The 284,944-nt window shown below is 38.9% G+C and overlaps 9 protein-coding genes across 19 annotated transcripts; 6 read left to right on the top strand and 3 right to left on the bottom strand.

The window, feature by feature from the left end:
* Positions 1–696: 696 nt before the first annotated feature.
* Positions 697–2,387, bottom strand: ly97.3 (lymphocyte antigen 97, tandem duplicate 3). Its single transcript, XM_041055499.1, has 4 exons — positions 2,298–2,387; positions 1,876–1,945; positions 1,450–1,572; positions 697–1,000 (listed from the first exon to the last, which is right to left on the bottom strand). Exons 2-4 carry the CDS (start codon positions 1,922–1,924, stop codon positions 894–896), a joined length of 279 nt encoding a protein of 92 aa, XP_040911433.1. The 5' UTR covers positions 1,925–1,945; positions 2,298–2,387; the 3' UTR covers positions 697–893.
* Positions 2,388–4,071: 1,684 nt separating this feature from the next.
* Positions 4,072–6,596, top strand: crygn1 (crystallin, gamma N1). Its single transcript, XM_041055599.1, has 4 exons — positions 4,072–4,092; positions 4,356–4,604; positions 5,089–5,234; positions 6,461–6,596. The coding sequence occupies exons 1-4, from the start codon at positions 4,072–4,074 to the stop codon at positions 6,594–6,596; spliced, it is 552 nt and encodes a 183-aa protein (XP_040911533.1).
* Positions 6,597–9,458: 2,862 nt separating this feature from the next.
* On the top strand, positions 9,459–22,536 carry LOC121193550 (activin receptor type-2B-like). The gene is made up of 11 exons (XM_041055903.1): positions 9,459–9,898; positions 11,973–12,180; positions 14,100–14,215; positions 14,783–14,934; positions 15,115–15,258; positions 15,907–16,050; positions 16,876–17,024; positions 17,246–17,360; positions 17,966–18,104; positions 18,369–18,499; positions 20,002–22,536. Exons 1-11 carry the CDS (start codon positions 9,847–9,849, stop codon positions 20,194–20,196), a joined length of 1,545 nt encoding a protein of 514 aa, XP_040911837.1. The 5' UTR covers positions 9,459–9,846; the 3' UTR covers positions 20,197–22,536.
* Positions 22,537–25,104: 2,568 nt separating this feature from the next.
* Positions 25,105–52,514, top strand: LOC121193041 (rho GTPase-activating protein 29-like). 5 transcript variants are annotated; one of them, XM_041055149.1, is made up of 22 exons: positions 25,105–25,256; positions 25,872–26,216; positions 38,190–38,333; positions 42,233–42,329; positions 42,633–42,705; positions 42,962–43,022; positions 43,641–43,790; positions 44,108–44,172; positions 44,339–44,449; positions 44,758–44,838; positions 45,142–45,312; positions 45,471–45,608; positions 46,051–46,238; positions 47,457–47,626; positions 48,117–48,251; positions 48,658–48,756; positions 48,904–49,067; positions 49,159–49,347; positions 49,561–49,698; positions 49,856–50,088; positions 50,627–50,927; positions 51,263–52,514. In XM_041055149.1, exons 2-22 carry the CDS (start codon positions 25,931–25,933, stop codon positions 52,439–52,441), a joined length of 4,173 nt encoding a protein of 1,390 aa, XP_040911083.1. In that variant the 5' UTR covers positions 25,105–25,256; positions 25,872–25,930; the 3' UTR covers positions 52,442–52,514. The 5 variants fall into 5 exon arrangements, with proteins under 5 accessions (XP_040911083.1, XP_040911087.1, XP_040911085.1 ...); XM_041055153.1 differs by lacking the exons at positions 25,105–25,256; positions 25,872–26,216; positions 38,190–38,333 and adding an exon at positions 40,718–41,230; XM_041055151.1 differs by lacking the exons at positions 25,105–25,256; positions 25,872–26,216; positions 38,190–38,333 and adding an exon at positions 41,354–41,666.
* Positions 52,515–55,799: 3,285 nt separating this feature from the next.
* Positions 55,800–91,477, top strand: LOC121192687 (retinal-specific phospholipid-transporting ATPase ABCA4-like). Its single transcript, XM_041054484.1, has 49 exons — positions 55,800–55,865; positions 56,013–56,106; positions 56,267–56,408; positions 56,643–56,782; positions 57,782–57,909; positions 58,151–58,348; positions 61,641–61,730; positions 64,478–64,715; positions 65,101–65,240; positions 65,803–65,919; positions 66,304–66,501; positions 70,044–70,249; positions 71,188–71,364; positions 72,384–72,606; positions 72,863–73,084; positions 73,528–73,732; positions 73,822–73,914; positions 74,075–74,278; positions 74,865–75,042; positions 75,383–75,514; positions 75,809–75,948; positions 76,057–76,194; positions 76,619–76,800; positions 77,019–77,124; positions 78,131–78,336; positions 78,564–78,618; positions 78,901–78,960; positions 79,547–79,710; positions 79,881–80,005; positions 80,246–80,344; positions 80,953–81,234; positions 81,438–81,470; positions 81,614–81,719; positions 81,801–81,875; positions 82,198–82,367; positions 82,482–82,659; positions 82,890–83,005; positions 83,372–83,519; positions 84,930–85,053; positions 85,563–85,692; positions 85,906–86,026; positions 86,551–86,613; positions 86,995–87,101; positions 88,742–88,883; positions 89,174–89,308; positions 89,623–89,726; positions 89,863–89,955; positions 90,232–90,481; positions 90,757–91,477. Exons 1-49 carry the CDS (start codon positions 55,800–55,802, stop codon positions 90,871–90,873), a joined length of 6,960 nt encoding a protein of 2,319 aa, XP_040910418.1. The 3' UTR covers positions 90,874–91,477.
* A 45,213-nt stretch (positions 91,478–136,690) lies between these two features.
* LOC121193708 (noelin-3-like) lies at positions 136,691–149,222 on the bottom strand. 3 transcript variants are annotated; one of them, XM_041056153.1, is made up of 10 exons: positions 149,088–149,222; positions 148,918–148,979; positions 147,183–147,208; positions 146,838–146,984; positions 146,412–146,731; positions 143,122–143,265; positions 141,653–141,808; positions 140,571–140,790; positions 139,427–139,533; positions 136,691–138,400 (listed from the first exon to the last, which is right to left on the bottom strand). In XM_041056153.1, exons 5-10 carry the CDS (start codon positions 146,478–146,480, stop codon positions 137,723–137,725), a joined length of 1,374 nt encoding a protein of 457 aa, XP_040912087.1. In that variant the 5' UTR covers positions 146,481–146,731; positions 146,838–146,984; positions 147,183–147,208; positions 148,918–148,979; positions 149,088–149,222; the 3' UTR covers positions 136,691–137,722. The 3 variants fall into 3 exon arrangements, with proteins under 3 accessions (XP_040912087.1, XP_040912085.1, XP_040912086.1); XM_041056151.1 differs by having other exon boundaries at positions 146,928–146,984; XM_041056152.1 differs by lacking the exons at positions 148,918–148,979; positions 149,088–149,222 and having other exon boundaries at positions 146,928–146,984; positions 147,183–147,222.
* Positions 149,223–154,246: 5,024 nt separating this feature from the next.
* LOC121193145 (collagen alpha-1(XI) chain-like) lies at positions 154,247–234,926 on the bottom strand. Of its 5 annotated transcripts, none has more exons than XM_041055308.1 (68): positions 234,545–234,926; positions 228,053–228,217; positions 225,164–225,377; positions 224,113–224,275; positions 214,527–214,655; positions 210,861–210,950; positions 210,491–210,589; positions 207,701–208,006; positions 206,448–206,513; positions 205,245–205,286; positions 204,796–204,858; positions 202,006–202,080; positions 201,294–201,377; positions 200,039–200,095; positions 199,407–199,460; positions 199,169–199,222; positions 198,720–198,773; positions 198,568–198,621; positions 197,727–197,780; positions 197,584–197,628; positions 196,766–196,819; positions 196,620–196,664; positions 194,986–195,039; positions 193,866–193,910; positions 193,411–193,464; positions 193,262–193,306; positions 192,397–192,450; positions 192,256–192,300; positions 191,214–191,267; positions 191,010–191,117; positions 189,598–189,651; positions 186,962–187,015; positions 185,582–185,626; positions 185,234–185,287; positions 184,869–184,913; positions 184,386–184,439; positions 184,182–184,235; positions 183,386–183,439; positions 182,804–182,911; positions 181,781–181,870; positions 179,096–179,149; positions 176,092–176,199; positions 175,848–175,955; positions 174,155–174,208; positions 173,576–173,629; positions 170,582–170,689; positions 167,627–167,680; positions 166,602–166,655; positions 166,395–166,448; positions 166,111–166,164; positions 164,748–164,855; positions 164,505–164,558; positions 164,120–164,173; positions 163,848–163,901; positions 161,439–161,492; positions 159,754–159,861; positions 159,408–159,461; positions 159,015–159,068; positions 158,393–158,500; positions 157,832–157,885; positions 157,704–157,739; positions 157,554–157,607; positions 156,939–157,200; positions 156,644–156,756; positions 156,444–156,512; positions 155,865–156,098; positions 154,722–154,906; positions 154,247–154,632 (listed from the first exon to the last, which is right to left on the bottom strand). In XM_041055308.1, the coding sequence occupies exons 1-67, from the start codon at positions 234,657–234,659 to the stop codon at positions 154,760–154,762; spliced, it is 5,472 nt and encodes a 1,823-aa protein (XP_040911242.1). In that variant the 5' UTR covers positions 234,660–234,926; the 3' UTR covers positions 154,247–154,632; positions 154,722–154,759. The 5 variants fall into 5 exon arrangements, with proteins under 5 accessions (XP_040911242.1, XP_040911243.1, XP_040911241.1 ...); XM_041055309.1 differs by having other exon boundaries at positions 154,247–154,629; XM_041055307.1 differs by having other exon boundaries at positions 154,247–154,906; positions 234,545–234,674; positions 234,785–234,926.
* A 21,443-nt stretch (positions 234,927–256,369) lies between these two features.
* Positions 256,370–261,023, top strand: LOC121193108 (alpha-amylase). The gene is made up of 9 exons (XM_041055242.1): positions 256,370–256,552; positions 256,727–256,873; positions 257,045–257,242; positions 257,894–258,124; positions 259,568–259,701; positions 259,900–260,122; positions 260,211–260,332; positions 260,449–260,574; positions 260,834–261,023. The coding sequence occupies exons 1-9, from the start codon at positions 256,385–256,387 to the stop codon at positions 261,021–261,023; spliced, it is 1,539 nt and encodes a 512-aa protein (XP_040911176.1). The 5' UTR covers positions 256,370–256,384.
* Positions 261,024–262,118: 1,095 nt separating this feature from the next.
* Positions 262,119–269,313, top strand: LOC121193107 (alpha-amylase-like). The gene is made up of 10 exons (XM_041055241.1): positions 262,119–262,254; positions 264,596–264,808; positions 265,493–265,639; positions 266,139–266,336; positions 266,635–266,865; positions 267,632–267,765; positions 268,049–268,271; positions 268,372–268,493; positions 268,736–268,861; positions 269,054–269,313. Exons 2-10 carry the CDS (start codon positions 264,641–264,643, stop codon positions 269,241–269,243), a joined length of 1,539 nt encoding a protein of 512 aa, XP_040911175.1. The 5' UTR covers positions 262,119–262,254; positions 264,596–264,640; the 3' UTR covers positions 269,244–269,313.
* The last annotated feature ends 15,631 nt before the right edge of the window (positions 269,314–284,944 follow it).

Genomic DNA, 284,944 nt, shown 5'->3' with positions numbered 1-284,944 from the left:
CTAAGAAATAGAGCTCAAGTGTTTCTGTTCAAACAGCAGAGGGAGTCAAGCTCTATAAGTAGTTAAGTTAAACAGATACATGTACATACACTGAGCCTCACAAGGTTCAAACTCTCATCCTCAAATCTTCCAAGGAGTACTTTAATACCATGAGCTGTTTGGTCCAACAACTGACCCTTCTTTCCTTGAGTCTTTGCATATTTGAGACTTTACAATTCACCGCAGAGCCTCAGAATTGAACCCAAGACCTCAAAACTCCAGAGCAGTCTTCTTACTCCCTCTCCTCATTGAATGGAATACTCAAACTTGCTTTCTCTCTGTGTTTTCTAATGATTTAGGGACAGTTGACAAACACTCTGAGTGGCTGAGATGGTCCATCATACTAAAAGATAGTCAGAGATGTATTTTGCTCTCATTTTAATTAGAAATTTGATAACAGAATTATTTTAAATCCTATTGGAAGCTCATTGAGAGACTTTTTTTTAAGAGACCTGAGATATGGCCATTACAATAAACCAGCTGTTGAGATGAGAGCGTTTATAAGATTTTGTATCTCCTGAATGTGGATCCTCTGATTCCTGCTTTTTTCTCAGGGTCATGGTGGGCAGACTTTGTTACTGATCTGATGTGGCAGTTGAAAAGAAACTGAAAAACTCAAAGATTCTCAAACATGAGAATGAGCACAGACACAAGCTCTTTTTCAAACTCTTTTATTTGCAAGGGCAAGGGGTTTACAGTGTTTATTTTCTTTTTCTTCCTTTTTTTTCTAAAAAAAAAAATCATGTATGTGCTCACACCTGGGAGCTGTCTTCAGCAGCTGCAGTCTGCAGAAGTCACGCGGGGATGAATGCACTCCAATACATTGTAAAATTCTTGAATTTTTATCTTGAATTTTAAAAGGTGTTGCACATGTCATCGCTGCAGCACTTTATATCGATGTAGGCATTCATCTTCAGCATTTCGCAGTCTGACAGAGCCATACATTTCTGGTATTGGCCATCTAAGAAAGTGAAAAAAAAGGGAAAAAAAGGTTGGCTTTTGATTTAAAAAAATGCGTCCTTTTATTATGCAGGAGGCATTTCGCTGTTGAACAGCTGTATTCTCACATATTTGCACGATTAACAAACATTTGACAGTTTCAGTTATTTGACATTTGGCTGACTTTCTGTTTACTCTGCCTGATACTGTTTAAGACACTTTAAGGAAGTCACTATCAAATCTTTCTTGATGTAAAGCAATTAACGTAATTCACCATCGATGCCCTTTGACCTCTAATTTTGGTTCTATGGAATGCATACAACTGTTTTTCTTCAGTGAAAAACTCCTTTAACTTAACTAGGATTGACAGCAAAGATAACGTTTATGCTTTTCTGTAGTTTATGTACGGCCAGCCTTGAGTCCATGTATTTCTAAATGATGGAATAGTGTGAGTGTTTTTTAGAAACTTACGTGGTTCTCTGAGGAACCTGGCAGCAGCACAGCCATCCTTCTCTGGTTTACAAGTCTCTGCAGTGAGCTCGCAGGTTCCTCCGGCCTTTCTGGGGACACAGCGGTGGCAGCTCAGGGCGTCACCTGGGAACAAAAACAGCAAGACGATTTTTTGATTTTGTTTAGATGTTAAAGGAAGAAGATAGAGACATGTAGCGTGATGCTGTGCTCTGACCGTCATGAGTAAGTCAACTGCTTTTTCATATAACTACTTTGACATCTTCAATAAGACTCATCCAATCTGTTGCGAAGTGAAAAGAATTGTCTTTGAGTTTCTGACAGAGCTGCTGTGATTGTGCTCCTGTGCAGTAAAAGAGAAAGCAGATCTCCCTGTTGCACAGCAGCAGAGGTTGTGTTTATTCAGTGGAGAATCAGTGATAGACTCACCTGCTGTAAACAGCAGAGCCACAGCTAAAGCCAAGACCAACAGCTTCATTGTTCTGTCCAATAATTCAGCCTGTGAAAGATAAAGCACAGATTTGATTATACAATATGTGCTGTACTTTGAGAGATCCTGATTTCATGGCATGTCCTCTATTGTACAATGTTTTAGAGTTAGATATTACTTTATTAAGATTGTTTTAAAGGTGATTCTCTTATAATTTTAAGGCACTGAATTGAAATATATAGTCTAAACAAATTCTGAGCTCATGGACAGTGATATTTACATTTGGTAGCAAATATATGGAAAACATTTCTAGCTCATATTGATTGTTTTAAAACATATTTCAAAATAGCACTGAAAAGGTTAAACCCACAAAATAAGATAACTCAAATAAGAGAGAAAACACTGCTTTGTGTGTTCATACCTGGCTGATTTGCCTGTCTTGGGTTCTGCCAATGACTGAGATCTATTCATCGACTTTTCCTCTTTTTATACTGGTTCATACTTCAACCTGTCATGGTAACGTTCCATTAAGTGGTGTATCTCTGTTAAGTCTATATACTCAGCACCTCACTCACCTTGGGTACACTGTGTTCAGGGGTTACAGTTTCCCAATGTTCAGATTCCTGAATTATGCAAGAGCTGTCCACCCTTTGTCCACGACTGCATATATAATTTATGAGACTTTTGTAAATATGAATGCATGCATTTGTCCCAGACTTGGATAAAGATTTAAATTAGTGAACTTTAAGAGGACAAAGGATGTTAGTCAAAGGTACAGTATGTTTGTTTTAGGTGGATTATGCCTGACCTATATGAGGGGTAATACCTTTGCCTCAGTGGTCTTAACCAACATTGACACCAGGCATGAATAGACTCAATAAATACAAGCCATAGTCTGAATTCAGTTGAAACAGTATTTAATTTAAAACGAATGAAAGAGAGGGAAAGGCTGCAAAACTCAACAGCTGTCATATAGTCTAGGTAAATACCTCTAATTCTTACAGAGGTCTTAAGGAGATATTACCTCCATTCAGTTTTACTTATGTCCAAGTCAAAACATATAAAGAAAATTGATCAAATACATGAATGACTGGCTGACTGAAAAAATACTTGTTAACGCTTTAATAGCAAGCAATAAAAAAGAAAAAGAATTTCTTTTAAATCTTAAAGTCTCCTGTGTGGACTGAATACTTCTTCAGGTTTAATTCCTTCAAATAGTGTGTTCAATAGGAAAAACACAAAAACCATGATAAATAAAATGACTGACATCTATTGAGCAAAAATCTGTGTGATTTTTGAGTCTACACATGTGAGACAGAAGCTTTGCACTACTCATGGCTTTGAATAGCTGCTTTAATATAAAATCCAAACATTGCTGTATTTACTGGTCGGTAAAAATCCACTTCAGTCTTTTCAAACAGTGTGTTTTATCCCTGCTACTGTACACCAGGAGATGAAAAAACAGGTTTTATCTGTTTTGTATCCTGCTCCACCTGCTCAACCTTAAACCTGTTAGAGTTTGATGTTGTTACTGAGAGTTTCCTCCCAGAGTTTCATAGGCCAAGGTCTAAATTGATCCAGGGACCCTCTTTGTATGAGCAGGAGAGAAACAACAACATATAAGCATCCAAAAAGAAAAGCTGGTGGGAAATCTGCTTTGGAGTATGATATCTGGGCTGCCATGTTCACCCCGCTGCCATGAAAAACTCACAGACATGGATAAGTGGTTCAAAATCAACTAGGACCACACCACATTGTTTCCACATTTTCCCAGTTACTCTCTCAACTTGTCAGAAGATAGATTTGTTATTTATACTGGGTCTTTCATGTCCTTTCACCTCCGCTTTGACTTTCCCTCTCTGTGTTTGTTTTGCTCCTCGTCTCCCCTCCTCTGGACACAACCCAAATATTACTCTGCAACCCAGACTCGGTGCAACATCACGCTCAAAGCCCAATCAAAGCAAAATCTCTCTCATTCTATTGTTTCGCCGTCTAGAGCCAAAGTCCAATATCAGCACTGGCACATGTAAGGGAAACTGTCCATGTGGCAAAATGTCTAAACCCCCCATTGTTGTGCTTTTGTTGCCTCGGCCTCGCGATACCACCACACTCTCTGTTGGCCATATATATCTGCGTGTCCAAATTTTTCCACGCTTTATACTGTGTGACTAGTTTGGAACAGCTAACAGTGGAAAATGTCTCAGTACTCAGGAAAGGTGAGTACCACAAACAGGATGCAGCCACAGAGGGGGCTTTTCCAAAACCTATGCAGGTGTTTCACAAACAAAAGTCAATCACACTAAACAGGGATGTAGATGACTGGTCCAGCCTCAGATGATACATTTATCAGTGTTGAATGACATCTTTCTGATTATCTACAGCTCATTGTTAGTCAGAAATAATTGTTTTTGCAGCAAGTGTCTGTCCGGAGATAAACATTTTAATCTTCACTGTTGTGGGCAAAAAAAAAAAAAAACAGATTGTGTTCTATGAGGGAAAATGTTTCACTGGGAGGAAGCTGGAGATCTGCAGCGACTGCGACAACTTTCAGGACCGAGGCTTCATGAACAGGGTCAACTCTGTCCGTGTGGAGAGCGGGGCCTTCGTCTGCTTCGACCACCCAGACTTCAAGGGCCAACAGTACATTCTGGAGCATGGAGAGTACCCTGAATTCCAGCGCTGGAATGCCCATAATGATCACATGGGCTCCTGCAGGCCAATCCGGATGGTAAGAGTGTGTGTGTGAGACCCCAGGGACAGACAAATATTTGGATGGTTAAAAAAAAAAAAAAAAAGGAACGAAAAAAAAGGCCTAGCACACTGGCATATGTGTGGCCTCATTTGTACACATCTGTGTTTGAGACAAATCAAAGTCAGGATAAGTTTAATGCCTTGAGTTTAAAATGATGCACGGCTCAGTCTTGCAGCACAGAGTAATATCATATTAGGAACTTATAGCTTCTCACACCATGTTTTTAAACCATCAGCTGAGAGAAAACAACACATTTCATGAACTTCAGACACACTGTAGACTGTGGGCTATACATATTGTCATTCATGGACACATTTATAACCTTTAGATTTCTATAGGTGCTTGTGCACACAGCACAGTCCCTGTTACATCATGGAGAAGGCCTTGGTTCTTTGCAGTGAGGTGAAGCCGAACACTGTTGCTATGACTCAGCGAGCTGGCATGTCATTATCCTCCCCAGCATGGCGAGCACTACAGGATGGAGCTGTTCGAGGGAGAAAACTTCACTGGCCAGTGTGTGGAGCTGTGTGACGACTGTCCATTTCTGCAAGCACGAGGCCTGACCAAGAACTGTATCAACTCCATCAAGGTTTACGGAGATGGAGCGTATGTGTCTCTGCAACAAGTGATTTGGTTTAACATGATTGAAACACACAAGACTTTTCAACATTTGCTAGAATATTTTGGTTCATTATACTTCACTGATGGAAGCACCTTTGTGAACTTTATCACTTGTGTGACCTTATGCAAATTGTTAAAGAGTGAGGTCACCTCAGTCACAAAAGGCATATTTTCTCACATGCCTCTTTTGGTATTTAACCATAAGGATAGTTTTAGTAATATTTTACAAGAAGATGACATATCCATCTGTGAGGACAAAATTAGATTTGTCTGTGATGCTCACTGCATTGAAAAAATATTATTATTAATTCATCTTTGCCTTTTTTTAAGTAGAGAGTAGAGGAGTAGAGAGCAGACAGGAAATGTGTAGAGAGAGAAAATATGCAACACAAGTCCCTAACCATCCTCAAGTCAGGGACGCTGTCATTATATAATCACCATCTTAAAGCCTCCAATGAAAAACTGCATTGAAAAACTTTACCAGCAGCTTTGCTTTCAAGAAATAGTGTCTTTGTTACTCTGGAGGGATCACTAAACACACTGTCAGCAGATTTAATAAGGACTATTTCTGTGATGGAAAAAGTAGCAGCAGCAGTTCCACTGTAAACAGTTCAAAGTGAGGTCTGTGGATTATTCAGAGCAACTTTGTGATTTATTCTATTTGTTTTTGCGATAGAAAAAAAGCAATTATTATAATACATATAACATACAACAAACACTTTAGGCTACATATACTCAGATATACATGAATTCAAAGTAAACAAAAACTTGTGCATGACAGGTAAAAAGCTAAAAGATTATCCGAAGACCTCCCCCAATAACTCAAGGCAAGATAAACAGAATAACATTAAATAAAAACAATAAGAAAAAAGGAAATCGTTTGTTTAATTTTCACTAAACAGTCATTTTTCTACAGTTTTAGCCCCGCAAACAAACTTCAGTGCACCCTCATTGTATTGGGGTGGTATCAGAAATCTCAGTGTTGTGGTGCCCAAAGGGTTTAAGGTACTGACCATTGTCATCTCTCCACTCTCTATACTTTCTTAAAAACATATAATATGCCCAAAAGTCCTAAAAGCGCTTTGCTTTATTTCAGAATCAGAATCAGAATCAGAAAAACTTTATTAATCCCCATAGGGAAATTCTTTCCTTCCTTGCACTAAACGTTGCATATTTTAAACATCATTATTTTTATTTATTTTTCCAAACAGCTGGGTGCTGTATGAGGAGCCTAACTACCGTGGCCGCATGTACATCGTGGAGAGAGGAAGCTACTGCGCCCACATGGAGTGGCAGGCAGAGAACCCCAACATCCAGTCTGTTCGCAGGGTGGCAAACTATTTTTAAAACCATCTCTCTGTCACTGACAATGTGACTGCAGGGGGAAAACATCCACTGAGGAAAAACACTGTTGAGTAATCTCGTGCTGACTCTGTGGGGCCGTAAAATAATAAAAGATGCAGAAAATGTTTGACATTGCTTGTTGTTTTATTTTTGTACTGAATTATTCAAAGGCTGAAATAAACTAGTGATCCTACAGTATCTTCAATCTTATTTCCATTTTTCTTTTTTTCCTTTTATGCTCACTCAGTGTAAAACTCCCAACTTAACCATCACATTTCATTGTAGAAATGGCTGCAGGCTATGATTCAGGTAATTGCTTTCTATTATGTACCGTAACTACAAAACCTTTAAGTGCTGTGCTTTTCCTCATACTAATGGATCCATTACCAAGTTATATGATGTATTCTGGATACCACTAAGCACAGATTATCAGACAGATAGATGTGCATTTCATTTATCTAGGAGGGAAATTAAAATCTTTTGATCGTAAACAAAACAAAAAAAAATGTGTGGCCCAATAAAACAAAACAAAATGCCTTAATTAAAAAACTTACAAAGGCACAAAAAGCAGTCACCCAGCCTTGCAACACACACATTCCCACATACAAATGAATGTTTGGCAGTCGGCAATAAACAGCAGAAACTGTGTATCCTCTCTACATATACAGTGTATAAATCAAGACTGAAAGAGAGATATTGCACAGGTTGGAGCCGTATAAGCACCTGCCCCAGGGAGCTCTGCTACCACCTAGTGTCATTTATCTATTTTACTGTGAAGTCGTGACGTTCACCTCAGGGTTTTCAAAGTGATCACAATGGAGACTTTCAGCTGCAACGACAAAAACACATAAAAATATTGGAATGTTTTTGGATACATAAAAAGAAAACCCAGGAGCATAAACACAAATTTTGAATCATTCATCAATTTGTGAAATTTGGAATTCATCCAACTAGATCCAGTTTAGCCAACAATTTTATTTCCAGTTTTTAAGCACATTATACACACAGCATGTACGCATTGCGTATTGATGCTGTGTACAATGCAGTGTAAGTGAAGACAGGCTGGTGTGTCTTGCATTTAATGGCGTTTTACACCATTGGCTCATAGTTTCGTGTTTTTAAAGCACCACTGCATCATTTCGGCCCGTGTTCTCTCATTCTCCTAGGAATGTCACACCATGGTTGTGGCTGGTGGACCTCTAATGGCCACTCGTGTGCTTTCTCTCCCAACTGTCATGACAACACAACATCTATCTTTACAAGGTTTCGCTCATGGCCTCTATTGAGTTACAGGGTCAATATAGGATAGCTTAATGAGGAAATGCTTTGTCTTGAGTTACACTCAACGGCACTAGTTTAACAGCGATTACCTATAGCTAACCTTATTCCTAGGCCATTTGCTGCACGAATTGGCTGGGTGTCACCAACATGCCATTAGTCTGGATGTCAAAGACAAGAACGAGAGAGGGACCCGTGAGCAAGGCTTAATGGCATTTTAACAATGTCACTGTTGATTTTCCGTGATGATGGGATTTATTATCTAACACAAAGGACCTCAGTTTTGAAAAAGTGAGCCCTAAATGCTATGAAGCAAACTACGTGCCAGGATACTTTATTATTGTAGGCAACTATTCTGTTTCAGAGACCTAGATTACTTGCTCTAATGGAGATAAGAACTTCTTAAGAGGGGAGATTACAAAAGGGAAGCATACCAATTAGTCAGAGGAGAAGAATTTGAACCTTAACTCTTTTAGGGAAATACTTTTAGAGGTGACTGTGTTGACTGGGAGACTTGTAGAGTGAGCAGACTGACCAATCCTTTGACACAAAACACATCTTTTATTTAAGTAGTCACAGACTAGTCATCAACAGACTACTGAAAGAATATCATATTTGGAAATGAGGGGAAATTATTGTCACCTATTTCCTTTTTTGTGATAAGAATAAAAATGCTTAGCGGCTGGTTTGCAAACCCTGGTTTGCTCTATTTTGGTTTTTGCTGTGTGAGATATATTTTATATTTACCCCTGCGCGGTGGTGAAATGAGTAATTAGAACGAATAAATTTTAAATAGCATTTATTGTATCGTGTTACTGCAAATTAGGTCAGCTATTTTTAGCTCTGCCACTTATGCATAAAAGATCATTCAGATAGAAAAAAAAAACCCTAAGAATTTATCATGGGGCTGTGAGAGATATTTTTCACATTGATATGGACAAAACCCTAACACATTTAGATTATGAATTTGTTAAGTGCTGGCTAATTGTACTGGTACACTACTCTAAATAAAATAAATAAACACAGTCTCTATGTTTAGCCTGGCTCATCCTACGGCTCACTTTGCCTTGGGTGATGTATCTGTTCTTTCGTAACTGAACTATTGCAGCACACTATTTCAATAGCTCTTCGTATTATTATATTATAAAAAAAAAAGAAAAAAATCAAACGTGCTGCACTGTTCCGTACGCGAAACCGGTGAATTCAGCGTTAACCGGTTAAAAAAAAACTATCGTTTAAACCTGGGGCCAAATGGTAAGAACCGAAAAGTAGACTGTAAAATACCAACTCTGACGACAGAAAGTGCAAGAGTTATATCAGCTGGAACCGGGACAAAATACCAACGTGTAGAGCACACAGCTCCCACCAACACCTCCCATTCCGTTTGCAAGGGTCTAAGCGATTAAAATAAAGCGAAAATGATCGACACGGGGCGAAAATAAAGTCAATTCAGGCGTGTATCTGCGGTGTCGCGTTAAGGTCACTCGCTGGCTGCCTGAATTCCCCTCTTTGTGTTTACACATCCGGGTTTCCCTGTTTGCAGCCCATTCCCCATTTAGAAGCCATTTTGGACACAGATCAGTAACATGCATGTAAACCCCGACCGACCTCCCGACGCAGCGGTGCTACTATTCAAGTGAATAACCTTAGAAAAAAAAAAGCGCCGAGCTTTCGTCTCGGATGGTTCAACGGCTTCCCATTCGGTTTTTTGGATCCTGTTCCCGACGCGAAATGCTGCACCTATTAACGGACTAACGATCCTGGCAGGCAATTAAATCGCTCCTATCTTTTCTTGCAACATTGTTGCACCGCCTCGGCTATTGACACGCGTTGTGGTGGTGGTGGTGGTTCAGACTGCTGGAGGGACCGAAGGCCTGTGGTCGTTTTGATCCTGGACTGATGTTTTGGACAACCTGAGTTTTAATGTTCGCGACGGAAAGCGGGGGAAATCTCTGTCCTGTATTTAAAACGGAACATGTCTTTTTCATGGCTGACTTGTTCACTTCTTCTGGGAACTTTATGCGCAGGTAAGGTGCTATTGTTGGTTTAGAAATCGCAACAGTTTCTTTCTCCCTTTTTTTTTTAAATCGGTGTCGTTCATCCCGAGGCAGACACACGTTTTTTTTTTGTGTGTGTGTATGTATGTATATATGTGTGTGTGTAATTGTCTGCGTTCGAAATTTCGACCTGCGAGCGAGTTTACGTTTGTTAGTTGTGTAAACTTTGTTGGCAGTGGATGCTGGATCGTTCAGCAGTGGGGATTTTATTCTCTGCAACATAATCGCCTTTTCTCCGTTTGTCCCTTAAACACATCTATTTTCCACTGGATAATTATTAAAGCAATTGCTGGTACTCTTTTTAATTAAAAGAAAAAAAGACATTTCAGTGTCTCTGAATGCTGCTTTACTTAATGCTGAGGAGTAAAAAAAAAATATATATATATATATATTTATCCAAATTTAAAACTGTTGCGTCCCCCTCGCCTTTCTTAACAGTGGCAGGAATAGAAGGCAGCAGCTGCATCAACATCCTGAAACCTTATAGGCTACATCTCAGGTCTGCACTCTTGTTTTGTGGTTACAGCCTGAACAAGAGCCACACTTCCTCTGCTTCTTCTTCTTATGCTTTTTTAAATAAATCAATGGTGTTTGATTTGAAGAGACATCAGCTGTTCGTCTGAAGTCAGGTCTTTACCCTGAATTGAGGTTACCGTTACACACAGCTCCGATTCCAAAGCCTGTGACTTGGTACCACGTGAAATTGAGCATGAGGGTTGTTTTTCTTTTGTTTGGCTTTTTTGCCTGCGTTTGCAACTTATATGGAAGAATTTTATTGTGTCTCAGACATTAACACACACCAGCCCTGGTTTAGTAAAATCCACTTTCCTGTCACATAATATATTTTTTTAGTTTTTTTCTTCGAACTGTTATAAAATTTTCATTGAGGCACAGCTGTCTCCTGTGTGCCAAATAGCGATGTGGCTAATGCCTTTATGGTTTATAGATTATGACTCGGAGTGTATAGTAAGCTGCTTCTCCAGAATTCATGTTGTTGTGGTGTAAGCCTCAGTAAGTGACAGAGGGAGGGGGGGTTAGGGAATGATCTTGTAGTAAAAGTCCTCCCGGATCATGTGACCACAGATATCAGAAATGCCATCTCGGCTCAATGGAGCATTGAGCATCACTGTATGTGTGTGTTGTGTGTGTGTGTGTGATTTGTCCTTACTACCTTCCTTCCTTAATAATGAGCATGATGTTTGGTCATTGCATACATCCCTATATGCCATAATGAAGTCCATTGTATGCTGCTAGACAACTAAATGCATGTATGTGTAAGTGGATGTGTGCTTGTGTGTGCGTGTGCGTGTGTGTGTGTGTAATGGGTTGGTGGGGGTAGCACTGGGGGATGGGCAGCCTCCTATAAGCAGGGATTTAAAGAGACAGGCACTGTTTTTTCTGTGAACAAAGATTAAGCACGGATGTCCACAAGATATTGTGACTGACATGTACAGTATGTGTTATCTGCTTTACTTATCAAAAACATGTCGCCTGTTTGTTGCATGACTGCGTCCAACATAAAACCTACTTAGAGGAATAATAAAAGCTTTTCTCTATAAGGAATTCAGCATTAGGAGACTGACAGCTATTGTTACATTTTGGCTTGGTTTCCCCATAAAGAAGAAGGTCTTATCTGTCTTTCCAGATATGTCATACTCCAGGAGGACGCAGGAGTCCTTATCTATAGAAGCAGCACGTCGGTGTGTGTTTCTATACCACAGCAGGGCAGATTATTGTTCTTCTATTGCTAATTACATTCTGTAATTTTCCCCCTTTTTTTACTTGTTACTCCCTGAAAAGGTTTTTCAGTGAATGGTATTATGCTGAACTACTATTCAGCAACAATTTCTTAGCCCAGAGGAACTCCCTTTTTTACTACAGAGAGCTCCCAAACTTGGCCGTGTGCCAGAGTGATGATAGAGGCTCTGCTCAGAGATGTTTCTTCGTGGCACTGAACGGATCCTACGCCATATGTCTGTGCTTCCGCCGTTATAGTTTCAATTCATTACACTGTGAGCTGACTGAGGCCTTCTGTCCATCTCAGGGTACAGTCTGGGCGAAGCAGAGACCCGGGAGTGTGTGTACTACAATGATAACTGGCGTACGGAGAGGACCAACCAGAGCGGCTTCGAGCGCTGTGAGGGGGAGAAGGACAAGCGACTGCACTGTTATGCCTCCTGGCTCAACTCCTCAGGGACCATCAAGCTGGTGAAGAAGGGCTGCTGGCTGGACGACTTCAACTGCTATGACAGGTCAGGGCACTGAGTGCGGTCATCACCACTGTGCATTTGCATGTATATTTTAGGTATCTGGTTCATACCCAGGGTGATTGGCAGTGAGTACAATAGCCTTAATGCCCTCATGTAGTTCAGTGCACCTTTATTTCTCTGACCTGGAGCATTTTCAGGGACAGAAATAGCAGATCTAATGCTGAAACAATTTGTCAGTTAGCCAGTCAACTGAAAAAAATGTATTTACAGTTCTTTATCACCAACATTTGTCTCGATACACATGTAAATATACATGGCACTACTTACACACTGCACATGAAGCTAAAAAGAAAATGACACATGGCTGCAACTCCTGATTATTTTTCATCATCGGTTAATCTCTAAAATGGCAAAACGTAAACAGTCTAAAATGCAAACATGGAGTGTCCCTGAGCCCAAGGTAACCTGTTCCAGTTGCTCATTTTTATTATCCTCACAGATATTCAGTTTACAATGATATAAAACAGAGAAAAGCATAAAATATACATGTTTGAGAAGCTGATACCAACAAATGTTTACCATTTTTGTGTGAAAAGTGACTCAAAACGAAATGAGGCCAGACCAACAGGTTGAGGGCAGACTGAAGTAATTTCAAAATTAAGTTGTCAATCTTGATATAAAAGCCTTGATAGAACCAGACTGTATGAGAAGGAGAAAGCGATTTCCTCAAGTAGGGATTTATTTTGGGAAAACGCCCGACAATCAGCACAGCTCCCATTTACTCTTCTGGAAATAACCAGGTAGCCTGCAGCTCAGTGACCACAGTCCGTTGATGGCAGATAGATACGGAGGCACCAGGCCACTCAGGGATTTTTTTTTTTAAAAGTCAGGAGGAGAATTTGACACTGGCCTTTATCAGCAGCCAGTGCAGAGTTGTGTGGCACGATCAAACTATCTAGTCTTTAATATTCAAGCCACAGCAACAAGCTGGAGACCTCTGGTGACTCACGAGCACAAGCTTGAGAAAAGAGAACCGCAGTAATCGGTCCTAGTTGACACAGCTGTCAACTTGGCAGCCTTTCTAGTGCTTAATGTAAAAGTAGTTTTGAGACTGACCCGAGTATTTCAGGATCAAGACTGGAATTGTTGAATAGCAGTTAATGACAACTATTTTGTGTGACGCGGCGGCTATTTGACGATGATCACATTAAATCAAAAGCTGGTTTTTAAAAAAGCTTTGCTAGAATGGGGCACACACAAATTGTAGGTTTAGATGCAGCTGCAAATATGTTGACTGTTCCCAGGGAAATTGCTTCGGCCTGAAGTGCTGTTGGCTGTAATTACAACCACAGAGAGAATGTAATGGGACCTGGAAAAGTAAATTTGCTCCCAGTCAGTTTAATCTGAGTGAAAAGCTCTGTAAAATAGTGACAGACAGTGAAAGGCAATGAACAGGTGGGCAGAGTAAGTTAAAAGGCAATGTCACAAAGATTAATTGTTGTATTACAGAGCAGAGATCTGCAATCATGTAGTGTAGTGTTAGAAATCCTGTGGTTCTTCTGTATTTGGAACATTTGCTGACTTGAGAAGAATAATAAGTTAGTATATTCTCAATAAAATAAGATTTTGATAACTCAAGTATCCTGCAAAATGTCATTTTTGTTGGCTCATGCATTGCCTGGAACCAACCCCAAGGAGTGAATAGGTTAGAGACGGTCCAGACAATAAATAGGGCAAATATTACTTTCTCATTTAAGAGTTCATGTACAGCAGAAGCAGAAGAGTCAGACACTCACCTGCTTGGTCCTTCAAGTTAAAATCTAGATCTCTAAATGCTCTGTTGGTTGTACTGTCATGATATTTTGGTCCTATTTTTAATAATTAAAACAGTTTGACGCGTATCTTGTTTCAGCATTGGGTAATCGGAGCAATAACGCAGTGTGTGTCATCTGCTGTTTTAGGCAAGAGTGTGTCTCCATGGAGGAAAACCCTCAGGTCTTCTTCTGCTGCTGCGAGGGCAACTACTGCAATGAACGATTCACCCACCTTCCTGATATGATTGGCAGTGGCAACCGAGGTGAGCAGCAAATGCATCCTACATATAGTACGAGCAAAAATAGGTCTTTGCTTTTCCCCTCCGATTAGTGGGAGTTAAGCTTAGCCTTGTGTCTAGTAGTAAAAAAACATCAGGATTGTGTTATGATCCCTTTTACACAGACTTTTTATTTCCTTTAAATGTTGCTAAATTATTCCTTGTTAGCTTTGTGTATACAAGAGCCACAGTCAAAAAATATTTTTAATCTAATGTGTTTTGTAATCAATGAGAGACTGAAGCATCTTTTTATGTGCATGATATGTCATCATTCATTGTCTTTTATTGCACACTCCACAACTGGTTATCAGCTGACATGTATGTGCCAAGGAAATGAATGTTGTTTTTGAAAGGCTGTCACTTGCCTGTTTGCTGTATTTCGGCAGACTCTAATCATTTTTCAGCCCGCGATCAAGGTTGGCCGGTCCAGATAAAACGTTACCTTGCTCTTTTGAAATCAGGTCTCAGTCTGTGAGGGACATTTGTGACGCGGCTAATAACCTACACGCCATAAAGCTGACATGCTGTAATTATTCTGTTCCTCCTTGACAGTGAAAATCCGGCCTCCACCCCGCGTGCCGTCCCTGCTCAATGTCCTGGTGTACTCCCTGCTGCCTCTCTGTGTGCTGTCCCTGGCCCTTGTTCTGGCCTTGTGGATGTACCGCCACCGCAAACCTCCCTATGGCCATGTAGACCTTAGCGAGGTGAGACTGGCCTTAATCAAATCTTGCTTTTTCCCTCTCTGCTCATCAACCATGTTAGCTGCTTCTGTTTATGCTAGTTACCCATTCTTCTGTTATTTTCATGTAATATTTTGCAGTAAGTGTCACGTTGAGATAGATGTGGCAGAAGAGTGAGACATGTTTTCCTTGTCTGTTATTTAGGATCCAGGACCCACTCCTCCATCCCCGTTGGTGGGTCTGAAACCTCTGCAGCTGCTGGAAATCAAAGCTAGGGGGCGCTTTGGTTGTGTTTGGAAGGCCCAATTGATGAGCGAATATGTTGCTGTAAAGATCTTCCCTGTTCAGGTACGACAGCAATATCAATTCAGGGCATTTGTTTAATTAAAAAAAAAATCCTGTCCAGCACTGCTTTATAGTCCAAGTTTGTGCCACTCATGTATTAACATTATATATTAGTCACATTGATGAGCATCTGATTTTCAGAAAAACATATGTCTTGCGATCCTTGAAAAACCCAGAAAGTTGTTAATTAACACTTATGGCTGTTTTGAAGACATTCCCAGAATCCTTAAACACTCCTCTCACCATCTGGATGATGAAATATTCCGTCTGTTGCACGATAAGAAAGATTTTCAACCTGTTTCTCGAGTTGTGACTGAACTGTAATCCGGTTAGCCACGAATGACATATGTCGTTGCCATTTCTTGTAAAACAAGCAAAAGTGTTAGTTTGTATGAAACTACAAAGTACTGGAAAGTAACATCAGTATATACTATTATAACTTAAATACATTTCTTACCTTTAGGTTTCTTAGAGAGATTACTAGGTGTACATTATTGGATAAAAAGGATGATTAGCGCAGTCACTTAAATTTGATGTTAACATATAAGAGGCACAAACTGAGGCTGCCTGCTTTGTGTAACATATAAGCACAGGCTTATTGAAATCATCAGGACCTAAACATAACTCGCTGGTTTGCGTGTGTTTGTATAGGATAAGCAGTCATGGCAGAATGAGCGGGACATTTTCATGACTCCGGGGATGCGACATGAAAACATCTTGCGTTACATCGGTGCAGAAAAACATGGAACCAACCTTGAGACGGAGCTGTGGCTCATCACAGAGTTTCATGAGAGGGTGAGAGAATGTCTACTCTTATACACACACATATATACCCACCTATAGCAAATTCATGGTGAGGTACAGGGCTTCTGTGTTGACCAGAACTACTTTCCAGTATTGGCAGAAGCCTTTTGTTTACCTCAACAAAAGACCCTCACAGCTTTTATTAAAGATAGGATTTTATTACATATGGCGGGCTTGCAGTGCCCAGTATGCCTTAAGGAGATAGAATTGTCTCGCTTAGATTTATACACTCTATGTTTTTAAGCATGTGTAAAAATAATTCAGGCATTTATGTCAAATATTTCTAGTATTGAAAACTGTAACTGTAACAACACCTCAAGGCTACCAAAACATTCTGTTCATTGGTCTTGTCTTAAACAATAAGCGCTTTAAACACAAATGTGGAATTACATTTTGTGGTTATAGCATTTATATTGTATTACATAGCACTGCATTTGTGCACTGACTTCTCAGACATGTCCTTATAGCTCCCTTTTATTTAATCCATCGCAGTGACACAAACATATTTAGTTACTGTTAAATGTCTTAGTTCCATGGATGCATGTGTCATCTCTGTTTGGTTGAATGTTTCCATTTCTATCAGTAGTTGTAATGATATTTTAAGCTGTAGTGTATGAATTTTGACTCCCCTGGTGATTCTGAAAGAATCTTTTCCTGCTCCTTTGTGCATCCAGCATCACTTCTCAGGGTCATGGTTGGCCAATTCCTCGTACTCTGACTAACAGTAAAGCTTCTAAGAGGTGGATTAAAAATTCGATTCTTGTGCAGTTTTTAATCCTTGTTCCTGAACCTTTTGTGTGTTTTGTGTACGTGCAGGGCTCACTGACAGACCACCTGAAGGGTAACACTGTGACCTGGAGTGAGCTATGTCACATAGCAGAGACCATGTCCTGCGGCTTGGCCTACCTCCATGAGGACATTCCCAGCTACAAGGGAGAGGGGCCAAAACCCACTATTGCACACAGGTAGAAGAAACATAAACTCCTTCTGGCTTTCCTGAGTCTTGCGCTCACTACACTGAAAACCAGACTGCATTTGATTTTAGATCTACCCATAAATTAATGGTGCACTTTCCTGGTTGTGCTTGATTTAGTTATTTTCACCCTGGAAAATCATGGGCTAATTCGTGTGACTTAACGTCTCCGTAATTACAGCCTTGTAATGACTTCTAAAATCATCTTCCCAGGGACTTCAAGAGTAAGAATGTGATGCTTCGAGATGATTTAACTGCAGTGATTGGAGACTTTGGGCTTGCTGTACGATTTGAACCAGGAAAACCTCCAGGAGACACTCATGGCCAGGTATGAATAACTTCCACTATTTCTACGTTGTCACTCTGAGGCGTGTCCAAGTAACTGTCCCTTTATTTTTGGCAATTTACAATTTTTCTACTAAATACAGACTTGAGAGGAGTGAATATGCAGTTACTGGGATTTATATTTGTGTTCAACTTAATTTTAGAGTGTTTTTCACACTGAGTAATCTTTTTCTCGTCATCTGTGCCAAATAGCTTAAAAACCCAGTATGATTCAAAATTAAACATGTAAACGATTGTCAGTGATTACACAGTAAGTAAGACGAGAGAGATGGTGTTAATGATTCATTGTGAAAAGAATTCAAAACTGTTTATTCAACCAGCAGGGTAGCAGGATAAGTTTGGAAACGACTTCCTTAAGTAGAGCCAGAGCTCATGGTTACATATGTTAAATAAAACTTGATGGAGATATTAAAACAGCATTTTCTTCAAAAATGTTGCCAACTGATATGACAGCATGTGCTGGGTTTCCATTGTTTACTCATTATTTTACCACTTGCATGTGTCAGATTAATTTCGTAGCATTAAGTGCCCTTTAGAAAATACTTTGATGCACACACTCACTAACACTCAAATCCATTGTTCTGCCAGGTGGGTACGAGGCGTTACATGGCTCCAGAGGTGCTAGAGGGAGCCATCAACTTCCAACGAGACTCCTTCTTGAGGATAGACATGTACGCCATGGGCTTGGTGCTGTGGGAGCTGGTGTCCCGCTGCTCAGAGACCGACGGTGAGTCAAACAGTGCAGGAATGCTGCTTCACCCACAGGTGATAGGTCACTGTGCTTCAGGCTGACCTAATAAACAAAGGATTAGTTTTCGTTTTGTCTGGAAAAGTCATCTGATCCAGGCTAAAGGTGTAATGTGGGTGAAGTTACTGTTTAAATACAGAACTAGTTTTGATTTGCTATATCCTTTCAAAATCCAAATCCTGCACTGTTTACTTGACCTCTGTGTAATGCTTTCCATCCTGTGGCCTCACTGCCTCTCCTCAGGTACAGTTGGCGAGTACATGCTGCCGTTTGAGGATGAAATAGGCCAGCATCCCTCCCTGGAGGATCTGCAGGATGTGGTCGTGCACAAGAAGATGCGTCCAGTCATCAAGGAGTGCTGGCTCAAACATCCTGTGAGTAACAGTGGAAGAATGGCTCCTGCAGTTTCAGCAGCAATACCAGGATGCCATGCATCCTTTTTTCCAGTGAAGGCAGCTTGGTCATGTGAGGTCGTGGTTCCATGAATCCATTATGTTTTTGTTGTTTCCGAAACTTGGTCAGTTGTGTCTACAACTTTGGGTCATAGAGAAAGGGAGGGATTTCTGCCCTTACAATATTGCGGCAAGAAACCCAACAGTTCCCACCAACACTTGGCAGCCGTGGAGAGGAAAATCTCCCTTTTAACAGGCAGGATTCTGGGTTGCGGTGAGATGACAGAAATGGGGGTGAGAGAGAGACCAGGAACAGTTGGATATACTGTTGTATTCAATTCATATCAAGGGCTTGTTCAAGGTTCACCTGAGCCAGCCCTAACTATAAGCTTTAGCAAAGAGGAAAGTTTTAAGCCTAATCTTAAATGTAGAGAGGGTGTCTGCCTCCCAAACCCAGGCTAGGAGCTGGTTCCACGGGAGAGGAGCCCTGATAGCTGAAGGCTCTGCCTCCCATTCTATTCTTGGAAACTCTAGGAAACACAAGTAAGCCTGCATTTTGAGAGCAATGCATTCTGTTGGATAATAGGGTACGGGAGACCTTGGTCATTAAGGGCTCTGCTTGTAAGGCAGACCTGGGCAAACCACAGCCCGCGGGCCGCGTGCATCCATACGTAAAACGTCACGCTTTTGGCTTTTCAAAATAAAAGCAACATATTTGTATTGCATGCACGGCATGAATATTTTTTCATTTATATTCTAATTTATGATTGGCCTCACGTGGGCCGGGCAGGGACACACAAAGGGGTGGGTGTGGCCCGTGGGTCGTAGTTTGCCAGTGCAGATAAACTAATATGGGAGAAATATGATCTCTTTTCTCTTTTACATTGAGAAGTGCATGACTAGTTTTTCAACACCCTTTTAAGACAGGACATTTCTAATTTTCACATTATTCTGCAAGTGTAAGAAGGCTGTTCTGGGCAAATGACAGGTCCTGATAACTATGTGATTGGATATTGTTTTTCTGAGGTTTTTTTTCTAAAGTACAATAACTTCAGCTTTACAGTTCATCCAGGCTTTTATGTCTTTAAGATCTGCCTGAAGTTTAACCGCCTGATTGGTATTATCTGGTTTCATAAATAAAAACAAATGGGTCTGTGTGGCAATGTAAATGTAATGTGGTGCTTTTTGCTATTGTCGCCTGTATAGGGTGAAAAGTATCAGCCTTAGCACAGAACCCTGTGGAACTCCATGATCTTGCTTTTGTGTGCACAGAAGTCATTGTTAACTGTCTGATAAATATGACTTAAATCGGCCGAGTGCAATATACCAATGACATTTTCCATTCTTTGTAATAAAATCTTGATTGCTCAATCTTTACTTAACGTTTGGGTCCAAACAAATGCACAAAATGAACTGCCTTTCAACAAAATAACAATATAGAAGCACAAACTTACTCTCCTACGATTTCTGGTGTGCGACTACAGGGTTTGAGCCAGATGTGCGAGACCATCGAGGAATGCTGGGACCACGACGCAGAGGCACGATTGTCAGCCGGCTGCGTCGAGGAGCGCATCGGCCAAATCGCCAGGATGATCAGCAGCACTACCTCAGACAGCCCTGTCTCCATTGTGACGTCTCTCACCAACGAGGACCTACCTCCCAAAGAGTCCAGCACCTGAACGGGTGACACCATCCTTCACCTGAGCTCCTGACTTTTTATTTCTCAAACCCAAACTCAGCGGATCTCCGTGAATATTTAAAAACATAAAAAAAAAACAAAACAACTAGCAACTTGAATGCAGCTGCTATCTTATCCCAATACTGGTATTTTTTCTGTTTTAATGTTTTCAGTGTTTTCAGTGTCGGATCATACTAACACATCCATCTGCTGTAGTTTTGAAGTAGTAATAAGCTATGCGATGGGCACATCTGATAACACCCATGTGTCAAATCTTAAATGTTGTCATTACCTCATGTATTTCTTTTGTGTTAGTCTATTTTTTATTACCTCATGAGTTGTTTTCGTTTTCCTGTCTTGGTCATGATCGTCTGTGGCCAAATGATATGAATCTTTGCTCCAAACCTCGGACGACGTGCTGCACACCTCGGAGGAACCATTTTGAGACTGTTAGACAAAATATATTCATCTTCCTCAGGGGTCGAAGCTTCTCGATTTTTAAACTCGAGTGTGCTCCCTTATTTTAAACCTGTGAATGCCTCAGATTGAAAAAAAGATTTTAAAAAATCGGAGCACAGCTGTTTTATCGTAAGGGAGAGAGCTGAAATGGAAGCTGAACAGTTGGACATTTTGAACTTTTTGAAGATTTGGGACAAGTGTCTTGTCCCCGGGGAACTACCTCTCAGGTATCCAGTAGGCTTCTTTGGAACATTTTCTCTAATTTGAGAGCAAAGCTATCCAGCTAGCTATCATGGACATATTCCTGGATTTTTTTTTTTTTTTTTTTTAATTGTAGAAATTCAGAGTTACTCCTTTGCCAGTGCCAGGGGCATTGACGGATGCTGTCTGGAGTTGCAATGTTACACATTTTTGATTTTAACTGTCTGTGTGTGTGTGTGCGAGCATGTGTGTGGGAGTGTGTGTGTGTGTATGTATGTGTGTCTGTGTGCGCGCACCCGCGTGCATGAGTGTGAGGAATTTGAAGACTAAATGATATGAGATGGATAGAGAGTGTTTTTAAAGTAAGAACCATGGACAGGTAGTTGGGGTTTATCCTTGTGAGGGCCATACTTGAGTAAGCAACATGTCTGTTTTTAATTTTCATGGGTGTTTGTTCAATAGACTCAGCCGGACACCAGTCCCCAGATACCTCAGTCACTGTATGTCATGCAAGGAGAGCTCAAATGGTTGCCTTTGTCTCAAATGCAATGCCATAGTTGTACCATAACATGAATACCATACATTGAATGTCCGTTATGCTGCTGTGACTATTCCAGGATACTCAAGGATTTGTAGATGTACATGTATTCTTTGTTAATATAACGCTAACATGTGATAACTATCCATGATATTATGTGAGGCTAATATTCTGTTTTTGTGTTTTATGACTGGGTAAGCCCTCAGCTGCTTACTCCTCCAGACTGACCTCAGATATTCTGACAAGTACCTCAGGCTTTTTTCTACATGTATATCAAGTTGTGTTATGTATTTTATTGTGTTTTAGTAGTTGAGATATTTTATTGCCGGTTGGGCCTCTTTGTCTGTGGAGATTTTTCTTTTTTTTAAATAGAGCCTGACCAGTCGTCACGGTGTTAATGCTGTACAAACCTAAAAGAAGAGAGGCAGATTCTTGTAAATAGACGTGCACACACAGTTGCAGAACACTGATCTGTTTTATAAAAAAAATAATAAAATCAGCGCATTACAGTTCTCATTTCACAGAAACAGAAAGGGATTTCTCAGTTTCACCTCTACATATTTAAAAGTCATTTGGGCAACTAGCCCTGGGATTTTTTTTTCAACACACACACACACACACACACACACACCTCAGTTCATTAGGAATACCTAGCTTAAACTAAAGCAGTCCAATACAACAGACTTGTAAGACATCCTCCTTCATGCAGGTTTAAGTGTTCACTTTTTGTAGTGTGTGGTGCTGTTAACTGCATTGCATTATGTAGACTAAACAACAGACACACCTCTTTGTATAATGGCATACAGTTAAACAGCAGCACAAACTACATCCTCCAAAATGATCATGAAGTTGAATCAACATGTCTTTAACACAGAATCCACAAAAACTGAACATTAGAGCCTCATGAAGGAGATTAGACTGGATTAGACTGCAGGAGATTAGCGAGGTGTTCCTAATAAACTGTCACCTGAGTGAGCTTATGTATGTATATCTATGTGTGTGTGTGTTTTTCAAGAATGGTAGATGTGTTACTGATTTCTATGATTCATGGTATCAGTTCCTCTGGATCAGAAGCTGTGTAGGTAGCACTGCATCAGAAAGCTTAGTGAATATTATCAAAAAAAAAAAAATAAAGAGCAACAACGAATCTTAATGGTTTGGGGCAGGTGGCCTCTGTGATTGGCCACTTGTTTGAAATGCCAGTTTGAACAGTATTACCTCAATATTAACCTGCTGATGTGATGTTCAGACCTGTTCTGTGTTTAGCCACGTTGGACAACACACAGGCTCATCTGTTGTGCTTGGTTTTGTGCTGTGGAAAGATGGTGATTTTTGACAGTGGTCTGTAACGCTTGCTCCTGTGCCGTTTTGGTAAAGAACATGTGGAACAAAAGCATAAATCAATACAGAACAGTGTTTTTAGTGTTTGGAAATCATCGACGTGTCTATAACCACATGATTGATTGATTGATTTTGATAATGCAGCCCCATTAGGAGTCATGTAGACAGTGGCATGCGCGTGATCCAAGGGTCCAGCAATATTTATTATACAGCAATAGTCATTTGAATATCATAGTTCAAGTCATTAAACTCAGCTGTGACTTAGAAGTTTTCCTCTGTGGGTCAATGAAGTACATCTCATTACACCTGGATCATGTTCTGACGAGGACACGTTTAAGTGTCCTGAGAAATGTTGTGGGTTGAATTTTTGTGTGTAAGCCGAATGTGACCCAGGTGCTTTCACGTATTGTGCCAGAAAAACAACGATCTTGTAGGAAAATCTGCCATGATTGGTGGGAACCTCCAAATGCTGTCTTACACCCAGCTCTTCTGAACAGAAAAACCAGTTACCTCATGCAGTACTTTGTTAGTAACACTAACATGGAGTCAGTCTCATCTTCAAAAAAAAAAAAAGAAAAATATCAACTATCGTGTATATATTTACTTGACAAATGTAAAGGGTTTCTTCCTTTTCATGTGTGAATCCTGTGAAAGCAAAGCCTTTTTTTTTTGATTTACAGTCAACATATTGTTCATTTCTTGTAGTGTGAATGGATGTTGGACTGAATTGTGTGACCTTCCCTGTTCATGTGAACTGTGCGTGTGGGGGTGTGGGTGTGTGGTGTATGTTGATTGGTTTCACTAAAACAGTACGAATGGTAACTTTATCTGTGAGTTGAAATGCTTAGAAATATAAAGTAGATGAGGATACATCCATCTTTTTGTATATTAAAATAAAGACAAACACTGATTAACCATGAAAATAGAATTATTTGATTTTGTTTTCAGTTCACATTTGTTCCCTCATGCATATATTCTCTTAAATGAAATATCACCTCAACATAAAAACAAGTTGCAACCAATGAAGCCAAGAAGGGGGTTGGTATATTGATGAAGCAGTTGAAAACACAAAAAGCTTTTAAGAAGCAACATATCAAGGGATATATTTTTTTTTTAGTTAGTTTGTTTTTTAATATGAAGCTTTTGTAAAAGCACTTAGAATTTAGTTTTTATTTTGTACAAAATAATCTACATAGTATTCATACATCCAACATCCCTAAAAAAAAAAATCCTTACCAGGATCTGTAACATAGGGCTCTATGGCTGCATTTGTACACTAGATGGCAGCAGTGGCATCAGCAGTTTGGGTTGGTTTATTTTATTTATTTATTTATTTAGAATACTAACAAACTACTACTAAATACATAAACTGGAAATGAGCCCGAGTTGGGAGGTTAATGATCAATCTTCCCTGACCAATAAATAAAAAACACAGTCTAGCACAATTTTTGATCCTAATCTCGTTAAAACTTTACTTATTCCTTTAATTGAGTATTTAATCTTTAATGATTATATTATACATCATTACATAATTGTATTCTTAACTATAATTAATGTAATCTTTTTCGAGCAGAAACAGAACAAGTGTACTATAAAATGAAATTTTTGAAGGCATAGTGATACATTAAGATATTACTATTACTACTACAATTATTAATGTTGATGATACATTTACAAAATCACAGTCAGAAAAGTTAATTAAAGGGCCAGATACAGTAAACATTTCAAATATATATCAGGGGCTGATGGTGCCTTTTTTTAAAGCTATTAAACAGAAAACTTTGTAAATAAAGGCCCAATTTCAGCTAAGAAATCAGGAGTCCAGGTTAGTGATCTTTGTCTTAGAATTCCACTGCTGAAACAAACAAACAAAAAAATAAATGTATAAAAAATACCTGAATGTGGCAACTGCATATTATAACAAAAACGTAAGCTGTGGCACGTTTGTCACACAAATGTCACAACTTTTAAATACTCTTTTATTTACCTGTAAGACAGTGCTTTTGATGCCATATGCCACATTCAGAGGTCATCCGAACAATCCATTTTCAGTTGACATCGTGTGCCCCCTGAAGGCTTTAGACCCTTTAAATGTTACAATCGCAAAGAACCTTTATTTTAAATATGTAACCTATATTTCATAAATATGCATTTCACTATCTCGTCGAGTTAATATAAAACTCATTCAGGTTGTGCTGAGATGTTATTTGATGTTTACTTTGAGTCTGTTACAATTCCAAAACGTCCGCCAGCCCCTAAAGGCATCAGTGCTCCCTTCCGTCTGGCCAATCAAAACACGCCTCAGAGGTCACGTGACACAAAAGGCTAGTAAATTACAATTGACTTGAGAGTTGCTGAGAGTCGGCTACTTCTCGATGTACAGTGACTCAAAGCGGAGAACTTTCTGCCTTTGTTGGAGTTTTTTTTTTTTAACGGAAATGCCGTTAGGTTCGTACAGGCAGTATTAAAACAAATTATTTGTTTGGATATCGTGGCCATTATGTCAGTAAACTCGCAAGCAGGTGAGTTTAAATAGCGTTTTTTTGGCTGTGCCAGCAGAACAGTTTATGACCCGGGTCGACTGTTTTTACCGGGGGAGCAGCAGCAGCATCACTTTTCATTGTAAACTGTCCGGAAAAAAAAATGTTGAGGACACGTCGTTTTCGTTGTTTGTTAAGAGTTTTGTAAAGAGCTCCTGTGGTTTTACTTCGTTTTGGTTTTGTTTATGTGTTTGTTTTTCTTTAGTATTTTGTTTTTATGAAGATGTATTGCAGCGCTTTGATGTATTGACAGTTTTTTTGACAAATGTAGCGTTAAGCTAATTTAGCTAACAGCAAGCCGTTGTTCAAACTAAGCTAAAATAAAATCTAGATAAATCGTATAGTTACACAGCAGAGATCATTTAAAGGCATTAAACAACAGTTATGGGAGTTTACAGTTAGGCTCACTGTAAACTCAACAGTTAGTGTCCGACGCATACTTTTAATAAAAACATAGATATGACATTAGACACTGGTTGAAGAGTTTACTGCACATGTGTAACGGGCGTTTAACATTTAAGTACTGTACTGTATACTGTAGAGTTTGGAGATACAATCTCACACATCAACTTCACCAGTCAATCTCTTATCTTTCAGCCTTCCAGGGACCAGGGCTGTACTCCCTGTAAAGGGTGGCAGCTGCACTGGCTGCTGGGATGATACGGAAGAGCAGCAGTAGTGGTGGCAGTGGGACCAAGCACACCCAGGGTCTGCCACGACACCTCTCCAAACCCCACACAGGATCTCTGTCAGCTGGATCCGCCAAGACCTTGGACATGGGCCGCAGCTCCAACAACCTCAACCCTCTGAGCAGCATGGGCCTATCGTCACTGCTGGTGGGGGCACCAGGAGTGGACCCCGAGTATGTAATGCAGCTGGTGAATGATGTGCGGTGGTTCGCTGATGTGCTGCTCAGCCTCAAGGATGCTTTCCAGTGTAAAGGTGAGTTCAGGAGGAGCTGGAATGCGGGGGAGTTTGTGGCCGGGCTCTGGGGGTCAGGAAAGTGGAGCACAATAAAATGGCATATTTGAGGAAAGAAAATTCATCTTTGGATACTTGTTACCTATAAGGAGTGTTACCCATAGTAAGCGTTGCATATTCAGTGCAATCAATCGATTTTATTCTACTGAATCACTTTTTTAGATATCTTAGAAAGACTTTCAGCAAACCTCAAATAGCGTTTGCATTCAAGTGATGGTTGAACGAGCAACTTCCATAAAATGATAAGGGCAATTAAGTTGGTAAAGTGCTTTACACAAAATCAGACGTGTCTGTAAGCTTCTGGTCCAAAGAGGCTACTGTCTGTGGAGAACTTATCTCTATATTTTCTATAATACATTTCTCCTCGTATTTTTTCCACTTTTCTTGCTCTTTGAACTGAGGCACTGACACTAAAATTTGATGTTTACCAATGATGCTCTAGATAGCTGAAATTCTCATTTTCTGCTTACAAATTCCATTGTAGATATACTGGAAATGTATTGACAAGAAGTCATGTAGTGTTTGTTTGACCTGTTGCCCACAGGAATGACAAATACTAATGTGTAAACACACCTTAAGCTTTTTAAACAGTGTTACAGTGAACATTTTTCTTGACTTATATGTAGTATATCACAACAACACGGTTATTGTTCCGTTTTGATGCCTTCTGTGCCAAAACAAAAACACACAAGATAGTTGCACTCATTTCTCTGCAAAGTGCTTTGGATAAAATGTCCGGGAAGGCTCTGTGTGTTTTTGTTATGTTACAGATAACTAAAGCCCCGGAGTTTGCCGTTGTGACAGGCAGCCAGAACCACCTGTGGAGTGTCAGTTTATAGTGTGATAACAGCCTCAGTGCTAACATTCTGGAGACTTGCAGTTTTGTTAGTGTCCTAACAGCCGCACTCAGCCACACACTGACACACAAGTACACAAGCATAGCAGACACAGATTACTTACTTTCTGTTTTTGTCACTTGGTTTTGATGGCTTGGCACTTATTTGCAGACATCCACAAACACGCTACCCACACAAACGCACACAGTGTTAAACAAGGCGTTATGGTGGCATGAACACTGATGATAACTTACTCTATGTTGTGTGGATACAATTACTGTTTTTTTTTCATTACCAATTAATCTGTGTACTACTTTTTTTGGACTGATTAATTGTTGACTTTATAACTGTTAAAGCACCAGTGTAATAAGTTTATGTCATGTATAATAGCAGTACATTCTTTCTTGTGAGCAGACCTCTGATTTTGTTTTCTGGCATCTGTTGCACTAACTGTTAGAGTAATTTCCTTTGCTGGAATTAATACAGTAAGACTGGCACCATTACATCTACTGGTACTCCTACTGTATTTCTAAAAGACACATATCTATACACAAACACACACACTGGGGTCCAACCGAAGGTCTGGCAGTAGGAGTGATATGTTTAGCCATTCCTCGAGTTGGAGGAGTGAGGCCCCCGTGAGAGAGCCTTGGCTTGCGTCGTGCTGAGTGTTGTTCTGAGCCATCACAAAAACATTTGGGATATTTGCCTCCCCGTTTACAACAGTTCTTATTCAGCAGGTGGGGATGAAATCATACCATATGACCCCATAATGTCGTTCAGCTATTTGTCAGTCAGATTAATAGTTTATTTTTGTTTTTCCATTCTCAGAGACACTGACACAAGTAATTTTGTGGGACAGCTCATGTAAGACGCTCCTACTATAATGTGGTTTGCAGTCCAGTCAAAAGTAAACACTGAGTCATTTTCATTACTAATTGGTAACAAAGAGTGGCCACAGTTTAAGAAAATGTATTTAGTCAATAGTCTCCCAGTTCTGATTATCACCTTAAAATGTTTTTATTTAGCAGGTAGTGTGGTTTTGTTTTGTTTTGGGTTTTTTTTGGACAAGTTAATGTGATCTTCATGTCTGAAGACCCAGGTATTTATAGCCTTATAGAAAAAAAACTTTTTGTTTTTGTCATTAAGCATTTGCTTTATTTAGAGTAAAAAAAACGTAACTATCTCTAATGACAGTCTAAATAACAGTAATTTGATAATCTTAATCTATCTTAGTATGTCTACATCTTGTCTAGTGTGTGTGTGTGTGTGTGTGTGTGTGTGTGTGCGTTTACATCCATAATTGGATTGGATTAATGGCTCGTCTGTTTTTCGCTGCGGGGTCAGGGAGGTTACACATTCTGGAAAAAGCAACAAAGGTCTGTTTCTCACTGATTTAAAGCAAGCTACGCCTCTACTTTACATGTGGTACTGACACATTAGATGCTAAAAAATAATGGCAAACTCACCTACTAGGGATTATCCATTGCAGTCCACCGCATAGTCCAAATGATTAACTTTAAAGGAGTTTTTTAAAGTTAACTGTAAAATACAAATTCAAAAAAATTCAACTTAACCAACCAGCAATGCTTTTTTTCTACAAAACAACGAATGTTAATAGGGGTGTTCACTGTTTGTCCCAAATGACTTTGTGAAAAACAAATACCTACGCACACTATGTCTCTCTCTATAGTGTTATGTTTTCGTGATTAACAGCATGTGTTAGCCTTTTGCTTGAAAAGACCAACAGCAAGTCTCCATGTAGCTGAGGAAAGTTGCAGCAACAAGGTAGTAAGGGAAGTGGGGAGGAGGTTAGTGAGGCACATGCCAGCTCCCATGTTGTTCTTTTCATATTTGGAATGGTCTGTCACCAGAGTACTGTGTGAAACCGACATAATGCTTTTTTTTTTTTTTTTGCTGATAGGCGTACGCCCTGTTGAGATCTGGCAGGCTTGTATTGCTGTTGCAGAGAGGCAGGTTTGACTCAGTGTGTGTCACACAGCTTCTCATACAGAGAGGGCTTAGCTTGGAAGATGCTTGTTGTTCGTCTCTGGGGCACCTGCTAGCTTTTAGCCGGAGACAGCACATGCATGTATCATGTTTGGCAGACGCAAACCCACGGGGGAGCTCCATCAGTGACCGTATTTAAATGGAGCCGCCACGTTCACACCCACAATTTTACACCTATAGATTCCCCAGGGTCAGATTGTGGTGTAGATTTACACTTTCTCTTTCTCTCTTTCTTTTTCTGACTCAGTGCTTACAGGAATTGTAGCCCAAAAACAGCCAAGCTGTCAAAGAATGTAACCCAAGAGAAGAATGTGAGGCGGTATGAGTTTTGACTGAGTAGGTGACCCCTGTCCCTGTCTCCCAGTTGTCCTGAGATGATCTTTGTACACTTACATGTTGCATCAACACAGACCGTTGAACAGTGAACCTCACCCTCTCACCGCTATGCATCACACTGGCATTAAAGAAAACACATCATATAGCGGTCCACCAAACCTCTCTGAAAATTCTCGGGGGATTAGTACGTAATTGTTGTTAACAGTAAAGTCAAACGTTTTTTTAAGATGTAATATCTCCAACTTGCTCTTAACTCAAACACACTAATTGTGGCTTAAATTCATCTGATGTCAATTTTACAAGCATTTAATAGTCGTAGTTCAAGAGCAGTAATTGTACAGCACTTCGGGGCCAATGTAATAAAAAAAAAAAAAGAAATGTAATAAAAATGTCAGGATATTTTCCTCATTCTGAGGTTTTCATTTGAGCCTGTATAGCACAAGACAGCTTGGTTAATGGTTTTAATCAGGATGAAAAAAAGAGTCCTCTACACACAGCCGGGCTGCTGTCCCCCTCCCATCCCCCCGCTCTCCTGCATACTCTGCATTCCTTTAGAACAAATGTTCACTTGTAGCTATAGTGCCTTCAATAGACTAATGGTAGGTGTGAGGCAGATTGGCTATGAAAACTCTCCTAAAATAAATTCAGTTTAGGTCATATCTCCAACTCTTGAACAATTATCTGCTCAAAGTTGTCATTCATTTTGAAATTTCAGGCTAGGAAAGTCGGGGAAATTATACCTGTTTCTATGGAATTCAAGGCAAATATCTCAGGGGAACAGCTACAGTACTTGAAACAGATTAAATATGCCACTATATTTTTACGAGTTAATACACTGACTGAATGGTCCCTGAGGGAGTTACAACCTATGTGGTAGTCATGTGAAATATACAGGACAGAGCTGTTACTTGGAAGAATTTGGTCTTTCACTTTGTCAGGGATCTTTTTTTACAAAATGCCACTGTTGCACAAGCTCTTATACAAAGCACAAGTCATGTTACTTCACAGTTTCTCTTTGTTTTGCTTTTATTTTGGTAACCACACGGGGGAAAAAAACAGCTGCAAGGTTCCCCTCAAAATGTCTGATTTTCTTTTTCGAAATGTGTTAAAAATTTCCACATTGTTGAAAGTCGCTCAGTAGTTCTCCCTCATATCAAAACAAAAAAAAAAGTTTAGGAATGTGTGTTGAGAAATGTGCGGTTGAATTTATGGATATTGCACAGTCCAACGGGGCTGATCAGGCTTTTAACTTAAAATTTCTTTTCCTGCAGCAACAGATAACCATCAGGACACCAACTTAAATTCTATTTCCTCGAAAGTTTCTTTGTCGCAGGTAGAAAAGAAAAACAAAAGTGTTTCACACCAGCAGCACTTTTACAATTCCACTTCAGGGTAGAACAAACACCTCACAGCATAGTTGCAGCACATGAGGCTGAAAGCTTATTTGCTTAATGTATGGTGTGCATTGTACAGTTTGTTTGACCATAGATAAACTCTGGAACATGTTACCTCCCATAATGCTACAAAAAAGGAAAAGGCATTAAATGTCAGTAAATGAGGAGGAACATGTCTAGCTGACTCACTGGTCCTTGTTTTGCTATGAAAGCTGCAGCTTTTTTCAACTGTTGGTGTCATCATGACACTGATAAGATCGTGTTGTACTCCAGTTAGAATGCATTGTTCAGTGTTTCACTGCACTGGTCTCTAACCGTGTTGTTGTCAGAAGGGCCGACTCTTCTTTTAGAGTAGTATTTGTTAAAAAATGTTCAGAAACTGTGTGGTTGTGGTCTTACAGGGACTCATTTACCTTCATAATGATTTAAAAAAAGTTTTTAATTCGTGGACTTGTCCTCTCTACTCAACAGGGTTTAAATTGCAGTTGTATGAGAATTGGAAATGTAAGTTTCATTGAGTCAACTCAAAGAGACTGAATCTCTGTCCTTTAATAGACTTATTAGAGTTAAGGTTGGAATTATATTGCTTCTATCCCTGTAGCATGAGGCCAGGTTTCAGGTTTTAGCCAGTTTAAAGTCCCAGTTTACTGACCACAAAAGCCACCACTACCCTGTGCAAAATATATCTAGCAATAGCTACCACAAATATCTCTCCTTCTCACACAAGTACCCCTGTGCCAACTGAAGTGGCCACTTGCGGGTGGTGCCTTCAATCGAGAGAAAAGCCGAATTCTAGCACATAATGGTTTAATGGCCTGCTGCTCTTAGGAGAAAGAAAGGAGAGATTTGTTGGGCAGTAACTTTCCCCTGTGATGCTGAAGGATGTTTTTGTGCAAGCTTGTGGTTGGGGTGTGTTTCCTGGGGTGGGATTTATGGTTATGGGCTGTGGATGTTTGTGTAGGAGATTGGTCATGGCGAGGGGTGGATTGGCCAGTGGAGCTCCTGCTAGCAGGGGGACGTTACTTGCTGGTGATTGGGCAGACCCGCTTAAATTTACAACTGTGGATCAGGCCTGCGCAGGAGGGGTCTGAGGCTCGAGATGCTGTTTTGTGAGTCAGACTGTTGTTTATTTTTTTTTTGTGTACAGCCAAAAACAGCTAATGTTACGTTTCTTCAGCTTTGAGTTAAGAGACACTACAAAAACAAATACACAATTAGGCCTGTCCCAACAAATTCGTAGGTCCTTGGATCACACATCTGAAAGAATTAGTCATTTCTATTGCCTAATACAGTCATCTCTAACACACGTTCCCATGGCGTAATGGTGTATTGGGTGACATTATTAATTCAGGTAGGTGGAGATTCATTCACAAAACCTTGTACTACTAACGTCTTGAGGTGAGGTCATCCACAGATGTTCTTGTGTGGGAATAATACTCGCTAACAATATCAACGGTTCATTGTTCCTGGTAGCATTACAACATTACAGTTAGTTGATTTGAGTCATTTTTCAGGCAAAAAAGTGCCACACATTGTCTGTCGCCTTGTCAAATGTGAGGTTTTGCTGTTTTTCTTTTCTTAAATGCAAGTAAATTTATTAGTGTGGTACAACACAACCAGTCTGAATGTTATCTTGGGCTCTGGTGAATTGTGTTTGGCTTTTTATGTGATATCGTCTAAACAGATTGCCCTAATTACATTTATCCAATTTACTAATCATAAAATCTTTTAAATAGGAGTTAATGTGTAGTGGCTTTTCTCCCAGTGTAGCTGATACTTGATAGACTTTGTTGATTCAAGAATGCAGTCTTGTTTTGCACCTGCCCCAAAGTCCCCCAAAACATGTAATGAAGTGTTAAAGAATTAGCCTGACTGTGAAGCCCAGACCTCACAGAGTGTAGTTCACTAATAGGCTGAGAGCAGGTAGCTGTTTATGGAGTGCCTGCTGTTTACTGTCTGTGTGATGTCTGGGGCCCACTCTGTCTCCAAACAAGGCATGGGAAAGACAGAGAGGCACCCAGCAATGCAGCGTTTGTTTGGACAGAGGTGGAAATTAGTGTTTGGAGATGTAACCCTGACTAAACAATTCCACCTGTCGCAGATCAGGTTGCAGGCAGCTCAGCAATGCAAGCAGAGTCTGTTACAGTGAGTATTTAATGTATTCTGGACTTGTGGATAATCTGAGCTTAGTTTATTTGGTCCAGGTTTATCTGCGGAAAGGACAAAAAGTGTCCATTTCCATGTGGAGCGTTTTGGGTGACGATTGAGTCTGCACAGAGAACAATGCGTCACCGTCCTGGAATGAGGTAGACGGATACACATGTAAAAGAAAATCCGAAAAATCATCTGCCTCTGTGGGTGTAAATCCGTCACCCTCCCTCTTTCCAGCAAAGAGTCGGAGGGAGAGGCGTGATGATGGAGAAATGTGGCCTCCTTGGCCTTTCAGTAAAGCCCTGCGGCTGTTTCCCAAGTAGCACTGTGTCACCAGAGCTGCCGAGGCTTGTTTCATGACGAGCCGATCGCGTGTCCAGACAGGCCAGTTGATTGCCTGTTGTTATCAGTGGGGGGAGCAGAGGCTGTAACCTCTGTCAGGCCACCTGAAGATTTGGATTAGAGTCTGGTCTTTCTCTGCACTAGACACACAATGAGCTTTGTTAAGACACAATGGGACCCTCCCCACACATCAATTGAAGGGGTGACATTAATTTAAAAGGCAAATGTTTGAGCTACTGTATTGTGTTAAAGTTGAGTCACCACTTAAACCTGAAATATTTTGGCAAAAATAAGGTATTTGCGACATACATACCAATTCTCTGACGACAGACCAACTGGTTTATTCTGGATGAATGGCTTGAAAAGTTTCTGCTGAAGTTTACCTCTGTCAAAACTGGTCACTAGTGCAAATCATTGAAACTGAAATGACTTTGAGCTACTAACTTTTTACAGCCACATTTCATCTTATAGAGGCTGAATACTGATCTATTTTGGGTGATGTACTGGCTTTAATGACCTTGTTATTCATCAATATTTAGGAGAATCCTTTACCTTAGGAAATGCATCAAGGGGACAAGTTTTAAAAAATGCATCACAATATACTTTTTGTGTGTTGCTTGAATTTTCATACTTATAGGGCCTTTTTCTGTGGTTCTTTTAAATCTGTTGACATACTGAGCGGCAGCAGAACAAAATTTCAAATGATAATTGAATGAAAATGACAGGCAGCATGTACTGTATGGAGAAGCATCCCAGAGGCAGTGCTGTAAACTCAAGAGCATTTCAGCCTTTGTGCTATGGGTTTGTGATGTTACAGTACATCGTGAAATTCTCATGGAAAGAAAGTAAGTGAATTCAGAAACCTTCTGCTGGCCTGGTGACGTTTTAATTCTAAATTAAATTAAAGTTATCTGTACAGTATGAGCAAAATCCACTTGCCGGAATTGTAACACACATATGTCAGGAGTTGCGTATCAAAAAAGGGGCAAGCAGCATGACTGTCAGGCTGGGACGGTCATGCTGCTGCAACCTCCCAGGTGAAACTAAAGAGCTGAACAGCCAGTCGTCAAAATTAAATAAGCAACTTTTTTGTTAATTCATTGTTTAAATACATTTTCAAGAAAAATGGCAAGCCCAGTGTCTTAAATATGAGTGTTTTTGGCTTTTCCTTGTCTTACACTTTAGTTGACGTATCTTTGTGTTTGGACTGTCGAATAGTTTTCAGTGTAGTTTCAGGGTTAAAATGAGTTCTGTTGTGATTCAAAAATTAAACTATTCAATTTAGTAAGTGTGGTATTTTTTTTTTTTAGCTATATTGCTGTGTATTGTTAGGTGTACATTTTTTCCCTAAAATGGAGGGAGGTTTTGATCTTGTAGAAAATAAATGGAGCAGACCGAGCGTGAAGCGTGGCTGGGACATCAGCTCATCCCACCACTGTAAAGAAAGACAAGGCGGCCTTGAGCTGCATTGGCGTTGGCAGGGGGTCTTCCTTTAAACAATATGGCCCAGCTCTATGCCTCAGCACTGTTATCTTAGCCAAAACAATGGCATGGTCCCCACAATTGCCAACAAATTTCCAGTGAGCTTTTTGATGCCATTGTTGTGACAAAACCACTCACCACTGATTTTTTTTTTTTTTACCAGCTTTTTCTCAGCCGTCTCGCGCTGCACTGAGCACAGATCGTCTCACACAATTCAGAGGGCAACACTGGTGGTCATCAGTATGAGCTGTCATGCAAAATTTGACCTTGTTTTGATAACTTTATTCACATTTCTGATTGATAAATGTAACTCTTTTGTTTGAATTTTTTTTATTTGGATTTTTAGGGTGAAGAATTAACAGTGATCTGAGTAGCCTAATTGCTCGCTCACTGTGCAGACTGCGCTGGCATACACATGCTCAATCTGGAGGGTAAAGTCCTGTGCACACTTATATTTGCAAATCTGGGTTTTAACCACTGTGAAATCTGTTTTTTAATACCTTTTAATTGAAAAAGCAATTATTAAGGTTCACTTGTGCCATTATAGTGGCATGGTCTCAGCTTTTTTGATCTGAAGTTTTTTGCCCTGGACCCCAATCTGAGTCCTTGAAAATTAAGCATGTCTTGATCCATTTATATTTTCTTTCATATTACAGCAGCAAAGTAACACGATTAGCCCAAAGTGGGCTTACATTAGAACTAGAAGTAGAAAAAAAGCATTTTGAATATGTTTGACAGCTCTAAAAAATGCAAGAAATTAGTACAGAACTCAGACGGCCTCTTTTCCAGAGCACTTTTTGAGGTGTGGTGTAAAATGTTAATAGAATGGATGCGAGAAGCTCCGCTGTCATTAGTGTGGACATGGTCTTTGTTCACTGATGGTCATTGAACAGTCGTTAATTAAAATTGCTGGCTGCTGTTTATTTGTTTGTGCCTCTCCGATACAGTGTTTTAACTCTGCACAGTGGTTCGACAGTTGGCAGTAGGTGACAGTAAACAAAGGATAGAGCCAGAACCAATCCATGAAAAAAAAAAAAAAAATCCAATCCTTTTTAACCTCAGCTCCGGTCCAGCAGATTCGCTTAGGGCATCCCTCTGTCTTTATTGCCACAACATCTCAGCCTTTGTTATTTCCTCACAATTTGTACCCCTCTTGCTTCTCTGCAGAACAGATTAGTCTAATTAAATTCTTTTCTTTTCAGAGGAAAGGGAAATGGGTGATTCTAACCTAAATTACTGCTGTGATTCCACAGCAGCACCTTCAGTCACGCTCCACTTGTGTCAGTTCTCAGGTGTGCACCTTTTTAGGAATGACTCTCAAATGCTAATGGAAAAAAAAACACGCACTGTCTTTGATAAGAAAATCTTCAAACGCCGGGGAGCTAACCAAAAATACCCTAATGACCACAACTGAGAAGGGGGGGTTAAAAGGAAGGGGTATTGGAGGGGCTTAGTGAAGGCCCATTGTCAGTGTTAGCAGGGAGGGTGACTTCAAAGTGTGTGTTGCAGGGTCAGGGACCTCTCGCCTTGGGGCAGGGGAGCAGGTGAGCCCCCTGCTCTACAGGATGCTTTTTCTCTAATCCTGAGTTGTGGAAGCTGGGGACAAGGATCGGTTAGTTTTTGACCATCGAGGTGAACGTTGGTATATTTGTGCTGTTAAAGTTTTGTATATTTGGAGAGTGTCTTCAAGAAACGCTCTTCTTTTTCTTGTTAGTTAACTCACCTTGTGATTCTTTTCTTGCTCATGTTGGCTTATGTTAATGCCTGTTTCTCCTGTCAGTCATGAAATAGTGTCACAGATGGCCTTGGCTTTATGTGCCATTTGTGGATTATCTCTCTTCTACCATGTTTTACACCAGCCAATTCAATTAGTGCGTGTGTGTATGAATAAGAGAGGAGCAGAAAGGGCAACACACACACACACCCAGGCTCTCATTTTCACTCCCTCTGTAATTCCTTTTAACGTTCCAATAAATTCAGTCTCTCATCTCACCCTGCTGCCTGGTGGGATGGCCTTGATGAAAAACAGATGGCTTTTCTGTTTCCACCCGGTGCCCCTGCTTCTTCCAAAACAGTGAGTTAGACATGAACTCACCAATTGTCTGGTGCCAACATGCAGAGCCGCTGCTGATTAACCTGCATTAGACCCTGACACGGACTATCTTCCTGTTGACTGGAGAAAATTAATCATGTCTCTATTTATATTTTCTCTCTTTTCTTTCTTGATTTGCCCAAACAACGTAACTCTCTGTAAAACACACAGCAATACGGTTTTGTAATACGTGCTGCAGGGATTCTCTAGAAAACATTCATATTGAGGACCTTTTTAGTTGTGAATAAGAGTACAGAGGGTCGGAAAATCCCTTGGTTAAACACATAAATACAGGCAAACAGGGTACTACTCATCACTGCTTTGCCTGGTTCTACAGGAAAGACATGCCTTTCATAGCAGAATCACTGATAGAATGTGATATGGTCAAAAGGCTAAGGGCAGAGGAGTAATCCGAATGCATTTTGTACATTCTTTTCCTCTTCAAGTGTCATCTTCTGAAACCTCACTGGTAACAGGGAGAAGTTCAAGATTTTCCTCACCGCTCACACTGTCTGCTGCTGATTGCTGCGGGAGAAGTATGCTTGTATAAGAGCTACCATGTGTTAATCACCTCCAAAATTTTTTTTTTTTTAAATCAGATTCTGCATTGTAGTTGTATTTACCAAGGGACCAAGGACTCAGAGATGTTGACAGGCACGGTAACAGTTGTATTTATAAAATCTGGAGCTTTTATGTTAAGGGGGACGTTTGTTAAGGTCGACTCTGCCTCACGTTACCACAAAAGCGCAAAAAGCGCATCCTCATTTTTGCATTGATCATCTTTGCTTGTGTGTGAAATGGTGTAACATGTTTATGATACTCGCCTCTTCCGTTGTACGTGGTGTCACTCTCTGACTGCAGGAAGCAGAAAAGAAGTTGCATCACAGTAGTTTCCTGCAGCAGAGTTTGTCACCGTCTCTCAACCACAGCTGTCCCAGTCCACATTTCATCTCAAAACACAACAGAGCATGTACTGTGTTTTATTTGCCCTGAGGGGAATTGTCTAGATTAGACACAAGACGACAGCATAGTTTCATAGTTTCAAAATGACAGTATTTGCCAAGTCATGTGTGTGGCAATGACAAAAAGAATGCCAAGAATTAATCTGATGCTGGCTAACCTGTGACTCAAAATGCAGTGAGTGACTGGTGACTTTGACTAATAGATGTGTGAGTGCAAACTGTCCATGGTAGTTGGCTTTCTGATTTATGGAAACTTTTGTTGGTCTTGTCATGTCATGACACTTATATGACTTAACCTGGGTCTCTTTCTTGTTTTTTTTTTGGTCCAGAGAGTCTGGAAGGTCTTCAGAAGGTGGTACAGGAACGTTTGGCAGAGTTACTTCGCGTCCTCAAGGCTGTCATCGGCAAACACCAGACCCTCAACTCGGTGGACATCCTGGGTGCGGCTGGCACGGTCATTGCCAAGGTGAAAGGTCAGTACTTAGTCACTAGCATGCATGGGTGCACACAGACATACAGGTAAACACACACAGGCGCCCAGATGATGCTCAAATATCTTGGTATGAAATCTCATTACGTTACTACTTGTTATGTGTTCAGACTAAGGTTTTACGTCAGTCTTTCAAACCAAATACCTTGCAGGAATATTTTATTGATTTCTGTTCAGTTAGGGTTGGCCTGGAAATTTGTTTCTAAGAGGTCACCGTGTGAGGGGTTGTTATTCCTTCAACAGCAGATCCATTTCCTATCCACTGAACGAAAACAAACAAAAGGAATCTCAGCTCACAAATTTATCTGCTAGAAATGTGATCCACTGCGAGGGTAATTCTTCACTTGACTTGCACACAAGAATGTCCACAGCGGAGCCTACATGGCTGTAATTTGCATTCCATATTTCAGCGACTGCGGCCAGTCAGGCCCCTTTGGCAGGCCGCTTGTCAGCCAAGCACATCCACGTTTCTTCATTCTTCTCCCCGTGTCGTGACGCGAAGGTTGTGTGACAGCTCACCTGCCCTGTCTCAATATCTCAGTGGTGACCTACTGCTCAAGAATGCTTATGAGTGCTTGTCTGCAATCTTTAGCCCACTGAGTGGTTCTTTGACAATGTCTAGAATGCAAAAAGGAAACAAAAGAGATCAAGTATTAGATCAGCCAAAGGAATTATTGGCATGGTTTAGACAAACTGAACAGGATGGAAAAATGACACCATGAAAGTCCTTACTCAAAACTGAAGGCTTTTATCATTTATACACATTTATAAAGCATTCTTCTGTATAAAGACCAGAGTTTCAGTGAAACCCAGTTAAACACCTATAATAAACTAAATGGGTTTCCTAAACTACCTGAATTTTCTAAAATACAAAAAACATTTTTTTTTATATTACAAATGGTGATGCATATTAAATAGTTTCTTTGTCAGTGTCGTCTGCTGTCAGCTACTTTCATTCAGTTATGGCTGGCTGCCAGATCATTTTGAAGTGTGGCAGTAAATTAGGGAAAAACAAAACACTATTCGCTGAGGCTGAGTTGAGGCTTTGAAATCAGTATTGATTATAGAAATGTTGGCTCGGTACTTCCCTATATACAAAAATCACATCAATCAGTCAACATTTTCCCAGTTACTGTGGATGTGAAGATTATATTATTACTTTCAGAAAAGAGTATTATCAAGATATTTAGGATATTACATCCTAAAATTGCTTGATAAAATGCATAAACACCCTGAGACAGATGAGATTATGTTGCTACTGTACAGTATGGCAGGGCAGTGTGCCATTGTCCCTATTCTATAAATACTGCTTATTTATAGAATACTGCTGTAAATACACTAGATGTGTACTTTATCCAGATTACAAGTGGAAACTTGGGAATTTGCCTGACCACAAGGGGGTGCTTTACATCACCTCACTCCCTGGCTGGACTGTCCCTAATGGCCAGCAGGTAACATAATACTGGCACAGCCAGAGAGCCAGCGGAGGGCTGAAAAGCAGACTGAAAGAGGAATGAATCAGTGGGACGTCAGAGATGAAGACTCAAAGGTTTGGATGATAACAGGTCTTGTGCGCCTCTCTGTCTTCAGAGTGTGTTGTCTTTTCACTCATGTTGCTCTTTGATGCTTGGTCATGACACTTGGGGCATTTGGACAGCTGCCAGACTTTACTGGAAAAAAATCCTCCTCCCTCCCTCCTTCACCAAACACATGGTTGCCTAACCAGTTTCAAATGCAACTTACATGTAGGTGTTATCCACTCGTTATCAGCTGTTCTCCTTCTATTGTTTTTCAATTTGACTCTGTAGACACATTTTGAATAAACCTTAAAATCAGCTGTATAATGCACAGGGTCTCATTCTAGACAGAGACTACTATTGTTGTATCACCCATCCTCCCTCTCTGTTTGTGTGTCATCAAAGATATGATCTTTGCTTTCATTGGCCCAAACCAGACCCAGACAAGGTTTCTTGCCTGGTCACATTTAAGGAGAGTGTTCATTTTCCTTTCTTTGTACAGAAAAACTGCAGGGTACTGCAATAAAAGTGTCAACCTCCTAAACTTATTGAAATTCTTTCCCTGCTCTCTGTCCCTCTGTCTGGAGAAGATGCTGGCAGCTGACAGTGTATTTGTTTACTGCAGATAAACATATTGTAGGTTTATTTAATTGATCTAAGAAAAGCATGTTGTTCCATGTTCATGGAAAATCATTTCTGCATGTTGTTTGTTTTTAGTTTGCCTTACTACTCAAGCGATTATATTAGAGCAAACATTTGTCATAGTACAGAAATCCTATTGCATCACAACAGAATCATCAGAAAATTGTTAGACATGCTTTAACTCACTCAAGGTATTTTTCAGGGGTCCCCATTGTCCCAGTTAAGCCTCAACCGTGAGAAAACAATGGCCCCTGTACTTGAATGATGCAGTTTCCATATTTCAATTGTGACAAGGGGGGCAGAGCTCTGGAATCATTGTTATGAGACCCACAGGATGTCCTGAGGAAGAAGTCAGTGCAGAGTTGTACGCTAGCATTCAGGGCCAGGGAGGTGCACGGCAGGGAGGCTCGCACCACTGCGTCTCCTCTCTTTTGGTGTCTCCCAAAAGAGTCTCCCTGGAACGTGGGGTTGCCTCCTCAACCCAGGATGCCATGACCTTTCTGTGCTTCTTCATAGGCTGGGAATTTACAATTATTCAGCCACCCCTGACATGGGTTGATTTTGCTCTCATGAGGAGAAAATGGAAGCACAAAAGTTAGAGGGCAGTCTCTAAACTGGAACTGTTTAGAGCTTCTTTCTTTTTTTCCAACAGCTGATTCATGTTGTTGAGGTTTTGTAGTCCTGGTTACTAGACAGTGATGCCAGGTGACACAGAGCAAAGGTAAGTCTTGTCACAGCTGTTTATAATGTTATATGTCACAGAACTCAAGCTGTGTGAGTGTTTCCTGTTGCGGGGCAGACAGGAAGTAGTCGGATTTCACTGCCAGTGTCTTTGGTTCCTGTGACTGCTTTCTGCAAATGTCTTCTTGCTGAGTAAACTGTTTCCTGAGAAAGAAAGCGCTGTGCACATGTTTACCGAGGTTTGTCGAGCTTTGGCGGCCTTTACCGTTCTAAAATCGCAGGGCGTGAAGAGATGTCAGAGCGAAGAGTGTGTGCAGTTGATTGCCTTTTTTTGTGTACGATCAACATGAACGATGACCTGTGGAATTACAACACAATGGAACGAAGGAGAGAAAATATGGGATTGTTTCTGAATATTCTTTGAATATCTGTTTTTGGAGAGCCTTGAAGCTGTTCCAGAGGACATTTTTGATTCGGTAGGAAGACATACAGTATGTACATGTCATTGCCTTAAACGGCTTCTGCCCTAACAGATGTAGTTTTTAAGCTGTTTTCATAGCTTTTTCTTTAAAACCTGTGACCCTGTGTTACTGCCCAGGGGGTTTGTCTTTTGGTCTGTCATCGAGGAGCATGTCAACACTTACTTGAAACATCTTTAGCCCTTGTAGAGGCGATAAACCACTCCCCACAGAAGCCAAATGGTTAAGTGTGGTCTCGATTGTGATTGTGGCACGAGCAAAAAAAAAAAAAGACATTGCTGTGGGGCAAATTACATGCATTCAGTCAGCATTTAATTTGTTGTTGGTTTCAAAATTAAACTTAGCTCTTTGTTTCACTCACATGTCATTTATTTGATCTGTTGATGTTGTGTTTATGATGTTGATGTTGTGTTTATGATGTCTGTGGTTAAAACGTCATCGTTCACCAGCATACAGACCTAGCTGTGTAAATACTTTTGTTGAATGATTGAGTATACATAAAGTGGTTTGTAATACTGTTTTATTTTGGCTGAAGTTCTTGTGTGCTTTATCACCCTCCGCAGGCGTTAACTTCAAGGAAGTGAACCCAGAAAACAAAAACGCTATATTTGGCGAGATATACACATCCATTGACACTTTGGCTTTCACATTCGGCAATGTGTAAGTACAATGTTTGTTTGCCCTTTCAACACCACTGGATTTCTATGACTGTTTTATGTAACTGGCAAGAAAAGTGTTACTGATTTTAGCCAACAGATGTGAGCTTGCTGGTCTTGTTGAACGTAGTAATCGTTTGTGCCTATATCTGTGTTTTGTGTCATTTCCTTTGCCTGAATAATCACTTTGAATAACATTATACTCAGTTACATGCCTGAAAGCGCTTCTTTACTGAATGAATTGCAGTTTTGACCGTATCAGACTGTACTTTTGACATACATCTGCATCCACACATCTGCCCCTCAGAGTTTCTGACTTCCTTATGGGAGATGTGGACAGTGGCTCAGGGTTGGGGATCCCCCAGACCGGGAGAAGCAGGGTGAGACACCATCTTTCTTTTCCCAGCTTTCAGGCTTGCCTTTCTTTTTTTTTTTTTTAAAGCTTTGTTTTGAAACAGGACAGTTTTCAAAAGGGTGCACTCAAAGCTGCAATTTTACCATGCCTACATTTAAAAAGCCTCAAAGACTTGCTTTCTGTACTTAATTGGGGTGTTGAGAACCCAGCTGCTTCTGATGTCTGACTTTGATTGTATGTCTGCTATACCCTCCTTTTAATCTAAAATGCCTTTTTCACAGTCTTATGACAACCTCTCCGTGGATCCTGAGGGATATGTTTCAGAGAAGGGTGACCTTGGGGGTAAGTGCTATTCACATTTTGCCATTTACCCCTGAGCAAAGTGGGTGCACGATATGTCCATTCTGAATTGTAATAGCTATTAATGGCTGCTTTACAAAACATTTAACGGTTGCTTTGTGGAGTGTCAGTTTGTGAGTTAGCTGAGTGATTTAGGCTTTGGACTCCTGAATGCCTGAGGTAGACCCGCCCTAAACCTCTGCTTCCACCCCTGTTATTTCTGCTGCTTTTTTCATACTAGCTGCTCGTTTTCTCCCTCTCCGGCCACATATCTGACATTCCTCGCCTGTTTAGCTGTAGTTCCGTGTGGGATGGGAAACACATGGGGTTTGTGTTGAATCAGATGGCGGGCGGCTGGGAGAGGTGTATCACTGTTTAACCAATAAAAACAAATAATTCTGTTGGACTATTTTTAAGGGCACCCAGCACTTTTACACCCCTCTACACTGTCATCTTCAGTTACCTCAGTTTTGTTTTTGTTTTTTTTCATTTACCACCCACACACATCTGTTGCGATAGCAGAACTGAGACACATCAATCCAGCTCTTGGCAATTTGGTTGATCCCATATGTTTCGATTCACTTTGTTGTGATATGTGTGTTTCCTCTGCTGACTTCACAGGCCCAGAGGTGCAGTTGTCACGGGAGGAGGAAGTTGACTTGACCTTGCTGAAGAATGACAGCGGGGTGGAATCTGCTCTACTCTACGCCAAGGCCTGGTCCAAGTACATCAAAGACCTTCTGGCCTGGATGGAGAAAAGAATGGCCATGGGTGAGACACTGAGACTGTTGACAGTGCAAACAGAGGGTTACTGCATTAGGATATTATACTAGATATTATGAGAAAGTATATGATTATTGATGACGTTTGAACTTTTCATTTATATTTAGTGTAAAATATCCCATAGTTCCCGTATCAGCTGAAGCTCATGAATGTAAAATGTGTGTTTGTTTGGGGCCATCATTGTGCAGTTAAATAAAATACACTAATACATGCATGCAATACACTTATCCAAAAAAAAGTAGTTAATCATTTGTTGATTACAAATATACATAATTCCATACTCTGTGGATTTTTTCCTCTTTCAGATATTGAGTATGCTAAAAGTTATTCCAAGATGGCTGAGTCTGCAAAGACACTGGCTAGTCAACAGGTAACCAAAGAGCCATTCAAGAATATTGACCTCATTGTTGTTCATGAAGTTAATATTTGTGTGTAATTGTTATAGAATTGTTACCCCAAATCTTTATTCAAATAAGTATTAATGGCAAATAATAATGTAGGCATAATTTATTTATTTTTTATTTCATTTATCGAAGGACTACATGCCATTCAGTGATATCTACGTTTCCACATTCAAGAAGGATATTGAATACAACCAGCTGCTGATTCAGACAGCAATGGCTCTTCAAACCAACAAATTCATTCAGGTGAGAGTGGTCAGAAGCATTAGACTGTCGCCTACATGGGGCACTTCAGTTTGTTACCTTGCCTCGCTACTAACCAAACCTCAAAATATCTATTGCTGTGTTCATTTCAACATGTAAAACAATCAGAGGAATATACTGTTAGCCAGCAAGACCTGTAGCAACAGATGTGGTCTAGAATGTTTGAACTTAGAAAGTTTGATATGGACTGTAATATTTTGTATGAGGACCAAATGATCAGGAGAATAAACTCAGAAAAATGCGGTTTTGAAGTACCTCATGGTAACTGTTGACCTTTCACCTGTTTCCAGCCTCTTATGGCTCGCAAGAATGAGCTGGACAAGCTGAGGAAAGACATCAAGGAGCAGTGGCAGAGGGAACAAAAGAAAATGGTATGTAGAGAGTCTCTGTGCAGTTACATACTATTATATAGTTACCATCAGCTCAATAGAAATGCCAGTGGTCTTCCTTTTTGTGTATTCTACAGTAAATATTACAATGCTGTAAGCCAGCCAGGTGGCTGTCAGATATGTGAAGGCTAACATAGTGAAAATCATGCCATGCTGTCTGGCAAAATGTATGAACAGTGTCACTTCACATGTAAGGTTGATCAACCACAAAGGTGTGTCTGATTATATTTACGCACACCCGTGTCACAGTTTAATCACATGGGCTGATCTGTGTGGTTTTGGCAGCAAGAGGCAGATGCAACCCTGAGAAAGGCACGAGCGCTGAAGTCCCAGAGGAGAGAGGAGTACCAGAAAGCCCAATCATCTACCAGCCGCTCCCAGGAGGAGCAGTCTAATAATTCTGGTAACAAACAGCTGGAGAAGAAGAGGAGGCTAGAGGAGGAGGCTCTGCAGAAGGTAGGCAGGGAAGACCATAACAGTGGGAAAATAATCTGTCTCATTGTCTGTGTCTATAGCATTGCATTGTGGTTGAATTCCCACACCTATATTTTCTTGGCAGTTTAGTGCTTCTTTCACATCCTCTCACTATTCTCTGTATCCATTGTTTTGGTCAGGCGGAGGAGGCCAAAGACCTGTACCAGAGCTGTATGGCTGACGCAGGCGTCAGGAGGATGGATCTGGCCAACGCTAAGAGCACGATTCTCACACAGATCCGAGAGATGGTCTTCCAGTGTGACCTTACACTCAAAGCTGTGAGTAGACAGTACATAGCCCAGTCAGAGAGTTAGAGAGGAAATCTGATTAAAGGTACAGTGCATGACACAATTGTAAACAAATTAGTGGCCCTACAACCATAAATTGAAACACAAGACTACAACTTGATATCTCCTTCATTTTAACAGAAAGCTCTTTTACTACAGGGAGTAACACTAAATTTATATTTTTAATGTTTGCATAAACATAGTTGTACTACATGCTGTGTTTCTTGTATTTGGCAACTCTTGGGCTAAAAAAAGATTTTTTTAATTTCATACATTTTTAGGATTGTATAGAAGATCACACTGAAAAATTGCTTGGATAATCCAATTTAAAGCCATTTATAAGCTGACAAAGCCTTACCAGTGCTATATGATGCCACAAAAAGCCAATGAGTCATTCACTCACTCATTCAGCTTTTAATCCATCATTCCTCAGGTGACGGTGAACTGGTTTCAGATGCAGCAGGCACAGACTGTGTCACTCCCTGCCAACTTCCAGGCCCTGAGTGAGAATGCCAAGTTGTACGAACCAGGCGAATGCTATGCCGAGTTTGTCCGGAACCTGCCCAAACATCTGCCTAAAGAGCGCCTGCACTCTGACTCCATCTCTTCTGACAATACCAGGTACCAAAGACTGTGGCTTTGAAAGTGCTACGCAAAACATAAAATTAACATCTCTAAAGACAGGCTCGAGCTCCTCAGGTTTGTGCAAGTATTTTGAAATCTGCTTGCTACACTCCTGTATGACAGTTTACAGTAGTTTAATCACTTTGGTTACGGGGCACATTGTTGCATATGCTCATAATATGAAGCAGTCTGTGTGGTCCAGGAGGGTACATATTTGTATTTGTTCAGCTTTTATTTAGTTTTAGGTCATCTTAGATTAATATTCAGTTCTGGAAAAAGGTCTTTCGAAATATCTTGAAGCTGCTCCCTCCCTTTTAGAACTTACTTACTTCTTCTTTCAGCAAAGGTAACAGTGAGTCACAGTGGGAGGAAGCGAGAGAGAGAGAACCAAGGAGAGACAGAATGCGTGTTGAATTTGTTGCCCTTCCTCAGGAAATATCTGTGGCGCAGGCTGTGTGCAGCAGGGGAGATTGTGAGCGTGAGAGTTTTGCTCTGTTTTAGAGCCGTCCCGAAGACTCTACTTAGATTGTCAAAGCAGTGTCAGATTCAGTTTCCCACACAAACAAACGCCCACTGCCACAGAGAAAATATGCAGTGCTTTATAACTTCAGTTTCTATGTACTAAGTTAATGGTAAGACGAATGATGTAACTCTGTTAGCATTGGTACTTACACATAACAGATCACAATGAGCATTTTGGATTTTATGACTTTGCTCGACATCTATTTACAACTAAAGAATTATAAAAACCTTGAGAAGTCTCAAGCCTGTAATGGACAGAATAAGAGAAGTGCACTAATTATAGCATGTAAGTAACATACCTATAATGTACTAATATACTGTAGCACAGTATTACTACAGTAGTCCTGTAGTATACACATGTCAGATACAAATTTGGCTTAATAGATTAAAATATGTTGTGTCATCAGTTGCTCATTCATAAGACTGTGGTTCATCTGTAAGTAGATAAATTGCCTGTGCTCTTGGTATTAGGTGTTGGCAAAGAAGAAAACATGCTAGAAAATGAAAGTCAAAAATCTCAGTGCATGGTGAAGTAATGGTCGAGCCTCTGGTGTCTGTTAACAATCCCTTCAAACTGCTGCATATATACTGTGTAATATATTAATACTGACTTTTGGGACAGTTGGGACAGTAGAAATCTTGCTTAACAGAACTCATCACATGTAACCTTAAATGCTGACTTTATTTCCCCAGGTTTGTTTTTAACAAAAAGTCAGTTGGCAGCACACATTCCTCCCATGGCAACCTGTCGCAGGCGTCCATCGCTTCCTGTGATGTTCTGAGCGGAGACGAAGCGGACAATCCCTTACACCGGCCAGCAAAGATCAGCGAGCGGAGGTCCAACAGCAGCACAGACATACAAGGTGCATATTCAGATATACAGGAGTGTCAGTTAAGGTACTCGTGACATGATCACAAGCCAAACAAGGAGAGCCTTTGTATTTGCTAGTGCTAAGATTATCAGCAGACTTCAGTTAATATGTACACATAAGCAAATATTCACAAATTCTGACAATCAGTAATTAATAAATTTAACATCTTAAAGTAATTCTTTTTTTTTTATGTACTGTTTTGGTTCTGTGTCTGGAGGTCACTGGTATCTGTGGATCAGATCAGCCTGATCCTCACAGGGACTTACCCTTTGATCTGAGTCATCAGGGCTCGGGACTAAAATCAAAACAGTTGTGTGTTGCTTATTCATCATAAGTCTGTTATATCTGTGTGACTTCTCGTCTCTGAAAATAACTGAAACAATAGCTAAGAATATCACTAAGCGGCTAGCTGTCATGTAACTATATTTCCCTGTTGTGTCTCTGTTCTTGTGTGACTGGTGGTCCGTATTTTTTCTTGCAGCACTGAAAAACCAGGTCCCGCTGAGAGCCTGGGCCTCCAGCAGTCAGGGAAGCCAGGGCGGGATGTGCAGTGACTCGGAGAGTGCTGGAGGCAGCAGTGAGTCGAGGTCCATGGACTCTCCTACCGCCAGTCCAGGTATGAGGATTTTACAACAACCTTTTCTTGATTTAAAAAAAAGGTCTTGAAGGTGTTTGCTCATGGAAATATTGCATCCAAGCTTGGATAAAGGCCCTTGTGATATATTTACCATTTGTATATATATTCTAATCTTTTGTGTAGCTTCCTCATTGTATGCCAGACCCACAAACTACTCATCTCATCTGCACTTCCCTCTGCAACTGAAACTGTTTGCCACACTGTGCAAAGCTGTGAAATGTACAACACTAAATGCACACATGTAGAGCATCATAGCTTATCTGTTCTTGGAATTGCACTGCTGTCCTTGTGTCAGTCTATGGTAAATCTGTACATCAGTGCACGTTACAATTATTCTCCTTACTTGGTTATGTAAATATTGAAGACTTTCCTTTTATTTGTACAGGTGACTTCAAACGACGGCTACCCCGGACTCCCTCTACTGGAACGATGTCTTCTGCTGATGACTTGGATGAGAGGGAGCCACCATCACCCTCAGACAATGGTTAGACATCTGTGCGTGTGTGTGTGTTTGTTTTGTCTTTATGACCATGTGTTAATCTCTGAACTGACGTTAGTCACCCTGCAGACAAGAATTCAGCGTGACGTCAGCTGTCTATTAAGTTTCCTCATCAGCTGATCTGATTTTCAGGTCTGGCAGAGATGGTGACGGAGACGGCCAGTTCTCCTGGTCCCTTCCGAAATGCTCAGATGTCCAAAGCTTCTCAAACCCATAAGCTGAGAAAACTTAGAGCTCCATCTAAGTGCAGGGAGTGTGACAGTCTGGTTGTTTTCCATGGAGCTGAGTGCGAGGAGGTACTGTACATATACTTTATCTAACTTTTTATCAATCAACCACTTAATATTTGGGTTTGTTTGACTGTCTCTGTTTCCTTTCCTGCTCTAGTGCTCCCTGGCCTGCCATAAAAAGTGTCTAGAGACACTTGCTATCCAGTGTGGCCATAAAAAGCTGCAAGGCAGACTACAACTGTTTGGTATTGACTTTGCCCAAGCAGCAAAAAACAGCCCGGATGGTATCCCCTTTATTATCAAGAAGTGCACGTCTGAGATTGAGAGTCGAGCCCTCAATATCAAGGTAAAGTCATTTTTTATGATGCATCACTTGATATCTTGGTTCTTCTATCTTTGGTTCTTTTTTTTTTTCAAGCTATACAAGTTATTATGTTGCCGTAAAAAGCATAGTTTAGGTTATGTCTTGGATATGTCATGGTTGCAGAATCTTTTCTGTCATTTTGTGTCTTAGTAAAAAAAAAAAGATTGATCCATGTACCTGTTTTTTTCCTCACAGGGGATTTATCGCGTAAACGGTGCCAAATCACGCGTTGAGAAGCTCTGTCAGGCGTTTGAAAATGGCAAAGACTTGGTTGAGCTGTCAGAACTGTCGCCTCACGACATCAGCAATGTCCTTAAACTCTACCTGAGACAGGTAGGTCTCAAAAACTTAACAAACAGTCAAAAACTTAATAAACAAGTATAAATGTTTAGTAAAAGTTTTTGGTTTTACTCTTATGTATGTTGACTTATTTTAAATAAACATTGTCCGCTTCCAAGAGCAAAAAAACACACCTGTTTCTCTTAAACAGTTACCAGAGCCACTGATCCTGTATCGATACTACAACGACTTCATTGGCTTGTCCAAAGAGTGTCAGAGAGTGATAGTGGAGGAGGCTGATAAACCTCAGAGCACCCAAACTGAAAGGAAAGGTGGTCCGAGCGTACAGCTCAACAGAGTCATTTTCAAGATCCGAGATCTGCTGCGTCAGCTGCCCACAGCCAACTATAAGACTCTGCGCTACCTTATAGCACACCTGAACAGGTAAGGGCTTTAAAACGAAAGGCCTACAGCCTGTCCATTGTAACGATCGCTGTCTTTTACTCTCTGCACAAACATACTGAAATGCAGACTTCCTCAAAGGACACACTTCCTCAAAGCACAGAGGAAGTGGCACTAAGAACAAAAAACTTGTGCTCTATTTATAGTCTTTTTTTTCTTGGATTTTTTTTTTCTTCAAATGACACAAGCACAGATATTTTGTGCATATGTCCTTTAAATAGATTTGGTGATTTGGAAGCCTAGAAATCAGTGCTATTTTTTTTGACTGCATATTTGCTGACTTTGAACTATTACATGATAGAAAAGTGGTTTCTGTTTGTTAGCAGCTTCTTGAGGGAGACTTCCTGCCACTGATGATCAGTGTCAGTAAAGTGTTTACTCACTTCTCGTCACAGGCCACACTGACAGGCCAGTCTAACTCTGACTCGAAGTCAGTCAGACTCACTCAGATAAATACATGAATAATGTCTGAAATATGTGTGTTATAAATGAAACTAACAATCACTCCTTGTTGCCACAGAGTGACAGAGCAGGCAGAAGAGAACAAGATGACCGCGAGTAACCTGGGCATTATCTTTGGCCCCACACTGGTGAAGCCACGGCAGATAGATGCAGAGGTGTCCCTGTCCTCCTTGGTGGACTACCCCTACCAGGCCCTAATGGTGGAGCTGCTGGTGCGACACTACCAAACAGTCTTTGACGTGTCGCCTCTGTCTGGCTCCGACATCGCCACAACCGGCCAGGGGTCCCCCAGACTCACCCCTCAGGAGAAGGTGCAGCGGCTCAGCAGACACTCCGCCTCGCTGATGGACATCAAAGAGGTGAGGAGGGATTCAGGGTGTGGGCGATGCCGCTCTCACATCATGTTGTAGAGAATGTGGGAATGAATGAATGTATGAATGCTCTCTTAAGCTGTAAAAACAAAAACAGGGCATTCTCCTGGCTTTTTTGTCTTATATATATATTTATAAAACGGAGATGGGAATAAAATGTGAACAGTTCTTGTCCGTTTAATCCTTTTAAGAAATTTGAAATTAATTACATAAGTTGTGTGATCACATTCCTCAACAATGTACATTAACCCAATGAAAATCCACTTACCTTAACTACTGATTACTACATGATGCACAGACAGCTGTTTATTGTGTCCCTGCAGAGTGCCAAAGCATACAAAAGATACTCATCAGTGATCCCATCCTCTCACATCCTGGATGAGGTGCAGGAGGTCCAGCCAGGAACAGACAGAACACAGGTCTCGGGCGTGGACAGACTCAATGGGATCCAGACATCTAGTGGAGGAGAAGTCCAGAGGTCAACCTTAGTATTTGGCCGTCCCAGCACCACCATCGCTTCTACTACGATTGCGGCGCCAAAGGTCCAGCTACGCACCCAGCGTGCCAGACAAGTGTCTCGACCGATCAGCATGCCGCTGGAGCGCCTGCCGACCCCCGCTCAGATCAGCGAGAGGAATAACCGCAATGCTGCTGATAGCGTTGATGCCGCCTCTTCTGAGCGGGACACCGTGGCTGAAACTATACAGGAGACACCAGAGCCAGAAAAGGCACGCCAAAGTGGCTCTTCTAGAGTAAGCGCCTACTACATCACGCCTTTCATTGACACACAGACAATGCAGAGGAGAACATGGGACAGGAAGTACAAGCACTATGATGTTACACCCAGGACTGCTATGATTGTTGCCAACCTGCCTCCCGCCAGCTCTGGAGTGCAACCTATAAAGGCAACCATGCCTGTCACTCTTAATCCAACAGTGACCACTGCTTCTGTGGTCTCGACCACGACTAGTTTGGGCAACATATTCTCCACCAAACCCTACACAGCGCCAGTCAAGCCTTCCTGGACAACCAAAAGGGAAAATGACACAGACAATTCAGTCAGCGAATCTAGCAGCTCACCAAATCTTCCACTAACGCTCAGGGCACCAAGGACTCTGCAACCACCTCCTGGAACTTTCTACAAGCCCCCCGTTTCCATTAACAGCAGAGCTCGGACGCTTCCAAACTGGACTACTACTGTTACCACCATCACCACCACCACCACCACCACCACCTCCTCCTCGGCCCCTATCATCCCTGCCCATGTAGTCACCCCTTCCCCTGCCCTTACAAGCCCCCCACATACACGGCTCCAGACACAGGACTCCACTGACAGCGCCATTGACCCTGGGGTCTCGACCTCTTCTACCCTTTCACCCCCTCAGTCCCCACCCCCGAGCAGCCCTGACGACCTCAGCCCCAGTGAGACTAAGCCTGTCTACCAAAGACTGCGACATCAGCGACTGCAGGAGCTTGAACACAGAGAGGCTCATTTTGTCTGATGCCAAAAAAAAAAAAAACATATTGTATTTGTAAATATTAATGTATCTGTGCCATAACGTAAACTGGGGAAAACATTTTTATCAACAAGCTGAGAGTGGGAGAAAATATAGGCCTGTGAAGATAAACCAAGAAAGTGTTATAAGTACTAATATATTCTTGTTACACGCTGAAGTCATAGTGTCAACGGTGACTGGTCGAAGAAAATACAAACAAATAAGAAAAGAGTGGCACCAACTTGAATGTTTTGTGTCATGTATTAAAATAAAAAGTATATGAATGGTCTATTTTTACGTCAAAGAAAATTTGCTGACCACAAAAGAGATTTCTGTAAAGAATTTGTCTGTAAAGAATTGTAAGCCTATCCTTTTCTTGTTCAATGTCTGATTTGTTCCAAAATTTTATTTTATTGTAATCACACAATGCACTTAATACAGGTTCAAATTCTAATGTTGCCTTTGTTCTTAAAATCTGCTCAATTTTGTATTTTATTCCAGGAGGAATAGATGAAAGTATTTTTAACATGAGGTTCTTAATTATAAAGAATTCAACATTTTAACCTTTTGACTTTGCCATTGTAGCCTGTGATTGGTACATTTTTTTCTCAGTATGTAAGCCTTATCTATCTGTTTACGTTTTTTATATCCATTCATACATACTGCATGTTTGTCACAAAGTCTCATTGCAATATTGTGACTATACAGGAGAAAAATGACATGCAACAGTTCTTGCTGCAAATTAAAAATGTAGTTTAAACTGTTATTTCTGCTCCAGGTGAGTGTTTTTTCTTGAAGCACTGTGGACATACATTTACATTGTTTATGTTATTTATACTACCCAACAATTACCTGTATCCCTGTATCCAGCCCATTTTGTATTTCACCCATGTAACCGGTGGGATGGCTTTAAATCCAGGGCTGCCACTCGATTTTCAGTATTGATTTATCTGCCAATAATTTTCTCGATTAATCATTTAAGAGAGCCGCAGGTCACGCCTCCAAATTACTTGCTTTGTTTTGGCCCGAAAAATGACTTAAACTATTCATTATGTAAGTAGTAAACATTTTTTGCCAATTAACTAATCGATTAATCGACTAATCGTTTCAACTCTGTTTCAGTGTTTGTTCGGTGCTTCAGAGGACCACAGTTATATCTGAAACTGTTTTCACATAAGTTTATTTTATGTGTATTATTTATCATATGTGTTACATTGCAGCCTATTGTGTGTTTCCGCCATGTAACCAATCAGATCTGTGGCTGTATTTTGTTGTATTTGTCAGCTAAGAGAACGAGGCAGCCGCCACCTGAGCTACCAGGACTCTTTGCAAAGTTAAGCCCTGAATTCTCCCCGGTTTCAGAGTAAGCTGTGTCTGTTAGATGCGTAGTTCACAGCAGGTTCAAGTGGTTTTCCTGTTCTTCTGTCAAGGCTTCACATCCTACCAACCTAATGACCCATGTCACCTGTTCTACTTTGGCGGCCTGCTCAGAGCGGTGACTCACTTCAGGCGTGTGCGACACAAAACCTGCAACAAACTCCCCTTGCCTCTGAGTCCGCTCCTAGTATTACAAAGTCAAAACTCTGATTTATTTATTTTGTAGGTCTTTAGCCAAACACCCGTATGCAGAGTGACTTACAGTGGCGCTGCATCAGTGTGCTTTGCTGTGTAGAACCTGTACCCCCCTCCCCTCTCGTCTACAGGAGAGTCTTTCTCTCCACCAGGATTCCACCCATTCTCTAAAGCTGATATCCCCCTAATTCTGCCTCAAAATGGATGACTGTTGTCTTTTTCTGCCTGCCCATGTTGAGCTGGGAGATTAGAGCAATCAGATTAGGAGCGCTGCTGACCTGCAGGCAGAGGAGAGAGAGTGTGGGCAGCTAGGAGTCATACGGAGCTCTTCTACCTTGCTTAATGTTTTTCATTACTTCAGCTTGTTTGTGAACGTCTCTCTCTAGATGCCGTACAACTTTTATATCATTCTGTAAGAGGTAAGGATCAGAATCTACTGCTTTATTCCTGTTGTTAACAAAATAAGATGTGCTGGAAGAGCTGACAGGTATATGGTTGCAAATTACTGTTTTAGTTTTTAAGATTCTAACATAATGTTATGATTTAAAAACAGATCCTGGTGAATTGTTTTTTAAAATTTTGTATAATGTATATTTTGCTCCCAGTTACTGAAACATGCAGCAGTTTTTCAGATAATGAGACACGTTGGCCACAAAATTTCTACACGTTTCTATCAAGGTTGCGAAAGGAAGTCCTGTCCTGTGTAATTACCTTATTACCGTTTGAGTAATAAGGTAATTTCAGATGAGTCAGACACATAATGATAGCTTTTACTCTCCTGTTTTAGTCACACCATCTTTGTACTCTTGTTTTTCTACACAAGTGTTTATGTCCCCGCATGCTTGGTCTGGCAGTCTGCAGTAATCTATTGGACATGTCACTCTGAACAAATTACTCTTCATGTCTGACATTTTCTGAGGCCATCTGCACATAACCTGTAGATGTGATTGGCCCTGGGCTTTTTTTTTCCTCAGTATCTCCAAAATGAATTTGTTTGTTTCGAACAAGTCTGCGTGACAGAGTAGTCACAAATTGCATTTATAAATCAGACATACAGTTTAATGTTTTTACATAAACCAGCTCATATTTGTAAGTTGTTAATAATCAATCAACCAATCAATCAATCAACTTGCATTTTCCTGTAGAGACAGTCCCTCCTTTTGCCTACATCCTGACACAATAAACCTTAAAGCTGGTAGTATTTTGCTCAGTAGCACGTAAGCAGGGTGTGTGCTTTAAGTGGTCAGTTAGATGATGTAGTCAAGACCACCTTGACTACAAGTTAATCCTAAGGCCAGGCACAGTCAAGTTTGAGTAAAGGTCAGGCCAAAACCGAGACCAGGGCAAATTCATTTCAAGACCACGAATAAATGTCTATGTGTTTTTCCTGCTGTAAAAATAATTGTTTTAAACAAGTTCTCAACAGGTGAGTAGAATGCACTTTACTGTCCAAGCTCTCTTCTGTTTCCTTCTGCAAAGAATTTGTACATCTTACAAACCATAAGGCCTTATGCACGAATTAACAGTGCACCATTTACAGTAAAATATCTTTTAGAAGATCTTTAAGAAATTTGTGAAAAAGTCAAAGTCTAATTGAAAAGGGTCTCAAAACCAACTCTACTCCAAGACAAGTGATCTCGATAGTTCTGGCTCTTTTTGACCACCAGGCTCAGTAGTGTTATCTAATTTGTACAATGTCTGTATAACAATTGCATGTCATCACTAACGGAGTTGTGTATCTGTAGGTTTGTCACAGTCTGATGACCCCTTCCAGGGGTTAAGCTGCAGAGCAATGAAGACAGGCTCTCAAATCCGCCTGTTACTGTGGAAAAACTGGACTCTCCGCAAGAGACAGAAGGTATAATCATTTATGTGAATGTGGTTGGACAAAATCTCAGAAACACTGTTCAGCACCATGCAATCCAATACAACAACACCACAAACTACAACTTCCAGCACCGCTCTGATCAGGTGTATGAATTACACTTCACCTGTTTCTGTCCAGATCCGCTTCCTGGTGGAGATCTTCTGGCCAGTGTTGCTATTCATTGGTCTGGTGTGGCTGAGGAAGGCTAATCCACTGTACCAGCAACATGAATGTGAGAATAAATTCCTGAGTAATAAGCTACCTCAGTAAAAAAAAAAAAAGAAACGACGGTGACGTGTATCTGGTGCCTCGTAGTTGTTTTCATAGAGCATGTTTAAAATCACCCTACAGGTCCTCACATGCCCTTCAGTGTGTTGTGTCTGTTCCTTCAGGTCATTTCCCCAACAAGGCCATGCCCTCAGCAGGGATTCTGCCCTGGATCCAGGGCATCTTCTGCAACGCCAACAACCCCTGCTTCCGATATCCAACCAGAGGAGAGTCTCCAGGAGTTGTCTCCAACTATAACAACTCAGTGTACGCCTGATCATAGCACTCTCAAACTGTGTAACCTTCTATAGTAGCAGAAACCTCATAGAAACTGTAATTACTTGAAAGGGTCATTGTCATTTACTTATCTAAATTTAAAAATAATTAGACATTTAAATCTTTTAAAAAATACAGTTTCACATTTTTGCTGACAACACTCTATATAATCAAGAATAATTTAGACTAATGGATTGTTTGTTTGTTTTTGTTTTTTTTTCCCAGATTGGCACGGTTCTATGTTGATGTCCAGGAGCTTCTGCTCAATGAAACGGACGTCCAGCAGCTTGGTCAGCTTTGGCATGAAATGTCGTCCTTCTCAAACTTCATGGACACGTTACGCAACAACCCATCTGTGGTGTCAGGTAAAGTGAAAATGTCAGAAATGATTGAGCAAGTGGCACTTCCCTTGGGAGTAAAAGGGTTAGTTGTACCCTTTTTTCAAGAAAATCAAGCCAGTGATCTGGCTGAATCTCAATAATTGTTATTATATTGTCTTATCGTCTTATCTTAGGATTATATTATTTGTAGAATTTTTCAAGCAGGAGAATAAAGCACTATCCTTTGCAGGGGATAGCATAAAAAGGCAGTAACATATATGAAAAAACAACAACATAAAAGACAGTTACATATAAAATCATCCATTCGACTGTCAACAAGAGTAAACATGAAAATAAAAATATGCCTTGATTGTTAGTTTCTGGCCAAGCTGTAAAATCAGAGCTGGAAATCATTTGAAAATTCTCCTCTTCATCTTTCTAGAGACATTGCCTACCGGATAATCTTAAAGCTGGCGTCCTGTTGCCTTCACATCCTCTTTCTGTTGGTGTGTGATTGCCTCTGTTTCATTTCTGTCGAAACATCTCAGTTTCTCTTTCATTTTTACAATTCTCTCTCTGCGTCTCTCCTTTGCGTATTATTTTTGTTAATGAATTCCTTCACGTTCAATGTTTCAAAATCATTTGAGCTGTTAGATGTCACATTTTTACTGTTGGATGTTAACTGAGATATTTACAGCTGCTTCAGTGAGAGCTGAGATTTTCGAGTATAAAGCTGCCCTTTTCCTTTTATCTTGATTGATATTCACTTCGTATGCACAGAACTGTTCACGACCAGGCCTGAAGACGCACATAAAAAGCTTATTTTTAATATTACTTCAGTGGAAATTAACTGTACCTATTGGCTGGGACATGCGTAAAACCATGCTCTTCCTTTTGCTCACTGGACTTTCCCTGAACACCAAATCCCTGCCAATCTGTTTTTGCTGTGAATCATTTCCTCTGAGCAGTCCAGTGCTGGTCAGGTCAATATTGCCTTTAGTAGTTCTGACCTTTCGCTGTCTTTGTTTCTGATTTTCCATCCAGGCCGTGGGCTCAAGATAGATGACATTCTGAAGGATGACGAGGTTCTCACGGCCTTCCTGTTGCGAGACGCCGGCCTCTCGGACTCAATAGTCTACCAGCTCATCAATGCAGAAATAAGACTAGAACAGGTGCACTTGCTGCTTAAACTGATATGAGGTCATTTTAGTTTATTCCTTACTAATTCTTAAGCTATGTTTGGGGATCATGTAAATGTTGGAAACTGAAACTAGACTTTTCTTAGGCCAGTGCACTAATACTTACCCCACTAAAAAAAATTGAATGAATACAGAACTTTTTCTGAAATATTATCCCTGAGTCATCGAAACATAACTACATAGCGCCTTTTCCATTCTCTTTCATGGTCTCTAGTTTGCCTTTGGTATCCCAGACCTGCAGCTGAAAGACATTGCGTGCAGTCAGGCCTTACTGGAGCGTTTCATCATCTTCCCCAGTCGCATGGGACTCCACGGGGTCCGCAACGCCATGTGTGCCCTCAGCCAGCAAAGACTGCAGAAGATAGAGGACGTCCTTTATGCTAATCTGGACTTCTTCAAGATCTTCAAACTGGTTAGTAGCTTGTTTGAAAATATTTTTTTAAATGAGACAGTGGTACGTCATATCCAGTGATCCTGATTGCTTCCTGTTATGAAGAGCCTGTTGTTCCTATGAACTATTTGTGGTAAGAATGCAGGTGGACAATTTTTTGTCTAGTGCAGCCACTCTGTTAATACTGTTGGCAATGAATCCTAAACAGCTGCAAAGTACAGTACTTAACTAGAAGTTGCTGATGGAGGGGAAGATATTCCCAACAACTACTGTTGGATCAGCAAACCTGATATGCTTGAATTGTTTCTGCAGGTTTAGCTAATGTTCTGGATTTAGATAGGATCCTGTTATTGCGATGGCAAATGTAACAGTGTTGGTTTATGTTCAGTAGAGTACAATTTTTTTTTTCCTTAACTGTGGCATGATGGTTGGTTCTGTATAGAGCTGGGAGTTATGCCAGCACTGCATGTGAGGCCAAGGAGCTGATTCTAGCTTGCAGGTGACTCTGCCAGTACCGTTTACTCAGTCAGTGGCTTTATTTGGGGCTTGGAATAAACCATGGGCTCTGTTTCAAACTGTTTACACATGTATTTACCAAAAGCAAAACACATGGAGGCAAACAGAACAAAAGAGCTTTTATTTTTTTTCTCTGAATGGCACCAGAGCCATGAAATAAAAAGCCAGGTTATTTGTCATTATTAACTGGAATTATTGTATTATTTATATATATAAATATAATATTGATATATAAATCTCAGTAGAAACCAGGATAAAGAAAATCAAAGTATCATTAAAAGAAAGCAGACGTGTCAACAAGCTGTACGATATTTAAACTTTTTTCTTTGACGCCCTGCAGTTTCCTCACTTTATGTGTGTTCGGGTTCAACCTGAGTGAGTCAGCTGATGGGCTCAGGGAGCTGGCACGGCATTATCCCTCTTGGCCTGTTTCTCTAATGGGTTTAGTGAGGCCCCGCCCACAGCCTGCGAGGTATTCTGTAAGACGTGACGCTGCGTCTCGTATAAATACAATACCAACATGTGCCGGTCTAAAGAGTTCAGTCAGTGTACCTGCCAACACACCTGGTTATCTGGTTTCTTGAAAACCTGACTGCAGGACTGAAACAGTGAGAACGTGACAGGGTTACAGTGCATTGAATAACCTCTTTCTCGAAGATTTATAGATACAGATTGTAAAATTTTGAAAAACTTTAGTAGCTGTTTGAGCGTGCCGCTCATAATTAAACGGCACTGAAGGGTAAATGGACTTAAACAGTTTTAAGAGTTTCATGAAAGAGGTATACATTTATTTACCACAGGTGAGTCCATCTGTGATAAAGCTGACAATGCTAATCAGAACAAAAACCAAAGTCATGAGGTCGAAGGAACTTCCTGCAGGGCTCAAGAGACAAGATTGCACAGTGGCCTCCATAATTCCTAAATGGAAGAAGTTTAGAACAACCAGCTCTTCTTAGACCTGGTAGCTCAGCCAATCTGAGCAACCAGGGGAGAAGGGCCTCGGCAAGAGAGGTGAACCTGATGGTCACTCTGGCTGAGCTCCAGAGATCCTGTGTGGCAATGACAGAAACATCCCAAAGGAGAACCATCACTGCAGCACTCCACCAATCCTGCCAGACAGAAGCCTCTCTTCAAGACACATGAAAGCTGTTTGTGGTTTGCAAAAAAAAGCACCTGTGAGACTCTCAGACTGAAAAACAAGATGGTCTGATGAAAACAAGATTTTTTTTTTGCCTCACTTCTAAATGTAATGTCTGGAGAAAACTAGGCACCATTCATCACCTCGTTACCATGCCAACGGTGAAGCATCATGCTGAACGGAGCAAAGTACAGGGATATCCTTAATGAAAGCCTGGTCTGGAGTGCTCAGGACCTCACACTAGGCCAAAGGTTCACCTTCCAACAGGACAATGACCCTAAGCATGCAGCTAAGACAACACAGGATTGGCTTAGGGACAACTCTGTGAGTGCCCTGGAGTGGCACAGCCAGAGCCTTGACTTGAACCTTATCAAACATCTCTGGAGAGAGTCGCTGTCCACCGATGGTACCCATCCAACCTGGCAGCTTGAGAGGCTCTGCAGAGAAGAAATGCAGAAAATCCCCAAATCCAGGTATACAAAGCTTGTGTCACGCCCAAGAAGACTCGAGACTGTAATCACTGCCAAAGAGGCTTCAGCTAAGTACTGAGTCTTCACGGGTGCATAGAAACACTTTTGTATACAGTATATTCAGAAGGTTGGATAAAATGACATTACAATACAATGCAATCCAACACAATAGCCATGCACTAACAATACCATTCATCAAGGTCCAGGATTAAACTCTGGTGTTTTTGAGGCTCGAATTGAATTGCCAATCCACCTCTTAAGTTTCATGAACATATTGATAAAATGTTTAGTTTCAGGACTCATACTACTGTGTAGTAGTATGAGTCCTTAGTTTGTCTTAGTAGTACAGTAGCATCTTAGTGGTGATCTCTGCATTTAACCTGTTAATTTTAAAGCCCATTACCACAGTGACCTCTGCCTTGTAACAACTTTCCTCCCCTCACTACGCTCCTTACTCCCTTCTTCCATCGACCTCTCAACACCCTCCCTTCCTATTCCCTCGCTTTCTCTCTTTCCCTCAGCACCGCGCCGCCTCCCTCCTTCCTTCGTTCATTGAAATGCAGGCATGAGGAATGCGAGAGGAAGGATATCTCATGTGCGTGTTTGCTTTGGCATTCAGGGTTTCCGTAGCCCTCAGCACTCTGCCCTGACCAGACATTTTCTAACACCTACTTCTAATGGTTTCTCAAGAAGATAAAGTCACTGAGGGAGATTTTGGGGAATAATGTTAGTTTGTTTCCATATCAAACAAATGATGGATTTCAAATCTGATACAGGTTCACTAAAGCTGCTCAGTTCCTTTATACCTACATGTTAGATGCAGATTGTGTGACAACAAAACAAAAGGAAGGCAAAACAGGTAGCTTGATGAGGTTTTCCCTTTGCAAGTTGCTGGTTTTAATTACTGTAAGGTCTGCGTAGAGAAAGTGAGATTAAAAACATTTTCCTCTTCTTAATAACAGTCATTTAACAATGATGTTTAAATGGCTTCTTGCTTAAAATGAATGTGTTTATCTGTTCAAGGTCATCATGGGACATGACTTAAAAAAAGCAGCAATGGTTTTAATACAGAAAAACAAAGAGCCAATTGTGTTTAATGTCTCGTTTTATCTGTATTCATCTTCATTCTTAAAACACTGAATCATTATTGGTCACTTGACTGGTGCATCTTGTGACTTCGTCTCCCCAGATGCCCCAGGTTATGGACAGAAGCTCCCAGGGGATTGACCTGCACTTCTGGGGCCAGGTTCTTAAGGCAACATCAGAGAAGATCCAAGTTGTAAGTGTTCCAAAGTCCATCAATCCCTTTCACTCCTGCTCCTGCTCCTGCTCCTGCTTCTCTCTTCTCCTCCTCAGTCCTGCAGGATCAGAGGCCCCGGTATTTTTAGCCCTGCAGGAAACTCACCTCTTCCGCTGCTCCCTGTTTGAGAATCGCTCACAGAGGAGGCTGAGTGATGGACTCAACATTGTGGGGTGTAGATGTGTGTGTTAACAACCTACATGTGTTCTGTACAAGCACTGATATATCTCTGTAAGCTCATGTGATATGTGTGAGTGCAGTCATGTGTACATCTTATAATCTCCTAATTGTGCATGTGTGCATGCGCATACAGATTGTGTCTCAGTCTGCAAGATGTGCATGCGCCTTCATCACTTTGTTTACTGAATGCATATTGAATACAAATCAGAATCAAATAGAGTGGAAATGGAATATAAATGAAGAGGATACAGTAAATATTGTGGAGAACTAAAATAGACGATAGAAGAGAATAGAATAGATAAAACACATAGAATAGACAGTGTAGAGAAACAAAACAGAACAGATAGAACAGAACAGAACAGAAAAAAAATCACCTCAGGGTCAGTTTAGTCGCTATTCTGGAACTTTCAAATAGAACAAGACGGAAATTACTAGAAAAGGAAAAAAATTAGCTGACATTATCTAACCTTAAGATAAATTGAGCATCTTTTCTGGAGCTTTCAATAATATCACATGATCTTTGTCAGCAAATGGAGTTTGGAGTGTGTGTGTGTGTGTGTGTCCTGGGTCTCGTCCACATTGAATGAATATACAATGTAGTATAGAGGAGAACAGAGTAGAAATTGAAGAGAAATACAACATAATGTAATGTAATAGAATAAAGAGGAGAATGTAGAAAAGAACAGAATAAAATAGAAACTGAAGCAAAGTTGAATAGAAAAATAAGAATGTGCCATAACATGATACAATGAATAGATTAGAATAAAAAAAAAAAAAGAATTAAATATATTACAATATGTTTCGTATATTAACACAATTTGAAGTAGTCTGGCTGAATTGCACCCGATTAATATTGTTATATACTGTTATATATATTCAGACACACACACACAAAGACACACAAAAGCAGATAGAATGACTGGGTCTGTGTTGTGTGTTTTAGCACGTTCGCTCTATTTCCCAGGGGGGATGTATCCCATCTTCACCTTAGCTGTGGGTGAGAGAGAGTAAGCGTGGGGTGGGGTGTATAGAGAGAGAGAGAGAGAGAGAGAGAGAGAGAGAGAGAGAGAGAGACATTCCTGTGAGGTGACACATCCGTAGGTGGGACCTTCGTATCACCGTGGTGGCAGAAAGGCGAGCCAAATGCTCTCATTACGCGGCTCTGCTTCCTTTCAGTTTAGTGATTGTGAGTTTGTGTGAAATAATAAATAAGAAGAGGGAGGAAAAGGGAGGAAAAGGGAGTGAGAGTGAAAGAAGTCCAGGGGCGTGTTTTAGCGTGTGTGCGTGTGCATGTTCCCACGTAATAGCTTTGAGTGGGGTAGAAAAGCTGTGAGTTATTTTCATCACTGACCTCTGAGACCAGTTTGATTATCAATGTCGCAACACAGCCTACATTAGAAGATGTAGGGAGGTTATAAAGCCACGTTAATAAATATGAAGGATTATGAACAAATATTCCTGGAAGAACTCCACCTAAAATCTAATCCCCTGTGATATCATTAGATTTGAAATAGAAATTTCTCGAGTTTGATTACGTTAGATGCTGAAGTCATTATTGTAATTATATTACATCTTTGGAGCACTACCTTCACTAACAAAACCAGCTCAAACACCCAAATTATTGGCAACCTCTTCCCTGTTTCTTTAGAACGGAAGTGATACACACCGGCGTGAAATGCACTTGGATGAAGCTATTTTAGTTCTATCAATTGGAGGATATTTAGTCCACCCTCTGACTATCTTTGTCATGTGAGAGGAGGCCTCCATCCTGCATGTTTGCTTATCTTTCAAACTATTGTTTTCTCGCCATGGTTTATGCTATGAAATTCGCACGGTATGAATGAATATGAAAAACATAAATATCCCTACCTTGTATATAATTATCTGACAAAAGGTCAAATTGCTCAAAGCTAATTATTTACACTTCCCACCAATACCCAACCTTCACTCATCCTGTTGGAGGCAGCATGAAATTTGGCCAGTCTGGTTACCTCTGTGGTTGTTGCACATAATGTAGTTAGTGTGGGTTTGTGTACTTCAGATGTTCTTCAGATTTGGGTAAAATCATTTTTGGGAATAATAGAGTTGTAGTTTAAAGTTTGACAGTTAATAAAATAACAGGGACAGTATTATATTTAAATAACACCACATTTTAAATATCACGAATACACTTATTTCCACAGTGTTTTTCTGTGTAACTAAAATCATCCATCATGTAAATCCAGTAAACACCAGGAAAGAGCTGACTCTGCATTGTCTGCACTGTGAGAAGGTCCTGCCTCTGGATTTCAGTCCTGATCCTTTTGTGCTGAATTTGTACTCCCCATGTTTTAAAAACTCAAAATTCAAACTGTCCTATGTGTGTCAGTCCTGTTACATGTACATAAATAAGTAAAGCTGGCAGGTAGGTTAGCCCAAACACGAACACTCTAAGCCTCTATGGACCATGAATGGATATATCTTAATGTATGTCTTTAAATTTTTATCAGAGTTAACAGGTACATAGACCTACTGAGAAAATATCTTATCTTATATCTCCTGCACAGCTGATGGAGCGGGAGAGCTCTCAGGAGCTCCTGAAGGTAGTTTCCTCTCTGTTCCGAGCTGGGGGTCCGCCCTCCTTCACCCAGCTTATGTCCAGTGTGTCGAACCTCTTCTGTGGATACCCAGAGGGAGGCGGCTCCAGGGTCCTGTCCTTCAACTGGTACGAGGACAACAACTACAAGGTGTTTCTCGGGGTCAATGGCACCAAGAGCCACAACTATGTTTATGATGACACTGCCAGTAAGTGAAGAGATCTAAATGCTCTTTTAATGTACTATAGTATATAGCATAGACCGATTACAGTAAATAGTACCCGTTGTACAAACAGCATGCTCGCTATATGGGCCATTTAGTAGCTGTTCTGGAGCTTTTGATCATATCAGGGATCTTCATCAGCAGAGGGAGCCCAGTTGTCATGGATGAGATATGATGACAAGGCATAAATGAATTACACTGTGATATTTTTTTTTGAAAGGTTATCGCCATGTAAATTAAACTGTGGAGGATATGAGAAAGTATCTGTGTTCTCTGAATCGTTCTATATGATGTTCTTTTTGTTTGTCTTTCTTGGTGTCTCTTCATTCATCTTCGTTTTGGACATTCTGTGCAATTCTTCTACCCATAGCTCCCTTCTGCAACGCCCTCATGCAGACCCTGGAGTCCAACCCTGTCACAAAAATTGTGTGGAATTCAGTCAAGCCCCTGCTGATGGGAAAGATCCTGTACACCCCCGACTCCCCTGCCGTCCGCCAGATATTAAAGAGTGTAAGAGAGACCACCTCCAGCCCGACCTCTCACCTCTCTCTCTCTCTCTCTCTCTCTCTCTCTCTCTCTCTCTGTCTCTCTGCGTACTCTTTCTCTCCTTCTCTATTTCATTCAACACTCTCACAATCTGTTTATATGCATCCAAACCCCCACCCCTCTAAGGAATGAGCTGACTACCAAAGAGAAGGAAGGAGGAGGGATGGGGGAGCGATCTGCTGCGGTGTGAGGGAAGAGAAGCGGAGGGGAGAATTAAACAATAAATTGCAAATGAGGCTGCAGCAGTGGAAGGAAAAACAGAATCTTTTGCATTCTGTCACATCTTATTCTTTACTCCTCACACAACTGGGATACTCCATAGATCTCACCTGTGTTGTACACTGTTCTCATACAACAGAAATCTCTACATTACTCATTATTTATATTAATATTATTAGCATAGAAAAACTGTGTTACAGGTTGCTTCTTCATTGGCCAGTATACAACTCTAATGTTTGTGAACTTTATATCAGTGTGCTCTGACTTTAAATTGCGTTTTTGTGTGTGTGTGTTTGTGTGTATCCAGGCCAACACAACCTTCGAGGAGCTAGAGAGGCTCCAGAACATGGCAAAGGCCTGGGAGGAGGTGGGACCTCAGCTCTGGGCTTTTTTCTACAACAGCGTCCAGATGAATATGATCAGGGTATGAAGCGTACCTCCTACAGAAATGCCGACGCAACTTTAAAGAGAATAACTTGTGATTTCATATGACCTGAAAGTTCAGGACTTAAGACAGTTTGACCTAAAACCTCATACATACACAGATTTTGATGTGTTGAGGTGTCTGTGTTTCCTGACTTCAAAACATTGAACACTATGAACTATAACCATTTGATGACCATGATGAACAAAGTGACAATATGAAATAGGTCAGCTGTGGAGATGAACCTGCCGAGAATTATCACTGATATTTATATTGAGTTTCAGCTCATTATTTAGATGTTTAGCTGCCACTTCACTCTTTATGTGATATAACATTTTTTTTTTGTTACTTACAGTGACTGTACTTCTGTCTCCATCCTTGCAGGACACTCTGAGAAACCCGACAGTGATGCACTTCATGGACAACAGTCTGAAGGACACTGACTTTACCACCAAAGACATTCTTAACTTCCTACACAGTGGTCATGAGGAGGAGAGGGAGGCAGGAATGCCAAACTTTGACTGGAGGAACATTTTCAACATCACTGACCAGATCATACGCATGTTCAACCAGTATGGAGAGGTAAGAAACCTGTCTCTAGCTCCGCTTCACTCTGCTTTTCTTCTTTTACCCACTCACTATTTTCCAAATCTTGCAAAAATTCCCAGGACTATGGTTTCAGCCTTTTTGTCAGACCCACTCTCAGTTCTCCAGACAGGAGCATCAGTCTTCCAGGTCTGCCCCCAGGAGATTGCAGCGAGGCCCCTTTGAAACATAGCAGGCCACTTAGCAGGGCTATAGAACTGCTCACCCGTCCAGTAGGCTGAAAGATGGGGAGAACAAGCCTGCTTGTCACCCCCCACCTCTGCTTCCATTGTGGAGCCAGTGATAAAGTGGAGAGTAGGTGGGAGTGAGTCACCCCTCTATGAGCTCAATGCTATTTTAGTGCATGGCCCTGCACTGAAACAGACCTCTGCGCCTGCAAAATAAAATAGGGCCAATCACTCTATCCATCCTTCACGCCTTCAATCTTTCCTCTCTCAACTGACTGAAAGGGGGGGCAGGGGTTGCGATTTTGGTGAGAGCCCTATCAGTACAGGCATCTCAATCTGTCCTTTGTTTCCAAGTTCAGTGCCAAGACCCTTCAGAGCCCCACAAACAAACCCAGGCAATTTAACCAATTAGATACAGCTGTCTGTTAGCATTGGGTCATAGGTAGTTAGCGCTGGGTCCTCTCACTCTGTCAGGGGTATGTTTCTCACACTGAAATCCCATTGGAACATGTGTATCAGTGAGGATCTGTCTCAGCCCGTCTCTGAGTGAACATTATTGTGTTGTGAATGTATGGTTCCGTAAAGATGAATGGGAAGCGGTCTCTCGTCTTTCTTTGAGTGCTCTCGGGGTATTATACAGTAATGTGAATGGAGACATTAGACACGGTGTGCATAGAGGTGTGTGTGTGTGTGTGTGTGTGTGTGTGTGTGTGTGTGTGAGGGGAGAGGATAGACAGCACTGTTGTTTGTGCGGGTTAGAATGTATATGTGTGTATAGGGTGGGAGTTTCACATGGCAATTACGTGTGTTTCATGGAGAGAGAGAAAGAGAGAGCATGTGCACGTGAGAAAATGACAGCGTGAGTTCCTGTGTTGGAGTTGAGTGTGTTTAAATGTGCATGTGTACATGTATGAGTGCATGCATTTACTTTCCTGCATCTATGCATGTATGTGTGTGTTTGTGTCTGTAGCTGTAGGACGAACATAGTAGCTCAGATTTTCCCATGTCACCAGATCATGTCAGTGAAAGATGTGATGAATGAAGATTCACAAAACTACTGACGCTCTGCTGATAGCATTGACAGGGTGCCGTGTTGTTGCATTTTTTCAGTACTGATGCCAAAACAATAATATGAGTTTTATTATAGACCCAAAATAATGTTTTTTCTTTATTCGAGTTTTAGGAAATTGTTTAATTGGTTTGTGTCTATGTCCAGAATTTTGTTACTAATGACCTTGCCAGTATTATTGTGCTACTATTTCCTCCAGACATTTACATGTAAAATGTAAAGATTGAGACCTGTATGTTTGCAATAGTGATGGGTAGATGAGGCATCATGAAGCGTTTCGACACATTGCCAAACTGTATTGATACTGTGTCGATACTGTGTCACTGAATACTGACACCTATGGAGCCCCTCTGGTGACATGGTCCAAAAAAACTTAAATTGTGGCCGCAAAGTAGATATAACGTGCGCACGAAATACTAATTCGTTCGCCCGAAATACTAATTCGTGGCCACGAATTAGGTATAACGTGCGCACGAAATACTAACAGATACGATTAACATCATTCCTGGACGACTGGGTAAGCAAATGGAGCGCACCCTCTCTAGGGTCAAAGGTAGAGGCATTAGAGGGGTTAAAGCGACACGATGGACAGGGACGGTCTGATAGAATTTTATTTTAGGCTGGGAATGAGCTACAAAATTTGTGGCCACGAAATAGGTATAATATGCGCGCGAAATACTAACTAATACTATTAATATCATTCCTGGACAAATCGAGCGCACCGTCACCACAACCTGCCCCGTGCGCAGATAATTGCAGGTTGTAGAAACGGTGCGCTCGATTTGCTTACCCAGGTGTCCAGGAATGATACTAATAGTATTACTTAGTATTTCGCGCGCATATTATACTTATTTCGTGGCCACAAATTAGTATTTCGTGCGCACGTTATAGCTACTTTGTGGCCACAATTTAATTATTTTTTTGACTATGTCACTAGAGGGGCTCCGTAGACACCTGCTGGACCTTAAAAATCCCTACAGGCATCCTAGTTGACAGACTCAACTGACACTGATTTGATGGCCCAGTATATAGAATAAAATAATTTATATTTTATATTGTATTATTTCATATCTTCATTTAAATTTAAAATATATTTGATATTTTTAGATACAGCCAATAAATAATGTGAACATGTATAATAACGTGAAAAAAAGTGAATGTGTTGTGAATGAGGATGCTTTTTTTTTTTACAAATTTTTATTCAAAAAAATGTGTTTCCAACATTTTGAAATTGAGTCTGTTACGCTTTTTTGATACAACTTCTCCAGCTGCAGAAAACACCCGCTCACACGGCACAGAAGAGGCTCCGATATGAGATCAGAATGGTCCCACACGGCGGAAACCTTTCTTTTGGCTCGAGGCTGCTCCATAATTCTTGATGAATTTGATGATGAACTGCAGAAGATCAGAGATTCTTTTGGCAGATGCATCCCGTTGACATATGCGCTTCCTTATAAACAGTTTGGCGCGTTAGTGTCAGTTCGAAACAGTTCCTGTATCGGTCACGTGACTTTCTTGAAGCGATACGCATGCGCCGACACAGGGTTTTGCTCTGTGAGCTCGACGCATCGGTGTCGCCGGACCCATCACTAGTTTGCACTAATTAGCATGTATTAGCATATTTTACCGCTGGCTTATGACTTAATTACCGATTTATGGTCGCTGTTGATAGAGATAGAGGACCGGAGCAGCTAATGTTAGGAACGCTGTTGTTGTGTGTTCCGTGCTCTCAGAGTCCGTTTATTGCGGTAATGCTAGGCTACAATTTTATGTCGTCTTATTTTTCTGTTTAAAAAGTCCGACATTGAAGACAGAGCAGCTCCGTCAGTAAGCGGCTGCTGTTGTTTGTGTGCGGTCGCACGGGGTAGAGCTAGTCGGATCGGACTCGAGGACTGTCCTGTGGTGGATGTAGCTGCGTGTAGCTGCCGCTTAGCTTGTTAGCCTAGCTGATTAGCCTTAGGCTAGCTCGGTTGCTCCGAGCTAAGTGGCCGGGTTGGCCTCGGTCGGCTGACCCGTAGAGTAACCGCCTCTCCGCCAAATATGGACAGTATGCTCCCACTAAAATCCAAGATGGCGGAGCTCAAATGCCCATGGTTTGGTGACAAAACCAATGGGTGACGTCACGGGTGCTACGTCCATGTTTTGTACAGTCTATGACAAAAACACAAACATATTTGCATTCTAAACGCCATACCATGCAACATACCCCCACTTTCCCAATTCCTTTTGTAAATTAAACTATTGAACCCACAGCACTCCTTTCTCCTCTCCTCTGATTGTAGTGCATCAGTCTGGATAAGTTTGTGGCCTACACAGATGAGTCCCAGATGATCCACCAGGCCTTGTACCTGCTAGAGGAGAATAAGTTTTGGGCTGGCGTGGTGTTCATGGACATGTACCCCTGGACCACAAGTGTACCGCCACATGTCAAGTATAAGATTCGCATGGACATTGATGCAGTGGAGCGTACCAACAAGATCAAAGACAGGTCAGTAAAAGCTTATATTTTACTGCAAGGACCGCCAAACCCTTTTAGCTTGTGAGCATTTCCACCAATTTTTTTTTCCTCCTTTGATTTGAGTTAATGTTTAAGACATGAAAAGGTAAAACAGCCATGTTATTCCCTGGACAAAAATCACGCTGTAACCCCTCAGATTTATTTTGAAGGGATCCTGATCCCCAATCCTTTAGAGCCATAGTTTTATTAGCAAAGAAAAAAAGGTTAATCACCTGTACTTTCCAATATATTTCACTGCAGCTAACTGGCATACATACACACAAGGGATAGCTAGGATCCAATCAGCCATGTCTAACTACCAATCAACCCTGACAACCTGCCGTTCCAACATTTTTGCATGTTGTTCGTGTCGTATTAATGAGTCAATTTATATGGATTCGTCACATTCCTCAGAGGCTACCTCACCAGCTGGCCTCTTTGCGTTTTCAAAAAAAAAGTCTTGGTAGTTCTATATTAACTCAATACCTGCCCTTTCATCTTCCCATGTGAGGCTCTTATATGCATTTTCCTTTCCCTTTGATCTCCCATTCATAAACAGACAGAATGTCAATAGCCCCCAGGGTGAACAAACACTTTCAGCTGTTTGCAGTGCACCAATAGGGTGTAATGGACCCAGTGGGAGTCCTGCCTCTATACAATTGAATAATCAGATTGTAAGAGGGCTTTGCCTCGGACTTATCCGCTTAAGTAAAAGCAGTGTACATATGGTGTGTGTTTCTTTAGAGACTTTGGCTTCAGGATGTTTCATTATTACAAAGTCTTGAATAGACAACAACAAAAATGCTTAAATAATTCAGTTGTATAACTGCTTATGTGATGAATTAGTGGCCACGTTTTAATAGCTACATCATCAGGACAGTAAAACCTTCCAGACAAATCTGTCATTCACATCCTGTGTCCTCCCTCAGGTACTGGGACCCTGGTCCCCGAGCAGACCCCATGGAGGACCAGAGGTACATCTGGGGAGGCTTTGCCTATCTGCAGGACATGATTGAACATGGCATCATCAAGCTTCACACAGGCAATGACTGGCCACTTGGGGTCTACGTCCAGCAGATGCCCTATCCATGTTATGTAGATGACCTGTGAGTAAACTGGCCACTTCGTGTAAATGCCGATCACACTTTACCCAAAACATATAAATGCATCGAATGACTGTGTATTTTTTAAGCATGGGTGACCCACATTCAGCACATATGGTGGTAATATTACTGTAATGCAACATCATGGTGGATAACGACTTTCAAGGATATAAAAATATTTTCCATGATGGTTTTCATCAGATAACTAGAAAAAGTATTTCTGCACAGCTAAATGTGTGATGGGTTTGTCAGAGGCCATCAAACCCAAATAAATGTGAAAAACTCCTGCACACTGTCTCTGTTTCTGCTGGTTTATTTAACTCAATACAACATTTTGGTGTGAAGAGTCTTCATTAAGCCAATTAAATAAATAAACCAGAGGTAAACAAGACTATGTGCAGTACTTTTCCACTTTTCAAGCCATGATTCTTTTTTTTTTTTTTTTTCAAATTAGCATTTATTCCACTCTCCACTTGAATAGGCCAGAAATGCTTTTTTTTCTTCATTTTACTTTGGTTTGATGTGGAACTGAAGCGCCACTGAATTCAGACTAAACCAATACTGAATATACTAATTTATTTCTATGAGTATTGAGTTGGCTGAATATCCAGGGCCCATTTGAGTGTTTCTCTGAGAAATTGTGAAGCTATAATTTGTTTAGAGATACTGACTCAATGATCAACTGCCTGACTGACTGACTGACTGATTGGTTGCTTGTGTGAGTGATTAAATTTCCATGACATTTACTCCAAGTGCCAACCCAGTCAAGACACATCTGTGTATCCTCACAGAAAAGAAGTTACTAGGCAAAAAAAAGCCTTTTATTGTTTTGCCCAAGTTTACATATTCGCCAGTCTCTTTCAGTCTCTCCACCGAAATAATCCTGAAATGAAAATCATCTTTAACTCACTATAAGCTGAATATTAACGCTGAGGATACAAGCAGCATGGAATCAAAGACATATTTTCCCAAGGGGTTAATGAGTTCTCTCAGTCCAGTCACCCCTGTCTGTCCTCCTCCAGTTTTATGATCACACTGAACCGCTGCTTCCCGATGTTCATGGTGCTGGCGTGGATCTACTCTGTGTCCATGACTGTGAAGAGCATTGTGCTGGAGAAGGAGCTGCGCCTCAAGGAGACCCTCAAAGCCATGGGGGTCGACAACGGTGCTATTTGGTACACATGGTTCATGGACAGCTTCATCATGATGACTGCAAGCACGGTGCTGCTCACCTCCATCATCATGGTGAGAAAACAGGAGGCGTAGGATAGAGACGGTGAAAGAAGGAGGTCATGATGGTGGTAAAACTAGGGTTTATTTGCAGGTTGGGGAGGGGTCATGTTTTGTAGTATGTAATGGTGCCCTCTTGTGGATTACTTTAAAAACTCTATTCATGAAGCGTCCTCATACTCAAACAGCAATGGTGGCTCTGGCTCTGGGTTTGTCTCCTGATGTGTAAGTGAAAAATCCTCTCAGCACACGCTGTCTTTTTTCCTGTCAGGGTGGAAAGGTGCTGAATTACAGTGACCCCATCGTTGTGTTCTTCTTCCTGCTGACTTTCACCATCACCACCATCATGCAGTGTTTCCTGATGAGTGTGTTCTTCAACCAGGCCAACCTAGCAGCTGCCTGCAGCGGCATCATCTATTTCACCCTCTACCTGCCTCACATCCTCTGCTTCGCCTGGCAGGACCGAATCACAAAAAACATGAAGTTGGCTGCTGTATGTTAAATTTTTATCACAGACAGACAAACACACAGATACTGTTTCAACACAAGCTTTTCAAGAGTAGTATTTGAAGGACCAGTGTGTAGGATTTACAGGGATCTATTGACAGAAATGGAATTTAATCTTCTTTTTTTTTTTTATTATTACATTACCTGAAGACCATTATAGGTTGCTTGGAACCTGCAACCTCACCACTAGATGCCACTGAATCCAACACACTGGTCCTTTAAATATAATTTCATGTTACTGAGCGAGATCACACGTGATAAAACATCCTAAAACAAACTTTCAATACAAATTTCTTCGGTTACTGGTGCAGTAACAATACTAGAATACAGTTTACGATATAAGAACATACATACTGGTGTATATGTTAATATTCTACACCATTTGTAAGTAAATTAACATCCTGTATATAACCCCCTGTGTTACTTCAGAGCTTGTTGTCTCCAGTGGCCTTTGGCTTTGGGACAGAGTACCTGTCACGGTACGAGGAGCAGGGTTTGGGACTGCAGTGGGACAACATCCAGACCAGCCCACTAGAGAAAGACACCTACTCGTTCCTCACCTCCATCTTCATGATGATATTTGATGCTGTCATCTACGCTGTCCTAGCCTGGTATCTGGATAATGTCTTTCCAGGTTGGGCTTCTAATACACTGCATAATTTACCTGACAGTGTATTGTAACACTTCAGTTTCTAGCGGTTTTATCAAATTTCTTCTCCACAGGACAGTACGGCATTGGTCGGCCATTCTACTTCCCATTCCAGCCCTCATACTGGCAAAGACCTGCACCCTCTCGTGCAGAAATGGCTGATCGAGGTTAGTATCACTGTCTCTGGTATCTGCCAACATAATAAAACAGTTAAGAGTAATAAAATATCCATTGTAGTTGATTATCAGAGGAGAACATTTCACATTTGACAGATAAATCTCAACCACATGTATCCAGGACAATGCTCTACTATTTTCGTTTATCCAGATCCTGAGAAACCTGAGCCAGAGAATATGGAGAAGGATTTCGAGAGCAGGGGCACACCAGAGACATACATCTGCAATGGTTCAGCCAGCAAGAAAACCTGCAAGCACCAAAGTAAGAGGGAAAGACTATTAAGAGAGAAAGAGGTGCTGAGACAACAACAGGAAACGCCAAATCAGGAGGAGTGTCAGGACTCAGGGAAGGAAGGTGAGGACACAAATGCAGAACTGTAGCCTTAGATGAACTGAAGAATGAAATGAAAGGTCTGTTGGGAGACTGACACAGGGCTACATGTAAGGAACACTCTGAGGACCTCTGGTGGTCAGGCAGGGTACCACACCACACCTGGATCTGCAAGACAGAAAGGGGATGGATGAGAGATGACATGTTAGGGAAAAATTAAACAAAAAACAAACCAAAAAAAAAAAGTGTTGCTTATGATGAATAAGAAGTGTAACTGACAAGTATTGGGATTTTGCATGTTTCAAAGTAAAATATAAATCAAAAGAGGAGTTTTTAGGTTACTGGACACTATTTTTCAGAGTCAGAAATGATCTGTGACATTAATTGCATGTGATATTCCAGTTTTGTGAAATATACTTAAAATTGCCGGACTTTTTTTATTATGTTTCATGGTTTTTTGAAACTTTCACACTAAATTGACGTCTCACAAAACAGTTCTTTAGTTAAATTTTGATTCAGACCATAGCTACCTTGTTGGTTATTCTACGTGTTTATATTAGAATTAAGAGTAAGTGTTAATTACCCTTTTTGTATCTGTTTTCCAATGCAGGTCAGTTGTTCTTTGAACCCGACCCGTTGGGCCTGGTCATGGGAGTGCAGATCCAGGACCTGGTAAAGGTGTTTGATGGAAGCTCTCGTCCAGCAGTCAATGGTCTCAACATCAATTTCTACGAAGGCCAGATCACATCCTTCCTCGGACACAATGGGGCTGGAAAAACCACAACAATGTAAGCTGAAATCATATTTCAGAAATTATGAATCATTTCTTTGTAAGAGCAGGGAAGATACACAGAGTTGTTACGTTTCTTTAAAGAACTGAGACTTAAACTATCTGAATTTGTTTTTCATACTTACATAGCTTTCACAGCAGGGTGTAGGCTGCTGCGAAACTCCTGACAATAATTTTTTATTTAAAGATGATTATCACTTCTTATTATAGTCTTTGTAAATTGGCTATTTAGAAAAAATATTTCTTAGCATCACACTCAAAATGAAGTCGGGTGCTGAATCAGAGATTTACTTACAGTTTGGCCGTGCCTATTCCACGAATCTGACGCTGTTTTCCAGGTCCATCCTGACTGGATTGTTCCCTCCCACATCTGGCACAGCCTACATTAACGGAAGAGACATTAGGACTGACATGGACATCATCCGTTCGTCCATGGGCATGTGTCCTCAATACAACATCCTCTTCAAACAGTAAGTTACGTTGCAGATGCTCAAATCAGTTCAGAGTGACTGAGTCAAATATGTGTTCGTGCACAATATTTCTGAACTTTTGGAACACAACAAAAAAGGAAGGAAGGAGAAAGAGAAGCTATTTATTTGGATGAGACAGCTAAAAGTTGAAAGCCAGAGTTAGTGATTTACTTCCCCATCCAAACTTTTCTGGCTTTTAAAGCTTTCACACAGTGAAAAAAAACTGTCAGAAGAACAATTTTGCTGTCTTCCCCTGTAAACTTCTTTATTACTGCTGCCTTGTTTTTGTTCCAGTCTCACAGTGGAAGAGCACATCCTGTTCTACTCACTGCTGAAGGGTCGGACTCAGGCGGAGGCAGAGAAGGAGGTTGAGGACATGCTGGTGGACCTAGGGCTGCCTCACAAGAGAGACGACGAGGCTCAGAACCTCTCAGGTCAACCACTTGTTTCTGTGTGTGAGACAGTGTGAGAGAGATCGTGAGGTTATTTTCATTTATTATTTCATACATATTAAGTATTTTTATTTATTTATTATTTTACAGGAGGTATGCAGAGGAAACTGTCAGTTGCCATGGCGTTTGTTGGAGGGTCAAAGGTCGTCATCCTGGATGAGCCCACTTCAGGAGTGGACCCCTATTCCAGGAGATCTATCTGGGATCTCCTACTGAAATACAGAACTGGTAAAAAAAAAAAAAAAAAAAGGAAAAAAGAAAAAGAAAGTCAGGGATGCAAAGTCACACATTTTACCCGATAAGCTCCATGTTCCATCTGTCAAAATGCATAATTTACACCTGCAGGTACACATCCCACCCCGTGGTCCACTTTTTTTTACTGCCACACTGAAGAGTGAAACCAAATCTTTCGCAACTTCTCACCTCTCCGGAGGCACTTGAATTAAGTAGTGAAATGATCAAACGGAAAAATTCAGCTGCACAGTTACAACACAAGCAAAAAAATGTAGTCATAAAATCAATATATTTTAGAATCTGTTGACAAAGGCACCTCAAAGCTATGGTTAATTATATTTTTTTGACAATTAGAACGGACCAAAATTCCCCTTTGATTCACTAAAACAGCTTTATCAAAGGTTTAACCCTTGTGCAGGCCGTACGGTGATTCTGTCCACCCATCACATGGATGAGGCCGACCTGCTGAGCGACCGCATCGCCATCATCTCCAAAGGACAGCTGCACTGTTGTGGATCCCCCCTCTTCCTCAAGAACTGTTTCGGAGTGGGTTTCTATCTGACACTGGTACGCCGCATGAAGGACCTGAAAAAAAAGGAGGTGAGGTTTACTTTCTACACAAAATAAACCAACTGCATTGTTTTGTTTTCCCTGCTTGTTCATTCTCCAGCAGAAATTGTATATGTTTCTAATATAGACACACATAAGAGAAGACTTGTTTTTCATCCACCGAGGAAAGGCTCACTTTTCTGGCAGTTTTTTTTTGTTGTTGTTTTTTGAATTGTTAAAGGTATTCCTTTCATTGCTGTCTCTCTCAGAATGACTGCGACTGTGCCTCAGACTGCTCCTGTTCCTGCTCCATATGTACCAGATACAAAGATCAGTCTCAGAACCAGTCCCAGCATCTAGACAGAGTTCTAGATGGTAAGTGTATACCGCATATTTCTTTAACTCTAACTGCATACTCATGAGCTGTTCCTCTGTCTGTTTGCATGCGTGTGTTATATTGTACCTTTATATTGTTGTGAGGACCAGTTTGAGATATAGGTCTTGTGAGTGAAGGAATTTTTGAACAGGGCGGGTGCTTTGGATAGTCCTTACTCCTTCAAAGGGCATATGCAGGCATGTAGTTGTACTGGCTAAGGTTAGGAATAAGGACAAGATAATTTAAATTTCTAAATCATTACATTTTCATGACTAAATAAATAACCATTAAAAAAATCAAAAAATAAACATATTTAATTATTATTTATTTAGTTTGAATTTAACACTGAAAAACATAGCTAATCTACTTAATTAGAACTGTGTGGGTCTGGTTTTATCTAATTTTACTGACAACCCCACCTCATAACATTTTGATTCCAATATTGCAGAATCCTGATCAGTGCACAGACAGATGCAGCATTTTTCCAGCAGTGTGTCGTCCAGGGAATCTTGAATCTGGAAATCACCCATGTGAAATAATCAATATGTGTTTCAGCTATGTCGGAAAATTATCTGCCTAAATGTAAAATAGTAAGATGTTTATTGAGAAAATAGGTTTTCATGGCCTTTAAGTCATTGAGGGTCCTCACAGACAGAGCAGTACAAATGTGTCACCTGCAGGGATGTGTATACACCTGTGTGTGCTGGTCGGTGTTCGTATGATTGACCTACTTCTTTTACATTTATAATTCCATATTTATAATTTAGTGGTGATATTGATGCGTGTATGATCCATATGAAGGATCTTTTCCTCCTAATTCTGCCTGAGGACTCTGTACTTGAGCAGATTACTCATGCGTTTTAGTGCTTGACTAATGCTGTTTGCTTTTTTGTTTTTGCCATAATAAGCAGTTTCCCTTCCTTTGTCATTGTCTTGGTTTCTGCTATTTTGGGAACACTTTATTCTTCAATACCTTCTCCCTGTGATTTTCTGTCCTCTTCTCAGGGGATATAGACAACATCACCGGCCTCATCCACCACCATGTCCCTGAAGCCAAACTGATTGAGATGATTGGGCAGGAGCTGACCTATCTGCTCCCCAATAAAGGGTTCAAGCATCGGGCGTATGCCAGTCTTTTTAGAGAGCTGGAGGAGACTCTTGTAGAAATGGGCCTCAGCAGCTTTGGCATCTCTGACACATCACTGGAGGAGGTGGGAGCATCTCTCGTTACTGGATAAACTTCACGTTGCAGTAGCAGTGGAGCTGTGAAAGTACACTTGCTGAACTGATTTGTTCACTTGTTAAAGTCAGATTTTCTTTGAATCAACAGCAAACTAAGGGAAATGGAAAACCTGCATCGTATAACTTCTGAGCTTATATTAAATGCGTGAAGTTTTGAAAGTTTAAAGAAGTGTTTTCTTTTTTTTTTTTTTTTCAGATATTCATAAAGGTCACTGCAGATGGAGAAGCAGCGAATAATGCCACCACTCCTGGTAAATACCACCACTGATATTCTATATGGCCTTTTCCTGGAATTGAGTTTCTGACCCGTCGCCCTGTCTCTCTAACTTGTTGCTCATCCATTTGCCTCACACCTGTTTTTATTATGCTATTATTTTTGTGTATCCCCCAACTGACTTATACAGCAGTCGCCTGACCAGTAGCTACAGTACTTAAGTTCAGATTTGGTGTGTGGTGCATCGTTTGTCAGTTTTAACTGGCTAGTTTGTGTGTGTGTTTTGTGACTCACTTTTGTGTTGCACTCCCACCTCTAGAGCAGTGGATGTTGCAGCGGAGAAAAAATGACGGCCAAGTTGGTGTAGAGGGAGATGAAGGTCAGAGACTTGAGAGCCACTTGATAGAGCTCTGACGATATAAAAGTAGATTCAACAAAAAAAAATCTTTTTTGTTGAATCTACTGGACCTGAGTCAGTCAGAAGGAATTAAATCAATTAAATTTTACATTACCACATTTTACATAAGCAACACATAAGAATGGCGTGGATATCTTTATGTAAGGTATCCAAAACAGATACAATATTTTGAACATTAAAAACCATCTAAATTTTTAAGTAATAATTAAGTAAGTAAGTCTCAATCTTATGGTGCTCCACGCCGTTTGAGTGATCCAGGTCTGGGAAGAATGCAGAGGGAGCTTTCAGTAAAGTTGTGCTTCTTCCGTGCTCTTCTCTTGCACAGCACTGCTTCAGATTCATACATTCGTTAATTTATACTGAAGACCTGCACAGAACAAAAATCAGTAACCTTAGATGAGTTTAGGTGCTCCGCTTAGTCAAATGTCAGCAGTAGCTGATCCCAAGCCTGCTTCTCCAGCTTTCTAACACTGTCTCTCTTACAAAGGTTTTGTCCTCTGTAGATATTTTGTGTACAATTCCTCCTGTGTTTTCTTTATGACCATAGAACAAAATGGTGTGAATGGTACTGCCCATGGTGCATCAGACAGCAGCGCAGGAAAGGGCTCCAGGCAGGTGAAAGGTGCTTCTCTGATCCTGAAGCAGTTCCACGCGCTGCTGGTAAAGAGGTTTCACCATGCCACCAGAAGCCAGAAAGACTTCCTAGCACAGGTTTGTGCTGTTGACAGTTACTACTGACAGTTTGGACTGATACTAGACTATTGAATAATCCTTATCCACTCTGGCAACAGATGAGATGTAATCCAAAACAGATGGGAAACATAGAGTAATGCACACATTTTCTTAAAGTTTATTTTTAATTTTATCCTGTGTGATTTCAGATCGTCCTCCCTGCCAGTTTTGTCCTGATAGCTCTGATCTTCACCATGATCGTCCCCCCGTTTGGAGAGTATCCCAGTCTGACTTTGACACCCTGGATGTACGGACAGCAGTTCACCTTCTTCAGGTCAGAGCTCATGACAAACACTGTGAAATGGCAGTTTTCCAGACGTCCTGCTAATGGATTTTACTTTTATAAAGTATCTGTAGCAGGTAGATGTACAGGGCACTTGCTTTGGATATGATGTCAGTAACATATCACATTAACACTGTGGCAAATGGGAGACTGCTTTTGGTAATCTTGTTTGTATCTCTTCAGTGCCTTCAACCTGATTTTCTCTCTTTACATTTTCTCTTCTCTGTTTAGTAATGAGCAGCCATTTGACCCCAAGATGAAACACTTCGTTGAGCGTTTATTAAACCAACCAGGCCTGGGGACCCGCTGCATGGAAGGAGAACCACTAGGGTGAGTGTCAGGACCATAGATAGGGCAGCACAGGGAAGGAAAGAGATTATTACACAAGTGCATATTACTTCTATTATTCAAATTAAGTGGTGCAGGCATCCTGGACCAGGTAAAAGATAATGAGGAAAAGAACAGCAGCCAACTTCCTCCATGCCTGGAAAACATACTGTCGCTGTGTTTTATACAATTATATACTTTATTCATACAGTTACATTTTAGGCACATTGAAGGACACAGCTCTGACTTGATAAAATTCAACACATCCATAAAATAACATTTAAATTTGTTGTTAGGAAAATAGTTTTGACAATCATCAGTCATCAGACAGTATCCGAGTCATTTGACTCATGATGCACAAGGAATTTAGAGGAGTTACCAGTGCAGAGAGATGAGATACAGACCAAGAATTTCTTTGTGGTGACAAAAATGATAAAACACACACAAAACACACATGGTTATTTCTAGAATCTCATATTTAATTCAGTAGGAGTGGACAGCAACAAAGCATGTAATAGAGATACAGGTAGCTACACACACACACACACTGCCTCTACATGCTCAATGATTTTATCTTTTGCACTTGGATGTCTCCATTTATTTCCCTCCAGAATGCCCTGCACTAACACTACATCAGAGTGGGAGAATCCTGATGTCTCCCCTGTGGTCAGCAACATCTTACAGAGTCCTGCGTGGAACCAGAGAAACCCGTCTCCCTCCTGCCAGTGCAGCACCAGTAAGAAGTTGACCATGATGCCCATCTGTCCCATCGGCGCAGGAGGCCTTCCCCCTCGCCAGCGAATCGAGGCCACGGGAGACACAATGCTGGATCTGACAGACAGGAACATCTCTGACTACCTGGTTAAAACTTACCCCAGTCTCATCAGAACCAGGTAGGTTTACGTGTCTCAAACCAAAACAGAAACAGAATCCTATCTCTCTGACGATGCCGCTGCAAACAAAATACGCAGAAAGGTCCTCAGAGTTTATAAAAATGATTTAAACAAGCTATGATTGCAAAGCATTTTGTTTGACCACTTATTTCACCCGTTTAAATACCTCTCCGCTTAATCAAAGTCTGATTTTCATCTCACAGTTTGAAGAGCAAATACTGGGTGAACGAACAAAGGTAATAATTTGCACTTTATTGCTGTAAGTCTCTTTCCATACCCATCAGTCTTAGCCCCCCTCTTGTGTATATTATTTATCACAACGCTTTGAAGGCAAGTTGATGTGGGGCAATGAGTGTAAATCTTCTGTCTCTGCTATCAGGTACGGAGGCCTGTCAATAGGAGGACAACTTCCCATCCTGAAGGTGGACCCCAAAGACATCCAGAGTGTTTTCCATCAGCTGGGACAAATGCTCAACATCTCAGGGGTAATTATGGATTTGTTGTTCATCACAGACGTGAGAGCTGTGTCTATTAAGGCAGTTTACAGTGAATGTTGTCTTTCACAGGGTTACCATTCTGGACTTGCACTGAAGGAGATTGGTCCTTTCTTACGATACATGGAAAGTGAATTCAATGTAAAGGTAGGTGTGGGCTGGACGGAGGAGTGGGAGTTTTATGTGAATTATGTGCCAACATTCTTTGTCACTGGTCTGATGTCCACCTCTGGCACTTTGCTTTTATATTGCAAACTTTTAAATTAATAAAGTCTGTAATATCATAATGACGCGGACTGATCGCCGTAAGTGCTCGCTTTAATAGCTTTGCTTCCCACTTAAAGTAATGAAGGTCTTACAATATGTAAAGAAGGTCAGCTGGAAAGTCCATGTACTGTAGATCAGGACTATAATTATCAAGTCATAAGACTGTGAGATGTATTCAATTAACTCTGCTCTTTGCTGTCAGGTTTGGTATAATAATAAAGGCTGGCACGCCATGGTGGCCTTCATGAATGTGGCCAGTAATGCCATCCTGCGGGCCTTCCTACCCACAACTGCCAAACCTGTGGAGTTTGGCATCACCGCCATCAACCACCCTCTAAACCTCACCAAAGAGCAGCTTTCCGAAGTCACTGTGTGAGTGTTACTTTTATATATTTATTTGTTATTTATTTATTTAATTTATTTGTTTGTACATTAAAAAACAACAGAATTACAAAAAGTACTGACTTCACTTGCTTCTTCTTTCAGGTTGACCACCTCTGTAGACGCCGTAGTGGCTATCTGTGTTATTTTCGCCATGTCCTTCATCCCTGCCAGCTTCGTCCTCTACCTCATCCAGGAGCGTGTCACCAAGGCCAAGCACCTGCAGTTCGTTAGCGGGGTCAGCCCTTTAGTTTACTGGGTGGCCAACTTCTTCTGGGACATAGTGAGTCATGGAATCCATATAAGATCTGCATCCAGTAGTACTGATTTCAGTTTTTAAATCACTGCAGGCTTTAAAGAGTTTATTTACATGTCATAGTAATAGAAATACTCAGCTGTTAAAGCAGAGTGATGTTATACATTTGAGTGACTTTGTGTCTTACTTACTGTTGTATAATATTATAATAGTTGGTTTCTGTATTATCTCATATAAATGCTGTTTTTCTGTCCTAGATTAACTACACTCTCAGTGCTGCAATGGTGGTTGGCATTTTCGTGGCTTTTGATAAAAAGTGTTACACATCACCATCCAACCTGCCGGCACTAATTGCTCTTCTTCTACTGTACGGGTAAGGCTTTGCTTAGTTTATTCGGTTCAGTTTTGTTTTGCGCTCAGAAAATAAACACAAAGAGGATATGAAAAGAAAGCCCACATTGTGCAGGGGAGGCAGTGGTATACTGTAAGAGCACCCAAAGGGCCTTATTAGGATGTCTCACGTCTAAAGAAAAAACATATTTGTAACTGAATGAGACAAGAGGAAGTGGATAACAAGCCAATTCACCAACAAGGAAATCCATAGAGAAAGAACAAACTGAATAAATGACATGAAAGGGGGAGTGGAATAAACTGAAACAGGCAGAAAATGAATGAAAACCCTGATGACTGGAATTTATTTTGAAACATTTCTCTTTTCTTTGCCTCCGTTTCCTTATAGATGGTCAGTTACGCCCATGATGTATCCCATGTCCTACATATTCAACATCCCAAGTACTGCATACGTCTCTCTGTCCTGCATCAACCTGTTCATCGGCATCAACAGCAGCGCCCTCACCTTCATTCTGGAGCTTTTTGAAAACAATCGGGTAAGGACGTATAGATGATAAGATACTGCAAGAAAAAAACAGAGCTAACACAATCACTTTCTGTTTACTTTAATTAATCATCCACATACAAGAGTATTTGGATGATTCCACCTGATCTCCAATACAGTGGCATCCATAACTAGGTCAAGGCAGCTTATGTTTGGTGTGAGGCACCCTATGCAGTTCAGCAGTATTGCAGAGCTGTGCAATTTTACTGGTGTACTGCATCATCTGGAGAAAATGCTAATGGGGTAAATAGTCTAACCGTTGAGTGCATTGAATATTAAATGTACAAAATTAAATCTAAATTGTCTCTTTGGCTACTTTATGGGGCAGCAGAACAAGCTATAAACACAACACTGATATATTATCACCTATTGAAAGTTGTTTTGGTGAACTTCTTAGCAAATGTTTGCTTATTTACACATCCAGCTGTCACAGATCAGCATCTGGGAACTACAGAGTCCTGTGATAATTATCTTTCACTGCAAACGACACCTTTCACATCTCAAATTCATTTTCTCATGATATAAAAACTTTGATTAATGCAGCATTGTGCAAGTACAGGTGAGTGGCTGGATCTGAACATGTAAGACAATGGTGACAAAAAGTTGCTCTGTCAAGTGTTTAAACAAATCTGGAGTTGCTGTGTGGCATCTGTGTTTTTAAGGAAAAAAAAAATAACGGAGGTAGGAGGAAACAAGTTGGGAGGAAAAAAAGGGCACAGATGCTGCTGTCGCTGTGACAGGTGACTTCCTGCTGCGTCAAAAAATGGAGACAGTTCCTCCCACCAGATGGTTTCTCCACCGTAAATCTATACTCCTCGACTCTCACTGATTTCACAGCAGATGAGTCACGAGAAAACCACTGGAGGTGGAATGACCCATGTTTTTGTTATGGTGATATTTTTGAGAATCTAAAGTTAGTGTTTTTTTTCCATTACTTGCAGTAAATCACAGCTGTATGCACTCTTATCATTATTTAACTTAACAGTGATCACTTGACTTAAGGTAGCTCTGTTTCAACTGAAAGAAAGGTTGCATTTTTCCTCAATGCACAAGATCTCTACCTTTGTATAGTTTCCAAAATTGAAGACATGATAACTGATTTTTCAACAAATGTGTTTTTAAAATAGGAAAAACAATGTATCCCAGTTTTACTTAGCACTGATGAACAGGAGGCACCTCAAACAGGTGGTTGGTGTTTGTGTACACTTGACCAAAGCTCTCATGTTCAATTACATATGCCTCCAATGTAGTTTTTTTTTTTGCTTTGAGTGAAGTTTTAGCAAATTTTTGAAGTTAAAAAAATGAGTAAAAACCAAAGTTTTACAAGGCCAGCATTTACCACAAATTTATTTACTTCAGGGAAATGTGAAATGAATGTATATGTATGTTCTGGTGTTTCCAGCCTTTGCTTATGGTCAATGAGTGGCTGAAGAAATGCCTGCTGGTGTTCCCTCACTTCTGCCTGGGGCGAGGACTGATAGATATGGCCATGAACCAGGCTGTTACTGATGTCTATGCCAGGTTTGGTAAGTAATCTATGCTTATTGGTCATTTTAGTAGATAAAATTCCATCATCATTTCTTGATATATAGCAAAATTTCCATCACTAAATATGTTTAATATAAACATTTCAGCTTGCAGCCTTGTTTGGCTTTGCAATAATTACCAAACACTTAGGTAATTAGAAAAAGCTGCTATTTAAAAAATTGCTTGTTAATTGGTGACATAAACACTTGTGGGGAAAAGCTCAGTTTGTGTACATTTTCCACTGGAAAGAAAGGTACACTTTTACAAAACAGAACCGATAGTAATCAACACTATAATTGTTTAGCAGATAATTGTGACCAGCTACTCCTCTGTCATGTCAGGTTTTTCAGTGACAAACAACTCTGCAGTAAGAATGAGTTATCACTGTTCTCATTATCTGGAAAAAAATATGTTTGTACAGCCTATGAAATACAGTGTATAACAGTATTTTTTATTTTTTATTTTTTTAACTCACCGAACAAAAGGTTAATTTTGTCTCTGTTTCCAGGTGAGGAGCACACACTGGACCCTTTCCGGTGGGACTTCGTGGGGAAAAATATTGCTTTCATGGCTGTGGAAGGCTTTGTCTACTTTATTCTCAATCTTCTCATCCAGTACCGGTTCTTCTTGGACCACTGGTAAGGGACCTGGCCTAACACAGATCAGCATACAGCTTTACACACACACACACACACACAGCATCTCAACCTCTTTTTCTGCCAGGCTCTTGACTTTTCAATGGAAACTTAACCAGGAAAAATTCATTCAAAGTTTTTAACAGGTAAATTGCAGCTCTGTTGTACTGATTGTACTGGTTGTTTGTTGACAGATGATTTTCTCACATCCTTCAGGTTATCAGACTACAAACATACCCCAATACAAGATGAAGATGATGATGTGGCAGCAGAGAGGCAGAGAATTTATGATGGAGGGAGCAAAACAGACATCCTGCAGATCAGAGACCTCTCTAAGGTAAAAATCACTTGTAAACATAAGTGAATCTTAATTCTGAAATCATACTTTACACTGTAATACCCTTGGTTTCTTTTTGGCCATTCAGAAATCCAGTTTCACTTGTTATTGAAATCCAATTCAACTTGTCATTCACACATTATGACAGCTCCCTTTAACAATGGCAAAACAACAGAGCAGCAACTCCTTAACAAGCTGGCAGCACATAATGTAATATAAATAATAATAATATCATGAATGTCAAAAATATTGTTCTAGTAGAATTGAAATTGAAAAAAGGATTTTAAATGAGTTTGAACTGTAGCATTAATTACAAATAAGAGCAGATGAAGGGATTACAAGTATAATATGTATATATATGGAAACATATGTAATAAAAAACAAATGATGATGTGCTAAATATATATACATACAGATTAATGCTTGTATTAATTAAGATTGTTCATCATTTATATGAAAGAGCACACAAATTAAACTACACCAATAAAGTGAGTTATTATTGTTTCCCTGCCTTCTCTGCACAGACGTATGTGGGCAGGAAGAGGGCAGCTGTGGACCGGATTTGTGTGGGAGTCCCTGCAGGAGAGGTAAAGTCACTGAGTTCATTTAGAGCTCGTAATCCCTTTTTTTAATTTTTTTTTTTTTTCTGATACTCAAGTTTTGTCTTTTTACGTTTGCTCAAGTAAACCTACACACTCATTAAGCTTTGAGCCAGACAGTTAGAGATGCATATTATATGCAATTGCTGTTATTTACCATCAGCAGGCAGCATAATGAAGTATATTCATCTCTGGTCTTATTTTGTCTGGGTGTGTTTGTTATATTTCTATTTTTGTGCCAAATAGAATATTAGAGATTCGTAAGGATTTCCGTTGTCACTCTCTTTTTTTATAGTGAGCTTCACTTTCAGTACATCAGCGGAATGTGCTCTTGTATTGACAGCCTGATTGTCTTTTTTTCCCTGTTAGTGCTTTGGTCTCCTGGGAGTTAATGGAGCTGGAAAGACGACGACCTTCAAAATGCTGACTGGTGACACTGATGTCAGCTCTGGGGAAGCTACTGTGGCTGGTTACAGGTGCATAAAGATCAGTCAAAACTGTCCCTGGATGGTATAACACAAACCCTTTAAAAAAAAAGAAAAAAAAACCCACAACTTTGCTTTTGGTTTATCCTGCACGCAGTTCCAGATGGGTAATTACCAGAAACAGACCAGTGAGTTAGAAAGTTTAACAACCCAGAAGGTCATTCGAACATAATTCACCATCTGAATCGGAATCATCCTGTGACTAAAACCCATGCGTTTCCCTACATAGGCAAAAAAGGTAGAAGCCACTGCTTGATCGAGAATTAAGGTTTTTAAGTCCCAAATCAAATTTTGTCATGGAGCAGAGGTTTCGGTGCTCAGTACTCACTAATGAGACTTAAACCACAGAATCTTTCCCAATCTAATTCATTTGTGCGTTAAAGAAGAAATAACATTTAATTTTCATTCAAATTAATTTTGGCTCTTTGATGGTGCAAATATTTTTAAGACTCGAATGCCATAAAAAAATCTTTAATTTAATTCATGTATGTGTTTAATTTTAAAACAATGTCAGGAATTGCTCCTAATCAGATGTAGGACACAGTTTCATAAATCAGTACAATCATAACTCAGCCAGTTGTTCAGCAGTTCCACACTTTGTATTCTTGATCCAGTCCTTGTACTTTATCACCAACAGTCACATCCTCTCTTTGCTAGGGTTCGCATCTTGCAGCATCAGGGGGGTTGTGTTCGGCCATCTGAATCTCAACATCACAGCACTTTGTGCATTCCCTGTACATGCATTTTTTGTTTTCAGCATTGCATGAGGAGGCAGAGTCCGGTAATTCAGACACTGCCTCCTCCAGTAGGTTTTCTGGAGACCGTGGGGTCGTGTTTAGAATAGCACTCAGTGCCTTTTCTCTTGCCCTGCATCTTTTTTTGGATTCTTTCCCCTTTTCGAGCAGTTCACTCAGCTTCCTTTTTGGCAGAGAGTTGATACTGAAGGTTCCACTCTCCTCTCAGCCTTTTTTTTTTTTTACATGATATCCGTTCGTAATGCGCTGTCTATAAATGTTTTAATTTAAGGTAAAATTTTAAAAAAGAAAAAAAATTTAAAATCTAATTTCCACATTGTTTCCCCCAGAGAATGTTTTAAATATGGTAACATTTTCTGTCAGTGGCTATAATTCATGATAATCCTACAGCTGTAAGAACTCAAAACAATCACAACTCATAATAAAAATATTAGATTCTTATACACCAATGTTATTAAAACTTACTGTAAACAGGACTAGTTAAACCTAGTATAAGGTATGCCCAGGACTTTCAGCAATGGGTTGCCATTTAGTTACTTAATCAGCACGTTTCTAAAACTCTTCTAGAGTCTCCACCGTAACATGACTTTGAAAGAGGGTCCTTAAGCTAAATAAAGTTGTCTGTGGAATTGCCCGGTTATTCATATACACATTATAGAAATAATTGGCAGCAAATTATGACAAATAGTAATTTGTACAAATTTTATTCAGATTTGACGTAATTTTCCTCATGGGAATCAACGTACTCTCATTACACATTCTAAATAATCACAGATCAGTTTAACCGCACTCACAACTGATATTTTGTTGTTCCTACAACATTATGTGCTCTGTGAACTCACTGTATGGAATGACAGTATTTGTCTTGTTTTGTAGCATCCTGACAGAGATTCTGGATGTGCACCAGAACATGGGCTACTGCCCTCAGTTTGATGCCATCGATGAGCTCCTTACTGGCAGGGAGCATCTCTACCTTTATGCTCGTCTCAGAGGGGTTCCTGAGTCAGAGATTCCCAGGGTGAGTAGGACTCCAGCTGCTTTATATCTTAAACCGTTTAAGGGTGTCTCATTCTGCTACGCAAATGAAACTGCTATTTGGCTAAGCACTAGACAGAGAGCTTATCTGTTTTGCTTTGTACGTCCTCCCTTTACTGTTGCTCAGTTTTTGCTAATGTTTGTTTTGTACTTTCAATTTTGCAGTAGCGTTGTTATGAAGTGCTCAGTTAACAACAGGGGTTCCTAAAAATGTATGCAGTAAGGCGCTTTGGGTAGAAGTACCCTCAAACACACATCCTCTTTCCCTTGTAGGTGGCAGAGTGGGGCATCCAGAAGCTGGGTCTCACAGAGTACGCTGGCCACTGTGCAGGGACGTACAGTGGAGGCAACAAACGTAAACTCTCCACAGCTATCGCAATGATTGGCTGCCCAGCACTGGTGCTGCTGGTGAGTTAGCCAATTACGAGGAGCTCATGAGCACGTTTTTGTTTGGGGGGGGGGGGGGGGGGGTGCTTGAGTTTTATGCAGGGATTTATCAATAAAATGGTCTATGGATCCAGATGGGAAGCCATATGGGTTCAGTCAAGCCTGGCCTCGAATGTTTTATACATTGGCAGGCAACAGCTCTGTTCAATTCAAATTGGCATAAATCTAAGATCTTTGCCATATGCTGATAGAGATAAGGATTTGGGCTCTGTTCATATGGAATTATGTGTTCAGAGAGTTCATTTCGCTGTTTGTTTGTGTCCGCGTGTGTTTAGGACGAGCCCACGACAGGGATGGACCCGCACTCTCGACGCTTCCTGTGGAACGCCATCATGAGTGTCATTCAGGATGGCAGGGCCGTGGTGCTAACATCACACAGGTTCAATATCTAATAATGAAATTAATCCACTGATCACATCTGCTACAGCAGCTGACCAAACACAGTGCCAAGAATTGATTTTAAGTTAGATCAAATAGCAGAACTAAAAGATGGATTGTTGTTGTTTTTACACCAGCATGGAGGAGTGTGAGGCCCTCTGCACCCGACTGGCCATCATGGTCAATGGGACCTTCAAGTGTTTGGGTACCATCCAGCATCTCAAATACAAGTAAGAAGCACTGGGTGTTTTTGCAGGCTTCTACACTGTGTAGTTACGATTTAAAAAGCCTAAGAATATAGAAAACTAAGGTCAGAAAGATTCATCCGAAAGAGAAAGTTTGAAAATGACTAATAATATGAGGTGCAACAGATTCAGAGGCTAAGGTTAGAATATTTGGTCCACAGTGAAGTAACCACCAGACATAATGACATTTCAAATGTGGATTTTAATGTAAAGTTTGATATATCCTTACAGATGTCTAATTTTTATATTTTTTCTTTCCAGATTTGGTGACGGCTACGTAGTGACCATGAAAATCAAGGCAGCTAAAGTTGGCTTGTCCCCAGAGCTGGAGCCTGTCGAGAGCTTTATGGAGAGCTGCTTCCCCGGCTGTGTTCAGCGGGAGAAGCACTACAACACACTGCAGTACGAGATTGCCTCCTCCTCCCTGGCCAGGATATTTCAGCTGGTGGTGGCCAATAAAGAGAGGCTCAGCATCGAAGACTACTCTGTTTCTCAGACAACACTGGACCAGGTGCGTCAGAAAATCCTCTGTTTAATGCACGTAAGGGAATTTGTCCTAATAACATTTGTGAAGGAACAATTGCCCATCGCCTCCTAACAACCTATTATATAAGACTAGATCCAATAAGAACAGTTTAATTTTTTTTTAAACATAATCTTTTAAACATAGCTCAAACACTATGCTGGAAATAACTAAATTATGACATCAATCAATTCTGAGCAGATACAGTACATTTCGGTCCTTTAACTAGATCAATTCACTGATTCACTTTATCTGTTGTTCAGGTGTTTGTCAACTTTGCCAAGCAACAGACAGGAGAGGACGAGGATGTTTCGTTACACAGACGGACGGCAGGAGGAAGAAAAGACGTCAAGATTTCTCCAGTGAAGAGGAAAACATGAAAAAGTCACCTGTAAATGAACGGACAACCAAATGGAGGTATTACTCTGCAGGGCAGTAAGCTAACTTTCAGCCACTTTTTATATTTCCCTGCCCAAATTGCTTTTTAGAATAGAGCCTGGCCAGTTACCTGCCAAAGTCACTGGTAGAGCAGTTTATCAAAAACCCAGCACATCTGACACATTACTTGAAATTATGTTTGTTTGCTTTAAACAGCAGAAACTAATGCAACAAAGATTTCCTCATCTGACATATGTAAAAGAAAGACAGTTCTGCTTATATTAACTTGTACAAATATGTACATATTGTATGTGTAATGAATACTTAAGCACCTTAGCAGTATTTTTAAAATTTGAAATGTCATTTAATGTTGGCTGTATTTACTGACTGAATGCAAAACATGTTTACCGTCACTTCCATTCTTTTCAGTTATTTACTGTTGTATATTGTTATATATTGAAGCTTTTCTTTGTCTGTTTCATACATTGCCATGTCATGTTGTTCCCCAGTCAGTACAAAATGTTCCTCTTAAAAGGATTACATTTGAGAAAAATTAGGTTTTAGATAAATATAGCTGTAAATAAATCTATTTTGTATTTGGCCAAATAAACCTTGAACATGCTTTATACTATCACTGTGCAGTCTTGTCAAGCTGATTTTTACTGCATCACAAGACCCAAATAATACAGTCCAAAGTTTCATAAGGTATAGGCCTATTTGAAATTTGTATTTCTCATTAAATATTTCAGCCCTGTCTTGCCTTTATAAATAATAAAGCCACTGGATGCTACTGTTAGTTATTTAGAGATAGTATTAGGGCCAAGGCAACACTGCACTGAGTGGCTTGTCACAACCTGGATTTCACTTCTACCGCAAGTGACGGTTTCATTGCCTCAGACTGCCCACAAGCCTGAATTTCATTGGCTACTTCAAAGAAACAGAGGGATGATGGCACTGTGCAATTCAGGGCTGCTAATGAATTCTCTGGTGAGGATATCATGCTCCTCTCCTGCCCATATGGTCATCTGGATGAAGCTGATGAGCATGAATAGTGCCACTGTGGGAGGGCAAACAAGTCATAGTGTAACAGGCTGTGAAATGTAGCTGTTTGCATACTGCTGAACAGCCTGAAAAGGCAAATTTAGAGCATGCTGAGACAAAAAAAAACTGGACAGAGGTATAATGTAATAAAGTACACTTATTCAAGTACTGTACCGTACAGTACAAATGCTCACCTGAGTATTTTCATTTTATGCTACTTTAAACTTCTACTCTGTACCATTTTTCAGAGGGGAAATACTTTGCTTTTTACTCCATTATGTTTATGACAGATACAGCTACTTTACAAATCAAGATTTCACATACAAAATATTTGAAGGACTTCCCTATTAATCAATTAGTTGATTAGTCTGATTGTTGATTAGTTACAAGCAGTTTGTGGTTTCAGTCTCCCAAATGTGACAATTTGCTGCTTTTCCTCATCTTAAATTACAATAAACAATTTTTTTTTAGGTTTGGGCCATGGCTAACTGGTTAACATGCTAACTTAAGTAGATATCTCTGCAACATAATACATAGACTTTGTTGACACATCATGCTAGCTAATCCTTTCCCCCCTGCTACTAGCTATTTTGCTAAGCTATGCTAATTACCACAAATAGGCATGTTTCTCAAAATGTCAAACTATTCCTGTAAGAAAAAGTAACAAAATGTCAGCAAGCAAAATGCGTCTTAAATTCTCATAACGCAGAAGACTACTCAGAGTGCCAGTCTCCGAAAAACAGCTATAATTTTAAATGCTAAGTGATTGCTGTTACTGACACATTAGCATGAAAGGGTCATTTTACTGTTGTAGCTGGTTGATGTGGAGCTAAGCTGAGTTGATCTATGTCATCTTCTCCTTGGTAGTTTACCCTATATTTTGCATGTAAATCTTTACCTGCAAATTAATTAGCATGCTAGCAAATAAATGTAATGGAGTTAAAAATACAGTATTTTCCCTCTGAAATGTAATTAAATGGAAGAATAAAGCAGAAAAAAATGGATACTCAAGTAAAGTAAGTGAACACTGTATTGTGACAGAACTGGGAGATAGTTATTAAATGATGGAAATATCCTCCCTGTGTGACAGGAGATAAGAAGTGCCATCAACATGTTTGGGATCAGGTCAATGATCAAGTCATGCCATTCATCAGCACACAGCTGTTACTCTCATTAAACCCTTTTCTGTGGCCTTGTTTTCCAGTGTGCCAAGAAGTCAATCTACTGGAACTGTTGCAAAATTACTGTTTCAGACTCTTACTGCTTTTACTGTTTTAATCTGATACCTCTCCAACATGTCAACCAGATAAATGCTTGAAATTGGAATTTAATTAAGTTTAATGAAACATAGACTGTGTTAAGTCTAAACTCACAAGCGGAATTAACAGCTACAAAAGGAAACTGAAGTGAATGTCACCTCTGAAAATTATATTTGCAAATAAGAGCCTAAATTGTTCAGGCCCAAATTAATGGAAAATTGTCTAACTTGCATGACTTTCATTAACCAAAATAAATTTCTTTTTTTTAAATCTCATAAACTACACAACACTATAATTTTTGCCCAAAATATGACACAAATATTATTATACACAGTGAAAGACAGTCCTTTTCTGCCAGCATGTTATATATCAGGCACTGAAGCACTGTTTTTAGATGAAAAATTTCATGGTCAGACTCACCTGTTGGTGTGCACAGCGGGTGATCAATATAGCTGCAAACCCCCGGTGGTATGACGGTTCTGAGAAGAAGAACATGAGATGTTTTTCATTTAATATTGTGATAATATCAAAACTTTCAGTCCACATATTGCTTTCATAATCTGACAGATATTCTTGCACAGAATTCTCGTTTTGCAGATGTCATATGGTGCAGTGCAATCTGATAGCTTTTCGTAAGTTCACATAAATTTAATTTGCATTATAGTTTAGAGAAAAGAAACTGTTCATCCTATAAAACTTACCCTGCGGACTTTACATGACTGCTGGCTACCAGCTTAATGAGCCCTGCAGCCTTTGCTCATCCTCTGAATCGCCCTCTGTAGGGCATCAGTCTGTACTAATCACATACAGACCGTGTATTGATTCCAGACTTCCTGCCTTCGATCAATACATATGAAGCTAATTAGGCAATAAAATGCATTTATTACAAAATCCATTCTACACTGCAGTGATTTCAATATAAATAAAACTGGCCAATTTTGAAGCCTTAATATACTATAACTTTTTTTATGACATTTTGAGGTCAAACATTTTTTTGACTTTTTTTGTCCGATTTTGACGCCTTACTATACTATGACGTTTTTTATGACATTTTGAGGTCAAAAAAAAATTTGACTTTTTTTGTCCGATTTTGACGCCTTACTATACTATGACGTTTTTTATGACATTTTGAGGTCAAAAAAAATTGTGACTTTTTTTGTCCGATTTTGACGCCTTACTATACTATGACGTTTTTTATGACATTTTGAGGACAAAAAAATTTTTGACTTTTTTTGTCCGATTTTGACGCCTTACTATACTATGACGTTTTTTATGACATTTTGAGGTCAAAAAATTTTTTGACTTTTTTTGTCTGATTTTGACGCCTTACTATACTATGACGTTTTTTATGACATTTTGAGGTGAAAAATTTTTTTGAGGTCTTTTGTCCGATTTTGACGCCTTACTATACTATGATGTTTTTTATGACATTTTGAGGTCAAAAGAAAAATTGACTTTTTTTGGCCGAAAAAAACGCCTTACTATACTATGACGTTTTTTATGACATTTTGAGGTCAAAAAAAATTTGACTTTTTTTGTCCGATTTTGACGCCTTACTATACTATGACGTTTTTTATGACATTTTGAGGTCAAAAAAAAATTTGACTTTTTTTGTCCGATTTTGACGCCTTACTATACTATGACGTTTTTTATGACATTTTGAGGTCAAAAAAATGTTTGACTTTTTTTGTCCGATTTTGACGCCTTACTATACTATGACGTTTTTTATGACATTTTGAAGTCAAAAAAATGTTTGACTTTTTTTGTCCGATTTTGACGCCTTGCTATACTATGACGTTTTTTATGACATTTTGAGGTCAAAAAAAAAATGTGACTTTTTTTGGCCGAAAAAAACGCCTTACTATACTATGACGTTTTTTATGACATTTTGAGGTCAAAAAAATTTTTGACTTTTTTTGTCCGATTTTGACGCCTTACTATAATATGACGTTTTTTATGACATTTTGAGGTCAAAAAAATTTTTGACTTTTTTTGGTCCGACTTTGACGCCTTACTATACTATGACGTTTTTTATGACATTTTGAGGTGAAAATTTTTTTTGACTTTTTTTGTCCGATTTTGACGCCTTACTATACTATGACGTTTTTTATGACATTTTGAGGTCAAAAAAATGTTTGACTTTTTTTGGCCGAAAAAAACGCCTTACTATACTATGACGTTTTTTATGACATTTTGAGGTCAAAAAAAATTTTGACTTTTTTTGGCCGAAAAAAACGCCTTACTATACTATGACGTTTTTTATGACATTTTGAGGTCAAAAAAAATTTTGACTTTTTTTGTCCGATTTTGATGCCTTACTATAATATGACGTTTTTTATGACATTTTGAGGTCAAAAAAAAAATTGACTTTTTTTGGCCGAAAAAAACGCCTTACTATACTATGACGTTTTTTATGACATTTTGAGGTCAAAAAAAATTTTGACTTTTTTTGTCCGATTTTGACGCCTTACTATACTATGACGTTTTTTATGACATTTTGAGGTCAAAAAAAAAATTGACTTTTTTGGTCCGATTTTGACGCCTTACTATACTATGACGTTTTTTATGACATTTTGAGGTCAAAAAAAAAATTGACTTTTTTGGTCCGATTTTGACGCCTTACTATACTATGACGTTTTTTATGACATTTTGAGGTCAAAAAAAATTTTGACTTTTTTTGGCCGATTTTGACGCCTTACTATACTATGACGTTTTTTATGACATTTTGAGGTCAAAAAAAAAATTGACTTTTTTGGTCCGATTTTGACGCCTTACTATACTATGACGTTTTTTATGACATTTTGAGGTCAAAAAAAAAATTGACTTTTTTGGTCCGATTTTGACGCCTTACTATACTATGACGTTTTTTATGACATTTTGAGGTCAAAAAAAATTTGACTTTTTTTGTCCGATTTTGACACCTTACTATACTATGACGTTTTTTATGACATTTTGAGGTCAAAAAAAATTTTGACTTTTTTTGGCCGATTTTGACGCCTTACTATACTATGACGTTTTTTATGACATTTTGAGGTCAAAAAAAAATGTTTGACTTTTTTTGTCCGATTTTGACGCCTTACTATACTATGACGTTTTTTATGACATTTTGAGGTCAAAAAAAAAATTGACTTTTTTGGTCCGATTTTGACGCCTTACTATACTATGACGTTTTTTATGACATTTTGAGGTCAAAAAAAATTTTGACTTTTTTGGCCGATTTTGACGCCTTACTATACTATGACGTTTTTTATGACATTTTGAGGTCAAAAAAAATTTTGACTTTTTTTGTCCGATTTTGACGCCTTACTATACTATGACGTTTTTTATGACATTTTGAGGTCAAAAAAAAATGTTTGACTTTTTTTGTCCGATTTTGACGCCTTACTATACTATGACGTTTTTTATGACATTTTGAGGTCAAAAAAAAAATTGACTTTTTTGGTCCGATTTTGACGCCTTACTATACTATGACGTTTTTTATGACATTTTGAGGTGAAAAATTTTTTTGACTTTTTTGGTCCGATTTTGACGCCTTACTATACTATGACGTTTTTTATGACATTTTGAGGTCAAAAATTTTTTTGAATTTTTTGGTCCGATTTTGACGCCTTACTATACTATGACGTTTTTTATGACATTTTGAGGTCAAAAAAAATTTTGACTTTTTTTGGCCGATTTTGACGCCTTACTATACTATGACGTTTTTTATGACATTTTGAGGTCAAAAAAAAATTTGACTTTTTTTGTCCGATTTTGACGCCTTACTATACTATGACGTTTTTTTATGACATTTTGAGGTCAAAAAAAAATTTGACTTTTTTTGGCTGAAAAAAACGCCTTACTATACTATGACGTTTTTTATGACATTTTGAGGTCAAAAAAAAAAATTGACTTTTTTTGTCCGATTTTGACGCCTTACTATACTATGATGTTTTTTATGACATTTTGAGGTCAAAAAAAAAATTGACTTTTTTTGGCCGAAAAAAACGCCTTACTATACTATGACGTTTTTTATGACATTTTGAGGTCAAAAAAAATTTTGACTTTTTTTGTCAGGTTTTTACGCCTTACTATACTATGACGTTTTTTATGACATTTTGAGGTGAAAATTTTTTTTGACTTTTTTGGTCCGATTTTGACGCCTTACTATACTATGACGTTTTTTATGACATTTTGAGGTCAAAAAAAAAATTGACTTTTTTTGTCCGATTTTGACGCCTTACTATACTATGACGTTTTTTATGACATTTTGAGGTGAAAATTTTTTTTGACTTTTTTGGTCCGATTTTGACGCCTTACTATACTATGACGTTTTTTATGACATTTTGAGGTCAAAAAAAAAATTGACTTTTTTGGTCCGATTTTGACGCCTTACTATACTATGACGTTTTTTATGACATTTTGAGGTCAAAAAATTTTTTGACTTTTTTGGTCCGATTTTGACGCCTTACTATACTATGACGTTTTTTATGACATTTTGAGGTCAAAAATTTTTTTGACTTTTTTGGTCCGATTTTGACGCCTTACTATACTATGACGTTTTTTTATGACATTTTGAGGTCAAAAAAAAATTTGACTTTTTTTGGCTGAAAAAAACGCCTTACTATACTATGACGTTTTTTATGACATTTTGAGGTCAAAAAAAAAAATTGACTTTTTTTGTCCGATTTTGACGCCTTACTATACTATGATGTTTTTTATGACATTTTGAGGTCAAAAAAAAAATTGACTTTTTTTGGCCGAAAAAAAACGCCTTACTATACTATGACGTTTTTTATGACATTTTGAGGTCAAAAAAATTTTTGACTTTTTTTGTCCGATTTTGACGCCTTACTATACTATGACGTTTTTTATGACATTTTGAGGTCAAAAAAAAAATTGACTTTTTTGGTCCGATTTTGACGCCTTACTATACTATGACGTTTTTTATGACATTTTGAGGTCAAAAAAAAAATTGACTTTTTTTGGCCGAAAAAAACGCCTTACTATACTATGACGTTTTTTATGACATTTTGAGGTCAAAAAAATTTTTGACTTTTTTGGTCCGATTTTGACGCCTTACTATACTATGACGTTTTTTATGACATTTTGAGGTCAAAAAAAAAATTGACTTTTTTGGTCCGATTTTGACGCCTTACTATACTATGACGTTTTTTATGACATTTTGAGGTGAAAATTTTTTTTGACTTTTTTGGTCCGATTTTGACGCCTTACTATACTATGACGTTTTTTATGACATTTTGAGGTCAAAATCTTTTTTTGACTTTTTTGGTCCGATTTTGACGCCTTACTATACTATGACGTTTTTTATGACATTTTGAGGTAAAAAAAAAAATTGACTTTTTTGGTCCGATTTTGACGCCTTACTATACTATGACGTTTTTTATGACATTTTGAGGTCAAAAAAAAAATTGACTTTTTTTGGCCGAAAAAAACGCCTTACTATACTATGACGTTTTTTATGACATTTTGAGGTCAAAAAAATTTTTGACTTTTTTGGTCCGATTTTGACGCCTTACTATACTATGACGTTTTTTATGACATTTTGAGGTCAAAAAAAAAATTGACTTTTTTGGTCCGATTTTGACGCCTTACTATACTATGACGTTTTTTATGACATTTTGAGGTCAAAAAAAATTTTGACTTTTTTTGTCCGATTTTGACGCCTTACTATACTATGACGTTTTTTATTACATTTTGAGGTCAAAAAAAAAATTGACTTTTTTGGTCCGATTTTGACGCCTTACTATACTATGACGTTTTTTATGACATTTTGAGGTGAAAATTTTTTTTGACTTTTTTGGTCCGATTTTGACGCCTTACTATACTATGACGTTTTTTATGACATTTTGAGGTCAAAAAAAAAATTGACTTTTTTTGTCCGATTTTGACGCCTTACTATACTATGATGTTTTTTATGACATTTTGAGGTCAAAAAAAAAATTGACTTTTTTTGGCCGAAAAAAACGCCTTACTATACTATGACGTTTTTTATGACATTTTGAGGTCAAAAAAAATTTTGACTTTTTTTGTCAGGTTTTTACGCCTTACTATACTATGACGTTTTTTATGACATTTTGAGGTGAAAATTTTTTTTGACTTTTTTTGTCCGATTTTGACGCCTTACTATACTATGACGTTTTTTATGACATTTTGAGGTCAAAAAAAAATTGACTTTTTTGGTCCGATTTTGACGCCTTACTATACTATGACGTTTTTTATGACATTTTGAGGTCAAAAAAAAAATTGACTTTTTTTGGCCGAAAAAAACGCCTTACTATAGTATGACGTTTTTTATGACATTTTGAGGTCAAAAAATTTTTTGACTTTTTTGGTCCGATTTTGACGCCTTACTATACTATGACGTTTTTTATGACATTTTGAGGTCAAAAAAAAAATTGACTTTTTTTGTCCGATTTTGACGCCTTACTATACTATGACGTTTTTTATGACATTTTGAGGTGAAAATTTTTTTTGACTTTTTTGGTCCGATTTTGACGCCTTACTATACTATGACGTTTTTTATGACATTTTGAGGTCAAAAAAAAAATTGACTTTTTTGGTCCGATTTTGACGCCTTACTATACTATGACGTTTTTTATGACATTTTGAGGTCAAAAAATTTTTTGACTTTTTTGGTCCGATTTTGACGCCTTACTATACTATGACGTTTTTTATGACATTTTGAGGTCAAAAATTTTTTTGACTTTTTTGGTCCGATTTTGACGCCTTACTATACTATGACGTTTTTTTATGACATTTTGAGGTCAAAAAAAAATTTGACTTTTTTTGGCTGAAAAAAACGCCTTACTATACTATGACGTTTTTTATGACATTTTGAGGTCAAAAAAAAAAATTGACTTTTTTTGTCCGATTTTGACGCCTTACTATACTATGATGTTTTTTATGACATTTTGAGGTCAAAAAAAAAATTGACTTTTTTCGGCCGAAAAAAAACGCCTTACTATACTATGACGTTTTTTATGACATTTTGAGGTCAAAAAAATTTTTGACTTTTTTTGTCCGATTTTGACGCCTTACTATACTATGACGTTTTTTATGACATTTTGAGGTCAAAAAAAAAATTGACTTTTTTGGTCCGATTTTGACGCCTTACTATACTATGACGTTTTTTATGACATTTTGAGGTCAAAAAAAAAATTGACTTTTTTTGGCCGAAAAAAACGCCTTACTATACTATGACGTTTTTTATGACATTTTGAGGTCAAAAAAATTTTTGACTTTTTTGGTCCGATTTTGACGCCTTACTATACTATGACGTTTTTTATGACATTTTGAGGTCAAAAAAAAAATTGACTTTTTTGGTCCGATTTTGACGCCTTACTATACTATGACGTTTTTTATGACATTTTGAGGTGAAAATTTTTTTTGACTTTTTTGGTCCGATTTTGACGCCTTACTATACTATGACGTTTTTTATGACATTTTGAGGTCAAAATCTTTTTTTGACTTTTTTGGTCCGATTTTGACGCCTTACTATACTATGACGTTTTTTATGACATTTTGAGGTCAAAAAAAAATTGACTTTTTTTGGCCGAAAAAAACGCCTTACTATACTATGACGTTTTTTATGACATTTTGAGGTCAAAAATTTTTTTGACTTTTTTGGTCCGATTTTGACGCCTTACTATACTATGACGTTTTTTATGACATTTTGAGGTCAAAAAAAAAATTGACTTTTTTGGTCCGATTTTGACGCCTTACTATACTATGACGTTTTTTATGACATTTTGAGGTCAAAAAAAATTTTGACTTTTTTTGTCCGATTTTGACGCCTTACTATACTATGACGTTTTTTATGACATTTTGAGGTCAAAAAAAAAATTGACTTTTTTGGTCCGATTTTGACGCCTTACTATACTATGACGTTTTTTATGACATTTTGAGGTGAAAATTTTTTTTGACTTTTTTGGTCCGATTTTGACGCCTTACTATACTATGACGTTTTTTATGACATTTTGAGGTCAAAAAAAAAATTGACTTTTTTGGTCCGATTTTGACGCCTTACTATACTATGACGTTTTTTATGACATTTTGAGGTCAAAAATTTTTTTGACTTTTTTGGTCCGATTTTGACGCCTTACTATACTATGACGTTTTTTATGACATTTTGAGGTCAAAAAAAATTTTGACTTTTTTTGGCCGATTTTGACGCCTTACTATACTATGACGTTTTTTATGACATTTTCAGGTCAAAAAAAAAATTGACTTTTTTTGGCCGAAAAAAACGCCTTACTATACTATGACGTTTTTTATGACATTTTGAGGTCAAAAAATTTTTTGACTTTTTTGGTCCGATTTTGACGCCTTACTATACTATGACGTTTTTTATGACATTTTGAGGTCAAAAAAAAAATTGACTTTTTTTGGCCCAAAAAAACGCCTTACTATACTATGACGTTTTTTATGACATTTTGAGGTCAAAAAAATTTTTGACTTTTTTGGTCCGATTTTGACGCCTTACTATACTATGACGTTTTTTATGACATTTTGAGGTCAAAAAAAATTTGACTTTTTTTGTCAGATTTTTACGCCTTACTATACTATGACGTTTTTTATGACATTTTGAGGTCAAAAAATTTTTTGACTTTTTTGGTCCGATTTTGACGCCTTACTATACTATGACGTTTTTTATGACATTTTGAGGTCAAAAAAAAAATTGACTTTTTTGGTCCGATTTTGACGCCTTACTATACTATGACGTTTTTTATGACATTTTGAGGTCAAAAAAAAAATTGACTTTTTTGGTCCGATTTTGACGCCTTACTATACTATGACGTTTTTTATGACATTTTGAGGTCAAAAAAAAATTTGACTTTTTTTGTCCGATTTTGACGCCTTACTATACTATGACGTTTTTTATGACATTTTCAGGTCAAAAAAAAAATTGACTTTTTTTGGCCGAAAAAAACGCCTTACTATACTATGACGTTTTTTATGACATTTTGAGGTCAAAAAAAAATGTTTGACTTTTTTTGTCCGATTTTGACGCCTTACTATACTATGACGTTTTTTATGACATTTTGAGGTGAAAATTTTTTTTGACTTTTTTGGTCCGATTTTGACGCCTTACTATACTATGACGTTTTTTATGACATTTTGAGGTCAAAAAAAAAATTGACTTTTTTGGTCCGATTTTGACGCCTTACTATACTATGACGTTTTTTATGACATTTTGAGGTCAAAAATTTTTTTGACTTTTTTGGTCCGATTTTGACGCCTTACTATACTATGACGTTTTTTATGACATTTTGAGGTCAAAAAAAATTTTGACTTTTTTTGGCCGATTTTGACGCCTTACTATACTATGACGTTTTTTATGACATTTTCAGGTCAAAAAAAAAATTGACTTTTTTTGGCCGAAAAAAACGCCTTACTATACTATGACGTTTTTTATGACATTTTGAGGTCAAAAAATTTTTTGACTTTTTTGGTCCGATTTTGACGCCTTACTATACTATGACGTTTTTTATGACATTTTGAGGTCAAAAAAAAAATTGACTTTTTTTGGCCCAAAAAAACGCCTTACTATACTATGACGTTTTTTATGACATTTTGAGGTCAAAAAAATTTTTGACTTTTTTGGTCCGATTTTGACGCCTTACTATACTATGACGTTTTTTATGACATTTTGAGGTCAAAAAAAATTTGACTTTTTTTGTCAGATTTTTACGCCTTACTATACTATGACGTTTTTTATGACATTTTGAGGTCAAAAAATTTTTTGACTTTTTTGGTCCGATTTTGACGCCTTACTATACTATGACGTTTTTTATGACATTTTGAGGTCAAAAAAAAAATTGACTTTTTTGGTCCGATTTTGACGCCTTACTATACTATGACGTTTTTTATGACATTTTGAGGTCAAAAAAAAAATTGACTTTTTTGGTCCGATTTTGACGCCTTACTATACTATGACGTTTTTTATGACATTTTGAGGTCAAAAAAAAATTTGACTTTTTTTGTCCGATTTTGACGCCTTACTATACTATGACGTTTTTTATGACATTTTCAGGTCAAAAAAAAAATTGACTTTTTTTGGCCGAAAAAAACGCCTTACTATACTATGACGTTTTTTATGACATTTTGAGGTCAAAAAAATTTTTGACTTTTTTGGTCCGATTTTGACGCCTTACTATACTATGATGTTTTTTATGACATTTTGAGGTCAAAAAAAAAATTGACTTTTTTTGGCCCAAAAAAACGCCTTACTATACTATGACGTTTTTTATGACATTTTGAGGTCAAAAAAAATTTTGACTTTTTTTGGTCCGACTTTGACGCCTTACTATACTATGACGTTTTTTATGACATTTTGAGGTGAAAAATTTTTTTGACTTTTTTTGTCCGATTTTGACGCCTTACTATACTATGACGTTTTTTATGACATTTTGAGGTCAAAAAAATGTTTGACTTTTTTTGGCCGAAAAAAACGCCTTACTATACTATGACGTTTTTTATGACATTTTGAGGTCAAAAAAAATTTTGACTTTTTTTGGCCGAAAAAAACGCCTTACTATAATATGACGTTTTTTATGACATTTTGAGGTCAAAAAAATTTTTTACTTTTTTTGGTCCGACTTTGACGCCTTACTATACTATGACGTTTTTTATGACATTTTGAGGTCAAAAAAAAAATTGACTTTTTTTGGCCGAAAAAAACGCCTTACTATACTATGACGTTTTTTATGACATTTTGAGGTCAAAAAATTTTTTGACTTTTTTGGTCCGATTTTGACGCCTTACTATACTATGACGTTTTTTATGACATTTTGAGGTCAAAAAAAAAATTGACTTTTTTGGTCCGATTTTGACGCCTTACTATACTATGACGTTTTTTATGACATTTTGAGGTCAAAAAAAAAAATTGACTTTTTTGGTCCGATTTTGACGCCTTACTATACTATGACGTTTTTTATGACATTTTGAGGTGAAAATTTTTTTTGACTTTTTTTGTCCGATTTTGACGCCTTACTATACTATGACGTTTTTTATGACATTTTGAGGTCAAAAAAATTTTTGACTTTTTTTGTCCGATTTTGACGCCTTACTATACTATGACGTTTTTTATGACATTTTGAGGTGAAAAATTTTTTTGAGGTCTTTTGTCCGATTTTGACGCCTTACTATACTATGACGTTTTTTATGACATTTTGAGGTCAAAAGAAAAATTGACTTTTTTTGGCCGAAAAAAACGCCTTACTATACTATGACGTTTTTAATGACATTTTGAGGTCCAAAAAAAAAATTGACTTTTTTTGTCCGATTTTGACACCTTACTATACTATGATGTTTTTTATGACATTTTGAGGTCAAAAAAAAATTTGACTTTTTTTGTCCGATTTTGACGCCTTACTATACTATGATGTTTTTTATGACATTTTGAGGTCAAAAAAAAAATTGACTTTTTTTGGCCGAAAAAAACGCCTTACTATACTATGACGTTTTTTATGACATTTTGAGGTCAAAAAAAATTTTGACTTTTTTTGTCCGATTTTGACGCCTTACTATACTATGACGTTTTTTATGACATTTTGAGGTCAAAAAAAAAATTGACTTTTTTGGTCCGATTTTGACGCCTTACTATACTATGACGTTTTTTATGACATTTTGAGGTCAAAAAAAAAATTGACTTTTTTGGTCCGATTTTGACGCCTTACTATACTATGACGTTTTTTATGACATTTTGAGGTCAAAAAAAATTTTGACTTTTTTTGGCCGATTTTGACGCCTTACTATACTATGACGTTTTTTATGACATTTTGAGGTCAAAAAAAATTTTGACTTTTTTTGGCCGATTTTGACGCCTTACTATACTATGACGTTTTTTATGACATTTTGAGGTCAAAAAAAAATGTTTGACTTTTTTTGTCCGATTTTGACGCCTTACTATACTATGACGTTTTTTATGACATTTTGAGGTCAAAAAAAAAATTGACTTTTTTGGTCCGATTTTGACGCCTTACTATACTATGACGTTTTTTATGACATTTTGAGGTCAAAAAAAATTTTGACTTTTTTTGGCCGATTTTGACACCTTACTATACTATGACGTTTTTTATGACATTTTGAGGTCAAAAAAAATTTTGACTTTTTTTGGCCGATTTTGACACCTTACTATACTATGACGTTTTTTATGACATTTTGAGGTCAAAAAAAAATGTTTGACTTTTTTTGTCCGATTTTGACGCCTTACTATACTATGACGTTTTTTATGACATTTTGAGGTCAAAAAAAAAATTGACTTTTTTGGTCCGATTTTGACGCCTTACTATACTATGACGTTTTTTATGACATTTTGAGGTCAAAAAAAATTTTGACTTTTTTTGGCCGATTTTGACGCCTTACTATACTATGACGTTTTTTATGACATTTTGAGGTCAAAAAAAAATTTGACTTTTTTTGTCCGATTTTGACGCCTTACTATACTATGACGTTTTTTTATGACATTTTGAGGTCAAAAAAAAATTTGACTTTTTTTGGCTGAAAAAAACGCCTTACTATACTATGACGTTTTTTATGACATTTTGAGGTCAAAAAAAAAAATTGACTTTTTTTGTCCGATTTTGACGCCTTACTATACTATGATGTTTTTTATGACATTTTGAGGTCAAAAAAAAAATTGACTTTTTTTGGCCGAAAAAAACGCCTTACTATACTATGACGTTTTTTATGACATTTTGAGGTCAAAAAAAATTTTGACTTTTTTTGTCAGGTTTTTACGCCTTACTATACTATGACGTTTTTTATGACATTTTGAGGTGAAAATTTTTTTTGACTTTTTTTGTCCGATTTTGACGCCTTACTATACTATGACGTTTTTTATGACATTTTGAGGTGAAAAATTTTTTTGACTTTTTTGGTCCGATTTTGACGCCTTACTATACTATGACGTTTTTTATGACATTTTGAGGTCAAAAAAAAAATTGACTTTTTTTGGCCGAAAAAAACGCCTTACTATACTATGACGTTTTTTATGACATTTTGAGGTCAAAAATTTTTTTGACTTTTTTGGTCCGATTTTGACGCCTTACTATACTATGACGTTTTTTATGACATTTTGAGGTCAAAAAAAATTTGACTTTTTTGGTCCGATTTTGACGCCTTACTATACTATGACGTTTTTTATGACATTTTGAGGTCAAAAAAATGTTTGACTTTTTTTGTCCGATTTTGACGCCTTACTATAATATGACGTTTTTTATGACATTTTGAGGTCAAAAAAAATTTTGACTTTTTTTGGTCCGACTTTGACGCCTTACTATACTATGACGTTTTTTATGACATTTTGAGGTGAAAAATTTTTTTGACTTTTTTTGTCCGATTTTGACGCCTTACTATACTATGACGTTTTTTATGACATTTTGAGGTCAAAAAAATGTTTGACTTTTTTTGGCCGAAAAAAACGCCTTACTATACTATGACGTTTTTTATGACATTTTGAGGTCAAAAAAAATTTTGACTTTTTTTGGCCGAAAAAAATGCCTTACTATAATATGACGTTTTTTATGACATTTTGAGGTCAAAAAAATTTTTTACTTTTTTTGGTCCGACTTTGACGCCTTACTATACTATGACGTTTTTTATGACATTTTGAGGTCAAAAAAAAAATTGACTTTTTTTGGCCGAAAAAAACGCCTTACTATACTATGACGTTTTTTATGACATTTTGAGGTCAAAAAATTTTTTGACTTTTTTGGTCCGATTTTGACGCCTTACTATACTATGACGTTTTTTATGACATTTTGAGGTCAAAAAAAAAATTGACTTTTTTGGTCCGATTTTGACGCCTTACTATACTATGACGTTTTTTATGACATTTTGAGGTCAAAAAAAAAATTGACTTTTTTGGTCCGATTTTGACGCCTTACTATACTATGACGTTTTTTATGACATTTTGAGGTGAAAATTTTTTTTGACTTTTTTTGTCCGATTTTGACGCCTTACTATACTATGACGTTTTTTATGACATTTTGAGGTCAAAAAAATTTTTGACTTTTTTTGTCCGATTTTGACGCCTTACTATACTATGATGTTTTTTATGACATTTTGAGGTGAAAAATTTTTTTGAGGTCTTTTGTCCGATTTTGACGCCTTACTATACTATGACGTTTTTTATGACATTTTGAGGTCAAAAGAAAAATTGACTTTTTTTGGCCGAAAAAAACGCCTTACTATACTATGACGTTTTTAATGACATTTTGAGGTCCAAAAAAAAAATTGACTTTTTTTGTCCGATTTTGACACCTTACTATACTATGACGTTTTTTATGACATTTTGAGGTCAAAAAAAAAATTGACTTTTTTGGTCCGATTTTGACGCCTTACTATACTATGACGTTTTTTATGACATTTTGAGGTCAAAAAAAAAATTGACTTTTTTGGTCCGATTTTGACGCCTTACTATACTATGACGTTTTTTATGACATTTTGAGGTCAAAAAAAATTTTGACTTTTTTTGGCCGATTTTGACGCCTTACTATACTATGACGTTTTTTATGACATTTTGAGGTCAAAAAAAATTTTGACTTTTTTTGGCCGATTTTGACGCCTTACTATACTATGACGTTTTTTATGACATTTTGAGGTCAAAAAAAAATGTTTGACTTTTTTTGTCCGATTTTGACGCCTTACTATACTATGACGTTTTTTATGACATTTTGAGGTAAAAAAAAAAATTGACTTTTTTGGTCCGATTTTGACGCCTTACTATACTATGACGTTTTTTATGACATTTTGAGGTCAAAAAAATTTTTGACTTTTTTTGGCCGATTTTGACACCTTACTATACTATGACGTTTTTTATGACATTTTGAGGTCAAAAAAAATTTTGACTTTTTTTGGCCGATTTTGACACCTTACTATACTATGACGTTTTTTATGACATTTTGAGGTCAAAAAAAAATGTTTGACTTTTTTTGTCCGATTTTGACGCCTTACTATACTATGACGTTTTTTATGACATTTTGAGGTCAAAAAAAAAATTGACTTTTTTGGTCCGATTTTGACGCCTTACTATACTATGACGTTTTTTTATGACATTTTGAGGTGAAAAATTTTTTTGACTTTTTTGGTCCGATTTTGACGCCTTACTATACTATGACGTTTTTTATGACATTTTGAGGTGAAAATTTTTTTTGACTTTTTTGGTCCGATTTTGACGCCTTACTATACTATGACGTTTTTTATGACATTTTGAGGTCAAAAAAAAAATTGACTTTTTTTGGCCGAAAAAAACGCCTTACTATACTATGACGTTTTTTATGACATTTTGAGGTCAAAAATTTTTTTGACTTTTTTGGTCCGATTTTGACGCCTTACTATACTATGACGTTTTTTATGACATTTTGAGGTCAAAAAAAAAATTGACTTTTTTGGTCCGATTTTGACGCCTTACTATACTATGACGTTTTTTATGACATTTTGAGGTGAAAATTTTTTTTGACTTTTTTGGTCCGATTTTGACGCCTTACTATACTATGACGTTTTTTATGACATTTTGAGGTCAAAAAAAAAATTGACTTTTTTGGTCCGATTTTGACGCCTTACTATACTATGACGTTTTTTATGACATTTTGAGGTCAAAAAATTTTTTGACTTTTTTGGTCCGATTTTGACGCCTTACTATACTATGACGTTTTTTATGACATTTTGAGGTCAAAAAAAAAATTGACTTTTTTGGTCCGATTTTGACGCCTTACTATACTATGACGTTTTTTATGACATTTTGAGGTCAAAAAAAAAATTTGACTTTTTTTGGCTGAAAAAAACGTCTTACTATACTATGACGTTTTTTATGACATTTTGAGGTCAAAAAAAAAAATTGACTTTTTTTGTCCGATTTTGACGCCTTACTATACTATGATGTTTTTTATGACATTTTGAGGTCAAAAAAAAAATTGACTTTTTTTGGCCGAAAAAAACGCCTTACTATACTATGACGTTTTTTATGACATTTTGAGGTCAAAAAAATTTTTGACTTTTTTTGTCCGATTTTGACGCCTTACTATACTATGACGTTTTTTATGACATTTTGAGGTCAAAAAAAAAATTGACTTTTTTGGTCCGATTTTGACGCCTTACTATACTATGACGTTTTTTATGACATTTTGAGGTCAAAAAAAAAATTGACTTTTTTTGGCCGAAAAAAACGCCTTACTATACTATGACGTTTTTTATGACATTTTGAGGTCAAAAAATTTTTTGACTTTTTTGGTCCGATTTTGACGCCTTACTATACTATGACGTTTTTTATGACATTTTGAGGTCAAAAAAAAAATTGACTTTTTTTGTCCGATTTTGACGCCTTACTATACTATGACGTTTTTTATGACATTTTGAGGTGAAAATTTTTTTTGACTTTTTTGGTCCGATTTTGACGCCTTACTATACTATGACGTTTTTTATGACATTTTGAGGTCAAAAAAAAAATTGACTTTTTTGGTCCGATTTTGACGCCTTACTATACTATGACGTTTTTTATGACATTTTGAGGTCAAAAATTTTTTTGACTTTTTTGGTCCGATTTTGACGCCTTACTATACTATGACGTTTTTTTATGACATTTTGAGGTCAAAAAAAAATTTGACTTTTTTTGGCTGAAAAAAAACGCCTTACTATACTATGACGTTTTTTATGACATTTTGAGGTCAAAAAAAAAAATTGACTTTTTTTGTCCGATTTTGACGCCTTACTATACTATGATGTTTTTTATGACATTTTGAGGTCAAAAAAAAAATTGACTTTTTTTGGCCGAAAAAAAAACGCCTTACTATACTATGACGTTTTTTATGACATTTTGAGGTCAAAAAATTTTTTGACTTTTTTTGTCCGATTTTGACGCCTTACTATACTATGACGTTTTTTATGACATTTTGAGGTCAAAAAAAAAATTGACTTTTTTGGTCCGATTTTGACGCCTTACTATACTATGACGTTTTTTATGACATTTTGAGGTGAAAATTTTTTTTGACTTTTTTGGTCCGATTTTGACGCCTTACTATACTATGACGTTTTTTATGACATTTTGAGGTCAAAATCTTTTTTTGACTTTTTTGGTCCGATTTTGACGCCTTACTATACTATGACGTTTTTTATGACATTTTGAGGTGAAAATTTTTTTTGACTTTTTTGGTCCGATTTTGACGCCTTACTATACTATGACGTTTTTTATGACATTTTGAGGTCAAAAAAAAAATTGACTTTTTTGGTCCGATTTTGACGCCTTACTATACTATGACGTTTTTTATGACATTTTGAGGTAAAAAAAAAAATAGACTTTTTTTGGTCGAAAAAAACGCCTTACTATACTATGACGTTTTTTATGACATTTTGAGGTCAAAAAAATTTTTGACTTTTTTGGTCCGATTTTGACGCCTTACTATACTATGACGTTTTTTATGACATTTTGAGGTCAAAAAAAAAATTGACTTTTTTGGTCCGATTTTGACGCCTTACTATACTATGACGTTTTTTATGACATTTTGAGGTGAAAATTTTTTTTGACTTTTTTGGTCCGATTTTGACGCCTTACTATACTATGACGTTTTTTATGACATTTTGAGGTCAAAAAAAAAATTGACTTTTTTGGTCCGATTTTGACGCCTTACTATACTATGACGTTTTTTATGACATTTTGAGGTCAAAAATTTTTTTGACTTTTTTGGTCCGATTTTGACGCCTTACTATACTATGACGTTTTTTATGACATTTTGAGGTCAAAAAAAATTTTGACTTTTTTTGGCCGATTTTGACGCCTTACTATACTATGACGTTTTTTATGACATTTTCAGGTCAAAAAAACAATTGACTTTTTTTGGCCGAAAAAAACGCCTTACTATACTATGACGTTTTTTATGACATTTTGAGGTCAAAAAATTTTTTGACTTTTTTGGTCCGATTTTGACGCCTTACTATACTATGACGTTTTTTATGACATTTTGAGGTCAAAATCTTTTTTTGACTTTTTTGGTCCGATTTTGACGCCTTACTATACTATGACGTTTTTTATGACATTTTGAGGTCAAAAAAATTTTTGACTTTTTTTGTCCGATTTTGACGCCTTACTATACTATGACGTTTTTTATGACATTTTCAGGTCAAAAAAAAAATTGACTTTTTTTGGCCGAAAAAAAACGCCTTACTATACTATGACGTTTTTTATGACATTTTGAGGTCAAAAATTTTTTTGACTTTTTTGGTCCGATTTTGACGCCTTACTATACTATGACGTTTTTTATGACATTTTGAGGTCAAAAAAAAAATTGACTTTTTTTGGCCCAAAAAAACGCCTTACTATACTATGACGTTTTTTATGACATTTTGAGGTCAAAAAAACTTTTGACTTTTTTGGTCCGATTTTGACGCCTTACTATACTATGACGTTTTTTATGACATTTTGAGGTCAAAAAAAATTTGACTTTTTTTGTCAGATTTTTACGCCTTACTATACTATGACGTTTTTTATGACATTTTGAGGTCAAAAAATTTTTTGACTTTTTTGGTCCGATTTTGACGCCTTACTATACTATGACGTTTTTTATGACATTTTGAGGTCAAAAAAAAAATTGACTTTTTTGGTCCGATTTTGACGCCTTACTATACTATGACGTTTTTTATGACATTTTGAGGTCAAAAATTTTTTTGACTTTTTTGGTCCGATTTTGACGCCTTACTATACTATGACGTTTTTTATGACATTTTGAGGTAAAAAAAAAATTTGACTTTTTTTGGCCGATTTTGACACCTTACTATACTATGACGTTTTTTATGACATTTTGAGGTCAAAAAAGATTTTGACTTTTTTTGTCCGATTTTGACGCCTTACTATACTATGACGTTTTTTATGACATTTTCAGGTCAAAAAAAAAATTGACTTTTTTTGGCCGAAAAAAACGCCTTACTATACTATGACGTTTTTTATGACATTTTGAGGTCAAAAAATTTTTTGACTTTTTTGGTCCGATTTTGACGCCTTACTATACTATGATGTTTTTTATGACATTTTGAGGTCAAAAAAAAAAATTGACTTTTTTTGGCCCAAAAAAACGCCTTACTATACTATGACGTTTTTTAAGACATTTTGAGGTCAAAAAAATTTTTGACTTTTTTGGTCCGATTTTGACGCCTTACTATACTATGACGTTTTTTATGACATTTTGAGGTAAAAAAAAAGTGACTTTTTTTGTCAGATTTTTACGCCTTACTATACTATGACGTTTTTTATGACATTTTGAGGTCAAAAAATTTTTTGACTTTTTTGGTCCGATTTTGACGCCTTACTATACTATGACGTTTTTTATGACATTTTGAGGTGAAAATTTTTTTTGACTTTTTTGGTCCGATTTTGACGCCTTACTATACTATGACGTTTTTTATGACATTTTGAGGTCAAAAAAAAAATAGACTTTTTTTGGTCGAAAAAAACGCCTTACTATACTATGACGTTTTTTATGACATTTTGAGGTCAAAAAAATTTTTGACTTTTTTTGGTCCGATTTTGACGCCTTACTATACTATGACGTTTTTTATGACATTTTGAGGTCAAAAAAAAAATTGACTTTTTTTGGCCGAAAAAAACGCCTTACTATACTATGACGTTTTTTATGACATTTTGAGGTCAAAAATTTTTTTGACTTTTTTGGTCCGATTTTGACGCCTTACTATACTATGATGTTTTTTATGACATTTTGAGGTCAAAAAAAAAATTGACTTTTTTTGGCCGAAAAAAACGCCTTACTATACTATGACGTTTTTTATGACATTTTGAGGTCAAAAAAAAAATTGACTTTTTTTGGCCGAAAAAAACGCCTTACTATACTATGACGTTTTTTATGACATTTTGAGGTCAAAAAAAAAATTGACTTTTTTTGGTCCGATTTTGACGCCTTACTATACTATGACGTTTTTTATGACATTTTGAGGTCAAAAATTTTTTTTGACTTTTTTGGTCCGATTTTGACGCCTTACTATACTATGACGTTTTTTATGACATTTTGAGGTCAAAAAAAAATTGACTTTTTTGGTCCGATTTTGACGCCTTACTATACTATGACGTTTTTTATGACATTTTGAGGTTAAAAGAAAAATTTAACTTTTTTTGTCCGATTTTGACGCCTTACTATACTATGACGTTTTTTATGACATTTTGAGGTGAAAAATTTTTTTGACTTTTTTGGTCCGATTTTGACGCCTTACTATACTATGACGTTTTTTATGACATTTTGAGGTCAAAAAAAAAATTGACTTTTTTTGGCCGAAAAAAACGCCTTACTATACTATGACGTTTTTTATGACATTTTGAGGTCAAAAAAAAATTTGACTTTTTTTGTCCGATTTTGACGCCTTACTATACTATGACGTTTTTTATGACATTTTGTGGTCAAAAAAAATTTTGACTTTTTTTGGTCCGATTTTGACGCCTTACTATACTATGACGTTTTTTATGACATTTTGAGGTCAAAAAAAAAATTGACTTTTTTGGTCCGATTTTGACGCCTTATTATACTATGACGTTTTTTATGACATTTTGAGGTCAAAAAAAAAATTGACTTTTTTGGTCCGATTTTGACGCCTTACTATACTATGACGTTTTTTATGACATTTTGAGGTCAAAAAAAAATTTGACTTTTTTGGTCCGATTTTGACGCCTTACTATACTATGACGTTTTTTATGACATTTTGAGGTCAAAAATTTTTTTGACTTTTTTGGTCCGATTTTGACGCCTTACTATACTATGATGTTTTTTATGACATTTCGAGGTCAAAAAAAATGTTGACTTTTTTTGGCGGATTTTGACGCCTTACTATACTATGACGTTTTTTATGACATTTTGAGGTGAAAAATTTTTTTGACTTTTTTGGTCCCATTTTGACGCCTTACTATACTATGACGTTTTTTATGACATTTTGAGGTCAAAAAATTTTTTGACTTTTTTGGTCCGATTTTGACGCCTTACTATACTATGATGTTTTTTATGACATTTTGAGGTCAAAAAAAATTTTGACTTTTTTTGGCCGATTTTGACGCCTTACTATACTATGACGTTTTTTATGACATTTTGAGGTTAAAAAATTTTTTGACTTTTTTTGTCAGATTTTGACGCCTTAGTATACTATGACGTTTTTTATGACATTTTGAGGTCAAAAAAAAATTTGACTTTTTTTGTCCGATTTTGACGCCTTACTATACTATGATGTTTTTTAAGACATTTTGAGGTCAAAAAAATTTTTGACTTTTTTTGTCCGATTTTGACGCCTTACTATACTATGACGTTTTTTATGACATTTTGTGGTCAAAAAAAAATTTGACTTTTTTTGGTCCGATTTTGCCGCCTTACTATACTATGACGTTTTTTATGACATTTTGAGGTCAAAAAAAAAATTGACTTTTTTGGTCCGATTTTGACGCCTTACTATACTATGACGTTTTTTATGACATTTTGAGGTGAAAATTTTTTTTGACTTTTTTGGTCCGATTTTGACGCCTTACTATACTATGACGTTTTTTATGACATTTTGAGGTCAAAAAAAAAATAGACTTTTTTTGGTCGAAAAAAACGCCTTACTATACTATGACGTTTTTTATGACATTTTGAGGTCAAAAAAAAAATTGACTTTTTTTGGCCGAAAAAAACGCCTTACTATACTATGACGTTTTTTATGACATTTTGAGGTCAAAAAATTTTTTGACTTTTTTGGTCCGATTTTGACGCCTTACTATACTATGATGTTTTTTATGACATTTTGAGGTCAAAAAAAAAATTGACTTTTTTTGGCCGAAAAAAACGCCTTACTATACTATGACGTTTTTTATGACATTTTGAGGTCAAAAAAATTTTTGACTTTTTTTGTCCGATTTTGACGCCTTACTATACTATGACGTTTTTTATGACATTTTGAGGTCAAAAAAAAATTTGACTTTTTTTGTCAGATTTTTACGCCTTACTATACTATGACGTTTTTTATGACATTTTGAGGTCAAAAAAAAATTTGACTTTTTTTGTCCGATTTTGACGCCTTACTATACTATGACGTTTTTTATGACATTTTGAGGTCAAAAAAAAAATTGACTTTTTTTGGTCCGATTTTGACGCCTTACTATACTATGCCGTTTTTTATGACATTTTGAGGTCAAAAATTTTTTTGACTTTTTTTGTCCGATTTTGACGCCTTACTATACTATGACGTTTTTTATGACATTTTGAGGTCAAAAAAAAATTTGACTTTTTTTTTCAGATTTTTACGCCTTACTATACTATGCCGTTTTTTATGACATTTTGAGGTCAAAAAAAAATTTGACTTTTTTGGTCCGATTTTGACGCCTTACTATACTATGACGTTTTTTATGACATTTTGAGGTCAAAAAATTTTTTGACTTTTTTGGTCCGATTTTGACGCCTTACTATACTATGACGTTTTTTATGACATTTTGAGGTCAAAAAAATTTTTGACTTTTTTTGGCCGATTTTGACGCCTTACTATACTATGACGTTTTTTATGACATTTTGAGGTTAAAAAAAAAATTTGACTTTTTTTGTCCGATTTTGACGCCTTACTATACTATGACGTTTTTTATGACATTTTGAGGTCAAAAAAAAATTTGACTTTTTTTGTCCGATTTTGACGCCTTACTATACTATGACGTTTTTTATGACATTTTGAGGTCAAAAAAAAAATTGACTTTTTTGGTCCGATTTTGACGCCTTACTATACTATGACGTTTTTTATGACATTTTGAGGTGAAAAATTTTTTTGACTTTTTTGGTCCGATTTTGACGCCTTACTATACTATGACGTTTTTTATGACATTTTGAGGTAAAAAAAAAAATTGACTTTTTTGGTCCGATTTTGACGCTTTACTATACTATGACGTTTTTTATGACATTTTGAGGTCAAAAAAAATTTTGACTTTTTTTGTCAGATTTTTACGCCTTACTATACTATGACGTTTTTTATGACATTTTGAGGTCAAAAAAAAATTTGACTTTTTTTGTCCGATTTTGACGCCTTACTATACTATGACGTTTTTTATGACATTTTGAGGTCAAAAAAAAAATTGACTTTTTTTGGTCCGATTTTGACGCCTTACTATACTATGCCGTTTTTTATGACATTTTGAGGTCAAAAAAAATTTTGACTTTTTTGGTCCGATTTTGACGCCTTACTATACTATGACGTTTTTTATGACATTTTGAGGTCAAAAAAAAATTTGACTTTTTTTGTCAGATTTTTACGCCTTACTATACTATGACGTTTTTTATGACATTTTGAGGTCAAAAAAAAATTTGACTTTTTTGGTCCGATTTTGACGCCTTACTATACTATGACGTTTTTTATGACATTTTGAGGTCCAAAAAAAAATTGACTTTTTTTGGTCCGATTTTGACGCCTTACTATACTATGCCGTTTTTTATGACATTTTGAGGTCAAAAATTTTTTTGACTTTTTTGGTCCGATTTTGACGCCTTACTATACTATGACGTTTTTTATGACATTTTGAGGTCAAAAAATTTTTTGACTTTTTTGGTCCGATTTTGACGCCTTACTATACTATGACGTTTTTTATGACATTTTGAGGTCAAAAAAATTTTTGACTTTTTTTGGCCGATTTTGACGCCTTACTATACTATGACGTTTTTTATGACATTTTGAGGTTAAAAAAAAAATTTGACTTTTTTTGTCCGATTTTGACGCCTTACTATACTATGACGTTTTTTATGACATTTTGAGGTCAAAAAAAAAATTGACTTTTTTGGTCCGATTTTGACGCCTTACTATACTATGACGTTTTTTATGACATTTTGAGGTCAAAAAAAAATTTGACTTTTTTTGTCCGATTTTGACGCCTTACTATACTATGACGTTTTTTATGACATTTTGAGGTCAAAAAAAAAATTGACTTTTTTGGTCCGATTTTGACGCCTTACTATACTATGACGTTTTTTATGACATTTTGAGGTGAAAATTTTTTTTGACTTTTTTGGTCCGATTTTGACGCCTTACTATACTATGACGTTTTTTATGACATTTTGAGGTAAAAAAAAAAATTGACTTTTTTGGTCCGATTTTGACGCTTTACTATACTATGACGTTTTTTATGACATTTTGAGGTCAAAAAAAATTTTGACTTTTTTTGGCCGATTTTGACGCCTTACTATACTATGACGTTTTTTAAGACATTTTGAGGTAAAAAAAAATTTTGACTTTTTTTGTCCGATTTTGACGCCTTACTATACTATGATGTTTTTTATGACATTTTGAGGTCAAAAAAAAAATTGACTTTTTTTGTCCGATTTTGACGCCTTACTATACTATGACGTTTTTTATGACATTTTGAGGTAAAAAAAAAAATAGACTTTTTTTGGCCGAAAAAAACGCCTTACTATACTATGACGTTTTTTATGACATTTTGAGGCAAAAAATTTTTTTGACTTTTTTGGTCCGATTTTGACGCCTTACTATACTATGACGTTTTTTATGACATTTTGAGGTCAAAAAAAAAATTGACTTTTTTGGTCCGATTTTGACGCCTTACTATACTATGACGTTTTTTATGACATTTTGAGGTGAAAATTTTTTTTGACTTTTTTGGTCCGATTTTGACGCCTTACTATACTATGACGTTTTTTATGACATTTTGAGGTCAAAAAATTTTTTGACTTTTTTTGTCCGATTTTGACGCCTTACTATACTATGACGTTTTTTATGACATTTTGAGGTCAAAAAAAAAATTGACTTTTTTGGTCCGATTTTGACGCTTTACTATACTATGACGTTTTTTATGACATTTTGAGGTCAAAAAAAATTGTGACTTTTTTTGGCCGATTTTGACGCCTTACTATACTATGACGTTTTTTAAGACATTTTGAGGTAAAAAAAATTTTTGACTTTTTTTGTCCGATTTTGACGCCTTACTATACTATGATGTTTTTTATGACATTTTGAGGTCAAAAAAAAAATTGACTTTTTTTGGCCGAAAAAAACGCCTTACTATACTATGACGTTTTTTATGACATTTTGAGGTCAAAAAAAATTTTGACTTTTTTTGTCAGATTTTTACGCCTTACTATACTATGACGTTTTTTATGACATTTTGAGGTGAAAATTTTTTTTGACTTTTTTTGTCCGATTTTGACGCCTTACTATACTATGACGTTTTTTATGACATTTTGAGGTCAAAAATTTTTTTGACTTTTTTGGTCCGATTTTGACGCCTTACTATACTATGACGTTTTTTATGACATTTTGAGGTGAAAATTTTTTTTGACTTTTTTGGTCCGATTTTGACGCCTTACTATACTATGACGTTTTTTATGACATTTTGAGGTCAAAAAAAAATTTGACTTTTTTTGTCCGATTTTGACGCCTTACTATACTATGATGTTTTTTATGACATTTTGAGGTCAAAAAATTTTTTGACTTTTTTTGTCCGATTTTGACGCCTTACTATACTATGACGTTTTTTATGACATTTTGTGGTCAAAAAAAAATTTGACTTTTTTTGGTCCGATTTTGCCGCCTTACTATACTATGACGTTTTTTATGACATTTTGAGGTCAAAAAAAAAATTGACTTTTTTGGTCCGATTTTGACGCCTTACTATACTATGACGTTTTTTATGACATTTTGAGGTGAAAATTTTTTTTGACTTTTTTGGTCCGATTTTGACGCCTTACTATACTATGACGTTTTTTATGACATTTTGAGGTCAAAAAAAAAAATAGACTTTTTTTGGTCGAAAAAAACGCCTTACTATACTATGACGTTTTTTATGACATTTTGAGGTCAAAAAATTTTTTGACTTTTTTGGTCCGATTTTGACGCCTTACTATACTATGACGTTTTTTATGACATTTTGAGCTCAAAAAAAAAATTGACTTTTTTGGTCCGATTTTGACGCCTTACTATACTATGACGTTTTTTATGACATTTTGAGGTGAAAATTTTTTTTGACTTTTTTGGTCCGATTTTGACGCCTTACTATACTATGACGTTTTTTATGACATTTTGAGGTCAAAAAATGTTTTGACTTTTTTGGTCCGATTTTGACGCCTTACTATACTATGACGTTTTTTATGACATTTTGAGGTCAAAAATTTTTTTGACTTTTTTGGTCCGATTTTGACGCCTTACTATACTATGACGTTTTTTATGACATTTCGAGGTCAAAAAAAATGTTGACTTTTTTTGGCGGATTTTGACGCCTTATTATACTATGACGTTTTTTATGACATTTTGAGGTCAAAAAATTTTTTGACTTTTTTGGTCTGATTTTGACGCCTTACTATACTATGATGTTTTTTATGACATTTTGAGGTCAAAAAAAAAATTGACTTTTTTTGGCCGAAAAAAACGCCTTACTATACTATGACGTTTTTTATGACATTTTGAGGTCAAAAAAATTTTTGACTTTTTTTGTCCGATTTTGACGCCTTACTATACTATGACGTTTTTTATGACATTTTGAGGTCAAAAAAAAATTTGACTTTTTTGGTCCGATTTTGACGCCTTACTATACTATGACGTTTTTTATGACATTTTGAGGTCAAAAAAAAATTTGACTTTTTTGGTCCGATTTTGACGCCTTACTATACTATGACGTTTTTTATGACATTTTGAGGTCAAAAAAAAATTTGACTTTTTTTGTCCGATTTTGACGCCTTACTATACTATGACGTTTTTTATGACATTTTGAGGTCAAAAAAAAAATTGACTTTTTTTGGTCCGATTTTGACGCCTTACTATACTATGACGTTTTTTATGACATTTTGAGGTGAAAATTTTTTTTGACTTTTTTGGTCCGATTTTGACGCCTTACTATACTATGACGTTTTTTATGACATTTTGAGGTCAAAAAATTTTTTGACTTTTTTGGTCCGATTTTGACGCCTTACTATACTATGACGTTTTTTATGACATTTTGAGGTCAAAAAAAATTTTGACTTTTTTTGGCCGATTTTGACGCCTTACTATACTATGACGTTTTTTATGACATTTTGAGGTTAAAAAAAAAATTTGACTTTTTTTGTCCGATTTTGACGCCTTACTATACTATGACGTTTTTTATGACATTTTGAGGTGAAAAATTTTTTTGACTTTTTTGGTCCGATTTTGACGCCTTACTATACTATGACGTTTTTTATGACATTTTGAGGTAAAAAAAAAAATAGACTTTTTTTGGCCGAAAAAAACGCCTTACTATACTATGACGTTTTTTATGACATTTTGAGGTCAAAAATTTTTTTGACTTTTTTGGTCCGATTTTGACGCCTTACTATACTATGACGTTTTTTATGACATTTTGAGGTCAAAAAAAAAATTGACTTTTTTGGTCCGATTTTGACGCCTTACTACACTATGACGTTTTTTATGACATTTTGAGGTGAAAAATTTTTTTGACTTTTTTGGTCCGATTTTGACGCCTTACTATACTATGACGTTTTTTATGACATTTTGAGGTGAAAATTTTTTTTGACTTTTTTGGTCCGATTTTGACGCCTTACTATACTATGACGTTTTTTATGACATTTTGAGGTCAAAAAAAATTTTGACTTTTTTTGTCCGATTTTGACGCCTTACTATACTATGACGTTTTTTATGACATTTTGAGGTGAAAATTTTTTTTGACTTTTTTGGTCCGATTTTGACGCCTTACTATACTATGACGTTTTTTATGACATTTTGAGGTAAAAAAAAAAATAGACTTTTTTTGGTCGAAAAAAACGCCTTACTATACTATGACGTTTTTTATGACATTTTGAGGTCAAAAAAATTTTTGACTTTTTTGGTCCGATTTTGACGCCTTACTATACTATGACGTTTTTTATGACATTTTGAGGTCAAAAAAAAAATTGACTTTTTTTGGCCGAAAAAAAAGCCTTACTATACTATGACGTTTTTTATGACATTTTGAGGTCAAAAAAAATTTTGAGTTTTTTTGTCCGATTTTGACGCCTTACTATACTATGACGTTTTTTATGACATTTTGAGGTGAAAATTTTTTTTGACTTTTTTGGTCCGATTTTGACGCCTTACTATACTATGACGTTTTTTATGACATTTTGAGGTGAAAAATTTTTTTGACTTTTTTGGTCCGATTTTGACGCCTTACTATACTATGACGTTTTTTATGACATTTTGAGGTCAAAAAAATTTTTGACTTTTTTTGTCAGATTTTGACGCCTTAGTATACTATGACATTTTTTATGACATTTTGAGGTCAAAAAAATTTTTGACTTTTTTTGTCAGATTTTGACGCCTTACTATACTATGACGTTTTTTATGACATTTTGAGGTCAAAAAATTTTTTGACTTTTTTTGGCCGAAAAAAATGCCTTACTATACTATGACGTTTTTTATGACATTTTGAGGTCAAAAAATTTTTTGACTTTTTTTGGCCGATTTTGACGCCTTACTATACTCTGATGTTTTATTATGACATTTTGAGGTCAAAAAAAATTTTGACTTTTTTTGTCCGATTTTGACGCCTTACTATACTATGACGTTTTTTATGACATTTTGAGGTCAAAAAGTTTTTTGACTTTTTTTGGCCGAAAAAAATGCCTTACTATACTATGACGTTTTTTATGACATTTTGAGGTAAAAAAAAATTTAGACTTTTTTTGTCCGAATTTGACGCCTTACTATACTATGACGTTTTTTATGACATTTTGAGGTGAAAAAAATTTTGACTTTTTTTGTCCGATTTTGACTTCTTACTATACTATGACGTTTTTTATGACATTTTGAGGTCAAAAAAAATTCTGACTTTTTTTGTCCGATTTTGACGCCTTACTATACTATGACGTTTTTTATGACATTTTGAGGTCTGAAAAAAAAAAGACTTTTTTTGTCCGATTTTGACGCCTTACTATGCTTTGATGTTTTTTATGACATTTTGAGGTCTGAAAAAAAAGCCTTTTTTTGGCCGATTTTCACGCCTTACGGCCGTATGACGTTTTTTATGACATTTTGAGGTCTGAAAAAAAAAAGCCTTTTTTTGTCCGATTTTGACGCCTTACCGCCGTATGACGTTTTTTATGACATTTTGAGGTCTTACTAAAATATGACTTTTTTTGGCCGATTTCGACGCCTTATGGCCGTATGATGTTTTTTATGGCATTTTGAGCTCTTACTTAAACATGACTTTTTTTGGAATATTTTGACACCTTATGGCCATATGAGTTGTTCCATGACATTTTGAGTTCTTAATAAAATATTACTTTTTTGGCATATTTTGACATTAAAAAGCCATTTTTAAGGCTTTTTTGGGGGCCTTTTTAAATTTAAGGCTTGGAAATGGCATAAAAAAACATCATAGTATAGTACGGCTTCAAAACTGGCCAAAAATAGTCATACTTTAGACCTCGAAAAGTCATCTTTTTTATATTTGTGTCTTAAAAGTCTCTCGACTTTAAGACTTCTTGTAGGCTTCTTGGAGGCAGAATATGTCTGACCCTTTTTTGAGTTACAGCATTTAATGCTATTTTACACAAGCCCTCTTTTTTTAGCTCGTGAGCCTGAGCTGTGGATATTTTGGGTCATAAGTTTAATTGGGGGCATGGTTGAAGGATGGACTCAGAAAAGGTTACTGGTGTATCTATGTAGAGAGTGGGTACAAACAAAAGAAAAAAAACCCCTCCTGGATGACAGAGAAAGTCTAAGTCTGAGCCAAAAGGAGGAGAACTGTGTCAGGGTTGGTGTGTTGTGTTATAGTCTAATGTCTGTGCATCTGTGAGAGAGTGAGAAAGAGAATGATGGAGATTCACATGTACAAAAACAGGAAAAGATCTTGATTGCACTGGACAAGGGGACCAAGACTGCCCCTCTCTGACTACACATTCAGCGTTCAATCACTGGGTATTCAGGCAGCTTTCCATATAGATGTCTGCAGCATTATCTATAGATATCCAGCAGCACAATCATCTAATGCACTATGAGACAGCTGACAAGAGAAAGAAGAAAAGCATGAAAAGAAGAATGGAATTCATGTCTGTAAAAACATTTTATAACCTTGGAATTATTTGTCACTCAATTCTACAAAATGTGTACTTTTCCTTGTTCTTTTTCTTCCTCTTACTCTATTCTGGGATGCAGAGTCTATAATAAATCAAATCTGTGCTCATGAGGATAAAATGTAAGGTTCTAGATCACTTCATATAATCTGATTTCAGATTTGTCCAAATCTCCAATAAAACAGGCCATATTTATTGACAGAAGCACAATGATCATAAGGAAAATAGTCTGATAGCCAATTGTATTGGTGTGATTACAAAATACTTGAAACAAATCCTTCAAGTGAGCCACCTAAACTTCATAGGTCCACAATGTTATAGAATCAGAAAGGTAAGAGAGGAACACAGCCATCGATAAAGTCAGTACTGAGCAAAAGCTCAGCTGTTTCCTAAATTACCCTAATCATGGCGCTTTCCCTGAGAAGGCTGAGATCATCAATCATTTGTTGGTAATCGATCAGTTGCTGTGCTGACGGAATCAAAGTCGGGGATGTACATAGCTTACAGTAGCAGAGGTGCAGGACTATCATTCTGTTTTTTGATACACTGCAGGATTGAGCAGCGTTACGTTTATGAGAACTCAATGACTGCTGTCAAAGTTTTATGTTGTTTTGAAAATGTTTTTGTCCTGTTTGTGACCTGGAACCAACCATGAAAGGGCACAAGGTTTATGAAAATACCCCAATAATGTCTTATGTCAACAAAATAAGGTATCTCTGCCGAGGCATCCCTCTGTGATCTACTCAGCTCTGTGCCCCAAACCTTCAGAAGGTGCCTTTTGAAGTCTGAGGGATGTGGGGGCTCATAGAAGGAATTGCTGATCAAGTGTGCTTTTAAAGTGCATCAGAACAGCGCAGCCAGCCTGAAACTTCCCTGACTCGTACGTGTGTGTTCTTGTCTCCACAGAGGCTGCTGGAGCTGCCCTTGAGAAATCTTGAGCAAATATTTCTCTCTCTCCTCTCACATCCGCACGCCATTATTCATGCTGCATAAAATGTACTCGTGAAACACCAAAAACATACAAATGAAATATGCTGCCAGCTCAAACCTTCATTGTTTGCACTTCAAAACTCTCACCAGAGTCAATCAACAAATGAAGAATAACTTATGTCCATTTGTGGTAAATTGATCACATGAGCTGTGGAAAATAAAATGTTGTGGACTAATTACTTCCATTTCTTAAATCAGTGTTATAATATTTCGTACTACTGTGAACACTTCTCTCTGTTGTCTTATTCAGTTGTGCTCTCCGCTTGCCACAACCCAAGACACTTGGTCATTTGCATTTAGAGTGCATACTACAGATAAAACTAGAATTACTGCCTCGCGGTTGTATGCCTCCTCCAACCAGTTCAGTTTCAGTTTACATCCATGTTTGTCCAGACTGATATAATATATGTAGCAAAGACTCTGAAGGAATTAATGAAACAATATTAAGTGTATGTTTTTGATTTGTGGAAGAGGGATGTGTAAATAAAACTGATTTAATTCAACTTTGTAAACTATGTCCACTGTATTAATATATAAGTCCTTTGAGAGAAATAAAACAAAAAACAATTGCCCAATAAAGCTGATTCTGACAGAACACAATGTTGTAGCCCTGAAAGAGATCGATGCTTCAAATAAGAACAAGCTACAAATTCTAAAATGAGGATGATTCACTCACATCTTCAACCCGGCAGCTCAGAAGATCTATACAATCACCACAGTTTCAAGGTGGACACTTGAAATTACCAATTCAGTATGTGTCCAAATGTGAAATGTGGCCACAATCTCCCATTCTGTTCCTGAGGTTGTTAAATAATGGCCAGAGAAGAATGCAGATATCACAGTGACCTTGACCTTTGACCTCCAAATTCTAATTATTCTTGAGTCCATGTGCCAAATTTGAAGATAATGCCTAAAGGCGTACCTGAGACATCGCCTTCATGAGAATTGGACATATGGATGGACAGACAACCCAAAAACATAATGCTGCAAAAAAAAAAATACAGCCTCAAAATGAAGTCACTTGGGACTTAATGGAAGAAGATGAAGTTCTGCTGGTGGATTAGATTTGTGAGGCAAAAGAAAAATAAAGGGACAGAGGGAGAGAAAGTTTCTGGAGTTGGTATCTGTAGACATCTCAGTACAACTTGGGTGTAAGCTGATGTTGCTGGTCTGGGTGTGTGGGCTTGTGCTGGCCTCAGGGACTAAAATAAGCTCGCTCTAATCAATAGTAGAGTTGACTCATTAGTTTGCCATTCTTGTACTCTTGCTGATGTGAATACCAACTCTCCATCTCTGCGTGTTTAGGCTATCATTTACCATGGTACATGTCAACATTTTTACAAGTTTGACTCAGAGAAGACTCCGGTGCAGTCAATTTAATGTTCTCCCAAGGTGTCTCATCAGTGCAGCCTGGTACACAGAAACTAAAAATCCTAAGACAGAATGCATTTGCATTTGCCATAAATCTCAAGCCAAGGTGCTGTGGTGATATAGTGAGCCATTAGAGATATGACAAATACATTCATTAGGTTCCTCACTGCACCTTAGTTCCATGCTGTCGCTCCCTGGGGGAAGTGTGAATAACTTTGTTGCTGCCTCTAAAGGTAGTGGTATCAGCCCCAGGGGTAATAAAGGAAAAGATGATTGAGAAAGATGGATCGACATGGCTCATCGACATGTGGTGTTTTTGGCCTATTGATTACAATTTTGAAAAATGTCAGGCAAGGGTTGTTTTGCTTCACCTACAGGTCACAGAAGTAAAGAAAGAGCAGCGGTGAAGACTCATCTAATGGAAATCTCAAAACGTCTGTGTGTAGTGTGCCACAGTATGTGACACAGATTCTTGAATTAGGAACTTAGAACAGAATAATTCATCTTTACTGTAGGTCTACAAAGTTGCTTCATATATTTAAAGGTGCTCCACAGTAAACTGAATATTGATATAACAGCAACTTTACATTAACTTATGTCTTAGTTTACAACACCTACTGAAGAACTTGTATGTATATTTTAACGAGTTGCTATGTTAGTGCAGATGATTCAGTCTGATCTCTAGGGAAGCACCATCAGCAGCAACATGCAAGTGGTAAAATAGATGATTAAAAAAAATAATAAATATGAAGGGATGGTGGAAGGGTTGCGGTTACATGAACACATCTTTTATCTACTAGGAACCATTCCAGCTATGACAGCTATGACCTTAACCTCCAGTTTTCCACTTTTATTTCCCCCTAAAGTCAAACTGAGCTGTTTTTTTCCCTACAGCATACATATCTGCTCTGTAAGTCACATACCCTGTGTTTTCCTCTGAGAAAAAAAATCTAAATCCAGAAGGAAGAAATTCATGTTTTTCATTTTCATGATGGCGCCTATCAGACTAGATGGGTCAGAATTATATTATAATAAAACAGATGAATAAATCAGCAATCGACTCTGACTTTCTGACGGGGCCAGACCAGTATGTGATGACTACATGCAGTCTACTGGTGTGACCTGACAGCTTTCACCTTAATTTATATTCAGTAAGCAAATCATGATTGACAAGCATGTCATTATTAAGTAAATTTTAAAAAAGGCCTTCAGTGGAGGAATAAACCCCCCAAAAAATTCACACAGTGAAATAAGTAAAAAATATAAAGAAACACCTTAGCATAGATAATCAGAGTTGGAATGATAGAATTTTATAATAAACATCTTAATTTAAGTGGACATTTATTTATTTAAATATACAGTATTATGCAAAATATTTACTACTTACTTTACTAATTTATTTTAGGGAGAGGTATTTATATTTTCCATTTAATATGTATTTTATTTATTTATTTTCTTATTAATACCTTTCATTACAAATGCATTAATTTCAATGGCAATTAGTCAATTAATTAATTCATTTAAGTTAATTGTCTGTTTATTAATATAATTATGATCCATTTAATCGTGGCCAGGCATCTCCAATCTTTGCATTAATTCCATACAACCAATCAGACTACTTCAATTTAAACCATATTTGCAAAAGGGGGTAACCTCATTTTTTTTACAGCTAGACAGTACACAACAGCCTGCTACACAACACAAGTATCATATACTTTGAACAATAACCGCATTAGCTTTACTGCTAAAGTTTCCTTCTGATCTAACTTACAAACTTGAACATGGGTCTTGCAGCTTCGGTCGTTGAATGAGCCAAACAAACAAACATTCACAGGGAAAAAGTGCAGAGAAGACTTTGTCTGCAGGCCTGTAGCCGCTCAACTGCGGCACATTAAACAGCTTGTCAGCTTACCTACAAGTATCACTGCGGTTTGTTTTGATGCTGATGTGGTCTTTAATCTTCAATGCCACTGCTAACAACACTGTGTGCCCATGGCTTGAAAGCTACAGGTGCAACTTTCTTAACTTTCTCTCTCATTCCCCAGCGGGCGTAAAGTTTACCAGCTGCTTTCAATCACACCCAGAAACCAACCCAGCCCTCTAGCCACTGAGACAAGAACCTTACACAAAAAGGAGCATTTCTAATATTTCCAGACCCTTTTCCCACCTCCTGTTAAGAATAAAAAACTAAACATCTTCTTTTTTTTTTACACATTTTTCAAATTCAGCCTGACACATTTTTTAACTTTGGGATCTCCACTAGAATTTGAAATAATTTTTTGCAAGTTTGAACAATGTCATTGCCAACACCTGGGAGCTGCTGGGTTGTAAACACTGAAAATGGTAACTTGGCAAAGCAGCGCTAACAAATCTAACTACCACACTCACTTCTACTAGATATCCCCAAACATGCAAATCAAGACAGTGATGGTTAGTTGACCAGATTAGCTACCTAACTCACCACAAGAGATGAGCTATTTGTATTTAGTTCTGTTGAGGTAGTCGAGCAAAGGTAGCCACCTTTAACCACTGCTGCCCAGCAGCTGAGACTCTCCAAAATATCTGCCAAAATCTGCTCTTCATCCAAAATAATACTGCTATTAAGACTATAGAACAATAATTACAGATTGCGTCATCACCTGACATTTCCTGATGTTGTAAGCCCAATTTGACTCATCAGGATATGCAAAACAGATTAGGTGAACCATGGAAGCAATTGTGGAAACTGAACTATGAATAGCTCCTTTTTAAAGGTCAGTCATGCCTCATTTACAGAACATAATTGAATCATTTTCCTGGCGAATACATATGATTCTCTCATGAATGTCTAATTGATTTCATTTTAGACCATTAAAATCAAAGTCGGAACAAGTTATGTACAGCCGAAAATGTGCACATTTAGGCTACAGCACTAGATATGCACTCATCCACTACATCACATAGGAGGGGTTTTTGAGACAACTACAGTCAAATCCACAATAGTAGCTGTGTGACAGCTTTTAGAAATGACTGATGTACACATCCATGGTCTGCTTCAATTCGTCCTAATGTAGAGCAGACTGACAGCAAATTTGTCCCACGTAACCTGCTGCAGAAGCGGAGTGTAATGAAGGTGATGCCACTCCCACTGTTAGCCCATTAATGTCAAAGACAATAAGGAGGACTGTTTGCAGTCACATCTATTGTAGCTTTTTGCAGGTCACTGTCAATTTCTATTCTTTCAATGGCTCATACAGAAAACTATTTCCCTGGTTAACTTAACAATGCTAACAACAGATAGGAAAAAAACTGCATGCTTGAAGAGAAAAGTTTCTCTGCTGACTCTGTACAAGGAATAGTTTGACATTTTGGGAAACAGGCTTCTTAAGAGTTAAATAAGATATCTCTCATGTCTGTGTATCAGATATGAAGGTGTATCCAGGAGGTAATTAGCATAGCTAAGCATAAAGATTGGAAGCAGAGGCAAACAGCAAACTATTCTGTCCAAAGTTCAAAAATAGGCCTTAAACTAACAAAAGTTGAGCTTGCATTCTTGGATTAAACAAAATTTTGATTCTTGATTAAAGACCACCATACAAATACAAATACTTTACCCGCAAATACCCACACTGTACAATTAGTGTAAAAGCTCACTCAAAAGAACAAGAAAGCCTTAACTTTTAGATGACAGATTTGAGCATTAAAAAGGTACCAAGAACGCCTGTATCAGCTTAGCATCTGCTGTTTTCATGCAATTATATAAAGAGAAAAACCGAAAGCAATCTTCTTGCTTGAGTATATCTCAGTATATTTCATCTGGTGTCTGTTTCCACTTAATATTGTCCTATAAATTCACAGTTTTTGAATATTAAAGAAAACTGACTTCTGTATGAACCTAAAGGGGAGTGACCCTGACAAACTGTGTGTGATTCCATCTGTGTGTGTGCGCACGCACATCCCAGACAATGATTGTAAGTGATTTAATAAAAGTGCCATATTTCTTTAATCATGCTCTTTCTCTCGCAACCCTGGGAGCTCTTCCCTTGAAAAGAACAGATCCAATCTCTTTTTACAATACACATCAAGGCCTTGCCAGTCCTTGGCACAGATCAATCTCTGAGGCTCGAGCAGTGCAAAGTTAATCTGGAAGTGGGGCCCGTTCGTCTATGGCTCAACATGCTTGGCTGTCAGTCAAAGATCTTGGTGCGCACCTTTCCTGACAGCCCTAGAAGCTAACATCCTGATTGTCCCTCCAAAGACCTGACGACCATCATCTCTTTATCATCTGTCGACCCCATTAAAAACTCTTGAGAAAAACTGAAAGTTGGTCCAATATGTTATTTCTACTCTGCTGTAGACACCCACATCCTTTTACCATTTACTTAAGTATTGGTCTATATGACATCCCACTGAACAGATGATCTGTTTCCTTAACTTTCAACTTTCAGTTTCCAGAAAATAATAACTTAGTATGGTATGATAGAAAGGATCTTTTCAAAGGGTTCTTTCATATTTTTTTTTTACAACATAAATTTGAGATCACACACTGAACATACTGTTTTGAGAGATCAAGTTTCTGACAGCTAATTTATAAAAATATCCTTTTGTGCTTACAAGCCTTGGTTATGTATAATAATATTACACACCATCTAAAAAGATTAAATGGTTATATTTTAGGATATTTAGCTGACACCTTCGTCCTAAGCATCTCACAATATGTGCCACAGTTTAATGGGCTCAGAAACAATTTCCCTTAATAGCATAGTGCAAAGTTCTGAACTATAATGATGTACTGTGATAATACTATATTGACACTAAATAAAATGTGACACTGAAGCAATGAAATGCAACAGAACAACTTGAAACGGCCATAACTTATTGGAAATATAGGGCAGTGTGTTTAAAAACATTTCCTATGCATGCTAATATATTACACTATATAAAAAATATTTCCTTATTGTTATGCTTCAGTATCTTGTTTTACAGCCCTAACTCTTTTGGAGTGATAGATTAGATAGATCATATATAAACACCTTAAAATAATTACACTGGCCTCAAGCATCAGCAGTGTGTTGACTAGATGAAAACAATACAATATATCAGTGCTATATCTGTACAGCAATATGTACTGCAGGTGTCTGAAAAAAAAAACATACCAAGATACTGTATTTTTCAGCTCAAAGTACTGAAAGCAACAACAACAACAACTTAGCAGAGCAACAAACAAGTGAACTATATTAAGTGACTTTATGTTTTAATGGCATTGTCATGTGTGAGCCGAATGTCACGCTGTAAATCCCTAGCCAAACTGAAGCCAAACTGAAGCCAATAAAAAGGATGGATCCCCGTAACCTGAGTCAGTACAGAGTCAACAAGTCTGGGCTGTGACAGGTTTATTGAGCCCATTCATTCAGAGAGACGAACCCTTAGCTGCTGTGCACACAGATAAGGGGTGATTGCAGAGGAGTGCAGCCAAATACAGAAATGCAAACCTGAGAACAAGTGACATTCAGAATCAACACAGTTGGTGAGGAGCAACGGCATGAAGGACAAATAATCTCCCTCTATCTTCCCGTCTATATCTATCCGTCTCTGTCCATTTCTATCTATTGACAGAATCTCAGTTTCCAAGTAACTTGTGGTCTGACATAAACTAAAATAAATTCAGAAGAAACACCCTGTTTCCATTTCCTCTACTTTATCTCCCACCATGAAACATCTAAAAATCTCAGATGATAATTCTCGCCTCGGGGTTCAGTAATTCGGTCTGGTGGACAGGCCAGGGTTTACAGTAGCTTTGATCATCCGTAACAGCTTGGGGGGATATGACATTTTCGCTGCTGATGAGTACATAGTTTTTTGTCAATAACTGCTGTTGGAGGAGAAATAAGGAGAGGTGTTGGCAGAATGTACAGAAATGTTGCTGTTGTTACTTCCTTTTTTTTATGTTTGTTTCTTATTTGTTCAAGAAGTGTTTCTTCTCGTACTATATCTCCGAAAGTTTAAAGACAGGTCAGTGAATTGATTCCCAATGTGGTGACTCATGCATTAAAAGTTATAAACTTTTTGCTCTGCGAAGATAGGACTGTCTCCAACTGTTATAATTCCATTAAAGTAAGGCCCGTGAAGAATTTTGGTGCTGACATTTTTAATCTAATCATTGTTTATAAAAAGTGAATTGGCCTGTGGTGTTCAAAAACAGATACAGACAAAGCATTGCAGTTTTAAAGCAGTATTTCCAGAGGTTGTTGTCGAGCTTGCTCAGAAAAGACAGTTGGAATTAAGGTTAGGACTGAACCACTGACAAACAATATCGTATAGAGAATCAAGATAAGTAATGCTCTGAATTTAGGATTTTCGGAGCATCATCAGAGTAAAAGAAATTTAAACACAAAATAAACAGACTGAAGCTCAGAAGGCCACAAAGAATTAACTCAAAGAGAGACTACGCAAATTTTGAAAGATGGAAGAAAACAGTAACAGTGATTTTGCCACTGCAGCCTTACTTGGTGTGGAACAACTAGTATTTCATGGAGAATAATATCAACCAATGGTACAAAACTTAACCAAGATATTTCTGTGTGAGAAATAACTTCACTGACCTGACTCGACTCACTTTTCAGTAGATTTCCAACAAGAATTAAATGAGATGTTGGCTTACCTCACAACATGGCAAGGTGGTTGTTTCATGTTTGCAGGTCCCATTCCACTTTCTATCAGTCTGGGCGCTGAATGATGATGCCATTAAAGCAGCTGCCCCTAGAGGATCCTGGGAAATGAAGGAAAATTTAGGGTGGCTTTGTTCTGCACTTGTCACATGTGTTCACAGTAGCAGTTACTTAGCAAAGTCTACAGAGTTTCACTTAAAAGAGAAAATGACAGATAACAGGATAATAATGGTTAAGTGGCAAATCGCTTCATTAAATGAACCTCAAAAACTATAGTTTATGATCTGAAGAAAGTTGAATATATATAACTGGTTTCTCTGGTAGAGACAGACTCTTTACCTCTGTAAACTGTAAATGCTGTGATAAATTTTTTGGCAAAGGATTTAGTAGGATTTTACCACAAAAAACAACATTGTAGTGAAGCAGAAATTCGGTTCATTCTCAAAATGAAAACAACAATATAATTTGTCAAAGTATCACAGCAATCAGAGAACAATTTCCATCATCACTCATCTGGAGAAAAACCTGATTATAAAGTGTGACATGTTGAGGGAGGCCTCTGATGGAGACTAAATCCTGTCTTGTTATATTCCTGCTTTAAATGTAAAAGTCTAAGTGCCCTCTTCCGCCAATAGCTGTTAACTTTAATGACTTCAATCACCACAGTTGACTTGTTTTAGAGACATCAGTCTGCAGCTCTATCTTGAACTCAAACTGTTTTCCACTGCCCTCAAACGTGTCTCGATTGCACAAGAGAACACCTGACACAATCGAAGCTGAATTGATGTTTTCTAATAGCAACTTCTTCCCTCGCTCAGGTCGGAAATTGGCACAGGAACTGAAAACCGTTTTTTAAAAATACCATTGAATGTAATTTTTTCAGCTTGTTCTTTTTTCCCTTTATTTTTTTTTGTAAACATGGTCACAACCATTTTACAGTGGAAGTATTTAACTGCTGTTTCCCACTTGTGTGTTTCCCTTCTTTTGTGAATGTGCAAATCCAGCAACGAATGTTTGAATGTGATTTTAACACACAGAGATAAAGTGACGCAACCTCATCTCCCACTCTCAAAGGATTAGTTCTCAGCTGTCAGGATGATCTGTAGCATCACAAGCTATCATTTGTAATCAGATGTAAACTTTGCATCTCAGCTGTCTCCTGTAGTGCTGAACAAATAATTTTATTCTAATCCTCTTGTGTTGCCAAAGCTGAACTGAAAGCTAAAGTCATCTACACTGTTGGTCAACAGATGTTAATGTTTATACTGTGGGCTAATAATGATAAACGAGGGCTCCCAGAGGATGGCATCAGATGGACCACAGTAATTACATTTGGGTGATCGGTTGAAACAAAAAAAGTTGCAGTGTGTGTCAAGTACATTAAGTACGGCCTTTTGTTTCATTGCTGTAGACTGCTTCACATTCAGCACTCTAAAATGGTCTGGGTTTATTTCCTGTTACAGTGGGGTTTTTTTTTTTAAACATCAATAGCTGACAGGAAACATATTTGAACCCCATGCTGTTGCCTAGCGACACAAATCCAATGATCAGGAACAGGATTATCCTTAATGTTAACACCCTATCACCACCAACAAAAGGGGAAATAAACCAATTCTGTTAATACATCCATGAAATGCTATTTGTGTGGGATGACAACAAGAGTACCATACCCATCATATCAACAGCTGTCGACAGCTGTTTTCGGGTTGTCCATCCTTCTGTCCCAGTCCAGTGAAGGTGATGTCTCACGAACGTTCCTTCAAATTTGGCACAAACATTCACTACAGGTGAAGGATGGAGAGATTAGTCAAAGGCCATAAGTCAAGTTGTGAAGTTAAGCGTTCACATGCTAATTATAACAAAATTTCACACAAATGTCCACTTGGATTAAATTATTAAATTATGACATTTTGTATCCTAAAAGGTCAACGGTCAGCTTCACTGTACATATAGTGCCTTCAAAGTCTTCACAACGTATATTATATAAGTCCGGACAAAAATGGATGTAAAGTGCAACTTGACATGTTGGTGGAGGTGGATACAGCCGCAAGCCGGTAATTCTAGTTATTTGTGGATTGGTTCCTGCTGGGGCTTTTTTACCTTTAAAGCTTCATGCATGTTGCTTGTCATGTTGCCGTGTATTCCATGCTGTTATTCTGTATTTCTTCTGTGCAAGTCAAACTGGATTGCCATTAGATTAAATGCTCTGTCAAGAAATTAACCCAAAGTTCTTGTTGTTAATGGAAGATCTACAATATGTTATTGTATACAAATAACATAAATGGTGTGCATGCATACTTGTGTGTACTATATATATGTGTAGTCTAGGAAATCCTTGTACTAACTCTGATAGTTACCTGTGGGCATGTAACAGTGGATTGCTAAAAAAGTCCTCAAGGCCATCTCACACTCACACACTCTGTGAAATCACACCTCCTCGCCACAGAAAGGCTCCCTAATGAGTCAACATTCAGATAAGTCAAGAGCCCAGCACTGCAAAAAGTGTGAATCTTGACAAGGATAGTCTTAGTCTTAAGTCATGAAATTCTGTTTTTCTTTGAACAGTTCTTCAGTGTTGTTGGTTTATTTTTGTCATCCTTTGATGTCATCCTTTTTTTTCTTGCATTAGACAGCATGTTATTGTAAACAACATCATTTCCCACAAGTCATAGTTTACAATATAATGAGCATGGCAACAGAGATTTATTCTAAGATTCACCAGAACATTAAATTGCTTGGAAACTTGCACATTTTTACACTGTAAAAAGATATACATCCCTCATTAACCTCTCGAGAATGTTTGGGTCAAATCTGGCTTCTTGAGAATTGTGTTTCCTTCATAATTAACTTCTATTCTTGGACTTCACTGTATCTACAAAATGCTATTTGAAAATCTCTTTGTTTACCAGCGAATTCTTAGATTCTAATCTCACTAATCTCTTCTTCTTGCATCAATTATCATGTTTATTTCAGGACAAGTGGATTCTGACAAGACGTGAAACTTGAATTGCCAGAATCATGTGAAACTAATATGTCTTCTTGCTTTGTTTTATTCGCGCACATTCAGTTTTCATTTGAGTTAAGAGGTTAGTCGGTCGTTAGCAGGCTGCCAATTAAAGGTGTAACTTGTACTTTTGAGCATGGCTGCCTGCGGTTAATGGTCCTGGTATTTGTTTTATTATCTGGTATATGAGTTTGCACCCGTTTATGCCTCCTCTTGCAGCTCACGATGGATAGTTTTGTGGAGAGAAAGAAAACAACTTTTCTTTTGCCCATCCTTATGTTATCATAGTAACACTTTATTGCCCTCTGCAACGGCTTTCAGAACTACGCAACACTGAAATGTGTAGGAACTTTTATTCCATTCAAAAAAGATACCACAGAGAATACCACAATTTAAGTTCCACAATGAAAATCACTTTTAAAACTAATGTTGTCCGCTTGAAGAATCTCGCATCCACTCGCTGTTCTCCTAAACCTTTGTTACTCAACACCTTTCAGCCTTGACAGTAATGTTCTAGCCACATTGTGATTGAAGTGCCACGTGTCATTTTCCAAACTGCTGAAGTACATTTCTTTTCTTAGACGGACAAAGAGGTGAGGGGATACAGTTTCACATATAGTGAAGAAATAGACTGTATGTTTCTCTTTTATTTTTTATTTTATTTTTTATCCATATAGACTCCCAGATGTAAACAGTGTGTTTTTCTATTTGTGCCTAGACGAAGGTCCTTTGAGTTTGAAAAAGAAAAAAAAAAAAAAATATATATATATATATATCTATATATATAGATATATATATATATCTATATATATATATATATCTTTCTTTGCCTTGCCTAAGAGTGGCTGAGTAACATTTCCTCCTCTGTGACATTTATTTCTTGTTTGCTAACTGTTAATGAAGTCCACTGTCAACATTAGAACATAGTCTATACTTCATAGCTTTACTGTACTGCAAAGCATTGCAACACATGGCCAATCAGTTCAGTTTGCTATAGCCGGAAGAGATACAATTAATAATCAAAACCCAGTAAAGCCAACACACTAACCACAGCATGAAGCTTTTATGAGCTGCTGGCATTAAGTACAAAGTGTACAAAGATCCTGAGCTATCCCTTACTGAGAGTAACCAGCGAAAAAAAGCAAATATCTTTTAATGTGATAACAACACTGCCAAAGAATAAGAGAGCTGTAAAATGGGTAAAGTAGTGCAGGAAATGAGAAAGGAGAAAAAACATAAGTCACGTTGGCATTTTAGAGGACAGTGAGTAACTCTTTTTTGGCAGAAAAACATTATTGCACTCATATCTATGAGAAGTGACATTACATTAAATTGTAGTGCAATGTGCTGCACTCCTTTTGACACATTTCAGAGCGTCCGTAACGATTTAACCAATCTGTCAACTTGAGAGCACAAATACACAGAAAACACCGTTTTAACGAAAACAATACTTTTATTTTGGTTATGTATAACTTCTTATTTACACAAACAAATGATTATTAAAGTTATCTACTGCTGTCTGTATAAATGACTCTGTACTATTACTATAGCTAGTGGGGAGGAGAATGGGATGTTGTGCAAATACAAAATACACAGACACAGTTACAGTAAAAATGCTATAAGGATAGCCAACATTCATGCACGAGAGCTGTTGTCCTTGGGCTTACAAAATGTACTGCACTGAATAAGGCATACAAACTGTTGCTGAAGTTACAAAAAAGCTAATATCTCAAAGTACTAAGTTAAAAGGCAACCAGATTTACTGTTTGCTGAAATACTTTGACTTAGTACTTGCAGATATCCTATGACCTGGATGACTGAGAATCTTCATAGACACAAAAAAGCCAAGTACAACAACTATACAGGTTCATTATGGTTCACCACGTTTCTCACTGTCTTGTACAAGGTCAAGTGCAAAAAACTTTTGAAAGGAAAAGTACAAAGACAAATTGAAAGCTAAGTGGAGGTAGTGAAAGGCAGGAATAAATTAGCAGATGATGATGAATAAATGGAAAGGAAAGAATGGAAACAAAATGAACAATTAGTGAACACAGTCAAAATATGAATAAATTAGGGGGCATGAATAAATGCAATACCGAGTGAGAAAACCATTATAAATATGAAGACTTCATTTCGGAAGAGCTTTCATTTTGGAGAGAAAAGGGAACTGCAGAAATTACTGCTAATTCATAGTTCAGTGTTCCTAAAAGTTGCTAAGTAAAAGTGCCATTATTTAGTTCAAAATGTGCGACTTGCAGTAGGTTCCATGATGCAACAAACTGGTTTTAATTTGTGTTGTCATTTATTTTTATAGTAAAAGAGTCACATTCTCACATGGAGAACGTCTCAATTTTCAAGTGAAAACAGGTGAGTAGCTAATAGCTCATGTCATTAAATAAATTTAAATTAAATAAATTAGCAAATAAACAAAAGTCATCAGCACATTCAGGTGAAACCATCCATGTTTTCATAGTTTCCTTAACGTATACAGTATGTTCTTCTGCTTAAGAGTCATCCTCAGTTTTAATGATGTGGAAAAGTGTAACATTGAACAGGACCTGGTGGCCGTTGTTCCAGCCATACAGGGTGCGGTCCCTGGCGTTGTAGTCCAGCATAGACATGTGAAAGTACTGGTTATGAAAAGGAATGTCTGTATACTCGTAAGTGGAGGTTTTAGTGGAGTAAGCGTAGTACACTTTGGCGCCAGTAAGGTGGGAGTTGGTGATGTAGAGTGTCCCACAGATCATAAAAGACTCACCGGCATTCCTCTTTGAGTATTCTGTGTTCCACGTGTTCAGGATTTGGAGCGTGTCGGGGTTCAGCTGACTGATGACGATGTTCCCAGCGTTCTGGTTGGTTGCATACACGGCCCACAGGCCCAGCTCGTCCGCCATCAGGTCAATGTCCGAAAAGCCTCCCCAGGTGTAGGGGTACACGTTATGGAAGCCTGCAGACTCCAGAGCCCTCTGTGTGACCACGCGACCCGTCTCGAAGCTGTACCTCACAATGATGTTGCTCTGCATCTTGTTGTAGTACAGAGAACCATTGTACACCACGTGGTTGGTTCCAGCCCATTTGAAAGGAAGGTTGTATGTTCTCGACTCAACTCCAGCCACGAAATCAGCAATGGATTTATACTCTTTTACTATCTTGTTGTTAGTGTAGCTGTCCATGTACCAGACCTGGGCACAGGTGAATACAGACACACAACAATCCTGTGATTTTCAGTTTCAAGAAACTCCAGGTGGAAGATCACTGTTAGTTAAAGTTAGTTAGAAAGTACAGGTGGATGTAAACAAAGACATTTTGAAAACATTCAAAAAATGTATTACAAAAAAGAAAATAGTCAAAGTACATAGACAGGTTATGTGAAAAGCCTTTACTTAGCCTGGGACAATGTCTTATGCCTCACAATATAAAGGTTTTTTCTTTTCAGCGACTATTTTTTCAACTTCAAGAGCAACTTGTTCTTGGATTTACTGCATGTGAAACTCACATTTGGCCTCTGCAGTATAAGTGTATTAAAATGGCTTTGCAAATGCTTTACAGAGAAGGAAATGCATTTAATAAGTTTGTTAGGTCTCAAGGATTTACACAGTTTAGTTTGGTGAGTAACACTGAATGCACTCTCAAGAAAATGTGTTTCTTAACAAGACAACTCCACAGGGTAAAGCTCCCCTCATTTCTGTGACTCTATTCTTTGACTGTTCGTATGGTAGTTGCCACATTTTAAGTGCCAGTGTGTTGTGTACTTCTATTTTGACACTGTTTTGAAGGTGAAACATCCTTCAAAGGCTGATTGTTAATGTGCCTAGTGCACATTGGATAATTGAGTCCCAGAAACCTTGTGGTGTATATATTGGCTTTCACCCATTCTGTAAAACACTGTGTTGAAGGCTCTGTGCCAAGTAGTAAACAAAGTGCAGCCTATTCCAGTAAATTTGAGTTGTTTTCCCCATTCAGTTCAGAGAATCCAGCCATCCAACTGCTTCACGTACATAAAAAGTCCAGGGAGTGGCATCAGGTTTTGTGTTTGAAATCAGAGTTTAAATGTACAAAAAAGTTTCAGGGAGTATGATTTTGTAATTCAACAGCATCTCTTCCCCCCCTGAACAACAGGAGGGAAGCAGCTGTGTGTAAATTATTAAACCGCTCAGTGTTGCTTCAAAGGATTGCGACATAAAGAAAAGCACATTAAATGGACTCACCCGGTTGTTTTTGGGAGATGCCTGTGGGTCGGTCATCCAGGCTCCAAATCTGGTCCCTGATGTTTTCACTGTCAGAGGCCCAGTTATCTTCATTAGCTTGCCACATGCTGCGAACACATCACACAGCTCTGGTGACATAAAGCACAAACTTCTCCCGCTCCACATGATAAAACTACAGCCAATGTTATGATGTTATGACTGGAATAATTCTCAAAGCGCTGGAGTGCTTAAATTTGGTAGTGGTTCATTTTTTCAGTCCAAAATGTTTTGGTTCTGGATGTTGTGTGTGCAGCATGTTATAGATCTACACAGGACAACCAGAGAAACTGCCACAGTAAAACAATGTGTAAAACCCATTGTCATGTGTCAAAGCTGGGTGAACAGTTATCCCACATGGTTTAATATTTGAAGCACTTGAGCTGCACTTGATTCATCTTGCCAGACACTTTAATTGTGCCACATGACAGTAGACTTGCACTTAAGCTTGCAAGTTCCCTATTAAGTATTTAACTGCTATTTTACCTAATCAATCAAAGCTTGAACACAACGAGTGCTTAAGAAATCATCTCGAGCTCAGACAGATTTCCAGCCACATCTCATTAGCATTCACATGTTAGCTATTTACACTGACACTTTGACAGGCCCCATCAATGTTGATAACTTGGCACTTGGATAATTAGAGATTTAGTTATGCAAACCTTTACCAAAAGCGAAGCTGATCTGGAAGCAGAATTGATCTTATTAGCTGAGGTCCACCTCAGTGGCCGAAGAAAAGAAACCTCAGATTTTCAGTGCCCAACGCGCAAATGGCACAAAACAAACAGATTAAACGAATTTAGCAATTGTGACTTTTTTCAAGCCTGGACTGCATGTTTTTTTCACTTAGCAGCCACAGCACAAAGCTTCATGATGCTACCACCATTTACCTTTAGCCTGGAAACATTTTACTTGGTTCGGCAAACAGAGGTTTTTCTTAAACCACTAACATTATTTCTGCCTCCAGTAGCAGTACTTCTTTGTCCCTCGCTCTGTATCTAAAATAACAATCTGCTGGCAGCTGCAAGGAATGTACCTACGTTCTCTTTGCCATCCACTAATCTAAGGTCACCATACCCGGATGTGATTTTTCTGCAAATGGACTTACTGAGTTTGCTCATACAGTTGCGGAGCCGATTTTCCAGGTTTAGGACCCTCTGTTGCAGCTCCTCGTAGTCGTAGGCTCCCATCTCCTCCTGGATGCCCATCAGCACGCCAGACAGGTTTCTGATCTCTTCTTTGAACTGGGAGATAAGCTTGGCGTCTGTCTTGTACTGCTCCAGGACAGGGATCAGCGGCTGCAGGGACTCCATCTTTCCCTTGAGTTCCTAGAATACACCAGAAATACCTGCCTTAACAAATCTCTCAGTATTGCAGAGCAGTTCAGTTTGTTTTCAGTGCAGCAGTTTCAGGACGTTTTATGGTAACAGGGCCAACATCTTTAACGGAGGCAGAATGTATCACTCAGGAAAACTGAAGCATACCATCTCCTCCCTTCTGGCACTTGATTTCACTTGTGGAAGACAATTACGTTTCTAAGGCTCAGTATCTAGAGATGTGCAGATCAATGCCAAATAACATAGATACTTCATCATCTTACTTTGGTCAATACTTGATAAAAAATAAATAAGAGTGTTTCACCATTGCTTTGCACAAACATAGACTTTTTGTCCAATTGAATATTATTTTTAAAAAATACTGCTCTTTGAGGGAAAACAGCACAACTTGGTTTTCTTTTATTTAACTTGAAAAAACAAACAAAACACTAACCATACTTTACAGGAAAAAACATATATCAGTCTATATCAAGAGAAAGAACACAGTGATGGATGATAATAGCGATAATTATTATCGTTATGTAAAGGCAATGTCAATTACACAGTGTGAAATTATATGGAAGTCCTTTCAAAGTCTTCACAATGAAAATGACTGGCATTACCTTTGTATCAGGTCCAAACAAAAATTTCTTGAATTGCCTCTGTTCCTCTCATTTGTAAAGCTTAAACAAATGAATCCTGAATATATTTCATGTAACCATCAGCATGTCCAGCGAAGAACAATGTTGTCCTTCGCTGGACATCGGTAGACCTGAATCAGTTCAGATGCTTCTCAGGTATCGCTGGAAGAGATACCTTTCCCTGGCTTTCCTGTGATGTTTCTCACAGGCTGAAACATAAAACAAAAACAAACCTGAAAGTTTTTGTTGACGAGCGTCTTCCTGTCCGATTCGATTTGTCGGAATTTTGATCGCAGCCCTTTGATCTGGCTCTCCATTCTCATGATGTACTGAAAGTCCCTCTGCGTCCGCAGGTTCAGCACCTCGATTGACTGCGACATGTTCTGCACCTTTTGAAAAGAATGAAACAGTGCAGCATTGATTTTTCCGTCCACCACGAGATTAAAATGTCCTCCATGTTTAGCCGTTCAGTATCCTGCCATGCCTCAACTTCCTAAGGAATAAATCAATATTTTGACCTCCAACGTGATTGTCTTTTAACCATCCATGTGTGAGCTGAATAGAGCTGTGCAATAATTTTATATTGGCATGAGACGGTTACATGGCAGTTTTCTTGCTTTGCTTTCTCTCAGTATTTAAACATATATTTCACTTTATTATAATTCACAACAATTTCCCTGTTTTTTTGTTTCAGGGCATTTGTTTGACACAGAAACCTTACAGTGTCTCTCTCTCTGGTGTAACAAAAGTTCAGTAGGTATATGGGGTATCAGAACAATAAGAAATATGGTTCTTTCTCTCTTCTCTCTTTGACCATAATTGTAACCAACCAACATTATTGGAGCACATCACTAGCAAAGTGGCACAACACTCACACATTGTGTTCTGCATACTTTTCTGGCTCTGGCAGAGGGAACCTAAAATGGCCTCACTGAAGCCCTGAGGCAGCTTAGTACATTAGTGTCAAAGGCCCCAGTGAATGACAGAGAACACCCTTTGGCACACAACATTAAAATGTAGGCTAGAGCGATGTTTCCTTATATGGCATATTAATTGAGGAAAGTGACTCCAGCGCCGTGCTGTTTGCTTGTAGATAATGCATTAAATCACTACTGTCATGGTGGAAAAAAACCCTAACATTTGTAATTAAATTTGATGTTTCTGCTTCAGTTCACAATGTTGGCTGTTGTGTGAGCTAATTTTATGGAATTGATTCAAAATGCATGCTTTTATAAAAAAAAAAAAAAAAATCCATGGTGGTCGATATGGAAAAAAAAAAAAAACACGAATTCTTGAAAAGCTGAGGATAATCCACTTTCTGACAGAAATAACATTCCCAGTCAACTGCGATAATAACCCAAACCCCAGCAATAGCCTTGAATGGTTTGTTGCAAAAAAAAAAAAAATGGGGACACTCCAGTTCTGTTAAGATGAGATGGAGAGCATTCTCGTCTTCACAAGCCGCCATTCAGCTGATGTCATCCATGTAATATATGCAGAAGTGGAAAATAGGGTTATGGACCTGGCTGGTGCAATCTTTCTGAGGATTAGGGCAACAAAGAAGCATGAATAACGATAGAAATCGATGGGATATGTCTATATGAATTCAGGTGTGCAGGTTGCTTACAGTAAATGTGCGAGTGAGAGTGTGTGTGTGTGTTGTCACATAAACAGAAATGTGTGTGTGGCTGTGTGCACACACCTTCTCCAGGAGTTGGCGGAGCTGTCTGCCTTTGGCATCTCGGGAGCACAGATTCTGTTCAGGTGCCACCACTGTGCAGATACAACGCCCATCTGCATCCTGAGCCGAGCTGTACACCTGCCATCCCTCCTTTGGCCTGATGGTCTGCATACAGAAACACAGGCACAGCCGTAAATACGCAGCACACACATCTACAGAGAGAGACACACAAAATAAATTGAACTCTGATGATATCACTATTATGAAATTGCAGTACACAGCAGTTATGGTTTTCTTATTTTTTCCTCATGGGTCATCCATTCTTCTGCCTTTTCCCCAAAGCTTTGACACCAACCCATTCCACTGACTTATAAAACGTCTGGGCTTTAAAAGAACAAAGTGCTTTTGCTGTAAGATATTCCTCCGCTCACAGTATATGGTCTCCAGTGAATTTCCTCTTCAACAATAAATAGTGTTTCCTGGCCTTGATGAATAACCCGAGTGTTGAAATTCCTCTGTTTCTCCTCACTAGGCCCTCCAATGCCTTAACTGAAAGTCCTGCTGGAAGACGCAGATAAACCTGATTTGTGGGAGCTTTTCCCATTCTTTACTGCATTCAATATGCGCCCCAGCTCTAGAGTATAAAGCCTAAAGAACATAAAGTTATGCATCATAAGCCGATGCAGCATATTTTAATGCAACACCATCAACCACTGTCAGAGTGTACACAGTAAAAACTAGTTTTGCTCCAAATATTGATCAAAGTGTCTTGAAGTGCTGGAAAAGTTGATACCTATCAGACACACAAGCAGAATAAGTATTTGAACAACACTGCTGTTTACTGTCAGCCTGGAAAATTAACACAAGCCTCCAGCCAAATACTGGCAACCTTTGACTGCAGATGGTAAATTTGTCTGCACTACCAGCCTCTTTGGCAGACAACCAACTATCATTTGGATTTTGTGTTAGGTTCTATCTGTAGGGAGAATAACATGTAAAACATGTGAACTTTGGCATCCGGCAGCTTTTGAAGTGGTGGACAGAAAAACTGAGGTGCCCTGTTTGTAGTGCAGGCGTTCTTTCCTTCTCCCATTCATCCTTGCCTGACAGCCCGAGCAGTTTAAAGTGCGCTTGGAATCAGCCATGAAAGATCATGTCCCCCCTGAGCAGGCGAAGACGTCACGCCAAGGAGGAAGAGCAGGCATTGACTCATCATTTTCAAATACAGAGAAGCCGCTTCTTTCTTTTCTTTTTTTGCAGGTAAAATGTCAAGCTATTAGTTTATGTTGTATTATTGCTTTTAAAAAGTCATTTGTTTTAAGAATGAAATGGTTGCCCAAACCATTAACTGGAATTTTTGCAATAGAGAATTTGATTTTACTATGTTGGTTTCAAACACTCCCGCGACCCTGACGGATCAAGCGGTATAGAAGATGAATGAATGGTTTTAAACACTTGCACCCTGACTCCTCTGCCACATCTTCTTTTCACTTTGATATGTTATCTCGAAGTCAAATAAAAAGTAAAAAAATAAAATACCTTCTACGTTATCAATCTCCTGAGCTTTCACTCTTTTTCCCAGCACATCTGTCTTATGTTACTGTTATCAGATTGCAAGGAAATTGTTTCAGGTATTATCAAAGCACTGCAGCCCTGATCTTTGTCCACCCTCCTACTGGTAGCTTGTAAAGTTTGTGATCCAGGAATTGAGGCTTATCCTGCTGATGCCCTGATGCAAAGCAGAATATAATCATCTCACATTTTTTTAAATATTATTTATTTTATTATTCTATGGTATGTTTCTCCTCTGAACTTCTCTGCTCAGTGAGCATTTCTTGAAGGATAAGACCCCAGCAAAAAGCAGCAGAGGAAAACGTGATGCTGAACTGAAAATATCTGGAGGTCATGTGCAGTATATTGTTGTAGTCTATGAAATTATTAGGGAGACTAGATGGCTTGATGCACCATGACTGTAGCTGAAATCAGCCTCTCTCTCATGGCATCATAGCTGAATGGGATAAAAGAGGAGGGGAAAAAACATCCTCAGCACCTCTTTTCCTGACTTTGCTTTGAAAGGCTCCTAAAAAGAAGCCAGTTTCACTAATCTGTTAAAACGGTCTTTCTCCTCTGTCTCTTGAGTGACGCACATCCTTTCCCCTCTTCTCACTTGCACATTTCCTCATATTAAAATGAATCTGTAGCACAGCCAAGCCAGATGCACTCTCCAACTAGGCTTTTTATTTTGTGAGGAACTCAGCACAAAGAGTTTTTCTCTCATTAAATAATTCAGACAGCTGGCTCCTCTTTTGTTTTGAACGTTCATTGAGACTTTCTGACAGATCTGAACACAGTTTTAGAGTACTGACTTAGCCTGTAAACATTTCCTGTTTTTCTGAACAAACGAACAACATTAAGTCCGCACACCACTCTCAGTCATAGGAAGGTGATACTGTGTGAGGACAGTGCTTTGCAATCAAGACACTGGCACAGCGATTGTACTCTGCATGGGTGGGATGAACCTAATCGACCATTGTTCTTGTCCAAATGGCCTGGTGATCTGCAAGCTGCTCCTCCTAATTTGTGATAATTCTCCCAGATGGATTCAGTTTCAGGAGCTTACACCGGCAGGATGCATTTCCTATACAGCATTACATTTCAAAAACAGAGAGGAAGCATGAAAAAGAAATCTGCTTCTAGAAATGATGGAATCCTTTCAGTTAAATTCAGTTTTACCGAGTGTGAAACACAATTTGCCTATTTAGTGCTGCTTCTTCTGTCTGGGAGGGGTTTTGATATAATCTACAGTGGGTTTTTTTTTTTTTTACAATGAGTGAACTCTCCCTTAAAAGTGAGTTATAGGCTTGGCAATACTCCAGGATCAATATCAGTGCTATGTGGTTGATGTAGGCAATAAACATGAGTGCTGTGAGGGTGCCTCTTCCTCCAGCAACACTTTAAATTCAGTATTTTTTGTTTCAGATTACATATTAGAATCACCATTACATATTTAGCTTCAGTTATTGCTTGCACTGGAGTGTATATATGGGCACTGGTGACAACAGCAAAGAATCAGCAAAATAAGCAACAATGGCTGAAACTGCAAACTGAAATGACTCATTCTGTGTTTTTGGTGATTCTTCAACCGTTGTGCAGTGCTCCACCCTAATTAATTACATCCCCAATGACCTGAACTTTACAGCACTAATGTTACCTGATAAACCGAGCTGGTTGTTGAAGTTAAGTCTGTGTGTCTGTGTGTGTGTGTGTGTTGTTTGAAGAGAAATATAGAGGCAGAATGAAGGGAAACTCACCACTGAAGGGCAGTACCCGAACAGCAGCAGAAACAGCAGCGGGTTCAGAAACACGGACAGCGACCACATTCTGCCGGCTCCGACAGCGCTTCCCTCCTCCGCCTCCTCAGCCGCGACGGGAACAAAAAAAACAAAAAAACAAAAACAAAATTCACGCAAGTTTCTGCCCCTGCGCTCGCACCGCCGCCGCCGCCACGACCACCACCTCCACCTCCACTACGCGCTGGTAAAAACCTTGGCTTCCTGGTGAGGAGGGGGGCACATCCATCCAGTCGTCCCCGTTACGCATGCCATGTGGGCAGCGGGGAGAAAGCTCGTCACTGCAAGGAGGAAAAAGTTAGTGGGCATGCATGCAGAGAAAATCCGAGCTGCGTTTGGGTTATAGGGACCCTTCTTCACGGATATGACATCATCCAGCTGCCTCACTTGACTTTTAATGAATCCAGTTTGTGATGTGTGTGAGGAGGAACCACCGGCAGCTGTGCGGTGACAAAAGTTGCAGCTGGTTGTATTCACCGGAAAATAAGAAGGTAGAGGCGTCAGATCAGAGCTGCTGCTGCTGCGTTTTTGTGCCTGAGTGCAGAGAAAGAGAGAAAGAGCGTGAGCGGATACTGTGATGGCAACGCGCAAAATATAACCGACCCTGTATTTTTTTTTTAAATACCAGACTATGTGTAAATAAAATTGGGAAAAGTGTCATTTAAATGCAAAGTGTGAACTGGATAAATTCACCCAAATTAAAAAAAAAAAAAAAAAAAAAATCCAGCTTACCTCAAGTCCTGTGTATGGAAGCCCATCTGTGCCAAGAAAAAAAAAAATTAGGAGACATAAAAAAGCCTTATGAAATACCAAATCAAAATGTGAGATAAGGTCAAACTTATCACTCATTAGACTTACTAGACTTCAATATCTATTGAAGTCCAACCCCAAAAAACAACAGCTAAAGCTCCAATTGTTGGTTCACAACATGCTGACAGAGCTCTGACCAATCAGAGCTCCTGCTCCGTGGGTTGGTTGTGATGTCATGTCAGTGGTGCTGTCACACCATAAATTCACTTTCCATTCATGTCTATGTGAAACGGTGCGAGATGTTTCCGGTCAAGAATTAATTTGCTTCCTTTGCTTAGCTCAAAAGTTCAGTGTGATTGAACTTTGACCTGCAAAGCTGCAAGGCTCTCCGGTGCTATTTACTGTCCCCTCTTGCTTTTGGTCACACCATGCGAGTAAATTTATGCGACCAGATTTTGGTCTGACTGCACTGTAAGGCTACAAGCTCACACATCTTTTAATTGAAACAGTCAAAAGATGTAAAAAACAGTGTTAACACACTAAAGAAATGGATGAGGCGGAATATGATCAGAAGCCATTTCAAAAGCTGTTTCAAAATTAATTTACAAAAACTTACTGCATTGATAGATACAATGTGAGGTAAGTAAAAACAAAAAGTGTTTTTTTGTTCTTTTGTATTTTGAACTGAGTGACTCCTAATTTCCAAGACTGGAGGAATTTAAAATGTGTCATATTATTGAAACAAATGGCACAAAGCTTTTCGTGGTGCAGTCGTTCTCTAACCTTCCTCTCAGGCCAAAGCCATTAGTCACACACTTACATGTGACACAAAAGCTTAAAATAATTGAAATGAGATATCAAATAATGAGTGGAGTGCTCATTACGCATACAAGTAGAGTTCATTCTTTGTGCAGGAGTAAAACACACAACTGTTTATTCAGATTGTTTGCTCAATCTGTTTTACCTCAGCTGAGATTTATAAGAGACCACTGGCAATTTTTTTTGTCTTATCATAAACCTTCAGACATTTTCTGTTTTGAAGCAAGACTGGAAATGTGTTTTGGAAAGAAAAAAAAAAGTGCCTCAGGCTACTTTTGTTTGTCATTTATCTAATTTCGCCCTACAAGTGTTCCCACAGTTGCTCACGCACATGTTGTGCAGCATTTGAAGAAGGGACTTTGATAATATTACACAACCATTTGGGGAAAAAACACGTAGGAGTAAAATTTCAGTATCCTAAGTTCATATTTCACAATAATGAGATGACCCAGTTTATACAAACACTCACATTGCATCAACTAAGGATTAAGAGTCTTAACAACATTCCACATTAGTTTTGATATTGTGCTAGAAATGGTTTAGTAACTGCTTTTTTTTAACAAAATCCTTGATTGGTTTGGAGTTTACTGTATTAGCTCATAGCAGTACCTGTTTGCAGTGTACCCATGAACATACAGTGTGTTGTACATCGCTCAGATACTGAAGAAAACTTAAAAACGTAATGATTCTCAGGCAACTTCTGTAACCTAAGGAGCATCCATTTGTTCTGTGATTTCTGTGTAGATTTATGCACTGGACATCAAACATCATGACACCCTCTGAGTAGCACTGAATCTAAGACACATGTATCGCATCTGTTTGTTAAGATTTCACTGAGCTGTGGGTAACAGACTTCAACCCAAACAGCAGATATCAGGCGCTAAGGGTTTTTAAGTACCTCAAACTGGCTCCATGAGCTGTGTGTCACATCCTCTGCTGCAGCTCGAAGTGCTGACCATGCTGATAAGAAAAAAAAAATAAAAATCAACAGGTGAAATACAATAACTTGTATCCTAGAACACTCGCCTCATGCAGTATCTTCGCCTCCTGTCTCTCCGTCCTCCTCACCTAACTCTCCCGGTCCTCTGGGGAGAAAACCTGTGGATATAGTTTCGTTTATCTTGTTTCTAAAATGGCTGAAATACTCTTCACCTAAACAGCTCTTGACTTGGGCCTGAGCCATGGTTTCTGTACTTGGACTGCCATTCAGACCTTCCCCTGGAGGCTGTTCACAGGCTGCAGCCAGAGCCTGAGCATGTCCTTGACTGCAGGAGTCACCTTCACCCCAGTGGGAAGCCATCCACTTTGGCATGCCAATCACCCCATTTTTTATTTATTTATTTTTTAAGGAACATGGTCAGATAGTTATTTTTGTTTATATATATATAATGCAAATGCAGCAAAGATATAAGAGGATACAAAGCTCTGTCAGGTTAGGCAAGTCGGGCCACACAGGGTTTCAGAAATCAGGTGAGTGGAGTGATCAGCTTTTAAGCTTTTTCTGGGCACTCCAGGCAACTCTAATGCAAAAACAGCCAGTATAAACTGGAGACCTGAGGACTAAGGGTGTCCCCAGGCCCTCTTCAGATCAGGAGTCAGCAGCAGGTTAGGGTGAAGTGATGGGCTGGGCGAAGGAGCACAGTACCGTTGGAGTATTGAAACAGTTTGAACAGGGAATACTTGAACTCAAGTGTCTTTGACAGGAGGAGACAGAAGTTTCTTGGCGCACTTGAACAAAGGGTTTTTGGAAGCCATGACCTGCATTCCTGATGAGTTTCTCTTCAGCAACAGTGTATTCTGCTTGCTTTGTGGCTCATTCTAGTTGAAATTGGTTATGACATATGATGAGCCCAGGGTATCTTTTGCAGTTCAAATTCACTTTCAAAGTTGCTATAAGAATGTATTTACAGAGGTAGCGAAAAGAAAAAATCAATAGACTACTGAAAAATGTTAATGCTGTAAACACGCAGATTTATTGTGTCTGTAGGAATTCTGTATTTCAAGAAAATATCAACAGAGAGAACAAGCAATTATCTTGCTACAAAAGAGACAGCAGTGAATACAAGCTGTTCCAAGTGTTCCTCTCCAAAGAGCTGAAAATTGCTCTGTTGGCTAAGTCATATTCCTTTATCCATTAAAGCGTATGTTTGTTCTTTCTGCTCTTTTGCTTCAGTTACAAACTTTCACACCCATTATCTTTACAACAGCAACAGAAAGTTTCCTTCTCTTGTTCACCGAGCAGTGAATTTACATTCAGGGACACCCACAACAAAACTGGGAAACTGTCATCTCAATCTCACTGGCAAAGAGAAAAATATTAATTATCAGTTATGTTATCACCTGATCTTGTCTTTCCCTTCTTCTCTTCCATTCTTATAATTTTAATTTCTGTTAATTGCCTGAAACGGACCAAAGAATAGTACAAAACCCCAGGGCAATGTTATATCAAATCTAGATAACTTTCTTAATTAGCTTCTGTACTAATTAACTAGCTAACTGTAGGGTTGCCCATAGACTCTACATTAGCCATACTCATGGTTAAGTCAAGCCAAATGCCTAAAAAAATGGTTAAAATCAGCAGGGTTGGGGGTCTTTTTGAGCTTCCTCCAATTTAAAACCATCCAATTAAGGAGACTCTGAGACTGGAATTGTCCATTGCCTTAAATGTGATTGTCTGTCACTTCATGTTAGTTCTCAGGCAGAGTGGAAACTTTCCAGGGTGCTTTCTTGTCCTCTGGCTTAATTCAGGCTGTGATACAGTCCAGCCCTTCATGGCCCGGGAAAGGATTAAAAGGGTAGAGAAAATGTGTAAGAATCGTGGAGGGAGAATTTAACACTTCCACAGAACAGACAAAAAAAAAAAAAAATCCTCCCCTCTTTTCTCTTTCCTTTGAAAACCGCCTCTCATCTGATGTGACTGTAGCCCATGGCAGCCCTGGAGTTTTGACAGAATTTTTTTGGGCATGCTGACCAAAGTGGGCGTCCGGTCGCAACAGATCGGCTGTGACTAGCTGGGTTTAGGCCTGCATTTGGAGTGGATAAATTCAGAGTAAGGGAGCAGGCCCTTACCCTAGCAACATCCTCTCGTTGGACCGCAGCCTCATTTTGCTGTCTTTGTTTGGATCCTGGACCATTTTCACCTAAAAGCAAAACATGTTGTTCTGCCTTCAAAGATGAAAAACAGGTGGCCCTGTATTAATTAAAAAATGAGAAAAAAACGATGACTGGATATCGGCCCAAGCAAAATTGTCAGGCACACAAACATTGTGATTACTCATCACCATATGTGCTTTCCCTGACCGAACACGATGACAACGTGCAGGTTTAAGAAGTACACGGAGTCTGGATCTAACAGATGTAATGATTCATACAACAGAATGAAAACAATTTTGGAATTCGACGGGCAAAACTAAGCAGACGTCATGAAAGTCAGAATGGTTTTTCTGCGAGTAGGTGAAAAGCATTGCTGGGACATGGCAGATGACAAGGTTTGTTAATGTGAGCATTGTACTCATTGCTGAAAATAAATAGAGATTTGTATGTTTCTGATACAATCCAAGATTCCACACACTATACATAAAACTCATTGTGAGCACAGTCATTTTTGCGATGCTGCAGCGCGTCTCATCTACACCCAAGATCTCTTATTATATCAAACACTGATTAGAAAGTGAAATTCCAACCAGATGAGTTGAAACCTGCAGACCTACTAAGAAAAGTCAAATTGGTTTTCTTTTTTTTTGGAGGACGTGTAAAGTGGTGGCATATCACTGTGGCGTGTCTGTCCTGTCTGACAACATGACAATAGGCGAGGGAACACAAATATTTAACGGTGGGCAACAGTATGTTGGTGATTTTGACACTGTAATAACATTATCAGAGTATAAACACTGCCATTATGTACTTGGCATGACAGAGAGGAGTGCTGAGTGACATTTTTAATCAAACAGCGGTCAGAAACATTCAGAAATTGTTTGGACACAGAGATATTTGTGCTGTCAGAGTTGTGTCGTTGTCGTCGATGTGTCAGAAAGTGAGTGTTGAAAGCCAAAATCCTCTGAAGTTAGAAAAACAATTGGAAAGGATGAAAAAAATAGAGGCTCATCATTTTGAGTTTTTGTCTACCAAATGCAAACATTTAATGATGAGATCCCTTCTATATTTGCCTCTTTGTTGTGATATAGCCATAAAAAAATTTGATAATTATAAAGCCCCTCACATCATCTTATTGCTTTCACCATTGCTACAGAAAAGCATGCACATGCTGTTACTATTTTCGATGCGATGGAAAGTCACATTGACTTTTGCGTTGCATCTATTTAGTAAAATCTGATGGTTTGCGTGCTTCACTGTCATAAATGTTATCTGTTCCTTCACACTCTCCACTGCGAAAATCAGTGAGAAGATAATCACTGACAATTTGCATTTGCTGGAGACTCTTCAGCAGCACAGACAAACACGCTGTCAGCTATTATTACGTCAACATAATGTGGATTATGTAGTAAAGTACACACACACACATACATACACACGCATATATACATATACCTATATACATATATACATATACCTACATATATAGAGATATACATATATAGAGATATACATATACATATATATATATATATATATATATATATATATATATATATATATATATATATATAAATTTGATCAATAAACAGATCATAATTGGACATATATATATATATATATATATATATATTAACTGATTCATCTAAGAAAAGAGACAGTTTGAGTTATTGTCGTCGCGCTTTGAATTGAACTTCACTTTGACAGGGCTGCTCATACTCACAGGTGGCACACAGAGTTTTTTACCGTAGCCACTCAAAACCCTTAACAGAATGTCAACAATGTCTGATAATTGGCCTGAAAAATGGTATTTCTGAGGTAAGGGTGGAACTTTGGTGTCAGTTTGTCTGACATGTGGTTTTGACTGAAGCCAGTGGTGCAATTAGGAAGTCTAACACAGCCAGGGGAGTGTTGTTGTCATGTAGTGTTGGCACATAAGATTTCAGAAAACATGCATTGTATTAGCACCCTTCATCATATTTTTGGGCTTAATACATTGTTCTATTAATGTAATTCTCTCACTATTAGGATAAAGGATAATCTGTAAGTGAATGCAAACCATTGCAATGTGCATTTGGCAAAGCACCAAACATTTATTTCAGTTGTACATAGGTTGTAAACATACTGTAAATTACACAGGTTTGAAAGCGGCTCTTAAGTCTATGCTATCATAGCTGTAAGCTAAGGAGGTGGAGATGCAAACAGATCTTGAGCAAAGTCAAATCTGAGTCAGAGAAAGAAAGTGGAGGAGATCACAGTGCCTGGGCTCAGCAGAATCAATCACATGAACCCAAACACTTGGAACCACTAATCCTCCTAATCTTAAATTATCATGGCGAAGGAAGGTAATATGTATAAGGCAGCGCAGAATCACAAAAAGAGCGCTAATCATTTCCGCACTCAAAGAGCCAACAATACAGACATTCAACCCAACATTTTTCAGAATCCAGTTTTAATATTTTTGGAATGAACAATTTAAAGCACATGAAAACATTTTGTTCATTATTACAAAGAAGAAAATCAACATTTTTTTTTTCTGTGAATTAATAAAAATTAAACAAAAAAAAAAACAACAACAACTGGATGAATTTAGCTACACAAAAATCATTTCTCTTTGTAAGTTAGCCACCACAAATAATGTTCAAACTCGATCGTGTCATCCAGATATAAACATGGTTGAGGAGCCTAATATGTCCATATTTTTGAAAGACACTGAGGTATAACATCTGGGTGAATAAAGTCTGTCTGGAAGAATAAGCCCTCTCTTACAATATTTATATTAATATTTCATCTTATTATGGCTTAATTTCCTAATGGGCATACCCACTGGTATGCCATTGAAAAAAGACAAAATGCTTTTGAGTTAAGTGTCATGTTCCAGTTTTGTTTGTTTTCATAAAAGTCAAATAATGAAAGTTATATTATTTACAAAAGGTCTATTTTATACTTACAAACTGGAGCTTTTGCCAAATTGTCACGAGTGTTTTCAAAGGACACGAGACTTCTGATCAAATTTGTTCTTAACAAACATCAAATATATTTATAAGATTTATTTCTAATATAGTCGACCGAATATTTATTTAAATTTTAAGAGCTGGATCACATGCAAGTTTTTAGAGTGGATTCGGAAATGAACAATATTGTACAAATAATAATAATAATTACAGTTTTATCAAAAAGCACTTTTTTTTTTTTAGCACCTTGAGTGTTTTGTGATTCAGCACAAAAGCACTTCTGTGGTTGTATTCAGAGCAGCACCTGGAGCATCCAGAGAGGGAGGAGTGGTGGGAGGGGAAGGAGAAGGGAGGATGGGGCTTGGGGTGAGTGGATCCTCTCTCTGTTGCTGAAAGTGCGCCACTGTCCGCCACGGCATCAAATGTCCTTTTCCTGATGTCACTCCCATTACTAAGTTAAAGTCATTTGATTCTGGCCCTACAAGGGCGAGGAGTAGTTTCCCCTGGTCAGCGCTTTCATGACAGGGCCTGGGGGCACTCTTCTTCTCCGGGCTTGAGTGGATCTTCTTGGCAACAAAAGAAAACACAGGTTTTTGCTACGCGGGGAGAGAAGGTAAAGGTTGTTGGATCTCAGCATGTGGGTGTTAATATGTACCCTCTGACCCTGTCCTTCAGTGGGGAGTAGGGGCGTGTCTAGCCGAGGAAACAGACGGGGCCGACCTCGAAGCCAAACCTCTGGTTGGAGTCCCCAAAGTCATTCAGCATGACGTCAATGATGGGCAACTGGTCGATGCGGGGAGTGTTGATCTCCATCACCGTCTTTGAATAGCCCTGCTTCAACTGCAAGCACAAAGGGCAAATAAAATACTGAAAATATTAAGTGGTCCAAGCATGTTTCTTATTGTGTTTTAGGGAACCTGTTATGGAAGGACGGGAATGATAATCGTTCAGAGAAGCAGAGATTTTTTTGTGTAAAAAATGACCTTGAAAAAGCAGGTAAATGGACGAACGGATCTAGCAATAGCAGACAATTTCTTATGTTTGTCTTCAAGGAGTAGATATCTGATTGCACTGTTATAAAATATCAGCACAGAAGTATTCGGTATTCTGTAATGGACATTTTTCACTACTTTCTAACATTTTACAGACCAAGCAATTCATCCGTTTAAAGAATTTACAGAAGGTGTTATTTAAGTATAAGAAAAATCCCAACTGCCATTAAATCAACAAAAACTGTTTCATGACATTTTCCACTAGTAACTAACACATTTTCATTAGTGAATAATTTACTGATTCTTCCCATTAATCAACCAATCTTTTGATTCATAAAATGTGTTAAAATGGTAAAAACTGCTCGTCGTGAAATATCTTGTTTCCCAAAACAAGATATTTCATTCAATATTATAAGAAAAAAAAACTAAGACATCCAGTAAATATTTACATTTCTGAGTGAACTGAGTGAATGTTTGGCAGTTTTATTTAAAAAAAGGGAACTTGCAGATTAATTTTCTGTTGATCGACTAACCGGTTAATCATCCAATCATTTCAGCTCTGCTTCCCACATTAATTACAAACCATTAAATACTGTAAATAAGAGTGGATCTGCCACTGCAAAATGCTTATCCAAAATTAGATTCTCCATTTGATCCCTTGATTCTTTGGGTCTGTACCTGCATAAACATTGCTGTATGACATTTTCCTACAACAGTCTACATACATTTGTGAGGATTAATGGGATTTCATCGGATATAGAAAAAAAGATTAATTGCAAACTGAGAGTTAGCAAATGAGTGTTTACCGAGCAGCCGTCCATCAGTGGCTTGATGAAGGGATTATTGTCGTAAGACATTTCCTCATCGTTGGAACCCAGGAAGCGAAGCGCCTTGTCATAGTTGTCAGCCTTGGCGTCGTACCAGGCCACAGACTGATGGCAAATGTAGGTGAAGTTCTGCCGTGCTGACGAGCTCAGCAGCTTCAGGAAGGTCATCTGCACTGTGTTGATGGTGTTTTCTGCCACATCAACATAGTTCAACTACGGACAGATAGAAGGAGAGAAAGAGGGGAAAGAGGAGGAGAAATAGGGAAACAGGAGGTAAACAAAGGAGAGGGTAGGTAAATAAAATGATGCAGTGAGGAAAGTTGAAAAAGTTGAGCAAGAAGGAAAAAGGAAATTAAGTAAAGGAAGGATGAAAAGGGTGACGGAAAGAGATGTATGACAGAGAGAGTCAGGGTAGAGAAGAGAGATTGGTGGGAAAGAGTTACTGTAAATGAGACAAAGTGATAAAGCAGCAAAATGGAAAAACTTATCTAAAATGGATGTGAACGTCTCCTGGGAGGTAATAGAAAAGGAAATAAGAAGTCGTGAGGGCTGACTTACAATTTTGCCACGTTTAAATTCACTGAACCAAGAACCTGGAGATTCCTTGGGCCAGTTGGATATTCTAACCTACAGACGAATGAAAGAACAAATAAGGAATTGAATTTATGATAATTCATATCTCTTTTAATTGCTATTACCATAAAATCTGATTCAAGACAGGTACTGTATTAATCAGATGTTAACTGCCTATTACTTACTCCTGTGGATTTCTTATCTGGGTAGATGCATGTTTCTCCGCCTGCTGTGAAATTACAGAACACTTTGATGGAGTCTCCTATGCAGCCCTGGTTTGGATCAATCCAATATTCACCTGAGAGAGAACCACAGTCATGAGACACAGACAAGACGGGGGTATGAAGCACAGATTTGGCCTTCTAGAAAGTTTAGACTACTGGTGTAAATTAATGTTCATGTCATCCTTGACAAGATTGCTCAACAATCTCACTTGGTGATGAATTCTGTCTCTACTATTATAAGACGTCTCCATCTTACCATCTGGGAAGTCAGGCTGGCTGAGGTGCAGGTCGTTACAGGTCCTGGCAGGATTATCTTGGGTGCCCATGGGGAACTTCATGCGCTCGATGTCTTGTTTGAGGTTGTTGAGGGATCCAAAGACATCTTCCATTCCCTCCATACCCACGCCATCAACGCCGTAGTCTGCCAATGCCTCATCTCCCTGCATCTCAGCCTGCCGCCTCGTCTTTCTGGCAGACTGCTGAATGGGCAGTGGCTGGATGACGTCACCAGGTGGACCCTGAAGCGCAAAGGTAAAAGGTCAAGCAGAGTATTTCGGCTGAGTGTTTATCAAGGGATAGTTTTCTGAACAGCCTTTGTCAGCCCCCTGAGAATCCCAGGATATCAAAGTATAAATGGCCTGCAACCAACCATTATTTTCATGACCGATTAATCTGGCAAATGTACAAATGACATCAAATAGGTGCTGATACATTTCTGATGATTTAATAATCATTTAATTCTACCATTTTAGCTGTAGTGAGTACAGTGTTTTCCAATCACAATGTTATTGTTGCACATTTAGAGCATTCTTAAGAGTTTAATGTATACAACCATAAAGTCAGGTCAATTTAAAGACAATGAGCAACTTACAGGGGGTCCAGGTGGTCCGATCAATCCAGGATCTCCCTTCTGACCAGCTGAACCCTGACGAAAAACAAGATACCATTGACATAATGATGAGGGAACATATTTCCAGATGAACAACATCAAAACAAAGAAAAGGATGGAAACATAACTTACAGTTGATCCCTTGGATCCTTTCTGTCCTTGAGGGCCCTGTTAACACAGCAATATTAAAAAATGAACAACAGCTGTGATGTAAAGGAAAGAAAAAAATACATGTTTGTCTGGCAAGAGGTGGAACTTACAGGAATACCAGGGGGACCAGGAGGGCCGAGAGGACCTTGGGAACCACCGGTACCCTGATAACAGGTAACAGATCATCTTATTCAAAATGCAGCAGATGGAGGTATCACTTCAGATATGGTATGTGATGGATGTATTTGTCCAAAATGTCTTACAGTTAGGGAAGGGTAATGTGGCTGAATATTATTTACTTATTTAAGTATTTCTTTCAATATTTATATACATTACATCACAATATGGCAACTTCATGCAAAATTAAATATAAAATAAACAAACTGAAGCTCAATGAAAGTAATTTTTACATAAGGTGCTTATGCATTACATACACGTGATCATTATATGCTTGTATGTTGATAAACTCAGCCCCACTTACAGTTTTCCATGACTATATATGTTGTTAATATAAACTGACTATTTATATATATGACTATATGACTATATATGTCCTCTAACTCTAGGAAAGTCACTCTATCACTTTATGCTATTCACATTCTTATAGAGAAAACTGGGAGCATGCATTTATTTAAGACAGAATAGTCTGCCTGACACAGAAATTGACTTACGGAATCACCCTTGCCACCTGCAGTACCCTGAGGTCCAGGCAGACCTCTGTCTCCCTTCTCTCCGGGCTCACCAGGAGGTCCAATCAGACCGATTAAACCTGGATGACCCTGGAGTAGGACGAGAGAAGGAAATTAATAACAAAAAGTGAGACAAAAATAGAATAGAAAATTCACACACAAAAGAAACAAATACGCTAATTCACCTGCAACTTTCTGCACAATGCCTGGCCAGACAACCTCAGCTCTGTCTTATTTCTGCCTATAAATAATTAGCGTATTTATACTGGTTGTCATATTTAACAATGGTGGTCTGTCTCGGCACCTAGTGCTGGGCAGAGTTATGGCCATCTGCTTCGGACTACTGCATGCTGGCATTAAACCAATGACCATTACAAAGATGATATTATTGGACTTATACATATTCATTCGCTGCATTAAATCACTGTGTGAAAACTCCTCACAGACCACAATCTTTCATCATCTTACTGGGACAGAGTGAACAAAGAGATAGGCTACAGGCCTAGATGTTTGCTTACTTTGGAAGCTTCAGATAAGGCGCATAAGCAGATATGAGAAATACACAGTGAAGCAATTTGAGATTAGCATCATAATAATGTCTTGCCTTTTCTCCCTTGAATCCAGAGTCACCTTTCATACCGGGAAGTCCAGGGGGTCCCTATGGAGGGAAAGAATCAGTTTGTCAAGCATAAACGACAGTGATATGAATTCATATTGGTTTACAGTGACAGCCAGCGCAGAACTCTGCATTCACAGAGACGATTCCATGTCTATCCTGCAGAGCTACTGAAACAACTGCTGTAAACAACACTTCAGTAATGTCATGGCTAAAAAGCGTGCAACACTCGGTTGTTTTTAATAAGGCGCTGGCAGGTACTACTCCAGTATCAAACATTCAGTACATTTTTTTGACTTTTACAGTAACTGTATCCGCTCAGTGAACTGATGCTGCAGATTTGACAAGGTTTTAGTAGGAAGGTGGAAGGAAATGTCTCACAAGAGGTCCAGGAGGGCCATCTTGACCAGAGGCACCAGGGAGTCCTTGCTCACCCTGAAAAAAAGGAATAAATAATTACAGCTCATAAAATGAGAATTATTGGAATACTATATTTTAGAGGACACTGAACTATACATTTCAAGAAATAATGCATGTTTAATATGTATCCATGGGAGTAGAACAGTAGTTTTAGTCAGATACAGCTCAACTAATAGTGCTTTTCAATCATGTAATGGCTCCATATAAATGAATTCATTCATCACTTTAAAAGAGATTTGTCATTAAAGTTGAATCTGTGGCAAAAAAAAACACATGAACTATTTTTCTGTCACCAAAATCTACTCACAACAGGGCCAGGGATTCCACGTAGACCCTCAGGGCCAGGCTTTCCAGATGGACCCTGAGGTCCCACAGGTCCGGTTTTCCCAACAGGTCCCTCTGCTCCAGCTTCTCCCTGTTAAACAAATGGATATTAGCAGAAAATCACATTCACTTTCTTCTATTTTAGAAGAGACACAAAATTATATTCACATTCACTGTTTCGCTTAAAAACTTTTTTTGTCTATCTAACAATCGCTACACCTCACGTGTTTGGATAAAAGTGAAACATGTCTGATAATAATGACAACAACAATATCGTCCAACTTAATTATTAAAACAATCTTGTCTCTTGAAAGTCACATTGTTCGATATTCTGCAATGTTCTTCTTCCACAAAACCTCAGACTGGAAGGATTCAAGGATCTGTAACATCCACTCATATCAAATGTTAACAGAACTCGTCTACTGCCTTTGAGCAGGAACAGTGAGTTTTTTTTTTTTTTATGTATTGAGGTTCCAGAGATGTCATATCGACTAGGATGATAGGAGAAGGGGATTAAATTGTTCTGACAACCAATTAGGCCTGGATTTGACACTCAAGGATCACCACGCAGGCTTTGTCTTGTCTCCATCAAATCAACTCTAATCCTTTACTTCGATGTGGATAGAATGGACACCTTGTATGTGTGTGTCTGCCCCAGTGTGTGTTTGTGTGGAAGAGAAATAAAGAGATGGAGAATGACAAAGAACAAAGGAAAGAGCGTGGCTATGTCTGAGATTTGTCAGGTTTTCAGTCTGTGATTTCTTTGAACCATCTGATTTGGAGACAAACAATTTCTTTAAGGCTTACAAAGATTGTTCCTATTTGATGCTCTTCGGCTGTGTAAACACTGGCATGGTATGGATTTTAACAAAGCAATCAAATCCGCTGGTAGCCTCAAGAAACCCAACTGCTGTTTCTGTCAGACTAATTCGCCAGTGAATATACACCTGAGGAAGACAGCAGAGGAAAAGGCTTGAATGGGTGTTGCTTTGCCTATTTTATTGAGTATTCATGTACATTTTATAAGGCCTTCAGGCAGCAAATTTGACAATTTAGGCAACTTTGTACCTAATTGTTAAATTTAACCTTTGCATTTAATGTTTAAATGTAAATACTAGCAATGAAACATTTCACTGTTTAACCCTTTATTTACAGTTCTGTAATACTAATTATCTGGAAAACGGCAATGTTCTTAAAAGAAAAGCTTCACTGATTATCCTTATGTAGCCTGGATGATCAAGAGTGAATTTTTCATTTTGGTGTATGTGAGTTTCACCTTTATAATTTGAGCAGAAAAATATTTTATTATTCTTGACTTGACGTTTTAGATCTGAAACTGACCAACTGAATTTAGAGCAGCTTGAACACAGCTGTCAGCTGACACCTGAATTGGTGAACCCTAAGAAGCACGCTCACTCTGTTTTAGCTCTGTTTAAATGTCTTGACCAACTCCTGAGGGAAATATAATAACTGTATGTGTCTGCAGTCTGGTGCTGAGCAGGTACTGTAGTATGTATTTTTAGCGCCCTTTCACTGAAACAACGCTATGAGAGCAGTGATAGCAGCGAGAATCAGAACTTGAATCCGTTCCGAATCTTTACACTTCAATAGTTGATTGAAATTTATAAAACTCTGCTTAGTGTTGAAGCCAGAAGGTTGCAGACTTACCTTGGATCCCTTTTCTCCTTGTCTGCCCTCCTGACCTGTTTGTCCAAGAGGTCCCTAAAAAGAACAACAATCAAATGCTATTAGAACATTGTGCATGAATACTTTTTACTAATTACACATATCACTGTATTTACACACTAATTTACTATCTGCCTTTTACAACCTATTCAACAGAACACAACCAGGTAATTATTGAAACTGAAAGGGAAATTATTTAACATTTGCTGACAAGTAGTAGTTTCATGCACAAACTGTTCGGCTGAACATTCTCTGACCTTGAATCTTTTAAAAGGGAGAAGGTTATGCCGGGCCACGCAACATCAGTGCGAGCAAACTGCCCTACATTCCAAACATACTGAGCTAAAAGCACATCAGCATTTTCACCCAACAGCCTCTGGTCAAAACCTTGTAAGTGGGCTGTCATTTGCCATTAGAAACCATAATCAAATAGACCAAACAAAAGCCACCGGTCTTCAATGTAGGTTATGAGCCCTGGCAACTGTGTATGTGCATTAGTGGATGTGTGTTGAATGTATGTGTATGCAGGCATGCTTGTGTGCACCCGTGCGTGCATGTGTGCTAATGTATTCAAGCAGCCACATGCATCAATGAACACCAAACCTGAGTCAATTTCGAAGAGATATTGGGAAAGAGACTAATCCAGAATTACCTTGGTGAAGGATTAAAAATCATATGGCAAAGTCCATTAATATGGACATGGAACTGGGGCCTAATTTGTCACCTGGACAGTACTCCTTAGAATACAAATTATGGGGCTAAAAAGTGTTTACCATAATAATGTTTTTAAAATGTAAAGTAAACCGTCCGACCCTGCATTTCGACTGAAGCCACAGAATTGCATTGAAAACAGGCAAATGATGACATTTTATCTGGAGTATTAACCTATTGATCATCTTATGTCCAACAACATGCAGGACTATACTGTATTGTCAAATAGGCAGTGTGGTCATGACACGCTTATAATGAGACGCTATTATAGTCGCATTTTTGAAATCTCTCTGGCGAGGAAAACTGTGCAGAAAGATCGATTCAGTCAGTGGACCGACTGATTCCTTGTTCACAGCGGCAGACCAAGTACTCAGATGCTCTGCTTACTGTCAGTACAAGTACCAATACAACAATGTAAAAATACTTAATTGCATTCAAGTCCTGCATACAAAAGCAGAAGCACAGAAATATCATAAGAAAAATGTACTTAAAATATCAAAAGTAAGAGCACTTGTGCTACACATTTAACTACTTTACACACTGTTTGTAGTTCTAGTAGTTTAGTTCAGTGGTTCTCAACATATTAGTCAGCCCTGTCCATAAGATAAAGTTCCATAAGATAAAGAAAAAGTTCAGCTACACAAACGTATTATAGTTTTTTTCACTTTTTTAAGTCTTTGCTTTTTTTGGTCAAATATTTGACTTTTTACCTCATTGAACAGCTATTTAAATTACACCATCTGAGAAGTTTAAGGGGAAAATGTCTCTTTAGTGGAACTGCTAACAACTCACAGACATCAGAAACAGGACAAAGAGATTCAACTACACACTGCTTTTTTGTTAGGGGTAACAAAGCATAAAGGCTGGGAACCACTGGTTTAATCATCAGCAAGTAATGCATTTCATTTTCTAAGCGTATAATATTTTTTAAAAATAAAATCAAAATCTGGAAGGTATGTAGTAACCACAACTTTTAAAAATAATGGAATGTAGTGGACTGGAAAATATAATATTTACCTAGAACTATAAATGAACATAAAATGGAAAAACTTTGTACATATATGTAGAGAACTTGAGTATATGTACTTAGCTACTTTACACCACCGCTTATTCATGATTCATGTTTATCATTCTTATACTTCCATGACACAGAAGAGGTGCTGTATATGTATTGTATACATATATGTTTGCATTAATATGGCGAGATAACAACAAAGCTGGTTGATAGTGATTCTCTGGAGAATATGTTAGACAGCTGAGCATCATCCCTGCTCAGGTACACAAAATAGAATGAATTCACTTTAAATATCAATCTCTCTATCAGTCTCTCTTTCTTATCATATTGTGTCGGTCTTTCATACAGTACACTGATGGCATGGTTTACTGCAGACTATAAAACATTATTACTATAAATGGAAGGTATCGTAAAAATGCCCCGCTAGTGAAATGAAATAATCTCAGCTCAAGTCTGATGTGACAGAGAGGGCATTGAGTGCCAGAAATTAAAGTGACAAGTTAATTTCCTGACATTAGCAGCAGCAGCAGTCCTACGGCTTTCACATTACTGCCAGTCAAACTCACAATATGTCATTATTCTCTCACAGAAATGATCTCCATCTGCAATTACCGGCTATTCTATCATGCACGCCGCCTCATGAATTATTTTGGAAATGTACTCACCCTTTTGCCAGGAGGTCCAGGTACTCCAGCCTCGCCAGATGGACCTGGAGGGCCCTAAAGTTGAGTAGATAGAACACTTAAAGTCACTTCACAAACACTGAGGACTTTTGTTACATAATGGGATATTTCTACATTTGTAAAAGTGATATCCATGTTCACAGAATAGATTTTATGGGCTTCTCCTTCAGACTTCATCACCATATTGTCGCAACATTGTTTGTATGTGATATATGTTGACTTGTTTTTACAATTTCAGATCATGCAAGACTTACAGGCTGACCGGCCTCTCCATCATCTCCTTTGTCGCCTGGTAAACCATCAAGACCCTAAACAAAATACACAAATGAGCCAAACATGGAAAGATTTAACTGAATTCAACTCAACATTTCTACTCACAAAAATAATACCAAACTATGTAAAAAAAACAAAATCCTATTATGCAAAATGGGAAATGAAACACTAAAATGAAGAAAACATGAATTTGAGGTAATAAAGACATTTTTATTGCTCTTCACTTCATTTCTAATTTTACCAGTATTTTCTTGTAGGTAATGACACACAAGCATAATTGACTAAATGTGAATTTACCGACTGCTATAATATCCTAAACATGATGCAGCAACATCACATTGATTGAGGGATAAATGCAGCACTTACAGCAGCACCAGGCTCACCAGGGGGACCAGGGTCTCCTGGGAACCCGACAGGACCCTGCAGACAGATCGAGACACTGAGGAGACTGATCTTGACTCAGATATTTGACATCGCGTCAACAACAGCTCTAACAGCAGACAGCTTGACTGAGAAATATGACACAGTGATGCTGTTGCTGACAGCTCTAATAATGCACCAGTCACGGCTGTGTGTGTGTGCGAGTGTGTGTCAGAGGAGCTGACATACAGGGTTACCCTTGGGACCGTCATCTCCGGGGGGTCCGCGGCCACCGGGGGGTCCGGCAGCTCCTGGTGGGCCAGTTTCTCCCTTCTCACCAGTCTCTCCTCTGGGGCCCTGAGGAGAAATGCATCATAGGCTTGTCACCATGAAGACCACATGAGGGCTACACATGCTACTTTGACAATAGCACGCTAAATAAGGCACAAGACAAATGTGTTATCAAATCTGTGACTCCAGCTGGCATCCAAACATGCACCAAACTGACTCAAGAACTCAAAGCACGATTTTAAAAGCTGAGGGAAGAAAAACTATGAAGCTTTAAGATCATCTGTGTCATTTTAAGATGATATTTTCAAAATACTAAATGATTATACTAAATAGCTTTAACATTTTAATTAGTGGTAATAGCAGACACAGTTTGTCAGCTATGACTCAGAGCAGAGGCTGAAACATAATTACAAGCCCAGAATCGTTAGTTGACCTATTAGGACCAAGCGCTTCTCTAGTCGATGCCAGCATGACACCTTTGAAATTAACCTCAAAGTGACGTGCAACACCGGCTCTGTCACTGTAAACAGATGTGCGGCAGCAGACGCATACGTCAATACAACCTGATGGACTCAGACTCAAGGAGGGCGACTGTCCCATATCCATAATTAGGGTGAGGCCTCTCTGGTGTAAACAGACGATTTCTACTGCTTAGCCTGGATTGATGGAACTGCTCTGATCTGAGATATTCATGATGCCTGCTGTGTGAATACTTTATCCTGACTTATACCACCGAAAAGTAAAAAGTAGAGGCACAATGTGCTGCATCATGACACCGATTATTGTGCAAGGTATGTGGCTTGATGAATGCGATGCCTATGTCAAATAATGTAAAATGAGAAGGTGAACTTCATTTCACTCAGCACTATGTTGGAGACAACAGTCAGTAAAATGTTATTGTGAATACACTGTTTTCTGTTGTGGTGGTTCTGTGGCAAAATAACTCATGGGATATTCTGACTTTTGCCTCTAATAACAGCCTGGTACAGGAGGTTAGATAAATGACACCGCCAAATTGGGGTTGTGAATGACAGTGGAGGTTTTCGAATGTGGCTGAGCTAATTATCTGCTGAAACGCCCTCAGGTTGAGAGCATTTCTGCACATCAGCCTAGCGTAATTGGAGGTAAAATACTCAGAGGTAGAACAGGCCCCACAGCTTAAGTGTCAAGTAATAAACATAACTTAATTAGCTGCACTCACAGATATTCACAGGCAGATTCTTAAAACAGTTCCAACACATCTAAATTGTCAGTTCCCTTGTTTTTTATGCTCAAAAATGGCATCAGAGATGAGATGAAGAGTACTTAAGCATGTACTTACCCCGATACCAGGTTCTCCAGGTGATCCTGGGTTTCCAGCCTCTCCAGTTTCTCCCTGTTATAGCACAGTGAAAATGTTTATTATCACACTTACAGTAAACAATCCAGATAGTATGATCAGCTGATCAGTTCAGGTGCTTTTGGTAGTAAGAATGGCAATGTCCTTTGGAGGCAGAAAGAGAAAAATTCTACAGAATTCACTTATTTTGAAATACCAGAGAAAATAAAAGGAATGTATTTTTTTGTAGATTGTAAGTACAAACCAAGCAAATGTTAGGTTCTTACCTTCTCACCAACACCTCCCATTGGACCAATACCACCGGGAGGACCTTGAGCACCCTGTGGATCAATTACAATTACACTGGCATTAGTTTATTAGACTATCCAAACAAAATAAAAAATTATTGACAACATGAAATTTGAAAAAATTAGTTCTCAAATAATGAATATGACTGAAGCCTGGTTGAAAAGAAAGATAACAATTAAACTTACACTGGCCCCGCTGGGACCTTGAGGACCTCTGGGGCCAGGAGGACCAGGTGGACCCTGTCAGCGAAAAACAGAAGTTACTGAATGTTCAATATAGCAAGGTGCCACAAGCTTTCTTTATGTGCTGCAAACTAAGTGTATGTTCTACCTCACAAACAAATCCATAAGAATCCCCAGGTGCTGAAATGTAATTCAAACGGATATGACAGTACAGCATTTTCGATACTTTTGATCATATGGAAAGGTGTGGATAAACATAGGCGTATCTTCAGAAAGAGCAGAACAGAAATGTCAGACCCACTGCAGTCATTTTTCATATATTGCCAGGTATTATATCTTCCTCTTGAGGTAATGCTGTATCAAAACCGAGCAGCTATACAAGAAAGAGCAGCAACAGTAATCTGAAGTAACCAAATGCAGATTTGATTATCTTGATACACATCTCTCTGACTTTCCACTTTTGCTCTGTTTGATGACACCTGCTGCATTGTAGAAAGTGGGGTAGTGAATGACGATGTGTGTGTTTCTTGTCAACATATTACGTCTTGGCAGTGCTCTTTAAGGCCTGAGACAAGAACATAACACTCAGAGAGTGGTCAGCATGGCAAAGACCAAAATATGACTATGTGCACATAATCTGACAGGCAGCTATGTCAGAAAATCAAACCCTCCATTCAATATTCGTACATAACACTTGTCTGTTCTGATTATTCTCTGACTGACCCCTTAGTTATACATTTAGAGCATTTTTATTGTAGTCTAACTGCAGCAAAAAAATAATAAATTACAGTAAAAAATTGCACTACTTTGGATTAGAGGATACAAGCTTTTCAGCAGCTGAAATGTTTGTGTCAAAGCATCTTCCACAGACTTCAAAAACATCTGCCAAGTGACTGCTGGAGTTGCCAAACTCAGCCAGCAGCCAAAACTTCAGAACAATCAGCACAATTTCCCACCTCACTGGGTTGTACGTGAAAACAATGTGAATTGCTGAAACAGAGAAAAGCAATAGAAAGAGCTATGCTCACCATTGGTCCGACGTCTCCATTCTCTCCCTTCTCACCGGGAGGGCCGGGCAAACCCTGAGAAGAAGACAAATATTCTTCAGAACAAAAAAAAAAGGGCGTATGAGGCAGAACCAGAGACAAAACTACACATTATAAAATCCACACACAGGATCATAAATACGTTTTTGCCGCTCGTTAACAGGTACTTCCAGATGATGAGTATTGAATAGTGGGCTTTAGGATACAATGTGATGGCGAATGCATTAATACAAGCAGAACCCCTGAGTGTAAACACACAATTAGTCAAAAAGGACACCTATTGTAATTAAAGGGTATGGGAGGCTTGGGTATAATCAGCCTGTGTAAATTACAGGATGGGAGCTCCATCCATCTATGTCCACAGGAAAGTGGAAACAAAGGGGGACAGCGCAGGTGGTGCATATTATCCAGTTTTGGGATTCAATCATGCTTGACTAAAACAGTTTGAATACAACTTGGTGTAACTGCACTGAAAATGAAGGAACTCTCACTTGCTATTGTAGCTTATTGTCTATCCGCATAATTGCAGTTATTATTTGTTGTGTTAGTTTAACTCCGATGATGGAGCATGCATAATCAAAAGGTGGGTGGAAAGCAGCAGTAATGATAAGTTACTGTAAAAGCAAAATGACATGGATATCGATCATTGAGATCACATATGTGGAGTTTCAGCCCATTTTGTTGATTTACTGTACTTGCGATTCCACAGAAGGCTAATTTATAACAGATTCTTACTGGGACTTTAGTCACGGTAATAAAGCATGAGCGTAATAAGAATGGAAAAATAAATAAAGCATCAGCTTTATCATGTATAATGTTTTGATGTGACAGGCTCTTGATCAGCGCTAGACTTGTTAGGTTTGTTTCTAAAATATATGAAGTAATAGATTCGAAGGCTGGAAAAAAAGAGATGCATTGACAATAGAATGAACAGACCATATGCACACACATAAAAATAGATACACAACTCTCTTTTACAACACATATCAGAGCTAATCAATAAATGTTTACTCATGACTTGGCATTTCCCTCTATTTTCCACACTATCCTCAGACTATAAGGACACAATGGAGTAATAAAATCAGATTTTTACTCTCCTCTACATCCACATCTTAATCTCTTAATCTGAAAAATTCCTCCTCTCAGCGAGGACTCCAATTTTCCACAGCAAACACAGCCTGAAATGATGGAAGGCTTTCAAACCAAAGCCATTCATTCCCCATAGTCAAAAATCATTAATGCTACAGATAATTGCATTGAAGAGCTGAGCTCGCAGTGGCTGCTGCCATCTATTGAAGGGCGGCTTAGCCAAACATAATTAAAAGAGTGGAGATGGAGTGCATTATGCCCAATTAAAAGCCAATTGCACTTAATAACAATGTTATCTGGCCCTATTGACCAGCGGGGCTTCTCTCTAATTTCATCCTCAGCGAGTCCTTGGATAATTGACTTTGAGATATTCTCAAGTATGCCGTTTCTTTATTCACTGCCACCAAAGCAAGTTTCTTCAACTCCAGCTCATTGCCTTAAATGAGCTAATGCTCTGGCCTTTTGCTCTTCTTTCACTCTGTTACAGTTTAGAGGAAAAGAGAGCTGAGTAGGGCAAAGTGGGACCATAGGACCATATGGGACAATTTTCTTGACATCTGACACATGGTAAATGCAAACACAGAGAACACACAATTAGTATCTTAAAGTGAGACCACAGCGTTTGCTATTTAGCAACTGTGGCCTGAAGTGTCAATAGAGAGATAGAGACAGAGACGCTAAAACATAGAGAAAAAGCTGCACAAGAAGAGTGATAAAGTCGATGAACTGACTCCATAATGTCAGTTAAACAGCAGCATGCACATAGATTTTTCTAACATTAGCCAAGATAAACTTCACACCTCACCAAGTAAGGTTGCGTCTGCAAAACCCCTGGGCATGATTGAATTGAGGAAGGTTGCATTTTATTGTTCATCATTTCAACTTTTTATGTGTGAGAGGAAAAAGTACAAGAAGAAGAGGAGTTATTTCCTGTTATTTCCTCTCTCAGTACCAGATATGGTACGGTATTCTGAATGATCCCAAGAAAATCACTTTCTATGAATCAGTGAACCATTATCATTAAAAAAAAAACAGCCATAGATCAATGTGTATTCAGGTGGAAAATGAAACTGGGGGTCAACGATAAATATCACTTCCACAGCCTTTAATATGCATAGTCCATGTTTCTGCCCACAGGAAACATGGACGAGTATCTTGACAGAGGATTTGCAACGTCACAGTCAACAAAATCCTGACTGCTTAATTGCTTCAGAAGTGCTGCTCCTTTTCTCCATATCCTCTAGCCAATGAATAGTGTATGTATATTATTATATGTCTAATATGAGACATATTAGGAAAAAGATTAATGAACTTGTACTACACATTGATTACAATATCTGATCATATACGAGCTGCCACAACAGCTGGCCTGTTATTTGGGCACGAGAGCACTGCAGGTGAGCGGTTTACTGCATGATAATGATGCAGCCTAAGAGGAAAAACCAACGGCACTCCCCCCCCGCCACCATTAATGTCGCGGCAAAATGCCAAATGCAAAATGTTAGCGATGGTGATGGATTTTTAGCACTCACTGTGTTAAGGAAAGTCCTTGAGGGGGAAAAAGCATTATTTGCCAGGAGCAATACAAAGCGTTATTAGGAGCCGAGGCTGCATTAATAAATTATGCTCTGTTTTGATGTAATGTAAATGATGTAAGGAGAGATGAAATGTTGTCGGTTTAAGGCGTATGGAGGAGAGCTCATTCTGCTCTGGCTGGCTTTGACAGAGGGAAAGTGATGGCATAGCTACTAGGCTGCGTTCAACGTGATCTGGCTGTCATGTGTTCATAGAGTAACAGAAGGAGAGTCAACATGTGTGTTTATCTAGTGGATTCAGACTTAGACTTACCTGCAGTCCAATGGGTCCTGGTAGACCTGGGAATCCTCTGGCTCCTTCGTCTCCTTTCTGGCCAAACATACCCTGCTGTCCTCTTGGTCCAGACTCACCATCACTGCCCTGCGGGAGATCAAGGATCACACAATCCAAATATCTTTATTCTGATCCCCATTAGCTGGAGCTTTAGCAAATGCTAGTCCACAAACACTCATATCTATGTAGTTTTTCTCTAATGGGATTTATTTGCCCTCTTAATCGTCTTCAAGGTTATGGAGTATTTCCAAGCTCACGTGGTAGAGTGTGGGCCGATGCCCATATTCAAACACAGGTTGAGGACAGACAGTTTCCTTATTGCCTTTTCTGAAGGTCATTTTAGGGCAATATCATCCTTCCATCAATTCTCTACACCCACGCATTCTTGCTCAGGGTCAGGAGGGGGCAGGAGGTTTTCTCTTCTTGAACTCTAGACAGGCTAATAATCTATATCTCAGGGCTACTGCAAAATCAGACATTTGCACTCATTTAGATTTTAGGCCATTTACAGTTTAAAGTCATCCTGTAAATCTGTTGAGAGGTGGAAATCTATTTGAGGATTCAGAAGAAAATGCATGGAGGATACTTAAAATTAAAACAAAAAAAGGACACGGCTGAGGCAACAGTCCTCGCCACTGATCCACTGTGTTGCTGGGCTACCTGGGGAAACAGCAGCCATCCTACAACAGTTTCTCAACAGGGGATGCAGGATAAAGTACAGTCTAGCCAAAGGGTTATGATAAACAGTGTATGTGAAAGATGCTGACTTCATCTGTGAAGTCAGAGGTGCACAGGGCTACAGAGGATAGAAGGGGGGAGACTACAGGGAAAGAGTGAAGTGCTGACAAACTGGGAGTTTTCAGTTCAAACGCATGTCAGCACTTGAAAGTGGTTGAGGAGCTCTTGCTGAGCCCTGGGACATGTAGGCAGCCTCAGGTGCCGGTACTGAATGCAGAACAGTTTAGAAGGAAATGTTAGATGATTACAGGTAGCGTGGGTACAGCTTTGAAATAAAGAGTCGTCGGTGACAGGGTGGACTGAAGTTTAGAGAGACTTTAAAGAAAAGAAAAAAAGAAGTCACAAATCTGACTGCCCCAATAACTGGAATCAGAAATGTGTCTGGTTGTAGAGTCTTTATGAAATACTTAAATACTGCTTAATTTGTAACACCTCATGCACAAATTGTGCCAGTATTTTGACGCAGTCTTTGATGGTATTGGAAAGAAACCTACAAAACAACATGGAGGACACGAAGCAACAGTTGTCATCACCAAAATATGAAGCTTAGTTTGCATTGATTACTGAAATGCTCCAACAATTGTGAACTATTTATGATAAGCCTTAGGTGACAAGGAAACTCGACTATTCATTTTCACTTACAAACACCAAACTTTCTCCAGGATCGAGAGGAGATGTAGATATAGTCAACAGTGATAACAACATTAGGGCATAATAAAAAAGAGGGCAGATAATGTTGAAACTGCTCAGCACGAGTCAGAACTCAGTTATGAAGATATGAATACACATGAGCAGACTGACTCACCAGGACAAACAACTGTTAAATAATTTGTTATTCAGCTTGGGCGCACTACCTGCTCGCGGCAATCCGTCTCACCAGGTCTATTCTAGCCCCCACAGAGCCCTGCAGATGCTGAATTTTTGCTAGAATGGTTGTTAAGGCCTGATAATTTACAGCAATGAGCTGTTAGTTGCCCTGAGGCCATCAGCTATTGTAGAAATAGGACTTATCCTGTAGTGTTAATGAGATGGATGAGTAGACAATGTTTTGCAGCATACAAGGAAGCATTTTCAGCTAGGTCTGGTGCCATATGTGGTAATACGTGGAAATGACTGGCAGCCCGGGATGCCATTGTGGTTTGTGAAACTGTTTCAGTGGAAGGTCACAAGTTTAAATCTATGTAAGAATCGCAAAACAATAGAAAATCTAAATTGGTCATTGCTATTTAATTAACGGCTGGGTGCTAAAAGACCTTTATACTAAAGGTCAAGCTATTAACAACTGTGACGACAATACTCTTTGTAGGTGATATTAATAAGTTACATCAAGCTAAAGGTATGATTAAAACAAAATTTGTGTAACATTTCACTGACAAACGATGGGGATTTTTAAATGATAGGGGACTGCAGCCAAAAGTTTTTGGACTGCAGAGGCGGCAGTAAAAAGCAATACTGCTTCCATAATGTATCCCTAACCTGGCTGGAACAGTGCTAAATGTCTGACCATCTGGGGAATAAAACATTGTTTTTTAAATCAGGCTACCTTGTTGCAACAGGGTTGTAACAGGTCTCCAACTATGCACCATTAAGAGCCAAGCGTCCAGTTTTCCAAACACTCTTACAGCTCATTTAAATGACTGTCACACCATCAGCCAGAAATAGTGAAGTAAAAATAAAAACCTGCACACAATACACATTGCTCTTAATAGAACATGGTTAGAAACTACTGGATAACAAGGTCTAGTGCTGCAGAAACAGACATGATTTTGTCATTTTCTTATAGGACTGCAGCTCTGGAGACAACTAGTTAAAAATCTTTGCCAACAGGGTTTTTCTACATTTCCTGTTTGGAATCATCATCTTATCTGTCTTCAGGAGGCATTGAATTCCAGTAAATACTTCAAACTTTATTTGCCATTTCATTGTTATGACTCAGAACCCAGCAAGGTAACCTTGGACTAAAATTAGAGGAAGCACAATTGCATTTTCAAGGAATCTGAAATGTTGGAAACAAAAGATTAAAAAAAAAAAATCTTTAAAAATTCATTATCTGCTAAGTAAAGGTTAGAAAATGTCTTGAAAAGCGAAGGTGACATTTGGAGTGAATATTGGTGTGCACTGGTTACCAAGTAGAGGCACTCTTTTCATTTCATGTTTTATTCCTGAATGTGTCATACTTTAATAAAAGCGAACTGCGAGTGCACGATGATATTTCATAAGGGAAGTGATACTCACAGCTGGGCCAGGAGCTCCGACCACACCTTGAAGACCACTTGGACCTGGTGGACCCTAAAAGCACAAGGAACAATGAGATATAGAGTCTAAGACAAGACAGACCCACCGTTTCCATTTATGCTTGAAAACTATGGTAGTTAATGAAAAGAACTGCACGCTAAAGCTGTTTATCCTCATCTTTATCCTGTCTGCCTAAGGGGAATGCCATTTCTCCAGGAGAGAAAGTGTATTCCAATATTTAATTAATTTGTTACTAAAACCAAATCAGTTAAAAAATACAGATGCTTAAGATGAGGACAGAGCATACTGGTATTTTTATTATGAACTAAGCAACCATTTAGGAAACATAACAGCACTTCAGTTAATATTTTATACACTGCAGACTGTTTAGGGCAAGATAACCTTTGATGAGTCATTGCCAAGAAACCTACGTTCTTTAATTTATTCAGTTTATTTGAGAATTCACCAGCTAGGATTAGTGTTCTTTGCTCAGTTAGCATGGATTACCATTCAAAATCAATGCCTTATATTAAAAAAGTTGTATAAAAAAGTAATAAAGAGAGAAATACCAGGACTCACAAGTTCACCCTTGTCTCCTTTGCTTCCCTTCTGTCCAGGTCCACCAACTTCTCCCTGTGGTGCAGTACAAACAGCAGGGCTCACATCTCTACTCTCCATCTTAAAAGGCTCTTGGCTCCCATGTTTAGTCAAAGTCCAATATCTTAAAGTGTCACCTTTACCATGACTAGGCAGTAAATATTTCTCTGGAGATTCTAATTTGATTGGCCCACAAAGACCTTGGGCGAGTGTTTGCAAATTAACTGATTGGCTTCCTGTCTAACCCCATTGGCACTGAGATTGACAAAACGGTGTGATAGAAGATGTGACCAAGATCAGGGATGTGTGATGGTTACAAATGTAAAGATGAAGATCTGCAGTTCACTGTATCAAAAGTGGATGTGGGATTTTCTGGCCTGAGGGTAAACAGGGCGTGTAAACTACTGTCTCTTTTATTACATATATTTGTTTATCTGTAAACAGTGGCAAGAAAAAGTAAGTAAACCCTTTGGAACTACCTGCATTTATGTATAAATTTGTCTCAAAATATGGTCAGATCTTCATCAGAGTTACAATTATGAACAAAAATCATCAATTTTAACCAACAGCATATTGAATTCATTCAAACATTCACAGTGTAGGTTGGAAAAAGTGCGAGTACCTCATCAACAAAAGCTAACTGGAGTCAGTGATGTGAATGAAACAAGATTGGAGGTGTGGGTCAGGGCTATTTTGACTTATAAAAACACTCATGCATTTTGAGTTGGCTCTGCACAAGAAGAATCTGCTGATGTGAGGCACGTCTCACAAAAAAGAGGTCTCAGAAGACTTACAATCAAGAATTGTCGATTTGCGTAAAGCTGGAATCGCTTACAAAGTCATCTCAAAGAGTTTAGATATTCATCTCTTCAAACTTAGACAAACTGTCTATAAATGAAGATGATTTATTTCTATGGCTACTCTCTCTAGAAGTGGGCGCCCAGCTAAGCTGGCTCCAAAGGCACAATGCAGAATACTCAATGAAATAAAAAAAAAGAAGCCCAGAGTAACAACTAAAGGTTTAAAGGAATCCTTGGAACTGGTTAACATCTCTGTTCACACTGACACTCCACAGTGGTACTGGGAAAAAAGTTTTGTGAATGGATGAAACTGAGGGTGAACTGTTTGGTAAGAAACGCTGCACAGTGCACACCAGCATGAAAACATCATTCGTGACAGTGAAGTGCAGAGGAGAGAGCATCATGATTTGGGGCTTTGATGCTTCTGGGTCTGGAGAGCCTGCCATCATTGAGGGGAAAATTAAGTTGGCTTGATTCTGCAGGACATTCACTCTAAACATGGAAGTGGTCCCCTCAGAGCCCAGACATTAACCCAACTGAGATGATGTGGAATGATCTTAAGAGAGCTGTTCACAGCAGACAGCCTAAGAATATGGCTGTACTGAAGCGGATCTGCGAGGAAGAAGGTTCCAAAAATCCACCTAAATGTTGCGTGGGTCTGACCCACAGTTACCAGAGGCTCTTGTTTGTGGTTACTGCTGCCAAAGGAGGTTCCACCAGTTATTAAATCCACTTACTTTTTCCACCAGCAATGTGAATGTTTAACGGGTGTGTTCAGTAACGGCTCAAAATTACTATTACAGAGAACTAATTCACTGAGGTACATATTTAAATCAAGGATTCCTAGTATTGTAGTATATACAACTTTATTCCACCTTGTCACCGTCCTCTCCAGGGGGACCCTGAGGACCAGCCGGACCAGGAAGACCAACAGGACCTTGAATGCCATCACGGCCGGCAGGGCCCATGGGACCTTTCTCTCCCTAAACATAACATTGGCATGAGTCATAAGGCAGTGTCACATTACCAGCAGTCAAAACATCACTTTCCTAAACTTAATAGTGCATGCGGAGTTAAATAAGTGTTTGACTTGAATGAGAGTTGGACAGAAATACTCACAGGAGCTCCCTTTTCTCCAGCTGGGCCGGGTGGTCCTTGAGGGCCGTTGCGTCCTGTCAGACCAATGGGACCTCCAGGGCCAGCAGCGCCTCTCTCTCCAGGAGAACCCTGTCACCAAACAACAAAGGCCCATCACTCACTCCCGCATTATGTGGCAGCTAACTAGAAAAGTCAATTTCTTGCAGAGGAGCTGCATTATGGAGCAGATGAAAGCCACAAGAAGTGTGCTTGGTCTAACTTGAGGCATGAAAAGTCTGACATTAGAAAGGCTGCCTTAATTAAGAAATTTTTCAAGAAATACCTTTTCCACAGACTATAGCCACTATGATGTTAAGTGCCTTCAATGTCCTGGAATGAATGAGACTCATTGTTTTCGTTTGTTTTTTCAATTTTCACAGAACAATGCCCATATTATTAAAATAAATAAATAAAAAAAAAACATATTTGATGTTCCCACACAACCAAAAAATGTTTTAAGGACACTATTTTCTAAGGGTTCAATTAAATGTGGTCCTTTTGCTACAAGCACCTTTTAGAACAGTATTTGTCTCTTTTTTTAATTTTCCTTTTGAATTGTTGTACGTAGTACAACAATTTAACAATAATGTGAATTATGCTTAAAGAGAAATAAGATCGTGAACTGATAACAAACATATTGACTCAGCTCAAAGCTTCACAGCTTCACTAGGATGAGAACTGTGCTGATGAGCAAACTCTTATCTAACTAATAGGTTTCAGCTGCTTTTCTCTGCCAAGGCCTCATGGAAGGTCTTGCCATTTTTTCCCACATTAGTGTGTCTTTATTACCCTGCTCTTCGCTCTGCCCAGGTGTGTACTCATTATTGTCCAGTGGCTCAAATCACATAAAATGTGAGGACATCCTAGATCAACAGGTCATTATGGCATTCTCCTACCTAGGGATGGTCTAAGGCTACAGTCAAATAAAACATATGCATGTATACAGGCCCAAGATTTGCCCTGATTCCCACGCAAACGCACACACACTGATTCAGCTGCTGATGTGAGTAGCCACCTGGCACTCATATGCCTTGCCCATTTCATGACAGACACTGCCGGTGACACACACACATTTCCAAACTGTCAACCTCAGCCTGCCAACCTGCTCGTAAGAGCACACGCATGCACGCGGTCACACACAAGTTTCTTTGACACACAACTTTACATTTCCCTCCCTTCCATGTTTTCTCACACGCATCCAATCCTGTGGCTAGAAAGCAAAACTGCAACACAAAAACATGCAGACACACAACCAAAGTTTGTCACTCAACTTGTCACATTCATCCTTTCTCTTCTTTCTTGGACTGTCTCTTTCAAACACATACACACAACTGTCTAAAGAGACAGAGGGAGGGAGAAACTGCGGCGCACACACAGCACTCACAGACTTTCCCACAGCACAACAGCAGCTCAATCTCTGGCAGGAAATCGATGGAGGAAAATATCAGATCTCTTGTGTGCGTGGGCACTGCACACCGGCCTCTTTTTTTTTTTTTTTTTTAAGAGTTTTTCAAACACTACCAAAACAGTCTATCACATGTTTTCAGCCAATGGCTCATTTTCAAGCCAATTTAAGAAAACTATCTCATTCCGCAGTGGAAATGGTTTCACTCTTTCAGAGAAAGCCCCTCTTCTCGCTTTCATCATCTTTTCATCCATGCTCTGCATATCCGCTGTCATCTAATCTGGTGTTGCTCTGTCGCTGGTGAGCAGGGGCAATTATCGGGAGCCTGCGTTTAACGCTTGAACAAAATGTCAGACAGTTCAAAGCTGCCTGTCAGTCAGCTTTCTGTACAGATTCACTGCCACAGACCCCGAGGCTGGGCTCAGAGACAAAGGCAGGAAAAAAGTGCCCCATTTATTTATGGATTACCCTGCCGCTCCTGTTCCTTTTCAAGGTCCTAAACTATGTGAGAGCAAGTCAGATTTGACACAATACAGTGTATGAATGTAGCTATACTACCCAAAAGGGTGTTCATTACTGTGATTAAGGGTGAATAAGAGATGCAGACGATACAACATAAGTACCTATAACTACAAAGGAAAGCCCTCAGTGTACTATGTGTTTCAATTGAGTGAAAAGTTTCTCTAAAAGTAGTGGTCATATCAAAAAAAAAAAAAGAAAAAAAAAAAGAGAGTGACAACAAGACCCAACCTTCCTCCATATGTGCCACAGCAGTTGCTATAGTAACTACTAAATGTGAGTGGAAAACATCACAGACCAATCAAGTCCCTGGAATTAAGCTAGTTGTTGTTCAGTTAGGCATTTAAGCAATGATTAGGCCATGATTCAAAGCAATGTTGTAGGGCACTCTCTCTCTTTAATTTCATACCTAAGAATATTTCTTTGGTGTTGTAAAGACACTATAACTCAAGCAGGATATTGCTTTTATCAAACTGTGGTACAAAGAGTCATAAGCTTCCTATTTTAAACCGCTAAAGCTTAATCATTACAAAACTAAAATGTTTGTCCTCTGAGGAACAATATAATACCGAAACAAAAACACAATAAACACCAGTATGAGTGGTGATCTTCAGTTAGAAAAATTTGTGATTCTGTGATCGATTGTGTGTCTTACAAGGATTCACACATTACTTACAAGGCTTCACATAAGATAAAAGATCCAAACTATCTATCTGAACTATCCATTTTATAAGAAAATAGATGATTTATTTTCCAATATAACTAAAAAAATAAAGAAAGAGTTAAAAAATTAAAAAAATTAATTTGACATTTAACACTGCAATGTATATTCATGATGAACAACATATTTGTAACCATGGTGGTGGTACTGATTTCAATCATAACAACCTGCTCTACTTCACCACCCTCTACACCGCAGTTTACATTGCATGTGCTGCTGAATTACTGGAGAACGGAGTGGCGCACAGCATGTGCGACTCCGTTCACCAAAAGCACAAGTCACTTTTCACTGCAATCTCTGTGGCAGGGGAGATGAGGTAACCATAGCAACAGGCTACTTACGATGGGGCCAGGGGGACCCTGAGGTCCTTCTCCTCCCTTTAAGCCAGCTGGACCCTGAAAGCACAGGACAGGAGAGGGTTAGATCGCACTCACTGCAGGGCCGCCGCTCAATGCCATTCAAAAAGCAGTAATCACAGCTGTCAAATGGGTCTTTAAACGTTACTACGTGTGTGTATGTGTGCACCTGTGTGAGTGTGAGTGTGTGTAGATATGTGTATACCTGCCCTTGTGTATATGGAGGATTTGGACCCAGAAAGAAATGTAGTAAATAGCAATAGCAATATGTTTGGGCATGTATATTTGGAGGCCTTTTTGTATTTTAGTGATGTTGTTAGCATTGCTTAAAGACACACTGACAGGTGATCAAAGTCCGGTCCACTGTTGACTTGCTTTCTCTGAATTTGCACTCACAATTGGTACGTTAGTAACTCCCACAGTACTGAGGCAGCAGGTCAATAAAGGGTCAGTTCACCAAAAATACAAAAAAAAAAAACCCAAACATATTTTCTCACTCAGTTCTAGTGGCATCCAGCCCCTGCAGATAGCTTTGGTTTTATTTATCCAGGTTTTTCGATATCAGTCTGGGAGATTTCTTCACCTTAATCACAAAGAGCTGAAATGATTTTTGGTTGTGCAACTCACAGTGAGGAAAAATTAAATTTAAAATATCCAGCATCACAGATTTTATTGGAACTGCTTTCTAGCACAGAAATTGTTCACAGTAAGATCTACGGATTATTCAGAGAGAAGAGGGTGATGCTGCAGTTGAAATTCTTTAAATGTTATATTTTAATGCTGTGAGCACCAAAAATGAATTTCCATTCACCTCCATTGTATCAGGGGGTGGAAAAATCTTTTCCATTATAATTGGACATTTATGAAATTGGAACCAGCAAATGTTTGACTTTTCTTTGGCATTTTTTCTTGAAGAAACGACTGAAACGATTAGCTGATTATCAATAAAGGTCTATAGTGAGGAAATCATTTTTGGGGGGAAAGTGAGTGAACCAACCCTTTAAAGCAATCAGGTAATCCTGGTTACATTCTGTAAATGAGTTTGGTTGGGAATTGGATTTGTCTAAAATCATGAAATTCAGGAATACTAAAAAAATAATAATTATTTGGCACAGAGACATAATAACAAATAATTCATGAAATAGCAAGATTCAAAAAACATTTACTCTGGCTGCAGTTCACCTCCATTGGAGAAAATTTGGCTATTACTTACTAAGTTATAATGTAGCATAATCTGCAGGTATATTTATATTATTCATGCAAAAGGAGCCATTAAACGAGCTTCAAAGGAAATAAAAGAGTGAAGGGATGAGGCCTGCGGTGGGCCACGAGTTCAGGTATAGTCCATTTATCTTTGGACTCCTGTCACATCCTCCAGATCCCCGCCCTTGAATGGCAGTGCCTGTGCTGCTGAATCACAGCACCAAGAGGTTGAGACTGCATATGGAAAACACAGTTCACCAGAGGCAGTAAAGACTTTCATTATAATAACTAATTTACAGGCTCCAACAGAGCCAGCGGGTGCAGAGGCTGCCAAGCAGGCTCTCCACCTCCCCGGCTTCCACATTTTACCACGGTGCATTAGGAGGCTGGAAGGATCTTTCTTTGCTGGACACACAAAAAGTTATTTATTGGCTTGTATATCACTACTGTGCCTTTCCTCAAAACAGAGAGATGGGATAAAGAGTGTGTGTGTGTGTGTGTGTCACCCTATGCCAGTCCAAAAGTGAAAAATAAACTATTTGTGCGTGAGTCCCTCCACGGCACTCTCTCAGCAAACAGACTGAGATTAACTTTTATGTTCTTGCTCACACAACAGGTGCACGCATTCATGTGTGTTTGTGTCTGTGTGTTACTGGATGGGAAAGTGGGAGTGGAATTTGTGTGTCTGTTCATGCAGCGTGTGTGTGTGTGTGTGTGTATGTACTGCCGTTATGAAGAGAAAGTCATCCCTCCGCACACATGGGACAAACATAACGGTGGTAATAAGTCTGGTGCAGTGCTGTCGTGTGCTCTCTTAACGGTCAGCCTTGAAATGAGCTTCAGCCTCAGTCCCTCAAGCTGATCCTCAGTCAGCCTCTAACAGCCATCCGCTCTCACCTTGAACTCTTTCTCACCCGTTCCCGCTCCTTTTGAGAATTAATTCGGGTTACTCAGCAGGCTAGGGTGCGTGCTCACAAAGTCATGGATTTGAATAAGAATCAGAGGGCTTTGACTCATTCTTCGATCGAAAGAAAGAAAGCAGGAATTCCTCAAAGTAAAGGACCTGAAACTAATGCAACTTTAAATGCAGGGTTAATTGTTTTTAAAATGCACAGACTACAGATGATTACAGAGACATTCATTAGTTAAAATATTTTGCCAAAGTCACATTTACAACATGCTATAACCTACTTCAACCTTGCTGAGATAAATTATGATAAAGTATGTTAATACTGTGTCTCGATTAGTCCTCTCCATTACTTCTGTGTAAGCCAGTTCTGCACGTTTGTAGTCAGGTCCGCTGCCAAGCCTGACATTTGGTTTAACAGCAGGTTGTTAGTCTGGTAATTGGAGTTTGGAGCTAAATTCAACCGGGTGTGTGCTCGGGATTTGAGATGACACACTTCTATGCGCACATGTGACTATGTTTGCATGAGTGTGTTAGTGTGTGGGTGGTCTGTACGTTACCATGGCCCCTGGAAGACCTCTTGCCCCCTGGAAGCCCCTCAGGCCGGGAGGTCCTGCCTTGCCACTATGACCCTGAGGACCTGGATCACCCTACAGAGGGAGATGGAATAATATCCACTTAACTGACATCTGATATAACACAGAATTGCTTTAGATGGAAACAGTGAAGAGAGCTGGATCTGTGAGAATGTCAGAGAAAAAAATACATGGATCTGCTTGCTTGATAAAAGCTGAAATTATGCCTTATTATATGCGAAAACAGCCAGTGATTAAGAAATAATGGCAAAAACAAGAGACGTGTCAGGTTTTACATACAGTCAACTAGAAAAGATAAAGACTAGAATACGCCAGATTTTAAACAAAGTCACTGTGTCTACTTTTAATCCTTGTCTGTCAACTTCAATTTTCCAAAACACTTACTATACCATTATTCAAGATTGTGAAACAGCTAAACTAAGATCTCCTTTTCAGTTCTTGTACAAAAAATGTTAAATTTTTAACCTTTTGAAACCATTCATTTTTAACAGTAAGAGTGCAGTTTTGTTACAGTGGAAATAAACGGTCTAAAATCTTAAAGAGCTGAAAAAAGTGCTTTAAAAACAGGTTTTTAGTTTGATGTGAGATGTTAAAATAACAATGACGACATCACTCAAGAAAGAACCTTATATGACTTCAGTGGTTATTACTCTGTTTGATCTTCCAATAGAATATAACTGCCTGCAGCTCTGGCTACGATTCAAAGTAGTTTTCATTTCTCTTTATTATTCTTTGTTTTGCCCATAAATAATATTAGAATAAGTGTGTTACATTAAAATGCAATGGGTAGTTCAAGTGCTGGGATGAAGAGAAACATCAAACGATTACAGCAACCTCCAAGGATAAAAACAAAGAGGTCAGACAAGTAATTTTCAACGTGGTTCTCGAACATACGAGGCAGAGAAAAAACATGATGGCGCAATACATTTAAATACTCATCACTAGTGCACTTTGCTTTTGCAGATCACAAAACAAATGGTCATTTACCTTTCCACCCTCTTTTCCTGCAGCTCCAGGTAGACCTTGCTCACCAGGTGGACCAGGAGAGCCTGGGTGTCCTCGCTCTCCGCTGGGTCCCGTCTCTCCAGTCGGTCCCTGTCATGGACAGCAGAGATATACGATAGTCAGTGACCTACAAATATGTGTCTCCACCTGTGTCCTAAAGGAGATACGATGTTGATACATATCTCAGATATCCTTAAGATGTTTAGGACATCTGACATGTGATGCGAGTAAACAAATTATATTTTTTTTAGTTATTTTTGGCATTTTTTTCTTCCACAGTAAATGGAAGTCTTAATGAGATGGAATAATTTATTTTCAGCCCACGCTTCATTACTTTCTAAAGACAAGAAATATTACCGCAGGCATCCAAAATCTATCTGGAGCTTTTCGAAAAGCTTTTGATGCATTTTGATTAACATCTGTGCATATGGGTATTGTTTTGCAATAGCTGTTGTTTCAGTTGCTGTTGCAGGTACATTACTTTAATTTCAGTGTCTGTTCAACAACAGAATAAGTGAGGAAAGTACATCACAACTATAGTAGTGAAGAGTGCTGTATATCTACCTGTGGTCCAACCACCCCCCCAGGTCCTGGAGGTCCTGTCTTTCCTTGGAAGCCCTGAAGGGGAAAACAGAGACATTGTTGACTGTACACAGGAGTTTTATAGTATGTACACTGTACTTTGTACTGTACAGTGTGTAAAGAGTCAGAGCCATACAGAACTACATATCAGAGGCACACTTTTATTGGTCGTAATTTACCTTATAAACAAACAAGTGTATCTGTACAGTATGGTATTCTCACTCTATAGATTAATATTTGGTTTAAGTAACTTTTTAGTTTTTGTTAAGGGATAAATATAATCGCCAGCTCAGTGAAGCACAAACACATTCAAAATACATGCCAGAATTACTTGCTTTCAAGTTTCGGACATGTAATTGATGACAATGTTGCATGAAAAACATATACATTACTATATCTACTGCTATTGTATCTAAAATTAAAACAGAACATTATATAGTGTGGCCATGATGACTGGTGGTGTCGTGATCAGTGATCAAATAATCAACAATCTTGGTTGAAATCAGTGATAATCAACTGTTGTGACAAAGTACTATATTAGCTCAGCTGCATTGCAGTGCCTATATTCCATTTTCTATTGCTTCTGCTGCAATTTCACCCCACCAACACATTTTGTAAGCTATTTCATTTCTCTTCTTCCATGCTTTATTTTATTTTTTTTTGTATAGTCTATCTGAGAGGGCAAAAGGCTGAATCGGTAGTGAGTGGGCGCTGATGCATGATGTCCAGGGTCGAATGGCACGACACAATGCATTCATGAACAAAACTACCCACTCACCGTTTCTCCCCTCTGTCCAGGATGACCAGGCAGCCCATCTTTTCCTGGTGGGCCCTGGGGGAGAAAAAGGTAGACAGTTCATAAAAATCAAGACATCAGGTTGTAAGTGTGAATTAATATTTGAAAAGCTTATATGAAAAGTGTCAACATGGACTTGTTGTGGATGATGCTAACTCACAGACAGTTTGACAGCAGTATACTTACATTGGGTCCTTTGGGTCCGGGGAAACCAACAGGTCCCTGTGGTCCTTGCGGTCCCTTTATTGAAAAAAAAAAATAATAATAATAATAATAATAATAAATAAATAAATAATAGAATGAGCAGAGAGAAGAGATGAGAAACACAAAAGGAGTTTAACTTCTAACTAGAATTTAATTGGATTCTAGCCGGCAAATTTTATTTTATTTTTTTATCTTTGCAATTGAGAAATAATTTTCATTACCTTTTCATTTTAAAAGTTTTTTTTTTTTAACCACACAAATTAGGTATGAAATTAATTAGCTGACAGAATCTGCAGCTGGAGCACAGTTCTATCCTCCTTTTGATTTTGATGTGACAAACAGCTGTAATTTACTTTGAGTTAAGATTCAAGTACAATGTACCTGATGTGCTTTTGTTTTCACTATCTCTGAGCACAAAACTTCAGAACTTCAAGAGGCACTGATCAAAGAATATCTGATACTAACCCTCTCTCCTGGCGGTCCGGGAGGTCCATCATTGCCTGAGGTGCCCTGATGAAAAAGAAAAGACACTGAGAAAGTGCTGTCAACTTTGTCCAAACTAGTATGAGTATGATATGTGAATAAAATGTATGTAAAGCACTGACACTGATCTTATACAGGAAGTGTTTGCACTTTCATATTTCCATAAGATTGGGCCCTGCATGTTTTATATGATTTATGTTATTTATCTTTGTTTGTTTCATATAATACACAATAATGTCATTGCCCATTTGCAACAGACGGACAGATCACTGTTCACTGTTCACTCACAGACAGATAAGTCTGTTAAATACTGCATTCTAGAAGTCAAAAATTATCCTTGCAATCACCTTTGCACCTGGTTTTCCTGTTGGTCCTCTTGCACCACGGCCACCACGTGGGCCCTAAATACATAGTATATAAAACAACACAGTAATGTAGCGTAAATAATATATTAGAAAATATAACAAAACAAGTACACCCAAAACAGAAGTTAATAGCATAAAGGGCAGGTAGTCAATGTCTGGTGCCCTCTGTGCCCATCTCTACAATTCCCCTACCCAATGCATATCTCCTTCAAAGGAAAAATAAAATAACGCCAATACACAACTACATAAAGGAAAAGATTTTCATCTGAACACAATAAATCATTGATGTGGATGGCTCAGGCTTCGTTGGCAGACAGTGGAATTACCTACCGTTGGGCCACGTTGCCCTCTAGGGCCAGCTTTGCCAGCAATTCCCTGAGAAAGAAAAACAAAAGATTTGATTTGATCATTCCTTGTATGATCAGCCAATACAAGTACCTTTTCATCTCGTCATTTCAGAAGTTTGAGCTGAAGCAATTCTATGGTAACAAATACACTGGAACATGAGACAGACACAAATGCTAAGGGGGTTTGAGTCAGAGATGAAATACAACCATCGGAACATCTTTGGACAAAAATAAATAATCAAATTCCTGCGGTAAGTGGATACTCACAGGCACTTGACAGCTTGAACTACCTGTCAGTTCTAGTACGATGGGGCCAGGGGTGTCTGCCTCTCAATGTCTGTCTGAGAGCGGAGACAAGCTTGTCTCATCAGTAATAACCCTCTCCAGCATTCTACAACCCCTCCTGTCATCCCTTCATCTCTGACCCTTTCCAACTGGACCCACTCTACAGTATTATTCACAGCGTTGAATATATATTTGCCAGCCCCTCCCTTGAGTGCTAAGTCCTGATTACACCACAAGATGATGTCCACAACGTATGTGGACTCCCCTGTTCTCTCACTTCTTTGTGTGTTTTTTTTCTCTGGTGTTAGTTTTCCTGGTTTGGGTTTGGTTCTTTCACTCCAATTAAAGAAAATCTTGACGATACAACATACAATAATTGTTTTGAACAAGGGCGTGCTTCCAAGTTTGTGGCAACTGATTTGGAAAATCCCTTTCCTGTTTCAAAATGACAAAGTGAGGTTAATAAGCACATGGTTGTCGTGGAAAAACCTGACTGGTCTGCACAGAGCCCTAACCTCAACTCCATCCAGTGCCTTTGGGAGCAGCTGAAATGAAAGGCCTTATCGCTTACGAGACCTAACTGATGCTCTTGTGGCTGAATGGGAGGAAATCCCTGTAGCCAGTTTCCAAAATGTTGTAGAAAGTCTTCCCAAAACAACTATACTTTGTTTGGGTGTATACATACTTTCTAGTGCAGTCCATACATAGTTGGGTTATAAAAACAGTGGCATACACATTCTAGATCCAAAGTGACATTTTAGGAATTCATGAACAAACCTCATGCTGAGTCAGCTGATTCCTGAAGTATGCAAAGCACACTGTGTACAGGCTATGTTGCACTACGTAAAAAATTTTAGAAATTTAACAGTATTTTTTGCTTCTGAGTCCTCAGTTGGACTGAACCAGCAATGTCTTAGTTACATTAAGTGCATCTTAGACTGTTAAGACTCATTGACCATAATGTTTTTCAGTGTTCTACTCTATCAGCACTTACTTCCCTTTGCTTAATAGGAAAGCCCTCAGTGACTGAGTGTACATGTCTTTAACAGGAGAGAGAATAATGAATTTTGTGGCTCACCCTTGCTCCCTTCTCGCCATTTGCTCCAGGGAATCCAGGGAAGCCATTGGAGCCCTGCGTGACAAGTAAAAAAAAAAAATAATAATAATAATAATAAGCGAGAAAGAAAAGGAGTGATAGAAAGGAGAAACACATTTGAAAGTTGGAGGGTATAAAATCAGGGATGCCCTCTGTAGTCTCTGTCCAGGAACAATGTTACAAAGGCTGAGGAGGACCTAGCAGAAATTCCTTTTGTGCTTTACTGATCAAGGCTAATTAAAAGTCTAACAAAAGTAACGCCACACTGTCCAACAGATTTTTATCATCGGGTTACAGCTTTTAATTTGTGAGTTCCCACAGATAAATGAGCAAAGGGAAAGTCTCTTCCATGCCACTTAGACATTATTATCACAGACAGACAGAGGACCTGCTCAGTTGTTAGCACAGTTAGGAGGCAAAATAGGAAGTCAAAAAAGGCAGGGGGAGCAAATAAAGACAAAGGAGGGGGAAACAGCACCTCCCCTTTGATACCCATCAGCAGTTTATTTATTGGGCTTTCACAGGCTGTGCCCTCTGATAGTGGTAATGGTACCAGTCAAACAAATACTAGGAGGGCAATCACCAAGCAGCTTATCAATATAGCCTCACTTTGCAACGGAAAAATGCAGTATATACTGAGCCTATTTCAGTTAAATATCTCTTTGTCTTGGCTACGTAACAAAATCATGTGCATGTCTGGGTGCTTTGTATTTAAAACATTCTCTGATGCAATGCACATCTACAGTGCTCATTATAGCTCACATGCATTTGTATACATAGTAGGTGTAGTACTGCGCCGTATAAGCAAGGGCAGCACAAAACACAGTGTCATGGGCAGAATTGCAAGAGGTAAACAGTCTAACATTGTGAAGGCAGCAGGAAGGGAGATCTATGCCACGTAATTTGTTTTTCACAGAGGTGCAGTTATGGTAAACTGAAAGGAGAGCTGGTACTGAACAAGCCTGACTTGTGCCACAGAGATAAGACAGTCCACTGAAGCTATTGCAAATGGCATCCAGAATTAACGGGGTGGGAAAGCTGTTAACAGAGAGTGATGGGGTGCAGCAGCCAAAAACACAGCCAGTGGAGGGATTCATACACAGGCTGATCGAGGGGGATAAAGGCTGCAAACGAGCCAGGACTTTGACCCTGAACCTACTCACGAGGACAATGTGACATTTTATAACACTGATGACACTGTGCAATGGGATCATGGGACCTTGATCTCTTAAATACTATGAATCCATTTAGGAAAAAAAAGTCCCCAAAGGGGGCACTAAGGTCCCGTCAAACACTCAGTAAATTATCTTTAAACTTATAGAGGATTTGGCATTTAAAAGCATTTTCATTATAAGTTACCATGAACAGTTTCAAACTTTATTTTTACTTTTAATATTTTTTTTAATGCTGGATATTACTAGAAGAAAAGAGAAACTGTGGCACTGCTTATACTATGCCAAAGTCAGGATGCCTTTTTTCTCTCACTCTCTCCAAAACACTTTTTTGAAGCATATCCAGTCTAAAAAGAAGATCTGATCCTGGGCTCCACTGGGAACCTTTGTGGGCAGCCTTGTTTAAAATTATTTATGGATACAAACAGAAGGGTATCCTTTGTGTTTCTGCTCTCTTTGCTATTACTGCATGCTTTTGCTACATATTCAGCACATTGAATCCACTAGTGAACAGTTTCATTCAATAGTGAAATAGCCAGTAATTAAACAAAGTGAAATAACTGATTTCAAATTACTGTAACAAATGAGTGGAAATTGTCTCATTTCAATTCTACTGTGTTTCTCCAAGTTTGTTTAATTTGTCTGGGTCTCTTGTTAATTTGTGTGCTACGCTTAGCTCAGATCCTGCTGACATTAACAGACAGAGCAGGAGACTTGCCTATCTGAATGTTGTGAGAGTAGGTGTACCTGACCCATCATATCAGTGCCAAGCTGTCAGTGCTGACAGCAGCAGAGAGGAACCAGCTGTAGCAGCACATCTTGATAGTGGAGCTGTGGCACGATGGTCAGTGCTACGGTGCAAGGAATGCCAGACTGTTAGATAATGTCTGGAAGAGGTTTAGGAGGGAGGACAGCTGATGACTCCAGGAGGAGACCATGCAAGTTAAGCTCCCTGTAAGGGTTGTGGCGAAAGTACAGTGGGTGTCTGCTTGGGTTTGTGTTTGTGTGAATCACGACTAGTCAGCAAATCAGCAAGTTTTAGAAAGGCATGTGGGAGCAAATTTAAATATGAGTGAATGCTGATCAGCCAAACCTCTATAAAAGATTATAAAGTCAGCGAGAGAATCAATACTGAAAAAAAGGACACATTCACATGCAATACACGTTGGCATTATGAGCACAGGCAGACAGGAGAACACCCTCACGTGCACACACATAAGGGTAATAGTTTCACACTGAAAGACAGTTTAGTTAGCAAACACAGACATTGTCCTTGAACCGTTTACATTACTATGGTGGCAAACAGCTCTTCTGCTGAACTGCCCTTGGCCAAGCCTCTGAATATCTACATACAGATGGCCCTGCTCTATGACCTCCCAGTGGATTAGGGGTATGCACAACAAGGACTTCTCCAAATTGAACAGCAGGGTACCGTTCATCACATACCTTGGGGCCTTGTCTTCCAGGGTATCCAGGCAAACCAGGGACTCCAAGTTTTCCCTAAAAAGGAGCAAAGAAAACAAAACAAAGACACTGAGTTCTCATTGTGTCACTAGAGACTGCAGTAAAGTTCACAGAAGCATTGCAAATGGCAATAAACTTATAACCATAAAGTTTTACTTCTGGTGTGGGAAATTTTTTTAATACCTTGTTTATGAACATGACATCATCCGTGCAGAGGCTTTTCTGCTTTTCACCCAAATGTGAATTCATTTTGGCCCATGTAGGCTATTCTAGATGGTCTATGCTCATTAAGAATTACACGGAATCTGATGTAACTGTCCTGTGTGCCTTTAAACAAAGGTCAAGTCATTTATTTATTTATTTTTTTTTACAGATTGCATCCAATACTTCTCACTCCAGTGCTGGTCATTTGTACCTCTACTTTACTGTTGCACTCATTTTAAACATCTCAAGATGAAGATGTTGGCAAAACGTGAAACATGAAATATACATTTTAAAATATTAATGATATACATTAGCAAAAGTATCAAGGGAATTAAAGTCTGCAATTTCACCAGGTGGGATTAGTTCATCTGTGTTGCAAATGTCCATTTCAATTTTAGTAAAATGACTAACATAACTTGAGGATAACGTTTAGTGCTGCAATTAGTTTTCCTCAAGTCTCTGTTTTTTAAAATAAGATTTCTAATTACCACTCAGCATATCATTTCTACAGGTGCTGATATCACATTTTATTATGTAGTTGTATCCACAAACAAGTTCATCAGGCCTTTTTACTGAATAAGAAAACAGTTCATACATCAAAACGCTTCGCACTTTTGTCCATATACTCTAATGTGACCTACAAAGGTCTTAATGTAACCTGTCATAAGAATTTGTTAGAGTATAAATACTGCAGCATGACAAAGCAAGATACTCTGTGGCAAGATAAAAGCTCCAGGGAGAAACGCAGTCAACATAAGCCAATTAAAATGTGACTTCTGCCGAGCTGAAGGGAGGTAGAGGAAACCTAAACTTCAAATGATCAAAACAGCTACAAAACTATACATAACAGCTCTCCCCAGACTTGTGTCTTTCCAGTCCAATTCATTAAAAACATCTGTTATTATATCCCTATTACTGTAAGAAAAGAACAATCTTTACTCTGGTCCGTTTTTCAATCCCACTACATTGTAACAGCCCTTCTAATCCTGTATTTACTTACATATCAGTGACTATTTATATATGTATGTTGTAATCTTTAATTACTCTGTAAAGTGATTTGAATTGCATTTGTAAGTAATCTTGAATTTGAGCTTTAACTCCAGCTCCAGGTCAATAAAAGACAATCAATTAAGGAAATAATGAAAATCCACACTTTTATAATTCAGTCTTTGCAGGTATTGATTATTTACCTTCTCTCCAGCTAATCCTAGGGGACCAGCTTCTCCGCTGGGTCCTGACTTGCCCTTGGGGCCCTCAGGACCATCCTCTCCTCTGGGTCCTTGTACACCAACCTCACCCTGGATGCAAAGACAAAAATGTAACCAAAGTGATTTCCTTCACTAGCCATCATTTTTTCATTCATTTCAGTTTTCGCTTCAGAGATGACTGTTCACCTTGTCACCCTTGAGACCCATGTCTCCTTTGAAGCCAGGAAATCCATCTTCTCCCTGAAAATGAAAGAGACAAAAGGATGATTGTTTAGAGCTGAGTGTTCTATCCAGTATCACAGAGACAAACTTAATACATTTCAGTAAGATAGTTCAAACCGAACATACTTTATATAGAAAAAATGAGTAGGCCCACTTAACTGTTAAAGTGAAAAAACAACAGTTACAGTAATTAGAACTTAGAAAAGTTTATCATGGCAGGTTTACAGTAATGCCAGCAGAAGTATGCAAGCTCCTTAGGATGGATTAATACTGACATCTAGTGGCCTCATCAATGAAGCATTCATCAATATTCACGATAGCAGTTCTGAAGTTATGCCCCTCTGTCTCAGTATGTTACTCTCCTGACATCTGGTGGTTTAAAGTGAGAATGCAGTTTTCAATTTTGTCCAAGGTATGATCGCTGTCTCATGAAAGATCTGATTTATATGAATATTATATATTGTGCATATATGTCATATATAATTTAATATATATTATAGTATATTATATTATACTAAAACATGAAAAACCTGTATCTTGAAATCTTGGAATTGATCAAATACTTGTCCCAGAGCACAGGGCAGGATCCGCAAGACAGAAGTATCAAAGTAGAGGTCGTTTTTAACAGCATGTTCGGTATTTTTAGGTAATCTCTGAAGAGCTCCAATTTCCTGACAATTAAGTGGAAAATCCACACAGTGGCACTAAGGTAGCAACAGGCCACGTTCAACCCCAGCAATCCAAGGAAACAATGGCAACAGATCAATCTCCACTGAAACTGCTCTGCAAACAGTCTCATTCTAGTTAAATGTTCCACGCTCCATTACAGCTCAGTGGCATGATGACTTAACTGCCAGGCCGATGGGCCTTTAAGGGTTTTTCCACATGCTGGATTCAAAGGAAGCCTCATTTGAGAAGGAATTACAACTCTGATGGGTCCATTTTTAGAAGAATGACATTTGTCAAATATGCTGAAGAAAAAGAGGAAACTGGATGGGGTGTTTACCTTTTCTCCTTTCCCACCTTTAAGGCCTCTGATGCCCTCAGCACCCTGGAGAGAGACGAAAAGAGTCTTAGAAAATGATATTCAGGGAAAATGGAAATCCATCATGGCACAGAAGCACTGCGTGACTAAGATAGTGCTTACTTTTACACCACGAGGCCCAGGGTAGCCGATGGATCCCATAGCACCAGGAGGACCCTAAAAAGTTGAAAAAAAAAATCATCAGTGAGGTGCATTACTCGGTTTGCATCAACCTTTACCAGAATTTGTCTCTGCTGTATTAGATAACGTTCACTTTTCCATTGCTTTCCAGTTAATTTCCAATTATTTTATTCCACAATGAACCCTCAAAAACACATGGGACACAGTCACACATAATAAATTAACAAAAATGGACAATACAAGAACAAAACTTTCCAACAGAATTGTGACAAATATAGCTAACACATATTAACTAGAGTTGAGCTAGATAATATTACAGCATTTCATTGAAATGAAATTAATTAACTCTTGGATATTTTTTGTGTTGAATGAGCTCAGTTTAATCGTGTAATATGTTTTACAAAAGTAACATGACAGGGAAGATAGATTTAAAAAATATATATACAGATGGATTAAACTGGATTCCAAACTTTCAAAAAAAAACATAATATACCCTCGATGTCTCTGTGGAAATTTATTTAACCTCCATGCGGCCAAATTGTCTGGTTTAATTAAAAACACAAAAATTATTTGTCTCATGTATCTGTTGTTGGATTAACCTTATGATAACCATGTCTGAGGGTTTTTGACTGTACCACATGGGCTACTATTTTAAACATAAAAAACTCTGTATTCTATTTTAGAGACAGCTTACCTGATGCTATCTAAATTGTGTAAAGGTTAGACAAATTCTAAATTTAAGTATTTGTGACCCAGCAGTGACACATTAGAAAAATCTTTGAGAATAACTATAATTACATTCTTTACTGTAATATTCAACTTAAAAGCTAAACTACATAATACTTACGGCTGTTCCTTTCTCGCCTGGAGGTCCTTCTTTTCCTGGGTGACCCTGAAGCAGTCAGAGAGATATTTTATCATCAGGTGAACATGATGTTGGTTGGTATTTTGTCTGAATGATGTAAAAATTGAAAGAGAGTCAGGTGGGTTACTTACAGGAGGGCCATCGGCACCAGCAAGGCCAGCCAAACCTTGCTTACCTTGAGGTCCCTACAAAGAGAAAACAAATGTAAGGAAGACAGACAGACAGACAGACAGATAGACAGATAGATAGATAGATAGATAGATAGAAGATTGCCAAAGGATCATCTGTTTTAAATATTATTAAATATCCACAAAACCACTAGAAAATACTTTCAGCTACACAAAGTAAGTGCTTATGCAGGAGTATTCACACTGTAAAATGTGTAGAGTGTGTGTATATGTGTGTGTGTGTGTGTGTGTGTGTTTTAGCTATCAGTGCTGTGCAGAGGAGCCAGTAAAGACCTATAGCTCAGACAGCACTGAATCTGCAGAATCACTTAGGAGTCTTGACTGAAACATTTACTTATCGGGACAGCAGAGTTGTGGTGGGAGGACTGAAGAGAGGACTGGGTTCCCTCTTTACTTACTTTTTCACCAGGAGGCCCAATTGGACCTTGAGGACCAACAAGACCCTGAAAGACAAAGGGATATGATATTAAAATGAAGTGGGGGAAAGAGCACCTGTTTTGTCAGTGTGGGAAAGTCTGTGTGCTATATTCGCCATTGGCTTATTTTGTAATGTATTCACCAATTCACAATGTATTCATTCTTTCTTCTACAGGTCCTACCATTGTTATTGTTGGTTGGCTACTTCATGCTGCCCACTCATATCTGTTCATTCAGCTGTGCAAAGACTGGTTCATTATTTTCTACAGTTCATTTTAAAGTCACACATCTTAAAGACTTCTTGAGAATCCACTCGATGAAGAATAAAAAAAAGTTATTAACACTTCAAATAAGAGAGCTGTGTTATTTTTCTACGGTCCAATGCCTTTGCTGGAAGGCATCAATCTGCCTCTGGCCAGGTATAACTAAAAGGAACAAGTTATTTATTCAACCTGTATACCATCACGATAGGTTCCTACTAATACTTTCCAAGGGAATGACGCCATCCTGTTCAGGCTACGAGCGTCAGCAGGACTGAAAATTTTACCTGGCAATGGTCATTTACCCCTGGCTACAATATTGGGTGTACTGTTTTGTATTAAAGATGACTCCAAAATGGAATATTTTTCAGTGTGCCACCAACTGGACAATGTAATCGGTTAAGTGCTATCAAATGAGTACAATATGTCTCATCTCAGCTGGACAGAAAGGATGTTTTTCTTCTTTGTGGCAGCAGAGAAACAACGTTAGTGAAAACTTTCAAAGTCTAAGTCTATTTTGGTGTGAATGTTGTGGAATGCCTCACAGAGTGGCAGCTTTTTAAGCAGAGAGAGAGAGGAAGGAGATCAAAATACAAATATGTCTGCAAACATCTGATTAAGAAAACAGGAGTGCGAGTGATCTTCTGAGTTCACAGTTCTCCCCCGTTGCAAAATGGATATAGCAAAGAAGAGTATGAAGAGGACAGATTTGAGGCAGGGAAGGAGGAGGAGATGAAAAAATTAAGGCACTGAAAAGAATTGAAGAGATAATGAGAGACACAGCAAGAGAGACAGGGATAGACAAGGCAGATAGATACACAGAGAAAGAAAAGAAACTTACATGTGGACCAGGCATACCCTGTTGCCCAGGAGGTCCTGGTTCTCCTTGTGGACCCTGCACATGAGAAGAAAAAGCAGAGGACGCAATTAATATTTTTAATTGCAGCAACTGATTCTCTTCTTTTTAGTTCAAGTATTATTTAAATTTACTACAAAATAAATAATGCTAAAATCTTTTTAAAATTAAAAAAAAAAATACAGCTAGTAAATACAAATAATCAAATTATGTATAAAGACAATGAACGGTAAACCTTACAAAGTCACAAGCTGCATCTTGTCTTTTGCTCCACTTGACTGGATTTACAGAATTGTCTTTGTGTGAATACAATTGCAAATGTACTTTTTCCACATTAAAACTGTGATGCTGGGCTAAGTGAAAACTTGGGGTGACCTTGTTTGGATAGATCAGCTGAATTGGCTTTATCCAATCTGTGTCAATAATGTGAAACAAAGCGGTGGAAATGGTCGGGAGAAATGTGATACACTGGCTCATGAAGCGGAGCTGTCTGTTTTTCTGGCCTTATCCAAAGTTATGTTTATCAAAGCTAGCCTTAAATCTAGTTACTGGTAAAAATCAAAGTTTGATGTGATGAAGTACTTTCTCAAAATACACGCTGTGGGGCTACAGAGCCATCTGGGCATGGATTAAAGATAACATGACTAACTAGAAATGGTGGGCTGCTCGGTATCCCTGCTGAGATTTTAGTGTGTCACAAACTAAACATATACAAAAACAGACAAGACCCTTGTGAAGCAGCCTGCTCCAGCTGTTATAACAAACACTAAATACAAATGCTGGATTCAGAGGAGTTTAGGTTGCTTCACTGTGATTGTTAGCAGGACCTTAAGTGCAAATTTCAAAACTGAGCTTAAATGAAGGATCCAAATGTAGTTAGTAAAAACATTTGGGTTATTCACTCACAAAGGATGCCTTAAAAACATCCATATGTCAGATGCTTGTTTGAGTACCATAAGGAATTATAAACCCTGTGGGAAGCTGAACTACTCTGGATACTTTCAAGTTCTGCTTTGATTTTTAGAATATGCTGTGATCAATACCAAGTTTGGAGAAATTAATGAGAAGCACACCATATTTCTATTGTTCTGTGTACTTTCAACAGCTGTTTATTTCTTTGGCTCAATGGCTCAGTGACTCAGTGACCATAGACAATGTGTGGACTTGTCCAGCTGTCTTGACCGGTGATCTGTTACCCTCATTCAAAACGTCCCACTGGGACCCTCCAGGAAGCTGACTGCGATGGGACCATGAGCAGACAGGCTTTCCTGTTTCATCACTTACTAAAGCTTAGTAAGCTCTCTAAGCTTCATCAAGGCCTATTCAAGTCAGCAGACTTTTTTGATGGAGAAGGTCTGAGAAGTATAATGAGACACTCTCTGCTATCATTTGCCATCTCTAATCCGCTAATGAGCTATGACCTCCATGCTCATCATGTTACATTGGGGTTAAAGGTCATTGACCTGCAATCAGCCTCAGGCAGGCCAAATGACATAATGATTGTTTAGGTGGTCTTGACAAATGTGCAAAAAAAAAAAAAAAACTCCCTTTCTGACAGTCTGACTTTCTGCTTTCCCTAAATAAATATTAAAAGTTTGTAAAACATGAATATTTCTCACCATGTTTCCTTTTGGACCAGCTTGCCCATCGAGTCCAGGAAGACCCTAAAGAGGCCAGAAATTGACAATGTTAGTTGTCATTTCATTAAACTAGAACACAAATTATGAGTAGTATGAGAATTAAGTGACAAAGCAGGTGTACTTACACGCTGTCCTGCAGGACCCGGAGACCCTCTGGGGCCAAGCAAACCTCTAGGACCCTGTATATAACAACAATTACAAGTTAAAGAAAATTATGTAAAATAATACCTTAATACATATATCTGTTCATGTTAATCTTAATGAAACTATGTGTTGTGTTTAGAAATATGGTGGAATTTTTAAAAATGGTATAATATATAGTAAATTAGATGCACTGAAAATCCTTGAAGTGTAAAATACTGGCCTCATGAGGTCATATATGGTAAGTGCAGGTGCAATTCAGGGAATGAGCAAGAAAGATGCTTATTTCAAAATCTTAAGTTGTGCACATAAAAACAATGCACTTACTATGCTCTTTTATCTTACAGACACTGTGTGGTGAAATGAGATGCAACTGTTTCTCTAACAGTTTTGGGTACAGGGAGAAAACCATTTTTCATGCAACTCTATGGCCCATTTAGACTGAACGAGGCAGAATATGGCAGTTTTTCATGGATAATGACAGAACAACACATTTCCCTGTTCTATTTGCTGATCTATTATTCAGAGCCATTCTGTCCTGGCAAGGTCAAGATTACAAACGCAATGGCCCTTGCAGACAGGAATGTCGTTACAGTTTCAAGAAGAGGGGAGGGCGAGGCTATGTGCTTAAATAACTGCCAAAATGAATCTAGGGGAAGGAATGAAGGGATGAAGCCTGTGGTAGCAAAGGAAAGGAGTAACATGATAGTCATATTTTCATCATATTTTTTATCTTTGACATGAGCTGCACTTTAACAATCCTGTCCCACTGTATTATCAAATATTAACAATAATAACTTACACTCTCTCCAGCCACACCTCTCTGTCCAACCTGGCCATCTTCACCCTTTGGATAGAAAGTAAAATAGCGGTATATTAAGGAATGCAGAGAAATGTTGACTTTTTGAGAACGACAAGTTGTATAGTGACTGAGGAACTACTTACTCTTGGGCCATCCTCTCCTGGGGGTCCTGGAGGACCAGTAGGACCATGTTCCCCCTGGAGAGAAAAGATCACAGGAAAAGGAATATCAACAAAGAGTGGGAGTGGCAGGGTCACAAGAGAGTCCACAAGCTCGGTCCATGTAGCTAAGACAGAAAGCTACTAATTTTTACTTTTTGAAAAAATATGATATGGGTCAAAAATTCAGAAAACGTACAGAAATGACGCTGAAAAGAGAGCGACACAAATGGGCAACAAAATTGCCTTTAATCTACAGTAAGCATGGTCACCACAATTGGCATGGACCTATATGGTTTCTACTATTTATAGTGCTCTATAAGCACTGGTCTACCTCTGGTGGCTCTGTAATTACTCAGTATAGGATAAGGCATGAAAGCCTGTCTAGAAATACCCCTCTGTGATCTCTGTCCTCTCTCTTTCTGCTCTCTACACAGGCCCAAATTCCATAAACGCCAAACAGCACTCCCCATTCGCCTCCATGCCTGTTTAAAGGCAGCCAAAGTGGTTCTGGAGTCAGTCCCACCTCTCGTAACTGGGTCAAACGCCCTAATGAGTTCCACTGGTTCAGAATTCATATCTGTCAACACTGGAGTGTATACAAGATGGATAGGAGGTAGCCTGTCTGTACACTGTCCTTCCAGCAGCATCAGGGCGGCTATAAGAACAGGGTACAGAGCAGCAATGACTGTGATCAATGAGGATTTGGGACTAGAAATAAGAGACTGCAGGATCTTATTTTTGGAGACAGATAGAAGTCTTTGATGATGTTTGTTGTCTGACCTTGTTCATTCGTTAGACATAAATTCACTTGCTTCATACTTACTCTATGTCCCTTCTCTCCAGGAAGACCAGGGAGGCCGTCAAAACCTCGGTCACCCTGAAAAAGCACAGTAACAAATGGTTAGCTTTATCAATCAACATGGCAGATGTCACTTCTTTTTTTTTTTTATTTTGATAACCTGGTGCGCTCTTTACCTTGGGCCCTGCCTCTCCTGGCAATCCTCGAGCACCATCGGCTCCATTACGACCCTGGAGGACACACAAATATCATGTCAGGCTGCACAGAACTCACTTTAGAAAAATATTCAGCGATCTTTGATGGTGGTTGACAGTAAACACAGAGAAGATGCTGTCATTCTTCTAACTAGTTCACAGTTAAATAAAAGACGACTATGAATTTACACATGAAGAAATGACTGCAGCTGACTTATGTGAAACAAGGCCATGTTTCAAACTAGACAGGCTCTTCTCTTTGGTCATTGTAGCACTGATCCTTGGACTCTTGTTAGCCAGTAATATTAGAAATTTGGGGATTTACATTTGTGCTTCTGTTGCAACACAGTTTTGCCCTGGAGGACATGAATCAATAACTGTAATTAAGACTAAAATCCTCCTGGTTGAGTGAGGATAAAAAGTGTTCTTACCCTCTTTCCTGATTTTCCTGAAGGGCCAGATGGACCTTGAAGACCTCTGGGTCCCTACAGAGAATAAATACAAAAGTATAGTAGTACAGGATACAAGCGGAAAAAAGGAAGCTTATTGTACAAAAGAAGGAGATGACCAAAATTAAATGATTACAACAAGGATGTATAATTACAGGAAAAGTGTAACCTGTAAGGTGTTGCCATGAAAATAGTAAAACAAAAAATATCCTCTCCTTACCTGTGGTCCAGGGTCACCACTGTCACCTTTAAGTCCAGGAGCACCAGGACCGCCCTATCAAACACAGACAAGCAAATTCAGTGAATGAACGTCTTCACTGAAGCCAAATATTTTTTTCATCCAGTCACTGGCTTAAAAAACAACATAATCTAGGATGGACTAGAACCTAATGCAAATCCACTCGTGTTGTTTGATGAAGGTACACAAAAGGAAAACAAGAGGAAAAACTCAGCTATTATCAGTTCAGACTGTGTGAGATTACATTGTGCTTATCATAAATATCTTAAATTGCCCCCCCTGGGAACAAATAAAGTTTTCTAAATCTGAATAAATAATATGTAACATTTAAGAAAACAGTTTGTGTGTTTGTTTATACACAAACTGTTTACACAAACTGATAACTGAATAACAATCAGTTATTCAATCTGCTTATCAGATAGTTATGGAATAAAATATAAACACCTCACAAGCAGATAAGGAGTGTGTGATACACGTGTTTGTTTTGTTTGTAGCTCTAATCACCTAATGTCTTTCATATCAATTTCATTCATTCATTTCAAAATCAATCAATCATTCAAAATTAATGGATGAAAGTGAATCAGAGGTGTTTGTCTGTGTACAAAGCTACTCACCACAGGACCAGATCTTCCTGTCATGCCCGCTGGCCCTGGAGGGCCTCTCATAGCCAGCTGTGGATCAGAGAGAAACAACACATAATCCACTGATCAGCAAACAATGTTGACAGTCTGTCATTGTGAAATGGATGTATCCAAGAACAATATTTCTCCCTCAAATAGTAGAAATTAGATAATGTATGTTGCTGTTACTTTATTAACATTCAGTAAATGATTGCAAAAGCATCTGTTTATGTTATGATAGATTTTTGTTCTAATTATTCTCAAGATGAAGACCATCATTGCAATGTCTTGTTTGTTTATGGAATTATTATAATATTATAAAATGAATTTGGTATGGTTGTTAAAATGCTACATAACAGTCTCTGTAATAAAGCAGAAATTTTTGATATTGAAATTGACTCAACACTCATTCATCTAATTGGACTTACCACCAGAAGGGGTCTGAAAATAATAAATCTGTATTGCGTGGAACCTTACAGCGTGCAAACTTTACTTTGTTCTTGTTCACAGTTTAACCACTCTGGTCTTTGTTCCTGTTCATGGTCAACCACAGTGTGGTACTGCCAGAAAGTTGTCTGGAATGTATTTGCAGCCTGATTACTGAAAGACTGAATTTACTAATTCCAAGGAAAGCAATTCATGCCCTATGCTACATTAAGACTGACTAAACATGAATAACAGATTAGTGCATCTGCACTGTGGTAATATACCTCAAGAAGACTTTTTGTCCTATTATTCACTCTCACACATCCCTGCCCTTTTTTTCCCTTTTTCCTTCCTCAGGCCAAACCTTTGGCATAAACGATAAATATAGAAAGGTGACAACTGCTTTCTAGGCATTACTAAACACTACTTTTGGCAGTCCTCCAGCTCCATGGAGACTTGTGAATGTGTGAATATTTTGTGTTTGTGCCACACTTGATGGTTTCCATGTGTTCTACTATAGATCACACCTTGCTTGAAGCCCTATATTTCAAAATGTTTTTCAACACTGCTATGGTTATCAGGACCCCTGAGTGGGTGTGAACATCTGTTGTGGCTTTATATACTACCTTACCTAATACAGGTCCATATTCTGTAGTTTAGCCAGATGAGGGGGGGCTTGTGAATAGTGATTCCTCTTTTCATTATTTACTACACTATCTAAACTGCATTTGGTCGCAGTTAAATCCAGACACAGAAATCATAGTTACAATGTTCTCTAAACTGAGTAGGACACATTATGGCCACATTTACAACCGATACTCACCCTCGCCTGAGATAGTATGGCCTGAGCCTGAGCTTCCTGGGCTGTAACCACAGGTCCCTTGTGTGCCTCACCGCCTGCACGGAACTGTCAACCACAAAACAAAAAAAGAAACACAATTAAAATTAAACTGACTTGTCTGTTTTAACAGAGTGAGACACCTAATGGCCTCCCCTGGTGAGTGTGTTCAAATCTTTGCTGTGTTCAGTTAAGCCTGTAAATCTGTCACCATGCCACACACACACACACTTTCACACATACATTCCCTGGCATACAAGCAGAGGCAGCTCACACTCTCTCGCTCGCACGCGCACACACACACACACGCGCACACACACACACACACACACACACACACACACACACACACACACACACACACACACACACACACACACACACACACACACACACACACACACAGATATACACGCATACACATAAAACACACACAAATATGTGTCACCAAGCCTTACAAAGCCTCAGTCACTGGTTCCACTCCATTGCACTGGCTGACATTTTGACATTTACAAGGTAAGTGATTTGTAACCCAAAGAAAATAAGGTGGCGATCCTTTGGCCTACTGGTGATGCTATGAGGTAAACTTACAAAATGAAGTGAGTTCATGGACTAATGCCTTAGATGAAGGGCGCACAGTATGTAAAGGAAATACAACAGACAGCCCGGTGAGCATGTGGGAAGCGGCAGGACTTACTGGAAGCATCAGAATGGTACCTGGAGGCCCAGGGACACCGTCTGAACCAGGAATACCGGGACGACCTGGAGGACCCTAGAGAGTCAGAGGAGGGAGAAAGAGTTGGATCTTCTGTAAGCACAGAGATATCATAGCTCAATCTGAATGTGTAACACAGGTGGAGCTGAGGCTAACAACCAAACCAAAGTACATAAAATCCCCATTAACTACAGTAATGCTACTCAAAAGGGATTTACAGTATTTGTTGCTAACAAACACATCTTCAGTGTATTGAATTCAATCGGCTATTGTTTTGTTGACTCGCATGCCAGCACATTATGTTGCTAAGAACAATTAATTAGATGTGGTTAATAAGCAAGCCATATATTTTCCCATGAGTTAACATGATTATTTTTGCCAATCCTCTATAACCCCCTGGAGGTGCTCTGTAAATTGAAAGGAAGAAAAAAAACTGATAACAGTACCAACAAACAACAGCAACAACAGTAACACTGCAGAGACTGAAAAAGTAATCTATACTAAGCAAACGCCTTCTTTATCTACTACAGTAATTTCAATGGGAAGTTCCTTTTTCTACAGTCTGCAGTGTTGTTGTTTCTTCCAAACAGATAATTGACTAATCCTACTGAGAAGAATAAGATAGGGAATTCAATCACGAGCAAAGACAAAGCATGTATTGTCATTAAGCTGGCCTAGGGATATTGCCTGCAGGAGAGCACTGACTTTATAACAAGACTTAAAATCCACAGCAATGGCCCTGTGAGGCTGTAATGCTCATTAGAATCCAGAAAACAAATCTGTTTGGTGGATGAAAAATGGAGAGAGAGTATTGCTATTATTCTCAGATTTTTACCACAAGTGGGGCAAAAAATGTTTGGCCTATGTATGGCACCATGAAAAGGAATTAATTCTTTTTACAGTGGCTATTTCGGGTAATCTCAGCTTGTCAGACGCTGCTAAACGTTCATCAGTCTAAGCTATAATTTGGCAGATTGAGGCTGTGATTTGTGAGACTTCAGTCCGCCTCGGCTTAGGTTGAGAGGTGCTTTGAGCTTAATGCTAACTCTAGCAGGCTATCCTGCAAATTTTACCATTGCATGCTTACATGCCTAAATGAGTATGTTAACATACTAACAACTAACATGCTTAATGCTTTGTTAGCATTAAGTTCAAAGTACAGCTAAGGCTGAAGAATCAGTCAGTTTTAGAGGAACGCTGTCAAGAACTGTTTGGAGAAAGTGTTTAACAGGTGCAAATGCATGTTTAGTGCCAATTGAAATGTTGGGGACCATGAATGTCTGTACTTGGCAACCCATTCAAAAGTTGCGGAGATATTTCACTTACAGACTGACTGATATTCTTAAAAGCAAACCACTAGTGTGGATAAAAACTACTTAGAAACAAAATCATTGCATAAAAGTTGCTCATACTGAGTAATGACAGTAGGAACAGACAGTTAAATTATAATGTGACTAGAGTTTGATTTACTAAAGACAAAAACTTATCATAAATCAGTTCAAGCCTGAGAAGTACCCAGTGTATCCAGAAAAGCCAGGATCCATTTAGCAGTCTTGTCATATGCCGCAATCTCAGACTGCTGGCTCAAATTGATGCCATGTGTTCCCATCTGCCTTTTCACAGAGGTGGTAAATACCCTCCATCCATTGCTGTTACAGTAAGCATAGCGGCATCTAGTGTTAATGACGGACTTACATGGCTGGGAAAGTGGTATTTGAGTGGAAAGGAGAGAGACGGTGATCATGAGAGAAATGAGCCGATCAAACGTTTAGTCCAGGCGGACACTGCGCAACGGAAAACCACAAGACTACAGAAACGAGTCACTTTTAATCCCCCTGTCAATCCTCAGCAAGACTGTTTCTCATGAAAGGAAATGACGGGAGGGGGAGAGACTCCTGGACCAACAAAATATTTTGTGATCACTTTGACCCTGTGGAACAATAAGCCTTTTGTACTGGTGAGGACTGCTGGTCATACTGGAGGAGGCGTGTTTGTGTATTTTGTAGTTGGCAAAGAAAGGGTTAACCTCCAGAGACAGAATAGATCTGCTAAAAGGGTGGTGAAGGAGGGGCGCGGGGCAATCACCACATTTGGGAAAAACAAGCTGAGATCCAGCCTTCTACAGGGGACAAGCACTTACTCAGTGTCATCCAATCAATCACATAAATGAGTGGAATCCCACAGTGCTGGGAAAGACGGCTTTGAGAAAGTTTAGGCTTCTACATGTCTTAAGGCAAACTCCTTGAACTTCTCACAAGTCCTGTAGCATACCAGCACAGCTGTTTTCCTAGAATTTCTCTTTGTTGGTGTATTGATAGTTTATGGGCATCTCATTTCCCTGCACCACTCCTCACTAATCCCCCGAACTGCTGCAGTAGCAAGCTGCATCCAATTGTATTATTCACTCCATGGCATTGAAACAGTACCTCACAGCATTCCAATAAAAGGGAAGACAGCAGGATAACAAATTCAGGGTTTATATATATATATATATATATGCTCACTCCCATAATTCACTCCCAAAAGTAAGATCAACACCTACGGCTAAAGTTAGTATTTCACTTTTGAGTCAATTATAGCCTGAAAAACGTGTTTTGGACGATAAACAGCTCAAATAAAATCTTAATTGACTGGTGCAAATGTGTTTTATTCTTCTTGAGGCAAAATACAACTGTTGTTAAATTTTAACATTCATGATAAGGAGAGAATGAGTGACAGAGTTTCTCAAAAACATCTGTAGTCAGCTGTGAAATGAGACCAGCCTTCACTCACCCTCTCACCAGGATCTCCTGGGGCTCCTGGGGGACCCTGCAATCCTGGGGTACCAGGAAGACCCTGAAACCACACACACAGACACACATACACTTAGCATATTATATCCCAAACTGCTGCTAACCAGCATTCCCACCACAGTCAGTCTATCCAATACTTCACATGCATAGGCCAACAAAGACAGAGGAAAAGACATGGGTTCAAAAAGAAATAAGCCTCAAAATAAAATAGCCCCCAACCCCCCTTCTTTCTCTCCCTTGCACTCACACACACACACAGACACAGACATACACACATTCATGCACAAATTCACATTTTGACTGTCTCTCCCAACTCAAGCTTCACTGGCGATCAGCACTGACGCTCTTTCCATAAAGACATTTTTTCCCTCTTTAGCTGTTCTCCATCTGTGGAAGGCAGACAGGAGTGTGGGAGAACGTGATACTCACGGCTTGGCCGGGGGCTCCTTGGGGTCCTTCTATAAGCATCCCCTGAAAAAGGAAAAAGTGGATACAGTAGCATTATAGGGCAGCCTGTAAATCCACAGGCAGTGGAGCATAGGGGCAGAAATGAGAGCCAGTGAGTGCTATGGGTTTGAGGTTGAGAAGTTTACTTATAGCTACATGCTCAGGACGTTAACGATGCTTCAGCTTTGTGATGCTTTATTCTATAATGTGTGTGGTCAAAGATTTGGATGAAGGCCTGTGGTGGTATTCATCATATGGAAAGATAGGGATACTAACTTCAGCTGCTACTTCATTCAATGTTTAGGCTGCTGTGGTAAATTGCATAGGATGACTCTCTAAAGAACTTATGTACTGTGGCATTTCATGTAGACAGCGGTTGTTTTGTCTGAGACAAAAAGACCAGAGTTAAATCTCATCAGAAGGGAAGAGTATCTCAGTTGTAAGTGCCTCAGTAAAATAAGCAAGACCTAAAGTTGAGCTGCATTGAAATGTGTAATATATAAACATACATAAATATGGGTGTAAATCAGAAATGAAAGAGAATTTTTGTTCAAGATAACAGATAAAAGAAAGCGTATTCTTCACAAAATATGCAGAGAATCTGATTCAGGCTTTTATAGACCTATAAATCATAGCGTGCAACAGTTGGAAAGTCTTAATTTGATATGAAAGCTTGTCAATGCTAATTTTGAAATAGATTTACTCTGAACATTAGTTGGCTAAAATAACAGATGAACCAAACGAAAGACAGAAGGATGGAGCAATAGCTGCTAAGACAGACAGCTAAGGTGGTTTATATAGCTTAGATAGATTGTGTAGAAGTGGAGTGTTAATATTCAGATACACTTTTGCTATCAAATTAACGTTAGTTGACAGTTGAAGAATAAACAGTTGCATGAATTTGATGGGAAAGTCCGTTAGCTTGCTAGCTATTTAGCAACTGGCTGACATCCTATACCTATAACATTAGCAGGCTGAATGCTGTATTATCTAGTAGTAAAGTAGTGAAGTTAACTCATTCGTGGATATATTCTTGAATACATTTAACTTTGTGAATGTGACTTTCCAACATGTGCCTGAATTTGTTTGGTACTCAAATTTAGCATGGAAAAAGTTGACATGTCCTCTTCAGCTGTGAGGTCTGTTTTCAGAAGCAAGACACGATGTTACTAATACTTCACTTACTGGCTCAATGACAGCAGGTTCACCCTTCTCTCCTTTTTCTCCCAGGTAACTTTGACCTCCACCCACCTACAGACATAAGACAGACCAGGTGAGGTTTTTTACACAGGCCAGACATTTATACGCAAAGGCAGAGCACCCATGGTTTGAAAGCCAAAAATGGAAAATGTGAGACCAATGAGCAGCAGATGTCCTGTCTGATGTCCTGGGTGTCTTCTCTTTTATAGAGGTTTCTTAAAACTCCAACAAAACTGCTAAGAAAAGCTCAGCAAAATGCTTACGGGTGCTCCGCATGCTTAGAAGGATTTAGGTAGTTCTCAAGGCAAAAAGCTGTTTTTTTTTTTTTTCTTCCTGCTGGAAAAATAAACCTCAAGAATAATTTTGCAAGACACTATAATTTAGACTTTGGTCTGACTCCTATTTATTAAGCTTCCTAAAAGCCAGGGACTCCAAAAAAAAAAAAAAAAGACCCCAACTGTGCACAAATGCAGAGGTCGTTACCTGACACTATCCATACAATGACTTCACATGAGAAGAATTCACAAACCACCTACAGCAGTGTGTCCAAAAACCACTAGACTGTAAAGTTAAGTCTGAAGATAAAACTCATTTTGAGAAAGTCATGGAGTAAGGCTGTGGTGTCCTGAGATTATAGAGCTGAGAGCACTAGTAGAGCAGTTCAGATTAACACAAAGCAGACACTTCTCAAGCCAACATCCAGACAAGGACTGTGTCACTTCCTGCCTCTGAGAATCTGGATCCTGAGGCAAGGAAGGAGTCTGGAGACAAGCCATGATAGACACTGGCTCAGCAGATATTTCTGTCTGGTTTTGAATATTGATCTGGATGTGATGAAAAAACATTTGCTAAGACTTAGTTTGTGATCAGGCAATCCAAACAGATCACTAGCATGATAACCAGAGAGAAGCATGTCTTTGATAAACAGCAAAGGTCACTGGGATCAAGAGGTTATGGAGGGTGTGTCTCTACTGACAGCTGGGTCGACATCTGTTTATCTCTAGGAAACTGAGATAGACAAGGTGTGCGTTTGTGCTTGCTGGTGTATTTGTGTTTGGCGAATGTGCATGCAGAACGCTTCAAGCTATAACCCGATACCATTAGAAACAACAAACAAAAAGGCTACTGCAAACACCCCATCAAACACATCTTCTCCATCTTTCCACATTCCTGACAACCACCTCGGTATTCTACCCCCACCACCCGACACCATTCCTCCTAACCACTCCAGAACTTACACTGCTCTCTCTGATGTCTGTCTCCGCTGGAACACCAGGACCAAACTCTTCCTCATATGTTGCAGATGTAGGCTTGGCATCAGTGGGGCCGTAATCGCCATAATCACCATAGTCATATGGCTTCTCTACAAACTCTTTGTTGTCATATTCCTTCAGGTCGTACTCCTTAAACTCATATGCGTCAGTGGTATGGTCCACCTTCCCTTGGGTGTCCACTGGGGCAGCGGTTTCCACAGCCACCGTGGGGTCCACCCCAACCTGTTCCACACCGGTGATGTAATCATCCACTATTTCACCATCGTAGCTCTGGGATCAGTCCAGGTATCGCAAACCAGGGTCAGGGGTTGTTAAGATGGGAGGGAACATGGAGGTTTGGTTAGTCAAATGAAACCATGTGAACAGCTTCAGTAATTCACATGTATTTTTATAACATGGTTCACAGTCAAAGCATTAGTATTTAGCACTTTAGTTAACTGCACTAAAATGATTCGATACCAACTAGGTTTAACTCCTTTAAGGAATTTTCAACTTAGTTGTGCAAACATCCATGTGTTTGATTTGGGACAGCATCCAAAACTCAACATATGTGAAAATACATATGTTTTGTCAATAGGCATTGTTATTAGAATTAACATCTATAATCACACTATATTCTGAATTGTTTATCTGCAGGATGTGAGATGTCCCAAACCATTGACACTTTGGTGTTTGAAAAATGTAAATAAAAATGTGGTGTATTCTGAGAAATATATTCATGCTGTAAAAATACAGTATGAATGACTTGTGAAGTAATTTAAACAGAATAATGTTAAAAACTTCAATCTTTGTCAAAAGATCAAATGCAAATGCTTTTGCAAACGCTTTTGCAAACATCTTCCCACGAACGATTTAAGACCAGATGAAGTAGTAAAGCAATGAAAAAGCAGTACTGTTTAAAAACTAAATTGAAATAAAAATGAAATGGTAGCGTTTTATATGTTTAAGAATTTGTGTCTGTACAGAATGCACTGAGGACTACACAGGAACAATTACACTTTGTTTTATAAGCTTTGCCTTGTAAATTAGACTGTACTCAGCTTGTTGAAAGATGTCAATCAGTGCTACACTGAAATGCATCATTAGACATCAAATACTGAGAGTGTCTTGAGGAAGAATGTAGAGAAATTATCTCTCATGCAAATATTGTTTTTGAAAGCATCCTTTCGTGAGTACAAAGTTGCTGCAAACAATTTTTAGGTTGCGCAATCTTTGTAGAACAACTTGGATTTGAGAGCAGCACTGCTCATTAAAGTAACTATTCCCTTCATGGGGTCTTATAATAGTGTAAGACACCTTAGGCAGCATTATTAGAGGTTACAGATTTTCTGTAAGAGTGCTTCCATGTTCTAAACAGGTAATGAATCAGGTAACTTCTTGGAAGATTTACATACACAGGGCTTAAACTCTCAACTTCTAAGTCACCAGTCTACTTCTGTTTAGCCAACTGGCAAATCACTCATAATCTTATTTATGCAATGGCACATTTACTGTATGTCATAAACCTAAAAAGGAAATTCCTCAGCTGGATATCTTACAAACCACAACCCATGGCTAAATTTACATGAGACTTAAGTAATTGCTAATGCATTACCCACTGGCAGCAACTTAAAGAGACATCCTGCGTAAAATTCCCCAGAAAAGAAAAATAAAACTATGAATGTATGCTGCAGACTGTAGACTGTACCAAAGGCATCCACCAATAGTACTTTGGTCTTGGGGCACTTTGACCCAATGACACCATCTAAAAAGCTGTCCAGTGCATCAAAGTCCTCAGGAATCAGACAAGTGTTCCATCATGGCAGAGCATATGTTTAGTTTCCGTGGTTAGCCCTCTGGCCCGTCATTTTAAATGAATGTAACGTTTCAAGCCGAGTGAAGCTGCGTTATCCACCTCAAGGTACATCACAATGCAATCGGCAGACATTTGGCTGGCAGAGCACACAGCCGTATTGTTTTAGTTTAACCCCCAAATGTTCTTCATTATGTTGTGTTTTATGTGATGGTTTAGCACAAATTAAGACAGGATCTGCCAAATTCAGGATATGGCAGAAACATAGGGTTTGTGTCCGTCTACTGATTTTCCATTGGTTACGGTTCATTAAATGACAAAGTTTTCCCGCTTCGGTCTTTATCCAGACTCTATTTGATAGAAGCTGTTTCTTGTGGAAATCAAGGAGAAGAGTAAGCTGTTTGATGTTAGTGAGGCCTTGTTGGGTTTCAGCCTCCAAGGGCGATCATAAAAATATGTTTTCTTGTTGGGGGTGCCCTACACTTTTACTGACAATTCAGACCAATTTTAAACCAATAAACCAGAAATTTAAAAACAGGAATTTGGATGTTAATTGTCAAGTCACTGAGAACTTACCACAATAATAAAAACTGTATCCCGGGGGGAAAATTTGAACCAATTATCTGTTCAAAACCTTTGTAGTGTCACAAAAACCAAGAATAAACATATTTCTCAATTAAAATACCAAATAAGGCTGTCAACCAACTGCTGACTATTTACAGCTGTTACCATGTTTTTCTATAAATTGGCTGGAATCTGTCACGGCATTTTACCATATCATTTTTTCTTTTTAAATATCCTGAAAATCTGTCTATATATCTTTGTAACGGTTATACTATGAACATTCATTGTCGATTCATTTCAAATATCTCTAAGAACATTTTACTGTAGCTTAATCAAACTTATTACGTGGTTTATGAACAGAAATGAAAAGTTTATCTCTTGATTATTTCTCACATTACCTGCCCTTGTTCTGCAGTGCCAGTGTGAGTTTCAGGCTGACTTCCGTCCACTGTGGTGTAATCATACTCACCCCCGTAGTAGTCCACACCCACATTTGTCTGAAATCAGAGCAGTAACAGCACAAAGTAAAGCATTACACATTTGATCTGGGTAAATTCAACTTATGGTTGCATTTGAGAGGTTATTTTAATGCAATAAAAGAGGGTAATGGTGATATAATTTTTCTTTATACATTTTCTGAAACTTTATGTTATGTATAAATGAATAGTACATTTATTTAACATGTATTTTGCTAAAAAAGAAAAGTAAAGACGAGAGATGATGTTATTCATGGCATGAGCCATGGTAACGGTATTAGTCAAGTGTTACCTCCGTCTTTGCTCTTTCAGTTGGGGGAGCTTCAGTGGTTAACTCTCCTTCATTGTAGTCATAGAACTCACCATATTCATAGTTAGTGTACTGTAAGGAAAAAGGGATGGGGGCCAATCCGTTAATCACTGCGATCATGTAAATAAGGCAGCACAATGTCACACAGACATGTTGTACATTATTTACATGGCATGTAAGAGCATTCTCACAAAAGTGTACAAATTTAGTGTTGTCATGTTATTTTAGATATAACATGGTCAAATGATGACAATATCACATCCATATTAGAAAACTAAACTTTTTTGCATATGGATGACAGCCGCAGTCCTTGATTCCCTTCCACTGAAACGCCCTGAGCTTTACATGAACCTACTGAGAGATTCATGCCTGCTATGAAACAAACAGCAATTAAGATTTTTGTTTGCTCCCAACAGGATGTTAGAGGGCTTAAGTGATGCCAGTGAAAACTTATCTGCCTCTACTGCTTAATTCTGTATGCCAACAATGGCCCTGGGGTTTCACTAATGGGCCCTTTAAAACAGAAAACGCAAGCTCTCCTGACTCATTGCATGTTGGTAAATTATGGGGAGCACAGAGAACACAGTAGCAGGGGGTAAAACCACTCTTTAAAAAATCCTGAGGCATTAAAACAATCTCTGCGTAGACAACATGTGTTCAGCCTCTTACTAATTTTTTCAACAGAATATTTAGTTCTGGATCCTCAAAACATTCCATTGTGTTATGTCGCTGTTTATATACACTTGAGAAATTATTTCAACTTGACCCACCAGAGAGGAAACATAATCATAACACAATGACACAGGACTGAAGTGACTCATGAATACTTGTTACTTTGAGGGAATAATTTAGCATTTTATGAAATATGCCTCTTAGCTTAGCATAAAGACTGAAAGCAGATGGAAACAGCTCGCCTGGCTCTGTCTAAAGGTAAAAACTTGTTATAGTTTGGGTGTTTAATCTGTTCAAAAACTGAGGGGTAACGACATCAAGTTGCAATTTTACAGAGCCAGGCAGGCTGTTTCCCACGTGCTTCCCTTTTTTATGCTAAACTAGGCTAATTGTTTCCTGGCTCCAGCTTCATACCAACCATAAAGACATGAAAGTAGTATCAATCTTCTCATCTAACTCTTGGCAAGACAGCAAGTATGCCTTATTTCCCAAAATGTCAAACTGTTGTTTTAAATCACCAACGTCGACAGGCATTTATTGGCGTCCTGTCCACAACCCAAATGATATTAAGTAATTTTGCCATTTAATCAACTCAAGATTCTCCCCAGATCTGCATGTTTCATTTAGTTCTCCTAACACTGTCAAAACAGAGGCAAGGTAGATTAAGTTAACAGAGCAAGCCCCGATATGCAATTCTCTAACAGCGCAGGGATAAATATTAGTCCCTGGACAACTGCTAAGCTCATAAAAATAATACAAGATCCAAGGCCTGCTGCAATGCTGGCCTGGCGTCCATTCAGTGGCCGAGAGAGAGGGGGGTCGTACAAGAGAGAAGCCCTGGCCAGACCAACTACACTGACTGACAGGGGAAACTGAGAGAAGGAGAGGGTCAGAGAGAAATATAGAGAAAGATAGAGAATGAAGGAAGGATTTATAAAGATTTATGGCCCTGAAGTGCTTGGCTGAGCTGAAGGCCTTCACCACAGGCTTGGATGAAAGGCATAAATACTGAAGTGTGCTCATAAAAAAAAAGCTCCCTCTTCCTTCCTCTTGCATCACCCCCTCTTCCTCTTATAACCCATCTGCAGACATGTGGCTCACGACTGTAAAGGCAGCATGCTTCAGGTCAAGGAGCATCTTCAGAGACTAAGGTCAAAGCCATGCTCTGTGCTTTTATAGAATTTTAGAGGTTTGGTTGGAAAAAAAAACTCAAAACACTGAGGGATAGAAGTTCAGACCTCAAAGTACACAAACACTTCTTTCATTAAAAGACAGTCTGGTGAGATTCAAATTTCTACAACAGTGATCTGTCCTTTGGAGGAAATGTGTTTCAGTTGTGAAGGAGGAAATAAATTCTTTAAAATACTGAGCTGGAATGTAGGAAAAATATTCCTGTTACAACAGTACAGAAATCGACAATGAATAAACCAGATTTACAATGTTCTTGAATCCCAACTACTCCCTGCTGTCTATTTAGAACTGACAAGCTCCTGAAGAGCAACTTGATGATGAAGCAATATTTTCCAGGACATGGTACCAACTGTACAGCCAATACTTTCAAATAGAGTATGGGCTCCCGATTTTTTTTCTTTAACCAGGGATCTAAAGTCTACTTTTCCAGGTACTGGGAGTCTAGCTAGGGAAGGAAAATCTTAAATTTCCCTGGGAGTCTGGGCAGAGCCTGCAGAACTCGTTAGTGATATAAATCACGGGGCCACTCCAAAGTGGGCTCAGACTTCGTGGCAGGGAAAAAGGAAAAGTTTCCAGTGTGAGCTCATCAGTTATTTAGTGAATACAGAAGGAAAATGTCAGCCGACAGAAAGGCTTGAAAGAGCAAAATAACAAAAAATGAGGATGAAAAAAAGAAAACTGAGGCCCTGACACAAAGCACTGTATTTTAATTAAGAGATTTGGCTGAAGAAGCTACAAGCGATGTTTTGGAGCCAGTGGCAATAAAATGAGCTCAAACTCAGCACTGTATTTTGATATGTCAGCACGTTTTTAAAACTGACACGAAAAAGAGACAGATTAGACATAGAGACTCATGCTAACGCACACCTGTCGAAGCACTTATGCCTGGAGTAATGTTTGTAAAAACATTTTCAGATCAAGCAATTTGCAGAGAATATTCTCATACTTTTTGTGTATGCCTGGCAAAAAGAAAATGCACTGGCTTAAAACAATAAAAATGTTATCGACTATTACTATGAGCTGTCACAGAACATTGGTTATGGTGCTGAAGTGTTTGCGGAAAAATGTGCAAAATGGAGCTGAGGAAACAGGGAAACTTGATGAGTTTCGCTGGTTTTTCTCAAATGACACCTTCTGCCCAACCCCCAAAACCTTACTCAAAACACTATTTCTTCACTCTTTATTCTTCTTCTAACCATACCAACCATCTTATTTTCTACAGTGATAGCAGTCCTCAGCATTTGTCACATCTAAGGTCCGTGAATTTTACATTGCAGTTGGACTTGTTGGTTCTGGAACTCTGATTGGTGCAATATCAGTTTGGACAAGCAACAAAAACTGTTTGGAATGTCATTCTGTCATCACCACAACTGAACCCACGAAAGACAACCCCCCCCCCACAAGCAGAAGGAGCTGTCTATGACTACTTCACTTCCACTTATCCGAGTCTTCTATTTCACTGGTTTACTTCATCTTTTGCTTTATAACTTTTCCTAACAGCACCCGAGTCTGAAGGCCTTTTTCCAAATTCCTGTTATCATCCTTACTAAATCAACTCCAGCTCCCATTAACTCTTCCCCCTGCTTCCCTCCCTCTTTTCCTCACTACAACTACTCCTCCCTCCCCTCCCATCTGAATCAAACTAAAACACTCCCTACTGCCCCTCCTCTCTCCCAACTCTCTCTCTTCCTCCTTCCCTCTCCCTGGACAACCACTCCTCCCTCCTGATCTCTACTCCCAAATCCATCCCACCTCGTGTGCCTTATTCCCCCTCCAGATACTGACCTCATCCTCAGGTTCCTGAGCCTGGGGGGCGTCGTGGTGGTTGGGGGTTTCACAGTCAGGACTGTAGTGTTCACAGTAGTCATAGGCTGCCCTGGGGTCTGCCACTATCAGCAGCTGCTGGATGTCACCCTGGGAGAAGAGGGAAAAAAAGGAAAAGAAAATCAGCAGAAGTCATGTCAACAAATTTCACAGACTATAGAGTCAGGGACTGGAAAGTATTTATTCCCAAAGCAAACTCCCATGTCAGAGTTTTCTTTCATCCTTAATGTTACTCAACACAAAAACAGGGAGTCTGCTGGGTAATTTACAATGCTATACATGTATGTTATGGCCATCAGTTTTATTTATTTCAACTTAGTTTCTGAGAAATCAGATTTTTCCAGTTTGGTTTGGCAATTGGCTCGAATACCCGGGAGCCTCAGCCACTGTTGCTACGAAGGAGAAGCTAGTCAGAGGCATGACTCAGAGTAAAACACACCATTTTGCCATCACAGTTGGGAGCAAAACATCACACTGTAGTTGTCAAATTTCTCCAAAATTAATATGGAATGAAGTGAATATTAATTCAAACTGTAAATTCTCAACGGGATGCATAGTTGACCTTTTTCCTTACATTTTCCTGTATACAGGCTTTTTACCTTAGACTTTTTAATCAAAGAAACAAATATTTTATGACACACTTGCTAATCTTTTGCACTTAAAATTGAATTGGCTGTTGTTTTATGTCCCTCCAAGCCTTGGAACTGCTCCAACTGTCAATCACCAAAAAATGTTTATGCAAAAAACGAACGTGACTTTTACTTCCTGCGCCCTGACGCCCTGAAGTAACTCCACCTTACTCACAATCCGAAAGTCTTTCTCCAGACACCACTCACACTGTCCATTTCTTTTTTCTTTCATGATTACAAATAGAAACCAAATGTTAGCATCCATGAAGAATTCACAGATTCCTCCTCGCCTGACTAGCCAACTTTGCACCAGTGTGGTGATAATAAAATGTGACAATAAAAACAACAAGGCAGATGTTATAGAGTACCAGAGGCAGTAGTCTCTTGACTATTAATTACATATAATTTTACGGAATAAATGGCTGTAGGGGAGTCTGTAAGCTTTTAAGAAAGAACAATTGCACAGCCCCCCTCCTTCAGCCATTACAGACGGCAAGTCCCCTTACACAGCAGATAAATAACCAAAGTCTGTACTTATCTTACGCCGTCTGTTTTTCATGAGCTTTTGGAAAAGGAAATTAGATCCCCGCTCACAACCCTTCCATCAGCCAAAGGCTCTTTTTCCATGATCGTCTCTGAAGGAATTTCTAAACCTGGAACTACTATGCCACTGATGTGGGGAATGTTGTCTATACCCATCAAGCATATGGGCACCTCGGCTGACCCTTCTCAGAATCCACCTGGAGTAGGTAACTAAGAGGAGAAATAAATGGGGAAAATAACCTAAGTGCTGTGTGAAGGTGAAGGCAGGCCACGATCAGGGTGGCCTCTAAGGAGGAAGCACATACATGCAGATTGCATTAAATTACAGGAGGCAACATCTGTACAAGCTTAGACCTCTGGAATGCATTAGACGTTCACAGCCCCATGCTCCCATCATACATGACCAGTAAATCTCAACAGGGTACAGAACAACCCAAACAACAACTATAATGATAACAATATAAATACATTTTACGTATGGATTTATACATGGGTGCTCAGCAAGTTTCATTTCACCTCCTGTTGTTACCTGCTCTGGCATTAATGCGGACACCGACATGCAGATCCCCCTTCTCACGAGAAAACACATACACAATAGATTTAAAATGCATGTGTCATTTCACTGTATACCCTGTGTGGAGTTCCTATACCATCTCTCAGGGGAATGAAATCTCTTCATCTTATAGGGCATTGGAGTAAAATGTAGCTCAGGTATGATTATGGAAAAAATGACCTCAACCTATATAGGTGGTAATAAAATGAAATTACAAACGTGTTTCAAACTGTGATACCTACAATCTGAAAATTTCACCTCTTGTCTGATCCCCAGACTGCAAAATAAATCTGGCTGGGGATCAAACTGAAAACAGTTCTTGCCCCTTCCTTGAGCAATGCATTTGATGCTAAACTGGGGCCAACAAGATCAGACTGTGGCTGTACTGGGCAGTTTCCAGGTGTGACTGTGTGTAACCCAGTGTGGAGCAGGGTATATCTGCACAAGAGAATTTGTGCTTATTGAAGCTACACTCCGTGAAAAAAGGGAAAAATATCCTGCTCACAAGAGTTCTCCTTGCACCTTGTGAACCTCTACTACAATGAACAAAAAATACAATGACAAACAGAGTGCCTGAAGTTACTGACTGCACTGGAGCCACAGCATACTGTATGTTCTTTTTATAATTTAGCACAAATGGATCCAAAGTCAAAGCCAGAAACAGAGAAGACAGTTAAAAACACAGACACATTTCACTTGGCAAGAAGTCTGTCTGCTTCCTCCTCTCAAGTGTCTTCCTGTATCCATGGACAGTAACTTTTCATTGTAATTCTTTCTCGCTCACTCATTCTTTAGCTTAGTTTGTGTGTGCATTCAGCAATAAAATAAAGTGTATAAAACAACAATGCCTTCAGTAAAACAAGAACATAAGAAGAAGAGTCCAAAAAGTGTCATACCAGCCTCATCAAGAGACCACACACACTTAGCCCCTTTATAAAGCCAGTCAGTGATTCAATCACTCACACTGACTCTCACTGTTCGCCCTCTCTCCTTCCACCCTCTGCGTTTTCCTCGTCTGCATCTTGGTGCTTTTGTTGATGTTACTGTCTGGATTGTACTGCACATCTCTCTGGCATCTGTTGAGGTTCCTCCTTAGAATTCCAGGAATGATCTACAGCAATGCCCTGGCTCTGCTCAGAGCTGGCACAGACACAATGGGATAAATCATCTGTCTAGGCTACACTACAATTGATCTATTAATGGGTCTGTGTACAATGTGCACGTGTGCATAAATACAGTGCGCCTCGACACATGTTAACCTTCATCTCACACTGTAACAACAAGCATTGGATGGAAAAAAGTACATAAAAGGACAAACTGGGATGAGACTGACTGATCAAAGTAAAGAGAGGAGGCTGGAATCATCCTTCCATCGACACGTCACCCCGTAGGCAAACCAATTCAAGAGTATGCAAAGGGCTGCATTTGGCTCTTGTTTTTGAGTACTGGAAATAAACACACCACTGTTTTTCCCCCAAGCGTCCACATTTTACATCTGATTTTAAGATAAGAGATTGAAAAAAACAGCAGACAGACACCACTGCGTTCTCTCTGGGCGAGGTGACCCTGACGTCTGCAGTGAAGAGTATCCCTCCCTATGCACATCCCACACCCACTGGGAACAGCAGTCCCTTAAGGAAAATAACTGGCAGATGGATGATCAGCCTAATAGTGGGTGGTATTACAAGTCTTAAGCAGACCATGAAATCTGTCCTTGGCATTGTATTGTTGGCAGGATGTCAAATACCAGCATCTGAATGCCACTCAGAGGGACAGAGGTATGAGGGGGATAGTGATCAGGGGAGCAGATGACATCTGAATATGAGCACACATTACCTCATCCACAAGCATCAAGCATGAGACTGACCTCAAAAATCAAGGCACAACTTTGATTAGTTGCAGATAGCGGAGATGACGGGAGGCACAGGGGTTTTCCCATCCTGCATTTGTTGGACTAATTTATAGGCATAAACAAAGACGTAGTCTGTGTTTGACTATACAAAATTAAGGCCATGCTTGATTTAGAAACTTTATCAACGTGTGTCAATTTCTGGTGGGACACCAGCCTCGATCTAAGCTTTTTTTCAGGGCCTGCAGACATTTTGGCTGCACTCAAATCCTGCCTCATCCTGTCAGGGTTGGGAAAAAACCTATTCACTACTCTAAGCACAGTTCTTCTAACATGTGACCCTTTAACTGTCTAAAACTTGTATTGCATTTCATTGACTGGTAGACTTTGCTTAGAGTAGTAGAAATCCTAAGATGAAGTACTGCCTAGAAGGTTTTAAAAATGCAGCAATAGTTTTGAATTTGGTACCATTTCAGGGCAAATCTGCACTCCCCTCATTATATTTCCACATCTGTGCTTGTGCCTCAAGTGGACCATGTGAGAATCAGGAAAAATAGAAACTAGAACAAGAAGGAATTTGTTATTGTTAATAGAAATGCAAAACAATTTGTACAGCACTAATTAATGTCAGAGTTAAACAGCTGCAATTGGTTTCACATGGATGAGGCCAAATACATCTGATTTCCACTTGACCAGAGCTGAAAAATTCATCAGCATTTTAATCAACTGAGTCAACTGATCATTTTTCTACCATTCTCCAGTTTCAGCTTCTTAAATGTCAGGATTTGCTGCTTTTCTTTGATTTATATTATTGTAAACGGAATACCTCTGGGTTTTCAACTGTTTATAAGACAAAAAAAGCACATTTTCTTAATTTGCTTGTGTTTTGTCTGTTTGTATGTTTTTTTAAGCTGAAGTGCGTTGAGCTCCCTCAGCCACCGTACAAAATAATTAAGTGGCAGATTGATAATAAAATAAACCTGCTTTGCAGCCTTTATACAAAAACAATGCATAGTTTTCACTACTGCCTGCAGAACAACAAGTACATGAGTAATTAGATGGTTGAAAGGTTATTGTCTGTGGCCAGGTGCGGCAGGTCACTTTGCCTGTAGGAACAGCTGGGGGATATTAATGCACTCAGAACACACACTTGGAAATATGCCCAAAGCATCTGCAGTCTGACCCAGTAAAACACAAATGAATAGATGCAGAATAGAGGCCGGAGAAAATACGGCACCACGGTCATAAATTATAGGTCTGTGTGATCAATATGTGCTTTATGGACTTGTTGCTACTTAGGAGAAAGCATCCATACATCATACCAACATTTTTTCAGGGCTTAAAGAGTGAACATGCAAGCTCTCAACAGGGGGTGAAAGGATGGTTTTATACTACTGCAAAATCACTATGAGATATGACAGTACAAACAACAAACAAAACCTTTAATGGTGTCACAATGACCTGCCTGTGACACTGACCCTCCCGGGCACCATCAGCCAGATGTGGCCAGCTTAGAGGCCATGCAGACTGTGGCTGTTCAAATCAACTGTTTTGTATGTGTTACTCCTGCAGATGTTTTTGCTTCAAAAATGTATATTATACAAAGTTATGTTATCTTTTGTAGCCATAACTTACTTCTGTATTTTCTTTATTTGATCTCTACCACCTCAGCACAAACTTGACACACTTTATTGGCTAAAAAGCTTGCCTTTCCAAACTCTGGGAGGGGAGCACATCTTGCAAGAACAAACAGACAGATGGAATTTCAAAACTGTACAAGGACAACAATTAACCAAGAAGCAGAGAAGAGAAAAAATGTATAATACTCTCCAGATTTCTCCCAGCATTTTATCAAATGCAGCCTTTGTGGTCAGTGCAGGGATAAAGTTTCTTTTCAAGCACTGGGGGCATACAAATGTCTTGCACCCTTCGAATATTAAAACAGTTCGCTTGCCAGTAGCTCACAAAACTGTTGAACTGTTTGAACCATCTGCTTGCTTGTCTGCCCGCCCTTTCTTTACTCCTCTCTCTTTCTCCCTCCGTGTCTCTTTTTCCACACTCTGGCCTTCTTTTTAAGAAGCACCTCGGGTCCATTACTTCCTGGCTGCGCTGAGACCAGTTAGCGAGGGTCACAACACATGGGACAAAGAAGTCAGATACAGGTACAATTTGACATACTAAGGCTAGGTTACAGTGAGAGAAGTTAAATAACTAAGACGCTTTATAGTCTTCTGCTTGTTCATTTAAGTACATGTTGAAAATATCAGATATGCTCATAACACTTAATTACTATATTCCTATTACACAACCCTAACCAAAACAGTTTGTGATGGGTTCTGGAGGGTGAAAAGTGACTGAGGCAGATGAGAAACAGTCAGAGCATTTCTCTTCCTGCCAACTCAACCATAAACAATGATTCACTTTAAGGCTTAGAGCCCATCAGAGCCTTGTTAGATTCCTCTGCCAAAGACTCGTCCTGCTTGAGGGACAGCATTTTGGAACAATCTCCTATGTAGTAATGACAGATACATAAACAAACTATCTTCCCCTCTTTCTCCCTCTGTCCTCCACACAGGGACACACACTCACACATACACACACTTGTGCATGCATGCACGTACATAACAACACACACGTGCTGACATATGTAGCAAATAAAGAATACCACTCAGTCCTTTTAAGTCTAAAGAATGGATTTGCATAAGAAGGGGAGATGATTTTACTTTAAATGTCTTGTGGCTTTTATTAAAAAGAAGAAAAGGGAGGGAAAAGGGAAAAAAGGCATTTGGAGGCCCGGTCAGTGAGCATATCTCTTAAACAGCTGTGCAATCTGAGCCAAGACTAAGCACACACTGATCATATTTTCCCTTAGCCTTCACTCTTCCCTGTGCTTCCAGCTTTGACACCTGCTTATGCAATCTACTGCAGTAAGGTAACCATGTGCTCACAGCTCAAAGCAGTTTTAGTGAGAAAGCTCACAGCCAACCTCAGTAATTAAACCAGGGAAATTCTCCAAATTTATGAAGCTCTTAGCAATGCTAAGCAGCCGAAACTTCTTCATCTGTCAGGTCCTAGATGGATTCACATAACTATAAATCCAGTAGAAGACAAGCTGCAGAAAATGTCCTGGTTTATCCATTTACAAAGTTAAGCTTAACAATAAACCCTAACGGGTAGCTAGGGTGAGTCTAGGACTTTGCTCTGTCTGTAACTACATTGGGATTCTGTCCAGAGGTCATGAAAATCATCAGCATTTGTCTGTCACTGTTGTTAGTAGATAAATGCAGTGACTTGCCAAGGAGACGTCCTGGGTGGATGGGTGAGCGGTGGTTAGTTAAAGAACAGTTTCAGCAGGGCCAGGGTGGTTGATTTCACTTGCTTCCAGTCTTAAGACTAAGCTAATCACCTCCTGGCTTCATATCCCAAAATGTTGTCATACTGTCTTGCTGCCCACTATCTACACCTATAGAACACAATCAAGCTGGACAAGAATCCTAACATTTACAAGTGATTAAAGATTTTATATCTAAGCCTTCATGTAGGAGCATCTCTGCAAGAGATGTTTCAGATTTTCACAATATGTTTTTCAAGATAAGACACCCAGCCATGTCTCAAATGTTTCCATAGCCTCTGAGGTATGCTGATTGTTGTGTACCTACAACAGCTGTAGAATGGATGCCAAAGTATAATACCACAAGCAAACTCTAAACCCAACACATGGTTTACATCTGCTTCGCAAACCTGTTTTTATGTATAGGAATATTCAATAATTAACTAACACCCTTGTAGCCAGTAAGATTTATTTTCCCATTAGCACTGCAGTTTGCCTACAAGTAGCCAGTTTGCAATCACCAAATCTAAGATTATTAAACTTGAAGTGGAAATAATTACAGCTTAAGATATGGCTGCATTTTTCTAGCTGGGTCACCACAGTATTGCTATTGTGTGATACACTGATTAAAACCACCTTGCAATGTGCAAAAAGCCTCAACTTTTGGAACAAAAAGGAATTATTTTCTCCTCTCCAGGTTTTTAAGAAGAGAACAAAACAAATTACTCTGTAATTCAACACCATTTAGTGTAATATATGTTCAAACAAAGAACACTCACAAAAGCCAAATGGCTGGTCTTGAATCAGCATTAAAAATAGAAAAGGGTTGTTGAATGTTTTAGGCTACTTTTATCCTCCCCACTCAGCTTAATTACGTTAATTACAATCCCAACTCTAATCACTGTGGTTTTCACTCTTACATTCTTCATTGTTGTCAGTGTCATAAAACTAATTTACTGTGGTTATGCTCATTGTGCTTTAGCTATAATAAATGTCAAATGTACAAAAATGTAAAAATCATACCGATTCCTCAAATTATGACATGTACTTCTCTATATGCTTAACCTCTATATTAAGCAATGTGATCTGCTTACAAAAGTCTATCAATGAAGAAGAGCAGCACCCTGTTTTCAAGTGTCTCTTCTGTGGAAAGTCATCTCTGACCTGGAGGCAAACATTTTGCAGGCTGTTCTACTTAGCAAGCATTCCACATGCAGACATCAAAGAGAGCCTATTGTCTTCGGAGCTAGCATTCAGCTCACATTTTCCACTCAGCTCAAAGCTACCTGTGCTAAGCCTGGTAACTTGAACCTCCATTTCATAATTGCCACCTCAGTAGTTATACACTGAGCTGTGAATTCTTATTCTCAGTTCTGTTCGTCACAGTTATTAAAGGAATTATAGGGGGTAAAAAAACCATCTCACTTATAGAAGAAAAATTAATGCAACTTGAGCAGCACACTGTTCAAAATGAGCAACTGAAGCCTATTAGCAATCAGTCTTTCTTTTAATAAGTCAGCTATTCAAACAAATCCAATCAGTGTTTAGAGGAAAAAAGCGCTTTGAACACACACTGTGCAAGAAGCCTTTCCACAGACATTGCCCATGACTCTTGCCAAGTATACAAAGCCAATATTGTTGTTCTGGCCAATAAAATTCACTATTCACTGTATGCACAAATTAATGAAAGACAAATAAAATGTTGGCCTTGAAGCGTATGGCCTTAAAGTATTAGACACTAAAATTATCCTTTCTTACAATAGTAAATGAGATTCATTTAATGTAAGGTTCGCAATATGCTTTCAATTACATTCATAGAATGGAGAAATCGCCTGCATCTAGGTAAGCTTTCCAAACTCCATCAAAACGTAATCACTTCAATCTAGTGGTGAATGTCTGCATTATATTTATGAAAGACACTCCTGTGTAAATGATGGAGACATCCTGAAGCAGTGCTTTACCACAGATTTCAGTGTCAGAGGTGAATTGTACTGTATCTTTCCAAGAATTTCATTATGTAAAAACTGCTGAAGGTAATAATAACGATAATGTAGCTACTGTATCCATTAACTGTATTGAAGCCGTCTACACTGATCCAATCTAGGAAAGCAGTGCAGAAACAGTGCAACATTTTGGGAAATATGCTTATTTGCTGTCTTGCCGAGAGTTAGATGAGAAGGTTGATGCCTCTTTCGTGCCGACGCATTAAACTAAGGAGCTAAAGCCAAGGGGTTATTAGCTTAGCTTAGCATAAAGACTGGCAAGAGGAGACTGCTAGCTTGGCTCTCGCTAAAGTTCAAAAACACACCTTTCAACATCTCTAAATCTCACTGATTAACATGCTGCATCTCATCTGTTTAATCCAAAGACGGACACACATTGTAAAAACCAGTGCTTTGAAACCAGCACAGTGATAGCTGTCTATATGCTAGCCTTAGCCTTAAAAGCCTCCTTGCTCCAGGTCAGCACTTAATGGATAAACATGAGAGCGGTAGCCGTCTTCTCATCTAAATATCAACAAAATTGCAAATAGGTGTACTTCCCAAAATGTCAAATCATTCCTCTAAACAAAGTCACACTGTAACCATCACAAAGCAGCTAGCTTAATTAAAGTGAGTAGGAATTCAATGTGGCTGACTTACCTCAAAGACCTCCTCATCCAGGATTCTGGTGCCAAAGACCGTAATGCCCTCTGTGTTGATGACGGCCTGGTCGCTTCTGCCGAGCGGCCTGGTCACCTTCTTCTTACAGTCCACAATGATGGTGACACTCTTCTTCTCCACGCTGATAGCTACGCGATGCCATCTGAGCGGCACGAGAGAGACATACAGCAAGAGGTCAGATACATAATCAGAATACTAATTTTTAATACAGTAATACAACAAAGAAAGCCTTTGGGTTGGGTTTGTTTCTTGGTATAGAAAATCTGTTGGTACAGAGCTGTTAGCGTCTTGAAAATTTGAAGTACATTGTATGAGCCACACACTACTGCAAGCTACATGTTTTGCAAAACCGTAACTGAATGCAATGATTGTACTGTATGTTTGCACATTTTTTTCCCCCTGATATAATTCTTTACAGACGAATAACCACATATGAAGTCATTTCAAGGCATTTCTCTTAGCATTTGTGCAAATGATTGATGGCAACATTTAACAATTATTTGTATCAGCATCATCGGACAGCGATTTATTAAGACCCTGCCCTTTACTGTGTATCAGTATACCACTGCTGTAAATAATCTGGAAAAGAAAAGACTGTCATTAAATTGCTGACAGCAATCTATTTGCCATTATTGTTTAACTTGTTCCATATGGCACTAATGACTGAACAAACATATGATGATAATAAATTCTGGGGGCTGTGTGTCAGTTTACCAGACTTGAAGCGTTAAGTATGCTCTGAGTGCTTGAGAAAATAAGTTAAGCTGATCGCTTTTTTAAAGCATAAAATATAACCTATAAATCTTGATAAAATGCTCAAGATGAGCCTCAAAATATACTGCTTTGTTTTCGAGCCAATTACACAAGCTTCACAACAAACTTGAGATTTTAAATTTGTCACTGAAAATCCTTGAGTTTGTCTGGTTACACAATGGGACACGGGGAAGCAGAGATCCACACAAAAAAATCTACCACCCACATCTGACCTCCAACGTCTTCAAGCCCTCTTGAGAACCAGCCAGTTACTTACTTGCCGTCAGCAAGGTTGATGGAGCGGAACAAGGGGTACTCCTCTGGGGCAGGCTTGCCATGCTGGTCCTCATACAGGAAGACGGGGGCACGGCCCACCTCCACGCCGAGCTGCTGGATGCCTTGCTTGTTGTACACAGACAGCAGGAAGGACTGGAGGCCTGCCTTGGGCTTGATGGTAAACAGGATGGAGAAATCTTCTGGGAAAACTCCCCCTGAAGGTGAAACAAGCAGCAGACATCTAGGTTTGGCTAAGTGCACATTTTTGTCAGGGGTTTTACAGCATTGCTCTGCATTAGATTTATACAATTACACTCATGGGAAGGTCCCAGTATAACTACAGTATTTCTAATTAAATTCAATTAAATAACTCTTGTGGGGATTTTTGGTGAGGAGCATTTTCTTCAGTTATAAGGACATTGCTGAGAAAGTTTATTACCCATCCTCCTCCTTTAAGTTAAAGGCAGAGTTTTTTGGGGAAAAATGCACATTCTCTCTGAGACTTTGGTGAGAAGATCAATACCGCTTGGTAAATATGAAGCTACTGCCAGCAGCTAGTTAGCTTAGTCTGGCATATAGCCCACCATTAAACTACAATGTGTTGTTTTAACACGTCAGGTTTTGTACAGGTTTAGGCATGCTGGTAGACATATTTTCTTACCTTTGGACATAGTCATGCAAGCAATTTTCCCTTGTTTCCAGTCTTTGTGCTAAGGCTAATTGACTACTGGTGGCGCGTTCATATTTAGCACTCACACAAGCTACATTACTTACACACAAGTTAGATTTGATGTTTGGTAGCCATTTCTAATGTAAAGGACTGTATGTTCATGCATGAATGACTCCATTTCACCTTATGCTCGGTCTTTAACACATCAGTCTTCTACTGATGTCATTACAGGGGCAGTTGTATTGTAATGACTGAATTGAATAATGGCAAGTTTATTAGTTCACTAACTTTCTCTCCTCACATTAAACCCAAACGTCTAGACAACAAGACCTGGAGCAGTGTTTATTAAGGAAGCGGAGAGAGACCTTGGCATGCCCTGAAAGGACTGAACAGTGGTGATGTAGCCATATTAATTTTTACAAGGGCTGTAAATACAACAACTCAAACAAATGTCATATTTTTAAAACCATAATAGCTCGGTTCAGTGAAAAAATAAGTAAACCTGATCAAATAAAAGTCCAATTATTCAGAGGACATTCTGACAATTTGCTTCCCTGGCACCTCCAACGCCTCACCCCTCAAGCTTAATTATATTCTTCAAATTTCCGTTACTAAAAGTGTAAGGTGTGCTGGAGTTTGGGCCAAAAATCACAGAGACCTACTTTCTAATTCCTTAAACTACTTTGCACTTTCTTTTTGTTATTTGACATCTAGCCAGATTCAAAAATACTAACACATTCTGCACAGACTGGGACAATTCATTTAACAGCACTTAAAGTTAGTTAGTTCCTAATAAATTTCTATACACTTTCTTGCCAAGTCAGCATTGAGTAAGCAAGCAACTGGGGACTCTTTCTACACTTTGCCCCACTAACAAGGAACTGACAGGTATCCAATGGATGTGAACAGTTTATTACGCATTATATTCATGCTTAAATACAGCATGTTTCATAATTAAGCTGGAAAAAAGCAACTTGTAAAAATGCAAATTGACAAACAAAAAATGTACATCTGTCAATGCTTCACTTGTTTTCCACAGCTATCAGTAATGACAGAGGTTCACTATATAATATTGGATTAGCTGATGAGTAGCAATGAGCATAGCAAAGAGTGTAAGAGAGTAGCAAACCGAGTGGTTGCACAGTTAAATAGCTTTTTTGTTTCTCTGACTGGACTCCTTCCTAATAAAAGAAATATAGCTTTATTTCTCACAACAGCCAGGCTTCAGACTTTGAGTCAGGCAATGCGCATTCAATATGAAAAGCCTATTAGATTTCACTACCTCAGCCAAGTACACCATATTTGAGGCTGCCAGCAATCAAACTTGAGGAAAGACATTTTATTGACAATATCACTCCGCAAAACATCAAAAGAAATATTCCTCTCACTGATTTGCTCTAATAAATTGTGGGTTTCCCCAAAATATCAAGTAACAAAAATCTGGTGTTGCTCTTTTTATTTGAGTCATATGTTTATGTGACATTTCATACGCCATGTGCTGAGTGACTTTCATCCCCTATGGGCTCTTGAAGCCTACTGAAAAACCACTGCAGACATGGCGTCTTCTAGAAAATGACTTCTACACATCTGCACTGCATTTTAGAAGACAGGTGCTTGTAGTGAAGGGTTTCATTTAAGTTTTTCATTAGGCAGTAAAACAAAAGTAAACAATATACCTGTCACTGTGAGCATGTTAGCATTCCAACATTAGCATTTAGCTTGAGGTACCGCTATGCCTCAGTACACTCTGACAGAGCTGCAAGCATGGCTGTAGACTGGCTGCTTGGGCAAGGTTTTATGCAAAAATATACCCATTACCCCACAAAACATATCAAAATCCCCATCTCCCAGATCCTTTAACTTCATAAAATAGAATTCAGATGTCTGATAAAAGTGTTTATTTGAACTTCTCCCCTTCCAGGAAATGTCAGAGGCAATAAAATCTCCTAAATCTCCTGAACAGCAGTAGGTAAGTGACCTTAAGGAAATGCTACACTAACCAACCTTACAATTTTAGCCTCTTTTCACGTCTTTGGTGTTTTTTGGAATAAAGCATAACAAACCCAGATGAGATGGTAAACATAAACAGTATGCAGTTTACCCACACCTCAACTAATAAACTAAACTAACTGAACTTGTGAGATCCACTCTTTGCTGCCCGGAGCGTCCTGCCTCAGCTTCGGTGTAAAGGCTGGTAATCTGTGGAAAGTGAGGAGTTACCTGGGAAGAGCTGTTTGGTTGGAGCGCTGATCTGAGCCTGTTTTCCCACTCTGTAAGCTATGTCGGGTTTGGATCCTCTCCGGACTGCGCAGAAGCCTGTTGTTTTCCGTACTCCTTCAGGAGAGCTCTGGAAGTCTAGCACCTTCAGTACATCCACTGGTTCAGCTGAGGAGGCAAAACAAAGAATTGATTAAATTACCCAATCATACTTGGGCAGCAAAATTACATTACGTTTGCACAGCCATAAGCTATTTGGGAATTGCATTTGTCCAAAGCTTCTAAGTGCTGAGTCAAGTGTTTCCCATACACAGACTCTACTTGGGTGGTGAACTCAAAGAGCTTTGCTCCCACCTGAAGAGAGTTTTTTTTTTAAAGGTTTTGTTTTTCATATTTTTTGTAAGAGTACATTGAATTGTCTTCTATGATGCTGCATTCAAGTGCAGTAGCATAATCTGGAAAAATTAGTTCTCTAAGCACAAATCAGATGTTTAAAGTCTACAGTCAACTCTTAAATGTAGAAGTAAATTCACACTGCTGGAAACTCAGGATGAGTGCATCATGTACAGAGAAAATGAACATTAAACTGACTTCTAAAGGCATACTCTGCATATGTTGCTACAACATAAAATTAAACTAATTTAATAGAAAGCCAAATAAAATAATAAATACATGCAGCATTCACATTTAAATAAATGCAACAAAATTAGGATGATCTATGAGACTATAAGAAACTGCTTTTTATAACAATGTATTATGAGTATACATGTTATAAAAGCAGGTTGCTGAATTTTACAATACACTGCAAACATATTTCAACAGTTAGCAGAAAATCTAATAGGAACTGGCATTTTGATGAAAAGTCAACATTTACGCCCATTCCCCCCTTTTGCCTGTTCAGGGACTGTTGGCCAAATCTGTCAGTTCAACCAGTTGTTCATTTATGAGCCACCTTGGCAGAGGAGCAGTAAAAATGTTAGGAACCATTGAGCAGACATAATTGGCCCCCTCCTCACCTCCACTGTTACCCCCACAGCCAAAAGCCACAGCATCTATGGGATGATAAAACTCATTGCTGCTGATCACTGAGTCTTTGGAATAAGGAGAACACAGAGGGGGGCAGTTTTACAAGCTTCTTAACACTACTAGGCTCTTTTCTATCAATGGACCTGGAACTCAGGGGTGAAACTACTGCAGTAATAAACAGTGTTTCACATTTTGTTTCTATCCTGCAATTGTCTAAATCTGCCTTCGTTCCTAAGACTTTTACCCTTTACTGTAACCGTTTTGGCTCTAAACCTCTATCTCTCCCATTCCCCAAGGCACATCATCAATTACAGTGTGATTATAGGCAGTTTAAAAAGCCTAATAGGGTATGTTTTAAGGCTAGTATATAAACAGGAGTGTTGACGTACAGCACAACGTCATTTAAGATTTAATGCATGTCTGCCTGAGGCTGCATTTGCTTAGGAGTGGGCCATTAATTCAAGATCATTATGGGTGCTGTGGTGGGTTGAATAGCAAATGTACCTACAGAATTGCTCTTGAGAAAAGTGTAGGTTTGAACAAATCATTTAATTCTGGCTTTTGCTCTATGACTGCAACAGCGTGGCTCTTAAATTATTACTTGTCCAAATATATATAGGCCTATATATATATGAAAACAGTGAAAACTAAATTTTTTGAGTCTGATACCAATATTTGGTTTTAAAGCCGATAATTATTCATCAAATAGTGATTCTTTTTTAATTACATAAACTGTGTAAGTGATAGACTCTTTCTATAATACCTCAAACCTAGTTTCTTGTCACTTGTCGGCCAACGTGCACACACACCAATATATCTGCAATAAGCTACTATCAATTGATATCTGTCAGCCTGGCTGTAATGTTTATAGGCAGCTTTTAGGTATTTCAAGAGTTCAAATTATTGTTGAGGAATTCATTTGTGAGAGGAAGAATGTGCTATGTCCTCTTTTAAAAGTTAAACATTCTTGCTTTATATAAGTGGTCATGAATAAAACTATGATTAATCACTTCATGGCCATGTTGGCTAGGGGTCTCTAAATTAAATATGGTGTTTTAATTACTAATAATTTAATGGCATTTACTCAAAAAAGTGATATATCAAACACATTCTGACCATTATTGTTGTAACATACACAGCTTTGTAATTTAATGATATTCATGTAATAACATCTCTGTCCTGCTGAAGTAAAAACAAAGACTGCACATTAATACAGCAGTATGTATTGACCAGATGAAAAACTTGATCTACAAACTGGCCAGAAAGTATTCAACTAAAGAGAGAATGTTAAAAACCAACAGAGGAACAAAGGTCCAATGCAGAAAATACAATGACTAACAGTTAAATTTCCACTCCAAACCAAACTCAGTGCAACCCAAAGTAGTAAAATCTACTTGTTTAACAGTTACAAAAACCACAGCAACCAGCACAGCCGTGTCCAGACATCACATTACTCATTTGACTTTTCAGTGAGTCAAGAGGCAGGATGTGTCCTCTTCAAAGGCACGGCAATGATAAACAATGTCTGAATAGTCATCTTAAAATCCCACTGGGATGATAAGGCCTTTAAGGAATGGCAGAGATCAGGCTTAATGTGAAATCTCCCCTAATGGAAAAAAATCTGGATTCATGTGTTTGATACCGGCAAGAAAACATTATGGGAAAATTATTCAAAGGGATCAGACAGAAGCTTTTCTTGAAGTCCAGATTGCAGGAAATCTCCCAATCAGCCTTATAATACTCCATTAAAACTTCATGAACCAGAAAGAAACTTCGGTCAAGAGACACAGATTAACTGAAATAGCACAGAGTGGTGAGAATAGTACTTCAATAAATATAATGTTAAGCAATGGAGTATTATAAACCTTTTTCCTCAAAAAGTGTAGACCCTAAACTGTGTTAGTCTATGCTCTCACCATACTTCTCTGTAGTTGCTCTTCTCTAAACATTTCAACATAAATCTGAAGTAAAAGCTAAATTTATCATAAAACTATACAATTGTTTGCATTTTCCATTTTTGTAAGTCATGTGGCACCTGAAGCCATGAAGTGCTGATTGTGCGGTTCCTGTTCGCTTTTAGTGACCAGGAGGGGGTCTGGTGGGTGGAGTTACCAGTCCACATGCTGAACCCATTATGGCACTGGCACCACTCCCCGTACACCCCTAACTAAAACATACATGGAACTAAACTCAGAAGGCCCCATCCCTGTAGCTACCTCTCCTGTGACCAGAAAAGTAACAGCTTGAGTGGTGAATCAAACTCAAGGGTTTTGTCTTGAATTTTAAAAGTCGTGCAGATCTGCTCTTCAAGTGATGGAAAGGAGTCATTTATGCTGATATGGGTCCAGATCATCTGATGCCACAGTTCATGAATTTAAACTGTTGAGAGTGTAAGCATCAAGCAAGCTATATGGCTGGGCAATCAAGCAAAGCAGAATGTCTTTTCTTTTGATTTCTCTTAAATTCAATCCCACAGTAACTTTTATCAACTGAAGGAGAGATGAAGTAAAAAAGGCTTTATGACTGACACTGAGGCAAGAGCAATTTAACAATACTACAATACTGACTACTGACTCAAACACAGACAGAATAAAATACAAATGTGAGGTACCAAACGCCAAGTTTTAAACCTCGCACCAAATGCCTCATAAAAAGGAAAATAGTCTGTGGCTCTTCTGAATATTGTCCCAAGTACAGAGCTACTGGTTCTTGAAAAAAAAACAGAAAGCTTGGACTAAAGGTCTCTTTGTGAGTTTCAGAATGCCTTTCTGCATTACTGCATACCTCAAGGCCTCATATATTCCAGATGTGCTGAATTGGCCTGGACCGACCCCCCCCCCCCCCAACCCCTAACACACACCCTCCCACCCACACCCCCGACTCTTCAGCCTCTCTCCCTCCAACCATAGCTTCACAGAAGCCCTGAAAAACAGGCAATATCCCAAAACCATTAAAGACCCCAAATGAGTAGGCAGAGCTTTTAAAAGCTTTTCAGTCTCATAGGAGTTTGAGCAAGTATACTATACCCTCAACACATCCTTAAAAAGACTCCCAACCTTAAGAAGAAATAAACCATATTCTAATGATAAGGAAGAAAACCACAAGAGAGAGGAGACAGTTCTCTCGTGCGAAAGGTACCAAGACTGTTTCAGACTCTCCACAGTCTTGTCTGGGGGGTAATTTGTTAGTCTCTCTGATTTTTAATGACACATCTGCCTGACTGCTGTCGGGGACTTGTGATATACTATCTGCCATGTTAACAAGCTACGAACATGACAAAGGAGAGTGATTTCCCCTGAGGCAGTGAAGCATGTAGGGACACGAGAAAACCTCTGTTAAAATCATTAAAGCAATTTCACCAGCAGACCCTTGCACATTAAAATACCATTTTCAGCCATATAGGCTAAAGTTTCAGCAATGCCCATCTCATAACTCATCAGAGCCATACAGTTTGATGTTTAAGTTTAGACTTGTGATTAACTTTTAAATCTGTGACATTCTGACTTAATGTCTCTGTGGCTCTGTGGTTGTGCAGCAGCATCTTGGGATGTCTTGTCGGTCTTTTTCGTGTCACTGCCATCTACTGAGAGCTGGCAGCATAGGCAGCAATTAAAGTACATTGGAAAGCCTGTAAATGTTTGCTAGCACATCATGCAATTATGGTTAGTTTAAATATCAGTCAGAGTGAAGAGAGATGGGCAATGGGCAAGTTATGCCACTGTGGTATTTGCTTTAATGATCTTTTCATTTTTGGGGGAGCTCTATACAATTTAACCTCTGCTGAATGATTTCTTTATGTATCATAGGACTTAAAAACAAAGCAGATGTTTGAGATGGAGTGGGACTTAAGATAGGAAATGTCTAGACAGGATGCAATACATTAGTCTGACGACCAACTTTTCTGTATTAGCCTCTGATTAAAATTTTCATTAAGCCATAAAAAAACAAACTTTTTGAATAACTTCAGTTCTGTCACTATTATGGCTGTGATACAAGAAGGCAAGTATTCAAAAGACTGCATAATAATGGATCTGATGTCAAAACAACACATATGAAAAAGTAGCACGCATCCAAATAGACACACAACTTTTTCACACATAGATTTATCCTGGATAAAGTCAGAGTACAGTATGGGTGTCTCTATGACTTCACAGACAAAGGAACTATAAAAGAAGTAGTTAATGTGACCCACATATGTGTTTTAAAGCAGTGAAAATACTCCAGATTTTTTTTTTCTTTTTTCCATCAACGCCCCTTCTTGGACTTAGTGAGAGCCCAGATAATGTGGAAAGATGGTGATCCTTCAGGCCAGAATATGAATTTCACTACCAGAATTCCACAGTCTTTTATACACAAAACCTATATTTTTTTCAGTTACACTGTCTACTGTAAACTTTGTTGACAACTGTCAGATTGGATCAGTTTGACAACCCACAGCTTTTCAGACAAAATAAGAAACCAAATTTTGCGCCAGTTTTATGCCATTTGTAAATTTGATTGCATTACTAAGCTCTTACTCCACTGTTGTTTTGGAAAAACTTAATTTAATATATCTGAGTTTCTAGTTAGATCACCAGTGGTCGTGCGTAAAAGTTATGCGTAAAACCTTAACGATTTCCATCAGTGCTGCCAAGTGATGAAGTTGAATGCAAACACACAAAGGAGGTTTTACGGTGATAATCTCAGCCTCTCCAATTATGCTTCAAAGTGTAAATAACACAAGCATTCTGACCATCAGTGAGTGCCATTATTAGTCACGGATCATGTTTACGCACACTTTTTACGCGGACCACCGCAGTATTTGTGTCAAACAGAAATCAACACTGTCTGTCGTCTCCTTGCTGACCACACCTGGAAGGCAGATTTTACCTACTTAGATACTCAGAGGAATCTAAGAGACAGTCGCATCTCCCTCGGTTTGGCCAAAAATAAACCCTATATCACAATCAATACATCATGAATTTGGACACATTACAGCTAAAAATATATAGTTACAAGTTTTAAACGAGTAACGAGTTTTAAATTACCAACTTCAAAGCCAACAGCATTGACACACAACTGTGGGGACAGAAGATTCCTTTAAAAGTTATTAGCAACTTGGTTGCGGGTGTAATCATATGATAGCTTATAGGCTCGATTTGGTGTCAATCCACATTAAACTTGAAAAGACGACGACCGTCACCCATCGTCACAATTGTCTCGAACGTTTTAAAAACAGAAAAGGGATGTTGGATAGGACGGATGAGGACTTAACAGCATCAGAAAAGGTGTTCTGGCTGAGTTAAGGTGAGTTTAATTGGCAACTATTGGCATTCACTGGACTAAAAGTTGACAGCCAGTTGCTGGCTACCACCTAAGCTTATTACCACCTATGGGCTGTTTGCCAGCCAACAGGAGGCTCTCAAGCTGTCCGGGATGCCCTGGAGTTGGCACGGTGACTGAGGTGTGCAGCAATACGCAGCCTCTTACCTGCTTTGACATTGGCAGCTTGTAGAATTAAAATTAACGTGACCAATGCGGTTATCGTTGAATCCCATAGCCACCTTTTCGTTTTCCACCTGGTGGTCCACCTTTGCATCTCCATGGTGAGCGCCCGCAGCTGTACAGAAAACGGGCGACTTTTAATAAAATTCGGTCCCTTCCACAATCCACAAAAAAAATGTGCTTATACTACAGCGCCATGTGTGAAAGTATAAAGATGCCTCTCACAGCCAGACTGGGCCCTTCAGATCCGCTCCCCCTTAAGCCCAGCTCTCAGACTGATGGTGAAGGGCTTTCATGAAAAAAAGCGCACACCACTCCGTTCCCTGAGAGTTGCGCACAGTCAGGAGGCTGGACAAACGCCGCAATACTGAACCTGAACCGACAGTAAGATACTGACACTGGAAAATCCTCCGTTCATCAAATCACCAGTCGAGAAAGTTGTCTCGGGACCCGCCCCCTGTGCTTTGGAACAGCATCAAGCGGAGTAGCATCACTACATCCCAGGGCAACGTAATTACAGGACACAGTGCAGTATCCCAGACGAATACTAGAAACCTACAATCCTAGAAGCACTCCTAAACACTCCTCTTAATAAAGTTAAGAAAAAAAAAGATTTGGAGGAAAATAACACAGTAAATAAAGGAAACTACACATTTTTTCACAACTTTCCCAAAATGAAATAAGCTTAAGTACAGGCACGGAGCAGGAGACACAGGAGGAGAGGCACTAATATAAATGCAACACACTAAATGCAGATTAAGTGGTGGGGTGGAGCTGTTATTTTAGAACTTTCCTGAAAGCCTCAGAATGTGAAAAGAAAGCCTCAATTGCCCGTACATGGGCTGATGGCTAATATAAAAGCTTCAGTGGCCAAAAGGAAATGTTTTCCAGACTCCAGGAGTTTCCTCAAGGAGCCCTTAGAGTTTTTTTTTTTTCTTTTGGACAGCAGGACTCCTGAGGCCTGAAAATAATTAATGGTTAAAGATGACTGGAACAAAGAATGGAAGCACAGGTGGTAGCTATAGAGTCCTCCCCTTGATTTGGGTTTCCATGTCTACTGATGAAAGAAGGATTTAACAGCGCAATGGTAGCCACTGTTGCACAAACCAAAACATTTTGGAAAACTTGTCAGTGTTTACAGTGTTTTATCACAAGAATTCATCACAAAAATTAGAACCACAGGCTTAGCTGATATTCAGTGTGTTGAAGTAAAGATTTAGCACAGCACTGTGCAGTTGTGGCTGATTAAATAATAATAATTTGGATCATGTATACTGTAATAGGGATTAAGAATAAAAACTGCAGATCACCGGCTACAAGACTGGACTTCCTTTCGAAATAAGGCCAAATGCTGTTAGTGCCTGTGAGTGTGGGTTTGATTAGTTGTTTTAGACTCCACAGGGTACAAGACGAGTGGTCTGATTTATCAGGGCAACACAATTTTTAAACATTTATTTACTCAGGGCCATTTACTGAGGAATTATATATTTAAATACACACAGCCGTGCTTTGAGCTAACTGCTCATGTCTGCTTGCTAAGTTCACAGTGACAGTGCTAAAATGCAGCTAAGGCTGATGGGAATGCCATTAGTTTTGCAGGCATTTGGTCATAAACTAAAGAAGTGGATAAACTGAAAAACCAACAATGAAGCTAGAAGGATAGTCAGGGAATCACCAAAGTCATTAGGCTTCGTCCACTGGGGAACATAAATATCAGCAAAAAATTTAATGGAAATCTTTTGAGATATTTCACTGTGGACCAAAGTGGAGAAACAACTGACCGAGTGATGCTGCGATACGAGTGCATGGGTATTAACTTGTGATCAAGACAAATATTCAGTTTCAATGGGATGAAAATTGGCCACTAGTATTAAAAAAAATGTTTGATTTTGATCTTCAATCATAGTCAAAAACCAAACATAAGCAGAAACAGTCACTCTTTAAAATGTTAAGTCCAATTGAATGAGCTCTGTGACTGATACAGGACTGTCTGTATTGTTTGCATTATTTATCTATCACGCAGTGAGATGGCCATATGCTTGCTCAGCAGTAGAAAAACTTTCTTGAAAGCAGCTTCTCTGTGCATATTGGCTCTCTGGTAGTTGGTTGGCTTTTTCTTGTCAGTTGTTTGGCAGAAAATGTCAGAGTCTCTTGTTCATGTTGCTTCCTGGGACTGTGGCCCAAAATGTTTGGTTTAATTTGACGAGCCCTCCTGTGCTGGCAGAGAGGAAAACTGAACAACCAAAACTAAAGTCTTGAAGTTTTTCTTTCAAACAAGACTCAGACAGCCGACAAAATGCACTAACAGACGTCCAACAGCTCCTTATAGATTCTTGTTTCTGGGACAGTCTACAATTTTCAGGAGGGTTTGACTTAAGAGCTGCCCTCTTTGTAGTTGGAAGCATATGATTACAACTGATGCATTTACTGCCAATGTGTACCAAGATGACATTGTATAATTATTCTATAATAAGTCTCTACTCTATGCACGGTTCTGCCCAAAGCAGCTATAAAAACAAAAATGTCTTGAAAATGTTGCCCTGCGGCTTTGTTTTTCTATTGGAGGCAGCTTTTAATCTGAGTGCTTTCAAGTTTCAGAATAAAATTCTTCTTGCTGCTTTCCTGAAACAGACTAGCACACTTCTCTGTAGTTTTACTTTTACACAGACATTCAGGCAGTGTTACACTGCAACTGCTGTTCCAGGGCTTCATTAGAAGTGCTGACGGACCATTTTTCTGTATGTCTGCAAATCTGTTGTGTTTTGTGATGCATATGAAATCACAGTGTCCAGGAAAGTGTCCAGGAAACTTCAGCTAGCTAAATGTTCAGCTCCATTTCCATATGACGCTCTTGATGACAGAGGAAAAATCCTTTTTTTCACTTTGTTCCTCAACATAGCAGTCAGCAACCCTGGGCAGGTTAAAATTCAGCGGGTGCTTCACCTGGGTGAGAGGGATCTCTTGAACCCAGTTCGCTCTGGTTGAATGATGGTTCCCTTCATCAATATGCCGAAAAAAAGCTGCGGTAAGAACAAAGTTACAACCAGCTCTTCTGAACTCATACGTCCTCTACTAGATCACAAGTAGAACCTAACCTCAAGAGCTCTTCGTTACTGTGAAGTATCCAGCTAGAAGGCAGTGTGTGGCTGGGTGGGGGTGCAGAGGGATGCATACTAGACACTGCAGACCGCATAACCACTGAGTGGAATGTATGTTTGTCTGGGCATGCTTATTATAGGTGCATGTGGTACCCAGACAGCCTCACTTAGTGGGAGATTGTTAGGACATGGGAAGGTGTGCTTTCACTTTCAACTGTTGTAAGGGCACCTGGTTGTACATTGCAAAGTCATCACTTACTGCACTACACACTGACACACTGCACAGAGAAGAAAAGAAGCAGCTGACACAACACCAGAGGACACAGCAGTATTGGCACATACCACTGTGTAAATCATACCTATTTGTCTATTTGTCTAATATATGAGACATAATTTGAGAATGTAAGTATGTTGATTTTTGGCAGGTGTAACACTAAACACAAACTACAGCTAAGGCCGAGGGGAATGACATTAGTTCCAAAGGTAACCAAACTGAACAAATTTAGAAAAAACTGAGATATTTCACCTCATCAACTTCATGGTGGCACTAGGTGAAAACCGAGGGCATCACCAAAGGAACCATCTGTGCCAAATTTCATGGCTATCCAAACTACAGTTGTAAACATATTTCAGTCAGGACCAAAGTTTTTGACTGACCTAGCCACCCCTAGATCCGCAAAGGTAGCACAGCTAAAAATAACCAAAACAACACTGTACACATGAGCTGAAATGGTAAGCTGAGCATTGAGAGTATATCAAAAAGCATTTACTGAATACGCCATATAACCAGAGCAAAACTGCTGGATAAAAGTTGGAAATTCTGGTCCAGAGGTAGGTTTGTATGGTTACAAACGCAAAGATCAGATATCACAGGGCTCAACCTCCAACTGTGCCAGAGGAGTGACAGAGATGAACAGAGGCCATCCTATTTTCATGTTTCTTGTCAAGTCTATGGTGATGAATGCCTTTCCCCTCAGCGGTGAACAGCGGTGTTATGGTGAGTTAAGTGGAGAGGTCTGTTATAATCTAAACATGCCCCAAGCATCTCGTATTTCATGAGCCAAAGTCTCCCTGAGCCCTGTTTCCAGCCGTCAGCAGTAAAAACTGATAGCAGAGAGGGACTGGCTGACACTGAATGGGGAGGTTGACAAACCGCTAGGCACAGACAAAACCTATCACTAAGTCATGTCCTGTTATCATACTTGGTGAAACAAATTAAGACTGTCAAACAATGCAGTTTACTTAGGAACTACTGACTGTGGGTCTTCAGTTTTAAACCAGAATGACAATTAAGAAAGAGAAAGTCAAAAAGCGACTGAAGAGAGACTGCAACAGATGAGGGAAGACGAGGAATTACAGTAAAAAAAAAAAAAAAAGGCAAAAAGAGCACAAAGAGAAAGCTGAGGACTTGGCAGATGAAGGCACATGGCTTGTGCACTAAAGATGCTTGAACTCGTGAACCTTATTGGATTTAGAGCAGTTTGGGAGTTGCTGTTTTCACAAGCCATGAATGTTCCTCATTACTCTTGTTTGTTGTGGTCAAGTATAAATCTCAGTGTCATCTTTGATGCTCCGCATAAAAACTTTTATTTAGGGAATTCAGTTACAGTCTGACATTTGCACAATAGCAGTTGTCTCGAATGAGAAGATTCTCACAAACATTCTTGTGTGTGCAGAGGAAGATCAATCTTTAGAGAGAGATGGGGTCTGGGAATTAGGCTAAGTCTGAGGAGGTGAACAGTAAATCACAAAATCTGTTAAATCCCCACATGTGTAGCTCAGTAACACTGAGTGTTCCATAAAGTTCAGATTTATCAATATTCTTTACATCCATTATTGTTTTGGTGTCTATTGTCAATCTAGCTGTTCAGCTTTGTACAGTTGCAGTCTGCCATTTTCAACAAAAGACCTCTGACAAACCCACTGCACACTACAATCACACAAAAGTCACAGCAAAGTAAAGCGGTACCAACCAGCTGGTGACAGTTAGCAACTATCAGGCCAAGTTTGTCAAACACCTAGCAAGTTAAAGACTCAGATATAGTCTCTCAGGAATAGACTTAGATTTGCTGGTGGCCAGAAACACGACTCTGCTTGGATCACAAAGGTGTTTCACATCACGGTTGAGAAGCACATTCCTCTGCTTATAGCAACGTTCCCTGCAAAAATCCAATCTGCACTTCAGCCAAATCTAATATGAGGGTTCAGCAGTCTCAGTTAGCCAGATCAAGTGGATATTTCCTCAAGTAAGACTTTTTAGTACAGAATCCTCTGTTGCTCGGCAGTCCCAGGAACCAAATTTTGACTCTTCAGTGTATATACAGGCCTGTGAATGAGTTAAAGAAACAGTGGCATTTACTTGTGTTCACTGCTTCTCACCACAATTCGCACCGTGTGTGCCCTTGAGGTCTAACAAATAAGTTTAGCGCATTTCCTTTCTCATAAAACATTTGCAATCCAGTTTTCAAAGCATTTCAACACCTGCTGTGTTTACATCCATGTAGCTAACAATCTGCCTCCTTTCCTGTTGCTTTGCTGCATTTTTGGATGCATTAGAACCAGTCAGTGCAGTAACGTGAAAACAGCAGCAGGAAAGTGTATTTCACTGTGCGTGCTCTCCACTGCACGCAAGAGATATAAACAAAACAGGGACTGCTGCTTAGCACTACTAATAGTCAAAAACTTCACATGGTGGCTTTAAGATAAATTTGTTGTTAAAGGTTGAACACTGAGGCTGAGGGTTTTTTTTTCACTGATCTGCTGCGGACTGCCCCGACACTCCAGCAGGAGTGAGAGTTTGTGCTGGAGTTAAAGGCCATTGCTCACAGTTTAGTGACTAAGCGAATGTCTGTTGGGTAACTTTTTATTGCAACAGGTATATTCCTTCTGACATCTTAATGAGTGGGTAGGCAAAGGGTTTCCAGTCATAAAAGCAGTCACTGGGGAGACTCCTTTTCCAACCAGCCATCACCCTTTTAAGATAAGAGTTCCACACAAATACATATAGGCATATTTATTGAATCCAGCTGTGAGCTGAGCTGCATTTTGGTATTTGGCTAATTTTAGCTTGTTTTTAGCCCTTGAAGCTGTTTGGACACATAACTCTTATGAGCTCTTAAAGTGGACTCTAACATTACTGGACTCAGAACTGGGAATGAAACCAGTAACAATTTGAGTTCCAGGTGTCTTCTCAAATCAGCCCGAAAACCTGCTTTGGCTTGTTATGTGTTCTTTTTTTTTCTCATGAATGGATAGCCATTCTTTTTATTACGTGAATAAATAAAAGGAAAGTATGATGCAAATGAATCAAACTCAGAGTACGAACACTAATAAATCAACATCTGAATCATCAGCTAAATTGGCACAATGTGGACTATTTATCACACGACTGGAGGATTTCATACAGAAAATGAACGTGATTTACTTTACTCCAAATGTGAAGAGACAATTGGAGAAAAGTGAGACTATAACTGACACTACATGACTAGTAACTAAGAAATGATAAACAAGAACCTCTGTGTTCAATTGTGTATTTGCAGGTCCTGCTAGCACTGAAAACCCAGCTACTTAAATTTACATTCATTTGGAGCTTTTTAGCCATATTAGTGATGTGGGTCTATGGATGGCAATGGTAGTCTGTCAAGTGGTCCACCACTGTGTCCAAACCAAAATGACTCAACAACTACTGTTGGAGTTTTCATTACATTTCATACAGATATTCATGGTCATGACTGACTTTGGTGATCCACTGACCTTTCCTCTAGCTCTGCTATGAGGTTGACATTGTGGTTTTAAGTGAAATTTATTTAGAATTACTGGATGAACTGGCATTAAATCTGGCACCAATATTGATAATGCAGAGAAGATGAATCGTAATGACTGTTAATATCTGAGGTGACTGCCTGACGTTTCATCTACTGCCAACAGCAAGTAAAAGTTTTCACTTATCCAGTAAAATATCTCAACATCACCAAAATGGGTTGGCACATTTTCTACAGACAGCTATTGTTCTCAAATGATGAACTCTAATACCTTTTGTGATTCCCTGACTTTTCTAATAGTGCCACCATGACGCTAACGTTAGTGATTTTGAATGAAATGTCTCCATAATTACGGGACAGATTGTCATGAAATTTGATACAGGCATTCAAGTTGCCCAGAGGAATTGCAACTTTGTTGATCCCATATCTTTTCATTTAGCGCCACCATCAAGTCAAATCCACAAGTTTTAATTTATCCAATACTTTAGTTTGTGACCAAATACTTGCAAAACCAAAAACATACCCATCAGCTTCACTTGTACTTTGTGTGAGCTTATTACTATACTGACATTAGCATTTATTTCAAAGAACCAGTGTGCCTAAGTACAGCCTCACACAGCCACTAGCAAGGCTGCGGGCTATTAGTCTTCTGAACTTACTTAAATTGCTGTATAATCACCATTGTAACCACACGTTTACCTTTGCACATTGAGGCATGTTTGTAAGTGGCGTTGACATCTTTCCTGGGCTATTCTTGAATTTTCCTCAGTGGAGCTACATGTTGAAAAGAAACTGAATAAGAACAACATGAAACAGAAAACAATTTGGGGCACAGCAGAAGCCAAGGCTCTGAGCTGGCATCTAACTAAGTCCTTTAAGTATCAAGAATTTAAATCATGACTTGGCTTCCAAAGGACATACTCTGGATCACATGTTCTTCTGCTTAGTCACACACATAGAAGGGCAGTCCAACTCTAACTGTGCAGCGAAAATGTTGCAGATCAAGGATCAAATTGCTCAAAGCTGCTCCACTCATCTTACTCTTGCTGTAATCAGTTGACTGGTGTTCATTTAATCTTCGTTTCTTTGAATCTAGTGTGTCATACATGGACATGGCTAATAAAGGCTATCAAATATACTGGTAAAAATGATAAAATGCGGCACAATCAAGGCCAAAAGATTCTAATTTCTAGCAATGGAAGAGATTTGTGGCAAGCAGACAACATCGCCGTACCTCAAAGCAAAACGTGGCTAAAACGCAAACCACATTGACTTAATTCCTTGATTAGGCGTGTGTGTGCTTCCATGGAGCACCAAAGAGACAACTGTGACTGGAAATATGGAAAAACAGATGAAGTAGATTATAGAGTACTGCACTCATATCACCCACAACACTGAGAATATGAATGGGCCATTTTGTTCCACTTGCAATGAGACCCTGACTTTATCTTCCACAGATGGCACTGCAACAATGCACTGCTTGAGTAAAAAACCATAAAATTTGGCCGATGAGTAATTTTGGAAGATATCTCTCATCAAACTGTTTTATCTTTGTGGCCAGAGGTTTTTATATATTCCCTCCATCCTAACTGTTAATAGTATTTAAAATGACAGTTACAGTGGAAAAGGTAAAAGCTGTAGCAGCAGTACAGTAGCTCGTTATTTTCCATGTTCATCACCTCCCACAGTGTATGGATTGGGTGATTTCCAACATGGTGGTTTTGGGTTACAGTAAGCACTGGCTGGATGGAGCGTTGTTTCCACGGTGCCTGTAAGCTGCGGTGCCTATGCGTCCCTCCACAAACTTCTGCAACAAGCCAATCAAAAGCCATCAGTCTTAAAGACAGAACTGGGGTGAAAGCAGTGGAAAACCTTATGAGTTTTACATTAGTACTTTAGCTTTTTCTTTGTGTCCTCTGAGCATTGGGCATTTCTGCTGCTGATAGAGCAATAGAACTTTAATAGTATCCCAAATAACTTCAACAGTAATAAAAAATACTCTCTCAATTTAACTTTAACCTGCAATAACTGATATTTTGGCTTCTTGGGGGCAGCTGAATCAAGCAGTAAACGCAACACACATTATCACCTTTGAAATGCACAAACAATTGCCCAGTCACACACCCAGGCACAACATTAGTATTTATTTTGGAGTGATGGTTTTATCCCCCTGCTTACTGATCTGGGGGATAATCATGTTCCTATTATTTGGGAGCGATGGACTCATCTGTTAGCCGCGGGCTACAACTTCAGCCAAAATGTTTTAAGCCTAGATTTGTATTCATTTTGTCAAAATGTTACCATTGGAAGTAAGCCGAATTAACTATTAGCAGGTCCTTTTTGCGATACACCACTGGATGTCTAGACAAATAATACTGGATTACTCTGACACTGAAGAGAACTTAAAAACAGGATGATTATTAGCCGAGTTCTGGCGTTTTAAGGAGCATCTTTTTTTCCGTTTTCAAAGCGGATATATGAACTCTTTTTTTTTTTTTTTTTAAAATAACGGTATCATCGGAAAGTGTAAATTATACTGAAGCTAAAAAAAAAATATGGGTGTCATTGTCTTTGTGTTTACATTTGACCGAGCTGTTACTCAAGAAAATTTGACGCAAATCGCAGGAATCACAAACGAGGGGTTTAAAGTACCTTAATTGCCTCCAAGATCTGCATGTCACATCCACCACTGCTGCTCCAGCTGCTGATAGTGCTGATAAACGGGGCATATCTGCGGGAATAAATGCAAAACTGCAAAACCGTTTTTGTAAAACTTGGGTACACCTGTCCCTTTCACCTGCATTATACTTTGCATAATGTCTCCCCCACATGGCACCTTTTAACTCTACTGCGCCCCATTGGGGGAAGCCTGGCTCTGCACCAGCTCTTGAAAGAAATGTAAGGATCTTCAGGGAGAGGGTAAACCAAAACAAGCTTAAAGATGCTAAAATACTCTCAGGGGAACTGTGGCGTTGCATGATTATTCTCTAGGGGTTCACTATGAGCAACCGCTTTCACATTCAAGAAGTCATATAATTGTTAATATAAAAATTATGATATAGCTGATTTAAAGTCAACTATCAATGTCAAACTATCTCAGTTATTCTAACTCCAAAAGTCTGCTCTTAATAAGAGAGGCTGGCGCTACCAAGAAGTTTTTTTTTTTTCTAGCTCCAGCATCTGGCTGTCAAAGAATGCCAAATCCTGGCTGTAAGGAAAGGAAGCTGTTGGGTGGACTGCAATAACATAAAAGACCATTATGAACATTTTTGAGTGATGTTGATCCATTGCCTTTTCCAGCAGTGTTACTAACACCTCTTTGAGTAAGACTCAAACACAGAGGTGGCAGAGCAGCTGGGTTTACATTTGCAGAAACAACTGTCTCTTGGTCTCTGATGCCAAATGCCACTGACAAGTGATGCTGCAGCAAAAACCTCATGGGTGCTGCAGATCAGTGGAGCTTCTACTGCTAAAATACCCAAGCACATATCCAACACTTATGTAGAATGGACAAGGCAGGGGGTGTGGGGTGTGGAAGCATGTGTGCATTTTTGTGCATATACTCTCCTGCTCGTGCATGCTTGCTGCCCATGCACCCGCGTGAAGCCGATAGTGAGAGCAGCATGTCTGGAATCATTTAAACAGAGTGAAAACACATTCCCGCATGTGGAATCATTCCTCCCAATAGGAGTGTCATTGTTTCCAAAGACAGCTTTGCTTCCACCATGATTCAGGTAGCATTTTTTCCTATATGTTTCATTTTTCCTTTATGCTATACAGGTCTTTACAAAAATACCGGGATGAGATCCAGGAGGAAATTATGACTGTTGTGATCTGAAAATTCTGATTGATGACACAGTTTGGGGAGACTGAGGAAGATAATCACATTAATGTTATGGCCTTGTAGGTTGAGGTTAGATATTTTGATACTTTCTGTGGAGAGCATTCAGAGCAGGGGACGTAGCAAACAGAACAGCAGCACTGTAATTAATCAACAAGGATAAATGCAGATCATTTTGGGATTATGTAGAAAATGAGCATGGTGTTATTTCATAGATTTTTTTGTGGTCAACAAATCCTACAAAAACAGAAAAACCAAAAATGTGTCAGTCGATTTCTCTCTGACTTCCCCACCCTGTCTCTGACACTCAGCCCAAATCCCTCTGGTCCCTAATGAAGAATATACAGACAGTAAGTATTAGTCAGATCAATTTATTGTTGGTTTTGCTTTTTGTTTTTGTTTTTTTGTGGGATTTGTTCACAATAACAAAACAGAGAATAATGTGAGCTTTATCCTTTAAAGCATAAATATCTCAGCACAAGCCATTAAGCAAAACTGTGCATTTTTAAACTAAAAGCAGAGAAGTTTAAACACATACTGTTTGACATTTACAGTAACTTATAACACTCTGATATCATGATCACAGCATAGTGTCACATTATTATCACATTATCTGTCTTCAAGTAAACTGCAGAAGAAGCCAAAGAGCAGCAACAACAGCATTAATATTTATTGTTTCAATTGGTACAACATGTTAAACTAAGCATTTCTGAATAATTATCTAAATTGCTGCCTAAAATTCAAGAATTAGCTAAGACTATTTATAGGACACCAATACAGGATACATTAGTTCCTCCTCAGTAAATCCCATGATGGTCTGTCATGTGCAATCAACATTATGTTAACATAATAATTGCTTTTCTGCATTTAATTTAAAAGCCCCACATTAATTTCTCTTGAACCTTAAAGCTACTTTGAAGCCTGACAGCTTGATTTATCACTCGGTGGCCATGCGTCTGAGAGCTGTAGTAAAGGCCCTGTGACTCATACCAGTCAAATGTATGGCTCCCCTTGTGGTGGCACGGGCGGCCAGCCACATAGTTGCATGTGGTGATGGCCACTGCACAGGCAGCACTGGAATAGAAGTTTATTACTGGCCACCAAGTCAAGCCCTGCTCTCACCAAATTGATACCTTGGAACAAATATAACATAGAAAATCACATATACGCATAAACTGTGAAGCAAACGCACACCCATGCACGACTACACTTACAGAGGGAAATGAACACACATCCATGCACACAAAGTTAAAGGCTATACTTTTAAAGTTCCTGTTTAGGTGTAAGTGGGTGAGAAATGTGGGCACATCGTTCAGTCTCTAAGAAAAGTTGCAGCAGTTCAGTGAGGAGAGAAGCCTAAAATAAGATTTAAGATTGAAGGTTTTCCAAAAGGTTGAGAAGAATAAGGAAGAAGGTCTTCTTTGTACACACAACAAAAGAGTTAGACGTGATATATGTCTCAAGGAATCTTCAACTTTTATGTTTAATATATGACATAATTCATCCTGGAGAAACTATTTTCTGTTTTTCATGGAGAAAGGCTTTCATAGAAAGCTCTAAGTCTTTTGACAAATGTGACAAGTGGCCCCGTCAGCCAGCGATCATCTCAGTGTAATTGAAGACATGATGTCACATCAATGCCTTATAGCTGCAGCTATGTTACAGAAACCGCTGCTACCCACATTTCCCAGTACTGGGTGGTTTTGTCAGACAAGCTCCAGATATGTGCTACACACACACTTAATAATGGTCCGGACTTAGGTTTGGCTCCAGACGTTTGGCTGAAGCTCAATCACACTCAATAAAGAACAAATACAAGTGAGTGACAGACCACTTTTATTGCACCGCTCAGCACTCGAACAACACAGGAGTTATGATAAGTTAAAATCTGATTTGTGACAGAGAATCTGTGAAGTTGTGTACAAGACATCCCTGAAAACAGCCTCATTTATATGACTTATAAAAATGTTTCAGCAAAGTTATCTTGTGTTTTGGCTTGACCCACTGTTGTGTTGATGAGGTTACAACACCATAAGAATCAACTATTCTCTAGGGCAGTGGTGGTATTATCCGCAAAGTGTACCGAAAGAGGCAGACTGTCCCCTGTTTGGTTATGTTTTTATAGATTGTGCCATTTGACTATTATTGTTGATGCGTTAACATGAAAGCAGCTGGTCAACTTTAAATACAGTTGGACAGGGCTACCACTGAGGAAACTGATTGTGATACCTTTCGGACTAATGATTTAAATTTGTTTGTTTTTAGACAATAAATGATAATTAAATATAAAATACGACAAAGGGATTTGTGTATCCCTCAGCGCAGTGTGAAACAGGTTTTAAATTGGCATTTAAAGAAAATATAAGTGAATGAATAAAAGGAAATTTTTTGTTGATAGGTCAAACATTATTTTGGGGATGAGGCATTGAGGGGATGTTTGGCAGATGAATAGTTTTTATAAGACTAATCTTATGTTTGCAAATATAACGTTCACCTCTAAAGTGACCAGTGAAGTACAATATTTCAGTCTGAAATGTTGTGGGGTAGAAGGATAAAGTGGAAGAAAATGGAAACACTCAAATAAAGTACCTCGAAATTGTACTTAGAAACAATAGTTGAAGAAATGTAGTTGGACGCTTACCACCACAAGGGAATGTGTGTGTGTGTGAGAGTGTGTGTGTGGAAAACAAAGAACTGGCATTTTCAAACTCATCACTCAAAAGATTTGCTGAACCAAGTGCAAAATTGTAATATACACATAGACAAAGTTTGTGAAAGTGTAGTCTAATCATCACTGTTTCTTCTACTTTGCTCATTATATTCCCTGTCCTTTATGCTTTGGCAACAGTTTTCAGATTTCATGCCAGCAAAACAAACTGAAAATGAAACTGAAATTGAAACTGACAGAGAGAAAAAAGTAGAAATCTTAGAAAAAAGTTTTCTCCTTGGTAAGTTTAAAGAGTGAATGAACTCACTTGAAACCCAGTTGCAGACTGTGCTGATGGAGTCACTGAGCACAAGATTACCCCGCCCCCCCACCTCCACTTGAGGAGGTGAGCTTCATTTGGAACCAGGGGTTTTTCTAATTGTGGGTTTGTTTGCTGAGCAATTTGGCGCTCATTCAGCAAATCCTTAGAGAGACCCCTAGTGTTGGAAACACACAAGTGCAGCCACAGGCTCAGAGCGTGGTGTTTATGATGTGTGACGATGTGTTTTGGGATGAGCAGATGATAGACGAAAAATAGACACCCAGGGACAGGTTGGACGGGGTGAATCTCATTCAGCTGCTCACTCTCACAGCTCTGGAGGTACTAATTTGATCTGGCTTGAAGTAGATCTTTCCAGAATGCCTTGTGGAAGTCTTCCAAAATTAACTTCCTGGAAATTCTACAGAGCCTCTGTGTCAACATCCATTCTCATACCGAAATGGTACCCTGGCCAGCTTTATGGTGGTGCTGTGTATGTGTGTATAAAGGTATTTGTCATGGTATTATAAAAATATAGAAATCCATATGTAAAGGTGAAAATAAGGGAGAGAAAAGACAAGGTATTTTAAGGCAGGAAACAGCAGTGTAAGGTGGAAGAACAACTGTGTTTTCAGCTTTGTGGTAATGCATTTTTCAGACACTCCGCTGGGTTTTTAAATGGTTCATGTAACATAAAAAATTGGAGAATTTTCTCAGTCCATAAAGGAACAGGAAAGATTCTGATGTATTAGATGTTCGAGATACAGTTTTCAATAGACAGTAAGGAAATACTGTATGTGTAGGGTCACATTGAATGACAGAAAATGTGGGATGTGAAGTATTTTAAAGTCATTTTTTATTACTTTTCAATAACTGAAAACTGTTTCACAAGCAAATTCAAACAAGTAGTATAAATTACAAATATCTCTTTGAGTCAGGTCTTAAAATTACTTCTATAAATCTTCAAGAGACCCCCTGAAACATCAAAGAGAGGAAATCCAGAAGATCCCTCTTTGAAAGACAGACAGGTGACGAATTAAAGGAAAAACCAACATAAATCAGCGTAAAGGAAAAACAACATAACAGGTTTTAAAAAGGTTTTGTGTTACCATGAGTCACAAGAACAGCCTCAGGGCTCCTTATAGATTCTCCAGTTCTCTGAAAGCCTATCAGAGGCATGAGCACCATTCTTCCAAAAGATATTCCCTCAGTTTGTGTTTTGATGGTGGTGGAGGTGAGCGCTGTCTGTAACAACAATCCAAAATCTCCTGTAGATGTTCAGTTTGATTAAGAAATGGTGACTGTGAAGGCCATAGCATTTGGTTCATGTCATTTTCACTCTCATCACCATTTATGACTCCTTATAGTATCAGTGTATCACATTCTGGCAAACGTGTTTCCCTTTTTCCCATGAAAAATCAGTTTAAATGTATTAGAATATGGTGCATGGATGAGCTTTATTATTCCACCCCCTTGTCTTCCCCCCTGTTCCTCCCTCTTCCTCTCTCTTGTCTCTGTCTCTCTGAGAAAGAGGGCATTGTTTGTTAATGAATACATCATGTGTTTGGAGCTCACAGGACTGAAGGAGGTGCAATGTATGAAAGATTTACAGCTGTAGATATCCCCCTCACAGGCCATCAATTAGGAGAAACAAGTGCTTAAACTTGAATAACTTCCTGTGGTATTTTGTGTGAAGTAGAGTTGGGTAATAGACACTTTTGAAGTTGAATATTCAGTTTTTGTGACTAAGACATGGGCTGAACGGGATTTAAGAGGGAAGAACAGTTTCAAATTGCTAAAGATTATGAGCCAAGTCTGATTTGAAATAACATGAACTGCAAATCAAAAAATACTATAACTTTACTTTATTTTGGATTTCTTTTTTCACCTTCAACTCCCATATATTTCGGCTTTGATAGTTCCAGAGATAAATATTTCTGTGTCTGTGAGATGAAAGTCAAGCCCTTGGCAAATAAGACAAGACCAACTTAATGCTTGATCTTATCTTCTCCGAGTCCACCACATATGTGTCTGTGCGTGTGTGTGTCAATGCCAGTGCCTTGCACAGAGGTAGTACTTGGCTACTGTTATGGCAGCGAGTAGAGAGGAGCAGCCAGTTGAAGACAGGATCTTGGACAGATCTGGCAAACCTTGGACTACACAGTTTATGAGTTAAAACAAATAAAGTCTGTAGAGAACAAACGACGGGTGCTCGGCGTGTTTATAAGAGAGCTCATTAGTGTGAGATCAGGTCAAGGTTTACAGCCAACCTCTTCCCTCTTCATGCCAACTCTACAACCTGTGATTATTCTTCTTTAAGTATAAGCCTGAGACCTACAGCGCTGCTTCTTCGCCTTTAAAGACTTGTTGCTATTTTTTCTTGAGGGAGAGGATAGGAGTGTTTTAAGAGATGATTTCAGTGCTGTAATAGTACCTCCTGTGCCACAGACAGACATCTGTCTTGCACATTGCTGCAGTTTAGTGAGAATGTTCATCATCTGGTGAGCATTTTGAGGTGCTGCTCTGCTGACAATTAAAAGTCTTATATTTCCAGCCACCAAAATATTTGATACTAATACATCAGTGGTGCCTTCCCCTCACTTTATGTTTAGTTGACTATCTGTTGAAATTAAATCTAAGAAAAACTAGATACAACCAGTATTGTAAGACTGAAGTCATGTTTGGGCTGATGTGGCCGGTGAGTTTAGGCAGGACTGCGGCACATATTTGATAAAAGCAAGGCGGATATTGTGTTAGTTGAAAGATGCCCTCCTGCTCTACCCCCTCACCAAGCCTCCTCTCATCTTCCTCCCTTCTCGCTCTCAAGGAGCAGAGAGTTGGAAAACAAAGGAAACTCTCTATATCACAAAGCCAGCAGTGATATCATGGAAAAGGCTGACAGTCAGGTGTGGGAGAGACTTAAAGGGATTACTGCTGCTCTCTCGAAATTCACAGATTTTTAACAAAACTGATTCATCTTAAGCTAGCGCTCATAAGGAATTCATTCTGTGCTTTTCCCTCTTAAATGTTATATAAATAGTTCATAAAATCAATAACGTCGTGTCATCATAACTTCTTGCCCAGCTATTGCGTTTCTTAGAAATATTGTGAAACTCTAGTCGAAGAAAATCACAGAAAATGAAGCAGAGGTGGATTCAAGTCTTTCCCAAAGGCTACAGAGCTGAAAGTGCACCCTTCAGTTCCCTGTTACTGTAGAATAAAAGGGAACAAATGTCTGAGGAGGAGACACTACAAACATTTCAGAAGCAGTCAGTACAGGGGTGCTGGGGAATTTTCCTCACAGTAAAACTGTTGTTCAGCTTATGACCATGAAAGTAAAGCTCTCATTTCCCGCTGACTACTGTGAAAGAGGATCATAAAATTGACTCCATCTGTAATTTTATGGTGAACTTTCCAGTCACAAGCAGCTCAGTGGCATTCCTTCTATTAAGTTCTATACAAATTCTCTTGAAGGCATGTAGCGCATGTCAAGTCTCAATATTTTGGCCACGCAAGTTTGGCTATTTTTAACAGTGATGTCATGCTGTCATTAGGGTTATCTGTGCTTGGGCTTAGAGGTTACAAGTCTGTAACAGGAAAGGCAGTGTTACAAAGTGGAGGTGTGGAGGAGAGAGGACAATGTGAGCATGAATCAGACAGGGAGTGTCTAAGGAAAAAAAAGCAACTGGTTGTATTATAGAAAATGTAAGGTCCACTCGTTTTAGAGCTTGGCAAATACTAGGGATTAATACTCAGTCACTGCTGTTTCAATTTTGATCATCCTTTTCTTTCATCCTGTCTATTAGAAGAACCCCCAACACTGTGAAAGTACAAGTGGAGTGACTCTTAAGGTAATTTAATAAATAAAAATTGCAAACATTTGTTGATTACAGCTTCTCCTAAGCGTGCAACTGTTTTCTTTCTCATATCACTGTGAACTGAATCTCTTTTGTTTTTAGCCATGAGAGCAGCATGGCTCCAGAGGTGGCAACATTAGCCTGTTGGTCAGTCAGTTCACCACTTTACTCGCTAAAATGCTAAACTAATGTGCACTTTGTCTGCTTAACATCATCATTTGATCGGCAATGTCTTTATTGTCTAATATTGTAAAAGCTGAACAATTCATACACTAACGCTTTAAAAAGATTGATCAGTAATTAAAACAATCATTAACGGGACCGCTTATCCTTTCTGTACTGTGCGACTGTTGTCCTAATGAAAGACTTAAGTCTCCCTAACATAAATAATTTGAAAAACACTCTAATGTATATGGTCAGGGTTACAGTTCGACACATGTTCCTTTAATGTCTCAATGTGAGAAGCATATGTCTCTACAAGAACCTGTTTGTAAAAAAAAAATGGATGAAGAGCATGTGTGTGAGAGAAAGACAGGGAGAGAGTGTCTGATTCGATGACTTGTCTAAAAAAATCAAGGTGTTTGAGTTTGAGTTGAGTGTGTGTGTGTGTGTGTGTGTGTGCGTGTGTGTGTGTGTGTGTCTGACTGTGACTGTGAGTGTGCATTAGTATGTTTCAGAGCGTGAACCTCTCCTGGGGGACTTCCGTTGCTGCTGTTATTCTTTGCAGTGAGATGGAAACTTTTCCCAACATCTGCACAACATATCATGGCAAAAAAAAAAAGGAAGATACTGAGCTGAAACTTTCCATTGGAAGAGACTGTGCATTTCACTTTATAGGACTTTTTCCTCCCTAGTATGGCTGGTTTTAGTTGAGGAAACCTGAAAAGTTACCAAAAAGTAATTCATTTGTTAAAAATGTTAAAACCGTGAAGGGAAAAATGTGGTGACACACTTCTTGTCAGAGCAAGAAACACTTGTTAGTACACTTGATGGCATTACTGGGATCATTAAAAAGCCATGCAAAGTTAAGGGCAGTAAATTTTTGCAGTACCCAGTGAAGCAACAAATGCTTTACATCACACTATTACTGGACCGTAAATGTGGTTAGAGTTTTCATTTGACACCTCCTCATCCAACATAGTGCGGATTTTTACATTTCCAACTCCAGTGAGTTATGCAGCCTTGCCTGTTGAGTTCTGTGTTAAAAATAACCTTGCTTGCTTTGTATCTGCAATATCATTCACACCAGTAAGACCATTTGAACTCTGCACACTGTGTCACTGCTTTTGTCCAGCACACCATGTGCTATGTGTTCGCCTACGACTCTTAAACCTGAGCTGTCGGGCTGAGTGAGCGACCCGAGGTGTAAGAATGCGAGGCACATACAGCTTCTGATCCTTCCCCCAACTCCTCTTTTTTCCTTAATGGGTTTTACTCACCTCCTTCTCTTTTTCCACTCTCTCCCCCTGTGTTTTCCCTGATTTACCCTGAACCACAGCAGCACCCCCTTTTGCAGTCTCATGCACTCCCTTCCCTTATTTTCCTGATTTGTCATCTGCTAACACTACACACTTACCTTCTCATTCTTTTCCCCTTTTTTCCTTTTCTCTCTTAACCTGCTGACCCCATTTCTTCCCTTCTCTTTTTATCTCTCTCTCCATCTTCTCTTCTTTCTCTTTCCCCTGTCTTCAGGCAACTCACCGACCTCCCCCTTCCTCATGACTTTTCCACTTTCCCATGACAGAACCAGGAGTGGGAATCAAATAGCCAGTTTCTCTCCCTTCACCTGGTCTCGGAGCTTGGGCTGTGAAAGAAAGCTTTGTCCCCCAAACCCTTCATCGCCTCCGGAGGTATGTCCTGTGTTGTCCATACAGGAAAGGTCTTTGGTCGGAGAGGAATTTTTGGGACCCATGGGAAAATGTGAGCAAGTGAGGGCCTTAACTCTCCCTTTGACATCTCTTCCCACATACTGCATCATAAGTGTAAAAACATACTGCAAGTGATTCAAGAGAAGCCTTAATGATAGTGTTAAAATATTGTTCCTATTTTGACCATGAAAAAGCTAAAAAATACTTGTGAGCCGACTTTGAAGGGTGAAAATTACAATAATAAACAACTTGTGGGCATATGCAAAAAAACAAGTCCTAACACATGAACAACTTTCACAATAAATTCTTCCAACATTCCTTGTCTACAACAAAGTAAGTCACTGGGAAAAGCTTTCACTATATAATATTTGAGAAATCAGAATTGAACATTTTAATTACTGGTCTTTTCGAGCCATTACATGTAATGTTAAAGGGATGAAGCTCTCATTTTACAGTGCAGGTTTTGTTCTTAAATTGTTTAAATTGTAAACTTTTGTACTGTACTGTAATGTAAAATGAGTGCTTCATCCCTTTAGTCCTTATGTGTCAACACTCAAAGTCTGCACCAGGCTGAGTTATTAGTGAGTGTTTCCACCACAAACGTGTCTGTGACCCACAGACTCACTGGGAGGACTGACCCGGAACGGAACCCAGTAAGGCAGGTCAGATGTCCATTTGACACAGTCTCGGCAGGGGGGACGGGAGGGGCAGGAGCTGGGTCAGACATTAAGCAGGTGGGATGAGGCATGATGAGGCATATCAGGCCATATTTACAAAAGCTTCAGCACACACCAGACTACCGTCAGTGTGGCATTTACTGCCCTTTTTTATGCAAAGCACCCCTGGTGTCACAAGTACATACATTTTTATGTTGTTAGTTGTGGGTACTGAGCCCATATGGCTTCGCTGCTGAAATATTCTACTATTCTCTATATTCAACGATGAGGGATACAGACATGTATGTATATACTGTATATTTTTTTAAGTGAAGCAGTTTCTCTCAAGAAACATTGGATGAGCTATTGTTAACATGAAAGTACATCCCATCATAACTGCTGCCACATGCTGCTTAGGGCTATAACTGACATTAGAATGGCAGTCACTGTATCACTGCTGTGATGTGTGAGGTCGTGTAACTTATTCAGGGATTAATATGATGCCACATACGATGCATAAATGCAAAATTAACCAATTTAATAGTAAATATTGTATAATTGTATAATTGAATTAGTGAGGCAGTAAACCTTTCTTTACTTATTAACTGAGCTTGAAAATTTTCACAGAGAAATTATCATAAAGCTTTGTAGTCATGCCACAGAAGGTAATAGTTCATGTTTTATATGATATATGAGCTGTACATGAACACATACTGTATATATTCTTTTTGTTTGCCAGTCAAAGAAGTGCACAGTGTGGGATAATGTGTTATCCCACATGACAATGTTTCTAATATTTGAGGTCAGTCAGACCCAGGAGAGGTCTAACTCCTTGTTCTGCTGAACTTGTTTGTCCATAGAGAAACAACTTTTGGATGGTGATGAAAGTCACTTTGAGGATCGACCATACGCAATAACGCAAATTTCTCTCCTTAACTGACGCGCTTGCAGCTTGACCCTTTGCCTAAATTGAAGGCCCCCCATGGGAAAGTGCATGTGTTTTGTCAAGGTTGGTTTAGTTAACTTGTTTTACATATCTGACCTCTCACCCTTCTCACTCGGGCGTTGCTTATCTGTATTGGTTTTCCTTGATGCAAAGCTGATAATAACACTGTGAAATTATACAAGGCATGTTTTGTAACCACTGCACCTCCAACATTTTTTTTTTTGTTTGTGTTTTTTTTTTGCCTGTGATAACATTGGTAATGTGAAACTACTGTTGTGGTAATTTAATGTGACAAGGCCATTTGGATGCAAGATCTGAGCAACATGAAACCTTTATTTGTTACCAGGAATACTGGCACTGTGCACACTGATTAATATTTGAATAAAGATATTCATCTTTTAAAACACTAATAAAACATGACAATACATTTGAATAGCTTAGTATCCAAGGTAAACTTCAAATTTCCATAAAAAAATTCCAAATTCAGGATAAACATATCAACAACAAAAAACATGAGATGTAAGATAAATATTATTTTTGTTATTGAACTGAGTGAACAAATGCTAAAACATGATATAAACTGTCATGTTCTGAGTGGCAAGAGCTTCAGAATAAATTCTTTATGTCTTTATGTCATTTCGTTTTTATACAGGGGCAAAACTATTTTACCTTCTGCTGATTTTGTTAGGAAGCCATGAGAAAGAGACACCTGCTTAACCTCCATAGTGATGTTTGCCAGCCTCTCATTGGTCCAGCAGAGAGAGAAAATGTGTATAAATACTAATGGTAAAGCAACAGACGATTGTGGTTTTCTCTCTCATCAAGGGAAAGCATGAAGTGGTTCATTCTGGTGGCTCTGTTCGGGCTCAGCCTCGCCCAGCACAACCCTCACACCAAGCATGGAAGGACGGCCATCGTCCACCTGTTTGAGTGGCGCTGGGCAGACATCGCTGCAGAGTGTGAGCGCTTCCTGGGTCCCAATGGCTTTGGTGGAGTTCAGGTATGTATGGCTTGCACACAGGCATCCACCAAGGGAATTTTTTACATTTGAACATTGTGTTATGTGTAATCATGCACATTGTGTAACGTGTCAAGTTACAGTTAAAAAAAAGATCTTCTGTAGACTGACCACCCCTGTTTTATTATCCTGTTATTATTTTAATGTGTTGCTCAGATCTCCCCTCCAAATGAGCACATTTTGGTGAACAACCCCTGGAGGCCCTGGTGGCAGAGATACCAACCAATCGGCTACAACCTGTGCTCCAGATCTGGCAATGAGAACGAGCTGAGAGACATGATCACCAGATGCAACAATGTTGGGGTAAATTCAGCACAACAGTTATATGAATTAATGTCTCTGTCTTGAGGAACCATCATTCTGCTGGCATATTCCTACGACCTAAGAATGACATTAATGTTTAAAGAAAATGAAAGGATAGAAAGGAGGTGTTGATTATTTGTGTTGCGCTTACAATCCTACATCTACCCACAGGTCAACATCTATGTGGACGCCGTCATCAACCACATGTGTGGTGCCGGTGGTGGAGAGGGAACCCACTCTTCATGCGGAAGCTGGTTCAGCGCTGGCAGAAAGGACTTCCCCAGTATCCCTTTTACCCACTGGGACTTCAACGACCACAAATGCAGGACTGGAAGTGGAAACATTGAGAACTATGGTGATGCCAATCAGGTAATGAATGTCACTGAGAAAAACTTATGGAACAGAGTAATTTCCCCCTTATTACCATTTCTCTTTCCATTCCACTCAATCCAGTGATTCTTACATGTTACATTTACTGTGAAGCTTTGGTCACACTGACTGCGATTAATTTGACATATATGGTTGTAGTACAAATCTAAACTAGAACCCGACCAATACAGTATTTTGAAGGACAGTGCTGATTTCAATATTTGGGGGTTTAAAAAGAATCCGATAACAACGTATCTATATAAATGTAGTTTTAACAAAGATTCTTTACATTCAGTTATTGAAGGGGGCATGAGGAGCACTTGAATCAGTCTTCACTGTCATTTACTTGTCTCAATATACAAGTGTATTTCTACTCACACCGCTCTCTAGTGGAAAAAATACACAGTAGCAACACTGGTAATAAAATAGCTCAAGCACCTGTCTCCCACTGTTAGAAAAACATACTGATCTATTTGCAGTATTTAGCTTAAAGCAGCTAATGTTTCAGCCAGGGTGTGGTCTGATCATTAATTATGTTATGAATACAACATATATACAAATGTGTGCATATATAGAGAACATCAGTATGAAGTGTTAGAAATTATAAATGATGCTATGAATTGTGACGCAAATAGTTTTTCTCTGGCCCAGGTACGTGACTGTCGTCTGGTTGGTCTGTTGGACCTTGCCCTGGAGAGGGATTACGTTAGGGGCAAAGTGGCAGACTTCATGAACAAGCTGATTGATATGGGTGTGGCTGGATTCAGAGTGGATGCCTGCAAGCACATGTGGCCCGGCGACCTGGCTGCTGTCTACGGCCGTCTTCACAACCTCAACACAAAATGGTTCCCTGGTGGCTCCAGACCATTCATTTTCCAGGAGGTAATATTTTTAACACACACACACATATATATGTATATATATATTTTAATATATACAGTAGGTGTATATGTCATCATGTTGAGTGGCTTCAGCTCACCTCTGTATTTGACAGTTGTGTGATTTGCTGTAGTATCTTGCTTAACCAAAAGGCTGGATGAATTTATTTTAACTTGATGTGCAAGAAAACATGTGGCCAGTTAACACACATTTATGCCAATAAAACTAATTTAAAACTAACAAACTGTAATCTTTATGCAAGCATGTGGTTGGATGAGTACTAACCACCCATGTGAGTAAATAAATAATTTAACACTGAGAGTGCAAAGCAGCAGTCAGCTGAGCTGTGGGAAAGTGAGCACCAGAATCAAGATGACGATAGTGCCGGAAGGTTCGAGTGTTATTTTGCCTGGGCATAACCCGGGTCTGGACTGCAAAATGGAAGTACTTCAGTTTTGGACTATTTAGTGTTGTACACTTTCAGACCACAAGAGTGCAGGGCACACTAACATGATATGCACGTTTTGAGTGGAGATAAAACAGTATGAATACTTTATCATGAGAGTAGCGGATATATAAGAAATAACCTGGAGGTGATAGAAGTATTTAAACCACAATGCAAAGCAAACAAAAATCAAAAGGCACCAAGAGTCGTGTAACTTAACCAAACTGCTGCAATGAATCTCTCCAAAGTCTGCTGGCAGCAGGAATCAGGAGTGATGTCCACAAGCTAAGAGGCTACCAAGCTAACAAGGATAAACAGAGCAAAGCTCGAGCTACTCTCCAAGGGGAAACCATTATTCAGCCTAACTGCCTGTACTACACCGCTTACTATTGCAGAGTATTTGAGCAAGTTTGTAACACTGTTTAGGGTTGCTTATGCTTCCATTTACTTGTAAGGCTGGCAGTTAGTTTGCTAACATAAGATAAGATGAAAGGTTTTGTCTTGTATTTCAGAGCACAAACTATTCCGTGGAAGCAGAACATCTACTAGCGCAGATCAAATTGGCTTCAAAGTCACAGCGGTACCCATTTCAAAAGAAAACATTTATTAGATCATATTTAGCCAGCACTAGATGGCAAACACATGCACACTGAGAGCACATGCTAATATCCAAAAAGTCACTATTCATTTACAAGCACCTGTATATGCAGTAAACATTGGTGCTGTAAGAAAAAAGGTTGAAGCTAAAGGTGCTCAACTCAAAAATCAATTAAAGTAAGCTGCAAAAGCCTGTGATCTCAAAAATAAGTGTGCTTTGTCTTCAGTAAAGATACAAGGTTCTTTACAAGAGAAATATGGTTCATGTTAGTGCTGGATCAAAAAGCATTTTTGTTGTATCATCTTTTGTCAATTCTCAAATCAGGGACATGGTACAGTTAATATAAACCATTCTTACTTCACGTAGTATGGATGACATGAATTATGTGTTGCTTTCCCTCTAGGTTATTGATCTGGGAGGTGAGCCCATCACATCTAGGGAGTACTTCCATCTGGGAAGGGTAACTGAGTTCAAATATGGTGCCAGACTGGGAACTATCTTCAGAAAGTGGAATGGAGAGAAGCTGTCTTACACCAAGTATGTGTGTTTCTGTTGTGTGCCTAAGTTGCATACCTAAATCCTATATCAAATGGATATATTAGAAGAGGTTATTTAACCATAACATAGCTACAATATAATTTTTTTCTAAATTAAATACTAGGTTGAACAAGTGACATCTTGTCACTTGTTTTTGAAGTTGACTCCTCATTAGTAAAATTGTATTCTTGATTTCAGGAACTGGGGAGAGGGTTGGGGTTTCATGCCCAATGGCAATGCTCTTGTCTTCGTTGACAACCACGACAACCAGAGGGGCCATGGTGCTGGTGGGGCATCCATTGTGACTTTCTGGGACGCCAAGCTCTACAAGATGGCTGTTGGCTACATGCTGGCCCACCCATACGGAGTAACCAGGGTGATGTCTAGCTTCCGCTGGAACCGCCACATTGTGAATGGAAAGGTACATAGGAATAATATTTACAGTGTTTGCAATGTGTGGTGTGTGTTCGGAACTATTTTGGGTTAAATCCATTTAACCTTCACTGTAGGATCAGAATGACTGGATGGGCCCTCCCAGCCACGGTGATGGATCCACCAAGTCTGTTCCCATCAACCCTGACCAGACTTGTGGAGACGGATGGGTGTGTGAGCACAGATGGCGTCAGATCAAGTGAGTCCCCACTTGCACACTGCTCGGCATATGCACAGAATAGTGTTTGCTTCATTTGAAAACTACTTTATATACATTGCATATTATGATTTTATTTTGTTCTACCTCCCCTCTAGGAACATGGTCACTTTCCGTAATGTGGTCAATGGACAGCCACACTCCAACTGGTGGGACAACAAGAGCAACCAGGTTGCCTTTGGACGTGGTAATCGCGGTTTCGTCGTCTTTAACAACGATGACTGGTAAGGACTATTTACTTAGTACAAAATACTAAATTCAGTCACTTAAATCAAATAATAGCCAGAGAAAACAGTGTTTAGGACCAGATGCAGATGCATGTCAGCATTGGTTTGGACATCACACAAAAGTGCCTGTCGCTACCTAACAATATCCTATTATTTAACTCTGCTTATTTACACTTTGTTTCAATTCAGCAAAATAAGAAGGCAAGATCATTTTAATGTTTTTTAAAAACAAAATGCACTTTATCTCCACCCTCAGGGACCTGGATGTGACCCTGAACACTGGCATGCCTGGTGGCACCTACTGTGATGTCATTTCTGGCCATAAGGAAGGGAACAGGTGCACTGGGAAGCAGATCCATGTTGGCGGTGATGGCCGTGCCCACTTTAGGATCAGCAACAGAGATGAGGACCCCTTCGTTGCTATTCATGCTGAATCCAAGCTGTAAACTCATTAATAAATCTTATTTTTCAACATCATGATGGCCTTGTTTTTTTTTTTTATTACACAAATACCTGCACACCACTACATTGACTACAACAGAAGTTTTTTATTGAGAGTATGAGCTTAACATTACTGGATGGGGATAAAAAAAAATTCAAAAATCCTGATGAAATTGTAAAGATCTGTTGTGCAGTTAGATGTTTCCCTATTCATAGCAAGTGTCATGTGTGAGAGGGGTTGTATCATGTGAAAAGACATCAGTGTACGCCCTCTATTTGTCAGCTTCAGGGACAGCACACATATATGAATCTGCCATATGAACAAAATATGTCCATTTGTTTGCAAACTGGTCAAATTAAGGATGAAGAAGTACACGATGATTCTGTTTTACCATCATCTGTTGAAAAAGTCTCAAACTTCAGTATCTTTTAAAACCCCTGCAGTGACAACTGTTCTGTCGCCATGTCAGAAGGTTACACAATATGTAAAAGGCTAATAGGCTGTCAGAAACTCTGAACACTGAGGGCAAATAGGTTAAAAAGAGTTACAGCATGTGAAGCTAATGACCAGAGGAATAATTTACTTCTCAAAAAAAAAAAAGAAAAAAAAAGACGAAAGTATGATTCCACACTTACAAAAAATGAGCGTCTTTTCAGTAAACATATACAATAAACATTTAGGACATTGGAGTCAGTGGTGTGAGACATCATCTCAACCACAGGTGGTCTTCCACGGGTAAAGATGTGAACTTGCACACGTATTTATGTCGGCTTGCTATTAAATGTTGCGTCATTATATATGATTAAATAATCTACCACATATTCACCAGGACAATAATGCCATTCTGCACCTCTCAAGTGTGATCACAAAACTCCCATGTGAATATCACCTTAATATAATTCTCCTTTAACTACGCCAATAGGTAGAGTTATTTTAAAATTGCATTCTATGCTATTTGTCGTCTTCACATATACGTGGACCATGTCTATACTTTGATGAATCCAGTATAAATGTTCCAGTAAACTCCAGTTCCCATGACAGACAGCCACAGGTCAGATCAGTGAGCTCACCACATCCGGGTCTCTCCCATCACATGAAGACAACAAGATTACGTAACTGGCCAGATCTCTCTCTCGTCTCTAATCTTTATGAAAATTTCTAATATCACATGGTTCATTAGGCTTATCAGGAGATAATGATGTGACGATTCACCACGGACTGAGCATTAAACACAGGTGTGGTCCCCTCTTCACCTTTACCTGAGGCTGAAAAGTTTTATCCGTTATGTCCACAAAAAAAAATAAGAGTGGTCGGTCTTTAATTCCGTGTGCATAATTCGTCTTTAAACTAAAACAGGAATAGTTGTAATTTTGAAGCATGATATACTGTATAGACACCGTTAAAAGTATTAATATTAACACAACAGACACACTTATTGCTCCGTGTCAGTGCAATGAGAGCAGCGTGAGCTTCTCTGATATACTGACCTCAGATCAGCAGCGCTCACAGCTGGAGCTCGCTGCACTCTGCGCTGCGCTCTGTCAGCTCATCGCTGACTGCGCTGTTTGAAAGCCGCACTCCCACAGCGGAAAAAGAGAAGTAAGGACAGGGATGTTTTGTTTCATCTAAATCCCCTCCTGTAGCTCCATACATTATTCCGCCAGGAGCACAGTCATGAGGGGGCGTGGCTGCGCAAAGATAACCAGAGTCCCCGCAGACCAGGAATCAGCAGACCACCAGCCTCTTAATGGAATATGCAGATAATGAATAAATTAGAGTGGAGTAAAAACCTTGATTTTTATTTAAAAACAAGTAGGTAAAGTATATGACTGTAACTCCTTACTATCTAGCTCTGAATGAAGTCATTTGGATTAATCATTAATGTGTCCTATTTGTATCCAGACATTTAGCTGGCATACTGGCAGCATGACCCTTTATCCAAAATGTTATGCTGAGACTAAGGATCAGGCCAGGACCCAAAAGCAATAAGCCCCAAGACAGGCTAGGAGTAACTTAAAGTCTTTTAATGAACCAAAAATCATCCACGAAGGAGAAAACCAAGGAACAAACTAAACGAAAATACAAAGTCCTTACTTGAAACAAAGGAAATCAAGGTAAGGCCATGAGGTGGGGAAAAAAAGCAGGGCACAGGTATGGGAACAAACACTGGGAAGACACAGACTCAGGCAAGGAAACAGACTCGGGCATGGAACACAGACAAACCAACCAGGACACAGGGAAATAACGAGACTTAAATACACCAGGCAATGGGCAACAGGTGAAGCCAATTAGGGCGGGCAGACAATCACAAAAGGAGGGAAACAAGACAAAGACAGGAAGTAGTGTTTTGTCAGGGATGGTCTAGTTCTATATGACATGCTCTATCTGACCTCCAACCTTTCTCACTGAGCCATAGCTGTGCTGGTTTTTTTGATGCAAGTTGGATAAAAACATCATGAAGTTATACATCACAGGGACTTAACATGTTTTCTAACTGCCAGTACTTTCTGGGGTAAAATCGGTTACCGCCTGTACAACTGGCCTCTGCAGCGGCAGCTTCTTGAGATCAAAAGCTGATAAATGGACTATAACACACGTCTGACTGATTCCTGAATGAAAATCAGTTCTTATAAAACATTTCAATATCTCTGCAAGGAAACCAAAGTAGACTTGTAATTTTGAGCATTATTCAGCATTCAGGGCTAATTGCCCAACTCATGTCAAGGACAGTCACTCCATTACATAAACACTTAAGTTTTGATTAGGTATAAATTTCAAACACACGGAAAAATAAATGTTGTCAAATGTGCTCACGTTCCCACAGCCACAACTCACCAAGAAACACAAACCATATCAAAAAAAAAAAAAAAAAGAAAAACACACACAAAATTTTCCCACCTCAGCTTTTTATTTGCTTAGACTAAAATAGATATCTGGTCCAAATCAAAGTTCTGATGAAACTAAGTTTAAGCTTCCTGTTGCAACATCATCTGGTTATTGAACTCAGTGAACAAATACTAAAGCAGGATAAATCTAAACTGTTGTGTCCCGGCGTCGTGGCAAGAATTTAAATACAGTTTTTATGTGTTTATATTTGATTCAGTGGTGCAAGATAAATCTTATGAAACACTCAATAAAGCGTTATGCTAACGTTTTAATGCAGAAAACATTGTGTTGGCTAGTTTTGCTGTTGAGTGTACTTGAAGTTCATCTTACTGCCCCATGGCAAGGTGGTGATTCTTTTGGGTATTGTTTCAGTTTGTTTTGGACATGTAAAAAAGGAGGAAGCTCAGTGCAAAGATATTTCTCTGACATTTCAGTGGATGCATAGGAAAGCATTGGGATATTTGGCACCTTTTCAGTGTCTTTAAACCACTTGTTTTTTTATGTTTGGTGAAAGACATTACGCACACCTCATGGTCCTGAGTTTCTGTGCCTTGAAGCTATTTTTTCTTGTGCTTGTTTTGAGAGAAGGTAGGAAACCTTGATAAAGAAGCACCTGTTTAATATCCATGCTGATATTTGCCAATCTCTCATTGGTCCACAAGAGAAAAAAATGTGTATAAATACTAACAGGGTGGCAGCAGGAGAGTGTTGTTTTCTCACTCATCGAGGGAAAGCATGAAGTGGTTCATTCTGGTGACTCTGTTCGGGCTCGGCCTCGCCCAGCACGACCCTAACACCAAGCATGGAAGGACAACCATCGTCCACCTGTTTGAGTGGCGCTGGGCCGACATCGCTGCAGAGTGTGAGCGCTTCCTGGGTCCCAATGGCTTTGGTGGAGTTCAGGTATGTATGACTCAACACAGGTGTGTAGCATATTCTAGTAGTAGGGAAGGACGATAATCCCTATATTTTGTTTACTGTAAATCAATGAACACTAATTACAAAAAATATTTTAATTATTTTGATTATTTTGAACAAGTAAAGAACATCAGCAGGTGACACTTGTCAGTTTAGGCTGAGGGAAAACACAAAAAAGAAAACAAAATACAAACTTTGCTTTCTTGTTAGACTAATACAGTCTTTTGATGGATTCAGTAATCCTTCTTTGACCTCTGAATCATCTCCCCTTCCATTTGAACTTAAAGTGATACAGATTTAAAAGAGAATGGTAAAAAATGAAGCATCACAATCAGAGATATTCTTTCTTGAACCTACATTTCCTATAATGCACCACCATAGCCTCCTCTATTAGACCTTATGTGCCACCTAAATGCCTAAATTTTGTCTTTAAAATGTTTAAGTCTCAAGCCCAAGGCAGGATAAAGAAATCATCAGGGTTTTTTTTTTTTTTCAAACTTTTGAAAGTTCTTCCAGAGCCTCACTATACAACTATTTCCACAGGCTGAGTAGCACTTTTCGTGTACAGTACACTAACTATAACCCTAGTTAGCAACGATCTTCTGTCTGTAGACAGTTCCTTTGTTAAAACTGATTCATAAGGCATTGCTTTTCCTGTGTGTTGCTCAGATCTCCCCTCCAACTGAGCACATTGTGCTGAACAATCCCTGGAGGCCCTGGTGGCAGAGATACCAGCCAATCAGCTACAAGCTGTGCTCCAGATCTGGCAGTGAGGACGAGCTGAGAGACATGATCACCAGATGCAACAACGTTGGGGTAAACTAGATCACAACAGTGATTTGGCAAAAAGGCATTAGGAACATTGTTCTTCTGCATTTGACAGAACCTCGTAAATCTATAGCCGTGTACAAGACAACATATTCTAACCAGAAACATTACATACCACTTGATGCTTTTGGTATCATTATCAAACTGTTTTATAATAACAGGCATTTTATGGCATTTTAAAACAAAAGAGATTTCTGAATAAAGAGATTCAGTCTAATAAATTGATGAGTCTGTCTTGAAGAACTATCATTCACATTTTTATATAAGGTATTTAATCACTGCTTTGTAGTGTCATATGTTTGAGGTACCGGACCACCTACATTACAGCAAACCAATAATGAGCACTGCTTCTCTGACATATTTCTGTGACCTGAGAATGAACTTAAATGTGCAAAGAAAATGAGTGGAATGAGGAAAAACTGACAAGGGATAGAGGGGAGATATCGATTTGGTGTGTTGCACCTAAAACACTCTATATTCCCAACAGGTCAACATCTATGTGGACGCCGTCTTCAACCACATGTGTGGAGCTGGCGGGGGAGAGGGAACCCACTCTTCATGTGGAAGCTGGTTCAATGCAGGGAACAGGGACTTCCCAAGTGTCCCCTATTCCCACTGGGACTTCAACGATAACAAATGCAGGTCTGGCAGTGGCGATATTGAGAACTATGGTGATGCCAATCAGGTAATGAATGTCACTCAGAAACACTGTCAGAGCGAGGTCATTTTTTCCCTAATTAACATTTTATAGTTCAAAGTACTTTTTCTCTCCATTCAAGGATCTTTAAAGCACAGTTTAGTCACATTTACCCACTGAACATCATTATTTTGATTTAGCCTGGTAGTGTGACCATTATCATATAAATGTTATGGGTAATCAGCACTAACACTAACAACAGTTATTAATATGCTAAATGTGATAGTTTATTTTTGTTGGAGCAGTTTTAAAACATTCATAATGCACTGAATATTCACTGCTCCAGGTACGTGACTGTCGTCTGGTTAGTCTGTTGGACCTTGCCCTGGAGAAAGATTACGTTAGGGGCAAAGTGGCAGACTTCATGAACAAGCTGATTGATATGGGTGTGGCTGGATTCAGAGTGGATGCCTGCAAGCACATGTGGCCCGGTGACCTGTCTGTTGTCTATGGTCGTCTGCACAACCTCAACACCAAGTGGTTTCCCAGTGGCTCCAGACCTTTCATCTTCCAAGAGGTAGATTTTTAAAATGTTTTTTTTAAATGTTAACTTTATTTGCACACAGGAATGGTTTAATATTTCAAAAAGATAGTGGAAAAAACTATCTCAAAATCAGCTAGCACACAAACATCACCTTCCATTACTGTAGGTGCAAATGTCATATGTTCCTCTGTATTTCATACTTGTGTGTTTTGCTGGAATATCTTACAAACTGGATGAACTTATTTAACTTGATTTGCAGTCAACACAAACTGCTGCCAGAAAAATGTATTGGCATTCAAGTGCACGATTGCAAGCATGTGATTGGAGAAGTGCTAACCGCCCATGTGTCCAGTATTTATGACTGATAACGCAAAGCAGCCGTCGGCAGAGCCGTGGGAAAACAAACACAGAAATCAAGATGGCACACACAAACACAAGCACTCTGGGAGCCGATGTTAATATAAAAGAAGTCATTACTAGTTGACAAGCACCTGAATAGAAAGTGTGATTCGATGCACCTGAATAACATGTGATTCAGCGCACTAGTATGAATGAAACTTAAAGGTGGTAAGCTGCAAAACAGCCTATGATCTCAAAAATAATAGCGTGTTCTGTCTTTGCTAGAAAGACACGAGTGTTTAACAGCATAAACATGGTTTGTGTTAGTACAGAACTAAAAATCTTATTCGTTCTATCAGTTTTTGACAAATCTCAAATCACTAACATGCTACAGTTAATTTAAACCATTCCTACTTTTCATAGCATGGATGATATGAATTATGTGTTGCTTTCCCACTAGGTTATTGATCTGGGAGGTGAACCCATCACATCTAGAGAGTACGTCCATCTGGGAAGGGTAACTGAGTTCAAATATGGTTCCAAGCTGGGAACTGTCTTCAGAAAGTGGAATGGCGAGAAGCTGTGTTACACCAAGTATGTGTGTTTCTGTTGGTGTGCCTAAATCCTAAATCAAACTGATATATTGGAAGAGGTTATTTAACCATGACATAAATACAGTATCATTTGTTGCAAAAATGGCTGCGTTGGACAAATAGGTTTTTACTTGCTAAGGTTTCTAGGGATAAAATGTTTGACAGATTTATTCATCTGTCAAACATTTGATTTTTGAGTTTCTGAATTAAATACTTTAAGTGATATTTTGTTTAAATGTGGGGGTTTTAGAAGTGTTTTAGTAAAATTGTATTCTTGTCTCCAGGAACTGGGGAGAGGGTTGGGGTTTCATGGCCAATGGCAATGCTCTTGTCTTCATTGACAACCACGACAACCAGAGGGGCCACGGTGCTGGTGGGGCATCCATTATAACCTTCTGGGACTCCAGGCTCCATAAGATGGCTGTTGGCTACATGCTGGCCCACCCATACGGAGTAGCCAGGGTGATGTCTAGCTACCGCTGGGACCGCTACATTGTGAATGGAAAGGTACATTCTCTTTTAAGTAGGAATGATGTTAATATGCAATGTATCGTATGTATTTGGAACTATTTTTGGTGAAATGTATTTATTCATCATGATATTGTAGGATCAGAATGACTGGATGGGCCCTCCCAGCCACGGTGATGGATCCACCAAGTCTGTTCCCATCAACCCTGACCAGACTTGTGGAGATGGATGGGTGTGTGAGCACAGATGGCGTCAGATCAAGTGAGTCGTCAGATAGCAAGAGTCAGTACACTGCTTACTGACCTTACGCAGAGAACAGAGTTCACTTTTGTTCAAAAAATCTTGTGTATCTTTTCTAAAAGTTGCAGTTATACAATTCATCCTGCTACACCAATGTTCACTGTAATTGTCTTTTTCCTTTTCTTTCACAAACAAAAACTTTTGAAATTACGAGAAATACAGATCAATATGTGAGATTTTTTTGTCTCTTATCTCCCCTCTAGGAACATGGTTATCTTCCGTAATGTGGTCAATGGACAACCTCATTCCAACTGGTGGGACAACCAGAGCAACCAGGTTGCCTTTGGACGTGGTAATCGCGGTTTCATCGTCTTTAACAATGACGACTGGTAAGGACTATTAGGCCAGAATAATACATTTGCCCATTTAAGTAATATTCAGATTGAACAAATCATTCAAAACAGATGTATGTACATAGCAATATGCAACCCTCATGAATAATTAGCCATTAAAATCAACTGTACTTCTAAATAAATTTTATACATTTTTAAAATATTTCCCCCTTGGTTTTTCATCTTCAGGGACCTGGATGTGACCCTGAACACCGGCATGCCTGGTGGCACCTACTGTGATGTCATTTCTGGCCAGAAGGAAGGAGACAGGTGCACTGGGAAACAGATCCATGTTGGCGGTGATGGCCGTGCCCACTTTAGGATCAGCAACAGAGAGGAGGACCCCTTCGTTGCCATTCATGCCGAATCCAAGCTGTAAACGCATTCTCCAGGACTTCTTATTTTTCAACCTCAGTGATGAATTAAAAAAATAATAATTCTGAGTCAAATATTTTTGCCTTTGAGTTTTAGTCTACATGCAGACTGGTTTCACAGTTGTATCTGAAACCCCACCTAACAGTCACTTCTACATCACTGCAATACCACATGGGTAGAAAACACTTTAAGGGCTAATACGTTTTGGTAATTTAGTTTTCTAATGATGAAAAGATGCACTTAACATCACTGTCAGTGTGATCTTCAGTGTATGCTGAGCTCACCATCAGAATCTGCCACTGATGAAAAGGAATAAAGAGAAAATATCAAAAGCCTTAATAGAAGTGTAGAGGCCTGTTGTGCAATCAACTATTCTCATTCATAGCAAGTGTCATGTGTCAGAGGGGTTGTATCATATGAAAAGTGACATCAATGCACACCCTGTATTTGTCAACTTGAAGGGCAACATGCATGAATCACCCATATGCAGAAAATCTGTCCATCTGTTAATAAAATCTGGTCGAATCAAGGATGAAGAACTCCATGATGATACTGTCTGACCATCATCTGTTCAAAAATTTGCATATCCCAAACTTCAGTATCCTTTAAAACTCTTGCAGTGTCAACTGTTCTGCTGCCATCTTGGAAGGCTGCGCAATATGTAAAAGGCTAATAGGCTGTCAGAAACTCTGAACACTGAAGGCCAGGGTAAAAAGAGTTACAGCATGTTAAACCCTCTGAATGACCAGCATGGTAATTTACTTAAGTCTCACAGATGCAAACAAAAGTAGCTTGTCATTTTCTGATTCTGTAGGCTTAAATTATGACTTGATTGCTGATTTTGCACATGTAGATAGCTAACGTGTGCTAATGCTAAGTTTAAATCTCCTTGAGGTGGTTGAAAATGCTGTCTCAAGCTGATTTTTAATGATTCCAGCTAATTCTTTTTAAAATGACAACCCTGTACCATAGCTTTATTATTGTATGCACTTTTTAGCTACATTCAATATATCAGGCTAAAATATGACGGCTAAACCTTCATGTAACAAAAGCCAGCATGCTCACCAGCTGACAATTCCAAAGCAGCATCCTTCAGGGTGGAACTGTTTGCCCTAGTGGTTTCGCCTTTATACACTTCCATCAGATGTTCCAGCCCTGAAATGTGATATTTGTCTAACATAATCTAAGTCCACATTTGTCCATTGTGTCTAAGCTATGATTGGACAGTCATAGGGGAGCGATTTACCAAATAGTCAATAATGTGTGAATAACAATGAAGTGATGTAATTTATTTATTGAGGGTTTTAAAATTGTTGTCTAAAAGCTGTTTTCTCAGTAAGGTACATAGAGAGTGACTGTCCTGAACAAGTCCTGTTACGCCCGAGAATGTCCTTCATTGCTGCATTGTGTATTCTTCTCCTCCACTGGGACAAATCCTTGCCATCACACTGCAGCCACTTCAGTTTCACCTGAGTGCAGTGCTGGCATCTGTCATTAGGGCACTGTAGGGGCCCAGAGGGCCAATGAGCCAAATCTCCATCCTTACTTTCTCCCTCTCTCTGCCCATCTTCCTGTCCCGTCACCCTTGCTTTCTCCCTGTCTCCACCTTCCCCAGCCCACCTACTGAGCCCACGTCAGCAGCTCTAGACTGGTGACACTGGAGTGCCAGCCACCAGAGGTGAGATAGCAAAGGTGATGCCTGCCAGAACATTCAGCTCATCTCGGTTGTCATGGCAATGTGACCCAAAAGCGGGAGAAAACCTGGGTATTTCTTTAATGCCTCGTCGAAAGAAGAAAACATAAAAATGAAAAATGAAAAAGAGAGACGTATTTACTCAGTCAGGAAGGTGTAAACACTGACAGGTCATGTGACTCCCAATACACAGATGGAAGTGTAAACTGCTTTAGACTGTCAATCAAATCAAGCACATTATAAAAGAAGCAATGGGAACATATAGCTTATACTGTACACCTGCATTCTCACACAATCTGAGAGCATTTCAGGTAATACAGTCCTCTACAGTGGTAAACTGTTGTTTAATTTAAAATATTTCATGGCAGGTGTTGAATCTTTGTTCACAAAATGTGCGATAGAGAAAGTCAAAATGACAGAGCGTGCAGGAGGATGATAGAAGGAGACCTTAACGTTGGACCAGCCTTAACATATTGCAACTGCTAAATTATTGACCCTCCCTCCATCTTTTGGTCCGGCAGCTGTGAGGGCCTGTACTTTCCGATTAGCTGCAGAGATGTCAGTGTGTAGCAGACCGGGGTCTTTGGTCCTGTCATCCTCACTGATGCTTTGTGACATGGCTGTCAACGGTGTCCCCATCCTGTTTCATATTTCATATGGTGCACCAGACCTGCCTGTCACATCACCCAAGGAGAACGACAGCCATCAACTTAAAGATGAAGCAACTGAGTTTTGGATCTATTCAGCTCTCTCTCACACTGCTCTGGGAAAGTCAAAAAAGACAGTGTAGGTGAGGTTCATGCTGAGCTCCGATGAAGACTGGCAGGGAAAGGGGATTTTTAACACTGTCGGTTTAAACACAGTAAGTTACAGAAGACACATTCATTTTCAAGTCCAAATTCTTTACTTTTTATAGCATAATTTGAACAAAGAAAAAAAAAGCTGGCTTAAGATGGTTTATTACACAAATAATGATGGGTGTGGGGGCTTGTATCTCAAACTTCACGTTTTGTGTTGATCACAACACGTCGTGATTCCTCTCTGTGGTTTGGTACCTGGGTAATGTTCAGCTTCCTATCACATGGGGGCAGTATTGAAGCAAGAACCATGAAACACTGGCTTTTCCAAAACAAGAATAAAAAGGTCTATGAGGCACTTTGCTCTCTGTGAAATTTATCTCATATCTGCTTGAAATTCAATGCAGAATTACTCAAGATGCTAAAAGAATTCACGACTGATACTTAATTCTAAAAACTGAGCATGAATTATATGTATTGTCAGTGGCAGCATAAAAGAGGTTCCCAGCTAATATATATCCTGCATTAGTATTCATTGATGAAACCAGTCCATTGTTTGTATTTGTTTGATACTAACATCAAGTTGTCCAACTCATCATTCTGACGAAGACCTCAGTGCAAAGGGGTATTGATCACAAGCTCTTGACAGAATCTTCATCCATTTTCAGAGCTGTGGTAAATTTTGTCAAGCTTCCAGCTTCCTCACCTTATAGCTGTCACTTCACATCACTGTGTAGTGGCACTTTCACCATGGCAACATGCACTTGTACATCCACAATTAGGCTGAATACAGGTACACGGAAGGATTATTTAGAACATTTGTGACTTAAGAGTTTACATTTCTGCTTTAGCTGATCTATTTTGAAAGAAAGTGGAGAAATTAAGTTTAGGTTTCTAGGTCTGTGTTGGTATAGAAATTTCAGACAGTGCTATTTTATTTACTGTCCACAAAGCATTGTTTAGATGTACAACAGCATAGTTCAAAACCATGGAGAAAGTAGTGTGGTACTATTTTTTTTTTTACTTCCTTTGACTATCTGGTGCTACAACAACCTTATTTCCCCAGTGAATTTCTTTTTATTCTATTTCAGTGCGTGGTCTGCATGCATGCATCTGTTGTAGCATCCTTGATGGTTATTCTGTCAAAACGTGGACATGAATAACAGCACTTCTGTGACATCATGTATTCAAGAAATTGAAGGAGGATGCTTCTAATTTATTGTTTTTACTCATACCTGTTTCTCCAGCTTACCTGGATATTATTTATATTTTTTGCGGTATGTTACAGTTGTCTTGGCTTGTTCATGTTGTCTGAATTACATTTATTGTTGTGTTTATGGATTTATGCTGCCTTTTTGGATAGGTGAAGTTTTAATCTCAATGTCACTTTTACCAGGTTAAAAAAATATAATATAGTTAAAAAATATTTTTAAGGTGTCTCACATTGGTCAGTCACATATTCTTCATGCACTGTACAGGTAACTCAATAGAATTACTCTGGTCAAAATAGAATCAAGCACACTATCCATTTTAATCATATGACAGAGAATATAAAATAACATGACATTACATTAAAACATTAGTACCTTGGTCTGTGCCACAGTTACCCTTTTGCAACACTTTTGCTGTCCTTGCAGTGAGCTTATTCATACCCCCCACTAACAGATTATACAGCAGCACACAGAGCGACGTGAAGGTTGGCCTTTTGTGTCCTCATGCATTTCTCTGCTTAGTCTTTAATGATATCATTGCCTGGCTAAGTCATCTTTTATAGCTGACACCGCACGGGGCGGCCAATATTTAGTCTAGTGTGTATGCGTGTGTGGTCCATACTCCAGGCATCCTAAATGTAGAGTGTGACAAGCCCCTGCTTAGCCGTGAATCTTATACCCAGATTCTAACATGAAGCTAAAATACCACTCTGTGAAACAGGCGCTCAGCACAACTTTGAAATAATTGAGACAAACTCATTCAGTCGCGGCTCATTTAATATAATGAGCAAAGTGAGCTGTTCAATTTGCATACTGATAAGATGCGTCCATCAGATTACATAGCCCCCCTCTCATAGTTATTCACCATGGATATTACATTTAATCAGAGCATGGATTTACTTTACACACACACACTCAGAGTAGTGCAAACTAAGGCTTTCAATTAGGCCATTGCCAGGTCTTAATCACCTCAGAGACAAATTGGACAGTGGGTCAACAGCCTCCTGAGTCATGTTGCCAATAGAAGTGTCTTAGACATGGGGTCTAACTGAGATCGAAAAGATTGGAAACACAATGCACATGTGGTCTTTGAAAATTAGTTCCAAAAAGAAATCCTCCCTATTTCAGCAGCATTTATATTTCATATGTTGGCTTTGGGATCTCATGTGATGACCCCTTTCAGCTGCTGCCCTTGTGCTTTCTTTATTGATCCCTGTTATTGCAGTGGAAGTCCCCTGCTGCTTTTGTTTGCTCCCTTACATTCTCTCCCCGTTCCAGCAGATTTTCAGCTGCACAGGTGCTTTACCAAGATGTTTGTATTGCGCATGGTGGTATAGCTGAGACCAAAACAGGGAGGGCACTGGCTGGTCTAAATCATATGTTTGTGCAGTAGCTCCAAGCACTGCTGGAGGAATTGGACCAGGGATACAGCCCACAGCCTGATTCCAGAGCCCACAGGCCTGTGGAGCAAGACTTTCTGAAAGGGAGCAGATGGTAACATGAATAGTGCAGCAGGTCCTGTCCACCCCTGCCCATTGCCTTGCGTGCAGCACATTACCTCAACAAACGCTTCTCATAATTGATGTGCTGGAATGGCCCCATCATCACTGGATTTTGCCGAGTGGCAGAATCATCAAGGTCATTACTGCCACTCTGACATACTTACTGTACTATAGTGCTAGGTCTGGTCCTTCAAGAGGGATGGACTTCTTAAAACTTCTTGAATACTACTATACATATATTGGATCTATCTTTCTGTGTGTTTAGCAGTATCTGTAGTATTGGTGTGGGGGATGAAGGTTATAAATCGGTTACCTTGACATGCTTGTACACAAACTGTAGTAGTAGGAATTAGATTTGATTTCATATCGCATTAGGGACACATTTTTGATAACACATTTTGCCTTTATATCAGCACATATTTTCATCTCAGAGAGTGATTCAAAAACACTTTTCCCACCTAATTCCCTATCTGTCTACCAGACGTTGCAGGGGGGAAAGCCCACAGAAGCACCTTAATTATACATGGCAGCCTTGGGCAGCACATAACATTAAACTTGTATGACTTGGTTTAGACAGAGTGTGTCAAAATCTGTTTTGTGACCCAGCCAGCCCAGTGCTCTGCCACAGTATTCCCAGTTTAATTTATAAAAACATGAAGTCTAGCTGTTTTTTTTAATCATTTGGAGAAGATGAACCTGTTTCTTAAATCAATTCTTATGTTTTCTACATCAATACAGTCAGCCTGATTAACAGTCAGTTTACAGCAGCTACATCCATGGTGGATGTACAGCTCACATCCACCATGTCCATGTACACTGAAAATGTTCCCTGAAAAATTTAAGCTAAATGTTTAAGAAAGATTTTAATTTATATAATGACATCAAATTTTGGACAGACATTCGTGGTCAGCAGAGGATAAAGCCAACTGACTTTTTGATCCCCTTAGTTTTTCTCTAGTGCCACCACAAGGTTACCATTTTTATTTTTTAGTTTGCTTTAGTTTTTACATCCGCTGGTTGCCATATTTATTATGGCTGTTGTTTACCTCAAGCTTTGTCCTTTGTGTACTGTATGCTTGCCATGAAAATTGAATTAGCAAGCTGTAAAAAATACTGCAAATCACATGCACTTCACTGTAAGATGTTGATAACTTGTCACTCACAGTGCAGCACTCCCAAACAATGACCAAATCATGGGCTGAAGACATGTAAACCCAAGGGAAGATGTCACATTTCCCAGGGATATTCATGAGCTTTTGTGGATTTAAATCTGCATGGAGGGGAACAACAACAGGCAACTGGCCTCTCCAAGGTGAAACACAAGTGTTATTTTATTTATGCCCTACCCATCTCCCACCGTCCCCCCTCCTCCTTCTTTGTCTCCTCTCCCTGGGGAGCCAGGCCGCTGTGCCCCAGAAAGCTGACATGCCCAGGCTGAGGGGAGCAGGAGCATTGGGGAGAGATAGGCAGTTTCGTGGTAACCCAAACAGAGCCAGCACTGAACTCATGCAGCAGTTCCCGTCCCCTGCACCAACACACGCTTTTCCTGGCCACACGCTTGACCTTCAGAGACATGAAGAGGGTGTGGTGTGTGAATGCAAACAGAGAAAAGAGTCAACTTTTCATTTGAGAGATTAAGGCCGTGGAAAAAGTCCTTTTGATGTTCAGAAATGTTGATAACTGTGGCAACTGAAATAGTGCAGAGTTTAAGTTGTTACTTATTCTTTTTTGTCCTTTAAAAGTGAATGTAAATAAAATGTCATTTTTAAATTAGTATTATTTAAAATACATTTAGAATGAGTGACAGGTCTTGTTCTCCTCTCTTTCTCAGAGCCTCCTCCCTTTCGGCCAAAGACTGATTGGCTGAGAGCAAGATTGACATGTCAACGATGGCTGCCCAGTAAACTAGCCCCTTTTAGGTCAATGCACCCTGACAGCTAGCTGACACCCCAATTTCCTGATGAGCTGCCTGCTGCGCGCTGCCTTTTAAGGATAGCTTAAGACATCTTCTCCACCACCCTCCCCGTTCCTCCTGCTTAATTTCTTTCCATCACTTGTCATCTGATTATGCGGTTGTTCACTTTGTTGTGTCAGCAGATGGAGAGGGGGTTAATGACTGGGGGCTGGGAGCGCTGCGGTACACCCCCGTCTCGCAGGACATGTAACTTCAGAGTGTGTAATGGATTAAAAGGAGCAAGATGCAGTGAGTGGTACACATGTGTTCATGTGCAACTTTAAAAAACCCAACCTGTTTACATGCATGTTTTCTCTATCTTCTGTGTGTGCTTAGAGATGAAGTTTGACTCAAACACACATTTTCAAGTTTATTCAAATTTATTTATTTCAATTTGGCCTATAAGAAATAATTTTTTGATAACATTAAAAGATATTGGTTATATTTTTTGATAACATTAAAGGATATTGGTTATATTTTTTGCATTATGGATTAAAGGCCATGTTTTATTGAACATTTATTTAGCAAGTCACAGATAAGTTGATACTGAACATATCAGTAAAGTTCACAGACAGTGTATTTATCCTTGCAGGAAAGTATTCCCTTGTCGTGACTACAAGATTATTAAACTGTTTTATGGTTACATTTAGTCACTCATAACACTTGATTAAGGTTAGGGAAACACCGACCAGTGTGATTCACAGTGACTACAGACACAGTGTTACTTGAATGTAACCAAAAGCTCAGTCTTTCCTTAAACTGTTGCCTAAATCTAACCACAGACAGGACTGAGTATAGGAACCCAGCCACCTCCCGGCGACTCCACTGCCATTAATAAATGCAGCACTTCGTTCATTCAGAAAAAACAAAGCTTCTGCACATAATCAAGCCAGCGATTGCATTAGTCATCACAATGTAATTAAGAAAAGAGGTCAGTAGTATATGAACATAATTTCTAAGGGACATGGTTGCAAACAGCTAGCTATTATAATAGCTAGCTTAGTTAACAGTAAATTCAAAACAGAAAAAAATAAATTATACTGAAACAACAATCGTGAAACAGCTTTAATAAAATGTGTATCCACACGTAATGCAACAAGGGCATCTTAGGTGTAAATAAAAGATGCTTTGCAGTATTTGCAACAGAAAGTTTAAGAGAAACTAACTAACTTAGTGATCCAAATTTTCTGAAATTACTGTTCAGTGTTATTTACCAGTTCCCTTTCTACAATATCTTAATCATTAACCATTCCATAATTAATAACAACATTGACAGTGGTGGAAAAGTAACTTTTGCACTATTCAAGTACTGCACTGAAGTACAATTCTGAGGTACTTGTACTTTCCTTGAGACTTTAAAAAGGAAAAAGGCTTGTTTGAAAGTTGTTCTGTTAAGAAAAGGACAACTATCACAGATGAAAGAAATATAAAAGCAGAAAAGTATATAAAAGCAGAAAATGTCAGTGAGGCTTGCTATAAAGGTTTTCTCAGACACAAAACTTCTTCTTACAGGCACTCTCATGAAAAGACTCAGTCATATTTTTTAAATAGTTTTATTAAGAAAATAAAGCTCTCATCATATCTGATCAGTCTAAACCTCCATGACTGAATGCTCAAATTGTTCATGGTCGAGCACGTTTTATGTGTAAATACTGGACACTATTGGCGGCTCCTTAAAATTGCAGTGTCTGTGTGGTAGGATGATGAATTTGTCTTGTCTATATTCAAACATCATTTGTCTAAATGAAGACTATGAGATAAACTGCACTAGTTTTCACAGTAATGTTGTTTTCTGCAAATGTTGATAGAATTTTCACCATAAAAACTCCTACTGCAGAATATTGTCACAGCTTAGTAAATGAATTAACCCTGGGATAACCTGACAATAGTTACTGTGTGCAGCTCTACTGCTGGGTAATAGACAACTTTTCACATCTATAATAAGAAATATCATCCCCTCATCAGACATGATATAATGAGTCAGCGTAACAGCCTTTTTCCACCCCCAGATTTGGATCTGATTATAAACAGGCCACCCCGAACAAGCAAATACTTCTGGGCCTTCCTTGTCTTCCTGGGAATGAATTCACTTCATGCTGTATAATGAGAGTCGGTATGGGGTCCATATGGTTACAGCAGGGTTGGGTAGGAGCGTAGATAGGGAGACAGGAAGGGGGTAATGCACGTTTTAATGAGATGTGAGTCTCTGTGGCACACCTGCACTCCAGCAATCTGTGAGGATTGCTCAGTAGAGCCTGGAGAGACATAAGACCTGAGTAAAGTGCAACAGAAAAGCCTCAGAGTGCCTAAAACGCGGCACTGACTTAATCAACAACTGTATTAAATGCACTAACCTGGCTAATTTGGACAAGACTCCTGATTCGCAGCACTGCTGGATCTTCTTTCTGTTGACAATGAGCAACACAGAATGCTAATCAGGTATTAGTTCTAATTCTTTTGAGCATGTGTTTGATGGTCATTTGGCTTTCTTTAGGTTGTCGTACAGATTGGATATGGCCCAGAGTGGGTTGTGACTCACAGTGTCTGTGACTCAGACTATGTTATCTTTCTCTTTAGCAGCTCGTTGAGCATTTGCCCGCCACATGGTTGACTCTAAGCGATTCATTTTCTGCCATGTGCTTGGCATAGATGGCTTTGTAGCTTCTGCGTAACATGACAGTGATGTGATTGTGAGGGTAAGCCAGTGGCGATGATAGCCACATTTCAGGTACAGTAGAGACCTACTGGGGAAGCTTCACATGGAAGTTTAATTTGTAATCTGTTAATTTTCTTTGTCCGATCAAAGAGAATAATTGATCCACTCAGTAAAGACGAGCACAAACACACACACACATACAGCACAGTATTGTATCTATAATTATTTTGACCTTTACATCTTGAAGGAAACGGATCAAAGATCCTCTGTGGCATGGCCACCAATGCGCAATACAGTTACTGTAGTAGCATTTATTGCCATTCAAAAAAGCTCTATGATTTCACATGGCAGCCCCAATGGGCTAAATTATCATGGATTGACTGAAAAATAGCCACCTATGGTCAAACTAAGAAAAACAGCATGTTGTCCTGAGTCAGAGGGGGACCAAGTCGACTGATCTGGCACAGGAAGACCACATCAGGACCACTGGGGGCCTATTAGGGGCTACAGATTTTAGGGCCTTGTCAAGCATTCTATTCTATTTATGCCTCTCAGTTGTCTTTTAAATAATGCATCTCTGTTTAAGCAGAGTCCTGCTTTTTTAAAAGCAGCACCTGGCATGCTTTGGTATGCCGCAGTTTGCTCCCTCCCAGGGCACAGATTTTTATAAGGCTTTGTGAGGGGGCTTTGGTTCTGAGATGTGAGGGGAGAATATGACTGAACTGGGAGCTGCTGCATGACAATGATGTTAGTTGGAGGAATGGTTGGTTTGTATTGTGTAGTCGTTGGAACGCACAATGCATAAAGAAATAGGAGAGGATGGAGAAATAAAAACACTGCAATCTAACAGTCGAGATTCAGGGAGGATTTCACTCATTTGAAATACAGAAAATCAACTTATTTTAAGAACGTCCACATAGTCTTTGAAAAAGCAAGATTCTGTGGTTGTTATTATTCTCCAGTTATTAAAATACATTTCACAATAGGAAACATAGCATTAATATCTCAGTGTGCTTGAGAATATTTGTACCAGCAGGTGAGTGTATGTGTGCAAATTTGGTTCTAAGTACGTGTGCGTGATTGCAATTCTTTGCACGTTCGTATCTATTTCTTGTTTGTGTGCATTCTAAGTTGGGTATTTCAAAATCTAAAGTTTGCTACGTGTTGCAGATCTGATTTCAAATGCATGTGGCTAATGAGGCCTCTCAAAGGCCTATTAGTGAAAGTGCTCTGGCCACTCTGATCTGGGTGGTTAGCGCTCTTTCCCCAGTGGACCTTTGATTCTGACCCAGTTTGTAAGAAAAGCATAATGAGCTGAATGCTACTTGGTTTATTCCCTCATTAGATCTGACCTGTGCTCAACAGTATTCTGTCATCCTCTGCAATAGAATTTAAGCCTTCTACATTTGTTCTCTGTTAAGTCTGTAACTGATAAACAGCAGGGGTGATGGGGAATTTGGTGCTGGCATTTGTGAAGTTTATTCATCTGATTGCTGGAGTGGGGCGAAAATCAGGACATGTAGCAGTCTTTGTCTTCATTAGTTTGCTGTTGGGCAGTAATGCAATACTTAGTACAATTGGAAATTTAGTAACCACACCACAGTCACTAATCGCAGTGACTACTTTAACAATTTGGGAGTGAACCTGTTTGCTGTCTTAACAGGATTTTGATGAAGGGTTAATGCTTGTTTTCTCTCTGTGTGCTAAGAAGACAGACTGCTGCAGGACACATGACTTTGGCACGGGGTAGGTGTTGTGGGGATGGTTAGCCTCTGCTACAGCTAGAGATTAACTCACAAGATCAGAAGTGTTAGAGTCACATTTTGTTGGATTCGACCCCCAAGCTCCAGATGAGTTACTAAAACGTTACAGTGTTTTGAAATTCTTTTTTTCTGATATATTTGGCTTATACCAAGAGTTAACCACACAGTTAACAGTATGCTAAACACATATTTTGTTATGTGTTTAACATGGATATGTTATTTACTTTAATAATGACAATAGGACCACACGTCTCCATACAAAATACATATCATAACAATTCATTAATTGAAAAATCATCACAATAACGTATTGGAAATTTTACAGGAGATAACTGATCGAAGTGTAATTTGAGGTGTAATTTGAGGGAAGGTGCTTGTTTGATGTCACAATGTGCACCACTAATCAGTAACTCTTATTTGACATTGAAGCAAACAGTGGGGAGTTCATAATTAAAATTCCAAAAGATCTGAAGCGCAACATTTCATGATTCCCACAGTATTGCTATGATTGGTTATCAAAAGCATGTCTTCTCAATCACAGAAGGCCGCACAGTGTGGGGGCGTCCAACTTTGCAGTGGAACAAAAGTCCTGAGACAGGCCTCGGACGGATCGAGAGGTAATTAAATAGATTTTACAGTCATTCCATTTCACACTGTTAGAACCTGAAGCACATTTTCACTCAGACTTCAGACAAATGACAGACTGCAGACTCACGGGCGTTTAGGTCAACGGGATAAAGTTCAACATCAAATGTGGACAAAGTATCCTGCAGGGTTTGTGGCTGGTGGAAATCAATCTGGTGTGCTGAAACACAAGGCTGGTTGTCCAAAACCAAAAGAAACACAAATGTTCACTGTCAAAAGCTTATTTGATGTTGTTTTGAATGTATTTTGCTCAAGGTAGTTTGACATGGCATGCGTGACAGGATGGATAGGTTGGCACACATCAGCTCTGACCAAACTTTTGGGATAATCTGTACCTCTAACCACCCAGCCCCTTCTTTACTCTCTGAGGTTTTCAACGCCAGCAGATGTCCCCAGAAGCAAAAGCCTTTACACAGAAGGAACTACAGATGAAAAGTTAGTTAAGGAGAAGAAACTAAAAAAGATGCCTCATAAATTCTACCTTAAAACAAGATTATGTCTGTTAAAGGCCACATAATCATTAGCTTTCTAGGTTTTTGGAGAAAGTACTCAACATGTATATAACAGTCTGCATATACACAAAAGTATACATATAGAACAGGATAATGTTTGCTCATGCATATTCATAATGATGAAATTGCATGTCTTAGCTGGAACCTGCCCAGGACAAGAGCAAAAATCAATCAAGAGGTGAAATTTTTAATCATAGACTTATTTAACATGGTTAACATGGTGACAAAAGCAAAGGACCAAATGATAAAATGCTTGATGACAACAGTTCTACATCCTTTATTTCAGTCAGTCCCCGAATGTGACTGCCTACAGATTCACTCCTGGTATTCTGCGGAGGTAGTATCACTGATTTTCAAAGCACCTCTCTCAGACAAATGTTTAGCATATTCAGCCTCCCAGAATCAATATGTTGTCCGCGAATCTGTCTCTCGCGCTCCACAATTAATTCACTGGTGATGACCTCTGGCTTGAGTTTTAGTGAAGCCAACATCGTCCGCCTACTGATGGGACAGAGAGGAACATAAAACAAATGACCTGTTTTAATACCGCTCATCAAAGCCCACAATAAAAGATCAAACGGGGCAGGAACAACCAGGATCTCTTACAATGACCTTAAAATAAGATGCTAAATGTTGTGTAGGTTGTGACAAAGGCCAGCTCGCTATTGATCAGTTCAGAGCAAGTCTCTGCAACGTGTCCTTTCCTGCTTTGATAGGTGGAAACGTAGGGCTTTGGGGAGATTTTTTAAATAGCATTCCCCACCATAGTAAAAGTATATTCATAGTCTATTAAGGGTGTCCTGAATGTAAAAACACATGGATTTTGACCCTGAATGGTCCATCAAAAATGCAGTATACCATATGTACTCAAAAATGTTCTGCTGCCATTTAAAATGTGCTCGACTGTTATGCTGAGACTAAGGATCAAGCCAGGACCCAAAAGCAATAAACCCCAAGACAGGCTAGGAGTAACTTAAAGTTGTTTAATGAACCAAAAATCATCCACGAAGGAGAAAACCAAGGAACAAACTAAACGAAAATACAAAGTCCTTACTTGAAACAAAAGAAATCAAGGTAAGGCCATGAGGTGGGGAAAAAAATGCAGGGCACAGGTATGGGAACAAACACAGGGAAGACACAGACTCAGGCAAGGAAACAGACTCGGGCATGGAACACAGACGAACCAACCAGGACACAGGGAAATAACAAGACTTAAATACACCAGGCAGTGGGCAACAGGTGAAACCAATTAGGGCGGGGCAGACAATCACAAAAGGAGGGAAACAAGACAAAGACAGGAAGTAGAACAAGACAAGATACACAAGGGCCATGATTTCAAAATAAAACAGGAACAGTGAACAAAACTTAAACTAAACAAGAATCTGAAAAGGTCCAAATGTCCACAAAAGAGATCCAAACAAAACAAAACAGTTCAAAGAACAGCCCTCTTAGGGGCTAGTCATGACATCGACCATTTATGTTGTTGTGTTTTGGTTGCTCACATCAGGGGTCGCCACAGTGAATCACCACCCGCATGTTTCATTTGGTATAGTTTTTCATGCCAGATGCATTTCCTGATGAAACCAGGGGATCTGTGGCCAACCTGCTCTAACCACCTGAGCCACAGCCCCTGTGCTTGACCATTTATACAAGTAATACATTTGACTGAACAATAATTCTGCATTCAATCATATAAGTAACAAATTGGACCTTTTTCAAAACAGTCATTTAAATTTATAAATTTATAAATCTCAGAGATGCTAGCAGGAAAAAAGGGACAACAATATATTATTCATTAATATTTTTATTTGTTAGAAATCAAGTTTAATTGAGATTATGTCTCATCATGTGAATTTCATTTCTTAAAATGATTTTGTCCTCTAAACATATAATTTCGAGGAGAAAATGTACCACATGTATATATACTGTATATCATATATATAAAACACACAATGTAACTATAAAGAAACCAATCTACCGCTTATTGTTCCCAGAGCCTATAACAATGAACTTTGGCTTGCTGTTATTTACAGGTACATCCTACTCTCTACAGTATCTTATGTATATTTGCAAAGGATTTTAAAATAAAAACAAAAAAAAATCAGATTTACATTTCAATGCTGACACAACATCTGAGCTCTCCGCCCATGCCTAAACATTACTGTCATACCTGCAACTTTGACATCAAAGAAAAGTCTGAGTCATCCACCATTAAACACCATCATAACAATGTTTGCCAGACATATTAGCTAATTTGTTTGTGCCCCATTTGTAATTGCAAAATTTCCAGCACCAATTTGAAGCACAACAGTTGAATACCAAGTAGTGATATTACACTTCTGCATGTTGATGTAAGCCAGCCTTGTTGCACTTGTTTTTAGCTCTAACATTATCAAATGAATGATTCATTCATTTGCATTCTGTCACCTCTGCTTCATTTGTCATTTCATTTTTTTTTTTTTTAGCCTCACCTTTAGGTTTGGATCTGTCACTTCCCCTTTAACGGGAAATTCTCTTATATACACAACACAATTAGTCTGCCGACGTCAAAGTGTAGGGAAGATGGATGGATCATCTCTGAACACATCTCTTTCTATAGAACCTATTTTTTAAACAATGTCAAATGTTGCAATGAAATTGGTATGTAAAATGTTAACAGGATTGATTATGTTATTTGGTCATAACTACAAAAAGTTTTTTTTCCCCCCTTAAACCCCAGAGAGTAAGACCATCCAGTAGTAAACCCACATTGCTCACCACCTCTAGTCATCAATGATCCAGGGATTAGTCTCTGGCTGGTTATCTGAAGCCACTGATGACAAAGATAGAGAGAACTAGGCAGATTAGATGAGAGTGGTATATTTTTGTACTCTCTGATCTGGTGAAGGAAATGATGGATGGACTAATACCTGCCTGCGTCTTCCTCCTCTCCTGGCTCAGGCTTTATTGAGGTCTTTAGATTCACTTATCTG

The sequence above is a fragment of the Toxotes jaculatrix genome, chromosome 14 (genome assembly GCF_017976425.1).
Source record: "Toxotes jaculatrix isolate fToxJac2 chromosome 14, fToxJac2.pri, whole genome shotgun sequence".
Classification (NCBI taxonomy): domain Eukaryota; kingdom Metazoa; phylum Chordata; class Actinopteri; family Toxotidae; genus Toxotes; species Toxotes jaculatrix.
This window is presented reverse-complemented; position numbering and strand designations above follow the sequence as displayed.

Excerpts from the sequence above, each read along its gene's own strand:
- ly97.3 (XM_041055499.1), bottom strand. The coding sequence starts at position 1,924 with ATGAAGCTGTTGGTCTTGGCTTTAGCTGTGGCTCTGCTGTTTACAGCA. Across the intron at positions 1,573-1,875 it reads GGCTCTGCTGTTTACAGCAG|GTGACGCCCTGAGCTGCCAC; the intron begins GTGAGTCTATCA and ends TTTTGTTCCCAG. Across the intron at positions 1,001-1,449 it reads CAGGTTCCTCAGAGAACCAC|ATGGCCAATACCAGAAATGT; the intron begins GTAAGTTTCTAA and ends TCACTTTCTTAG.
- crygn1 (XM_041055599.1), top strand. The coding sequence starts at position 4,072 with ATGTCTCAGTACTCAGGAAAG. Across the intron at positions 4,093-4,355 it reads TGTCTCAGTACTCAGGAAAG|ATTGTGTTCTATGAGGGAAA; the intron begins GTGAGTACCACA and ends AAAAAAAAACAG. Across the intron at positions 4,605-5,088 it reads CCTGCAGGCCAATCCGGATG|CATGGCGAGCACTACAGGAT; the intron begins GTAAGAGTGTGT and ends TATCCTCCCCAG.
- LOC121193550 (XM_041055903.1), top strand. The coding sequence starts at position 9,847 with ATGTCTTTTTCATGGCTGACTTGTTCACTTCTTCTGGGAACTTTATGC. Across the intron at positions 12,181-14,099 it reads GACTTCAACTGCTATGACAG|GCAAGAGTGTGTCTCCATGG; the intron begins GTCAGGGCACTG and ends CTGCTGTTTTAG. Across the intron at positions 18,500-20,001 it reads AGTGCTGGCTCAAACATCCT|GGTTTGAGCCAGATGTGCGA; the intron begins GTGAGTAACAGT and ends GTGCGACTACAG.
- LOC121193041 (XM_041055149.1), top strand. The coding sequence starts at position 25,931 with ATGATACGGAAGAGCAGCAGTAGTGGTGGCAGTGGGACCAAGCACACC. Across the intron at positions 43,023-43,640 it reads AGAGAAGGGTGACCTTGGGG|GCCCAGAGGTGCAGTTGTCA; the intron begins GTAAGTGCTATT and ends CTGACTTCACAG. Across the intron at positions 44,450-44,757 it reads AAACCAACAAATTCATTCAG|CCTCTTATGGCTCGCAAGAA; the intron begins GTGAGAGTGGTC and ends ACCTGTTTCCAG.
- LOC121192687 (XM_041054484.1), top strand. The coding sequence starts at position 55,800 with ATGAAGACAGGCTCTCAAATCCGCCTGTTACTGTGGAAAAACTGGACT. Across the intron at positions 55,866-56,012 it reads CTCTCCGCAAGAGACAGAAG|ATCCGCTTCCTGGTGGAGAT; the intron begins GTATAATCATTT and ends GTTTCTGTCCAG. Across the intron at positions 86,027-86,550 it reads AGATCAGAGACCTCTCTAAG|ACGTATGTGGGCAGGAAGAG; the intron begins GTAAAAATCACT and ends TTCTCTGCACAG.
- LOC121193708 (XM_041056153.1), bottom strand. The coding sequence starts at position 146,480 with ATGTGGTCGCTGTCCGTGTTTCTGAACCCGCTGCTGTTTCTGCTGCTG. Across the intron at positions 139,534-140,570 it reads CAACTGTATGAGCAAACTCA|CATGTGGCAAGCTAATGAAG; the intron begins GTAAGTCCATTT and ends ATGTGTTCGCAG. Across the intron at positions 138,401-139,426 it reads CATCTCCCAAAAACAACCGG|GTCTGGTACATGGACAGCTA; the intron begins GTGAGTCCATTT and ends ACCTGTGCCCAG.
- LOC121193145 (XM_041055305.1), bottom strand. The coding sequence starts at position 234,659 with ATGGAGATGCAAAGGTGGACCACCAGGTGGAAAACGAAAAGGTGGCTA. Across the intron at positions 157,740-157,831 it reads CTGGTCCCCCTGGTATTCCT|GGCCCTCAAGGACAGAAAGG; the intron begins GTAAGTTCCACC and ends CTGTGTTAACAG. Across the intron at positions 157,201-157,553 it reads TCGGACCACCTGGACCCCCT|GGTCCACCTGGTGACGTCAT; the intron begins GTAAGTTGCTCA and ends TTTGCGCTTCAG.
- LOC121193108 (XM_041055242.1), top strand. The coding sequence starts at position 256,385 with ATGAAGTGGTTCATTCTGGTGGCTCTGTTCGGGCTCAGCCTCGCCCAG. Across the intron at positions 260,123-260,210 it reads GCCACATTGTGAATGGAAAG|GATCAGAATGACTGGATGGG; the intron begins GTACATAGGAAT and ends CCTTCACTGTAG. Across the intron at positions 260,575-260,833 it reads GTCTTTAACAACGATGACTG|GGACCTGGATGTGACCCTGA; the intron begins GTAAGGACTATT and ends CTCCACCCTCAG.
- LOC121193107 (XM_041055241.1), top strand. The coding sequence starts at position 264,641 with ATGAAGTGGTTCATTCTGGTGACTCTGTTCGGGCTCGGCCTCGCCCAG. Across the intron at positions 267,766-268,048 it reads GAGAAGCTGTGTTACACCAA|GAACTGGGGAGAGGGTTGGG; the intron begins GTATGTGTGTTT and ends TCTTGTCTCCAG. Across the intron at positions 268,272-268,371 it reads GCTACATTGTGAATGGAAAG|GATCAGAATGACTGGATGGG; the intron begins GTACATTCTCTT and ends ATGATATTGTAG.